Source organism: Schistocerca serialis, chromosome 1 (genome assembly GCF_023864345.2).
Source record: "Schistocerca serialis cubense isolate TAMUIC-IGC-003099 chromosome 1, iqSchSeri2.2, whole genome shotgun sequence".
Taxonomy (NCBI): domain Eukaryota; kingdom Metazoa; phylum Arthropoda; class Insecta; order Orthoptera; family Acrididae; genus Schistocerca; species Schistocerca serialis.
The window spans coordinates 794,290,981-794,576,857 of NC_064638.1; the positions used below are offsets into that span (position 1 = coordinate 794,290,981).

Here is a 285,877-nt window from a genome sequence, read left to right on the forward strand (position 1 = left end):
GTGTGGTGCCAGCTCAGACGGCCGTCCCAGTGTCAGTATCTAGGATATCGAGAAACAGTTGTAGACCAGGTTGCTTCAGGAGGGGATAAAACAGCTTTATTACACCTTTCCCAACCGAGTCAGTGCTTGCATCCAGGCCAAATGAAGTCATACCTGTACGTAGTCTCATGCTGCCAAGCTCTTTGTACAATTGACTCAGTTATGTAATCACTGAAATAACCTCTCAACCTGTGAAATTTCATTTTGATTCCCCCACCATCTGGGTGCTACACATTTTATATCAAACTGTAAATATCAGGACAGTAGTAGCAATGCAAATTCTAGTCACAATTTTCATGAATGCCACAATATTGAAATATCACAATGCAATGTAACAGTATGAGTGAACAGTTAGTTAACAACCGCATGTACCGTTACAGTGAATGTAGTTATAGATGTTGCTCGCAAAGTTCTTGATATACATACTTGATGTACAGTATGCAGTTGATATAAGTCACATTTGGACTTAAGAAACGTAGAACATGCTTAGCAGAACAACAATGTGGCAGGAAACCTGAAGCGATCCTTTTGAGGGGACCACTCACCTGGACTGATTTATGAAACAGCGGATAAGCTAAACCTGCTTCGCTGAAGTTGACTTGAACTCTGCTCGACCTGAACACAAGTTTTAACCACAGTCCCAACCCTCTCGGTAAACTTAACGCAAGTCTGTAACGGTACGAGTACGTGTGCGAGTTATTCGTCCACCTAGATGTGGTATTGAGGAGAGATGGATCGGTTGCACGGCTGAACACTAGAGGGTCCAGGGCACAGGGCGCACCGTAGCCTACCTGGCTAGTTCACGGTTTCCAGCCGGCCACGTCCAGAGACAGGCAGTATCACTGGAAACGGGTAAATCCCAACGCTGGGAATTTGGACGGCTGTCTGTCGCTTGGTCTTTGTGCAACAGATAAGTCTCCAGGAAATGGTGAAATGTCAAACAACCTTAAAGATGTCTAAGTTATAGCACTCTGAACTTTGACAATAAGTCACAGTTAAATATTAAAGCGAATCTGAATATATCTGCGATTTCAGAAAAATGAGGCACTTCCAGTGATACAATAACATTTCAATATCCTTACAACAACAAAGTTAATACACTCCCGGAAATGGAAAAAAGAACACATTGACACCGGTGTGTCAGACCCACCATACTTGCTCCGGACACTGCGAGAGGGCTGTACAAGCAATGATCACACGCACGGCACAGCGGACACACCAGGAACCGCGGTGTTGGCCGTCGAATGGCGCTAGCTGCGCAGCATTTGTGCACCGCCGCCGTCAGTGTCAGCCAGTTTGCCGTGGCATACGGAGCTCCATCGCAGTCTTTAACACTGGTAGCATGCCGCGACAGCGTGGACGTGAACCGTATGTGCAGTTGACGGACTTTGAGCGAGGGCGTATAGTGGGCATGCGGGAGGCCGGGTGGACGTACCGCTGAATTGCTCAACACGTGGGGCGTGAGGTCTCCACAGTACATCGATGTTGTCGCCAGTGGTCGGCGGAAGGTGCACGTGCCCGTCGACCTGGGACCGGACCACAGCGACGCACGGATGCATGCCAAGACCGTAGGATCCTACGCAGTGCCGTAGGGGACCGCACCGCCACTTCCCAGCAAATTAGGGACACTGTTGCTCCTGGGGTATCGGCGAGGACCATTCGCAACCGTCTCCATGAAGCTGGGCTACGGTCCCGCACACCGTTAGGCCGTCTTCCGCTCACGCCCCAACATCGTGCAGCCCGCCTCCAGTGGTGTCGCGACAGGCGTGAATGGAGGGACGAATGGAGACGTGTCGTCTTCAGCGATGAGAGTCGCTTCTGCCTTGGTGCCAATGATGGTCGTATGCGTGTTTGGCGCCGTGCAGGTGAGCGCCACAATCAGGACTGCATACGACCGAGGCACACAGGGCCAACACCCGTCATCATGGTGTGGGGAGCGATCTCCTACACTGGCCGTACACCACCGGTGATCGTCGAGGGGACACTGAATAGTGCACGGTACATCCAAACCGTCATCGAACCCATCGTTCTACCATTCCTAGACCGGCAAGGGAACTTGCTGTTCCAACAGGACAATGCACGTCCGCATGTATCCCGTGCCACCCAACGTGCTCTAGAAGGTGTAAGTCAACTACCCTGGCCAGCAAGATCTCCGGATCTGTCCCCCATTGAGCATGTTTGGGACTGGATGAAGCGTCGTCTCACGCGGTCTGCACGTCCAGCACGAACGCTGGTCCAACTGAGGCGCCAGGTGGAAATGGCATGGCAAGCCGTTCCACAGGACTACATCCAGCATCTCTACGATCGTCTCCATGGGAGAATAGCAGCCTGCATTGCTGCGAAAGGTGGATATACACTGTACTAGTGCCGACATTGTGCATGCTCTGTTGCCTGTGTCTATATGCCTGTGGTTCTGTCAGTGTGATCATGTGATGTATCTGACCCCAGGAATGTGTCAATAAAGTTTCCCCTTCCTGGGACAATGAATTCACGGTGTTCTTATTTCAATTTCCAGGAGTGTATTTAGCAGTGAATAAACATTTACACAATGAACTTCTGCGTTACAACTTCATGCGATTTCAGTAAATGATATCCCAGATAATAGCATTGCTCTATAGTTATCATCCCTGAAAGCTACATTTCTGTATCTGCGTTATTTATTGATTTATTACGTCTTTTATATCTCTTTTCTACTATCCAAATATCTGTCAGAAAATCGTATTCTCCGCATTTACACAGCTAATATATACAGCATGAACACCTCACATTTTGTCATAGTTTCGTAGTTATTTAATGCACCGTTTACTATTTTGCCCGTCACTTTATTTAAATGTTGATTGCAAGTGTTATTAAAAAAACTGAGCTAGTTTAAAAGTGGTCAGTCGCATGTGTTAACGGACCCCACGATTGAATAGAGAACCAAAAGGCGCTTTTGTTAAGAAAGCTTAAATAATTGTTTAAATAATATTTAGCGATAATCTGTAGACATTTGAAGTGAGCGCACTTGCGCAGGTATACTGGCTTATTTTTTTATGAACGAACTATTACTTGTACTTGTTGTAAATGAACTGAATACAAACAAATGTTTATAGTATTTCTTTTATTTAAATATTGTTGTAATATATTAGTTTAGTGCTGGAAGGTGAACATGACGAGTCAAATCATGTTTGTAGAATGTAAGAAAGATGTATTTTCCGTGGGATGGCCTTCAGAGAGTAGCGGAACACTACGGGAGTCAAGTGGAGGCATGACTTTCTGAGCGAAGAGCTGAAGGGAGCGATTGTGGAGACTTTTACGCGAGTTCTGGAAAAAGGCACACCTATCTAGAGTAACGTGTCCGATTCTGTAGTCTAGGTGATTGATTGTGGGCGTTGAACAGCTGCTACCGTGCCTTAACTTCTGAAGGGATGTACATTTCGAAAGTTTTGAATGTGCTCCAGAGTAGGACTCTGTTTGCTGCTTGATTTTCGGAATTGAGAAAAGACACAGTATGAGTTACTATTCTTCGAATCGCTTGTGTTAACATGTGAATCATCATCTTGAACTCTCAGCTATTTTGAGCTGGTGAATATTTCAAGATGGTGATTACGAAATGGACTAGTTTTCATATAAGTTCAAATGGATGGTTAAGCACTATGGGACTTAATATCTGAGGTCATCAGTCCCCTAGACGTAGAACTACTTAAATCTAACTAACCTATGGACACCACACACATCCGTGCCCGACGCAGGATTCGAACCTGCGACCGTAGCAGCAGCGCGGTTCCGGACTGAAGCACCTGGGAACCGCTCGGCCACAACGGCCGGCCATATAAGTTCCATGACTATTTGCTTTGGGGATCTTTCTTCCATTCTCGTAACGCTCTCAACATAACTCTACTGCATTTGATAAGGTATTTGTTGTTTGTATTGTAACTGTATATCGTGCGACCACTTTCCGCTTATTTGAGATGTCATTTCTTGATAAACAATATTCAACGTTATTCCCTGTCGTCTACATCAATTGTAGATGTTAGAATAGAACCCTTGTCATTAAATTATTCATTTAACTTTTTTTAGTATTTCTGTGTATTTTATTTACTCACAGTGCTAGCCAATGCATGAACCATTTGACTGCAGGATCACAGCTACAGATTATTATTTACAGCACCTCAGCCGCGTGGCATGAAAGCAGACGTGTTCGGCTTGTCCCTACGACTGCATGGAGCTATTGTTTCTAAACAGAGCCTTGCATAGCCCAAGTACCTAAAGTAGGACAACCACAGGTAAACACGAAACTGGTTTGTTCGTATGAGATGCTGTTAAAAAGAGCTACTACACAGTTGTGGCCCTTGGGTAACTGCTGTTCTTCTTCTGTGAGTGTTATGTCAGTAAAATTAATGCCCGCATCTCGTGGTCGTGCGGTAGTGTTCTCGCTTCCCACGCCCTGGTTCCCGGGTTCGATTCCCGGCGGGGTCAGGGATTTTCTCTGCCTCGTGATGGCTGGGTGTTGTGTGCTGTCCTTAGCTTAGTTAGGTTTAAGTAGTTCTAAGTTCTAGGGGACTGATGACCATAGCTGTTAAGTCCCATAGCGCTCAGAGCCATTTGAACCATTTGAAAATTAATGAAGCGTTCATGGAATGTGTGTTGTGTGTGTATGTTTGCTGTTTTTGTTCATTAGTTTATTTAATTTCTGTTTCTGTTATTTCTTTCTCATTATCGATTGTGTCTGGTGATTTATTCCTTCCATTACAAAAAAAAAAAATCAAACACCGTCAACCTGTCACGGTGTCATCCTCAGGCATTAGGCGTCACCGGAAGGGCATAGTGTCAACACACCGCTCTCCAGACCGTTGTCAATTTTCGTGACCAGTGCCGCTACTTCTCAATCAAATGCTCCTCAATTGGCCTCACAAGGGCTGAGTGCACTCCGTTTGCCTACAGCACTTGCCAGACCCGGACTGTGACCCATCCAACGGCTAGCCAAGCCCGACAGAGCTGAACTTCGGTGACCTGACGGGAACCAGCGTTACCACTCCGGAAAGATCATTGGCATTCTTTTCATTATGTCATACAGTATTGAGGAGCTAGTGATTTGGTTGGCCAGTTCGAAGTGTAATTTGTATAAGCAGACATTCAGTTTGTGGTGTCACCGCCAGACACCACACTTAAATCGGCCGCGGTCCGTTAGCATAGGTCGGACCCGCGTGTCTCCACTATCAGTGATTGCAGACCGAGCGCCACCACACGGGAGGTCTAGTCTAGAGAGACTCCCTAGCACTCGCCCCAGTTGTACAGCTGACTTTGCTAGCGATGGTTCACTGTATACATACGCTCTCATTTGCAGAGACGATAGTTTAGCATAGCCTTCAGCTACATCATTTGCTACAACCTAGCAAGGCGCCATATTCAGTTACTATAAGTCATATCTTCAAGAATGTCTTCTGAACAGATAATATTGTGACTCATGTACCGTCAAGAGCGACGTTCATCATTAATAGATCAAAGTTAAGTATCAAACTAATTACGTCCGCTTTCTGAATTCTCATTCCTTGTCATGTTCCAGACCTCACGTCAGTATAGTTCTTCCCTCCTCACGCAAGCCTGCGTGAGCTAAAACGCGTGAATTTCGGCCTCCACTCGTAACACGGTGTTGGCTCTTCTGCCAACAAAAAACAGTTAACCCGTTTTTTTTCAGTAAAGGGAGATAACTCCATATTTCATACAAGTTTTTTCAGCCATTCGATACCCCACACGTCCAGAATTGATACAGAATGGCTCCAAGAACGCTATTCTCATTTTAAACATTTCCGCTGGCCACCAGCATATCTGAAATGTCTTGCAACGTGCTGTTCAGAAGGGATCTCCATCCCCTCTTACTCTTAATGATTTATGGACAGCCCTGCAGGATTCATGGTGTCATTTCCCTCCAGCACCACTTCAGACATTAGTCGATACCATGCCACGTCATGGTGCGGCACTTTTGCGTGCACGCGGAGGCCCTACACGATATTAGGAAGGAGTACCAGTTCCTTTGGCTCTTCAGTGTAGTTTGGGAATAAACACGAGTAAATAAAAAACAAAAGTGTTATGCATCAAGGCAGACCCATATTGTTGTTACTAAGCGGCCGGTGTCGTGTCGCTTATTAAATATCAATAAATTTCCTATTATTTAAAGAATAGAACTCCTGTGCATAAATAGCTTCAAACTTCTGAATACAGATGATTTAATGTGTTAAATATTTCACGTTAAATATGTAAACGAGAAAAAGCATTGAAAATGTTTAAAATTACACTAATCATCCAGAACATTATGACATCAACCTACTATTTATATAAAGCCGTCCAGACGATAGCAGCGTCACCTGGCGAGAAATGACTGCCTGTCAGACTCACACGATGGCTGTGTTATCTGTGAGCGTGGTGTCCATGTGCACAATGAGGAAGGCACACGACCTGTCTAAGTTTCACCGAGAGCAGACCGTGATGCCCGGCACGAGTATTGCGGAAACTGCACGACTTGCCGGATGTTCGAGGAGCACTGTGGTGAGTGTCTTTAACACGTGGCGAAACGTCGTGGGGTTGGATGGCCATTCCTCATTACAGATGTGGGACTTTGTAGGTTGGGCAGACTGGTAAAACAGGACAGGCGGCGAAATGTGCCCAGATGTGGGACTTTGTAGGTTGGGCAGACTGGTAAAACAGGACAGGCGGCGAAATGTGGAGGAACTAATTTCAGACTTTAATGCTGGGCAGGATTCAAGTGTGTCTGAACACACAGTGTACCGAACACGCATGACGATGGGCCTCCACAGCCGACGACCCATGCATGTGCCAATGTTAACACCACGACATCGGCAACTACGGCTGAACTGGGCACGTGGCTTTCAGCACAGGACATTATCCCAGTGGTATGGCACTGCATGGTCTGATGAATCCCGATATGTTCTTCATGGGATGGGAGTGCGAGAATCCGTCGTCTTCCAGGGGAACGGCTCCTTTACATCTGTAGTGAGGGATGGGTACAAGCTGGCGGCTGCTTCATTATGCTCTCTGGAACGTTCAGGTGGGCATCTATGAGTCCGATGGAGCTCGTGCAAGGCACCATGACGGCGAAGGAGTATCGTACACTGGTCGCGTACCACGTACACCCCTTCATGACAATCATGTTTCCCGACGGCAGAGGCATTTGTCAACAAGATAATACTCCATATCACAAGGACCGTGGTGTTATAGAGTGTTCGAGGAACATAGTGGCGAGTTTCAGTTAATGTGCTGGCCCTCTAACTCGTCAGATCTGAACCCGATCGAACATCTCTAGGATTTGATTGAACGTGGCTCATAGCTCATCGCCACCTCCCCGAAATATACGTCAATTGGGTGACTTGTGTGTACAGATGTGGTGCCAACTCCCTCCAACGAGCTAACAAGGCCTCATCGCTTCCATGCCAGGACACGTCGCCGCTGTTATCTGGCCAAAGGTGGACATACATGCTATTAGGTAGGTGGTCACAGTCTTCTGGCTGATCAGTGTATGTTTAAAGCTTGTTTGAAGTAGCTAAATGCTCTCACTATCAAGTACCGGATTAGTATAGTCTGGGTAATTTGTGCTCTGTTTCAAGGAAAAAACTAGTTTTTCACACGTCTCAACGTTTATGAAATCATACTTCCTGAACTATGTGTCGTACAATGATGTAATTTTGCAGCTACATTCAGTTCTCTGCGATACGTGGGATTGTTTTTGCTATCAATCCATGATGAGAGGTCGTGCCTCAGAAATGGAATTGCCACTCAGAACAAAACTATCTCAACTCTCATACACTCGAAATTGAAAGTGGTAACGCTGACGTCAGCCATAAAAACTTCTTCGTGACTGGCGATTATGAGGTCCTCATCAGAGATAATGATGCTGTGAAAGAAAATGAGAGAGCTACAAGAAAAGAGTGTAGCGTCAAGCGTGTATATGCGCGCAAATGAGATAACATCCCTACGTCAGCGTAAATGGATCACGAAGAACGATTTCACTTCTGGCGTCCACTAGACTACATATATATTCTGTAAATCTAAGGAAAGTATTTCCTTATTAGATATCCATCCGACCACGATTCCCATTCAGGAAGTGGTTTTTGTGTATACTTGATGCTGTAAGAGAAGCCGTAACAGCAGTGATGAATTCCACAGTCGACATTGCGGCTGACCATAGTGATTGGTTGGTGAGCATATTTTGGAATTGAAGTCGCTTATCCATTGTTCTTCGACCATTAGCGACGAATAGATGTTCTTAAGCCGTATACACTGTTTCCTAGAATTAGGAGTCTATGATATCCGTGAACTGTTTACATTTTGTCATTGTTCCCTTACAGCAGTCATTTTGTTGAAGCAGCTGCCATGTGATAAACGGAATGCGTAATGGTAACACTTGTAGAGTGTAAGAACGCAGCGATTGCTCGTTTGAGTACGATAAAACTAAGGAAGTTGACCATTAGCATTTTCATTGAATTGGCTAGTAACAGAGAACAATGACGATCTTTAAACAAATACTTAACTTCAGGAAGGTTTGCTATTCTTCCAGTTTGCTCCTGCATTAGCCCCTTGCCTAACGTCGACCTCAGAGAAAACTCAGTCATAACTCCTGTGGACGTTTGGCGTGAACTGACGATAGCGCACCGCCTTGCATAGAGACACCAGAATGCAAACAAGTGTAATATCAAAATAGAGACAACACAACGAGAAGATTAGTTACTGAGCCAAAAGCTAATCAATGTACAGGATGATTCTGCGGTGATGTCACTACCTTTCATGGATGACAGAAAATGGTAAATGTATCAGTTTTGGGTGAGGGCCCTGAGTATTAGGACAAGGGGTTCTGTATCTATTTTGAAGTCAAATTGATATGCTAGTTAATTAAATTGATTAATTAATCTGCCCCCGCCCCTTGACATACTGTTATAGTAATTGATTTATGACACCCTTGGGGTTTATTTATGATCTCCTGGGGTAATCCATCCTTCTGAGAAACCCCCACACTCCCCTCCTCCTCCTCCTCCTCCTCCCTCTCCCCCACCCCTCTGGGAAAAGGGACATTTTTTGTCACCTCCTCCCCTGTTCAGTTCTGAGCCACTTTATTCCATCCTGCGAAATTCTCCAGCCATCCCTTCATCTCCCTCACTTCCCCCCTCCCCCACTTTTCCTTTCCCCCATTTCCTTTTCCCCTCCCTCACTTTCATATCTCTCCTCTCCTTTGAATTTATGGGAAAAAGACTCAATTTGTCCTGAGATGCCGGACTGGGAGGATCTCATGACACGAAATGGCCAGTAAATTTGTGCAATATAATGTTCATTTATTTTAACATTAATTAATTAATTCAACAAGCGGGTAATGCTGGGCTGTGGTTCTCTTTATTTGGGCGGATAAAAAGCCCTCTCTTATGACATCACAATTGAATTATCAAAAATGGCGGGAAATCGGCCACTTGCACTAGACTATCAAATTAATTGCTTCTCAGTTTAGAGGCGACAAAATAGGGAAGAAAGCTCTGGAAGGTTTAGTTCAAATAGATCACTTAAAACACTCACCACCATTTTATGGTGATTCTTCTTCGTAATAAAACATATTTTCAGCGTTTGAGAATCACACACACACATTCTGCAAATTAATTAAATTTCCGCCACAAATAAATAGTAGATATTCGACATCCAAGAAATTCCCACCAAACGACCTCCGCTGCCTCTCAAGTGGCTACTTCCTGTTGTAACATCTGCACCTCAAACCCATAGGCCACTGTGTTCCGCCTTCCCCTCCCCCACTTGGGAACTGACAGGAAACAGACTCATTCTGTGCTGAGCTGCTGTGGAGCGGTAGGAGCAACCTCTACCTCTGTGGCAGGATGCATCCTCAAGTTCGAGCTCTCGTAAGTTAGTCAAATGCGTCGCCACCTACAAAGTCTCTTAAGGTAGTTAAATAGCTTCAAAGAGAGCTGTAAAAATCAGGTTAATACTACGTATCACTTTATAAATTCGGTAATATAGCTGATTTTATTATGATGGCCATCTCTCCCTGTGTACGTGAGAGATTGAAGTTTCATTAAAAGGTCTCGCAGAACGAAAAAACGAATCACCTCTCCAACTCGCGAATCATATCCGTGACTCCCTCGCCCTGGCTCCTATCTGCCCGGCTGCAAATCACTGATATCAGGTTGATTAACTAATTAATTAAATTGATCACGAGAGTCCCTTATCGTGGTGAGTAATTTTTTTTTCCTGCAGTTGTATTACACACACCAGCTAATTCAAATGAGAGTCCTTGGAGGGAAGGGGATGTTCTTTTTGAGGAACGATATTGAGATCCGACATCTGAAGCTGATTGCAGAAAGATTCTACTGCCGCCAACATAAATTTCCGGTAAGGACCACGAACATACTCATAAGATACGATAAATCAGCACTAAAACGGAGGAACGTAGATAATATTTTTTCCTCTGTCTATTTGCGAGTGGAGTAGGAAAGGAAATGACTAGTAGTGGTTCAGGATACCCTCCGCCACACACCATACGATGCATCGCGAAATATGCAAATAGATATACCTGTACATCGTATATTTACTCTACCTATTAAGCGTCAGACCATCCATTTATAGAAACACAAAACTCAGAACAACACTGTCTCTTCTTTATCGAGAAGACAAAAGACGGAACTTCTGCTGCACGTTGCCTCTCTCTCAGTAAACACCTTCGTCTTCGTATTAGCCTCTAATTTTTCTCATTGCAGTCACTTCAGGGCACATATGTAAGAATCTGTGATATGTTTGCCGACAACATTTAGATGAAGGGAAATAGAACTAATCTCACAACTCAGAGTATCGCTTACCCGCCACATTCTCACGAATCTTCCAGTCTTTGAGATACAGTTACACCTGATTCTGACAAGCAAGAGTTGTCCTCCGATAAGATACATACGCCTACAAATTCTCTCGAAACACCATCACGTTCGGACAGCACTCTTACATGGCTACAAGGCTCTCTAGTCCCCCACTCGCCACTGACTAGGAAAGGGAGCCATCACAGCGAGAAAAATAGCACTTCAAATTTTTTCCCCGCAGTCATGTCACAGTGGCTGCCCTGAACTTCCTATTTATCTGTAAGGCAGTTAACGATTCCGATGACAGTGTACGGGATTTCTATAGTTCTATTAATGTGTAATAAATTTAGTTACGACCAAGTCAACAACCAACTGCACCACAGGTCTTTCCGCCTGCCTGCAGGCAACGAATTCACCTACGAACATCCCACTGCAAGCAGCTGTACAGTGAATGGGGAGTGGTACATCGCGCTATTGTTATCGATTACCCTTCTATGTTAGTCTCCATTCGAATGGAGCCTGCCAACCTATACGCATATCAGTCACTTCACAAGAACAGATGTAGGCTCACAGCATTGGTAGAGAGCGACTATGTAATGCGAGCTATCGAATCGATGTTACTATTCACCACTACGTATAAAGGGGTAGTTGAATGCTAAGTTCCATACATTCTGTCTCGACATTCCCTTATTGGACAGCATTCGTGTTAGTGCGACGTTAACACTGACAGCTCGAGAGTCATCACAGGACGTATTTCCAAATCATAAAAGTGTCTTGAAAACGAGTGGTCTGCAGGATGCGGTATGTGCTGCTGTGGAGCGAAAGTAGATCTCTGGTATTGTTTTGGTTAAGGCATGGGAGCATGAGATGGAGATGTGCTGTTCGTGATTTCGGTCACTCAATCATTCTAAGATCACCGAAAGTTCATTGCAAGTCGATATACCGATTCTGACAGGTTTTGCCTGCAATAACTGTGGAAATTAAAGCATACAAAAAACAATTATTTGTGAAGTAGTGTCGGATAGTTAACAAACGTTTGTCAGCATTGTTTAAGTAAAGTGATGCTGTATGTGTTGTACTCCCTTTCACCATTAACAAATGTGCCATTATAAGTACAGTTTTCCGCGCCATATACGTGCCTGTAGCCTATAACCTCCCCCCCCCCCCCTCCCTCCCCCATGATTTCGAAATGTAATGTACCAAACTATAGCATCCCATTTACAGACACAAAGTCGATCATCATGTCTCTGACGCGACCCCACCTAACAACAAAAAACCATCGTCATATTATGGCCCCCGTTGTCCCGTGCAACATTTGTCCCACAAACTTTTCAGTTATCATCATACTTTCGGAGTTATTCTACGTGGCAATAGTTAGTGGCTCATCCTGTATATAGCGCTAAAAAGAACCTGAATTTTAAGCTCTGATTTGTAACTATGGGAATGGACTGTTAGAGTTTGATCCTGTCTAACCGTTTGCGATACAGAAGTAGATTTCAAAAATCAGTATGCGATGTATGTGGTGTGGAAGACATTAGTTTTAATGGAACATTTGTTAATTATAGAAGGGGGTACCCTACACAGCATCACTGTGCTCAAGTGGCCCTGACAGGCGTTTAGAGATTAGGATACACAAATCTCATCCCATTGCACCGCTGGATTACTGTTTTGTTTTTTTCCTAAGCAAATTATATTTACAGATCATGAAGAGGCTTTATATGCACATGTATGGCATGGAAGACCGTAGTTTCTAGTTTCAATGGTACATTTGTTAATGGTAGGAGGCAGTACCATGCAGAGCATCACTTTACTTAAATAGCCCTAAGAAAAGTTTGGTAACTATGCGACAGTATTTTACGAATAATTGTATTTTGTATACTTTGATTTCCACATTTATTGCGTACAAAACCTGTTCGAGTAGATATATCATCTTTCAAAGAAATTTCGTTGGTCTTAGAATGATTGAGTGACCCAAATCAAAAACAGCACATCTCCAGCTCAGTGTTCCCACATCTTAAGCAAAACAATACCACAGATCTACTAGCGTTCCACTGCAGCATTACCACTTCCTGCAGATCATGTGTGCTCACGACACTTCGCTGCTTTAGAAATACGTCCTGTGATTATTCACAAGCTGTTTATTTTAACGCAGCAATACCAAGCTCAGTGAGTAATTGCTGCACTAACACTGCTGTTCCCGAAGACGGGAATGCCGAGACAGAATGTGTCTTACTTAGCCGTCAACTGCTCCTTGATATACACGTCAGTTTGCCACAAAGCTTCCCCACTCTATTTGAACAAGCTCTAACTTCGTACCTCACAACACATTCTCAATTTCCACCATAACTTTGAGGTCATTGTCAGCTGCTATCCGGAATCCGGACATTAACACACATGTAGTCAAATGATACGTACTGTTGAATAGTAACATCGATTCGATAGCTCGACACTATACAGTCGCTGTCTACCAATCCTATGAGTCCACATCTGTTCGTGATACGTGACTGATCTGCGAAGCAAAACCATCATGTGGATACTGTTAGGATCATATAGGTTGGTATACTCCATTCCAATAAAAAAAATCCTCGTAAAAACGAGTTTCTCCTGCAATCACAGATGTGGATTAGGGTATGTGTGGAAGTATACAGGTAAATTTTTTACTTGAAGGGTAATCGATGTACCATCCACCATGCTCCGTTCAGGCGCATGAATTGTATTTTAGATGTGGGATGTTCGTACGCGATGGAGTTGTTCGCAAGCAGTCGGGAAGACCTGTGGTGGAGGAGTTGGTTGTTGACCTGATCGTAACTACATTTATTGCACATTAATAGGACTAGAAATCCCATACACGGTCATCGGAATCATTAACTGCTGTAAAATGCCTAGCAGTAAGCATCCAGAGCAAACTGCACTAGAATGCATATTTCGGGTCCCGATTCATTTGCGGGAATCTTAAGGGGAGCAACACAAACACTAGAAACTGACAAATCTGTAATCTAAAGCAAAAGAATATGTCAAGCTCAAATTCATTTGCATGGAATTTAATCCGGGGTGTGATCCACACACTAATAACTGACGGTGTATGGGGCTGTCCCTGGAGGAAACATTGATATGGTCCAGTTTGTACTTGTTTGTTAATTGGCTCCCGATATACTATGGTCGAATTAGTTTGTAGGTACTGGGGTTTCCTCTAAGTAAATAACTACGGCTATGCATATCTGTAGCAACCAGGTGGATATTGTGCTCTAGGGGGAATGTTGCATCGTGTCTGTTTATCATAGAACAGCGCGTGGAGGTAAAAAATGGGCAATGCTATGATCATCTCCCGAATCACTCCCTACTCTTGCAGTAATTCCAAGTTATTAGTGGAGGTGTAAGGCCATTATACCAATGTAAACGATTCAGTGGATAGTGTATTGAAAGCTCCGTGATACTGTCAGATTCGTTGTATGGAGATATGCTCCATTTGAAAAAAAAGTGATGTATTTCTCACGAAACACCATGCTGTCACCGAAGACTCTGACGCCACTGCACTGTCGTATTTCTAGCATAATAATGATACGATTAGGATAAAGGACATTAGGACACGTACAGGCTCATATTTATAGCCGGTCATTAGATATCGATGAATTGCAGATGTATCAGCTTTTCTTCGAGCAGTTCTTGTGTAGTAAAGGAGCAGCAGTAAGGCTTCATTGGTCATTAAAAAAAACCTATATCTAGCGTAGCGGCCGGCCGCTGGTGGGCGAGCGGTTCTAGGCGCCTCAGTCTGGAACCGCGCGACCGCTACGGTCGCAGGTTCGAATCCTGCCTCGGGCATGGATGTGTATGATGTCCTTAGGTTAGTTAGGTTTAAGTAGTTCTACGTGATTGATGACCTGAGATATTTAGTCCCATAGTGCTCAGAGCCATTTTTTTTCTAGCGTAGCGATCGTAGAGAAGATTTAGGGTGTACACAGAGGTATACAGTCATTCATTTTTACTAGATAATTACGTATGTGAATGGAAAAAGACCGAAGAAAATGATGACACTGCTACGACATGTCCACACCGTTCAGTGATTTGCGGGGTATGTATTTAGATGATGGCTCCTGTCTATAGCAGGGTTGCGACGAAGGTAACCTATACGGATTTGCAGAAGATTGAGGATTGGTGAGTGTTATAGCTGAAAGCAGATAAATGAAACAATTGAGTATAAAATAGCTGAAGAGACCTATTATGTTCTATTACATCACTGACTAAAAATCATTAGAAGCGGTGCCAATAGTAAAAAATATCTGGACACGAGCATCTCCATGGTGGTGAAGTTCTGTCTGAACGTTAGTGTGCTGTTTTTTTGTTTTTTTTCTCGTTATGATAGCTCTCTAGTTAGCCAGTGAGGTAGATGGCAAGACCGCCTTCTAACAAATGGAACACTGCTGCTGCAACGCGATGGGGTTTCAAGTGAATTAACATGTGCCTCTGAATTGGCTGAGGGTATATATCACTACATATCGCAGACTGGAAGATTTGTGTGAATATGGAAAGTAAGCGATGTCCTCACAAAAGGGAAGCTGAGAGGTGATCTCTTTACCGCTTCTTCTAATCATTGTGAACAAACATATTACTCCCTCCTACATTCGTCTTGTGAAGTGACTCCAATGCGAAAGTTAGCGGCTATACCTCAATTAATCGACGAATTACAAACACGTTCATAGAAAAAAGATAATGCGGTTATATAAATACCTTAGGAACGAGATAAACAGGAAGTGCAGGGCAGCGACTCTGATATGTACGCAGAGAAAAAAATGTGATGTGCTATTTTAACCATTGTGATAGCTCCCTACCTAGTCAGTGACGCATGGCGGACTAGACAGCCTTCTAACTAATGGAACAGTGCTGTCGGAATGTGATGGCATTTCTAGAGAATTAGCAGGGGTCTGTAACTTGGCGGGGGACAACTCTTAATTGTCAAAGTCAGGTAGATTCAAATGCTATATAGGGTGAACATTAATAAAACAGACAAACTGCAGGGATGAATTCCTGACTGGAAATGGAGGAATGAAGGTCCTATGAACATGTGTCCAGAAATGCATCATTGCCACGGTAGATGGCACTGACGAATGAAAGTTCCTCTGCCCATGTGCCGTGCGTTCGTTGTGTACAGCGGTCTGTGTGATTGATGCAGTGTGTGTCAGCAACAGAATGGTCTGGTATTCATGTCAGGAACAAGCTGAGATAGAGTTTTTGTACGGCCAAGCAGATGGGGTCGGAGGGTAGCAAGGCTATACCAAAACAAGTACCCTCACAGGCATCAGCCACATCACACAACATTTCAAGCCCTTTTGGGCGTTTGTGTGATCATGGGTTCTTACAGACGGATGGAAGTGCAGGGAGGCTGCGGACTGTGCGAACACGAGATTTGAACGTCTAGATTCTACAGGATGTTGAGATGAGCTCAAGGCACGCAGGCCCACATGATTCAAACCAAAGTACGATTACGTGTATCCTGTTTGAAAGTCGCTGCTGTCCCTGTCCCCTGCAACGAGTGTAAGGATGATCAGCAGCGGATTTCCCTCTACAGAAAGGATTTTGTCAATGGTTCTTGCACCATATCATCACAATTGTGGGATTTCTGTCGTCAGACGTCTTTACCGACGAAGCAGTCTTCATCAGAACTAGCTTCATCAATCTGCGTAATTGCCATCTGTGGGCTAAAGACAATCCTCAGGGAATGGTAGGGGCATCTCATCGGCATCGGTTCAGCATCAGTGTATGGGCAGGGATTCTTCGCGACTACATACTTGGACTAGTCATTATTCCGCAACGCCTAGACAGAGGAATGTATTTGGACTTCCTGTGGAATACTCTGACTGGGCCGCAATACGATAGGGTATGTGTTTTCCGCTTGACGGAGCACCATACCACTTCCTCATTACAGTTCACTGACACCTCAACAACGTCTTCCCTGGATGTTGTATGGAGCACGGAGACTCTGTAGAATGACCCACTAGATCACCGGACTTAAACCCGCTGGAGTTTTACCTCTGGGGACATCTGAAAATCGCTGTGTATACTGAACCAGTTCCTGATATGCAGACCCTTCAACAGCGTGTTCATGAAGCCTGTGGTACTATTCAGAGATAGGTCAGAAGGTGTGTCAGAGTGCAGCAATCCATGACGCGACGTGTGAACACAAGCATTGCATCCCATGCTACTGTACTGTGTTCCGGAGCAATTTGTTTTAATTGCACACACACAGCCCATTACTGAGCACATCTTTATTCATCCGTTTCCAGTCAGGGATCAGCCCCGTAGTTTGTCCGTATTATTCACATTCACCCCGTGTATCAAAGACTGGAAGATTGGTGAGAATATGGCGGGTAAGCGATATTCTGAAGTGCGAGGTGGGCTCTTACCCCTTCTTCTAAACGTTGTGGGCAAACATACAGGGTGTGATTCAAAAGTTTCAAGACTTAACTCAGAACTAGAAATTTATTGTAAATTTAAGTACAGAGGATTAAAATTCTTCAAAATATGATCCTTCAGCACCAACACACCGCTGCCAGCGCGTCTTCCACTGGTTGTAGCCCTCCTGGAAGGCCTTGGTCGTCATGTTGTCAAGGGCTCTCGTCGAAGCCTGCTGGATGGTGTCGATGGAGTCGAATCGCTTCCCTTTTAGGCCTGTCTTGATTCGGGGGAGGAGGATAAAGTCGCTTGGAGCCAAGTCAGGGCTGTAGGGTGGCTGCGGCAGTGTTGTCACATTGAACTGGACCAAAACTTCGGCGGCGGCGAGCGACTTGTGAGCGGGAGTGTTGTCGTGATGGAGAATACAATCGCCCTTGATCGCCGTGCAGACGAGGCGAACTCGATCCCTCAAGCGGCGGAGCACTCCAGCGTAAAAGTCACCTGTGACAGTCTGTCCACGAGCAACAAACTCCTTGTGAATCACTCCTTTACCATCAAAAAAAACAATCAGCATGCACTTCACACACGACTTGCTCATGCGAGCTTTCTCGGGCTTCAGCGAGGGAGCAGTGCGCCATTCTGAGCTTTGACGCTTTGAGTCAGGATGGTACTTGTAGACCCAGGTCTCATCACCAGCAGCCACTTTCTCCAGGAGGTTCAGATCAACATTCAACCGTTGGTGCATTTACTGGCAAACAGTCATACGCCGTTTCTTCTGATCCACCGACAAAGCTTTTGGCACCAGTTTGGCACACATTTTTCGCGTCATCAAATTCTCTGTCACAATCCTCCACACCATATTCTGAGTCCCAGTTCATGGGCAATTAATCTAGTACTAAGATGACAGTCATTGTTTAAAAGTTCCCATACTCTCTCCACATTTTGACCCATTCAGCTTGATGATGGCCTCCCAGACAGGTCGTCAACATTCCCGCAGCCACCTTTGAAACATTTGTGCCACATGAAAATCATTGCACGGGACATGGCTTTTTCATTTAAGGCCTCTTGAATCATACCGAGAGTCTCCGTGGTGGTTTTGTTCAGCATAACGGTGCTCCAAGTGCTGCTCCATTTTCGCCTCTCCCACTTTTCGACCGAGGTCAATGACACGCACTCACGCTGCAAGCGATATGCACTCGCCACGGTTCCGGAGGTAACTGCCACAGCATCAGTTCGTTCCCTGAGACCCCCCACTACTCTACTCCCCCCCCCCCCCCCCCCCAGCGGAACCGGTCCACACGCGCTCCCCTACTCAGAAATGAATCAGTCTAGAAACTTCTGAATCACACCTTGTATTACAGCCTCTTCATATGTCTTGCGAAGTGACTACAATACGAAAATTAGAGGCTAATACGAAGGCTTTTACTGAGAGACAATCTGCAGAAGAATTACTTATCTTGTTTTTTAAATAAATAAGAAACAACAATCATCTGTTAGTTTTTAGTGTCTGTAAATTGATGGACTGACACCTTCATAGGTAGACTAAATTTACATCTACATCTAAATGCAAACTTTGCGAGACACAGTACAGAGCATGGCAGAAGATACCCTGTAGCATTACTAGTCATATCCTTTCGTGTGTTTGTAAATGGATGGACTGACATCTTAATAGGTTGACTAAATTTATATCTACATCCATATGAATACTTCACGAGCCATAGTGTGGAATGTGGCAGAGGGTACCCTGTACCACTACTAGCCATATCCTTTTCTGCTAGCAAATAGGCCCAGGAAAAAAGACTATCAGTATCCTTCGATATGAGTGTTAACTTAATCTTCGTAGTCCTTAAGCGAAATGTATGTTGGCAGTAGCTGCACTCAGCTTCAAATGTTGATTCTCAATAGTGTTCCTTAAATAGAACATCATCGCCTTCCCTCCAGGAATTCCCATTTGAGTTACCTGCCGACTGTAATCCGACTGCACGAAGAGAAAATTACTCACCATACAAAGGGACTCTCGTGACCAATTTAATTAATTAGTCACTCAATTTGATATCAGTGACGTGCTGCTGGGTGGGTGGAAGCAAAGGCAAGAGTGCCACGGATAAGATTCGCGATTTGGAGTGGTAATTCCTTTTTCGTTGATGTGAGATCTTTTTATGAAATTTCAGTCTCCCGCTTACATAGGGAGAGATGATCGTCGTAATAAATCAGCTATATTACCGAATTTATAAAGTGATATGTAGTATTAAACTGATATTTACAGCTCCTCCGTGCAGCTATTCGACGACCTTAAGGGACTTCATAGGCGACGGGACAGTTGACTAAATTAAGAGAGTTGGAACGTGAGACTGCATCCTGTGGCAGATGCAGAACTTGCTCTCAGCACTCCACAGCCGCTCAGAACAGTCTGAGTCTTTTTCCCGCCTATTTAGAAAAGGAGGAGGGGGATAGACACTTCGGTCTACGAATTTGAGGTGCAGGTGTTACAACAGGAAGTAAAAACTTGACAGATTGCGGAGGTCATTTAGTGGGTATTACTCCGGTATTCATAGGTAGGATGGATTGTCCCCATGGGTCATAAACCAAACCCCAGAGGGTCATACTTCAATTAGCATAACAATGGGTTAAGGGGAGGACTGTTTAATTGATCAATTTAATTAATTATCATATCTTTTTCATATCAAAACAGCCCCAGAATCCCTTTTGCCCCGATACTATCCTGATCCGGAAACCACCGAGTCGAAAGTTATAAGCGAAAATCATTCTGATAACTTTGAGAGGTTAAAAAATGTAGAATCAGACACAATTTGGAACATATAGACCAAATAACTGACGACGTAGTTTACAAGTTCCACTCTGATATAAAAAAGTTGGCATAGCAGAGGAATTCGTGGTGGTGCACATCAGACCAGTCGGAAGACTGATATATTTTGGGAGAAGGTGTTATGGACCAAAACAAGAAAATTTTGTCTAGCAAACATGGGCTCTAAAATGAATATCGTAAGAGCTCTTGTCTAGTAAAAGAGATGATTTTCACAGTAACAAAGATGATCACGTGTTCATAGCTCTTAAGGTACGCACTTTAGAGCCCATGTTTACTGCACTTGTTTTTCTTGTTTTCTTCCATGCTACCATCTCTCGAAGTACGGAAAGCACAGAGCGTGCAATATAAGAGGTCCACGTCAGAAGTACTCTATCGTTTCCAGACCAAGGTCCCTTACCTCAATTTGGTATATTTACTCTTTCCATCATCTCTGAAAGTTTGCTACATCATCATGGAATCCTCCTTTCTAATTGCAATTATTATCTAAAGGGCCGAACTTCAGCTGTGAGGAGAGACGGAGAGACGGCAGCGTGTTGGGAATTTCTTCACGGAAGGCCAGATTGTGGTGATAAAATTGCCTCTCCATGGTTCCGCCCGTCGTTTTCTCGCATAGCAGACATGGAAAGCTTCCTGTTATGACGTCTTTTAAATTTATCGACGATGAGAGGGAAAAAAGAATGACAGTGCCGATGGAAAGGCGACGGAATGTGCAAGAAAAATGCTACGTTAATACGATGGTGAGAAAATTACTTCAAGAGGAAAAGATTTCGAGAAGACTGAGATTCAAGTATCCAGAAAAAAAATGTAGATAATAGATAATATATTGACGATGTGGAGAAGGCAGTAATTTCTGCTACATTATGAACAGTACGAAGAAATACCAACGTAATGAAACTTTCACAGAAATTAACTTCAGAGCTACCAGTCAGTCTCAGAGAAAACTGTTACGCTCATGGGATTTGGTTGTAGAAGGATCCAGAATAAATGAGTCGTCATGTGTGCGAACGTAATGATATAGTTTCAAAAGATAATACTTCATTAAATTGTTACAAAAAAATGAGGAGCAGAATTAAAGCTTCCATCGATTTATTCAGATGAATCGTGGGTTCACACGCAATACACGGTGAATAAATGTAGTCCAAAGTATGCGAAGAGTACAGTTAAAAAAAACGTACAAGTGCGAGTAGAACCTGCGCTCTGAGGGTTCCTTAGAAACTTAATAATGTATACACCCTCATGCTCATAAATTAAGGATAATGCTGATACATGGTGAAACAGCGCTCTGGTGGGCGGTTTGCGGGTTTAAATCACCTCGGGGTAAGACCATGCGGTCGTTGCATGGTGGCGCTGGCAGCAGTCCACATACGCAGAGGTGTGTTCGTGCATGTAAGAGTACGATGCAGCTAGTAAGTGTGCAGACGTTTCCAAACGTGCTAATGGAGACTGTGCCTTGACAATGGCTCAAAGAACACATATTGATGACGTTATGAGGGGTAGAGTATCAGGGCGACTGGAGGCTGGTCAAACTCAGCAGGTCGTAGCACATGCTCTCCGTGTGCCGCAGAGAGTGATCTCAAGAGTATGGCAACGATTCCAGCAGACAGGAAACGTGTCCAGGCGGTACAGTATGGGACGTTTACAGGTTACAACACCACAAGAAGACCGATATCTCACCATCAGTGCCAGCAGACGGCCATGGAGTACTGCAGGTGGCCTTGCTCAGGACCTTTCCCCAGCCACTGGAACAGTTGTCTCCAGACACACGGTCTACAGACGACTGAACAGATATGGTTTATTCGCCCGGAGACCTACAAGGTGCATTCCACTGAACCCTGGTCAGGGAGAGCCCGTATATCCTGGTGTCAAGAACACAGTACATGGTCACTGGGAGCAATGGTCCCAGGTTATGTTCACGGACGAGTCCTAGTATAGTCTGGCCTGACCAATAACCAGATAACCCTTTAATGTCCTAGAAAGGGACCTGTATGGAGGTCGTGGTTTGTTGGTGTGGGGTGGTATTATGATTGGTGCACGTACACCCTTGCATGTCTTTGACAGAGGAACTGTAACAGGTCAGGTGTATCGGGATGTTATTTTGCACCAGTATGTTCGCCTTTTCAGGGGTGCAGTGGGTGCCACCTTCCTCCTGACGGATGATAACGCACGGCCCCACCGAGCTGCCATCGTGGAGGAGTACCTTGAAACAGAAGATTTCAGGCGAATGGAGTGACCTGCCTGTTCTCCAGACCTAAACCCCATCGAGCACGTCTGGGATGCTCTCGGCCGACGTATCGCTGCACGTCTTCAAACCCCTACGACACTTCGGGAGCTCCGACAGGCACTGGTACAAGAATGGGAGGCTATACCCCAGCAGCTGCTTACCACCTGATCCAGAGTATGCCAACCCGTTGTGCGGCCTGTGTACGTGTGCATGGTGATCATATCCCACACTGAGGTCGGGGTACATGCGCAGGAAACAGTGGTGTTTTGTAGCACATGTGTTTCGGGACGGTATTTTCAACTTATCACCAATACCGCGGACTTAAAGATCTGTGTCGTGTGTATTCCCTATGTGCCTATGCTGTTAGCGCCAGTTTTGTGTAGTGTCACATTGTGTGGCACCACATTCTCCAGTTATCCTTAATTTATGAGCATGAGTGTAGATAACAACAATAATTTCGCGTGCCTCAAGGGCCTAGTGCAAGTCCTTGGACGCAACTTCGGCTGCTTGTTTGTCCCCAAGCTCCCTCAGTTATCCAGTTGGGGAGATGGGACCTACAGTTTAACGTGCAATCCGTAACAAATGTTGTTTCTGGCGATTCCTCATTAGGTTGACACAAGGTTGAGTGGTGCTGGCTAGGTTAGCATAAAGGACGAAAAATTCGTGGTCCGAACGAGATTCGATCCCGCCTCCTTTCTAGTTCCATGCAAGCGCTTTACAGCTGTACCATCTTGCCCGACTTGTAAATAAATACTCCTCTAGTAGTTGCGAGTATCAAAATATGTAACATGCTGCCATATAAGCATTTCTTTTGATTGCATAAATTTAGAAGCTTAAATTATATACACTGCCCTAGGGTCTGTGGATCTTCGCATTTGACATAAGTTTCAACTTAATACCAGTCCCTGTTCCTCAGAAACAGGGTTCTTTACAGGCGGCAGTACCTTTTGATTACACTGACTTAGAAGCTTACTTTTTTCACCCCGTCAGTGGACCGTAGTCCTTAGTACGTGATAGTCCTTAGTACGTGACGTAAATTTCAACTCGAGACCTCTACATGTTCCCGCGGTACTCGGATGGACAGACAGGACAGACGGACAACAAATTGATTCTATATGGATTCCTGTTTAGCAACTGAGGTATGAAACCCTAAAAAAATACCTGCCAATGTTTAACTGTTGCATTATGAAGAACATTTGTTCATAGATGTTACCAACAGTGAGGCCATTACTAAAGTGCGAGCCAACGGCCTTATCTCGTTGAATATCCCGGTTTTCGTCAGATTACGAATATTAAGCAACATCCGGCATGAGCAGTACTTCGATGGGTAGCTGCTTGGCTACGCCATGCGCTGTTGGCTGCTTTCCCTTTGCCTTTATGCTTCAACTCCACGATCGCCAGTCTTTGCGCCAATGTCCTGGGGAAATTCCAAGCCTCTCCACAGTCTCTAATGAAGTGAGGGCATGTGAGGCTGTTGATGGTGATCCGTCCGACATATGGGGAAGTTCAGTGTTCGCCCTGCATGCTCTCCTGATCACCCATGCCATAGGACTTTACTGAGCTTGAGATACTAACCGGCGAAACAAAACCACGCATGAATCACGATCGCTGCCGCAGCCGCCATGTTAGGTCGAGGCAAACTGTCATACAATTCTGCTATACAGAAGATATACAACTACCGTTTATGGACACTATGCGACGCGGATTGAGTTTAAAACCTAGTTATCGAGCGAGGTGGCGCAGTGTTTAGCACACTGGACTTGCATTCGGGAGGACGACGGTTCAATCCCGCGTCCAGCCGTCCTGATTTAGGTTTTCCGTGATTTCCCTAAATCACTCCACGCAAATGTCGGGATGGTTCCTTTCTTAGGGCACGGCTGACTTCCTTCCCCGTCCTTCCCTAATCCGATGTGACCGATGACCTTGCTGTTTGGTCTCTTCCCCCAAACAATCCAATCCAAAACCTAGTCCACTGATTGAATCACTGGAAAGCCGCTACCACGAATACTACTAAAAATTCCAAACGCTCTCGCAAATATGGCGATTTTCTCTTAAAAGACGCCTGTACGTAGTTTCTCCAGTTTAGTAATGAGATCACTGGTTACCATGTCTCACTCCCTGTTCGTCGGGCGAAAACATGATGGTACTGCCACCCTGACAAGGTCTTCAGTTCACTTTGCCAATTAATACGCAACACACGTATTCCCGAAGACGTTTGTTTGTCCTCTGCGTGATGCAATTCATTTTCGCCCCACAGTCTAAATGTGAAAGAGAAGTTCAGTGTTTTCTGTTATTCTTCACACGATATGGCTGACTCGGCGAAACTTCCCTTTCTTGCAGACGTTGCCAGTCGTGTGACAGTGGCACAGGGACGGCGTGGCCCGGAGTTTTGAGGAACAAAGCGTGCACTTGCCAGCAGCTGACAGCTACAAGGGCAGCAGCGCCGTTTGAAGCTGGCCGCGGTCTGTCCTGGCAAGTCCGTTTATCGCGGCCATTTAATTTGGCCATCTGTTAGCGGCAGTGAGTAACGAGCCCCAGCGCGACAGTGGGATATTGCAGGCGGCCATCCGTTTCGACAAGCGACAGCTCGCGCCTTCCACCTGTGGTGTCTTCGTTCCGGCCGATTATAGTTGCTATACTTCACAGACCCTTCACCCGAATGCGCTGTCGCTCCACTGTTTCCTGCGCACTTTTGCCTTTCCCCAGGTACCTGACGCAAGAGAGGAGAAGTGATACTGCTGCCTACGAATTACTAGCGCATTTAATGTATGTAAATGTGGCAGTTATGCTCTCGGGTTCTCTTAAAGGAGAGAAGAAAGCTGACATTGACGTATCAAAAGTCATGGGACAGCGGTATGCACGTACACAACATACACTCATGCACATAAATTAAGGATAATGCTGACACATAGCGAAACAACGCTCTGGTGGCCGGTTTGCTCGTTTAAATCACCTCGGGGTATGACCATGCGGTGCATTTGACCTGCGGTCGTCGCACGGTGGCGCTGGCAGCAGTTCACATGCGCAGAGGTGTGTTGGTGCATGTCAGAGTACGGTGCAACGAGTAAGCGTGCAGATGTTTTCAGACGTTCTAATGGTGACTGTAGGTTGAAAATGGCTCAAAGAACACGTATTGATGACATTATGAGGGGTAGAATACTAGGGCGACTGGAGACTTGTCAAACACAGCAGGTCGTAGAACGGGCCCTCCGTGTGCCACAAAGTGTGATCTCAAGATTATGGCCACGATTCCAGCAGACAGGAAGCGTGTCCACGCGTTACAGTGCGGAACGTCCACAGTGTACAACACTACAAGAAGACCGATATCTCACCATCAGTGCCCGCAGACGGCCACGGAGTACTGCAGGTAGCCTTGCTCGAGACCTTACCGCAGCCACTGAAACAGTTGTCTCCAGACACACGGTCTACAGATGACTGAACAAACATGGTTTATTCGCCCGGAGACCTGCAAGGTGCATGCCACTGACCCCTGGTCACAGGAGAGCCCGCAAAGCCTGGTGTCAAGAACACAGTACATGGTCATTGGAACAGTGGTCTCAGGTTATGTTCACGGACGAGTCCAGGTATAATATGAACAGTGATTCTCGCCGGGTTTTCATCTGGCGTGAACCAGAAACCAGATACCAACCCCTTAATGTCCTAGAAAGGGACCTGTATGGAGGTCGTGGTTTGATGGTGTGGGGTGGGATTATGATTGGTGCTCGTACACTCCTGCGTGTGTCTGATAGGGGAACCGTAACAGGTCAGGTGTATCGGGGCGTCATTTTGCACCAGTAAGTCCGCCTTTTCAGGGGTGGGGTGTGTCCTACCTTCCTCCTGATGGATGATAACGCACGGCCCCACCGAGCTGCCATCGTGGAGGAGTACCATGAAACAGAAGATATCAGGCGAATGCAGTGGCCTACCCGTTCTCCAGACCTAAACTCCATCGGGCACGTCTGGGATGCTCTCGGTCGACGTATCGCTGCACGTCTTCAAACCCCTACGACACTTCAGGAGCCCCGACAGGCACTGGTGCAAGAATGGGAGGCTATACCTCAGCAGCTGCTCGACCACCTGATCCAGAGAATGCAAACCTGTTGTGCCGCCTGTGTACGTGCGCATAGTGATTTATATCCCATATTGAAGTTACACGTGCAGGAATCAGTGGCGTTTTGTAGCACATGTGTTTCGGGACGCCGGCTGCGGTGGCCGTGGGGTTCTAGGCGCTTCAGTCCGGAACCGCGTCACTGCTACTGTCGCAGGTTCGAATCCTGCCTCGGGTATGGATGCGTGTGATGTGCTTAGGTTAGTTCGGTTTAAGTAGTTCTTAGTTCTAGGGGACTGATGACCTAAGATGTTAAGTCCCATAGTGCTCAGAGCCATTTGAACCATTTGTTTCGGGACGGTTTTCTCAACTTATCACCAGTACCGTGGACATACAGATCTGTGTCGTGTATGTTCCATATGTGCCTATGCTAGTAGCGCCAGTTTTGTGAAGTGTCACATTGTGACACTACATTCTTCAATTATCCTTAACTTATGAGTATGAGTGTAGTATCACGTACGCAGAGTATAAAACGGCAGTGCATTGACGTATCTGTCATTCGCACTCTGGTGATTCATACGAAAAAGTGCGCTACGTGATTATGGCCGCATGAGGGCAGTTAACAGACTTTGAACGCGGAATGATTGTTGGAGCTAGATGTGTAGCATTCCATTTCAGAAATCGTTAGGAAATTCAATACGCCGGGATCCACAGCGTTAAGAGTGTGCTGAGAATACCAAATTGCAGGCCTTAACTCTCACAAGGGCCGACGTAGTAGTCGATGGCCTTCATTTAACGACCGACAGCAGCGACGTTAGCGTACAGCTGTCAGTACTAAGAGACAAGCAACACGACGTAAAATAACCGCAGAAATCAATGTGGAACGTACGACGAACCTATCTGTTAGGACAGTGTTGTTAAATTTGGCGTTAATGGGCTATGGCAGCACACGACCGACGCGAGAACCTTTCCTAACAACACGACATCGCCTGCAGCGCCTCTCCTGGCCACGTGACCGTGCCGGATGGACTCTAGACGACTGGTAAACCTTGGCCTGGTCAGATGAGTCGCGATTTCAGTTGGTAAGGGCTGATGGTAGGGTTCGAGTGTGGCACAGACCTCACAAAGCCATGGATTCAAGTGGTCAACAAGGCACTATGCAAGCTGGTGGTGGCTACCAAATGGTGCGGGTCTTGTTTACTTGGAATGGACTGGGTCCTCTCCTCCAACTGATCATTGACTGGAAATGGTTATGTTCGACTACATGAAGAACAATTGCACCGATTCATGGACTTCGCGTTTCCAAACAACAACGTAATTTATATAGATGACATTGCGCCATGTCACTGGGCCACAGCTGTTCGCGATTAGTTTAAAGAACGTTCTGCACAATTCGAGAGAATGATATGGCCACCCTGATCGCCGAACACGGGACATAATCGAGAGATCAGTCCGTGCACGAAATCCTGCATCGGCACTTTTGCAATTATGGAGGCAGCATGGCTCAATATTTCTGCAGGGGACTTCCAACGACTTGTGGAGTCCATGCCACGTCGAGTGGCTGCAATGCGCCGAGCAAAAGGAGGTCCAATACGATGTTAAGGGGTATCCCATCACTTTTGTCACCTCAGTGTAGAGTTTACGGCGCAAAAAAACTCCAGGCCGTAGGAGGAAAAAGAATCGGGTATGACCTTTTTTGAAGGATCGTCCCGTTATTCGACAGTGATTTAGGGAGATCACAACGAATCTAAATCAGGATGGCCAGATGGGAATTGAAATATTGTGCCTCATGCATACGAGACAAGCGTCTTAATGGTGGAGTTCTGTTTAAAAATTTGAAAAAATATCGATTCTTTTTGTTCTCTTGGATGTCTGCTTTATAGTAGAGTTCAACTCCTGTTCACCAGAAACCCTGCAATTGCGATTTGTGAAAAATTGTCTCCGAAAACCATTTACAGCGGGGAAAAAGTAACGGCATGTAAGTTCAACGACAGCCAACAAGCATTATGGAAATTATAAACGTGCTCGAAATAGAGATCCTACCGGCTGTTACAACTTTTGCAGATCACCATGGCCACGAAGAAGGAGCCGGACCTCTTTTTCGATCTGGAAGGATTGCTGTACGTTTCAGGGATCGGTGGTTACGGGTATATTTAACTTAACTACAAAAAACGTAACTCGAAACTTTAAAAGTCTTTTTCTCGAAACTGTGTGTTTCAAATTGGAGGAAAACATAACTTGAGGAGGGCACACACGATTCTGATCAGAATTTGACCCCAGAATTTTAAATTGAATTCTCTATTGGCTTACATAGCCGTTTTACGATATCTTCAAAAGTCTTTTTTCGGTGCACGCTTTTGTCTCGATTTTGTGGTTGAAGAAAAAGACATTTGGTTTAAAACGTCACCACGTTGTTAGAAATCAACATTTTTCAGTTATCCTTCGTATCTAATATAAAGTATATTGACAAAAACTTACACAAAATTATTTTGTTTCGTCCTATAGGATGACTTCGGGAGTTTCCGTCGATGACCAATGTTCCGGCTGTAAGGTGCCCTTTCACCTGGTGCAGCTATTACAGTGTGCGTTCGATGTAGGCACAAAAATAATTTCTTAAAGACAGAGGTGTTAGGAATAAAAGTAAATCATCAGATTTACCCTCACTTTTTATTTTACTTGAAAAGAAAATCACGCTCAAAGAGGGCTATCCCATCAGCTACCGCACGATTATAATTCAGTATTGAGTGATAGGACGGAAAAACGGATTTGATGTGTATCCAGCACACCATTATCCACTCCCAGTCGGACGCTACACTCACGTTCAGGAAATGGTAGGTTCGAATCCTCGTCTGATTCAAATTTTCCACAAAATTTCAGGTGAATTAGCGGATATCCATAAATTGCTGCCACGATATTTCGGTGCAAGGTCTTTTGGCCATCTTCAGGTGAATACTGGCGAAAATACACTGAACTGCTTCAGCGCATGCGCATCTGCTGCAGGCCGCGCGGAGTGGGTCATGTCACGGACTGCGAGGCCTCTCCAGTCGGACGTTCGAGTCCTCCCACGGGCATGGGTGTGTGTGTTGTTCTTAGCGTAAGTTAGTTTACTTTGGTTTAAATAGTGTGTATGTCTAGGGACCGATGACCTCAGCAGTTTGGTCCCTTAGGAATTCACACACATTTGAACATTTTGAACACATCTGCTGCAAGTGGGTGTGGCGTGCCGTGCGCCCTCCATGGTGAAAGCTCGCCTCTTCGAAATCAGATCGCTCGTCTTCGCACAGTAAAATCGCCGAATGACAACGGCTACGTAGCTAACTTCCGCAACAGCTCAAATAAAATAACTTTGTAACTGAGAGACAGTGTTGGCGGGAGGATGGTGGTAAGAGTAAGCTATGTGCTCAGTAGATTGCTATAAATTACTCTTTGTTTCTCTCCGTCCCCATCACTCCGTACAGCATGACTCGCCTACTAAAGTCGTAACACAACAAGGACGTTGAGCCCGAGAAAGAACTGTAATTGGATAACAGCTCCCCTCTACCACCGGGCCTGCTACAACGTCAGTCACAATGCTGTTTTAATTGAAAAAAAAAAGAAAACAGAGGCAGGTCTGTTCAAGAACACTAGGTTTGTGTGTTGGATCGCTTCACGGTGTAAGATATTCCAATGTTTAGGCTGTGTTGCAGTTGATCATCAGGGTCACTAAGTGTACATTATGGTGTCATACACTCTTGCATTCGAATAACTGTAGGTTAAACGTAAGGGCGCACTATTTTACTCTTTGAATTATAGAATTTGCACGGTAAGTCTGTTATTTGACTGAATCCAGGGCAGTTAAAAGTGTTCATATATCTTCCCTAGTCTCCGGAATTTCACATGTACTGCACACACAGAGTTGAAAATAAATTTCCTCAGTCTTTCTGATCATTTACAGCTGCACCTTTCAAGAGTTCTCCTTGCACATACGAGCCGACTATGATCTCTAGTAAGTATACTCATGTTCAGAAAAAAGCAGAACACCTTGAACGACTAGAGATAGAACATTCATATTCGCACTACATATACATTAGTATGTTCTGCAGAAATGATTAACATTTGAGCCATGTCGGCTCGCGGGTTCAAGGTTAACAGCGATATCGCGGCTCTCGTTGTCGCTATAAACCGAAGGTATTGGGTCAGTGTGACTTGAGCAAAAGTGCAGGCGTACGCGCGAACCGTACCGTCAAACAGTGAATTTGAAAGAGGGCGCAGTATTGGCATGAGAGAATGTGATGCATCCATCTGGGAAATTACTGCTCGTGTGGGACGAAGTGTTGCGGCAGTGCAATGGGTGTGTGCAGAATGGTTCACGGAAGGCCGTAGATGGGGGTCAGGTTGCACCATCCAGACCACCCCCCGAGAAGATCGACACCTCACCCGAACAACACTGCAAGACAGATCTGCGTCCTCTTCGATTCTGGCGCATCAGTGGAACAGTGGAACACATTGTACACTATCAGGAATGACTGTCCGTAGACTTTTACGAAGGCACGGGTTACATGCGCGTCGTCCACTTCTTCGCCTACCTTTGACGAAATTGCACATGCTAGATGGCAATGGTGTATGGAACGACGTCACTGGGAACAGGAATGGCATCAAATAGTTTTTTCGGACGAATCCTGGTTCTGTTTGTTTGAAAATGATGGCCGCATTTTGGTTCGACGCAGACACGGGGAGCGGCATCACAGTGACTGCGTTCGCACGAGACATACAGCGCCAACACAAGGCCTTGTGGTGTGGGGTGCTATTTGGTACAACCACAAGTCACAGTTGGTACGTTCCCAGGGACTGTGACAAGTGTGACCTAGGTGAATAACATCCTGCGACCCGTAGCCGTACCCTTTTTGCACAACACTGTTGACGCCATTTTTCAGCAAGACAGTGCACGACCACATGTTGCTGCACGAACACATCCCTTCTTGGTGCCACAGGATGTCAGCCTTTTGCCCTGGACCGCCAGATCACCAGATACGTCACCAATCGAAAATGTGTGGGATATGATGGAACGACGGGTGCAGCTCTGTGATCAATGCCAACTACCACAGATGAACTTTGGAACCAGGTGATAGCAGCCCATTTGATCAAGAGCAGACGGCCGGGACACTTCGCTTCATATATTTTGCTCTACTTACGAAGGGATTAAGGCTTGATCATCGTTACGAAGTTATGTATACCCTGTATACAGGGTGTTGCAAAAAGGTACGGCCAAACTTTCAGGAAACATTCCTCACACACAAATAAAGAAAAGATGTTATGTGGACATGTGTCCGGAAACGCTTAATTTCCATGTTAGAGCTCATTTTAGTTTCGTCAGTATGTACTGTACTTTCTCGATTCAGCACCAGTTGGCCCAATTGAAGGAAGGCAATGTTGACTTCGGTGCTTGTGTTGACATGCGACTCATTGCTCTACAGTACTAGCATCAAGCACATCAGTACGTAGCATCAACTGGTTAGTGTTCATCACGAAAGTGGTTTTGCAGTCAGTGCAATGTTTACAAATGCGGAGTTGGCAGATGCCCATTTGATGTATGGATTAGCACGGGGCAATAGCCGTGGCGCGATACGTTTGTATCGAGACAGATTTCCAGAACGAAGGTGTCCCGACAGGAAGACATTCGAAGCAATTGATCGGCGTCTTAGGGAGCACGGAACATTCCAGCCTATGACTCGCGACTGGGGAAGACCTAGAGCGACGAGGACGCCTGCAATGGACAGTTATTCGTGCAGTTGACGATAACCCTAATGTCAGCGTCAGAGAAGTTGCTGCCGTACAAGGTAAAGTTGACCACGTCACTGTATGGAGAGTGCTACGGGCGAACCAGTTGTTTCCGTACCATGTACAGCGTGTGCAGGCATTATCGGCAGCTGATTGGCCTCCACGGGTACACTTCTGCGAATGGTTCATCCAACAATGTGTCAATCCTCATTTCAGTGCAAATGTTCTCCTTACGGATGAGGCTTCATTCCAACGTGATCAAATTGTAAATTTTCACAATCAACATGTGTGGGCTGACGAGAATCCGCACGCAATTGTGCAATCACGTCATCAACACAGATCTTCTGTGAACGTTTGGGCAGGCATTGTTGGTCATGTCTTGATTGGGCCATGGAGCTCAATGGAGCACTTTATCATGATTTCATACGGGATACTCTACCTGTGCTGCTAGAACATGTGCCTTTACGACACAACATGTGGTTCACGCACCATGGAGCTCCTGCACAATTCAGTCGAAGTGTTCGTACGCTTCTCAACAACAGATTCGGTGACCGATGGCTTGGTAGAGGCGGACCAATTCCATGGCCTCCACGCTCTCCTGACCTCAACCCTCTTGACTTTCATTTATGGGGGCATTTGAAAGCTCTTGTCTACGCAACCCCGGTACCAAATGTAGAGACTCTTCGTGCTCGTATTGTGGACGGCTGTAATACAATACGCCATTCTCCAGGGCTGCATCAGCGCATCAGGGATTCCATGCGACGGAGGGTGGAAGCATGTATCCTCACTAACGGAGGACATTTTGAACATTTACTGTAACAAAGTGTTTGAAGTCACGCTGGTACGTTCTGTTGCTGTGTGTTTCCATTCCATGATTAATGTGATTTGAAGAGAAGTAATAAAATGAGCTCTAACATGGAAAGTAAGCGTTTCCGGACACATGTCCACATAACATATTTTCTTTCTTTGTGTGTGAGGAATGTTTCCTGAAAGTTTGGCCGTACCTTTTTGTAACACCCTGTATATTGATGCACCAGTAAACCACGTTTACTTTCTTGCAGTACCGACGTGTATTACCTTTTCCTGCTCCTACTCACTTCCTACGTTCGCCCAACCTTTCAGTTTTGAGTAGCAGACCCACGCGCCACCTTCCAGGCGGATACAAAAGGGATAAGTTATCAGGGCCCACGGTGGACCCTGTGCCTATTAAGCAACAGGACACATGCTGCAGAACATACTAATGTACATGTCCTGTGAATATGAACGTCCTACCTCTAGTAGTTCGGCATATTCTGTTTTTTTTATGAACATGAGTGTACTTTTCAGCCATTACTTGCCAAATGGTTTGAAATAACTAACCCATTTTGTCCAATGGCTACTTACCGAGTAATTTTTACAATGTTGCGTATAATGTCTTTGAGTGCGTGGCTGATGTAGTTTTAAACTAAAAGTAACTCTTTCGATTAATATATTCTGTCTACAGTGATAAAATTTTGCGATAAAACCTGACGAACGGGATAGTTAGTCATTTAGTCACTACGTTCTGTCGAATACGATAAAATCTGCCGATTAACTGGTAATCGAAAACTTTAGAACAAATTCAATGAGAATGCAATAGCTATCAGGCGACACAAGTATATTTTTATCACAGGTCTGTCTAATATATTCGCTGTCATTATACCAAATTGTTTGTTAAAGACAGGTGTTCAGTGCGTCGATCGCCGTGATCACGAAAGAGTTTGCGTCGAAGCTTCTCGGACTGTCGTGCACCCTCCATCATCACAGAATGCCAGATTACAGCTTCAGAGCCCACTAAAACATTACCAACTAGAGATGTGTGAATCTCTTGAACCAGGCTCTTCGCATTGTTCCGTGCAAAGTCTACTGATGTCATTTCTGTTGACAGAGCTATACACAGAATGGTTATTTCATCGTTGTCCATTACGTGAATTGCGTGTTAAAAGCGCCTGCGTTACGCCACGTCGAAAGTTCATAGACCTATATCGCGCGGTATATCCTGCGAGAACTGTTCGAGGTCCTTTTCAGAGGACAGTCTGAACACAAGAAACTCAGAATACCTCCGTATATAACCTGCGGCAGTGCCGTGAACACCAGTATTAAGTCTGTTGTAGAGCATTGTATTCATGTATACATTTTATTTAGTATATATTAGGACTTCCTCGGAGCATATGTCATTTTAACGCAGTTAATATATTACTATGTAACTTTTATAGATACATATTTAAGGGTGGCTGTGCCAAGACGAAACTGAGAGTAACATATTGCGATACCCGGTTAATAGAATTATTGAAAAACCGCTTAAACGTTCTTTTTTTTTTTTTTTTTTTTTTTTTGTAGAGCTCATGTCATCACTTTAAAGGTAATCTGCATCCTTCCTCATTCTCCTCACCTCATTTTCTTGTGTCAATAAACTATCTTATCGCTTATCAAACTCTTCAGCGTATTTATTGCGTATCTGAACTATGAATCAGTTTATCCCAGTTCACTGGCTATCGTCAGAAGACGATGGTGTGTGTTGATGATTATGACACCGGATCTACAAAATCTACAAAGCTAATAACATGAGAAAATGTTTTACAAAACTCTTCAGGGCTAAGTTTGTTACTGATAGCTGGAAATGATTCCGAACAGCAAGCATCTAGTAACGCCACAACTGCCGGCCCAGTTAGCCGAGCGGTCTGAAGCACGGCTTTCCGGAGCGGGAAGGAGCGCCTAGTCCTCGGCACGAATCCTCCCGGCGGACCTGTGACGAGGTCCGGTAAGCTGGCCAGTCTGTGGATGGTTTTTAGTTGGTTTTCCATCTGCCTCGGCGAATGCGGGCTGCTTCCCCTTATTCCGCCTCAGCTATACTACGTCGGCGACTGGCTGCGCAAACAAGTTCTCCACGTACGCATACACCACCATTACTCTACCACGCAACCCTAGGGGTTGCACTCGTCTGGTGTGAGACGTTCCCTGGGGGGCTCCACCGGGGGCCGAACCGCATAATAACCCTGGGTTCGGTGTGGGACGGCGGAGGGGTGAAGTGGACTGTGGTAGTCGTCGTGGGGTTATGGACCACTGTGGCTGCGGCAGGGACGAAGCCTCTCGATCGTTTCTAGGTCCCCAGTTAACATGAAACATACATCGCCACAATTACTACATTATCTACAAAGCATGTAACTTTACAGAAAGTACAGAGCATAAAGGGTTTGCGTTCCGTTTGAATGGAAAGTATCATGAATAACAAAACTTCCCGACGTGCTTTTCGCAAGCAACGATGTACCAATTCAGGCACTCTAGCACACATCAACGCCATGCTCATTTCTGTACGAGACTGTCGCACTTTTCATACTAAGCACTCTTGGATATTTTGATGGAGTAGTGCTTCTAGACTAAAGGATAAATGTCTTGCCGACCGCCATTGTGTCGTTTCCAGAGAAACACTTTCACTCTACATTGGGGGTGCACATCGTAAAGAACTTCACGACGGACAAACTATGTTGGATCGCATTTCGCATGCCGCGCTCTGCTAACAAACACCTACTGAGGTCGTGAGCCGAGTTGGCTTATCTGAAGGAGCGTCACCAGCAAGATGACAAGGACGGGGGTCCAAACGTAGGACGTTTTAACGTCCCGTCATGTCGTGCTCACTAGAGATGCGCCACTAGCACACTCACATAAGGATTTGGGCAGGTTGAGAGGGGGGGGGGTGAGGGGTGTAGCCAGCTGTGATATTGAAAGTAGGAATTTTCTCTGTATTTAACTCAAATGGTTTCGGGGAAGCATGGAAAATTACTGTTATGGAACCAGAGTGAAGTCCCGAGTTCGAGTCTCGGTTCGGCACACAGTTTTAATCTGCCAGGAAGTTTCATATCAGCGCACACTCCGCTGCAGAGTGAAAATCTCATTCTGGAAACATCCCGCAGGCTGTGGCTAAGCCATGTCTCCGCAATATCCTTTCTTTCAGGAGTGCTAGTTCTGCAAGCTTCGCAGGAGGGCTTCTGTAAAGTTTGGAATGTAGGAGACGAGATACTGGCAGAAGTAAATCTGTGAGGACGGGGCGTGAGTCGTGCTCGGATAGCTCATATGGTAGAGGCCCGCGAAACGCAAAGGTCCTGAGTTCGAGTCTCGGTCCGGCACACAGTTTTAATCTGCCAGGAAGTTTCATTATTATGGAAGGTCAGAACTTCATTCGTCCTGAAAGCGTGTCCATGGACTTACGAGGCATCTCGTCTATCTGTTGTTGTTGCGGCACGCAGTTTGAGTGGTTCAGTAAGTGTCATTACAACATACACGGCGAGGTTGAGTGGACATGTAATGTCAGTGGCAGGTAAGGTCGGCGGCTGCGCATGCGCAGTGGTAGTACCTGAAAGTGCGGCTGCCTCCCCCAGGTCTGGGGCGAAGCCGGATGCAGGTGTGGCTCCTCGCAAACTCTGGGCAGTCCTCGGGCGGCCATGCTGTTCTCGCCTCTCGGATCTCGCTACTGTCAGAGCTGGCGGGGTACGGCGCCCGCGAGACGGCGCTGGGCGCACAATTGCCTATCTGCACTCGGATAAGCACGCGTACTGTCCGCCACAATCACCCGATATTGCTTCGGCTGGCCATCTGTGCACCGCATTATAATCCGACTCGAAAAGTCAAAAGCTCATACGTGCCTCACACGAGTGTTATTGAGAAAGTGAAGTCCGATCGGTCGCGAAATGGAAACGAGACTGCAAATCCGATGAAACTTTGCACAGATGTGTCTCTAGTATGCCTGTCGATCGCGTCACGTCGCTCTTTTCTCTTCTAAGCACACAGTGAGCGCGGTAGGATAGCTAGAACATTCGTGTCTCCCGCCAAGTATCGGTGCCCGCTGGGAGGTTTCGCCTGATTTCATGGAACCGCACATAATTTATTTGTCGTGCACTTCCTTCTTCATGTCAATTATTGGCTGCATAGTGCAGAGGTAATGACGGCGCCCCGCCAGAGTTTACGGTGGGAAGTGTTTGATCACCCACCTTACAGTCCGTACTTGGCTCCCTTTGACGTTCATCTCTATTCACATGAACCGCTGGCTGTGAAAATAACGTGGTCGGGGTGGCCGAGCGGTTCTAGGCGCTACAGTCTGGAGCCGCGCGACCGCTACGGTCGCAGGTTCGAATCCTGCCTCGGGCATCGATGTGTGTGATGTCCTTAGGTTAGTTAGGTTTAAGTAGTTCTAAGTTCTAGGGGACTGATGACCTCAGAAGTTAAGTCCCGTAGTGCTCAGAGCCATTTGAACCATTTTTTTGTGAAAATAACGTTTTGGCACAGTCAACGAACTATAGACCAGCGTAGAAAGCACAGGCGGCTGCCTGTTATGACAAGAGTATTGGAAAGTTGGTACAACGCTACAACAAATGTCTAAGGCGGAACGGAACTATGTGTGGAATTACCTGGAACGTGTAGCAAACTGTTGCAAGTAAAATATTTTTTATTTTCACTGTGGTTCCCATTTTTCAATCGATCGTATCTTACTTTCCGAATGGCCCTCATACAATGGAGCTACCTGTTGTGCAAGGATTCCTGATCGTCTGTGGCAGCTGTGCCCTTGCGCTTAGTCTCAAATTTAAAAAAAAAAAATTGAAACCAAGCGGTGAAATGTCTTGTGAAACGATTTGTCCAAAAGTAAGAAATAAAAATGATTAGAGAAACATTTTACATGCTTTGAACGGTGCTCAAAATCATGTACAGCATATGAGACGCCGATTGGAAATATTTAAAATTCAGTGTTGAACTGATAATCATATGAGGGCTAATCGGAAAGTAAGGAACGATACGTCGCGAAATGGAAACCACAGTGAAAATCAAAACTGTTTTATTTGCAACGATTAGCTACACCTTTCAGCTACTTCTCTACACAGTCGCCGCTCAGACCTAGACATCTGTCGTAGCGTTGTACAAACTTTTCAATTCCCTCGTTATAGAGGACAGCCGCCAGTGCTTTTCGACAATTTTCTACTCTGGACTGCAGCTCGTTGTCTGTGTCAAGATATTGTCTTCATACTCAGCGGTTCGTTTGAGCAGAGATGAACCTCAGGGGTAGCCAATTACGGGCTCTATTGTGGGTGATCAAACACTTCCCATCGAAAACGCTGCAGGAGCAGAGCATCTTCATTGCCCTGCAGAGTGCGGCCGAGAATTGTCGTGTAGAACGAGCTGCATGACAGTTATGTTATGAGGATTGCATAGCTTCAGGCGAAATCTTTCACCAGTCCCTGATATTTCGCGGGAGACGCTAATTTGTAGTCATTTTTACGTTCTCACTGTCAGATCAGAACTGAAAAGAGCGATATGATGCGATCCATTAGCGTACTAGACACAGCGCCCAACACATCTGTGCAAAGCTTCATCAGATTTTCACTGTATTTTTCATTTCGCCACCGATCGTTCTTTACTTTCCGAATAACCCTCGTAGAATTTTAGAAAGTGCTTGAGAGTATTTGACGTACATGATTTCTAGCATAATTAAAAGGCGTGTCAAATGTTTCCCTATTTTACTTCTTACCTTTAAGTCTACATCTACGTCCATACGTGTACGCCGCCTTACAGTCTGTGGCGACGGGTACTTTTTGTGCCAGTGTCACTTCCCTTTTTTCCTGTTCCATTCGCGTATGGTTCACGGCAAGCACGACTGCAGATATGCCTCCATGTGGCCTGACTCTCTAATTTTATCTTCATGGTCTTTCCGCGAGATATATGTAGGAGGAACCAATACATGGGTTGACTCCTTTACGAAAGTACAGTTGGCCGTACGTGATGCATATGCCTCTCTCGCAGCATTTGCCACTGGAGTTGGCTTTCGCTCTTAGTAAATGAACCTGTAGCGAAATGTGCTGCCCTTCTTTGGATCTTCTATTTAGCCAAATCATTTACCAAAACATTTTACTGGTTTTTATTCTCTGATATTTTTTATTTTAACTTTTTGTTCAAAAACATGAAATACATTGTTTTTAAACATCGATCGGTATTCTATTACTTCCTTAATTACCTTCATTACATTTGACCATTTCAATATTTTTTGCAAAGCTGTACTTCATGCTGGTCAATTTGGTACCCTATTTGTACATCTCCCACCCGTCATTTTGCTACGAAAATACAGACAAAAATACATTCTGCAATCCATTTGGTACCTCATTTGTACATCTGCCACTCGTCATTTTGCTACGAAAATTCAGACAAGAATACATTCTGCATTTTTCTCTCGGATCACTAAGTTTTCTTAATTACATTGATTATTTTCAAGCAGTGGAATAGGTTTCTTGCAAAACTAGACCGCAATCTGTCAATCTGATACCTCAGTTGTCCATTTCCCATTCGTCTTTGGCTACCAAAATTAGGGAAAGTCTTTCTGTCAAATGATTAATTTAATGTTTCTTAATTACCATGATTACTTTCAGACAATTAAACTTCTCTTTGCCAAACTGGATCTCACGCTAGTAAGTTTGATATCGTCGTACCCTTCTCTTCGTGTCTGTGAAAATTCGGCCAAAAATCCACTGAGTAATTATTAGGAAGTCTTGTTATCGCGCCGCTCAAATATTTGAAAAAAAAGATAAAAAAGGTGGATTGGGGATCAGGAGGCCATCAGAAACGGAGCAAAAACTGACATTGTGGAAGGTTACTGAAAGTTTAGAGAATACGAAATTGCGCTGACTGATGGACAAAAGGCAGCAAGAGGGGAAAACCTTTTCATTAATTTTTGTAGAAAACGTTGTTTCACATTCTCGTCAACCAAGAACTTCCGAGTCACCACCCAGCTTCGGATTCCAGGGGATGGAATACGTCGAAGACCAATGTTTATGGGTCGGAGAAAAATATGGAAGCACCGCCAGAAATGCATGCTTGAACACAAATGCAGATAGCTGTTGTGAATACGTTGCAAGTGTCAGTAGCGTTCACAGCAGTGACCTGCGTCGTTGTGAGCTAACAAGGGGAACCTCCATACTGTAAATCACGGATTTTGATGCACTTCAAATATGTTGTTGAGGCACTTACCCTGGATATCCGGTTTTTTAGAGACGGACCTTGGTTTTTGAGAAAATCGATTTTGAAGTGCATTGGGCACTTTGTATACCCGTAACATTACATACATACCGAGCAAGTCAGCGTAGCGCAGCGCTGAAGGTTCACGGCTACCGCGCTGGAGGTACCGTGTTCGAATCCTGTCACAGAGTAGATTTTCGGCATATTTAACGGCATTTGAGATTTCGCCTTTTGATCCTTCGTTCAACCCCTCTACTTGTGGATCTTCTTCTGCCTGCACTACTGTAGAAACGCTTGGTTCTTCCATTTCACAGAATTTTTCTAATACACGACACTAGAGACGCTTTGCGAGCAACTGACACTGTAGTTAGATGCGAACGTAAAGGAATGCAACTCGCATCCTCATTGGCCGCAACTAGGAGCTAGGGTTCCCGTTACGGCTATCGGTATTCATGGGAGAGGGGACGATAATGGGCGGAGATCGATTTCAGGTAATACAAGAAGCGACCGTTGTGCTGACATTTGGAACTCCAACCACAAACGGAATGAATATTTAAAAAAATTAAATACTGAATATATTTTTATAATTTCGCACACCTTACACTGTTTGTTGATATTCTTTGAAATAAAGTGAAAAATTCGGTCGATCTTGAAAAAAAGCGCGCAGTGAACTTCAGAATCGATTTTCTCAAAAACCAAGGCCCGTCGCTAAAAAACCCAATAACCAGGTACTCAGGGTAAGTGCCTCTACAACAAATTTGAAGCGCATCAAAATCCGTGATTTACAGTATGGAGGTTCCCCTTGTAAGTCGGAGCTAAGTCAAGTCGAACGTGGGTAAATTGTTGATGGTCGTATGGTAGACGCTTCCGTAAACAGGGCAGTGTAGTGTCTGGTGTTTCAAGAGGCAATACACCGAAGATTCATACAGCAAATAGGAAAGCGTAAAAACATCATCCGCTCAGTCACAATGCGGACGGCAGTGTGTGTTGAGTAATAGTGACGGACGACCATTGAAGAGGATTGTGACGAAAAGCAAGAGGACGACACCTGCAAAAGTCATTGCAGAGCTGTATGTAGGGCTCACGAAACTTGTCAGCATCAAAGCAACACGAAGCGAAGTCCAGAAGCAGAGAACTGCAGGGCGAGGTGTAATTCCAAAACCACTTATCATTGATGCAATGCTCGCAACAGGAAAGCGTGGTACCTAAGCCACAACACCTGGACTATGAAGCAATGGAAGAATGTCATTTGGTCGTATGAGTCTTATTTCACTCTGTTTCCAACTTCTGCTCGATTTTACGTCCCGAGTGTAAAACATAGCGGGGGATCAGTGATAACTTGGGCAGCCTTACCCTGTCATTCGATGTCACCATGTTTACTGGAATGCTCGCATTACTGCCAGGGACTATGCGATCATTTTGGCTGATCAGGTCCATCCCATGGGACAATATTTGTTCCCCGATGGTGATGATGTTTCCCAAGATGACAGGGACCCTGTTCACACATTTCGCATTGTCCAGGACTGGTTTGGGGAGCACGAGGATGAATTGTCGTATCTCCCCTGCCCACTACAGTCACAAGATCTCCATGTTATTGGGCATTTGTTGTCTGCTTTGGAAAGAAGGGTGTGTGATCGCTATCCAGCTCCACCATCGTTTCCTAAACTTGTCACTATTTTTGCAGAAATAATGGTATAAGCCCTTGAAAAACATACAGGTCCTGTATTTATCTATTCCGAGACGACTGGAAGAAGTTTTCAGTTTCAACGGCTTTCTCGCACTGTATTAGGCATGTTAATGTGTTGTGTTTGTAGTATTTCAATATTTTTGTCCACCCACTGCAGATGTGGTGAAGGCTCGGACGAAAGGTCATGGATCAAGAGACAAGGCGACTACAATCAGCCTTCAAACAAAATAAAAACTTCTAGTATCAGTTGGAATTAACGTGCACAAATGCAAGGGAGTTTTATCACTTTTCCGTTCCTCCATGTACGTACTTATACTAGGATATCGTACTTGATATTGTTGCTTTGGTCTTCTGTCCGAAGACTGTTTTGATGGAACTCTCCACGCTAGTGTATCCTGAGCAAGTCTTTTCTGCTCTGAATAGCTATTCATCCTTACTTATTGCAGCATTGGTCTCCATCTACAAATTTACCCCCCCCCCCCCCCCAACCACACTTGCCTTCGTTACCAGACTGCCTACTCCTTGATGCCTCAAGTTGTTTTCTATCAACCGATCCCTTCTTTCAGTCAAGATGTGCCGTGAAGGTGTCTCTTCTCCCCGATTCGATTCAGTATTTAGCACCGCATTTAAAACGCTTCTCTTCTCTTTTTTTCTTAAAAACTTCCTAATACTTACGTTTATATTTAACGCTAACTAATTTCATTTTTAAAGAAATGCCTTTGTTGATATAGCCAGTCTGCATTTTACATCCTCTCTAATGCGGTCATCATCAGTTATTTTGCTGTTCAAATAGCAAAACTCATCTTGTAATTTTAGTGCTTCATTCTCTAACATAATGTCCTCAGCATCGCCTGATTTAATTCGACTATATTCCATTATCCTAATTTTATTTTTGCATATGTTCATCTTAAAGCCTCCTTTTAAAGCACTACTCCTTCCATTAAACTGCTCTTCCGAGTACATCGACAACTCAGACAGAATTACGATATATGTTTCCTTCACAGCTTGCTCAATGTACAGAATGAATAGCATTTGGGACAGGATAAAACCTGCCTCACTCCTTTCTCCATAACTACTTCCCATTCGTGCCCTTCGACTCATAACTGCAATTCAACCATGTATTTTATCCCTGCTGCCTTCAGAAATTCAAAGAGAATATTCTCGTCAGCATTTTCAAAAGTTTTCTATAACTCTGCAATTGCTACTAACGAAAGCTTCCTACCTTTTGAGATAAGTCGAAGGGTCAGTACTGTCTCGCCTGTCCCTTCCCCGAAGTCGACTCCTATCATTTTCCCATTCTTCTGTAAGTAACTCATGCCAGTATTTTTCAACCATGATTTTTTAAACTGATCTCACAGCTATCAGCACTTGTGTTCCTCAGAAGTGAAATTATTACATTCTTCTTGAACTCTGAGGTTATTTCGCCTGTCTCGTATCTTACACATAAGTTGGAATAGTGTAGTCATAGCTGGCTGTAACAAGAGCCTCAAACGTTCTGAGGACATGTCGTCCGCTCAGGTCATTTGTTTTGATTTAGATCCCTCAGCGTCCAGTCAAATTGTTCTCGAATTATCATATTATCAATCTCAGAAAATGGCTCTGAGCACTATGTGACTTAACTTCTGAGGTCATCAGTCCCCTAGAACTTAGAACTACTTAAACCTAACTAACCTAAGGACATCACACACATCCATGCCCGAGGCAGGATTCGAACCTGCGACCGTAGCCGTCGCGCGGTTCCAGACTGTAACGCCTAGAACCGCTCGGCCACCCCGGATGGCTTACCTATCTCAACTACTTCATATTTTCTTTTTGTAATACTATCTTCATTTTCCTCTCCTTATATAGATTCCTTCAACCTCTCAACCGTCCCTTTTATGCTTAGTACCGGTTTGCCCTCTGGGCTCTTGATATTCTTACAGCTGGTTTTCTTTTGTCTAAAGTTCCCGTTAATTTCCCTATCGGCTGCATGTATCCTTCCGAGGCTTCGTACTCTCACGTAGTTATTTCTCCTTTAACAGACTACCTTTTGGCTTCTCTCTCGAGTTCTTCGGCCGACATTTGCTGGATAATTTTTGCTTCAGTATTTCCAGTTCCTACCATTATATAACCTGTCTGAAATATTCCCTTATCGACAGGTCACTTCAACGGCTACAATCTGTTTTCATGATTTTTAAAATGTTTACCCGCATTCCAATTCTCTTATTCATAATTATACCTACTTATGCATCCTCTATTTTATTTTGTGTTGATAACCATATATTGACCACAAATCCTGATCATCGCACCACAGCAGTTTACTATTCCCGCTGTAACTAATTTCAACTTGTCCAAATATATTTTCAGAATTTGGTGTCCTGCAGCTCGTAAATTTTTGAAGAAACTCGTGATTTACCACCAAGAGCTGCTGATAGAATTTTCTTTGTGGCACAACCAGCTTCGGCACAAGCATCATCATCAGGTTCATAAAAGCATTTACAGCATCAAACTTGGCGATATAAAATCAATAGAATACGATAAAAAATCCATGAATTCGTCTTTCTTGTCACATAGCAGCATAAATTACAGCCTCAGTCATAAAATGTGCATAACAGTGCATGCTTTTCTCTTTTCAAATTCTTTACCTACCCGATTAAGAGATCGATCATAGCACGCCCTATCCCGTAGCCAGTTCTGTTTCTCCTGATGACAGCTTCCCCCTGAGTAGTCTCTCCCCAGAGGCCCGAACAGGGGAATGTTTTATACTAGAATATTTTTACCACATAGGATGCCTTCTTCATTAAGCCGTGCTGCAGTGCTGATGTCCTCGGAAACTATAATGGCTATAGTTTCCTTTGTTTCAGCTGTTCAGTGCCCAACGTAAGGATGAAAGTAACTTTAGCATGAGCTGTCACGGCCAAGTAACACAGCTCGGTGAAACTTGACCGTAAAGAGAGAGAATTGCTACAGTATTGTACAGAAGTAACTGAAAGAATTACGCTATGAGAACAACTGAAATTGCACATTTATTCCAAGGTAATGATCACATACAGTCAGCGTGATTCAGGATGGGCCCCTGAACATCACAACAGATTTGAAATGGTTCTCAATAGGGTGTGTGATCACCGCGAACAGTAGTGCAAGCTATGCAACGAGCTCCCATGCTGGCCACAGCTTTTGTAAGGAGTTCTTGTGGTAGGGCGTTCCATTTCTCCAACAGCGCGATTGGGTGGTTGGCAGGTGCTGGATGATCGCACATGTGCGCATGCCGCCATACGTCTCCCCAAAGCATCCCATACGTGCTCGATAAGATTTAAGTCGGGGAAATGTGCAGCTCAGTCCACTCTCCGAATATCCTCTCGTTCCAAGAGCTCTTCAACCTGCGCTGTTCGATGGGGTCGCGCATTCTCATCCATAAAAATGAAGTCTGGGCCGAAAGCAGCCCTGAAAAGACCCACTTGGGGCATCAAAATAACGTTGATCGATGAATGTACCGTGTTTAAAAATCTGGAGGTCAGTACGCCCATGCAACATTATGCCTTCCCACACCATAACACCTGGACAACAAAATAGATCACGTTCGACAATATTCCTGGGTGCATTACCTGTTTCCACCTCTCACCATCTGAGGTTACGTCCAGAATCACTACTCAGCCTGAATATGCTCTCGTCGGAGAACAGCTCGCTATCCTGCTCCTTGTTTGTCCTATGCCTATGCTCTTGGCAGCATACTAACGGTGCCGCTGATGCCTAAGTGTCAACGGAACGCAACGTACTGGACGTCTGCCAATGAGACCACCACGTAGTCGTCGTGTCTCTGTGGAGCTTGAGATTGCGTGCCTTGCAGTCTTGTTAAACGTAGTTGCAATTGCACCTGGTGTTTGACGTGGTCCCTCCTTGCTTGATGCACCCTGTAGCGATCATCTCCTGCCGTAGTTGACCGTGGACGACCACCTCCTCTCCCTCGGCCAGGAGTCCCTGTAGTTTGGAATGATCTCCATGCATGTAAAGCAATACTTAACTCGTGGGCTACACTCGTCACACTTCGTCTTTCTTCCAGCTTCCCGATGATTCTTTCCCGTATAAATTTATCTAAATGTTGTCTCCGGGCCATGTTGTGATTAACCCATTACCTGCCAAAACTTTATTTTTGCAACCTTTTTTACATTACTACGTTATCTTGAGTGACAAAGGAAAGAAAAAACGATTTTGAAAATTTTCAGTACAACAGAACAAAAATTAAAGACCGTTCCATTTATAGGACTTTGGTCAAAATCATGTGTTGTTTCTTCTGCATCGTATAATCACCAATTCTAATTCATCAGTTTCATCTTAGCTCACTTCATCGTTCTCCAGTTCAGGTAGAAATGCTTCAACTAAAAGTCCACGTGGCATGTTTTTATCCTGTTGGAATCATAATATCTGAATGGGGGAAAATATAATATAATATAAAGAAAGAAAGAATGCAAATAGTATTTTTTGTATATAAGAATGTATACAACAACAGGGCACATCAACCCCAAAAGAGTGATAATGTAACATGACATTGTCCCATTATTGGGACACACAAAATAAACTGATACTGCCCTTACTTCAGGAAATCTAAAGTGTACTAAATTTTACGTGCACATCAGTGTGTTCATGACAGACATACCCAGACAACTATATCACACTAGTTTACTCACGTTGAGCTCCAAGTGGTGATCTGTAGTGATAACCTATGAGAAGAAGAACATCTTAGCCGAGATCCCTACAAAATCTTCATTGCAGATAACCTGTTTCGGGAACGTTAAGTTACCGTCTTCAGATCTGTAATAAAATTACAAGAAGTGCTTGAAACTATTATAAAAATAAGGCAACATTAACCCACAGAAGAACCAAATGACAACACACCTTCATGAAGGCTATTACAAACATCTTGTGCCAGCTACACACAAAATCTTTCCATTGACTTTCCAGGTACATAAAATATTAAATCAGCGATGCAGTGGGGCGTCAAAATTAAAATTATTATTTACGCCACAATTAGCGGAAACATCATTCCCGTAACATAACGCGTCGTGCCTACCAGGGCGTCACACGATTATCAATAGCCAATGAGACGAACTGACCACAAGCACAACAGGCGTCGCTGCAGTACACAAGTTCTATCAGTAAAAATCAAACATGTAATTTAAAAACAACCATGATTCCAAATACGCATATATAAAAAATTCTGAACTGTTTATAAAATATTTCGTGTGATTTCTTCATCACAGAATACTCCTAAGAAAATCCTATACACCATATTTACGATACTTGCGTTATATCATTACAAAAATGCAAGTACCTTTTTTTGATAGTATCGCTAAGCAAGCGAAAAACATAGTTACAAAAGAAAAATAATTTTTTTCAAACTTGTTATAAGAAACAGAAGTTAGACTGTAGGCTAAAATATTTTTAGTAATCTGAAAACTATACCATTGTATTGCAACGCATCGTATTTAGTGCAGAAAAAAAAATTGGCGATGTGATTGCCTATATCAGGCCATGAATACTGTGTAGGACATCAATAGAAAACCGTAAAAAAAAATCACAGTCCTCTACAGACATCCTTGTATCAATCTAAGATGCGGAAGGAATGTTGGCATTTGGTTCGTCTATGGGTTAATGCTGCATTATTTGTATAACAGGTTGTAGCACTTCTTGTAATTTTATTACAGATCTGGAGATGGTAAGTTAGTTTTATCGAAACCAGTTATCTACAATAATGTTTTCATATCGATCTCGGCTAAGAAGTTCTTCTTCTCCGGCAACTAAATCACAATTCATGGTTGCACAGGAACTACCGGCAGACATATGGGGTAGCCAAGTGCGAAGACTGAAAACAGACAAATTAATTCCTTTCCTAAAGTAAGCTAATAGAAAAAACATTTATTTTGAATTTGCAGGCGTTATAGTAGTCAATTCATCCTTCAGGAACAACAATCGAAGTTAAAAGTTTTATTGTTTACGTAGAAATAAATAAGATATTTACGTCCCTAAAAAGGGACAATGGTAAGCAGCGGGTTAAGAACACCGCTACAGTGCGCCATAAATGGTCGCTGATTAACACATTCTGTCGCTTCTCGTTCCTTCCACTGCCTCCCGCTGAGGGGCCAGCCCCATGTGGCGCTTTAGTCAGGCTGACCTGATGCCATGTGAAGTCCAATTTACCATGCGCAACTAGGGGATCTTTGCCAACAAGCTCCTGCACTTTCATTCATTTCCACCGAGTACTTAATACGTTCAAGTACTTTATCTACGCCGTCGTTATGTTTTGTAGAACAGAGGACTACAAGACCAGATCAATGAATCATTTACGCTCTTTCCCTGCATCAACCGAGAAGGCTGCTTCTCCTCTTCAAGTGTTACATGTTATAAAATTTCCTTTTTGTGGGGTCCACAGTCTCAACGTGTTTTGAGAATGAAAACATGGTCCAAGTAGGCTGTATTCAGATAACAAAAAGAGTACAGCCTACTTGGACCATGTCTTCATTCTCAACCGTTATATGTTAGTCTGATAAACATCTCGTGGCCTCTTGTCTGGGGTTCAGAGTCGTGTAAAATTTTTGAAGGACGTCATGGGCGACTATGATTGTATAATTATTCATTTATAAAATCTGCTATTGCAATTTCGACTGTGTTGCACAATTTTGTAGTAATCCACTTGATAATGGCCACATGGCCGAAACTGTAATAGAGACTTTCATAAATAAATAATTTTACAGTCAAAAATGCCCAAACTCGCTGCAGCTACTAGCCATGTGGCCGAGCAACGCAAATAACCTGATATCTGAGCCCCAGATGAGGGGTTATCCCGACGACGTAGTGTGTGGCTCAGCTGAAATGTGGAGACGACTCAGTGGCGATTAAGGCGAATGAAATGAAAGATGAATATCATATTTTCAACGAAAATACATTACAAACCGTACAAACATTACATATGAAAAGTACACCAGAAAAATCTCGGGGATAAGACAAGCTGATTACAGCTTCAAGCATAATTGTAGTACAAATATTATGAATGTTATTATCGTTGTAATTATGATAAATTATAAAATTAATAACAACTGAACCACTGGAGCAATCTCATCATAACCAGTATAAAATGATAGCTGGCTACGTCAGTAAAGGTCACAAAGACCACAACAAGCCACTCATCAAATCATGTACAAGCATAAAGAATTACAGACGAGTTTATTAAAACATGACAAACAAATGGGTCAATAGTATAGCTCCTCCACAGTTACAAGTGTTCGAAGGCAGTACGAGTTTCCCAAATCCAGAGAATCTTCATAGTGGATGAATAACAACTATTTATTATTTGAAGGTACTTATAACTTTACATAAAGTTTCGTCACATTATGAAAACGCAAACAAGCATTCTTTGCGGACTTTGTTAATAGCTTCTTTAGCACTACGTTGTTACTTTCACAAGAGATTGCAAAATGGCTACCTTAATTTCACTGTTTTCTTACTATTTTATGTGTGTGTGCAATCAGCTTTAAATTTGAATGGTGGTCGTTAAATATATTAACTTGATCTGTTGTTTGATGCAGCTCTCCATGCTACTCTATCCTGTGCATGCTTCTTAATCTCCCAGTACTTACTGCAACGTACATCCTTCTCAATCTGCTTAGTGCATTAATCTCTTGGTCTCCCTCTACGATTTTTACCCTCCGCGCTGCCCTCCAAAACTAAATTGGTGATCCCTCGATGTCTCAGAACATGTTCTACCGACTGATCCCTTCTTCCAGTCAAGTTGTGCCACAAGTTCCTCTTCTCCCCAATTCTATTCAATACCTCCTCATTCGTTATGTGGTCTACCCATCTAATCTTCAGCATTCTTATGTAGCACCACATTTCGAAAGCTTCTATTCTCTTCTTGCCCAAACTACTTATCGTCCACGTTTCACTTCCATACATGGTTACACTCCATACAAATACTTTCAGAAACGACTTCCTGGCATTTAAATCTATACTCGATGTTAACAAATTTCTTTTCTTCAGAGACGCTTTCCTTGCCATTGTCAATCTACATTTTATATCCTCTCTACTTCGATCATCATCAGTTACTTTGCTCCCCAAATAGCAAAACTCCTTTACTATTTCAAGTGTCTTATTTCCTAATCTAATTCCCTCAGCATCACCCGACTTAATTCGACTACATTCCACTATCCTCGTTTTGCTTTTGTTGATGTTCATCTCATATCATCCTTTCAAGACAATGTCAATTCCGTTCAACTGCTCTTCCAAGTCCTTCGCCGTCTCTGACAGAATTACAATGTTATCGGCGAACCTCAAAGTTTTTGTTTCTTCTCCATGGATTTTAATACCTACTCCGAATTTTTCCTTTGTCTCCCCCACTGCTTGCTCACTATACAGATTGAATAACATCGGGGAGAGGTTACAACCCTGTCTCACTCCCTTGCCAACCACTGCTTCCCTTTCATGTCCCTCGACTCTTATAACTGCCATCTGGTTTCTGTACAAATTGTAAATAGCCTTTCGCTCCCTGTATTTTACCCCTGCCACCTTCAGAATTTGAAAGAGAGTATTCCAGTCAACATTGTCAAAAGCTTTCTCTAAGTCTACAAATGCTTGAAACGTAGGTTTTCCTTTCCTTACTCTTTCGTAAGGTCAGTATTGCCTCAAGAGCTCCAATATTTCTACGGAATCCAAACTGATCTTCCCCGAGGTCGGCTTCTACCAGTTTTTCCATTCGTCTGTAAAGAACTCGCGTTAGTATTTTGCAGCTGTGACTTATAAAACTGATAATTCGGTAATTTTCACATCTGTCAGCACCTGCTTTCTTTGGGATTAGAATTATTATATTCTTCTTGAAATCTGAGGGTATTTGGCCTGTCCCATACATCTTGCTCACCAGATGGTAGAGTTTTGTCAGCACTGGCTCTCCCAAGGCCGTCAGTAGTTCTAATGGAATGTTGTCTACTCCCGGGGCCTTGTTTCGACTCAGGTCTTTCAGTGCTCTGTCAAATTCTTCACGCAGTATCCTATCTCCCATTTCATCTTCATCTTCATCTACAACTACATCTACAAATGGATCTAGTAGTGTGCAATATCACAGAAGGGCGAGTAGCAGGGCTTGTGTGCACTTTTGTGGTTTGCTTGGTCATTGTTGGTGGGTTTGTCGTATGGCTATGTGGCCGAAAAATTGCATGACTGATGTGCTGCAACTTTCCGTTGGATTTGGAATAGCTTTGTAAGTGCGAGTTAAGTACTTTAACTTTTGAGTAGACTCGAAATGATTTTTGTGAGCGTAAGCTACCGACCTGAACTTTTCACCGTTCTTAGATTATTTGTCTGTATTTTTGGCAAACGATTCTGTACGGCTATACAAACTTTACTTTTGTTTATGGTATTTGGGGCAATTGTGAACTTTATTATTGCAGTTGATGTTTATAATTGTGTGTATTCGGGATAACGAACTTAAGCTTACGTAGCGATCGATAGTGGGAAACTGCACTTTCCTTCTTTGAATGCTTTGCTACTGATTTTCGTGAATTACTGCGCAATTAAATGAACTTTTCGCACACTAGAAACATAAATTATCTCCGTTGGTTTTCCCCGGTGGTCCGCAATTTTTATGAGGCCAACATTCATAGATGTGTGAACATTATTTAATAACCACTTATTTGATTTAAATTATAATCCTTTGATTCGTCAACATTATTAGTTCTACGGGATTTATCCAGTCACTTTAACTTATTTATAATAATTTTATGAGACTTGTATGTTCACATAAAAGGTTAAGAATTAATTCTGAATTAAATGTGTGGTCTTTAGAGTGACGATACGCTGATAATAACGAGTGAAGCCAATGAGTTAGGTCGCGTTTTGCCCACGCTATTAGCGACCTACAAGACTGCGCCGGTGCGCTCGTGCACTACGGTAAAAGCTCAGAAATATAACTGATATTTTTTTAAAAGATAAAATTATTCCAATTTTTATGTCTATTTATTGAAACTATGATAAACGCAGAATAAAGAGTGGTTTTTCTTATGGTATGATTGAGGAAGAATTGGGAGTCAATGTGGAAGACATACGGAATCCAATATTAGAGTTCAACGGAACTTCGGATGTCTTACGATCTAATAAGGAAGAAGAGATAGATAACACCTCTGCGAAATTTCTAAAATCATTGGAGAAAGTGACATCCAAACGACTATTCAAATTGGTGCGTAAAATTTACGGTTCTGGAGATATACCATCAAACTTTCGGAAAAATATCATCCACATAATCCCAAAGATAAGCAAGGGCAGGTAGGTGTGAGAACTGTCACACAATCAGTTTAAACGCTCATGCAGCCAAGTTACTGACAAATAATATACAGAAGAATGGAAAAGAAAATTGAATATCTGTTAGATGACGATCAGTTTGGCTTTCACAAAGATAAACGCAAAGGAGAGGCAGTTCCGACGTTGCGAATGCTAGTGAAAGTAAGACTTAACAAAAATCAAGATACGTCCATAGGATTTGTCGACCTGGAAAAAGTATTAGACAACATAAGATGGTCAAAATGCTGAGAAAAATAGGAGTAAACTATAGGGAAAGACGGATAACATAAAACATATAGAAGAACCAATAAGAATGGAAGGCCAAGAGCGAAGTGCTCGATTTAGAAACGGTTTATGACAGGAGTGTAACCTTTCGTCCCCATTGTTCTGTTTATACATCGGAGAAGCAACGAATGAAATAAACAAATGGTACAAGAGTGGGATTAAGATTCAGGATGAAAGGATATCAGCGATAAGAATTGCTGATGCTGTCCATAGTGAAAGTAAAGAAGATTTACTGGACTTGTTGAATGGAATCAACAGTCTAATGAGTACAGAATATGGACTGAGAGTGAAACCAAGAAAGACAAAATTAATGAGAAGTAGCAGAAATGATATTAGCGATAAACGTAATTCTAGATAACGAATCAGACGAAGCAATTCTGCTATCTTGGAAGCATAATAACAATTCTCAGACGATGAAAGGCGGACATAAAAAGCAAACTAGCACCAGCAAAGAGGGCATTCCCCCAAAAGAAGTTTTGTAGTATCGAACACCAGCCATAATCCGAGGAAGAAATTTATGAGAATATACATTTGGAGCACTGTATGGTAGCGAATCATGGACTGTGGGAAAATCGGAAAAGAAGAGATTCGAAGTCTGAGGTGTGGTGCTATTGAAGGATATGGGAAATTAGGTGAACTAATAAGACAAGGAATGAAGCAATTCTCCGCAGAATTGGCAAGGAAAGGAACATCTGGAAAGCACTGACAAGGTATGATAGGGCATGTGTTAAAACATCGGCGAATGGCTTCCATGTTATTAGAGGTAGCTGCAGAAGCTAGAACTGTAGGGGAAGACAGAGATTGGAATACATCCGATAAACTGAAGACGTAAGATATAAGTGCTGCTCTGACGTGAAAAGGCTGGCACAAGAGAAGAATTCGTGGCGGGCGCATCAAACCATCATGTAGCTGATGACTCAAACAAACGTATTTAGTGTAACCATTTAACAGTCTATACACCGGATTTAACAGTCAGATAAGACATCTTGCTTGACCTGTATTCAACAAATGTTCATGCCTTAGACTGCATTTCAGACTGTCTGTAATCAGCTGACCGCACATGATACAAGTTCGCAGTCCTTCGGTCACCCTCACTATAAATCATGCATGTTCGGCAACCTTCATAAAACCTATCGTCTTTGTTTGCTTTATAAATAATTACATGTTCATAACTTGATTGTTTAATGTAGGCCACCCAAGAAACACGTTAGCTAATGCTACTATAGGTGATTCAGCGAGTTGAGTTGTAGCGGTCAGCTGCCAACCAGTCCTAGCTCTGTCTAGAGCGCTCTGTTGTATGATCATCCGCAAAGTCTTATTTGTACACCGGCGAATCTGGCTTTCCTCCAACATTAACCCATTCAAAGCTGTAACGTACAATATTCTGAAATCTACATGAACTAAAAATGAATAGTGCTTGGCAGTTAGCAGCTAAGTAACTAGTACCACATTTTATAATGTGCAGGTTACATAAAAAACTGTTGTATTTGACAGTGTTATTAGGATAAAAGAAAAAAAGGAACAAATACTGCATTTTATAGTAAAAACCACCACCAAAATGTACTATGAAGTGTTCGATGCTACGTGAAAGCTACACTTGGAACATAAAAACTACGCTTGGAATTAATCCACATGTCGTAGGTGATGCAGAAGCTTCAAAGCCACAAAATTAAAGCTGCAGTCAAGTTTTGAGTGGCGTTGAGGTAGGAGATAATATTAACAGAATCTTCCGTCGGTTCTTGGTAGAACAACATTATAATACTAAATGAAAAGCACCAGTTTGCTTTTGTTCTACAATATAATTTTTATTGCTAACCGGTTTTCGGCTTACAAGGCCATCTTCAGACATGTCTGAAGATGGCCTTGTAAGCCGAAAACCGGTTAGCAATAAAAATTATATTGTAGAACAAAAGCAAATAGGTGCTTTTCATTTATTATTAGGAGATAATAACTACACCAACACTTTTCAAAAAAAGCATACAGAACATTTTGATTTTCTTATAAAACTTACCAATTGCAAAATTTTCCATAGTTTTCTACTCTGTTCACAGATACTGAATACATGTCAAGAAAATTTATGTCGGGAACAATCAAAACCGCGATAAATGATTTCACAAATTCTTAAGGGGAAATATTCTCAATACACAAATTCGATAATTCGCTGTTTCTTACATCTGAAAACAAAGTGTGGTGTAAAACCGTATTTGAAATTGAGGTTTTCTGTTCTTGCGGCTGGTTGATTGAGTCACCATCTGTAAGTTTATACCTCTGTCCATGGGGCATTGCCGCGCGGAGTGGCCGCGCGGTTAGAAGCTCCATGTCACGGATTGTGCGGCCCCTCCCGCCGTAGGTTCGAATCCTCCGTCGGTGTGTATGTTGTTCTCAGAAAAAGTTAGTTTAAGTAGTGTGTCAGTCTAGGGACCGATGACCTCAGCAGTTTGGTCCCTTAGGAATTCACACACATTTGAACATGGGGCATTGCTTCGCCAAGACAGCTGTTTAATCAAGTGCATATAGGACTTCTGTGAGTCTGAAAGAAGTATAATAGTTTCACGCCAGCTTCTTAAAAAACTTGGCTTTGCAGCCGGCTGGTGAGAGGGGAAGGAGGGACTCGAGCCTCTTTCTGCCCGCCCCCAACCTTCCTCTTTTCTGGGCGTCGTTGGGTAGGGAAGAGAGAAACCTATCAGTGAGCCAAAATGCAAGTTTTACAACCAGGTATGATGGAACGACTCCCGTCGCTGTTAAGATAGAAACGTTAGGAAGAGAAAGATTCTGCTTCTAGGTAGCAGTCGTAGCGAGGTGTAGGCCTAGAGTTGCAGAAGACCTTAAATTTGGAGTACCAAGTCACCGACGTTTTTAATCCAAACCCAAGGCTCAGTAAGACGACAGTAGACTTACCATATGGAGAATCAGACAGTAATATCGATAGGCTCCGGGAGTAGTCTCGGTAGGAAACAGGCTTACGGTACTGGCAGTGACTCGAACAGAATTGTTGCCCAGACTCATACCACTAACGATCCTTTGTGTCACAGTACCGGCCTAATGATCAATTGCAAGTTGATAATGCTGCGCTTGTTAATACGAGATTTAAGGGAGTGCTATGACCGCTAAAAATTACACATTTCGGCAGTGCCGCCTGAGAGTGTCTGCCTGTAGGGTGGGGAGCACTAGACGCAGCCTAGACCTGAATGCAGTTAGGAAAGCGTGTTTAAGCTTGTGAGTAAGTGAATCAGTAAATCTGAGCTGACACGAGATAAGATTGCTATGGTATTTTTCAGAAGAACCAGGCCATTTCTGGGGATGAAGTTAGCAAAGAAACGTCCTTTCTTGTCGACGTTTCCCTTGATATACAGTGTGTATCAAAAAGAATCATCCGATCTGGCACGTCTATGTTTCTCAAACTAATGAACATATACAATGAACTTTGTTTTTTAATGACAGATACTGAAGTTTTTTTCATACCTTTTCATAGGTGTTCAATCTGCCGCCCCCCCCCCCCCCCCCCACCACCACCACCACTTGAGATACATGGCATATGTCAATGCGGTATTGAAATTATTCCCACACTGCAGCGAGCATGTCGAGTTACAGCTTCCACAGCTGCTGTTATGCGATGTCTCAGTTCATTCATTGTTGTTGTTAACGAAGGCACATAAACAGAATCTTTCATAAACCACCACAAGGAATAATCACATACAGTTAGGTCCGGTGACCCTGGATGCCAGTAATGTAAAGTTGAATCATTTGGTCCAGTGCGATCGATCCATCGTTCAGCAATCCCTTGACTTAAAAATTCCCTCACTTCCAGATGCCAGTGCGGCAGCGTCCAATCCTGTTGGCAAATGAAGTCGTTAAAATCAGTCTCCAACTGTGGTAAAAGAAAGTTCTCAAGCATATCGACATACGTGTTTCCTGTAATAGTGTTCTCGGCAAAGAAAAATGGACCATACACCTTTTCCCGTGATACTGCACAAAACACGTTAAATTTTGGAGAGTCCCTCTTAAGTTGCACAGCTTCATGTGGTCGTTCCGTACCCCATATTCTCACATTATGACGGTTCATCTTTCCATTTAAATGGAATGTTGCTTCGTCACGAAACACTAAGCGTGGAATAAAACCGTCATCCTCCATCTTGCCCAGAACGAAATTACAGAACTCCACGCGTTGCTGTTTGTCACCTTCACGAAGAGCTTGCTGTAGCTGAATTTTGTATGGTTTCATGTGTAAACGTCGACGCAACACGCGCCAGACTGACATCGGGGGCAAGTTGAGCTGTCGAGCTGCACGGCGAAAGGATTTCTGCGGACTGCTTGTGATACTATGTGTATGTCGTCTGTATCAGACACTCGGGGACGGCCCGGCGATTTGCCTTTATAGAATCAACTGTTTCTCTGCATTGTTCATGCCATCGTCCTCTGTACTGTAGGAGGATCCACGCCACATCTAGTACGAAAGTCACGCTGAACAGTTATTAGTGACCCACACTGCGCAAAACGCCGGACACAAATTGCTTTCTGTCGTCCCGACACCATTTTTACTAGAACTGAAGGGCGCGCACACTGCTACTACCTAGCGGGAACCAAGTAAAACTCGAGAGTTAGCTCTTTCCGACCGTGCGTTGTTCACACACACATCACAAATAACATAATAGTTACGTTATATAGTTTTTTTTTAATCGGATGATTCTTTTTGATACGCCTTGTATATGAGCAGCGCAGATGATTAGATTCAACGAGGTTGTTTCATCAAAATAAGAAAGGAATCAGAGATGAAGCATATAGACCTTACAACTGAGATTATCTGAGCGCATCATTTATACACAGAAAAAGTATTGTGGCTATCCTTAGAGATTTTTTTTTTTCATACATACGTGGCAAGCAGCTGTTTAGCTGTCGTTTATTATTACTAAACGTCGTTTCAAACTACCATGACAGTATATGTGTACACTGTCTGATCAAAAATATCTGGACACTTCTACGTAATGCCTACCCGACAGTATAAAAGGAGGCGTGGAGTACCGGGTTGTCAGTGCAGAAGCAGTAACGGCAGAATGGGTGAGTCAAGAGAGCTCATTGTCTTCGAACGTGGATTAGTCACTGGATGTCAACTGAGTAACAAATCCGGCGGGGACATTTTAAACCTTATAAAGCTGACCTAGTCTACTGTTGGTGATGTGATTCTGAAGTGGAAACGTGAAGGCAAAATCGGAGATAAAGCAAAACCAGGCAGTATAACATTACCGCCAGTAATTACGTGGAATCTGCTTTATATTCTGAGTCTCATAACCAAGAACATTAAATTTTTCGAAGTAGTCAGTTATCGGAACTGTGACTTTGGCGGTAGCTTTATAAGAAAACTAGAGTCTGATAATTTTTGGTTTAATCTTTTCTTAAGAATCAAGAATGGTGATAATAATAATTTTAACTTACATTTAATTTAAAACTGCAAAATAGCTACGGTCCACAGCTTGGAAACAATTCGTTTGGTACTTTACTGGCCGTGAAAGGAAATGAAGCTACTTTCGTAATAGTCGCACTCAGACAAATCATAGGACTTCGAGAAAAACAAATGATTTTAGTTTTAATGATTGTAATAGGCAAATCGTAATTACACACAAAATAGTTTTTGAAATAATCGCGAACCAGGCGAAAAGTGGCCGGCGGTGTGACCGAGCGGTTCTAGGCGCTTCAGTCTGGAGCCGCGCGGCCGCTACGGTCGCAGGTTCGAATCCTGCCTCGGGCATGGATGTGTGTGATGTCCTTAGGTTGGTTAGGTTTAAGTAGTTCTAAGTTCTAGGGGACTCATGACCTCAGATGTTAAGTCCCATAGAGCTCAGAGCCATTTGGACCAGACGAAAAGCTTCAGTATTTAATTTACTCACTCTTTATGACTGAAATCTATTCTTTTCTTTCCATCCAAAATGAAAAAGGATCTTGAAATAATGTAGTCGTAATATGAAGTTTATTTTTTTACGTTTTAATGAACAATCAGTCTACACAAATCAATAAAGTCACTTATATTACAGTTCAGCAACAAAGACCTAATTCGAGCCAAGACCTGATATCAAGAGCGCAAAGGGAAGTTAAAGGATAACATCGCAGATGAAGAACAGAAAGACAAGCGCCAAGAGAGCTTTTCACTCCCGTTCATGTCCTTTTATAATACTCTAACAATGTTATCTTTGTGTGATTTTTATCTCAGTACTGGTTGTAAGGTTCATGCATCACTGCATTACATAGATGTTTTAAAAAGTTTGATTATTGTTTCAGTTACGAGTAATAGATGCTGTCATTTAGCAATCAGTTCTTTTGATGTGGGAGAAGATTCGTTAAGTTTGGCTGCGACGCTATAACAGTCCTTATGCACTGGCAGACAGAGAACGTCGACCACTGCTGAAGTGGTTGTAAGAAAGCTCGTGAAGTCAGCGGAAGGAATCCCTCGTGAGTTCCATAATGCTTAGTACAGCTAGCACAATGACTGTACAGGCCGGCCCGAGTGGCCGTGCGGTTCTAGGCGCTACAGTCTGGAAGCGAGCGACCGCTACGGTCGCAGGTTCGAATCCTGCCTCGGGCATGGATGTGTGTGATGTCCTTAGGTTAGTTATGTTTAATTAGTTGTAGGCGACTGATGACCTCAGAAGTTAAGTCGTATAGTGCTCAGAGCCATTTGAACCTTTTTTTTTTTTTTTTTTGATTGCGCGAAGTGAGTTAAAAAGAATAGGGTACAATGGTCAAGCATCGTCGTAAATCACACATTTTTGTAGTCAGTGCTAAGCGACGCTCGAAGTGGTGTAAAGAGAGGCGCCACTGGATAGTTAATGACGAAATGCGTGATTTGGAGTGATGAATCGCGCCATACGCTGTGGCAGCCTGATGGAAGGGTTTGGGTTTGGCGAATACCTGAAGAACATTTGTAACACCGAAAATGCAGGCTGCATGGCACCTGCTACCGATATATAATTTTTTCTGAATTTTATGTGAATATTTGTAATTTAAATGCTTTCTTTTAATAAGTACGGACATTGCTTCACTGTATGTGTAAATTTAGGCAGAAGTCTGTAGACGTTTATTGTATTTATCTGTGTCTTACTATGAAACTTATAAGCTCTGGAAAAAAGCCTAAGGATTTGTTATTTGCATCGACTAGCAACGATAATAGCAGTGCTTGTGCGTTGCAAAATCTTTTGGTAGGGAGTTGTTGCGAGGAGCGCGAGGAGAGAGAAGGAGACGGGTTCCAGCGTTTGTAGTGTGCGGAAGTGTGGTGTTCACGCTCTCGCAGTAGAGAGTACCATTTCGGCGACATCATGTACGCGCGCCGGCCAGATGTCTATTAGCAGGAGTACGGACAGTGGACGGGCGGAAGAGGCTGTATTAATCGCGATTGCCCGTTCCTAAAATTAGCCGTGGCTCCAAAAGATGCTACTGTCTTCAACAACAGCAGCAGTTCCAGCAACATAGTTTCGTCGTCGGCTCCGAGTTTCGTCTTATGCACAGCACAGAAGTAAGTCTGTTCATTGGTAGGAAGTATTAACGGCTAACCCAGCAGCACAACTGAATGTGATTTGATTGATAAAATTTATTTAATTAATAATCTGATAAACTCAGGGCGATTGTGTTCTCATTGCCCCAGGCATTGTTACCAAGCAGGATCTTGTTCCTTTTTTTCCTTATATGCTAATTGAGTGTCATAAGAAACAAATTGAATAGTTACAGCCAGATTATTAATGAATAATTTCACTTTTAAGAATTTTAGCCTCAGTCTACTTTCAATTAACTGTTGTATAACAAAGGTTTCGGCATATGACTAAAGTAAAGCAATTTTATTTTTCAAGTTTGTGAATCAATCACTGGAAAAAATCCAAATCTAAAGAAATGCACACATTAAGAGTGCGGAAGTTTTATTTATTTTAGATATAGCTTAGAGCACGTGACTGTTTGGTTTGGTACGTATTCTATTGTTTAATTCTGTTCAAGTCAGTAAAAAAGGCTCAGTTGTTCAGACAATAATATATCAAATTTGCAAAATAAGTCATGGCAAAGTAAAAAGTGCTTGCTTTTCTTTTAAATTTCATTGATGACGTTATGTTGAGGTCACTGAAAGTCATTGTTCACGTAACGAAGTTCAATACTAGCATACAGTTTAATTACATGTTTTCAAATCATTACTCGATTGCCTTTTTCAAAATTTAATGCCAAACATAACGCAAGAGTAACTTGTCAGTTTTCTTTATCATTACATACTCACTTAAAATTAGTGTCAAAAAACGTGACAACCTTCAGTTGCCACGTCAGTGTTTAATAACACATGTTTTTCTTTCCTATCATCTTGTAGAGGATTTTGGATGTTAATTGCCCTAGTGTGCTGGCGACCGTTAATTATTTCATTTTTGTTCATTAGTGTAACTTTTGGATTCATGATCAGTGGTACTCCTTTTCTGTCCAGTGTTGTTAGTGAGTGAATGCACAAAATAACTTTCATTTTCCAAATTATAGCCCTGTTCGGTTTAATTACTTTTTATTTTTAGTAGACTTTCCATCAGAAGGGTCGGTTGTACACTTTCCTCCTACTTATAGGTATCGCTTCTTTGGGAAAGATAGCCTTATCCAATTAGAAAAAATCCATTAGGCGTACACGCGATCCACGGTCATATTTTATATCGCTAGCAGAATAGGCCGATTAGTAAGAGAGAGGTTACACATTACCTGCCATGATGTGTGGTACCACAGTGAAGTATGGAGGAGGTGGTATTACTGTGTGTGTGTGTTTTTCGTAACTCAAGTGTGATACCCTTACTGAGCTTAATAAAATAGTAAATGCGGAAGGATATGAACACATTTTACAGCATTGTGTACTACATCCAGTAGAAGATCTGTTCTGGGTTGATTATAGTTTGTATGAGCATGAAAATGCACGTTCTCATAAAGTAAAATCTGTGAGGCGATGGTTCGTGGACAACAACATTCCTGAAATGGACTAGGCTGCCCAGAATCCTTACCTGCGTCTAATGGATGACCTTTGGGGTGAGATGGAACAGCGACTTCGCTCTAGACCAACAGTGTCCAACATCACTATCTTCTCTGGTTTCGGCTCTTAAGGAATGGTGGACTGCTATTCGTCCACAGACATTCAGACATCTCACTGAAAGTGTCCCCAGCAGAATTATAGGTATCATAGAGGTGAAGGCTGGACACAGCCAACACTGATGTCCGCTGATAGATGTCCGAATACTTTTGCTCAGGCAGTGTACACCAGAACACTGAAATAATCAGAAATCCATAGTCGTGCGTTGTTTTAATTTATATACGAGGGTCATTCAAAAATTAAAGAGACAAATTGGTCTGGGGTAAAACTTATTGTTAGGGCAAGTTTGGTACTTTTATGGCTTTAAGTTGGTATCACTGGGATGAGCCCTGATCAGCTGATGTATCAATATTATTTTGTTTATAACCTCAAAAATACATTTCAAGATAGCGAGTCCGCTTGAAACGTCCACATTGGTTAAACAACATTCTGTTATTCGTTTTTTACTTGCTGAGGGCGAGGAACTAGTGAATATATACTGCAGAATGTTTAAAGTTTATGGTGAAAGTTGTATGAATCATACAAATTTTTACAAGTTGATAGAGCAGTTCAATAATGGTCGCGACTCGGTGACTGATAACTACCGTTCTGGCCCACCAGTTGCAGTTTCAACTCCCTCACTTGAAAGTCGAATTGATGACATTATTCGTACTGACCGCCATGTGACTGGGGAGGTGATAGTTGATAAGGCTCAAGTTAGTATTGGTACAGTTCATGACATTATCTGTAAAAAGCTGAAGTACCGCAAAAGGAGTTGACGCGGTTACACAAGAAAACAAGGCTCAAATGTGTCTCTTATGGGACTTAACTGCTAAGGTCATCAGTCCCTAAGCTTACACACTACTTGACTTAAATTATCATAGGAACAAACACACACACACCCATGCCCGAGGGAGGACTCGAACCTCCGCCGGGACCAGCCGCACAGTCCATGGCTGCAGCGCCCAAGACCGCTCGGCTAATCCCGCGCGGCCGAAAACATGGTTGAGGGCGTGCACAGAGCTAAAGGAACGTTATGAAAGAGAGGGTGAGCACTTCCTCAACAAAGTTTTAGCTTGTGAGAAACTTGGGTTCACTATTATGAGCCAGAATCAAATGTTAAAGCATGGAGTGGAAGCAACCAATTCACCTGTCAAAAACAAAAAATTCAAAACCCAAGCATCAGCAGGGAAAGTCATGTTGACAGTGTTTCAGAATGCTGGAGGTGCAGTTTTTGGTGATTGTCTCGAAGAGCAGCATACAAAGAATAGCCAATACTACTCGGATTTGCTTTTAAGCCAGCCATTAGAAAAAGACGTCTTGGATCTCAGAGGAGAGGTGTGATTCTCCAGCAAGACAACGCACGTCCTCATATTGCTCAACTAACACGTGAAACCATAGACAAAATGGGCTGGGAAGTACTGCCTCATCCCCATTACGGTCCTGATTTAGCTCCTAGTGATTTCCATTTGTCTGGTGCACTGAAGGAGGCATTACGTGGAAAGGGTTCCAGGACAACGAAGACGTGAAAAAGTTTGTGGGAAATTGGTTCAAACATCAAGATAAAGAGTTCTTTGCAGCCGGAATAAGAAAACTTGTAGCGCAGAGGCACAAGCGCATAAATGTTCAAGGCAATTATGTTGAAAGTAGAAAAAGTATTGCTTTCTAAAAATAAACTTTTTTCACCAGACCAATTTGTCTCTTTCATTATTGAATGGCCCTCGTACATACTATGATCATCGGTTGAAACCGAAACCGGCACTAAAACAAAAGAATTGCACAGCTGCGTCACGCATTAAAAAAATATGCAACAGACTTTGGCAGTTGCCTTCAAAAAATGTTCAGTGTTTCCTTGCAAGGGGTGTTTTGTAGGGGTTACTGCTGCTGACCACATGTTGAGCGCTCAGTTATGAGCCGTAAAGATTAGTACTGAGCGTCAAACTACTGAAGATAAACCAATAACCATCAAATCTGTGAAGTCAGGAACTGATTACGTGAAGGAAAAGTGAATAAATTACAGTGTGGTTCGTGACATCTCGTACAATCCCCAGTTAGTATTTGCAATACTTACACTCGTGATGACAGAACCGAAAGAACGTAAACACGATTATAGTTCAGTGCCAGGGGACTGCGAGTTCGTTAGGGACGAAGCACAACCTGTCATGGAGCAAAACAGCGTTAGAAAATCGAGCGAGTCCCTTACAAGGAAACCTTGGCATTCGCCTTAATCGGTTAAGGAAAAGCACGGAAAGCCTAAATCTGGGCGCCCGGGCTGAGTTTTGAATTCCTCTCTTCTCAGATGCTAATTTAATACGGTACTTTAAGTTATGCTCCGTCTCGCTCAACAGGAGGATAAATGACAGTTACAGCCCCCATATCTATAGGATACACTGTGCACTAATTTCAGTGCCCTGAGTACTTAATACGATTATGTCCAACTTTCTGCCCAGCTAATACGCGACTGGCGTTGGGAAACAGAACGCACTTGTCGACCCCTATTGTTTCCAGGCAGAGTTCTGCTTCGTGAAGCGCATTCGAGTACCAACCACATCAAACTTTCACTTATGTATTAAATGTATAATTACTGTGTTTGCTCTCCAAATTAGCACATAGTTCGTAGAATATGTGGCATTTGTACGTCAGTTGTTGAATACTGGCTGTATGGGCGGTATTTCAAGGACAATTATATTTACAGTGTACAGTACAGTCTGACAGAAAGAAACGATAGCTCTGTGCGGTCTCAAAACCAAAAGGTGATAAATAGCTCTCTTGCGGTTTCAAGATGAAAATGAAAATGAAAAGGAGATGTAGTCTGTAGCGTCTGAAACGTAAGACACAACGTAAAATCAATACGTAAACGAAATTAAGAGCGATAAAAATAAATACGGCTGCAGAATGCCGACTTTAAATTCTATTGCTGCTTCGTATGATGAAAAGAATACTAAATGAGGGCCTAATGAAAGGCACATTCGCATACAGAATAAGCTATATATAATTTGGAATGCGTGAAAAATATCTGCTATGGTCGTGTTTTAGGTTTTTTTTTTTTTTTTTACTTTCTCCTTGTCTCTTATTAGTTACTAGTCACATTCACTATCTGTACTGCTCCGTTTATTATCTTCCAAATTAAGGGTGCATCTCAATTGTTTTAGCACTAATGTAGTCTGTCTTATTTGTAGCGTACTTCTCTAACTTACAGTATGACATATCAGAATATTTTCTTGAATTTAAAGGTCATCAGACGCTTATGAGGGCTGCATTTTGATCCAAGATAGGAAGAATTTCAACGCATTACTCTCTTGCCAAGATTCAGGCACCATTATAGCGCAGAGTGTGTTTTGGATCATTATGGTGATTCAGACGCATAAAGCTTTGAAGTGCGTCACCCCCTCCCCCCTCCCCTCCCCCCCCAGCCCCCAGTGGAATACTATTCTTGTTGAATTGTCGGGAAACATGACAACCTTAATAATAGAGCTAGCGTTAGTATCCACATACCAATATGTCTCTCTCATTCATTCTTTATCTAGAGTGTCTATACAAATTGAAAAATACTAGGAGATAATGCTACACACTTGCCTATGCCATTTATTTGTTTCTACGGAATTTGCTTCTCCTTGAATTTCTACTCTACTTGAACTACTAAATGCCAGTATTCTCGGAAAGAATCCAATCACAAAATTAAAGATTATTTTTTGCAGGCTACAAATGTAATATGACTTTCTAATGGTCACCATTTCTCCATTAAATTAGCTCTTGGAGAACAGGATTTGAGGGAAAGCAAGAGACAAGCTACCTAACGCAATGATCGAGGGACCGTGAACCACATGATCCTCTTTTGCCGATTTCAGAATGATGGCGATGTTTTATTGTGACTGTTTAGGGATAAATAAATATTTCATTGGAATTTAATTATAATGGTGGGCGTGTCTGGGGTGCATCCTTGGTTCTCTTGGCGTAGGATCCTGTCTTTGAGACAGGGTAAACAGTCCGCCTATTACATCTTTCACAGGGGTTAAATAAAGATTCTGTGGTAGTTTAATCCAAGCTGTGGAAATATAGCAGTACAGTGCTGCCGGCCACTTATCTCGTTCAACATTAATTGCAGGCCCTAAAACGTCTGACAGTCGTGATAATTCCAGTCCGCAACTCAGTTTTCCTGGTATTCGTTTTACAGACTCTCTCTGGCTCACAGAAAACTCCGTATCTCTTTCAATCTAGGTCAAGTCATTAAACAAGCCGTTTTGATGACAGATAAACTAATATTGCCGAAACATCTACATTAATGTCAAGTACAACGTTTTATTCAATTGATTAGGACACAAACTATCATGATTGTTTGCGAGCAAACTGAAAGTTTGTTCCAAGTTGATTAGTGATCATAAACAATAAACGGCAAAATGTTATTATGTCCGGCAAACTGTCAGATCAAGACAGAAGCGTTTCGCGGCTTTACAAAGAAGACGTAGTCATTCTGAATCACCTGGTTGGGTGTTGTCTCACAAAACGAGTAATTTAGTGCACCTGAGTACCAACGTGAAAAATGCCCTACACCTTTGACATCTAAAACCTCACTGGTAGTATGGGAGCAGATGGTACACTACTTATGCAGATCGTAACAGTCGGTAACAGCCCACAGCACTTCAACGCTTTATGCGTCTACATCGTCATAATGCTCCAAATACATTCTGCGCTATAATGATGCCTGGATCTTGGCAAGAGAATAATGTCGTTGAAAACTATTCTTTTCTTGCATCAAAATATAGCCCTCATAAACGACAGGTGACCTTTTGATTCAAAAAATACTCTGAAATGTCGTACTGAACGAATAGTAAATTCGATAATATAGTGCTACTCCTGTATAGTCTTCGAACAAGACTGTTGCAAATAATATCCGTTCTAAAACAGTAATTACTCGCTCTGAGAAGCAGCAGTTCCATATCGTTCCATCAATATGTTCTAGGTAAATATTCCACTCAGGCGTTAGATTAAATTAGACATACTTGTTCCACAAAAGATCCATACGACGGAGATAATACATATCTACAAAAAAAGAGGTAAGCTGTTCTACCTTCCACAAATGATAAGTTCAAAAAATGGCTCTCAGCACTATGGGACTCAACTGCTGAGGTCATTAGTCCCCTAGAACGTAGAACTAGTTAAACCTAACTAACCTAAGGACATCACAAACATCCATGCCCGAGACAGGATTCGAACCTGCGACTGCAGCGCCTTTAACCGCACGGCCACTTCGGCCGGCAAATCATAAGTGAAATGGTCCTCATTTATAAGGAATAAATCAATAAATCTTATACATGTTTTCGTTTAAGAATAATAAAGCTGTCACAAAAGATGTAAATGTACAATATAACAAGGAATATATGATAATGTTTAGAGAATTGCAGTCACCTATTATCAAATGGAAAATCAGTTTACAATACTTATTTACATTCATCATATTGTTGCACTAAATATGTGGCGCAGTCAGATTTTACATAACACGTTATTTGACATTATTAATAATACATGCATCAATCGGTTCGACTAAGAAATTAGTCAATGGAATACTTTAGGTTCCTCTTAAACTGTACTTTATTAGTAGCTAGACTTTTATAACCGTTGACAAGTTACGAAAACGTATGCTCCTGTATAAGGGACTCCTTCCTGGGCCAAAGTAAGTGACTTTAAACCTTTATGAAGGTTATTTTTATTCTTAATATTTATTATATGAACTGAGTTCTTGGTTTGAAGAAGCTGTATATTGTTTGGGGCAAATTTCATTAAGGAGTTAATATATTGTGAAACAGTGGTCGGTAACCAGAGTTCCTTGAACAGGCCTCTGCTGGACGTTCTTGAGTTCACACCATAAATCATAAATACGAGGGCTATTCAGAAAGTAGGGAACGTTTCCGTCTGACGCCGCTAGTCGCGCGCCGATCGCATATATTTTGGTATGTGCGTGCTCGGCAGCTCAGTCGGCATCCATCCGTGACAGCGGGAACGTCTCTCCGCCTCTGGTTTTTTAGATATTCGAATTTGAAATGTGCGCTGCAATCGAAAATCCCGCCAGTTGTGCGGTGCGCCCAGTGATACGGTTTTTGTTGGCAAAAAACATAAAACCTATAGAAATGTATCGTGAACTGTGACAAGTGTACGGAAACAACGTAATGTGTGAATGTTCCGTCCGGAATTGGTGCATTCGGTTTAAAAATGGCCGAACCAACGTCCATGATGAAGAGAAGATTGGACGCCCGAGCATTGTGACTGACGATCTTGTCGCTAAAGTTGATGAAACGATTCGTGAAAACCGTCTCTTCTTAATAAGGGAGGTTTTGCTTTCTTTCCACAAGTTTCACGGACTTTGTTGTTTGAAATTGTCTCTCAAAAGCTAGGCTACCACAAATTTTGTGCACGATGAGTGCCCAAAATGCTTACATAGCACCATAAAGAACAGCGAATGGGGGCAACGTTGACATTTATGGAGGCCTACCACAAACATGGTAATTCATTACTGGATCGAATCGTAACTGGTGAAGAGACTTGCGTGAAATACGTCAATTAAGAGACAAAATTACAGTCCATGGAGTGGAGGTACGCAAGATCCCTCCAAAACTATGTGCTCCCTGCCGCCGTTGGATAAGCAGCTGCAGCAGCAAGTCGTATACTCCTAGCTCACTCATTTGTTACATAGTTTAATTCTTACCTTATTTGCTTGTGTTTGGTACTTGAATTGTTTAATTCATAAATTTCGGGCGTATTATAGTATTTGAGAGTTGTAGCATCGCGTTTTAGTACCTGAATAGTGTAAAATCGCGTAGTCTCCTTCCGCCGCCGAGCAGTGTCTGCAGTGCGCAAACAGCAGCATTACTGCATTAATTAGGCAATCTTGTATTTTAATAACCGTATAAATTTTGTGTCGATTGGTTTGCGCTCTCTGTAGATTAGTTCAGACTTTCTTTGCACAACAGTTTTTAGCATGGATAGGGACTGCAACTGCTGTGTTCGGATGCAGGCTGTGTTGGCATCCCTTCGCTCCCAGCTTCAGGCAGTGTTGGCTTCGGTCACACAGCTTGAGGCTGTTGCCAATGGGCATCACTGTGGGGTTCCGGATGGGGGTTTGTCGGGGACGGCCAGCTCGTCCCACGCATCCCCCGATCGGACTACGACTGTGGTTGCCCGGGATACTGCCCGCATTGAGGCTGATCCCTCACCTGTGGTAGAGTGGGAGTTTGTCTCAAGGTGTGGCAGGGGGCGAAAGACATTCCGGAGGGCTGAACGGAAGGCCTCTCCAGTTTGTCTGACGAACCGGTTTCAGGCTCTGTTTCAGGCTGATACTGATCTTCGGCCTGACATGGCTGCTTGTCCTGTTCCAAAGGTTGCCCCTCAGTCTGCAAGATCCGGGCGGTCGCAGAGGGTGGGCTTACTGGTAGTCGGGAGCTCCAACGTCAGGCGCGTAATGGGGCCCCTGAGGGATATGGCAGCAAAAGAGGGGAAGAAAACCAATGTGCACTCCGTGTGCATACCGTGGGGAGTCATTCCAGATGTGGAAAGGGTCCTTCCGGATGCCATGAAGGGTACAGGGTGCACACATCTGCAGGTGGTCGCTCATGTCGGCACCAATGATGTGTGTCGCTATGGGTCCGAGGATATCCTCTCTGGCTTCCGACGGCTATCTGATTTGGTGAAGACTGCCAGTCTCGCTAGCGGGATGAAAGCAGAGCTCACCATCTGCAGCATCGTCGACAGGACTGACTGCGGACCTTTGGTACAATGCCGAGTGGAGGGTCTGAATCAGAGGCCGTGTGGGTTGCAGATTCCTCGACTTGCGCCATAGGGTGGTGGGGTTTCGGGTTCCGCTGGATAGGTCACGAGTCCACTACACGCAACAAGCGGCTACACGGGTAGCAGGGGTTGTGTAGCGTGGGCTGGGCGGCTTTTTAGGTTGGATGGCCTTGGGCAAGTACAGAAAGGGCAACAGCCTCAACGGGTGCGGGGCAAAGTCAGGACATGCGGGGACCAAGCAGCAATCGGTATTGTAATTGTCAAACGTCGAAACTGCGTTGGTAAAGTACCGGAACTTCAAGCGCTGATAGAAAGCACCGAAGCTGAAATAGTTATAGGTACAGAAAGCTGGCTGAAGCCAGAGATAAATTCTGCCGAAATTTTTACAAAGGTACAGACGGTGTTTAGAAAGGATAGATTGCATGCAACCGGTGGTGGAGTGTTCGTCGCTGTTAGTAGTAGCTTATCCTGTAGTGAAGTAGAAGTGGATAGTTCCTGTGAATTATTATGGGTGGAGGTTACACTCAACAACCGAGCTAGGTTAGTAATTGGCTCCTTTTACCGACCTCCCGACTCAGCAGCATTAGTGGCAGAACAACTGAGAGAAAATTTGGAATACATTTCACATAAATTTTCTCAGCATGTTATAGTCTTAGGTGGAGATTTCAATTTACCAGATATAGACTGGGACACTCAGATGTTTAGGATGGGTAGTAGGGACAGAGCATCGAGTGATATTATACTGAGTGCACTATGCGAAAATTACCTCGAGCAATTAAACAGAGAACCGACTCGTGGAGATAACATCTTGGACCTACTGATAACAAACAGACCCGAACTTTTCGACTCTTTAAGTGCAGAACAGGGAATCAGTGATCATAAGGCCGTTGCAGCATCCCTGAATATGGAAGTTAATAGGAGTATAAAAAAAGGGAGGAAGGTTTATCTGTTTAGCAACAGTAATAGAAGGCAGATTTAAGACTACCTAACAGATCAAAACGAAAATTTCTGTTCCGATACTGACAATGTTGAGTGTTTATGGAAAAAGTTCAAGGCAATCGTAAAATGCGTTTTAGACAGGTACGTGCCGAGTAAAACTGTGAGGGACGGGAAAAATCCACCGTGGTTCAACAATAAAGTTAGGAAACTACTGCGAAAGCAAAGAGAGCTTCACTCCAAGTTTAAACGCAGCCAAAACCTCTCAGACAAACAGAAGCTAAACGATATCAAAGTTAGCGTAAGGAGGGCTATGCGTGAAGCGTTTAGTGAATTCGAAAGTAAAATTCTATGTACCGACTTGGCAGAAAATCCTAGGAAGTTCTGGTCTTACGTTAAATCAGTAAGTGGCTCGAAACAGCATATCCAGACACTCCGGGATGATGATGGCATTGAAACAGAGGATGACACGCGTAAAGCTGAAATACTAAACACCTTTTTCCAAAGCTGTTTCACAAAGGAAGACCGCACTGCAGTTCCTTCTCTAAATCCTCGCACAAACGAAAAAATGGCTGACATCGAAATAAGTGTCCAAGGAATAGAAAAGCAACTGGAATCACTCAACAGAGGAAAGTCCGCTGGACCTGACGGGATACCAATTCGATTCTACACAGAATACGCAAAAGAACTTGGCCCCCTTCTAACAGCCGTGTACCGCAAGTCTCTAGAGAAACGGAAGGTTCCAAATGATTGGAAAAGAGCACAGGTAGTCCCAGTCTTCAAGAAGGGTCGTCGAGCAGATGCGCAAAACTATAGACCTATATCTATGACGTCGATCTGTTGTAGAATTTTAGAACATGTTTTTTGCTCGAGTATCATGTCGTTTTTGGAAACCCAGAATCTACTATGTAGGAATCAACATGGATTCCGGAAACAGCGATCGTGTGAGACCCAACTCGCTTTATTTGTTCATGAGACCCAGAAAATATTAGATACAGGCTCCCAGGTAGATGCTATTTTTCTTGACTTCCGGAAGGCGTTCGATACAGTTCCGCACTGTCGCCTGATAAACAAAGTAGTAGCCTACGGAATATCAGACCAGCTGTGTGGCTGGATTGAAGAGTTTTTAGCAAACAGAACACAGCATGTTGTTGTCAATGGAGAGACGTCTACAGACGTTAAAGTAACCTCTGGCGTGCCACAGGGGAGTGTTATGGGACCATTCCTTTTCACAATATACACTCCTGGAAATTGAAATAAGAACACCGTGAATTCATTGTCCCAGGAAGGGGAAACTTCATTGACACATTCCTGGGGTCAGATACATCACATGATCACACTGACAGAACCACAGGCACATAGACACAGGCAACAGAGCATGCACAATGTCGGCACTAGTACAGTGTATATCCACCTTTCGCAGCAATGCAGGCTGCTATTCTCCCATGGAGACGATCGTAGAGATGCTGGATGTAGTCCTGTGGAACAGCTTGCCATGCCATTTCCACCTGGCGCCTCAGTTGGACCAGCGTTCGTGCTGGACGTGCAGACCGCGTGAGACGACGCTTCATCCAGTCCCAAACATGCTCAATGGGGGACAGATCCGGAGATCTTGCTGGCAGGGTAGTTGACTTACACCTTCTAGAGCACGTTGGGTGGCACGGGATACATGCGGACGTGCATTGTCCTGTTGGAACAGCAAGTTCCCTTGCCGGTCTAGGAATGGTAGAACGATGGGTTCGATGACGGTTTGGATGTACCGTGCACTATTCAGTGTCCCCTCGACGATCACCAGTGGTGTACGGCCAGTGTAGGAGATCGCTCCCCACACCATGATGCCGGGTGTTGGCCCTGTGTGCCTCGGTCGTATGCAGTTCTGATTGTGGCGCTCACCTGCACGGCGCCAAACACGCATACGACCATCATTGGCACCAAGGCAGAAGCGACTCTCATCGCTGAAGACGACACGTCTCCATTCGTCCCTCCATTCACGCCTGTCGCGACACCACTGGAGGCGGGCTGCACGATGTTGGGGCGTGAGCGGAAGACGGCCTAACGGTGTGCGGGACCGTAGCCCAGCTTCATGGAGACGGTTGCGAATGGTCCTCGCCGATACCCCAGGAGCAACAGTGTCCCTAATTTGCTGGGAAGTGGCGGTGCGGTCCCCTACGGCACTGCGTAGGATCCTACGGTCTTGGCGTGCATCCGTGCGTCGCTGCGGTCCGGTCCCAGGTCGACGGGCACGTGCACCTTCCGCCGACCACTGGCGACAACATCGATGTACTGTGGAGACCTCACGCCCCACGTGTTGAGCAATACGGCGGTACGTCCACCCGGCCTCCCGCATGCCCACTATACGCCCTCGCTCAAAGTCAACTGCACATACGGTTCACGTCCACGCTGTCGCGGCATGCTACCAGTGTTAAAGACTGCGATGGAGCTCCGTATGCCACGGCAAACTGGCTGACACTGACGGCGGCGGTGCACAAATGCTGCGCAGCTAGCGCCATTCGACGGCCAACACCGCGGTTCCTGGTGTGTCCGCTGTGCCGTGCGTGTGATCATTGCTTGTACAGCCCTCTCGCAGTGTCCGGAGCAAATATGGTGGGTCTGACACACCGGTGTCAATGTGTTCTTTTTTCCTTTTCCAGGAGTGTATATATAAAGGACCTAGTAGATAGTGTTGGAAGTCCCATGCGGCTTTTCGCCGATGATGCTGTAGTATACAGAGAAGTTGCTGCATTAGAAAATTGTAGCGAAATGCAGGAAGATCTGCAGCGGATAGGCACTTGGTGCAGGGAGTGGCAACTGACCCTTAACATAGACAAATGTATTGCGAATATATAGAAAGAAGGATTCTTTATTGTATGAGTATATGATAGCGGAACAAACACTGGTAGCAGTTACTTCTGTAAAATATCTGGGAGTATGCGTGCGGAACGATTTGAAGTGGAATGATCATATAAAATTAATTGTTGGTAAGGCGGGTACCAGGTTGAGATTCATTGGGAAAGTCCTTAGAAAATGTAGTCCATCAACAAAGGAGGTGGCTTATAAAACACTTGTTCGACCTATACTTGAATATTGCTCATCAGTGTGGGATCCGTACCAGATCGGGTTGACGGAGGAGATAGAGAGGATCCAAAGAAGAGCGGCGCGTTTCGTCACAGGGTTATTTGGTAACCGTGATAGCGTTATGGAGATGTTTAACAAACTCAATTGGCAGACTCTACAAGAGAGGCGCTCTGCATCGCGGTGTAGCTTGCTCGCCGGGATTCGAGAGGGTGCGTTTCTGGATGAGGTATCGAATATATTGCTTCCCCCTACTTATACCTCCCGAGGAGATCACGAATGTAAAATTAGAGAGATTCGAGCGCGCACGGAGGCTTTCAGACTGTCGTTCTTCCCGCGAACCATACGCGACTGGAACAGGAAAGGGAGGTAATGACAGTGGCACGTAAAGTGCCCTCCGCCACACACCGTTGGGTGACTTGCGGAGAATAAATGTAAATGTAGATGTAGAAAAACCAAGAGAATGTTTGCAAACCTTGTCAGCAAGGAAGTTGATGGCGACAGTGTTTTGGGATGGGCAAGGTGTGCTTCTTATTGATTTTCTCGAACGTGGAGCAACCATAAATTCAGCCCGGTACTGACAAACATTGGACTGCCTTAGAAGAGCAATTCAAAACAAACGCCGAGGAAAGCTGCTGTCCAAAATTTTGTTTTTTGCAAAACAATGCCCGACCTCACACGGCAAACCGAACTAAAGAACTCCTTAATTCATTCAAATGGTAAATTCTCCCTCATCCGACCTACAGCCTCGATCTTGCACCAAGTGACTTCCACTTGTTTCCCAAGATGAAGAACTGGCTTGCAACGCAGTGCGTTGATGACGACGCGGAACTCCAGGCGGGCGTGACTCACTGGCTGAAGTCTCAGGCGGCAGAATTTTACGACGAAGGTATTTCAAATCTTTCCCAGAGCTATGATAAGTGCCTCAGTGTGTTTGGTGACTATGTGGAAAATAGTATGTCAGTCCTCTTTCAGATGTATATAATAAAATGTATTTCTTGTACTTAGTTTTTTTTATGCCAAAACGTTCCCTGCTTTCTGAATAGCCCTAGTAGTTCGTTCCGGTTTTGGATTCTGTGAATTTTGACTTGGCTTAATAAGTTACCCCAAAAAGTGGTTACGTATGACATCATGGAATAAAAGTAAGCGAAGTGTAGTAGCCTATTGTTTTTTTTACAACCAATGTGTCACAACATTCGCACTGCAGTTTTGTGAAATGCTTCTCCCAACTGAATTTATTTCAAAGTCTCAAACCCAGGAAATAATACTGTCAACATCATCTCTCTACTTGTCATCGAATATTAGACATACAGGTTGAACCAAAACTTCACCGGCAAACTTTCCGAGGTTGTTCAGGCGGGTTCTGAATATTTGGTATAAGGGGCAGTTAAATGAAAACGAAACACCCACCATAACCTGACCATGTACTGATTCCATTCTAAAGTAATCAATACAACCGTTCAACCATTCATCCCACTGGGAGACAAGACGGTCAGTGCCTGTTTCACAGAACGCGGTCGGCCGCTGACGGATCTGCAACGGCACTCACTCTTGCACCTCCTCATCCGATTGAAAGCTACGTCCACACATGTCTTTCTTCATATGAAAAGCAGCCGGTGAAAGATGTGGGATGTACGGAGGATGTTGTAGTGTCTCCCAACGAATTCGCTGAAGTGTAGCCTTCGCCTGATTGGCAGTTGGGGGGTGGTCAGAATGATTCCGTCCGACAGCCAGAGGGCAAACGGGAAAGCCAACAGTGGAAACATCCCCATCTCCTCCACCAAAGAAATCCAAAGCTGCCCACGCAATTTCCGGTAAGGTCACGATGACCTCCTCCTTCGACCGCAGGGGCTCTCTGTTCGTCGGGTTCCTCGAGCATAGAACCAATACTATGAAGACACTTTGCTGAAAGTGCGATACGGACGTAAGGTCAAAACGCCCACGAATGCTGCCGGACGGGATCATCCTGTTGCACGATAACTCCCGCCCCTATAATGCCAATCTGACTAAGACTAAGCTTCAGCGATTTGGTTGGGAAACACTGCAACATCCCCCGTATAGCCGTGATACGTAATCGTATTATTTTCTCATCGTTGGTCACTGGAAGAAAGACATGCGTGGACCTCGCTTTCCGGACGACCAAGTGGAAGAGTGGTGCGGTTGTGGATCCGTCAGTGGTCGACGGTGGTATACGAAACACGAATTGATCGTCTCGTCTCCCAGTGGGATAAACGTCTTGGCGCGTCTGGTAATTACTTTTTAAAGAAACCGTTCCATGGCCCCGCTGTAGCGGGTATTCGGTTTTCATTTGACTACCCATTAAATGAGGACTTCCCGGTTTCCGATGGCTCGACGGTAATACTGTAATTATGATTTATTCGGTTTTTTACCTTGTTTCTGCGAAAATACATTCACAACAGTGAAGAAGCCTGTAATATACAGCCAAAACATACAATACACAAGACAGAGAAATGCAACAACCATCCGAAGAAACACTGTCTGTGATGTGATTGCCTTCGCTGCGGGAACAACTCAGCAAGGCATCGTTGTACCGCTCTTCCATTGCAGTCAGTGAACGCACGCAAGAGGCTTATATCGGCCAACGCTACATTAGTAAACCTATCAATACAGCTGTGCGTCGTTATTAACATGCAACTAACACTGCCGGAAAAACAAACCCAAATACTGAATGCAAACTTGAAGGCGAAGATTAAAATGGGTATTACTGTAGCCAACAACAGGTGCCGTGAGAAAATAGACACAAGACACACAGCGCATACCGTCGGCATATGAACTGATATGAATTACTTGCAGTGTAATATAGATACAGAGCTAACTGGGGCAAGAAACCAAACGCAGTGCAGTAACTCTGTAACGATTCGCCGAAGAGATTTGGTTTCTTATACCACAATACTCAGAAGGTACCCCTGAACAACACTGAACGTTTGTCAGTGTTCTAGTTCGTCCTGTACACTGGGAAATTTCTTATGACTATTTTCATGCTCTGATCCTAAAAGTGGATTGCGTTGAAAGGTAAGTCTAAAAATCCGGCTGTATTATTGCAAAAACGTTACATTTTGACGTCGGTAGGTAACATTCAACCGAACGTGGTGGCACAGTGGTTACGGTAATGGACTCTTTCTCCGGTGGAACGAGATTCAGATCCCCTTCCGGTCATACACCTTTAGGTTTTCATGGTTCTTCTAAACCACTGAGCCACGCGGGATTAGCCGAGCGGTTTAAGGCGCTGCAGTCATGGACTGTGCGGCTGGTCCCGGTGGGGGTTCGAGTCCTCCCTCGACCATGGGTATGTGTGTTTGTCCTTAGGATAATTTAGGTTAAGTAGTGTGTAAGCTTAGCGACTGATGACCTTAGCAGTTAAGTGCCATAAGATTTCATACACATTTGAACATTCTAAACCACTTACAGTAAATACCGTGATGGTTTCTTTGAAAGGACGTGGACAGTTGACCCCCAACCTTGTACAATCCGATGCTGACCGACTAGCGGCTTTGTCGTTGACGCGCCGTCAAACACTAACTTCTCTTCGAAAAGTTCAGTGTACGTCGGAGCCTCCGTGGCGTCACGCGAAATCACACTCGCAGCCGCGGCCAGAATGGAAACTTATGCAACGTACTGCTGCACAGATTTAATCGGAAACGTTTACTGGCGGACCCAGATTAATTCTCTGCATTGTGTAATCCGTCGAACGAAAATTTTGTCAGTGTAAGCCTTCTCACACTAGCAACAACTAATCCCTTTTTCAAAATGCAAAACTTAATAACCGCAGGTACTAATAATCTGGTTCGCTACGGTATCTGACTACTGCACAATTAACAAAAGACTCAAAGTACGTGGTTTGTTACAAGATTTCCAGTATGTTGTACTGTTTCATAGACTTCTATTAAGAGGAAAGTACTAAGCTGGTAGTGAATATCTGGTTTAACTGTTTAATCGTTTGACATATGCTCTTTACAGCTTAAAGCCAGTGCACAATATAACATAAAACCTCACAAAATCAGATTTAATGCTTTTACGACTTTCGTAATAAATTGTACTCATTTATTCAAACTAGTTGTTTCCGTATTGTTAATAGCTAATATCACTTTAAGTATAAATATATCACTTTAAGTATAACTGCGACGTCAACAACCGTAATGTTCTTTTATACTATGGTCATTTCAGAAGTTATACACACACTGTAGGACAGACGTGAAGAAAATAATTTCACAAAATGCCTTTACAAGCCTTCAATACAATCTCAACTCTTGCGTGTGACAGCTTCCCAACGATTTGGCAACTTCTACATTCCGAATAGGGCACGCCGGCCGGCGTGGCCGATCGGTTCTAGGCGCTTCAGTCTGGAACCGCGCGACCGCTACAATCGCAGGTTCGAATCCTGCCTCGGTCATCGATGTGTGTGATGTCTTTAGGTCAGTTAGGTTTAAGTAGTTCCCAGTCTAGGTGACTGATGACCTCAGATGTTAAGTCCCATAGTGCTCAGAGCCATTTGAATACGGCACTTCATTGTCGAACTGTCTGATTATCGGTGTCACCTCACATGAAGCTTCAGCAATTGTGTCAAAACGTTTTCCACAGAGTTTTTCCTTAAATCTGGGAAGCAAATCATAGTCTGGTGGGTTCATGTCAGGACTGCTGGTGGAAGGGGAAGTATTTCCCATTTATATTTGTCGAGCGTTTCTCTCACAGGTGGAGAAATATGTGGCCTTGCATTATTATCGTGCAAAATGAGGACACCATCTGCAAGCATATCAGGCCTTCTTTGACGAATTTCCGAGAGTAAAACGTGTTACAGAAACAACTTGTAGTACTCGCATGTTCCAGGCGTCGCTTGGGGCACTATCTGTACTTAGGATTCCATTCATATCGTACGCAAAGAACGTCGTCACTTCCACCTTCGATTGTTGGATGCGGTATTTTTTCGGACATGGAGTGTAGGAACTTTCCCGTTGTGACGACTGAGACTCTAGTCCTGGCTCAAAACCAAGTATCCAGGTTTCACGAAGTGCAACAATTCTTTTCAGAAATCCGTCTTCTTCTGTACCTTAACATAGATGTAATTCTTCTGCTCTCCTTTTGCAATCTGCTTTGTGATTGTTTCGGCATTGTTAATGTCTAGTATCACTTTAAGCGTAACTACCATAACCCTGCGGCGTCAACAACACGAGTGCTCTCTTATACGAGGGTCATTTCAAAAATTCTACACACTGTAAGACAGACTTGAAGAAAATAATTTATTTCACAAAATACCTTTACATCACGTGGAACCCATCTGGCAGCAACTTTTCTCATCTTTAACCTTTCAGTTATGATTCTGTAAACCGAACTGACAGACATTCTGGCCTCAAATACAACTTCCTCACATATTTTTCGTTGATCCTCTCTCAAAATGACACGAATAATAATCTGAGAGGTACAGTCTGTTGCAGGTGATGGCCCTCCACTTTCTGAGTTGTCCTCGCAGCTTACCCGACCTTCATGCAAACGAGCAGACCACCGCGATACTGTGCTGCGATACACTACACTATTCTCACACACCTCTCTCCAAGGATTATAAATTTCCGTTGGGTTCTTTCCACATACAGATTCTATTTTGATGTAAGAATGCTGGTCACTATGTGTAATCCGACCTGACTCGGTTTCAGCTTCCATTTTAAAACGGAATTACTCACGACACAACCATGCGTACCAGTTAACACGTATACCACCGTCACAATTAAAGTGCCCACATAATTGTCATGAATTTCAACAACTTGATCGCGCCACCGTAACGGTCGCGCATCCGTAGTATGCAGGGCTTTTGAAATGACCCTCGCAGTTTATTTTATAACATTTTCCTAATATCAGTAGTTTTATTTATCAGATGCATTCCTGTTTCAAACAAATACCAATTTCATGTACAAAAACTGAATAACCTTTGGCCGTTAAATTTTTCGAAATATACGGCATTAGTTTTTTCGCTTACGTTTTCGCGTAAACATTATATCTCTGACTTTACTTCCACAAATTCACCTTCTTTTCAGCGTAAGATACCTCTCATAAACTGGTAACAAAACTATCAAAATTAGTAACTTCCTAGAAACGGTGCACATCGATATCGCGGCCTCCCTACTAGCGATATACATCGAACATTCGACTCTCGAGATGTTGACAAGAGGGATGACAAAAGACGAACGTATTGGAAACAGAAAGTCATTAATAACGAGAGAGTAACAGCACTTTTTTTCACTTACGGGAATTTGTTAAAGAAATGAATAATATCATTTACATTACTCATCAGGCGTATCGTCGTCGTGGACAACATCGTGTGTGATGTAGGCTACAGGTGCTATACCTGTTTTTACGGGGAGAGTCTCACAAGAGAGAGAATTCCAGGTAGTTGTAAGTTGTGAAGATTTAGAAACTTACCCATGAGCTGCAAAGGAACACTAACTTACACTGTCGTCTACTACAGCGTCACAGCATTTTCGAAGACACACTGAACGCAATTTCTGCTCCTTGATTTGGAAGCCGTGCATATTGTCAACAGAATTCTAGGCATTTTTCAGTATACTCAAATGGGGAATCAGCTGCCTCCACATAAGAGATTTAGACATGAGCATTGCATTAGACTCATTCATGACTTCTGTTACTCTCATGAGACATTCTAGTATTCTCACGCGACATTCCTTTGTTAGAGCACAAAACAATATACATATTTCTGGCTTGGAGAGTCGAGCGTTCGATACATATCGCTCGCAGCGAGGCCGCGACTTCAATCTCTTGGAAATTACTTCATAATTATTTTAATTTACCGTTGAAAAATTAACCTTATATAGTTCTACTTATCTCATTTCACCAAATGAAACTAGTTACGCTGTCTTTTGTTCTGAGGAATTTTCATCACGGAAGCAAAGAAAGATCTTTCTATTGTAAAGTCAGCGATACAGCATTGGCGTTTCTTCAAAAGCACATATTACGACAAATAAATGTATATTTCCTTTTTCCTTTTTTTCCAAGTTGGAACTAGAACAATTCCTATATACTTATTTTCCCTTTAGTACGAAAGGTTCCACGCAATCCTAACGATAATGTTCTGTGTTGATTACTTTTTAGCCACAGCTGATCAAGATTTGTATTTTGAAAGTTATCTTTGAAGTGCGTTTACTACGAAATCTGCTCTTTAATTAGCTGCCGATAATTTCTCCTTAATAACTCTTTTGAAAGTTTACTTTCACTCTATCATGATATCCTGTTTATTGTTTATGTACAATTTTTTAAATTTTTTTTCTTAATCTTTCTTTAATCGAAAGATAATTGGACTGTGTCAACATGGCCAAAAATAGCCATGTCGAGAATTAAATTTTCCTTGTAAACAACCACTGTATTTTTATTCATCTCACATAAACACAATAGTACGCCGCTGGGTACTAGTGCTGTGCCAGTGTGCACACAATGCTAAAAGAAATCTTCCTGCGACAAAAAAAAAACTATTGCCATCCTCAGTTTGACCCTACCCTTAACAGAGAGACGCGACAAGCAAAGCTCTTCTTCAGGCGTTGACGTCTAAACTGACACTTTCCCCAAATGTGTTAGGGATTTCTCTCAAGTGTTAAATGGAATGTGACTAAAATTGGCGGTTACGGCATATGCACACAACTCTAGAAATCGTTTGGATATGTAAACTTTAGGGCTACTAGAGTTGTATTTCAAATCCCGAGTTCCAGAATTAATTGTCTAGGGACTGCAATACCATGAGAACTCGTGAGTAGTCCAACGAACAAGACGAAAGCGTTCTAAACATAGAGGGCCACTCCAGTAGCTAGAACAAAATCCTAACAACATACACACCAATTACCCCCAAACAACAATAGATTTGAAAAATCACAGACAACTCTTTACAGATTATAACAACCTATTTTGTCTCAGACAGTACCTTAGTACCGGTGCCAAAGAAGGACCAAAATTATGTTCTATACTTAGTCGTAATGGGACACCAAGTCATAAAATATCTGGTGGACCCTCAACCAACTCTTTCCGAAAATCACAAATACGAAGGACTGAATCAGGATGTTCACTGGTAGCCAAACATTTATAATAGGTTTCTTTATAAATAAGTACACAAACATTTATGTTAACTTATCCAATATCGTATTATCAAGTCCGACTACGTCTTGAATGATATAACGTCATATAACCGTTCTCAACCCTGACTACTACTAAAACGCATGCTAAAACATTTCGGAATCATTAAAGTAAATAAACGAACAGCACTAGCCGGACTTATAACAATCTTTGTACTCGTATTGTGTTCAATGGCCGTCGGGATGCTGTGCTATATACGATCTTTACCGCTGAAGTAAACGACTCGAAACGCTTGTCATACCATCGTTCACAGCTATAATTTCTTTGTCTCTCTCTCTCTCTCTCTCTCTCTCTCTCTCTCTCTCTCTCTCTCTCTCTCTCTGCAACAGTTAATACGCAACAACCTACAAAACGTATTAAGTAATTGACAATAATTATATTTTAGCCACGTATCCGTTTGGAGGTTATGGGCGCTCAACACCGAAGTTATCAGCGCATATACACGTAATGAGTTGAAGTGGCGCCTTGCGACATGACGTTCAACACGACACCTTTTGGCACATTACAACTGCCAGACTATCAAATCAGTCTAAATGAGGAGCGCTTGCTTCGCTTTGACAGGCGAGACAGGACTGAACTTCTCACAACAGCAAAGTCAATAATTAAAAGCTCTGTAGCTGACTACTCTCAGGAAGATTCCGAGATCCGACCACAGAACTGGAAAGTTGCATCACTCACATACAGTTCATACACCGCCTTCACCCGGTTCCTAGCTCTTGTCCCCGATAATATCCATAGCAACAAACAGGAATACAGTCCAAACTATAGGGAAAGAGTCGCGCAGAAATATCACACTCCGATTTCCACGAAAAGTAATGTAATTTTTTGGTTTCAATGAAAATCTCGCCAAGTCCATCTCGTTCGCTAAACACGACCGTCAGGTAGCTACTTGGTTCCACAACCTAAGCCTTGGTATCTCCCCATTTAGCGTCCGCACACTCACTAAACAGCATCTGTCGTCTGTACTGCATGAAATAACTCGCTTGATCACGGCTTGTGAAATATACTACGACACTACCTCCGCGCCACAGGGCACACAACTTCTACAACCAACAAGGGCTTCCTATCGACTCGCCGTTTTCGCGAACTCTAGACGGCTCCACGAAATTATTTAATATTTAACCCTTTCAGCAGTTCAAAATCAGGAGCAGAATGTAAGTAATTTCATTAGGTATTTCCTTCTGCCGCTAATAGAACATCTGTAAGGTGCTGCTTACTTCCAGGACTTTTTTCCCGTGCAACGCGTTTGGAAAACATCAGCCGTCGTGGCAAAATTACTTGCGTTTGAAATCAGCCTAGTCGGCTCCAGCTACCACTCATTTAGGAAATTTAGGGAAAGCAGCCCATCAGCGTCATGTCGAGCAAAAACCCCATTCCGCCTGTAGCCGAAAAACGGACCTAGCGAACAACTTTGCAAACTAGATTAGCATGCAGACGCAGCCAGAAAATATGATGTTACACATTCCTTTTATTAAGGGTTAATTCATTATTCCACTACGGTCTACGTTAACCACAGCTCTCGAGGAACAATGGTTCTAACCTTTAACAAATTCTTAGCGGCTCTAGAAACCAACATCTACAAATACACTGGTGTGCAAAACTTAATGACGAAACTAGCTTTCGCATGATGTTTCACCGCCAGGTAGCAAACAGTAGAGGTATTATTTCTCGACACTTTGTTGAAATGTTCATTTATTTTAACATCGCGAGTTTTGATACATTAAAATAATGAATTATAATTTTTTGTTTATGACATATCCTACTGAATATTTATCATTTTTAGAGAGCGTGATGTTATATTTTTTATTAAAAATGAATACATAGACTTAACTGACAACGATTAAATACCTTCTTTGTTTTACCTACTTGTGCCACTGTTTGTCATGTATTCTGTTGCGACAAATCAATCAATGGAAGCGGGTTATTGATTTAACCAGGGAGAAACGGCATTCTGATCATTACTGTAACTCCAGCAGTCGCAATACACTTTTATTGTTGAAGTGTAAGATTTCTTTAGTGTGAGCTGAGTTGAGACGGATGACGGATTGAAAACGATGTGTCCTGTACCGAAAAGTGCTGATTGGTCACCAGTTATATAGAATAAGATAGTAACATTCCGTGAAGAAGGATATACGTATATAGAAATGCCAAAAAGGTTGGGTGGAGGCGCTACAAAGTCGGGTGTGAGGAAAGTCTGTCAAAACTGCTCCAAGAAACAACAGAAACCAATATTGACCGATCAAGACAGTCGTAGAATCCGCCGTCTTTCTCTGCAGGATCGCCGGCGTACCGCAAAAGACATAAATGCCATCTTGAAGACTTCAGTTTCTGATCGAACCGTCAGGCAGAAACTTGGCGAAAATGGTTTGCGAGTGAGGACTCCAAGGAGGAAGCCTTACCCGAACATAATGCAGAGGCAGAAACGTGTGCAATGGGCGTTAGCACACAGGGAATGGACGCAAGCAGACTGTGCTAGAATCATCTGGAGTGACGAGACGAAGAACACTATCTTTGGAAGTTACAGAGTTAAGAGTTCGTTCGTCGCCGACAAGGCGAAGACCTATTGCCACAGCGCACCACTGCCACTATGAAGCATCCGATCGGTGTCGTGGTGTGGGGTTCCTAGAGGCCATCATTAGTTCGGGGTTCAGAGTGGTAAACCCCGAAGATCTCTGACATTTGGTGGATCCTATGCCGCACAGACTCGAGTCAGTGGTTAAATCAAAAGTATATCCCACAAATATTAAGAAATACTGCAATAAGTTTCGTGCGAAGTAATTCGTAACTTTCTGAAAGTGTTGAGTTGTGACTATTTTGTTTGATTTTTCAGATTTTTATTAAATTTTTGTATTTTAACTTTATTTTTCAAATAGTGGACATTAGGACATGTTTTCTGAAAATTTGTGGTGAATTATACTGTATATTTCAACTAAAATAAACTGCTGGATGCAGTATTCAATGACTCTCTACAAAAAGTCAAGAATTAATGCTACTATTGTAAATCGATGAAACTTGGTCCATATGTTGAAAGAACGAAGTACAGAATTTAAATGAAAGAAGTACGTAATGAGATGATCGGAAATGACAGTTTTATTCAAAGACAATAATTACACTGAAGACACCGTATCCATGATGGTCCCCTGAACATAACAAAAGGAGGGACGTAGTTCTTACAGAGTGTGTGATCACCACCGATGGCAGTGCATGCTCTGTAACGTGCTCCCTTGCTGGTCACAAGGTTGGTAAGGAGTTCTGGTAGAAGGATGTTCCAATATTCCCCCAGCGCGGCAACACTTTCTATACGTGCTCGACGGGCAGACAAGTCCGTTCGCCGGATATCGTCTCGTCCAGGAGCTCCTCCATCTGAGTTCTTCGATGCGGTTGCGCATTGATATGCATAAAACGAAGTCAAAACTGAATGCACTACTGAAAAGAGGCAAAAGGGGAAGGAGTATTGTGGTACAATAACGTCGATCGATAAGTGGACCACGTTCGAAGCCTTGAAGGTCAGTATCCACATGCAGCGTTATGCTTCCCCACACCATGACACCTGGACAACCAACACGATAACGTGTGTGGGTGCATTACCCACCATCATATGGCGAGAAGTGGGAACACGTTATGCACCTACGAACGCCCTCTAACATGATAGTTTTGTTGGTCCAGTAGTTATAGTGTGGGGAGGCATAATATTACTTCGACATATCGATGTTCAGATCTTTGAACACGGTGAACTCACCGGACGTTGTTATTGTGACGTTGCACTCCTTCCCCACATGCATCGTACCAAGTGTGCATTCAGCCCTGACTTCATTTTTATATATGACTATGCGCGACCGCAACGAACTCCTCAGGTAGAAATGGTTCAAATGGCTCTGAGCACTATGGGACTTAACTTCTGAGGTCATCAGTCCCCTAGAACTTAGAACTACTTAAACCTAACTAACCTAAGGACATCACACACATCCATGCCCGAGGCAGGATTCGAACCTGCGACCGTAGTGGTCACGCGGTTCCAAACTGAAGCGCCTAGAACCGCACGGCCACACCGGCCGGCCCTCAGGTAGAGAAGCTCTTGGTACGAAAGGATATCTGGTGAATGGACTGGCCTACCGTTCCCCCGATTTAAATCCCACTGGACACTTTAGGGATGCATTAGAGACAGGTTTTTCACTACGTCCGCATGCTCCAACGGCCATCCAGCAGTTGTCAACCGCACAGATGGAGGAATGGAACACCCTACCACAAGAACTCCTTACAAAAATTGTTGCTAGCTTGGGAACACGCTCGCATGGCATGGATTGCAGCCTGTCGTGATTGCACACCCTACTAATAATCATGTTCCGCCGTTTGCAACGCCCAGTGACTTCAGTACAATTGCTGTCTTTGGATAAAAATGTCATTTCTGTTCATCTCATAGCGTATTTCTTTCAGGTGCTTTCTGTACTACACTACAGCAGTTCTTCCTACGAAGGGCATTTGAAAAGTCCGTGAAAAGTCCGAGAGATGGCACCACCGTCGCGTATCGAGGTCATGTTTAGTTAGTAACATCTTTGGAAAGAATGCACACCAAGTTTCAGCCATATTGGTCTATTTCTTTGCGTTCGGCATTCGTGCGAATCAAGGAAGTCGAGTGACTGTCAAAAGTGGACAAAAAAATTTCGTGTGGCGATTAAACATTACTTTATGAAAGGCAAAACGCCTTAGGAGACTAAAGAGAAGCTTGGTAAACATCATGGTGACTCTGCACCTTCGATTAGAACACATTATAAGTGGTTTCAAACTTTTTGGCGTGTTCATATGGGCACAAATGATGCTGAACGTTCTGAACGCCCTGTGGAGGTTACAGCTCCAGATATCATTGATGAAATCCATGATGTGCTGATGGATGACAGAAGAGTTAAGGTGCGTGAGATTGCTAGTGCTGTGGGCATCTCGAATGAACGGGTACATAATATTTTGCATAAACATTTAGACATGAGAAAGCTATACGCAAGATGGGTTCCACGATTGCTCACACTTAACCAAAAACGGAATCGTGTGAAGTGTAGCAAGGATGCAGCTGTTCAGGAAGAATCCGCAGTAATTTAAGCGTCGTTTCGTCACTGTGGGTGGAACATGGATACATTACTATACTCCTGAGACCAAACAACAATCTAAACAATGGGGTACCAAGGGAGAATATGCACCGAAAAAGACGAAGACCATTCCTTCGGCCGGAAAGGTTATGGCGACTGTCCTTTGGGATTCGCAAGGGATAATCCTCATCGACTATCTGGAAAAGAGTAAAATTATTTCAGGTGCATATTATTCATCGTTATTGGACTGTTTAAAAACCGAGCTGCAAGGAAAACGCCGGCGATTGAACCGCAAAAAAGTCCTTTTCCAGCACGACAACGCACCAGCACACACCTCAGCAGTTGTGGTCGCAAAATTGTTGGAAATAAGGTTCCAGCTCGTTTCACATCCCCCCTATTCGGACTACTATTTGTTCCCCAATTTGAAGAAATGGCTGGTGGGACAAAGATTTTATTCAGACGAGGAGGTGATTGCAGCAACTAATAGCTGTTTTGTAGACTTGGACAATTCCTATTATTCGGAAGGGATCAACAAATTAGAACAGCGTTGGACGAAGTGTATAAGTCTAAAAGGAGAGTATGTCGAAAAATAGAAAAGGTTTACTCCAAACACGTTAAGTAATTTTTATTTTTGCACAGACTTTTCAAACGCCCTCGTATGTATGATGCAAGTTTCATCGAGCTATGTTACTTGGTAGCGATATATCATGCGAAAATTACTTTCATCCTAAAGTTTTGCACGCCAGTGTAATATTCCTTCCTTACTTTGGTAATATTCGGTGTTAATTAAGAGAATGTTGCGTTAGCACCTACTGCCGTCTTTCATGGACACAGTGTGCTACACATCAGCAGCCAGTCTTTGGCGAGTAACGGCAGTCTCAGCTACCAAAAGACCGTGCGTCGTCGTTCCTTCCTCAGCACGGAATGGGAGCAGCGCTCACGCTGTTTACCCGCCGGTTAGCGCCGCCTGTGGTCTCTACTGACGTCAAGACAGCCAGCGAGCGACACGTAGCGGCGGCAGCACCGTCCTCACAGGCTTCACCTCAGTGTAACTGTGTCCTGTTCGCTCCCGCGGAAGGCTCGAAACGAGTAGAAAAAGTATTTGTGGTGCCTAATAGTGATGAAAGATAATGTGATTACGTTGACGCGAGCCCTTCTATTACCGAAACGTGTTTCACATGTAAGAATTGCGGAAACCAAAACAAGATATTTTTAAATTAATCGTGTCATACGAAATATTAGACTCTATGAAGGCAGAAAGTTGTTACGAAATACTTCGTGTTCGATGCTACGAGACTGTTAGGGGCTAAAGGATATATGAGCTCGCTGCTTCAAGGAAACATGCAAACTGCATCCCTCATAGTAACTTTCCATTTATTTTCTGCATTGACGGTTTCGTTACGGTGAAGAAATTAAATTTTTTATTTTACCCGCAATCTTTGCTGAATATGGACAATTTGGCCAGGGTGTCATCTACTCGTTATCGAAAACTTAAGTGCAAGGTGACACAAAATTTCTTTAACATTTGAAAATTCAGTACTTCAAGGAATAATGTAGGCAGAGAGATAAAAATCGACATACATGCTTGAAGGGGTTCTATCGAAACAAAAAATTGCACAAAATGACGAACAGATTGCGCATCGTGTGATACAAAAGCAGTAATGACAATAACAATCGATTTTTATCAAAGACAGTGTTCTTTGTAACCAATTTTTAACATGTCTGCTATCATTCATCAATAATACCTCTCGTCGAGGGACAATGTTGTGAACAGCACTGAACAGCGTATCAATAGGTATGGTGAGAAATTTCTGTAGGATTTCGTCTTTTAGCATCCCTAATGCTGCTTTAGAGGACGCCACAAACCATTATCACACGGACTGAAGTCTGGGAATCTGGGAGGCCAAGCATGAAGGAAATGGCGGCCCAGCACGCGATCCTCATCAAACGTTGTGCGCAAGAGACCTCTCACACGTGTGGCAACATTAGCTGGAGCGACATCCTGCATAAAAGTCGTACCTTCCAGCAGGTGCCTATAAGCCAGGCTAGGGATGATGCGATTCTGTAACAAATGGTTCAAATGGCTCTGAGCACTAAGGGACTTAACATCTATGGTCATCAGTCCCCTAGAACTTAGAACTACTTAAACCTAACTAACCTAAGGACATCACACAACACCCAGTCATCACGAGGCAGAGAAGATTCTGTAACAGATCGGCGTACATCACACCCGCCACGCTAACGGTTCTCATATGGCGTCACTGACGTGTTGCTGACCAGCACCATCTGTTGGTTGGTTTTTGCACGAGTTTTTTTTGTTTCAGTAAAACCCTATGTCACTTCAAGCAAGTGTGTCAAGTTTTATGTCTCTACCTACATTATTCCGTCAATTGTTCCATTTGCGAAATGTAACAGACTTTTGTGTCATCCTGGATTTCGATCGAAAAGTTCCGTTGTTATCGGCTCAGTATTCTGTATGACGTATCCCGAAATAAATACGGATGCGCTTATAAAAAGAAAAGTTTATCAAAAAGAATTTACGCTATACATAACAGATATTTATGGAATTATGATTCATATTGGCTGTTGATATACTTTCCGGGATGTGAGGTCGTGGTCCAAGAACTTTTCTGCTCCTTACGTTTCGTCCGGAACTGCGCTGGACTTCCTCAGAGGCGTTGCTCCGCTGAGTCTTGCCGACTGACTGGTGGGGTGTCTGAGAGCGACTTATATATTGTGAGAAAGGGGGGCGTGGTTCAGGTGACACGTGATGAGCAGTGATAATCCATAGCAAAGATAAAGTTGACTATCGATTACCACCTTGTCAAAGATAAAAATTGTTAGCAATTTTGTAGAGCCACTGATAATCCATAGCAAAGATAAGGTTGACTATCGATTACCACCTTGTCCAAGATAAAAATTGTTAGCAATTTTGTAGAGCCACTGATAATCCATAGCAAAGATAAGGTTGACTATCGATTACCACCTTGTCCAAGATAAAAATTGTTAGCAATTTTGTAGAGCCACTGTCCATATATCGCTAAGTTTCATAGCCTCCTCTTTCCTATTAAAATTATCGTGATGTTTATAAATTTCGATAGCTTCTCTATATAGCCGTGGATAGTAATTTAACGTTATAGATAAAACTTCGGTATCCGATAACTTCACTTGGTGGTCGCCTGGTTGAAGAGCATGTTCCGCTACAGCTGACTTTTCTATTTTTCCAAGTCGACAAAGACTTTTATGCTCTTTCAGTCGCGTGTTTACGCTTCTTTTGGTAGTACCAATGTAAACTTTACCACAGGTACATGGAATTTTATACACACCACATCTCGACAGGGGAGGACGTTTATCCTTCACAGATCGTAGTACTTGACTTATTTTCTTTGTTGGTTTAAAGATCGGTTTTATGTCATGTTTTCGTAAAATCTTACCGATCCGATCTGTTACTTTTTTAATAAAAGGGAGAACTACTGTATTTTTCTGTCGTTGTGGTTCATTCTTATCTTTTGGGTCTCTGTTCCGTGGACGCAAAATTCTATTTATCTCTTTCCTTGAGTAGCCGTTTTTTTCAAAAGCCTGCTTCAGATGTTTCACTTCAGCATCCAAATGTTCAGGTGTACATATCCATTCCGCTCGATCGACAAGACTTTTTATGACACCTCTTTTATGTTGAGGATGATGATTAGCTATATAGAGAAGCTATCGAAATTTATAAACATCACGATAATTTTAATAGGAAAGAGGAGGCTATGAAACTTAGCGATATATGGACAGTGGCTCTACAAAATTGCTAACAATTTTTATCTTGGACAAGGTGGTAATCGATAGTCAATCTTATCTTTGCTATGGATTATCAGTGGCTCTACAAAATTGCTAACAATTTTTATCTTTGACAAGGTGGTAATCGATAGTCAATTTTATCTTTGCTATGGATTATCACCGCTCATCACGTGTCACCTGAACCACGCCCCCCTTTCTCACAATATATAAGTCGCTCTCAGACACCCCACCAGTCAGTCGGCAAGACTCAGCGGAGCAGCGCCTCTTAGGAAGTCCAGCGCAGTTCTGGACGAAACGTAAGGAGCAGAAAAGTTCTTGGACCACGACCTCACATCCCTGAAAGTATATCAACAGCCATGTCACCCGGTTGTGAAAGCCTTCATTCTACTATGATTCATATTGCCTCGCCTTCTCGGATTCTGGCAGAGTATTGCTACACTCTTTATTTTCTTGTACTTTCAAATATATTTGCTTTAGAAGGTGTCTGTGCGGTACTGAAATGAGCGCTTCTGAAAAGTCTAGAAAAACGGAATCGATATGTAGCTTTGATGTTGTTGAGGTCTTCAGTCCGAAGATTTGTTTGAAGCAGCTCTTTACAATCGTCTGTCCTCAACAAGTCTCTTCATCTCTGCGTAACTATTACAGCATTCATCAATCTGAACCTGGTGTTTGCAGTCAAGCCCTGATCTCCCTCAACAATTTACCCTCATAGGCTGCCGTCTATCACCAAATTATTCCTTGATGTCTCGAGATTTATCCCTACCAATCATTCCTTTCGTTTAGTCCAGTTTTACACTAAAGACCTTTTCTCACAGATTCGATTCATAGCGTCAGCAGTTATCCAGTCTACCCATCTGATCTTTGACATTCTTTTCTAACACGACATTTCAAAGATCGCTATTCTTCTTTTGTCTGCAGTGTACCCTATTAAGAACCATGTCTAGCCTTTTCATATGTTCACGAATCCTATTAAGAACCATTTCTGGCCTTTTCATATGTCCAAGGTTCCATCATAAATCGCGGTATAGTTATTAGTTTGAATGAAGTTACCGTTTTCTTCGTCTCATTGCGTATTCCTTCCATGTAAGGCTGAACTGCAGTCAAACACTACCAGAAGAAACACCAATGATAACAAGTTTCTTGTTTCCAGTCTGCATATCACATCCATTTTAATTTGGGCATAGTCTGTTGCATTGCTACCCAAATACCACACCTCAACGAGAATTTTTAGCATGTCATATCGTAATCTAATTCCCTCAGTATCGCCTGATTGAACTCGGCTATATTCAATCACCCTTCTTTCGCATTTGTTGACATTCAAATTCAGTGCTGTTTCGACAACAATTACAGTGTTATCGCCAGACATTATAGTTTCTATTTCTTCTCCCTAAACCATAATTCAGTTTGCAGATTTGCATTTGGTTTCAGTGCTTGTTCAGTGTACAGACTGAGTGACACTGGTGGTAGGCTACAGCCCTACCACACTCTCTTCTCAATTACTGCCTCTGTTTCATGTCTGTCGACTCCTAGAAATTGACAGTGAGCGATGAAAATAATTTAGGACCTTTTGAGTGTGACATGCACTCTCTTTGTCTCGGAGGGAGGGGGAGCAGAGAACAAAATACGACACCGAATTACAGTCATTCATAAAACAGTAAGTTGTAGTAGAATACATCAAATCACCGTTTTTTAGGACATGAAAACAGCAAGACAGATAATACTGAAAAAAGGGTTTCGTCTCAACAAAACCAAAGACGAAGGTAGTCGAAATTACGACAGACGGACAACGTACTGGCTGATTGTGAGGAGATGTAAAGCTAAGTGTGTGGGGAAATGAGATTTGTTTTAATTTCTCATGGAGGAGGCAAATCTCTCAAGGTATGCGGCGGAAGGGAATGAGATGAACAGGATTTGGCGTTAACGGTATCCAAACGACAACCTTTCTCTCTTCCTACTTTTGGTAATTAATTCTTTCGTGAAGGAAGCTTGGGTTCGTATGGTTCAACACTCGAGTAACAATAGCGGTAGGGACTGTTACAATCGTAGGACAATTTGGTTCAAATGGCTCTGAGCACTATGGGACTTAACTGCTGTGGTCATCAGTCCCCTAGAACTTAGAACTACTTAAACGTAACCAACCTAAGGACATCACACACATCCATGCCCGAGGCAGGATTCGAACCTGCGACCGTAGCGGTCGTGCGGTTCCAGACTGTAGCGCCTTTAACCGCTCGGCCACTCCGGCCGGCAGTAGGACCATTTCTTTTTAACAAGTCCAAAAAAGGAAAGTGTTTATACTGAACATAATTTCATTTTTCTGTTACCTACAATGTGTATGCTCACGTTGGTTCACAATATTAACTGGAATGGCTATGATAATTTGCTTCAGACGAAGGAGACCCCGTCAGTTTTGGGTAAATTCATTGCGTAGGGACTTTACAATACTAAATTCCCTACTCGATACATTTGTCGGTTAGATAATAATTGCTCATAATTTATTATTTACTTCTATTTTCATTGCCAAGAAAATTAAATTAGTATTCACACCCTTCGTGAGTGATTCTCATCATAATCTACGTCCTTTTTAATAGTTCTGGCCTCCTAAAGTAAAGCATATTCCCGCGAAGTAAAAATTATCGATTTTCTTCTCCCTCGGGTGCACTGACTTTCGTAAGTTATGCGAATCTTCACGATCGCGATGAGCTTCTAGGTGCAGGCTGAAAGATGAATGAGATAGGATTTCCTACATATGTTTTGAAATCTCAGCAGTGTGTGTTCATGCACTTACAAGCAAAAGCCCGGATTTTTTATGAGTGTACATCACCAGTTTACCTAGTATTGCACAATTCTGAACTTTCCTTTTCCAGCGACACGGTGTATTGACAGTATAACTACTGGCTATTTGATCCAGGTTCGAAGAAACAAAAGCCATCTCCTATCCCATTACATTTTCCTCCTTTCATTTTAAAGCGGTGCCACAAGCTGATAGCTACTGTTTTCCTTGTCTCTTCATTAATGTCGGTTAACGTTGCGACCTCAAGTGTCCAAAAACTTGAGACGCTCAACTTACTAGTGTTGAGTGCTCACACTACATTTATTGATAGATAGCTTGTAGCACACCTCATCAAATAATTCCCAGTGATCGGCACGACATGTTGTATGTTTGATGCAGTGCCTGCTGTATGAGGTTATCCGATACTTATCTCTGCAGTCCCAGTAAAATGGCAAATCCACCATCTATCGATGCTGATATTCACTGCAAACCGACTCCAAAACACTTCCTACCTTTCAAAAATCATGACTTCATTTTCAGGATTCAGCGTTTCTACTACAGCCCATCGTAAAATTCGCAAGGCAGTATGGTCATTTTCTAAAATCCTGCAGCATTGGCACTTTTTGAAGGAACACTTTCGTACCTCCAGATAATTTACAAACCCTAATTGGGAGACCATATGACAGCAGTTACTTCCGTACACGATTCCCGAGACTAATCTACAAGTCACAAGAGACGTGGTACGCCCGTATCTTATTTATACCTCCAAGATTAGAACTAGCGATAAATATTATGTGCTTTTTGGCTCATACTGGACGGGAAGTACATACTGCCACAATGCTCATCCTCTGTCGATCGCTATCCGACCTTTAACAACAGTGGTATACTTTGTAAGTAACGGCCATCAATTGGTATTGAGCGTGGGTGACCACAACGATGCAGATGTTTAACATTGTGTGTAGTAGCGGTTTAATGGTGGATTGATGTCGCTGTGATGTACGCCAGTGTGGTAGGAAACTTTCCGTGCTGAGATTTCTGCTTGGTGTAAAGCAAAATGCCCTTCGTTGCATGTAGAGACACGGGACAGGTGGTGCTCGGTTAAAATGCAGTGAGAATTTTTATTTATTTATTTATTGACCTTTTGGTACACGAGTACAGACACTACAAACTTGCAGTGCTGCCTGTTCTTCGAAGGCCTCAATCTATCTCTTTTCACAGCTCCTCGAGAATTTAAACATGAATTTCCTTGCCATGGTTAACAATACGGAATTAAGTACAGTGACTTCTTAGGTTAAACCGACAGGTTCCTCATAAATCCAAACAAACACACACGTACACATGTAAATGCACTGACGTACGCACGCATAAATGCACGGACGCATAAACGCATGCACGCAAGGACGCACGGACACGCACGCGCACGAGCACAAACGTACCCGTAAGAATGCAGTTATACGCACATACTAACCCAAACTGAATCACACACACATACTAATCGAAACTGAACTGTGAATTTAATGCCCACTTTTAACGCTAATTTTAAAGCAATTTATATACATATGTATTTATTTTATCAAGAGCGTTAACACATTCGAGGAAACTTCTTGATTCATGTGGACAAGCTCCGTAAGCAGTCAGTCTGATTCTCTTCTGTATTAAGGGCAGCCATACTAGATGTGGTTGACGTTCTGCATCTAACCACAGTTGCAGTATGGCGATGATTCAACGAGGATTCTGTAGAGCTATGGTTGAATTACAGTCTCACAATGGTCGTTAAATGTAGAGGGATTTGTTTGTTGCAGGTGCCGTTGTGCAGTCTTCGGTCTCCTACGTCTTGTTCCATTTGCTTTTGGTAATTTCTCTGATCACAGCAATCAGATCATCAGCCAAAATGCATAGCTCTTTTAGTCCACGCTTTGTTGTTTTGCCAACTACTCAGCTTTCCCTGGAGAAAGACATTGGGTAAATGAAAAGAGAAGGCAAAGGAATGAAGCTAAATGGCAGAACCCAATCATTGGAATATGCAAACGACTTTGCAACCGTAACAGAATCAGAGGAAGACATGGCTGAAACTATAGTGGACCTAACAAAGAATGCCAGAAAGACGGGGGAACCGTGGATTAATGATGAGAAACTTGGAATGATGGACGTATTCACGGAAGCTCCTAATAATGCCCCTTTATTAGTAGGTATATGGAATGTAGCTAAAGTGGAAAATTTTAAATATCTTGGAGCCTGGTTCAACAAGCATAATAGCTTAAAATAAGACATTAACCATTGTCAGTGTGCCTAAAACCTATTTCAGTCTGAAGGATATAAAGTCAATCAAAAAATTCTGTCTATTAAGAACAAACTTAACAGCTATAATGCGGTAATAGTAGCAGTGTTGTCATATGGGCAGATACCATAAGAAAATAAAAAATAAACAAATAAATACAGTGAAGAGAACGTGTTGATCTTTGCATGGAAAAAAACTGAGGAACACCTTTGGATCAGTCTGCAGAAACAACACTAGGGGACGTAGAAAGAACCAAGAACTCTACGACCTGATGAAACAACCGAACGTCATGCAGACAAAGAAAGTGCGGGGAATAAGCCTGATAGGGCACACTGCCAGTGGGCCAGATATTTGCAATGCCAAATCTGTGCTTGAGGGAAAACCTGATGGTATCCGCCCAATAGGAAGACTAAGAAAGCAGTGAGTGGATGAACTTCACAAAGTGCAAAAGATTTCCATCTACGGAGGAACATTGTCAAATTAGGCACATAGTGTTCAGGGTCCGCGATCGCCGATATGTCTGTTTGTATGTTCTCATTCTCCACAATTCCAGCATGCCCCTTGACCCATATAAATGACACCTACAGTCGTTTCATCATAGCTCTAATACAGCAAGCAATGAGAATGCAAGATTACTTTTACCTACGCTACAGAGGTAGTTGTAGATAGCAACTTCTAGTGGTCGAAACAGTATTGAGAAATAGGTTTTCAACAGCAAAACAGAACATAATGCCAGTCATAAGTCTAGTGCAAAACATTTTTTTAGTATTTTCTATTGGGAAGTTGTACGACAGGCCGAAGGAAAGGAGGGAGCCAAATAACGGGTGACGTATTTTACAGTTCCAGTGACTGTTTCGTAAACGCAGTGACTGGTAAATTTGTTTTTTGATTGGTTCCGCCTTGAGAAAACAGATTTTTCCCCTTATTTTTGCTCAGGCACATTCAGCTGAAGTTACAATATCATCAGTGGTATTTTTTTATTTTCTTTCTACCAAATAACAGGAAAATTGCTCTTCGCTAAGTGTCAACATATAATTTGAATTTTTAAGAGAAGTATTCACAAACTTGAAAGCATAAATTTATATATTTATATACATTGTTATCAGATACTGTGCTTTTTGTGGCTTTCTGTATTTTGCATCATTGCTGTTTTGTTTCACATTTACTGCATTTTGAAGTAGAAGCTCACTCTTGTGTCCGTGTTTGCTTAGAAATAAATTCATTTTTGGATAGGTTCCGCCTTGATCAGACACACATTTTCTGCCCCTTACCCAGATATATTTCACTGTCGTTACAGCATCATCATTTTTTTTTTCATTTTCTTTCTACCAGAACACAGCGACGTTGCTCTCTAGTATCAGTGCATATAAAATTTCAGTTGTTCACAAAAGTATTCACATATTTGAAAATAGACAAAATTTATATATATATTCATCACATGCTGTGGTTTCGGTGGCTTTCTATATTTTTGTTTATAGCTGTTTTTCTCCTGCAGTTTGTCATCTGCCGCCATAGAGAGGTTAGGGCAGAAAATTTATTTACATCCAAAATTTTCGACTCGGTTTGTTCGATTGTCGTGGTTAACATTAGCGTAGTCTATGTGAAAGACTGTGTGTGTGGGAAGGTGGGGGGGGGGGGGGAGGGGTATGTGAGAGACAGAGAGAGAGAGAGAGACAGAGGATTATCTCTGTGCAGACAATCTGTGTGCACATACTTCTTTAGGTTTTCCCATCAGAGACATACAATATTTCACATAGAATGTTATAATGTTAATCACTAAAGTCTACCATTCCCAGTCGAAAGTTTTCGATGTAAATAACTTATCTATATTAAGTTCCGCATGATTTCTGATGACAATCTGTGAAAGAAAGACAGCTATAACGCAAAATACAGAAAGCCACAAAAACTACAGCACATGTTAACAATGTATATATAAAAAAGTAATAGCTTTTGAAATTTGTGAATGTTTTTCTTAAAACCCGAAATTCTATGTGTACTGTAAGTAAAGAGCAGTTTTTGAGTTGTTTAGTAGAAAGGGAAAAAAAAGAAACGACTGATGATGCTGTTAACCAGCGAAAAAGTCTGATGATGATGATGATGATGATTGGTTTGTGGGGCGCTCAACTGCGCTGTTATCAGCGCCCGTACAAATTGCTAGCTGTTGCTCGGTCCAAACTCGCCACATTCATGAATGATGATGAAATGATGAGGACGACACAAACACCCAGTCATCTCGAGGCAGGTGAAAATCCCTGACCCCGCCGGGACTCGAACCCGGGATCCCGTGCTCGGGAAGCGAGAACGCGACTGCGAGTCCACGAGCTGCGGGAAACAGTCTGAGTAAAAAGAAGAAAAAAAAATCGTGTTTGCTCAAGGCGGAAACTTTCCAAAAACACATTTGTTTGTAAGCGAACACGGAAACAAGAGTGAGCTAGAACCTCAAGATGCAGTTAACTGGTAATTAGTTCCCCGTTTGACCCAAACGTATTTTTCACCCGAGGCAGAAGCTAACCGTGAACCTCGTGAGGAACAAGGCGCCGTTGGGTGACCGAGCTGTGTTAGCGCACAGTGGCAGCGACCGTAGCGGTTCCGGGCAGGCGCTAAGTGGCAGGCGAGGAGCGTGCGGTGGCGGCGGGCAGTGGGCAGTGCTGCGCGAGGACCGAGCATGGCCGGCCGCTGCAGCTGGGGGCTGGCCGCCGCCGTCGCCGCCGCCGCGCTCCTCGCCGCCTCCGCCACGGGCTGGCTGCCCCAGGGCGAAGACGCGGACAACGACCTGCTGCCGCACGAGCAGCGCAGCCACCGCTGTAAGTGACCAGCTGCACCTCCACCCTACTGCGGAAAGTGCGCAGCCACACCTCCAGCCTCGAATAATGGGCGGTCTGACATGTGCTCACCAATTTTAATCAAGTTCTGCAAGGGCCCTCCGTATTCAAAATATTCATGTATTTCCGCTTTTTGCTAGACACTCCCAAGTTTTTGAAAAAATCGAGGTCAAACTTGAAGGCGGAAAATCGTACTCTCAATTATATACATCGGAATATCTTCTAAGAACAAACATTTTTATTAACATGTTAACGAGTCCAGAGATAATGGCGTTGGACTTACTAACGTTTTGGTTTTTCATACTGTATCTCGGGTACCCATCATTCTACCTGGCTAGCAGAGCGAGTCTGCGGTCGAGAGGTCAAGGGATTAGGCCACTAAACTACTGATCCGTGTTCCATTATTAGTCGTGTTACTCTTCATTCGATATTTTTTAATCAAATAAATGTACAAATGGTTCAAATGGCTCTGAGCACTATGCGACTTAACTTCTGAGGTCATCAGTCGCCTAGAACTTAGAACTAATTAAACCTAACCTAAGGACATCACACACATCCATGCCCGAGGCAGAATTCGAACCTGCGACCGTAGCGGTCGCTCGACTCCATACTGTAGCGCCTAGAACCGCACAGCAGTAAATGTACAGGGTGACAATTATTGAACTACGTGAAATAAAATCGTTATAACTTCTGAATGGTTAGCGCTAGGACGTTCAAACTGCACGGTTGGTCGCGGGGCATCATGGGAATTAGTATGATTTGCTGTAGCGACGAAGCCCACGTTCTTTGGATTCACCAATAAGCAAATTAGCGCATTTGGGGGACTGAGAATCCACATTTCGCGATCGTGAGCTCTCTTCACCCTCAAAGGGCGACTGTGTGGTGTATACCGTCCAGTCACGGAATAATCGGTGCGATATTCCTTGATGGCACGGTGACTACCGAATCTTAGGTGAAGGTTTTAGACGACGATTTCATCCCCAGTATCAAAAAATGGTTCAAATGGCTCTAAGCACTATGGGACTTAACATCTGAGGTCTTCAGTCCTAGACTTAGAAATACTTAAACCATCTAACCTAAGGACATCACACTCAGCCATGCCCGAGGCAGGAGTAGAACCTGCGACCGCAGCAGCAGCGAGGTTCCGGACTGAAGGGCCTAGAACTGCTCGGTCACAACGGCCGGCTCATCCCCATTATCCAAAGCGACCCTGATTTCGACAAGATGTAGTTCATGCAAGACGGAGCTTGTCCCCATCGATGCAGGAGAGTCTTTGATCTCCTGAAGGACCATTTTGGGTACCGAAATGTGGCTCTGAGGTACTCAGAGGACACTGGCACGGCCCTAGATTGGCCGCCATATTCTCCGATTCTGAACAAATACGACTCTTTTATGTGGGGCTATATTAAAGACAATGTGTACAACAACAACCCTAGAACCATTGCTGAGCTAAAAATAGCCATTCAGGAGGTCATCGACAGTATCGATGTTCCGACACTTCAGCGGGTCGTGCAGAATTTCGCCATTCGTCTGCGCCACATCATCGCCAATGATGGCAGGCATATCGAACATGTCGTAGCCTAAATTCGAATATCTATAGTGCTATAGATACGTTTACGTGTTGAATATAGTATGTACACGCCGTAGTTTGTAAATAATTTACGTTTCTTTCATACAGTTCAATAGCTGTCATCCTCTACATACTGTATTCAGTTATTTTCATCGTGATACATAGTACAAAAATATTCGTCAGCTTTCTCGCGATCAATAGGGTGAAACTTATCACAGAAACAGGCAAAACACAAATATTTCTCGCGCCATGCGCAACACGCGAACGAAATCTCGCCGCATCGACATTTTTCCGGTACACTGTTCGTGGGAAACATATCAGATTCATGCTGCCAAAAAGGGATCTATCAGATATCAATTTGGATGCGTACCAAGCGTGTAAAAGCGTATCTTGAAGGACAGGCGTGGACAACTCGTTATGGACCAACGCATTACTTTTGATAGCCGGCCGGAGTGGCCGAGCGGTTCTAGGCACTACAGTCTGGAACCGCGTGACCGATACGGTCGCAGGTTCGAATCCTGCCTCGGGCATGGATGTGTGTGATGTCCTTAGGTTAGTTAGGTTTAATAGTTCTAAGTTCTAGGGGACTGAAGAACTCAAGAGGTCATCGACAGTATCGATGTCCCGACACTTCAGAGCCATTTGAACCATTTTGAACAATTAATTGTGATACCATCTGTACTGTCTTGCAATTCTCTGCTGTGATGTGTCGGAGAAAGTAAACATCACGCGACTGACAAAGAGAATTGCATTTCGTTGGTATTACGTCGGTTAAGCATAATCGTCTACGAAAGTTTTGTCGTAGCGTGTCATGTATCACGATGAAAATAACTGTCAGTACATTAATACACTTATTTGATTATTAATCCCACCTTCTACAACCAAGAATCGAACACGGACGAGCACTTTGGTAGTCAATTGCCTTGGCCGCTAGACCACCAGCCTCTCTCTGCTAACCATCTGGAATCATGAGTACCCACGCTACAGCATGAAAACAAAAAAGTTAATATATTGTACCACATGATACGCCTACATTAATAAAAATATTCTTTTTTAAACGATCTTTCGATGTATAACATTGAAAATACGATTTTCCGTCATTAACTTTGACCTCGATTTTCTCAAAAAGTAGGGAGTGTCTAGCAAAAAGCAGAAACATGCGTCCCTTAGTTTCAATATAGAACGTCCTTGAAAAACTTGACAGAAGCCGGCGGCCCACATGCCAGTCTCACCTCTTGTCAGTTACACTGCTGGTCAATAAAACTCAACCACCAAAAAGGATCGATTGCAAATAACCAAGTTTTACTTATTGTACCTATACAATTGGTAGGAACAATACATGATAAATTTTTAAGTCAGTTGTGGGTACACAGGGTGCAAATTCAGTACACAGAGCTGCCATCTATGGCGTCAATATCGGTTTTAACCAGACCTGGCATACATGGCAGATCCACGCTGTTTCGCATGTGTGTGAGAGTGCAGCAGTCGAACTGGCCAGTGAGTGGTGGCATGCCAGTCGCTCAGAAACCTGTGACCAGATGTTCTCAGTGGATGAAATATGGAGAACGAGGTGGTCAGGTCGTCAGTCGAACACCCTCTATATCGAGGCAGGTCAGGACGGCACGGTTAACATGTGGTCTTGGATTATCTTGTTGAAAAATAACACGCAGAGGCCCTGAAGATAGAGTACTGCCACTGGTCTTAACACGACAGAAAAGTAGTCTCTGGTTTCCCAGTTACCGACTAAACGAACCAGAGGTGATTGTTGGTTCGCTGGTTGGTTGATTGGTGGGAGGAGACCAAACAGTGAGGTCATCGGTCCCATCGGAAGAGTGGTGAAGGAAGTCGGCTGTGCCCTTTCAAGGGAACTATCCCGGCATTTGTCTGAAGCGATTTAGGGAAATCACGGAAAATCTGAATCGGGATGGCCGGTTGCAGGTTTAAGCCGTCGTCCTCCCGAATGCCAGATGATCGTGTTGTGTTCCTAATCACATCACATACCATCACTTCAGGTGTTGTTCCCTAACACGACGATGAATCCAATCTGGTAACATTTGTTCTCCGGGGAACCTCCGCGCACGGACTCGTTCATCATATGTAGTAGGCAAAACCGGGATTAGTCCGAAAAGACGACTTGATGCCAGTGCTGCGACCAGTGGCGCATCACTGACACGTTTCTCTCTATTGCTGCTTCAAGGGAAGCCTCAGCAATGGTCGCTGCACTGACGGTCGGTGGGGCCCCAGACATCATAGCACTGACTGTTCTGATGCTTATTTTCCTGGAACATGCCCATTCCTTGAATTAAGGCATACCGCATGGCTGTACGATACTCCATGGTAGAGAACATGTGTGTGTGTTGTCTCGGACATGAGCCCTACGATTCCGAATTCGAATGAAAGTCGTGGGATCCACACCAGAGCGAGCAGCTATATAACGGAACCGGAGACCGCAGTCTCTTAAGTACCACGAGTCTGTAGTTGTCGAACCCCGACACGTGTTGTTGTTGGGCGTCTCTTCTTGTTACACGGGCATAACACGGCGTTCTAAGATGCAATCAACATTCAAACGCGATTTCTGAGTGATAAACACGGTGGGTAATCTTTCTTTATACACAGATGTAGATGGCGTTACTCCTACCTACCCTGACGGAAAAAAATCGCAGCATCAAGAAGGAGTTGTGTGAAATAAATGAAAGTCGGTAGGCGTGTTTCTAGTAGCGCCACTATGAGAATGCAAATCAGGTTTGCCTCAAATACACGCTGTAACGGTAGTGAGCGTTACTTGCCTTTGAGATTGGATGTGGTTAGTCAAGAATGCCTTTAAGGAGACAAAGGCGTCATTATCAACACGTCACAGAGTTTGGACGAGGTCATGTAATAGCGCTACGAGAAGCTGGATGTTCATTTTGCGATACTGGAGAAAGACTTAGGCAGGAATATAGCCATTGTACATGATTGCTGGCAGCGATGGCCACGATTATGTACGGCCGCAAAAAGAACAGGATCCGGATGCCCACGTAGCACTTTTTTTTGTTTCTTTTTGTTGTTTTTTTAAAATCGTATGGGACTTACTGCTAAGGTCATCAGTCCCTAAGCTTACTCACTACTTAACCTAAATTATCCTAAGGACAAACACACACACACACACACACACACACACACACACACACACGCCCGAGGGAGGACTCGAATCTCCGCCGGGACCAGCCGCCCATGTAGCACTACCGAGAGGGAAGACCATCGCGTTCGCCATATGGCATCGTACTGCGTCTGCAGCAGCAACTTTGGCACCAGTTGACGTCGCAGTAACACAGCTGTTACAGTCGGTTACTTCAAGAACAGCTCCGAGCCAGACGCCCTGTAGCTTGCACGCTGCTGACCCCAAACTACCGCCTTCTGCTATTTCAGTGGTGTCAAGCGAGAGTCCACTAGAGGGGAGGGAGAAGATCTGTTGCGTTTTCTAATGACAGCTGGTTCTGTCTCGGTGCAGGTGATGACCGTATCTTGGTCAGAAGGAGGCTAGTTGAGGGCCTGCAACCAACCTTCTGGTGTGCGATTTCGTATGACAGCAGGAGCAAGTGGTTATTCCACGTACCCTGACTGCAAATTTCTATATCGGTCTGGTGATTCGACTTGTATTGTTGCCATTCATGGACAGCATTCGAGTGAGTGTTTTCCAACAAGATAACGCTCGACCATATACCGCTGTTGTAACCCAACATGCTCTACAGAGTGTAGACGTGTTGCCTTGTCTACTCGATCACCGGATCTGTCTCCATTCGAGCATATATTCGACATCATTGGACGACAACTCTATCATCGTTCGCAAACAGCATTAACCGTCGCTGTGTTGACAGACCAAGTGCAACAGGCTTGGAATTCCATCCCACAAAACGACACCCAGCACCTTTACAAAATAATGCAAACACGTTTGCGTGATTGCATTCAACAATCTTGTGGTTACACTGGTTATTAATGAACCAGCATTTCAAATTGCAATGGCTTATCCCGCGCTTACGTTAACCTGTAATCTTGCTGTGTTAATAAGTTAAATATGTTACTTAGACAAATGTATGCCCTAAAATTCATTTTTCTACAATAATTATTTTTTGAAACTTCCTAGCAGATTAAAACTGTGTGCCCGACCGAGACTCGAACTCGGGACCTTTACCTTTCGCGAGCAAGTGCTCTACCAACTGAGCTACCGAAGCACGACTCAGGCGCGGTACTCACAGCTTTACTTCTGCCAGTATCTCGTCTCCTACCTTCCAAACTTTACAGAAGTTCTCCTGCGAACCTTGCAGAACTAGCTGTGAGTACCGGGCCTGAGTCGTGCTTCGGTAGCTCAGTTGGTAGAGCACTTGCCCGCGAAAGGCAAAGGTCCCGAGTTCGAGTCTCGGTTGGGCGCACAGTTTTAATCTGCTAGGAAGTTTCATATCAGCGCACACTCCGCTGCAGAGTGAAAATCTCATTCTGGATTATTTTTTGATGTTACGATTTATTTTCCGCCAGTTTGTTTAGTGCGGTTGCGTTATACGCTTTCCATTTGTACAGTACATCCGGGCATGTTGTGCCATTCATGCAAATTTGATGTGGTTTGCATGCCGCCTTCGTGGTGTTGCAATTTTAATTAGCAATCTTCCGCATTAAACGGATAGACTAATGGAAGGTTTTGTTACTGTTACACAACTGTACTCGCCTCCTACCACCTAAATACCATCGCTCGACTCTTCTGAATTCCATTCCATCCCGTTTCTCCTGTTGTCTCCTCTCCACCTATATCCAAACCAATACTTTGAAAATTTTGCAATGAGTCAACAGTATCACCATCTGTAAAGTCTTAACACTGTACGCGATCACCAAGGACTGTACGAATGCTTGCCACGTGCTCCCATGATGGTCGCAGGGTTGTGAAGGAGTTCTTGTTATAGGACGCTCTGTTCCTCTACCAGTGCAGCTGACAAATTCCGTATGGTCGCTGGTGACTGTGTACATGCTGCGATGCAATACGTCGCCCACTCATCCCAAACATGCTCGATAGGGTTTAATTCGAGGGAATAGGCAGGCAAGTCCATTCACTGAACATCCACACGTTTCAAGACATCCTCGATCTGCACTGTTCGATGCGGTCGTTCACTGTCATCCATAAAAAATGAAGTCATGGCTTAACCACCCGTGAAAAGACTCACATGGGTAAAGCGTACAGTGTGACAGTGACATTGATTGGTGAGTGTACCGTATTCAAAGATATGGTGATCGGTAAATCCATGCAACATTATGTCTAATGCTCCCACGAACATTGTCTAGATGATCGTTTTGGTGGTCCAAGTGTTAGGGTATGGAGAGGTTTAATGTTGCATGGGCATAGTGACCGTCAGATCTTTTAACACGGTATACTCACTGGTCAGCATTACTGTGCATCTTCCCCACGTGCGTCTTTCCCGGGGTTCGCCATGAGTTCATTTTTATGGATGACAACGCACGACTGCACCGAACATGCAGGTCGAACACTTTATTCCTTCCACAAGTGCGTCTTTTCGTTCGGCAATGACTTCATTTTTATGTATGACAGTGCGCGACTGCATCGGACAGCGTAGGTGGAGGAGCTCTCGCTAAGAGAGGATATTCGGCGAATGGGCTGGCCTCGCTGTTCCCCCAACCGAAATCCCGTGGAGCACATCTGGGATGCACTGGGGAAAAGATTTGCAGCACGTCCACGTGCGCCAGCGACCATCTAGCAAGTGTCAACCGCGCTGGTGGAGGAATGGAACGCCCTACCACAAGAACTGTCTCCAAACCTTACAACCAGCGTGGGAGCACGATGCAGAGCAAGAATTGTCGTCCGTGGCGATCACAGATCTTACTGAGAACCAAGTCTTGCCGTTTGTAGCATCCAATGGACCATCGTGAATCGCAGTGACTTCAGTGTAATTATAGGCGCATTTCTGTTCGTCTCCTTGAGTATTTATTTCAGTCACCTTCCGTGTTGTGCTATAGCAGTTCTTTCTCTCTGATTGGTCCAATATTCATCGAGTTATGTACTTGGCTGTGACACATAATGCGAAAGTTACATTCGCCCTTAAGCTTTGCACACCATTGTACTTTCGGCACTTTTATACAGGAGCCGGACACTATCCGCGAAGGTTTCATTAAAAAGAAAATAGCAGCACCAAAAATAATCAGAGTAATGAAATTTCGGGAAAACATTTGTCTAGGTAACACTTTTAAGAGATTAACATTGCAGGTTAGTGTATATGGTAGATAAGCCATTGCAAATGTACATTAATAACGGGTGCAACCGCAAAAATATTGAATGCAAGTATTTTGTTGTACATGTGACGAATGTCACTTTGTAGGATGGAGTTCCAAGCCTGTTGCACTAGGTCGAAATACGGGGACAGTTAACGCTGTTTGTGAATGACGATGAAATTGTCGTCCGATGATGTCCCGTATGTGCTTGACTGGAGACACTTCTAGTGATCGAGCAGACCGAGGCAACATACCAACACTCTGTAGAGCATGTTGGGTTACAACACCGGCATATGGGCGTGCGTTATCCAATTGGAAAACATTCCCTAGAATGCTGTTCTTCGATGGCAGCACAACAGGTCAAATCTCCAATCCAGTTTTGCACTCAGGGTACGTGGGATAACCTCGAGAGTTATCCCGCTGCCATACGGAATCACACACGAGACTGTATCTCCAGATGTAGGTCCAATGGGTCTAGCACACAGACAGGTTGGTCGCAGGCCCTGAACTGACCTCCTCGTAACCAACAGACAGCCGTCACTGACACCGAGACAGAACCAACTTCCGTCAGAAAACAGAATAGACCTCCAATTGGCTTTCGCTAAACCACTGAAATCGCAAATGGCAATAGTTTGGTGTGAGTGGAATGCACGCTACAGGGCGACTGACTGGAAGATGTTCTTGAGGTAACCGATTTGTAACAGTTAGTTGTGTCACTGATGCTAAAGTTGCTGCTGCAGACACAGTACGATGCGCCAGAGCCATACACCGAAAACCTTGGTCTTCCCTCTCGACAGAACCACGTGGCCATCCGGACCCCCTTCTTCTTGCTACCGTATATTCTCGTGGCCATCGCTGCCAGCAATCACCTACAGTGTCTAGAAATTCCTGCCAAGTGTTTCTGCAGTATCGTGGAATGCAGATCCAGTTTCTCGTAGCCCTATTACTTGATCTCGTTCAAACTCTGTGAGGTGTTGATAATGACGTCTTTGTCGCTTTAGAGACATTCTTGACTAACATCAACTCACAACGTCCAATCTCAAAGATAACTAACGCTGACGACCGTTGCAGCGTGTATTTAAAGCAAACCTGATTTGCATCCTCGTAGTGTCGCTACTAGCGGCACTCTTATGCAACTGGCGCTAAATTTGAACAGACATTATCTTTTAGATGTAGGAACACGCCTACCAACTTTCGTTTATGTCACAGAAGTTCAGACTTTTTTCCTGTCGGTGTATTTACGTCCATACCTGCTGCAGACAAGTGTCCACCACGAGTCTGGAGATAGCTTACCCCATTCCGTGGCATCTTCCTGATTACATCATCGCAAACAGAACTTTAATGCACTATCAATCTTCCATCTCCATGATAGCAGCACGTCTTATCCCAAGTGGATATGTTTTTGCAGAAAAGATTTGTCTCACTTACACATGCCAATGAACTCTCTATTCGTCTTGGCTTCTACCATCCGATCAACTTGTGCAGCAGAAATCACATACAGGTTCTCCACCTACACAGATCTTTGTTAATTGCGGACTGTTCACTGTGTCTGTTCATTGTGTCGAATGTTCTGCCTCCAGCCCCTTCTGGCTCTTGTACGTCCACAAACGAGCGCCTCGCCGCCTGCGGGTGTTTCGGTACTCCCAGAGCGCATTGATCTTGCGAGTTGCAGCGATTTAACTATTGATCAAATCCGATATAACACTATTTAAAATCATGCCTACTGAAATGAAACCTTTTAACAAGTTATTGTTACCTCTGCACTGACACCACTTCGGCAGTGGTGAAAATTATTGTTTACGTTAATCACTCCACGCCCTCCCCTTCTTAAATTCCGTCCACAGTCGAGACAGTCTCCAATATTGTAACGGCACAGAAGAGCACTTGCTTGGTATTCTTTGTGGTTCGGCCGGTTGATGTTTGGCCCAAACGTGGCGCATCATCAACAGTTTTCTTCTCGATCCGGTTGTGGTTGATGCAGTCGTGACGGATAATTGACTCACAGCTTCCTCTCCATACTCTGCCGTCGTTTTTTTTTTTTTTTTCAGAGTCTTCGACATAACTTTGAGTTTCTGTGATGTTTCATTGCCCTATGAGACGAACTTTCGCACTTCCTACTTTGACCTTGTCGCAGAACACGTCTAATTTAACTTAGTGTGTTCAGTAGCACGTGGCGTTTCTCGATACATATTCCATAAACATGCACAAGAGCGCATTTTCAACAAACGTTCCCGTTTGGATACGGAGCAATTCGCCGAACATTTTAGACAGAGCCTGTAATTTTTTTCCATTACATTGAGACGTAACACGCTGGTCACTTTTACACGAGTTGACAACCTGTACTTGTCTGCTGATGTTAACTGTGTGTGATGTGATTATTCGTCATGGAATAAGGCAGTAGTAATTTTCTGGCTGATGGCTGAGGGCAAGGCGTATGGAGAGGGAGAGGTGGCTGAGTTGAGACGCGACCTATTCTTCGCTCTTGGCACTGAAAGTAAGTGCAAGATGTCATGTCTCAATGGGCATGTAAACAGCCAGGGGAGGACCTGGTGTGTTTAACGTAAACAATAGTTCTCACCACTGCCGAAGTGGTGTCATTACAGACGTAACAATAACTTGTTAAAAGGTTACATTTCAATAGGAATAATTTTAACTGTCTTATATCAGATTTGACTGGTAGCTTAAACCGCTGCAACTCGCAAGATCAGTGTGTCCTGGGAGTAGCGAAACACCCGCAGGCAGCGAGGCGCTCGTTTGTGGACGTACAAGAGCTAGAAGGGGCTGGAGGCAGAACATAAGACACAATGACGCGCTTGTTTACTCGTTTCGTAGGAACGGAAGTGTTCGCAGCCACCGCAGTTACCGTGCCTTCTGCACCGACACGACCTTCTGCTGCGATACGATCTTGTGTCAGCGTACAGAATCAGATGAGAAACAAACAGTGAATGGAAAAACAGAAGCCAGATGTAAGTATTACGACATTGTGCACTGGCGTAGCGACTGCATTTCAATGAATGTCAGGTACGGTTCCCGCAAACAGACTTGAACGCCGTAAATATTGTGCACAATAGACCCCGCAAAGTCGATATCCAGCGTTGGACGTGTTGCCATCGACTCAGGCGCAGCACTCCCCGTATATACTCTGGGATAACACATTCGAAGTTGAAGATGCCTTCATTAAAAAGCAAGTTAAAGGCAAAGTTCTTCGAAGTCAAACAGGCACAGAGTTTGCAAACGTCTACCAGCTTATGAGGAAAAAAGCTGTGCTTGGTACCGCATTGAAACTAAAATTCACACTGAAATGAGTGGCCGAAGCAACTGGTATATAGGAAGACGGAGAAGAGCTTGAAAGGTTAGTTCAGATAATTTAATTAGCAACTCATTCGCCGCGTGGTCAATAATTTCTACATTACAGATAAATGAAGACCCACGTTGAAGTAAATTCATAAAAAGTTACTGAGTTTAATAAATTTTGAAGGAAGTACAAACACACTACGTAAAATTCTTCACACTCTTGGATTTAGATGGAACAAGACGACAAATAATCGAAAAGTTCGTCAGGAACAAAGTCTTATCAGGACAGAACGAATTGCTTCCTTTAAAAGTATCCGAGAGTAGAGACGTGAGTGGCGTCCAGATGTGTATATGAATGTGACATATGTCCATACTTGTCACACAGCACTGTACGGATGGAGTGACAATTCACTACAGGGTCTGTCGAAATTTGTTTCGAAAAGAAGCAGAATTATTATCATCCATGCTGCAGGGGAGCACAGGTTTGTACCGATTCCCTACTAAATACCTGAACCTGGCCAGAAAAAAAGCGGATTATCACAGTGACATGGACTTCTCAAATTATGAAAAATGTCTGAGGGGGAAATTAACACTTAATCTACTACATAATACTGTCCTCTTCATGGATAACGTCCTTACCACACTAGGCAACTGAGTCATGCTTCAACATCAAAATCTACGAGGAGAGAAATGATCTCCTGTTTAACAGAAAAGGAAATTCCTTTCCACAAGGACATGATGAGACGTCAGTAGTATTCGTTGATAGAAATGAATAAACCAGGCCATATCATTTATAAAACAGATACTATTTAACCGAACATGGTCATACAGAATTGAATCCTACAGGACTAATACGGTAAATAATCAAGAACGGCGTTTCTGAATGTACTCTGACAGATGAACAAATTTCTTCCATAAGGAAAGGAGACTGGAAGGAACGCTGTGAGCACGAAAATAAACTGAACAGCAGTATATTTCAAGTGATGGTTTACTGGACCAAGGGCTGGAGATGAACATAAATGTGGGAACTGGTACAGACTAGGACAGCAATGGTCGTAGTGATGGAAGAAATACTGATTACGCAAGTGAAAATAACAGTGAATCAATGACAGTGCCAGTAGAAGTGAAACAGATACGGCTACTGAAGATGAAGAAACGTAGGGTGGAGAATTTTCTACATGTGTTTTTGTGTGGAAATAATGACAATGAAAGACCCACAGTATTATGTCACACGATGAACGGTATTACTTGTAATGTGCAATTGGATCTTTATATATTTTCTTAGCATTGAAGCTAATGTTTACGATCAAATTGTACGTTTCACAAGGCTATGCTTCTAAAATAAACCCGATTATATTTTTTATGTATGATCGCACCGTCTCCAGCCCTTTGCTCGTCCGCTCCGCTGCAATGCCTCTTCCCCTTCTTTGCATTTCCCCTCCTGCGCATCCGAGTGTCCCCCTCTGTTTGCATGAAGTGTTCGTCCGAAATCTATTAAACCTGTAATTTCTTCACAACCTACGACGAGGAAAAAATACCTACGCCTTTTACATCAGCGTACACGTCGTGATTTGCAGAGGCATCTAAGCTGACATGTATTGTTGCCCATACTATCGCCTCTACCGTTTCATCTACAACCGTCACAGACGAAGAAGTTGACGAAAGTATTGTTAATGTAGTGTGTACAGTAAGTGTACCGCTTCACTGGTAGAATCTAATTACTGGCGAGATGCCTACCGGAAGATACAATCCAATTATGAGCTACACACACGTCATGCACTTGGGACAGGCCTTCTAGATGCTGAATATCAACAAGTACAGGCAGCTGTTATGCGGAAGAGCGACAAGTCACATTACGCACGCATTAATCGTGAATGGTTGGGTGGATGTTGCGAGACACAAGTGTTGTTAATTTCATAATAATCACTCCAGCTGCTGTATATGCAGATTCTATCATCGATGTCACCGATGAGCTAGGTCAATGAAAAGCCCGTTGCTGTTATAACAGACAATGCTGGCAGTGGACAACATTTTACACCAAAATTCTATGTACCGACTTGACAGAAAATCCTAGGAAGTTCTGGCCTTGCGTTAAATCAGTAAGCGGCTCGAAACAGCATATCCAGACACTCCAGGATGGTGATGGCATTGAAACAGAGGATGACACGCGTAAAGCTGAAATACTAAACACCTTTTTCCAAAGCTGTTTCACAGAGGAAGACCGCACTGCAGTTCCTTCTCTTAATCCTCGCACAAACGAAAAAATGGCTGACATCGAAATAAGTGTCCAAGGAATAGAAAAGCAACTGGAATCACTCAACAGAGGAAAGTCCACTGGACCTGACCGGATACCAATTCGATTCTACACAGAGTACGCGAAAGAAATTGCCCCCCTTCTAACAGCCGTGTACCGCAAGTCTCTAGAGGAACGGAAGGTTCCAAATGATTGGAAAAGAGCACAGGCAGTGCCAGTCTTCAAGAAGGGTCGTCGAGCAGATGCGCAAAACTATAGACCTATATCTCTGACGTCGATCTGTTGTAGAATTTTAGAACATGTTTTTTGCTCGAGTATCATGTCGTTTTTGGAAACCCAGAATCTACTCTGTAGGTATCAACATGGATTCCGGAAACAGCGAGACCCATCTCGCTTTATTTGTTCATGAGACCCAGAAAATATTAGATACAGGCTCCCAGGTAGATGCTATTTTCCTTGACTTCCTGAAGACGTTCGATACAGTTCCGCACTGTCGCCTGATAAACAAAGTAAGAGCCTACGGAATATCAGACCAGCTGTGTGGCTGGACTGAAGAGTTTTTAGCAAACAGAACACAGCATGTTGTTATCAATGGAGAGACGTCTACAGACGTTAAAGTAACCTCTGGCATGCCACAGGGGAGTGTTATGGGACCATTGCTTTTCACAATATATATAAATGACCTAGTAGATAGTGTCGGAAGCGCCATGCGGCTTTTCGCAGATGATGCTCTAGTATACAGAGAAGTTGCAGCATTAAAAAATTGTAGCGAAATGCAGGAAGATCTGCAACGGATAGGCACTTGGTGCAGGGAGTGGCAACTGACCCTTAACATAGACAAATGTAATATATTGCGAATACATAGAAAGAAGGATTCTTTATTGTATGATTATGTGATAGCGGAACAAACACTGGTAGCAGTTACTTCTGTAAAATATCTGGGAGTATGAGTGCGGAACGATCTGAAGTGGAATGATCGTATAAAATTAATTGTTGGTAAGGCGGGTACGAGGTTGAGATTCATTGGGAGAGTCCTTAGAAAATGTAGTCCATCAACAAAGGAGGTGGCTTACAAAACACTCGTTCGACCTATACTTGAATATTGCTCATCAGTGTGGGATCCGTACCAGATCGGGTTGACGGAGGAGATAGAGAAGATCCAAAGAAGAGCGGCGCGTTTCGTCACAGGGTTATTTGGTAACCGTGCTAGCGTTACATAGATGTTTAGCAAATTCAAGTGACAGACTATGCAAGAGAGGCGCTCTGCATCGCGGTGTAGCTTCCTGTCCATGTTTCGAGAGGGTGCATTTCTGGATGAGGTATCGAATATATTGCTTCCCCCTACTTATACCTCCCGAGGAGATCAAGAATGTAAAATTAGAGAGATTCGAGCGCGCACGGAGGCTTTCAAACAGTCGTTCTTCCCGCGAACCATACGCGACTGGAACAGAAAAGGGAGGTAATGACAGTGGCACGTAAAGTGCCCTCCGCCACACACCGTTGGGTGGCTTGCGAAGTATAAATGTAGATGTAGAACGTGATCCGTACATCACCAGCATGGGCTGCATAGCGTATACCATTAACCTACTAAGAAAAGATATTATGGCTCTAGAAGTACTCCATGAACTTTACCGTACAGCTAAAATGATAATTAAATATTTTAAGTTCAGCCAAGTTCCCAATGCAACTCAACATGGCATGGACTCGAAAAGTCGTTGGAAGAGCCCTGCAGAAATATTTTGAGCCATGTAACCTCTGTAGCCGTCCATAGTTGCGAAAGTGTTGCCGGTGCAGGATTTTGTGCATGAACTGACTTCTCGATTACGTCCCATAACTGTTCGATGGGATTCATGTCGGGCGATCTGGGTGGCAAAATCTTTCCCTACAGTTGTCCAGAATGTTTTTCAAGCCAATTTCGAACAGTTGTGGCCCGGTGACACGGCGCATTGTCTTCCACAGCATGAAGTCCATGAATGTCTGCAAATGGTCTCCAAGTAGCCAAATATAACCACTTCCAGTCAATGATCGGTTCATGGAAACGCAGCCGACACCATTATGGAGGCACCACCAGCTTGCACAGTGCCTTGTTGACAACTTTGGTTCATTGCTTTGTGGGGTCTTCGCCCCAATCGAATCCTACCATCAACTCCTACCAATCGGAACTCATCTGTCCATCCCACGGTTTTGCAGTCGATTAGGGTCCAAACGATATGATCACAAGCCCAGCAAAGGCGCTGCAGGCGATGTCGTGCTGTTAGTAAAGGCATTAGCGTCGGTTGTCTGCAGCTATATCCCATTAACGCCAAATTTCGCCACACTATCCTAGCGGATACGCTCCCACGTTGAGTTCTGCAGTCATTCCAGGCAGTGTTGCTTGTCTGTTAGCCCTGATTACACAAATGCTGCAGCTCTCGGTCGTTAAGGGACTGCTGTAAATCACTGTGTTGTCCCTTTTGAGAGGTAATACTTAAATTTGGTATTCTCGACACACTCTTGACACTGTGGATCTCGGAATATTGATTTCCCTAACGATATCAGGAATGGAATGTCCCACGTGTCTAGCTCCAACTACTTTTCCGCGTTCAGAGATCTTAATTCTCGTCGTGCGGGCATAATCATCTTGGAAAACTTTTCACACGTATCGCCTGAGTACAAATGACAGCTCCACCAATGCACTGCTCTTTTATACCTTGCTTTCGCGATACTATCGCCATCTGAATGCGTGTGTATCGCTATCCTACGACTTTCGTGACCTCACTGTAGTGCAGCTTACCTATTGTCATCAAGTTATCTTCCGTTATGAATCTGGAATGCACTCAACGACTGTGATATGACTTTCAATAATGATGGAGCACAGCAACCAATCGTCCTTTCCTTTGAAGATTTATTAAAACAAATCTAGATTTCGGCTAGTGCTTAGCCATTTATCAATGCACTATTTCATAGTTTCAATACATGTAGTCTTGAATGAACTGTGGCAGAAGCTCGAACAACAGGGGACTGACATACTAGGATATGCCTTGAAACTATGAAATAGTGCATTGATAATGGCTAGGCACTAGCCGAAATCTAGATTTGCTGTAATATAGCCTGAAGGGAAAGGACGACTGATTGCTGTGCTCTATCATTATTGAAAGTCTACCTATTGTGTTTTTTGTGCGTCAGTGGACACAAACTATGTTACCGTGTCCAATACTATTTGCCTATTGGCTTTATTTGTGTCATGGACGAAACAAAATTGTCGTTTGCATGTCAAAGAAGTTCATGTTATACAAGTTCTCGTTAAATTTCGAGCTTCTGTAAAACTTAGCCAGTCTTGGGGGGGTTTTGGGTTCTTTTAAATTTAGCAAGCTTTTTTCTTTGCTTCTGCAATAGTGTTCTGACCTGTTTTATGTACCACGTGTGATCAGTTCCATCTCTTATTAATTTATTTGGTATAAACTTCTTAATTTCCACCGATACTATTTCTTTTGCTATTTGTTCTTCCCTCAGTTGTTGAGCCCTTGGTTCTCGATGACCAGTAGCGTCACTTAAAACATTTTTGTACAGAGTACGGTCAGTCAAGACGTATTACTAGTCTCCAGGAAAGAAATAAGCCATAGTGCGGAAACAACCGGGCTGTCTGTACTCCGAGTGGAGATGCATAATCTTTTATAGTGAATACAAAGTCTTCCAGAAACTTTTGCTGCTTCTCATGGATTCTTCACTAGCTACCAACTTTTGAAGAGGAACGTTGTTGCTTAGTATAGAAAATAGACCTCATTCACTACCGGTTCCTGTATTTGCTGACGTTACAAATTCAAAATAAGGGAAGAAAGATTTAAGTTTGTCACCGCACTTGAAATACACATACTTTGTGCGAGGAAATCGACCATGACCTCGCTGAAAGAACCATCCTTGCATTCATATTAAATGACCGAGTGACAAAAACGTAAAAACTAAATCTTAACTAAATCTGGGTTACGCGGGAACTGAGCACCGCTGAGTCCAAACATGATTCTGTTATCTTATCTCAATCACTATACCGCCTTGCTCAACGTTTCATTTTTAGCAAACAGCAATCTAGCAAAGAAAGTGTTGAAATTTAACCCAGAACAAGAATTGAATGTTTGCGAAAATAAACTCGAATGAGCCTATCCTTGTGTAAAACGCTTACAGAAACTAAAATTAGTCAAGTCAAAATGTCAATAAACTGACTTGTTCTTGTGATGTAATAACACAGATCACCACATCGGAGACAGGTAGTCGACGGTGGCCTGTTTCATTTCGCGCGGCGGATTTACAGCTGCCGACTCGGAACACTGGCCAAGTGCCTTGCGGCCTTTAGACGGTTTTGTTTACCCTCCCTGGCCTAGAAACACAGAACACGGTCAAAACGCACAAAACGGAATCTACAAGACTCACATAAAATGGCGTGCTCCATATTCTTTCTTCAGGGAGATGACGCTGTACCGTTAGGTAGAGTAAATACTGAGAGAATCGAACATTGCAATGAAAACTGGACAGCACCAGCAAGTGAACAACACTGCATTGTGTACGAGCTCAATGGACTCTCTACACCCTGAGGACTTCCCTTCTCCCTGGTCAGCTATATTGCATCGTAGCCACAGTCTGTTTAAGATAGTACGGGGCATCCACTCAGCAAATTGTGCTCATATTTTTTAAACATACTCCTTTGCTTTCATATAAAATATGAAGATAATACCTAATAAAATTTTGTTTCATTTACCGAAACACTGCAAACCTGTTGTTGTTGTGGTCTTCAGTCCTGAGACTGGTTTGATGCAGCTCTCCATGCTACTCTATCCTGTGCAAGCTTTTTCATCTCCCAGTACCTACTGCAACCTACATCCTTCTGAATCTGCTTAGTGTATTCATCTCGTGGTCTCCCTCTACGATTTTTACCCTCCACGCTGCCCTCCAATACTAAATTGGTGATCCCTTGATGCCTCAGAACATGCCCTACCAACCGATCCCTTCTTCTGGTCAAGTTGTGCCACAAACTTCTCTTCTCCCCAATCCTATTCAATACTTCCTCATTAGTTACATGATCTACCCATCTAATCTTCAGCATTCTTCTGTAGCACCACATTTCGAAAGCTTCTATTCTCTTCTTGTCTAAACTATTTATCGTCCATGTTTCACTTCCATACATGGATACACTCCATACGAATACTTTCAGAAATGACTTCCTGACACTTAAATCAATACTGGATGTTAACAAATTTCTCTTCTTCAGAAACGCTTTCCTTGCCATTGTCAGTCTACATTTTATATCCTCTCTACTTCGACCATCATTAGTTATTTTGCTCCCCAAATAGCAAAACTCCTTTACTACTTTAAGTGCCTCATTTCCTAATCTAATTCCCTCAGCATCACCCGACTTAATTAGACTACATTCCATTATCCTTGTTTTGCTTTTGTTGATGTTCATCTTATATCCTCCTTTCAAGACACTGTCCATTCCATTCAACAGCTCTTCCAAGTCCTTTGCTGTCTCTGACAGAATTACAATGTCATCGGCGAACCTCAAAGTTTTTATTTCTTCTCCATGAATTTTAATACCTACTCCGAATTTTTCTTTTGTTTCCTTTACTGCTTGCTCAATATACAGATTGAACAACATCGGGGAGAGGCTACAACCCTGTCTTACTCCCTTCCCAACCACTGCTTCCCTTTCATGTCCCTCGACTCTTATAACTGCCATCTGGTTTCTGTACAAATTGTAAATAGCCTTTCGCTCCCTGTATTTTACTCCTGCCTCCTTTATAATTTGAAAGAGAGTAATCTGCAACTGCAAACCTCTGCATCAAAAATTAAAATAACTGTTTTGGACCACTGCCTGCTTAGGCAGTGTGTTCTCTGACACTGACCAATTTACTAGAGTTTACTGATTTATCACTGGATCGAAAGAGTGAAGTAGCTCCTGCTCCATATTTTTATATCATTCTAATCATCGACAAGTAAAACTCAGTTTCGAGCCGTTGCAGTCACTAACTTGTATAGACCATCTCGAAATAGATAATACGTAATTACAGTTCGTGTTAAAAATAAATACATTTTATTATAAATTGTATGTGTTGTATTATTAAGTTTATACCTCTGAACAGAACAAAATTTCGCCAAAGATTCCGCCTAACCATGCCACACAGAAAAACATCGCGACGCACAGGTCGGGAAAACCTACTCTACGTTGTGTTTATCGGTGAGAGCTGGAAACTTGGAAACTGTTAAAACTGCGACAGTTGGCGGCGGAGTGGGAATACTGGATTATCTGAATCGGTTGCATGCATGAAAAATTTGAAGAAATTCACATCAAACACGGCCAACATACTGTAACGGTACTCTGGGGCTGAACTCAAAATCTGTGAATGGAGCGTGGAACAGCATCGCAAAAAGCTTGGTTGTTATCACTCTCAATTCAAAAGAATTCTGGTTGTTCGACTGTTTCGCTTAATAGCTTATGTCTTTTAGTGACAGAATATATCAACAAACAAATTTTACGAACTTCCAGCATGCTGGAGTAGCTCTGGGTCAGCAACTTCTGTTAATTAATACAAAAAATTAATTAAATTAATACAAAAACCAGTCCAAAGTTGCAAATTTTAGTTTTTTATTGACTCGATGGCTAGTTTCAGGTCGACACCCATTTTCAGATCGCCGGCCGTTGTGGCCGTGCGGTTCTAGGCGCGTCAGTCTGGAACCGCGTGACCGCTACGGTCGCAGGTTCGAATCCTGTCTCGGGCATGGATGTGTGTGATGTCCTTAGGTTAGTTAGGTTTAAGTAGTTCTAAGTTCTAGGGGACTGATGACCACAGATGTTGAGTCCCATAGTGCTCAGAGCCATTTTGAACCATTTTTAGATCATAGGAACTTAGTCAAAAATGATATTTCCTAAGATGTGAAAACGGTGTCAAAAATATGCTACGTACAGTTACAGCGCATTGAGTTACCTATGTTATCTGTAATGGTAAGCGTAAGCGTAAGGAATGGCAGGCTTTCTGGAACAATAATGACACAAAATTATAGAACAATACTTCCGCTCATTTTGAGCCTAGATGGCTGCATTCCACAGTAGATAAAGGGGAGTTATGATCATAGCTCTCGTGTTCTCAACAATTATACATAGAACTCGCAAAATAAATAATAAAATAGAAGTTATCTCACGAATGCGATTTCAATACAATTTTTAGCAAAGAAGTGAATTCAAAGACTAATGTATCATACGCATCTTACTTCCCAAGATTATAGTTGTTGGTGACAGCTGAATAACGAAGCGGCCGGCTTGTGTTTCAGTCTTCCCATTCCTCCCGGTGGTGCGCTTCGCCAACAGGCAGTGCGCGGCGGACAACGGACTGAACGGGACGTGCTTCACCCGGAGAGAATGCAGCAACTACGGCGGTATCGCGTCTGGGACCTGCGCCAACTCCCTAGGTTGCTGCTGCGTCAGTGAGTACATTTTCTTCACCTGCAGCTGCTCAGCAATTAGTTGTTTACAGAGACTAATATTACAGTTGGACAAGAACTCAGAAGATAGGTGGGCTTGGATTTCAAAGAAGGTGTCCCTAGATTAATCTGAAATAATCTGAGGGAACAAGAGGAAACCAAAATTAGCACTGGCAACCTGGAGAGATGTTGCTTAGAGACTAAGTTGTCAGTGGGTTCTTATACAGGGTGTTACAAAAAAGGTACGGCCTAACTTTCAGGAAACATTCCTCACACACAAATAAAGAAATTTCCGTGGTAGAGCTCATTTTAGATTCGTCAGTATGTACTGTACTTCCTCGATTCACCGCCATGATTTCATACGGGATACTCTACCTGTGCTGCTAGAACATGTGCCTTTACAAGTGCGACACAACATGTGGTTCATGCATGATGGAGCTCCTGCACATTTCAGTTGAAGTGTTCGTACGCTTCTCAACAACAGATTCGGTGACCGATGGATTGGTAGAGGCGGACCAATTCCGTGGCCTCCACGCTCTCCTGACCTCAACCCTCTTGACTTTCATTTATGGGGGCATTTGAAAGCTCTTGTCTATGCAAGCCCGGTACCAAATGTATAGACTCTTCGTGCTACAATACGCCATTCTCCAGGGCTGCATCAGGGATTCCATGCGACGGAGGGTGGATGCATGTATCCTCCCTAACGCAGGACATTTTGAACATTTCCTGTAACAAAGTGTTTGAAGTCACACTGGTACGTTCTGTTGCTGTGTGTTTCCATTCCATGATTAATGTGATTTGAAGAGAAGTAATAAAATGAGCTGTAACATGGAAAGTAAGCGTTTCCGGACACATGTCAACATAACATCTTTTCTTTATTTGTGTGTGAGGCATGTTTCCTGAAAGTTTGGCCGTACCTTTTTGTAACACCCTGTATACACTGAAGAGCCAAAGAAACTGGTACACCTGCCTAATATCGTATAGGGCCACCGCGAGCACGCAAAAGTGCCGCAACACGACGTGGCATGGACTCGACTAATGTCTGAAGCAGTGCTGAAGGGAATTGACCCCATGAATCGTGAATTGCTGTCCATAAATCTGTGATATGCTCGATAATGTTCATGTCTGGGGAATTTGACGGCCCGCGAAAGTGTATAAACTGAGAAGAATGTTCCTGGAGCCACACTCTAGCAATTCTGGACGTGTGGGGTGTCGCATTGTCCTGCTGGAATTGCTGAAGTCCATCAGAAAGCACAATGGTCATGAATGGATGCAGGTGATCAGACAGGATGCTTACGTACGTGTCACCTGTCAGAGTCGTATCTAGACGTACCAGGGGTCCCATATCGCTCCAACTGCCCACGCGCCACACCATTACAGAGTCTCCACCAGCCTGAACAGTGCCCTGCTGACATGCACGGTCCATGGATTCATGAGGTTGTCTCCATACCCGTACACGTCCACCCACTCGATACAATTAGAAACGAGACTCGTCCGACCAGGCAACATGTTTCCCGTCATCAGCAGTCCAATGTCGGTGTTGACTGGCCCAGGCGAGGCGTAAAGCTTTGTGTCGTGCAGTCATCGAGGGTACACGAGAGGCCTTCGACTCCGAAAGCTCATATCGATGATGTTTTGTTAAGTGGTTCGTACACTAACACTTGCTGATGGCCCAGCATTGAAATCTGCAGAAATTTGCGGAAGGGCTGCACTTCTGTCACGTTGAACGATTCTCTTCAGTCGTCGTTGATCCCGTTCTTGCAGGATTTTTTTCCGCCCGCAGCGATGTCGGAGATTTGATGTTTTACCGGATTCCTAACATTCACGGTACACTCGTGAAATGGTCGTACGAGAAAGTCCCCACTTCATCGCTACCTCGGAAATACTGTGTCCCATCGCTCGTGCGCCGACTATAACACCACGTTCAAACTCAATTAAATCGTGATAACCCACCATTGTAGCAGCAGTAACCGATCTAACAACTGCGCCAGGCACTTGTTGTCTTATATAGGTTTTACGACCGCAGCGCCGTATTCTGCCTATTTACATTGTATTTGAATACGCATGCCTATGTCAGTTTCTTTGGCGCTTCATTGTACTACTGAAGCGTGATTTCTGCATTTTTAGTGTTATGTAAAATAATGTGATCTCGTCTTTGGGATCGTAGTGAACAAATTTCATCCGTGATCATCGAAAATACACTGAGACACAAATAACGAGGTATGATACCACTTAGTTTCTCGTTGCCGCGTGATAAAATCTGTATTGCTCTGGATTGTGCACTAAAGTGATATGTTAATGGTGTTGTTAGGAAGTCACTGCAAATGTATATACAATCCACTACAAAAACATCGTACTGTCATCAAAAATACCATATTTTTTATTTTTCACTCTCTGTCCCCCCCCCCCCCCCTTCTACTATCGTGTCCTACTCTGATAATATTAATTGGCTCATGTTCCATTCTTACAAAGAAACATTAAACTGTTTACTAAAATAAACACCCATCCACCGTCCACTTCGAGTCTGGTGTATAGAGTACAGAGCTTATACTCATTACAGAAATTTCATACACTTACAGAAGTGATTTCTTGTGATTCTTGCTTAACCTCATGTTTAGCTGACTTCAGTGAGATAACGCTAGGAATAGTTTCCCGAAACTGACCAACTCGTTTATAGTAAAAATGACAATTTTCAAATTTTGTCCTCTCCTCCAACCCAGATATTTTCCTGCAAATTCCCATATTAATATTGTTACAGATGGTTCTCATTTTGAAATGGAGTCAGTGACAGCTACTGCTAGAACATAACCTAAATATCAGCAAGTACTTATCAGAACCAGGTCACCAATCAACGGACAGATCACAAATGCACATCCCCTCAGTCCATGAGGTACTACGAAAAGGATTCAGGTTTAGCACAGATCACTGGCACACAATAGAGGAAGAGGTACAAATATGGAATAGGGATACTAATAAGAAATACTAAATTTCTCGCACCGTAAGCGCTGTACTTCGGTTAGCTGCTTAAAAACTGCCTTCAGCACCTGTAGATTGCTGTGGGATGAATTTATATTACAGTTGGAAGCCATTGCTAGTGAGTGAAGCTGTTTTAATAATATCACTAGGAGGAATAATTATTGTAGGTTACTGGTTTTCAATTTCGTTCTTTTCATAATATATCAATTATTAATATATTTTGTAACCACACTTTAAGCTAGTACATTAAACATTAAAATGGCGTGTTTGTTGTCGATTTACATGTAGTTTTCGATTTTATTTGTGCTTCTGAATTTCAAGATGGCTGTGTCACTAATATGGAATACTAGTGTTCTGTATTTGTACCGTACTTTCACTACCTGTTTTGCTTATAGGAACTGCTTCGGAAATGACCTCACAAGTTCGAAAGCAGTGGGATGAGTCTGCTATGCAAATAGCAATTAAAATGTTAGAGAAAAGAAAATGGACCACTCCAGAAATCTGGATGTTATAAATCTCGCACGCGAAATCATGTCAACACCCTGTGTCTGCCTCCTCATGGCTCCCACTAGATGCAACCGCTGGACAGATGTTTGAAAGCCTGTTGTTCTGAGTAGCATGTACTTATGGACGAGGGAAAATGCACGTCCAGTAATAAACATGGACATCGCCGATCTGGATGGGAAGGTCTTCCTCAAGTGCCAGACAGGGACTCATCAGTGGGTGGGTTTAGGGTGCCAGAAAAATACTCAAACCCACATAGTTTCACAGATGCAGATTTCAGCGCCAGCAATGAAGGAATATTTAAGGATTTACCCAATGATCCAATCAATGAACCGTCTGAAGGATCAGTGACTTCTAAAAGTGGAAAGGTTAATGTTGAAGGCTAGGGAGGAACATCTGCTGCCACACCTGAAATTACATCTTGACAAAACTCACCCGTTGCACAAATAAGGAAGAGGCCAGAAATGTAGGGGAGAAAAGCAGGTCCTTCAGCTGTCGTAACCTTGTCTCGATACGAAAGACCTCTTGAAGTATCGACGACAGTAATAAATAAACCGGAGACAAAGAAGCAGAGGCCACCAAAGCCTAGGAACCACAAATCATCTGATTCTGAGATGATGTTTTTAGCGTGAGGTATGATTCGTCAACCTTCAGTAGCGTTCTGGACAACAGAGTACTGTCTAATGAAGATGGAAATTTTCTCATTTGCTCAGGAAAATTTTCGCAGGACGAGGTAGGTGAAGAATGAGTAATGTGTCTTATGAGCAAAATGTGGGCTCACACTAAAAGTGCACGTTACGCTAAAAGACGACATATGTTCGACTTCTTCTAGTGAAATTACTTAGAGTAAGGGATTTAATAACCGAAAATGGTATATTTCGTGAGTTTTTCTATTGTGTTTTTATGTTGTGTTTTTCTATTTTCTTTGACAATAAATTATTAGACTTTCCATTATTTAACTTCAAGAAACTTAAAACGAATGCACTATTCCGTACTTGTACCCCATAAGCTAGAGTGTCGAAAATGTCAAACTCTGTCTTAAGTGTAATTTAGAAATGTTCCTAATGTAGTATGTATTCGAAAATAGAGGAAGCATTAAACTATACACATCAAAAAAAGTTTTGCATCACCTCGGTTCCGAGAGTTCCGGAACCTGAAGAGAAAATTGGAATAGAGATCAACACAAACATCATTTCCGCCATTTTTATTGCTCATGAAAACCACACATTGGATGTTATACCACCTTACAGCGAGACCTTTAGAGATGGTGGTTCAGACTGCTGTACACATCGGTACCTCTAATACCCAGTAGCACGTCCTATTGCACTGATGCTTCCCTGTATTCGTTGTGGCATATTATGCACAATTTCATCAAGGCACTGTTTGTCCAGATTGTCCCACTCATAAACGGCGATGCGGCGTATATCCCTCAGAGTGGTTGGTGAGACAAGTCGTCCATAAACAGCCCTTTTCATTCCATCCCAGGCATTTTCGATAGGGTTCATGTCTGGAGAACATGCTGGCCACCCTAGTCGAGCGATTTCGTTATCCTGAAGGAAGTCATTCACAAGATGTGCACGATGGGGGCGCGAATTGTCGTCCATAAAGACGGATGCCTCGCCAATATGCTATCAATATGGTTGCACTATCGGTCGGAGGATGGCATTAGCGTATCGCACAGCCCCTAAGGCGCCTTCCATGACCACCAGTGGCGTACGTCGCCCCCACATAATGTCACACCAAAACAGCAGGGAACCACCTATATGCACTCACTGGACAGTGTGTCTAAGGCGTTCAGCTTGACCGGGTTGCGTCCAAACATGTCTCCGATGATTGTCTGATGATAACCTACTATCCATTTCACAATGGTTGACTCCTGACTTTTAACTCATATTCTGGTCACACCAAATGTTGTGCCTTTCTGGAATGGTGGAAATGTCTTCTTTTATTTGGTGCATGAATACTACATTTTAGTTGAAAAGGGGGTGGCATACGAGGTAATATTTTAGAGAAAGCGTGCTTTCTCGACCATTTTTAGCGAGTGTCAATTTTGGGGAGATAGTAGTCAGACCGCAATTCAAGAAAAAATTTCCTTTTCACGATTTAAAGATACAACCATACTCAACTTCCTGACGAACTGTCCCTGCTTCCAATAAGTCGTTTTGTCCTACTCATGGCGGGTGTAGATTGCTGCAATGTCAGTGAACATATTAACAAGACGAAAAGTGTAAATTTAAGCTATGCTATTTCCTCTCACAGCTGTTATGTTTCTATGCATATAAATCTACATATAGTGGTAATACCACATCTTCAGTTTATTTGCTTTTGCGTTTCTATGGGCCGCATGCTCGCATGGGCTATGTTGCCGTACCTCTGAACAATATTTACACTTCATTGTTCATTCATTGTTGCAGTGTTTACGTCGCGGTGTCCCATCAGGTAGCAAACAATCTTGTTCCCATTCGTTGTTGTGTATTCACGTGCGAGTCTCACGTGTGAGACAGTGCTCGTAAGGTAATTAGTTGCCTTGTACTTGTATGAAATCAAACATCAGTTACGGCAGGACTTCCCAACGTGTGGTCCGCGGACCCCTTGGGGGTCCGCCGGCTCTTTCTAGGGGTTCCGCGGCCACCTTTCACCAAATCGTGTAAAATAATGAGTAATATTATTGAATAAAAATGTGAAAATCAAATTCATCACTATTTTTTTTTCCTGTGAAAAACATGTGTATAGCACTCGAAAGTTGGCAATAACATTCGATCTTTGCCAATAATATTTGACAGTCGGCAACACAAACCAAAACATTGGTGCGGCTCCCGCTGTCTGATGTTCGAGTCCTCCATCGGGCATGTGTGTGTGTGTGTGTGCGTGTGTGTGTGTGTGTGTGTGTGTTGTCCTTAGCGGAAGTTAAACTTAGGTTAATAGTGTGTGAGACTAGGAACTGATGACCTCAGCAGTTAAGTCCCATAAACTTTACATACATTTGAACATTTTTCTTCGGATTTCACAAAAACCACACACACACACACACAGACACACGACTGTTATGAAATATGCATGCTCCTTACACAACAGTTGCCAAACAGTGGAAGTTAACAGACCACAGGCGGCAGCTTTCAACGTGACGTCGATTGCTCTTGGAGGAAGGCAGCTCCGTGTGAAATGTCAATTACCAAGTAATATTAATCAGGCTATAGTATGTTGAACAAAGGGAGTAAATTCACTAGTAAGTGTCTGGATACAGTGGGAATTCAAATTGGATCGTTAATTTGAAGTTGTTTTCTTTCATCTCTAAACCAAAGACTATTGATACTTCGGGGGGGGAGGGCTCATTGGGAACATGGCACATTCATTAAGAAGCTTTCAGTTCCCATGGGTTTTGCTCTGAAATTTAAAGTTACTGTGCTCTTGACTGACTAGGGGTCCGCCATGGTTTTTCGACTGAAGAAGGGGTCCGCCAGCTGAAAAGGTTGGGAGGCCCTGAGTTACGGAATTGTGGAAAGTCGATGATGATTAACGCCAAAGAAGGACAGCGCGCGAGCAGTTCCGTATCACAGCCAATAAAGAGAACTTCCGAGTGTCTCGGTGTTAGTGAAATTTCGAGAGAATATAGAAAAACTTCGTGTATTGCATCACCAAAAAAGAGTTGTGACAGGCGACAGAAGTTTGTATTGGACAAGATTACACAGGGAGTCACAAGACGAAAAATCCATGGCTTCTGTGTGGAAAAGCAGCTTCCAACAGTGGAAGCCGTTTTCGGAAAGTTGAAGATTGAAGTGGAAGATTTTCCTGACATGAGTGAAACAACCCTTTGGCGTGCTATTCGAAAATTGGACTTCAGATACAAAAAGTTCAACAAAAACCTGTCCTGATGAAACATCACCAAGTAGCAGGAAAAAGAGACGCGTTCTTGCGGGAAATAAGACACTTGCACAACATTGGGTTTATTACACCGATGAGAGTTGGTGTGGTGGAAATCATTCCAGAAAGTTTGGTTGGCGGGAACAAAGAATGCGTTACGCATCAGAAAATGTATACGATTACAGAGGAAGGTTCAAGAGTAGAAAGACTGGAAAGAAGGATTTCAAATAAAAAGGATTATAATGTGCAACATTGGGGACGAAGAAGGGTTCGTACAAATTGCTGGCTTATGCTTTATTGCGCAAATAGGAAGTGCAGATTACCATTCTGAAATGAATGCCAGACAGTACGAAGAGTGGTTTAGGAGCATTCCGGAAAAAATACCCAACAAATATGCGATTGTTTTAGATCAGGCTCCGTATCATACGATGATACATCCAGTCTCACGAAATCCATCTACGAAATGGAGAAAGGAGTCTATGACTAAATGGATGGAAAGCAATAATACACATCATACGAGAAATTTACTAAAGCTGACCTACAGGAACACGCGCGACCGCACTTCGAGGCGCAGGAACACCTTTTTGAAAGTACATTGCGATCAGTGGACAAGGAAATTAAACTTCTGTGATTGCTGTAGCGCACTGCTAATTGGACGCCATTGAACTTATTTGTGTGTTTGTCAAGAACAAGGTAGCAAAGGAGTACGAGAATTTTAAAATAAATGATACTTTACAGTTGTGTCGCTCCACTGTGCAAAGTATTCCCCAAAATGTATGGAGGAATTCAGTGAGTCATACACACAAACAGTCTTGATACAGCAATAGAACCGTTGCTGGTCCAAATAGACTACTGCAATAGCAGCAGCGAGACTTCAGCCAGTAGTGAAAGCGATTAAGTTAGGTTTTATTTCAGTTATTAATTTTTACTGCAAAATTTATTCGAGCTAACCGACTTTTCCGTTTACTGTTGAAATGTGCCTTACAAATACCCATGTATTGTGAGCTGCTTGCATATCGAGCATTTATTTGCAAATTTCCCTTTTCTCGTAACAAAATCTGAACGCGGCAGTGCTGTACTAGAATGCGACTACGAAATTGCTGTTCTTCGCTGAAGAAAGGGCGCTTGTTGTACAACAGTAGCGGCGGGCCGGTGTGACAACTATGTTCACCCCAACCTCGCATATATTGCCGTTACTAACACAACTGCTTTACAGAATCTTGACTAACAAACACGAGGAGTATTCATTCGTAAACACACATTATGTAAACAACAAAACTTCAAGCTTAACACCAGTGCCTTCTCCATCGCAGTAGCACACCCACGAGAATCATCTCATTTTTTGGGTATATGGAACGAAAACTGAATCTAATCTAACAACGGTAAGGCCAATCGCAGCGTCTTGCGTTTGACATGAAACGAGTAATCAGAAAATAACCAAAATCCGCCTGTGAGTAGATCAAGGTTGTATATTTAAACCGTGCCAAGGAATTTTTCTCATAATTACGATCTGATTTTTATGCGGCCTTGAAGCTGAGACCCGCCTAAAAAAGGTAGAAAAAGGGCAATTTCTCTCGAGTATTGCGCGTATGTCGCTCCCACTTCGGCTAAGATGTAATATCCACACATTAAATAAAGGTAGACGTTTCTGCGGTTCTGTCGAGTCATAACATTTTCGTAATGCAATGTGACCAGAATATGAGCTCAAAGTCGGGGGCCAATCAATATGAAATGGATGGTAGGTTAACAAAAAACAAAAAAAAAAGCACTCTGTCTTCAGGCCACGAGTGGCCTACCGCGACCATCCAACCGCCGTGTCATCCTCAGTGGAGGATGCGGATAGGAGGGGCGTGGGGTCAGCACACCGCTCTCCCGGTCGTTAAGATGGTATTCTTGACCGAAGCCGCTACTATTCGGTCGAGTAGCTCCCCAATTGGCATCACGAGGCTGAGTGCACCCCGAAAAACGGCAACAGCGCATGGCGGCCTGGATGGTCACCCATCCAAGTGCCGATCACCCCCGACAGCGCTTAACTTCGGTGATTTCACGGGAACCTGTGTACCCACTGCGGCAAGGCCGTTGCCAAATGGATGATATGTAGAAATTTAATCTGCAATGCTTGACCTAGAGGCACCTAGTTCAAGGACTAGTGATGCCAGAAATTTTAATTACAATTATTCGCTCAGGAAGAGGAACAGAGATGATACTGTAACTTTCCTGATCACCAGACAATGTGCCATCGCGCACTAACTTTTTGTAATTCCCTATGGTCTGAAATAAATGACACTGTTGGTGACTATTCATACACTGGAAATGGCAACATCTTGGCATACCCCTTCATGCTAATCAAGACGAGTAGGCTTTAAGTCAGAAGGGAGTTTTAGTCTTTCCATTCTCTCTCATCATCATTGGCGACAATACAACCATAAATTTTCACTCTAAACACTCTCATCCTGGATGCCTCCATGAAACAGCTTCACTTAAGACGCAACATTCAGACCTCATAAATGGAGCAGTGCACAATGTGTGCAACCCAAGAAAATTTTTCCAATTTAGGTGGCTGAATTTCCATGGGTCACCTTTGATTGATAAAATTTTGTTTTACCTTTGTATCCACTAAATGAACTTGTCATCTCATGTCATCTTATAGCTAGCCTCAGCATATTAAGATTTTGTAATTGTAGCTCCCCTATAAGAATGAAAGGAAATATCATCAGTTATTTCCCATCCACTGTTGGATAAATGTCTCCTCCAGACTTCTGAGTGCATTATATGGTAAGTAGTCAAATGAACACCAGAAAGACTATCTAACAAGCATGACATGGATGCTGGTAATGCAGGTAGGTGTGTATATAGAAGTGCTCTCTATTAGGAATCAGGAAGGATCAGTGTAAATGTTCACTGCTGTGCCATTTTTCTATTAAGCATGTTCGTCGTAAGGTTAGTGCGTCATATGTGCATTCAGCTTCACTATGGAGGCCAGGATGGAGGAACAGCAAGGTGTAGTGCAGTTACTGACTGTGATAAGAGTGTCAGGAAATGAAATTCGTGCCTGAATGTCTGATGCTTAAGGCAAACACATTATGTCACATGCACATGTATTTGTGCGGAAAAAAAAGAAAACAATTTCGAGAAAGACAGGTGTCACTAAAATACAGCAGTCAGCCAGGCCAGGCTCATCGTGTCATTATCCCTTCTGTCATCACTGTGGTGGATGCTGACAGAATTGACTCATAGTGGATGGTGGAAGCTCATATTGGGCATCAATCATGGTATGGTTCACGTTCTCATGACAGAGCATGAGAAAATCTGTGCACATTGGATTCCCAACAGCCTGACAGAGGAGTAGAAGTTGAACAGGAAGTTGACATCACTGCAGCACTTGGGGCAGTATCATGATGAAAAATATTGTTTCCTCCCCCATACTGTCATGGAAGATGAAACATCACTTTCAGTATAGAAGCAGAAAGCAAGTATCAGAATCAACAGTGGAAACAGATGAAGAGCATAAGAAAAGGACATGCTTTGCTCACATTAGCATATTGTTCAGGAGAGCAAATCAACCAAATTAATGAGAACAAAAGTCATTTGGGAGGACATGTTATATACATTAAATTTAATTTAAATTGATTCCTTAATTATTTAAATTATAGTTCTGTTGGCATAATATTGAAAGTAATGTCATGCACTACAAGAGAAAAATATGTTTCTTGTACATAGCAGGGTAGACGATATGTAAGTAAAACTGTATTTTTTGTTAAACATTATACATCAGATTATTTTGTAATGAAAACCAATGTTTGAAACAATGAAAATGCTTCCATAAGCAGTTCTGTCTGCTATTTTATCTTCATGTGATGTTGGTAATAAGAATAAAATATAATATCACAGAGTCCCAACATGCACTTCTCAGCGTAGTGTAAAAGTTTTGTGTACAACACTCTAGCTTGTTGTCTGCAATACTCCTTCAAACCTGGAGGTATTGATACTTTTATTTCGAGATTACCCTTGAATATACTATTATTATTATTGTTATTGTTATTAGCATTATATAAAGTTATTCTAAAATAATACAATATTTTTATACTTTAGCTCCATAAGTAGGGGATGGATTTTCTCCAGACTGCTGCTCTTGAAGTTACTGTAACTCTCTCACCAATGTAAAATCCAAACTCTAATGTAAGTTTATTGATTTTGAATGAGGCAGGGATTTTTTTAAATTTATTTTATTTTATTGTGATGACCTCTCTGATAGGCCTTGTTAGGAAAGGACATTTTCTCAAATATTTCTCCTTGGGAAATGATCTCCAGTTTTGTATATCTTGGCTGATCACAACAACATCAAAAGGCCTAGGTTTACATCGAGCATCAGCCATTTTCTTAAATATTTCTCCTTGGGAAATGATCTCCAGTTTTGTATATCTTGGCTGATCACCACAACATCAAAAGGCTTAGGTTTGCATCGAGCATCAGCCATGATCCACACCCAGTCCATTGGAGCTTCTGCTACTGCTCATATGTTAATCAGTCTCATATTCTTACAACAATCCATAAAAGTGTGTCCTCCAATAGGGGAAGTTACTTAACACTGTCTCCAAAAGTTTGTTCACTCACAAGATAATTAAGATGCCTTGTACAGTGTAAGTCTTGTTCTGGCCTGACCACGGATCCCAAAATACTTCAGTATACTTTACTTTCTTATGCAATAATTCTGTCACAAAGTGCTTTAAAAAGGAAACAGCTTCATTGGTCCCTTTTCTTCCAATATCTTCACCATAAGTTTAGAACATTGAAGTTGCATTTGCATGTTGATGAGTATTGGAAGAATAAATAGATAAATGTCTTTTGTAATAGATGTTATTAGTATTTATTTTGGTAAGCATACTTTTTTGGTAGTCCGTGGAGATTGCTTCTGTGCCATTAGTCTTTTGGCTTCTTAAATGAGCATTTCTCTTTGTGGAATAAAATGTTTCAGCTTTGACTCAGTATACTTTCTGGTCAATGATGTTCTTATTAATTCCTTTCAAGAATTGGATTCTTCATGTCATCATTGCATTCAGCACTTTCGTCTCACCAGTGCACTTATCACAGGTTTGATTTATTGATCATCCATTTTATCATATAAAATGATATAGGACTTGTCATATGTTGATACAAAAAAATTTAAATAATGTTACCTGTATACAACTCATTCAGGTAATTAAGTACATAAACAGAAGTGACTCATATAGATACAGACAGAATCATACAGATAACCAAATACATAAAGATAACAAATTATAATTTTACATTATATCTAGTGATGCATGGCTATGTTTAACTTAGTTTATGGATGTCCTCAAATTCATAAAATTTATGTAGTCATCAACACTGTAAAAGCTTTCACTTATAAGTATTTTCATAAGCTCATTTTTAAAAATGTGCAGCTTTGGTATCTTTTTAACTCTCAAGGGAAGGGCAGTAAAAAGAATTTTGGGATGATATATTACATTTCTTTGATACAGGACTTTTATTATGTACTTCTCTGTGGAAGTCAGTTTTGTGTCTAGTTTCATAGTGTGGAAATGACTGTTCAAAGAAAAGAGGTGGGGATGAGATCTCAAAAAGCATATACTTTCATAGATATAAATAGATGTAAGAGTCATAACTTTAAGTTCTTTGAATATTTCCCTACAGGACTCCCTACATGCAATCCTTTTTATAATTCTTATTGCTTGTTTCTGCGTAGTAAAGGAGTGTTATGCTAGATTTGAAAAATCACAAAATAAGTTTTATTGAGTCGTTTCATATGTTTATTCCATTCAAGATGCTCATCTAACCAAATTCCAAAAAAAATTAGTACTTGAAGTTTGAAGTACTTTCTGTTCACCTAACTTCACTATTATGTTAGGGATTACTTTATTTGATGTACACCTGTAATTCATCCATAACATTTTCTTCTCATTAACAAGTACTGTTTGCTCTAGACCATTTAAGTATTTCTTCATTTGTTATTTCTATTTTTTTGTGTGAGTCAGTCACATTCTGAGCTTTAACAAAGAGACTCCTATCTTCAGCAAATAGTACAGCATCAGCTTGTGTTAAATAACTAGGTAAATCATTTATGAATATCAAGAACAACTGGGGTCTCAACACCAATCCTTAGGGTACTCCATGAGTAACTTTCTCATATCCAGAAAAGAAGGATTTATCTTCAGGAACTATTTCCACTTTCTGGTATCTGTCAGATAAGTATGATTTCAACCACATATGAGCAGTGCCACAGGCTCGATAGCAGTATAGTTTGTCAAGGAAAATTTTATGATCAATAACATCAATTGCTTTAGATAAGCCTTAAAAACAATCCACAGTTTATTTTATGATGATCAGTGGAATTGAGAACAAGTCTTAGGAAATTATATATAGCAGTTTAGCCAATATATTTTTTCTAAAAACAATTTTGTTCATTGGCAAATATTCCACATTTTGTTCATTATTCTTTCAAAAATGTTTGAGAAAGACGACAACTTTGATAAAGGTCTGTAGTTTTTGAAATAATAAGGACCACTGTTTTTATATAATGGTTTTATTATGGGCAGCTTGAAGCTTGAGTTCTCTAGGGAAAGTATCAATGCTGATAGAAGCATTAATTATATCAACAAGGGGAGGAAAAATGTTCCTGTGTTTAATTACTTCATCAGGAATGCCATCTGTTCCACAGGAAAATTTATTTTTTTCTGTGCTAATTGCATTCTCTGCCTTTTGTACTGTTACAGCATACAAAAATATATTTTTAGGATTTGCAGAGGTGTTATGCTTAGCCTTTATGTGATTTTGTTTTTTTATGAGATTTTGTATGAAACTTGTATAGTGGCTATTGAATATAGTGGCAATTTATAAAGGATCTTTTATAGTTTTGCCTTTGCTTTTAAGAACAATGTTGGTGTTTATTGCTTTGATTCTGCCTAAGATTTTAATTTATCACATTCCAAACTGATTTATTTATTTACTTGCTACCCTTGTTTCTGTTGATGTATGTATGTATCATTGCTTAATTTTTTTTACTAGTGCAGTGACTTTCTTGTATACTTTTCTCTAACAGTTTACATACTGGATTTTGCCTAGCTCATTTAATTAGTTTTCTAAGTTGCTCTGAAGATTCTGTTATCCACTGTGTTATCCAAGTGTTAGTTCTGGTTTTCACTTCCATTTTCTTTAGAGAAAATGCAGTTTATAGTTATGTTTGTAACAAGCTCAAAATGACTCGAACTTCATATCTGCATTGTCATATGTATCCAAATCCCAGTTTGAAATTTTCAGCAATGGATTAAAAATCCTAATGTTGTCCTTATTTATACATCTTCTGTAGAAGTATTTCTCATTTTTCTTGGAATTTGTGCTGAGTACATTATTTACACTAAATTTTATTGCTTCATGATGTGGAATCCAGTGTCAATCACTTCTACATTATGATCAAATGTTTGTTGTTTTAGTTGTCTTTCCAAGTCTAGTGCATTCATGGACAGTGGGTGATAAATTATGTGAATAGAACAGATTATTCAGTTAAGGTGGAGGCTCTGTTGTGGTGTGGGGCATGTGCAGTTGGAGCAATATTGGACCCCTGATATACGAGGGCAGTTCAATAAGTAATGCAACACATTTTTTTTCTCGGCCAATTTTGGTTGAAAAAACCGGAAATTTCTTGTGGAATATTTTCAAACATTCCTGCTTCATCTCGTATAGTTTCATTGACTTCCGACAGGTGGCAGCGCTGTACGGAGCTGTCACAATGGCGTCTGTAACGGATGTGCATTGCAAACAACGGGCAGTGGTCGAGTTTCTTTTGGCGGAAAACCAGGGCATCTCAGATATTCATAGGCGCTTGCAGAATGTCTACGGTGATCTGGCAGTGGACAAAAGCACGGTGAGTTGTTGGGCAAAGCGTGTGTAATCATCGCCGCAAGGTCAAGCAAGACTGTCTGATCTCCCGCGTGCGGGCCGGCCGTGCACAACTGTGACTCCTGCAATGGCGGAGCGTGCAAACACACTCGTTCGAGATGATCGACGGATCACCATCAAACAACTCAGTGCTCAACTTGACATCTCTGTTGGTAGTGCTGTCACAATTGTTCACCAGTTGGGATATTCAAAGGTTTGTTCCCGCTGGGTCCCTCGTTGTCTAACCGAACACCATAAAGAGCAAAGGAGAACCATCTGTGCGGAATTTCTTGCTCGTCATGTGGCTGAGGGTGACAATTTCTTGTCAAAGATTGTTACAGGCGATGAAACATGAGTTCATCACTTCGAACCTGAAACAAAATGGCAATCAATGGAGTGGTGCCACATCCACTCCCCTAGCAAGAAAAAGTTTAAAGCCATACCCTCAGCCGGTAAAGTCATGGTTACAGTCTTCTGGGACGCTGAAGGGGTTATTCTGTTCGATGTCCTTCCCCATGGTCAAACGATCAACTCTGAAGTGTATTGTGCTACTCTTCAGAAATTGAAGAAACGACTTCAGCGTGTTCGTAGGCACAAAAATCTGAACGAACTTCTCCTTCTTCATAACAACGCAAGACCTCACACAAGTCTTCGCACCCGAGAGGAGCTCACAAAACTTCAGTGGACTGTTCTTCCTCATGCACCCTACAGTCCCGATCTCGCACCGTCGGATTTCCATATGTTTGGCCCAATGAAGGATGCAATCCGTGGGAGGCACTACGCGGAAGATGAAGAAGTTATTGATGCAGTACGACGTTGGCTCTGGCATCGACCAGTGGAATGGTACCGTGCAGGCATACAGGCCCTCATTTCAAGGTGGCATAAGGCCGTAGAATTGAATGGAGATTACATTGAAAAATAGTGTTGTGTAGCTAAAAGATTGGGGAATAACCTGGTGTATTTCAATGCTGAATAAAACAACCCCTGTTTCAGAAAAAAATGTGTTGCATTACTTATTGAACTGCCCTCGTATCTAGATCTGACTCTGACAGGTGACACATACGTAAGCATCCTGTCTGATCACCTGCATCCATTCATGTCCATTGTGCATTCTGATGAACTTGGGCAATTACAGCAGGACAATGTGATACCCCACACATCCAGAATTGAGTTTAAGTACTTCCGCTTGCCACCAAACTTCCCAGACATGAACATTATTGAGCATATCTGGGATGCCTTGCAACATGCTGTTCAGAAGTGATGTCCACCTCTTTGAACTCTTAGAGATTTATGGACAGTCTTGCAGGATTCATTGTGTCAGTTCCCTCCAGCACTATTTCAGACATTAGCCAAATCCCTGCCATATCATGTTGGAGTACTTCTGTGTGCTTGAGGGGGCCCTACACAATATTAGGCAGGTGTACCAGTTTCTTTGGATCTTCAGTGTATATGCATGTTCCTCCATCTATAAATCTCTCTACAGAAGCAACTAATAATTTCAAATCCTGCCTTTCTAGCGCCTTTCTAACAGTACAAGCTTGATTTTCCTTTCACTCACACATAAAACTGAAATATCATTAGCTGATCAAGCAAAAGTACTTCTAATTCGGCAGTTTTACTAGTTATACCCTCGATGTTCTAGTGATTTATTGTCCTTGGGGACTGCCACATTGCTCACCTCAATTTTTGGTTGCTGCTTGTCTTCAGTAAAAAAAATCCTTGTTGTAGCCTGGTGGTGACACTTTTGTTTGAGAGGCAATTTAGTTGACACTGTTGTTGTTATGTCAGTGGTGGGAGTTGTGTTGTTGCTTCTGAAGATGATTGCTGTGCAGTGCAGCATGCTGTTGACTGGGAAGAAGGATGTGGGAGAGTAATGGGCTCATCATCCTTGCATCTACCTAATGAATTTATGATGTCTCGGGTTGTATAGCAATGTCTTACCCTTAATATTTAGATATAGATCATGTTGTGTAAAGTGTTTTCTCTCAAGGGACTCCACAGACAAGAAATGTCAGTTGTAGAATGCTTTGCAGATCTTTTCAAACTGTCTATTGTCCTTGATGATTTCATCATTTACAGTAGAAGTGATTATAAAGTCATGTCTATGAGGAATCCCTACAACAATTACAGGTGTTGTCCAAGCAAAGTTCAACATTTCTTTCAAATTGTTAGTGGCCTTGAATAATTCATTTTTATGTACATCATTGGTGCCCCCAATAATTATCGTACATTGTAATGAACTAGAGAGATTTTAAGCATTTATGTTTTTTGTGATTTCATCCAAAGGTGCCTCTGGTTTGACAATGGAAGGAGCATTTATGTAAAAATCATAGCGTAAGGTTCCAGCAAGATCACGTCCATAGGTGTCAGAGTATTCATTACATTAAAACTGGAAATTTGGGAATTGAAATTCATGTTTATCTGCACATGTTTGTTTGTAAAGTTTGCTATACCTGAAGGTAGTTCTGCCTCCTGTACACTCCGTGTAGTGAACATGATGTGTTTTTAAGCACTTGACTTTATGTAGGCCTTCTGTGTTGAGTATGTATTTTGGAATTCCCTGCACTCATTTCTCCTCAATTGCACTGAATGACATGTGTTTTCACACTGTTTGCGATGCACTAACTTCATTGACCTAACATGTTCACAACTGTTGTCACTATTATTACTGTCTGAATTGTTAAGGAGGCTTTGCATCATGACCTGACTATTTTCTGCTGAAAGACTTGTGTTTTTACTCTGTTTGCAATGCACTTGCTTCATTGACCTAATATGTTCAGTAATATCATCTAGATTGGTACTAAATCTTTGCATCATTTTTTAAGCATTTTAAAATACTGTTTACGCATTTCCACATCAGACTGTTGAGAACTCAACACACTTTCCGTTTGTCCACTGGCAAACATTTCAGTTGCAATCTGATGACCATTACATGTAAACATGCCACACTCTCAATTTGAGAAATTTAAGTTAACATCACCAGACCTCTCTGTATCATACTGTTTTTGTAATGTAGAACAAATTTGAATTCCTTTATCAACAAATTAGTCTTCACTGAACAATTTGTACCCTTTTCAATATTGGATGCCATCTTGGTTTCCCAGAATGTATCACTACTTGCATACCCAAAAGCTATACTGAATTCGGTTTTGGTTATTGTTGTATGCATTTCATATGAAATGGCAAAATTTGAATATTTTTCCTGGAACAATTAATGCAATTTTTTCACTTGGTTTCCCAGAATTTATCATTCATTGCATACCAGAAAGCTATACTGAATTTGGTTTTGAATACTGTTGTATGCATTTCATATGAAATGGCGAAATTTGAATATTTTTCCTGGAACAATTCATGCAATTTTTTCACCAAAAGCTCCTCTGGGAGATGAAAATTCTTGGTCTTCTCATTGCCGTGATGACTTTGTCCACCCTTGAAGGAATGTGATCATAAACTACTATTCCTACTTCTATCTTAATTTCCAATGGCTTACTTTCATGCTTACCTCTTTCAGCACAAGAAGACTTGTCCAGCTTCAAAAATTTCTGAACTGTATTGATGGTCAACCTCTTACTCCAAGTACTCCCATGAAGGCTTTTCTGTGTATAGGGATTGCAGGTTCAAGAGCGGGATTAAAATGTATGGTGAAAGGATATCAATGATAAGATATGCTGATGACACTGCTATCTGCAGTGAAAGTGAAGAAAAATTGCAGGATGTGTTGAATGGGTTGAACAGTCTAATGAGTACAGAATATGGTTTGAGAGTAGATTGAAGAATGACCAAAGTAATGATAAGTATCAGAAATGAGAACAGTGAGAAACTTGAAATTAGAATTGGGGATTGCAGACTAGACAAAGTTAAGGAATATTGCTACCTAGGTAGAAAAATAACTTAAGGCAGACAGAGCAAGGAGACTGGCAGAAAAGGCATTCCTGGCCAAGAGAAATCTGCTAGTATAGGCCTTAACTTGAGGAAGAAATTTCGGAGAATGTACATTTGGAGCCCAGAATTGTGTGGTAGTGAGACATGGTCTATAGGAAAACTGGAAGAGAAGAGAATTAAAGCCTTTGGGATGTGGTGCTACAGAATAATGTTGAAAATTATTTGGTCTGATAGGATAATGAATGATGAGGCTCTCTACAGAATTGGTGAGGAAAGGAATATATGGAAAACACTGACAAGAAGAAGGGACAGGATGACAGGACTTTCGTTAAGGCATCGGGGAATAATTTCCAGGGTACTAGGAAGCTGTAGAGGGCAATAATTCAATAATTGTAGAGGAAGACATCCAGAAAGTAATTGCTACTCCCATCTGTCATGGTGGGCTGCAAACCAGTCAGAAGACTAACGACTCAAAAAAATTGCAATGAGATCTATTAGATACAACGATTGTTGGTTCCAGTCTACCATATCACTAAATTTTCATATAAGATTTGATCTTTCTTCAGCATTTAGTACCTCAAAACACTTTAATTTACAGTTGTAATCTTCTCCTAAACTGTTCAGCTGAACACTTAAGTCCTTCAATACTGAACTAATTCACCCTCATACTTGCCTTTTCCTAACACTGTTAGAATCTGAAGGCATCTGCTTTTCATCCTCATATGAAGAACTCATCATTCTGAATAAATGATATACTAATAAAGCTGAAATCCATCAAATGTTCAAATGTGTGTGAATTCCTAAAGGGCCAAGCTGCTGACATCATTGGTCCCTAAACTTACACACTACTTAAACTAACTTATGCTAAGAACAACACACATACCCATACCCAAGGGAGGACTCAAATCTCTGGCAGAAGGGTCCACGCAAACCTATGCTAAGAACAACACACACACCCATACCCAAGGGAGGACTCAAATCTCTGGCAGAAGGGACCACGCAAACCTCTGCGCAGCTGAAATCAATCACTTACAACACCTGCATTATGAAACAGTGTCTCAAATCAAATCAATGATTTTCATTAGTACTAATAATGCACAATAAAGGAAAATTCGCTGTTTCTTGCTTCAACATTGTTTGCCAACCCACAAGGAATCTAAAATGTTACACACAAGATTGGGAAAAGCACAGGTGCTCCTTGTAGTGAGAGACATTAGCATGTTCTTTCCCTGTGTGCCTAATCTAAAATGAGTTATAGAACATGGGCTATTCAGATTATCACACTAGTTGATTAACAATATTGAACAACATAGAACCCTACATCTGATGGCATACCCAACTCATTTTTGAAAAAAGTAGACAAATCACATTTTTTTTTTTTTTTTTTTTTTTTTTTTTTTTACCCAAAGCTGTGCTTGCTAGTTCTGGAAAAGTTATAATGATCTTTTTTGTTGAAAGCAAGGCCTGCTGCTCATTGATGGTCCAGAATACAATGCCACAATTGACACACAGTGGAACATAGACAATTTGCAAAAATTGAAATGAAGTGAACCGTCAAGTCAAAACACCCAGGAATGTTTGGCAGATGGCATCATTCTGTTGCAGGATAATGTCCACCCACTTGTTGCCAAGATTGTTTCAGCTCCACTGCAGAAGTTTTGTTGGGAAGTTATTAGATATCTTCCATACAGTCCTGCTCTTCCCCAAGCAGTTTTCATATTTTTGGAGCCCTGAAGAAAGACATTTGTGGCCAATGATTTGCCTCAGATGTATAGTCTTGGTTCGTATGCAGCTGAAGACATTTTACCATGAAGACATTGATCATCATGTCTCACAGTGTGATAAATGTATTAACAAATACAGCAGTTACTTTTAAAATAAAAAACAGCTTACTTACTTTTTTCAATCTACCCCAATTTCTTTTGACCACCCCTTTTATCTAGTGATGTTTTATTTTTGGAGCCATATGAACCATCTGTGACAGTTTGCCAAAAGCAGCACCAGCGTCTTCATAGATGATACAAAGATTGTTCAGTATATAAGGTCTCAAGAATATTTCTGTTAGCTTTCTAAAAATTGCCAGTTATAGTACATGTTAAGTAAAACTAAGTTTAATGTTTCAGTTTTCACTACAACTCACCACCATTCCTGATTCCAGAAGCATAAGGTTCCTTAAGCTATTAGCAGATTTTGAATGATACCAAAGCCATTGATTAGTTGATGGGCTGCTAACATCACCAGCGACCATTCTGCCAAGAACTGTGTCTATTCCATTTGTGTGTGTGTGTGTGTGTGTGTGTGTGTGTGTGTGTGTAGGAGAGGAAAGAATAGTCTTCACTACATAATTTTTAAAACACAGATTTACTCAAACAATCACAATTTGTTATGATACTGTGTGTTCAGTAAGATTTTTATATTTATTCAGTTATCAGGTCATGTGGAACATCATCAAGAATCAACTGTACGTATTTCGTCAATCCAAATTACCCTGCAACATATACGGGAGGAACCAGGTGCACCATCACCATAAACAAGTGTAATAGCAATGTCTGTCAGGTAAGAGTCATTCACATTTATCATCTAATAAAGTAGATAATTCTGTCATTTAAATTTTTATTTGCATTTTACAACCTGTCCTTAGAATTTCTGTTATTTTGAAATCTATGTTTTAGTTTAAAGGTCTGAGGTTGCCAGGAGTTATCAAGTTCTGAGAATATCATATGACAAACTGATATATAACCTCCCCCGCCCGTTGACTTTGTTGATATCACTATGATTGTCAGTGCTTAGGTCTCTTTTTTCAAAAATACAAAAGGAGTAAAATTTACAATAAACTTTTTACTTAGTTTCTTTTCTCATAGTCGGTTCCAGTTATTCATGTCTAAGAGTCTCATTCTTGAAGCAGAAATTTTCATAGTTTAGGTTCTCATAGTTCCAATTGACATTTATAAATATGAATAATACCTGTGCAGAATTTTTGTTTTCACAATAATTTATTGTCTCACATTTTATATAACACTGTCTTTTGAATTTTCACTTTGACAAAGCCAAAATTACATTTTTTTCTTCCAAACTACAAAAACACATATCATCACATGAGAGGCATGCCCACTACTACTTCCTCACTCCATGACAACAGCAATTTTCCAAAGGGTTTACAAATTTTCTTGACAAGTGAAATTCTAGTAGTTTGTATTATTATCTCATAAATAAGTCCAGAAATAAACAGAGTAAACCATACAAAATTTCACAATTAATAATAGAAATTTTAGGTGTGCCAAATATTTAGTAATTTAAGATGTTTCCAAAATAAATAATTTCAACTGTACATTAGAGCTAGTACATATCAGTTGTGACAAAGAAAATAAAGTAATTTCTTTTTACAGATTTTAGCTTGAAATATAACACATCATGTACAAAACCATATGAATGTTTTTAGAAAAGCAGCTGAGATAATACTGACCTGTTCAAAATTTGAAAATTAGTTCTGGTATCGACTACTTCTGTTGAGGAAAAGTAATGCTAGAGGAGGGTGTCCCTTTACAACATCCATGACTGTTGACATGAATTTAATGCAAGATGGAATCTATCCAGATTTAATAAATGTTTTTTTTGAGTGTTTCACCTTGTTTAGTTCTTCTTCTTCTTCTTCTTCTTCTTCTTCTTCTTGTGTTACGGCCTCTGCAGGACTACAGTTAGACCCTTTGTGGACTGCATTCTTCTCCCAGAACCTCTTCATTCTTTCTCTTCTTCTCTTCTACTCTTCTTCCGAGATCTTCAGTTTCCGTTTCTCCTGTCGGATCCACTGGTGACTCTCTAATCTTTTCCTGTATTCTTCTCTGTCATTGATCTCCGACGTATTTGTTGGTGTATATTTGTTCCTCCAATTTTCCTTTCCTTCGACCTTGATCCCCAATTCCAACTAGTCCTTCTGAAGTTCAACAACCCACTTGGTTCCTGTCTTTCCCCTTGTCCTCCCTGTTGTTTCCCACACTCTCTTCGTCATTCTGTCCATACTCATCCTAACTACACGTCCAGCAAACCTTGCCCTTATGAGTCTGATTTCCCCAGATATTGTTCTCATGTTCCGGTACAATTCTTCCCTAGGTCTTCGCATCCACCTCTCTCTACCTCTTTTGAGACCTAGTATTTTTCTCAGTATTTTTCTCTCTTCTTTCTCGAGTTGTTCTGCCCCATTTCTTCCTAGTGTCATCATCTCAGCAGCATATAATACTGCATTCCCTGTTGTCAGTTGTACACTAATTTTTGACAGTAAGACTTGCTGCTAACTTCAGGTCACTGCTAATAAACAGTATACAGTAATGTTTGTTTAGGGCTATTTAAAAGCTCGTTTAGCCATTTGCATGATGATAAAATGTGTAATGTAGGCAATTCAGAAATTATCTGGACAACATTAAGTCAGTTGTAAAACTATATTCCAATTATACAAAGAACTCTTTATGCATATTTACACTTACATTCCAGGTTATTCAATATTTTGAGCATTTACATTTAAAAATAAGAACCAGATCAGTACATAATATAATGTGTAGTACAGTGAGATAATATGGGCTATAAGAACATAATATGACATGCAGGACAATGATATAATATAGGCTATAGGAACAATTTCCACATGCACGTTGCATTCTTGTCTACTAACAGGACAGAGATTTTACATTAAAATATAGAAATCTTTAAAAGCAGAAGACTGAGACACTATTCCTTGTGAAATAATGGTACAGAGGATGGTGACTAAATGATTTAATTGATTACAGTCAATGTTTTGTTTGTTGTTTAGTTTGCACACTTTGGTTACAAATGAGACCTGTGTTGCTTAGACCAATATATTTCATAATTGTGATGAAACAGGTGTATTTATTGACTGTATATATATATATATATATATATATATATATATATATATATATATATATATAAGTTGGAAATAAATCAAATGCTTTTGATTATATTTCAAAAGTAGAAGTGCAGTCAGTCCTAATTCATGGAAGAATACTCAGAAGGAAGTATGCTGTCAAAATCTTCAGCTGCTAACATGAAATGCAAGAATATTTTAAAAACTGTTGAAGTTTTAACGGTAGTTTGCATAGCCCCCTCCCCTTCCTCCCTAGTTTCTGTAATAACTGACAACTCACAGGGAAGAATCATTCTTAGCTCAGTGTTCACTCAAACTCATAAAATTCAACATATCCTATAGAATCATGGCATGGTGTTTTGAAACCTGATTCCAAAATTTTTACTGTGAGCTTCTGAAAACTATGAAATACACTTTTGACACATCCAAATAAGCCACATACATCCTTGGATATCATTGCCTGGCTGTAGAGTCTACAGTGTACAGCACTTCATTACTCACCAGATCTATCAGTCACTCACTGAGAAAGGGTGGCACATTAAAATGGAGAAAGGCAGCTCAAAGGCCAATCAGAAATACAGCCAATGCTAAATATAGATTTTTTTGAGGTTTTGACTGAAGCAGGACACAAATCATTTACATAATATTCTGCACAACTGGGACTGAGATACTGCAAATAATATAGGTGCAACAGACTTTGTTGATTCTGCAACTTGTTTTGCTCATTTTTAAAAATCTCAGGAAATGTCAGCCTATATCATAGATAAAAAGTAAAGTTCTGCATCAGTTGTTATAAAACTTTTGAGGGATAGGCTTTATTGTAAGTGAAACTGAAGTTAGTTATATTTATTCTAATTTCTGATATGACAACAGCAGTAACAAAAACACCGTAGTAAATAAAAGTACATTAAAAAATATAACAGATTTTTCAAAAAAAATTGATCTCACATTACAGATTCAGTCCAATTTGGAATTTAATCTGTCAAGTAGGAAAAGGAAATACTAATGATAGTGCATTGTTTTAAAACAAATCTCGTAGCAAAGTTCTTACGACAATTTTTGAATTTTGTATTTTTTACTCTCAATAAAATAGTTCCTAGATTATTCCTTGTAGTCATCACAAAAATATGAAGTCTCTATGAAGGTGCAAAAACAATATTTCACTGAACTGAATTTAAGTTATTTCTGAACTTCTTAGGAAATAATTCTGCTACAGTAACCAAAAACATTATTTTACAGTTTACTTTGATGGAAAACCTAGGATGAAATATAATATGCATGGGAGACAATGGGAATTCCATGTTCGAATATCAACAATATTAGGAAAAGGATAGATTGCTCCAGTCAGAGCTGCAGATGCTGGCGATCATGTGTGTGTGACGTGTGCTTGCTTGTGTGAATATGTGTGTTGCTGAAGCAGGCTTTGGCCGGAAGCTATGATGTGTAACAGTCTTTTCATTGTGTCTATCTGCAACTCACCAGGTCATCTTTATGGTGAGTAGCAACCTATCCTTTTCCTAGTATTGTTAAGATGTATATAAGGATCTATCACCAATGTCCAGTTAGTGGTGAGCAATTACCAAGCACATAGAAAATATGTAAAATCTGAATGTGAAATATGATTTTGTTTAGTTTATTATTCCAAATGTATGGAGTCTATATAAAGATAAATCTAGTACTGAAATCTACATTTTGGAATATCTTATTTCACATTTCAGGTTCGCTTGGATTTCATAGATTTCTCTCTTGCACAGCCAGATGCTAATGGCAACTGTGTAGATGATGCTTTTACTGTGTCTGGTGCAGCATCAATAGTACCACGGATATGTGGTGAAAACACTGGACAACACAGTGAGTACAGTAGCTTGTCTTGTATTTGCAGTTTACAACTGCTCATGGTGTGGAATTCAGGAAGCTATTCACTCATTTCTGTTTCTCTTTGTGTTGGCAGGAAAGCAAGATACTCCCCCTCAAGTTCATGCTTTTATAAGAGTTTAAGTTTGTTTCAAATTGTTGATGGTGATGAAGTAGTTAATGTATTTCTAAAACAGAAATAAATAAATAATGTAAATATTTTCACATTTGGCATTTGAAGACATCTACATCTACACCCACACTCTGCAAAGCACCGCGAAGTGCATGCCAGAGGGAACTTCCCATTGCACCAACTATTAGGGCTTCCTCCCATTCTTTTCACCTGTGGAGTCTGGGGAGAAGGGCTGTTTAAATGCCTCTGTGTCCACTGTAATTAATATAATCATGCCCTCATGATCTCTAAAGAAAAAGTAATAAGAGGTTGTAGTGTATTCCCAGAGTTACCGTTTAAAGCCAGTTTGTGAAACTTTGTAGACAGGTTTTCTTGCATCTATCTTCAAGTGCCTGCCAGTTCTTCAGTATCTCGTATCATTCTCCCATAGGTCAAACACACCTGTGATTATTTGTGCTGTTCTTCTCCATTTATGTTCAGTATCCCCTGTTAACGCTGTTTAGTGTGGGTTCCACAATTGAGAAAAATTCTAGCATGGGTTGCGTGAATGGTTTATAAGCAATTGCCTTTGTAAACCGATTGTATTTCCCTAGTGTTCTACCAATAAACCAATGTCTTCCACCTGCTTTATCCATGAGTTAACCTAAGTGACTGTTCCATTTCATATTCATACAAAATGTTACACCCAGGTACTTGTTTTACCATTTTTATTCAGATTTCAGAATTAACTCATATTTACTAACCCACTGCAGTAGCTTTCGCAAAGAAGAAATGAGGCTGTTGAAAGGTATAAAAGGAAAATGTATGCAAGCATGTATTCCTGCTCTCCCTGTAGGTGTATCTTTTCACCATCATGAAGGCTCTGGTGTTTTTCTGTCACATTTGTAACTGATCTACAGCATCCCTGTGTTCCCCCACCAGAATAATGTGTGCTTTTATACTGTTCTGATAAACTTGTGGCATTCACCTGCTGTATTATCTCATTGATAGTCCTCAGTGTTGATGTACTGCATTGTTATCCTGGCTGAAAAACAGTGGAGGGGGGGGGGGGGGGGAGGGGTTGGAAGTTCAACACTGATTACTATAAATGATGTAGCTGACAGTTGCACAGTTGCATTTAACAGTTCTTTACTTTCGCTGTTCACAGCCCCCCAATATTACACAGTTAATATGGCCAGTAACTAGCAGCAAATTTTGATAAGCCTCATAAATAGGTTGCAGGCAGACATCAGCATACTGCTACAATAGTTTACTGTTGAATATCTATGAGCAGTAATAACCTAACCACACAGTTCATAGTTCTTGCAGAATAATATGGTACATATTGAACAGACACTGTCACTGTTTTAACACATGGCCTAATTGCGTTACACTTATTCCACTGTTTAGTTGATGCATTGTTGTTGACCTAACCAGCACAGGTTGCTCGTCTGAAAATCGACTGTAGACTGATTGTCTCAGGACAAAAATTTGAGCCTTTATATATCATCACAATAATGGCTACTGAAACTATACATTGTTTGATGTTTAATTTACAGAAATTACAATTAAAACATAACTCATTAAATTAACTAAATACATCGAAAAATTGGTTCTTTTTAACAGTTTCTTCTACCATGAGGCTTAAGCCGGATTATTTGTTTAAATCATGAAATTAACAGATATAACTATGCAAACAATACTTTAACAAAAGTGGTAATTACTTTGGAATTAATTAAGGGCTGGGTTTGCTAACATTTTCGAATAAAGCCAAATAAATACTTAAAGAATGCCAGTGTTTTGCGTTCCAAAAGTTTATAATTAGTACAGGACTTATACTGTTTATAAGTCAACAATAGAATCTAACTTACAAAAAAATTACTGATTTCACTCTATAACAAAAGAAATTAACTAGGAATAGTCAAAATAAATTAGGAAATTTATGACATACACAAAACTAAGCACAAAACTAGATCTGGTTCTATATTCTTTAAAACTGAGGGCCATCCTTTCTCTTTTATGGTAATTCAAATTATACTTACTTATCTTAATGGTAATTAGTTAAAAGTGAAAAAACGAATTTAAGGAGGCAGGTGGCAAAACAAGAGGGACAGTAAAAAGATCCCAGCTTGCTTTATCACAAACTGCTAATATATTATGTTGAAACATTTGAAGAACTGGCATGGAATAGTCAGAAATGTCTACATTTGTACTCCACAAGTTACCTTACAGTGTCTGGTGATGGTTACCTCATACTACAACATCTCTTTGCGACTTCACTGTTCCAGTTGCAAATGTTGTGTGGGAGAATGACTGTGTGTTAGCCTTTGTGTGAGCTCAAATCTCCACAGTTTTAACATTACAGTCTTGTCCTAGTATATAAGTAGGAGGAAGTGGTATGTTGGTTGATTCTGATAGGAATGTACTATGTCGGGATTTTAACAGCAAACCACATTGTGACACACAGCTCCTCTTTAGCAGCATCTGCCACTGGAGCATAATTAATATACCATGATGCTTTCATGCCCACATAAGGAATCCTTGACTAATTGCACCACTCTTCATTGACTCAGTTACATTTCTTCTATCCCAGATATTTAACTGATGTGTGCAGGTGGTTATAACCAAAGTGCAGTTACTCATAGGTGCCCAGTGTTGGCTGTCATTTTCATATGGCAGTGAACTTGGTAGGTATTCTAATGCAAAACTGATTAATGCCAGAAAAAATTACTTCCAGTTTTGGCCTGGTGCAATTCCAACACTGCAAATGAAAGAAAGATGTATAGAAATGTTTCCATAATGTGCATTTTATTGTTAACCATTGCCTACACAGTTTTTTGAATACGAACACCAGAAATTTCAATGAGATGCTGTACAGTACCACGTTTGCACCTGGTGTCCAAAATTGGAACTAATTTTTTCCAACATAAATCAGCTCTGCATTAACATATTAGCTATCTACTTAGTTCCACTGCCATATGATAATTATAGCCCACACTGGACCTTCATGAGTAGCTACACTTTAATTGTAACCATCTGGTAGTTATTTCAGTGATTGTTTGGTTATCATATAATGAAACGATAACATGTCTTTCTGCTCATGTATGTGCAATACTTTGCACTTGTTTATACTGTTGGTCAACTGCCTGACCCTGCATCAAGCATCAGTCCTATGCAGGTCTTCCTGCTCTTTTCGGCAATTTGCATGCATTGCAACTGTTCTGTATAACACTGAGTCATCCACAAACAGCCTCATGGGGCTCCTTGCGTCATCTACTAGGTTGTTTATATACAGGGTGTTACATTTATCTGATGACCGTTCGCTTGGGGTTGTGTTTGCTAGGCACCAGAGCTATGCATGCTGGTCGAATGGGTCCTTCATCTCTCTGTTAATGCCACACTATGTGCCTTTTTGGCCTGCGTCATTCAAAGAGTGAAACAAACATCACAAGTGTAACAGTGAAGTCTGTAAAGACAACATCACAAGACTGAATAATTCAATTCCTCATTGTTGTTGTGTTTATTTAAAATTCATATGTGTGTACAGAATCCACTTGTATTGTCTGGGGATTGTTTGAACAGATGCTTTGGGGTGTTCAAATTTTGAGTCATGAGAAAATTCACAAATTAGGTATAATAATGAATCAGGTTTAATAATGAATAAAAAAAATAGGAGTGCGGGTAAGCTACTACAAACAGCATAGTGAAAGCATTATTGTGGCCAAGATAGACACGAAGCCCATGTCTACTACAGTAGTACAAGTTTATATGCCAACTAGCTCTGCAGATGATGAAGAAATTGAAGAAATGTATGATGAGATAAAAGAAATTATTCAGGTAGTGAAGGGAGATGAAAATTTAATAGTCATGGGTGACTGGAATTCGACAGTAGGAAAAGGAAGAGAAGGAAACATAGTAGGTGAATATGGATTAGGGCTAAGAAATGAAAGAGGAAGCTGCCTGGTAGAATTTTGCACAGAGCATAACTTAATCATATCTAACACTTGGTTCAAGAATCATGGAAGAAGGTTGTATACATGGAAGAACTCTGGAGATACTAAAAGGTTTCAGATAGATTATATAATGGTAAGACAGAGATTCAGGAACCAGGTTTCAAATTGTAAGACAAATCCAGGGGCAGATGTGGACTCTTACCACAATCTAATGGTTATGAACTGCAGATTAAAACTGAAGAAACTGCAAAAAGGTAGGAATTTAAGGAGATGGGACCTGGATAAACTAAAAGAACCAGAGGTTGTACAGAGTTTCAGGGAGATCATAATGGAACAATTGACTGGAATGGGGAAAAGAAATACAATAGAAGAAGAATGGGTAGCTCTGAGGAATGAAATAATGAAGGCAGCAGACGATCAAGTAGGTAAAAAGACAAGGGCTAGTAGAAATCCTTGGGTAACAGAAGATATATTGAATTTAATTGATGAAAGGAGAAAATACAAAAATGCAGTAAATGAAGCAGGCAAAAAGGAATACAAACGTCTCAAAAATGAGATCGACAGGAAGTGCAAAATGACTAAGCAGGGATGGCTAGAGAACAGATGTAAGGATGTTGAGGTTTATCTCATGAGATGTAAGATAGATACTGCCTACAGGAAAATTAAAGAGACCTTTGGAGAAAAGAGAACCACTTGTATGAATATCAAGAGCTCAGATAGAAACCCAGTTCTAAGCAAAGAAGGGAAAGCAGAAAGGTGGAAGAAGTTTATAGAGGGTCTATACAAGGGCGATGTACTTGAGGACAATATTATGGAAATGGAAGAGGATGTAGATGAAGATGAAATGGGAGATACGATACTGCGTGAAGAGTTTGACAGAGCACTGAAAGACCTGAGTCGAAACAAGGCCCTGGGAGTAGACAACATTCCATTAGAACTGCTGATGGCCTTGGGAGAGCCAGTCCTGACAAAACTCTACCATCTGGTGAGCAAGATGTATGAGACAGGCGAAATACCCTCAGACTTCAAGAAGAATATAATAATTCCAATCCCAAAGAAAGCAGGTGTTGACAGATGTGAAAATTACCAAACTATCAGTTTAATAAGTCACAGCTGCAAAATACTAAAGTGAATTCTTTACAGACGAATGGAAAAACTAGTAGAAGCCTACCTCGGGGAAGATCAGTTTGGATTCCGTAGAAATATAGGAACACGTGAGGCAATACTGACCTTACGCCTTATCTTAGAAGAAATATTAAGGAAAGGCAAACCTACATTTCTTGCATTTGTAGACTTAGAGAAAGCCTTTGACAATGTTGACTGGAATACTCTCTTTCAAATTCTAAAGGTAGCAGGGCTAAAATACAGGGAGCGAAAAGCTATTTACAATTTGTACAGAAACCAGATGGCAGTTATAAGAGTTGAGGGGCATGAAAGGGAAGCAGTGGTTGGGAAGGAAATGAGACAGGGTTGTAGCCTCTCCCTGATGTTATTCAATCTGTATATTGAGCAAGCAGTAAAGGAAAGAAAAGTAAAATTCAGAGTAGGTATTAAAATCCATGGAGAAGAAATAAAAACTTTGAGGTTCACCAATGACATTGTAATTCTATCAGAGACAGCAAAGGACTTGGAAGAGCAGTTGAACAGAATGGACAGTGTCTTGAAAGGAGGATATAAGATGAACATCAACAAAAGCAAAACGAGGATAATGGAATGTAGTCGAATTAAGTCAGGTGATGCTGAGGGAATTAGATTAGGAAATGAGACACTTAAAGTAGTAAAGGAGTTTTGCTATTTGGGGAGAAAAATAACTGATGATGGTCAAAGTAGAGAAGATATAAAATGTAGACTGGCAATGGCAAGGAAAGCGTTTCTGAAGAAGAGAAATTTGTTAACATCGAGTATAGATTTAAGTATCAGGAAGCCGTTTCTGAAAGTATTTGTATGAAGTGTAGCCATGTATGGAAGTGAAACATGGACGATAAATAGTTTGGACAAGAAGAGAATAGCAGCTTTTGAAATGTGGTGCCACAGAAGAATGCTGAAGATTAGATGGGTAGATCACATAACTAATGATGAAGTATTGAATAGAATTGGGGAGAAGAGGAGTATGTGGCACAACTTGACAAAAAGAAGGGACCGGTTGGTAGGACATGTTCTGAGGCATCAAGAGATCACAAATTTAGCATTGGAGGGCAGTGTGGAGGGTAAAAATCGTAGAGGGAGACCAAGAGATGAATACACTAAGCAGATCAGAAGGATGTGGGTTGCAGTAAGTACTGGGAGATGAAGAAGCTTGCACAGGATAGGGTAGCATGGAGAGCTGCATCAAACCAGTCTCAGGACTGAAGACCACAACAACAACAACAACAACAACAACAGTGAAAAAATTTTGTGAAATGGAAAGTGTCCATGGCAAGAAGCATAAAACAATGACGTATGGTGCTCAAAGAAGTTCATTTCGATGACACTGCATCCCACCCAGAAAATTCCTCTAAGAGTCTCTTAGGCATCTTTCATAGCAAATGCAAAGAGCTGCTAAATCACTTTAGAAAAGGCTCTAAGAAGTAACAGTAGTGCAACAAATTAAACCTTGGTACCGGCACACAGGTTTTGTGAATGATTTTGAAAAGGTGCATGGTGATGAAATGTATCCTTATCTCATTCAGTTTTTAGATGAGACTTGGTGACATTTATATGGGTATGTTAATTCCCAAAAGTGTCAACACTGGAGCACCAATAGATCTATTCTGCTTCATGAGGAGTGTGGTGTGCAGTTAGTGGTGACATAATAATATGCCCAATTTTTTTAAAAAGTACAGTTGAAAGTGAAAGATATGTGCAAAACTTTTGCAACCGTTTTTTAATGAACTGGCTGAAAGAGGACAAAGCTTTGCATTTTTCAACAGGATCTGGCAAGTGCTCATATGGCCAATGTTACTTTGCGTGCAGTTCATGATGTGTTACATGATCACATTTTTTCAGTCATGTGGAATGCTACTTTCTTCCAGTGACCTTCAATAGATCACTGCTAGAAAATGCTCAAGTTCTTTCACGTTCCTGCATGAGCTCACATGGCAGAATGTCAGCATTCCCTTTAAAAAAAAACACACTGATCTCTTTGGATCACTCCAGTTGTGTATTGGGTACCATGTGGTCATTTGACTCTCCGCCACTGACATAAATCATGTTAATGAAGTGGTGTCTCTGTGCCAATATGTTATACGCAATTTGTGCAATAATATGAGTCAGTGTTGAGTGGTGACAGAATAAAGGAAACAAGGTGACATGTTTGGCTGTGCCTATGACCACACCATGAATGAAGTTGTCTGATTTGTGGTGTACCAACACAGACTGTTTAGTATGTTTATGAGGAATAGTGTGCTTCTCACACCCATTTAACATGACATAAGAACAGTGGTCGTAAAAAATTCTGACTTGACACGACTCAGAGACAAGTATCACATCCTGTCAATGACAGTTAGTTGCAGACATAATAGGATTCCTGCTGTTAGCAAATCCAGGTCCATCTCAACCAGTTTCTTAGCAAACATTGTGAAGGGGGAACTTCTTGCAGTGGACATTTGAGGTCAGATATCTTGCAGAAGGTCATTGCCATTGTCAAAAAGGCATTTTTTTTACATTCAAATCTGTGGTGAAGATCTCTTTCCTTTTGGAGCTACTGTCTAATATGGCCATTGATATTTGGCTAGGCTTTCCCAAGCCTCCCAACAATGCTCAGCACATACCTGTCTAACACTTATTGTTCAAGACTCTTGAATTTGTGTTCATTTGTATTCAAAATTTCTGGTGTTGGTATTAATACTTATCTTAACCCAACTTATTTTGCATTTAGGATCTGCATTAACCTGCTATTCACATCTGATTTCAGCAATTTTTTTCCAGTACTATATGGGTATAACACACATCAAAAAACGTTTTGCATCACCCCGGTTCCCAGAGCTTCTGAAGATAGATGTTGACTGTGGATATTGTACCACAGACACAGCCCCATTGACTGTTCAGAGATATCACTAAACCCACCCAAAGTTGTAAACAACCGTGCATGAGCAGCGCCTATTAGACAGAGGGGGTTCAACAGCCGATCAGTTCCAGTCATTTCACCAGGAAGGAGGTGCATGGCTCGTATTGTCTGTAGTTCAACCATGCCTAGATGGTCAATACCATGGGTCAATCACGCCCACAATGTTACTTTGTGCCAGGAAGGGCTCTCAACCAGGGAAGTGTCCAGGCATCTCAGAGTGAACCAAAGCTATGTTGTTCAGACGTTCAGGAGATACAGAGATACGGGAACTGTCAATGACATGCCTCACTCAAGCCACCCAAGGGCTACTACTGCCACAGGACATCATGTTATGACTCAAACTGTGCACAATAGGCTGCATGATGCACATATTCATTTTTGGAAATTTGTGGTAATGACTATGGGACCAAACTGCTAAGGTCATGGGTCCATAGGCTTACACACTACTTAATCTAACTTAAACTAACTTACACTGCGGACAGCCCATGCCCAAGGGTGGACTCGAACTTCAGACAGGGGGGAGCCATACGAACCATGACAAGATGCCTCAGACCACACGGCTATCCCACGTGGCATGACTTCATTCTCAACGACCATGGCAAGGTCCACCTTTGCAACCATGACACCATGCAGTGCGGTACAGATGTGTCCAACAACATGCTGAATGGACCACTCAGGATTGGCATCATGTTCACTTCACTGATGAGTATCATATATACCTTCAACCAGACATCATCGGAGATGTGTTTGGAGGCAACCCAGTAAGGCTGAACGCCTTAGGCACATAGTCCAGCAAGTGCAGAAAGGTGGAGGTTCCTTGCCATTCTGGGTTGGCATTATGGAGGGGCCAACATACACTGCTGGCAGTCATGGAAGGTGCAGTAACGGCTGTACGATATGTGAATGGCATCCTCCAACTGATAGTGCAGCCATATCGGCAGCATATTGGTGAGCCATTCACCTTCATCGATGACAATTTGTGCCCCCATCATGCACATCGTGTGAATGACTTCCTTCAGATAATGACATCGCTCCACTAGAGTGGCCATCATGTTCTCCAAACTTTAACCCTATCGAACATGCTTGGGTTGGATTGAAAAGGGCTGTTTATGGACAAAACAACATGCCAAATGAATTGCTTAGGATTGGCATCATATTTTCTTCACCCACAACTGTTGTATATGCCTTCAACCCAACAATCGTCAGAGACATGTTTGGAGGCAACCCAGTGAGGCTGAATGCCTTAGACACACTGTCCAGTGAGTGCAGCAAGGTGGAGGTTCCTTGCTGTTTTGGGGTGGCATTATGTGGGGCCGATGTATGCCGCTGGTGGTCATGGAAGGCACCAGAATGGCTGAAGGATACATGATTGCCATTTTGGGACAGATAGTGCAGTGATACCGGCAGCACATTGGCGAGGCAATCATCTTCATTGACGACAATTTGTGACCCCATCATGCACATCTTGTGAATTACTTCCTTCAAGATAACTGCATCACTCAACTAGAGTGGCCAGCATGTTCACCAGACGTGAACCCTACCGAACATGCCTGGGATAGATTGAAAAGGGCTGTTTATGGAGGACATGACCCACCAACCACTCTGCGGGATCTATGCCGAATCACAATTGAGGAGTGGGACAATCTGGACCAGCAGTGCCATGATGAACTTGTAGATAGTATGCCATGACAAATACAGGCATGCATCGATGCAGGAGGACGTGCTATTGAGTATTAGAGGAGGTACCGGTGTGTACAGCAATCTGGATCACCACCTCTGAAGGTCTCACTGCATGGTGGTACAACATGCAGTGTGTGGTTTTCATGAGCAATAAAAATGACAGAAATGATGTTTATGTTGATTTCTTTTCCAATTTTCTGTACAGGTTCTGGAACTCTCAGAACCAAGGTGATGCATATGTTTTTTGATGTGTTTATTACCATTGAAGAGTGAGACTAGTTCTGTAACCATCACATGGACACTCATGCTTTTAATTATTACTATAGTAACATTTTTCCCTCACATCCACAATGATGAAAGCTGCCCTCTGTAATTAATGGGTGCTGATTTTCCTCTCTCTCTCAAAACCCAGGATGCAATGTTTTGTTGGTTTTGTAGAAGAATTTCTCTATCCTGGAAAAACCCACGTGTTCATGCTATACATACTCTGCTACCCAAGTACTCACTTCCTGCATATAACACGTACTTAATTTATTAAGGGAGTTTCCAAAATTCCCCCATCAGTTGTGGATGGTGAGAAATGTGCATCCAAGAACTTTATCAAGTGATCTAAGCCTTGGGTTTAATTCCTCCATTTTTCTCTAAATCAGAGTATAGTCACAGGGATCTGACTAGACAAGGAACACATCAAAAACCCACAGAAACTCTGTTGGCAACCAAGGCTGTCAACAGCAAGTCACTGGGAGTAAACTGGATGGCGACAACAAGAGAAAGACTGACAATGGAATGTCATGGCAGAATAACAAGTCCAATGAGCAACCCAAGATTGAAAACGAAAGGCACAGTGAATAGTGTGTGTTGACAACAATGCAAGAGCGCATCAGAAATGCTACTGAAGACCATGAGCACTCATAGGCCAACAAGAGTAGAATCACTTTCCATCCAGTGTTGCAGTAGCAATGCCATTGCCCACAAATGTAGCAGTTTCATCTAATGGCTGTCATCAAGCCCCATTCATTCTGGCTGGCTTTCAAACTCATCAGAGCAGAACACCAGATCCCTCCCTTCTGAAATGGATTTGCAGCTGGAAGCACCCTGGACCATAGTTTGTAAGACAAACTGGTGGCACAGTTGGTGTCCCAGTGCTGAAATGTGCCAGCTGGTGGGAGCAACCCTGCAGAGGAACACCGCTGGGCTACGGTCATGGACACGAGTGGTCCTGTATATGCTAAGAAATATCATGAGCACTGTTGTGTTGGTGGTGGTGGTGGTGGTTGTGGTGGAAGAGGAGGAGGAGGATGAGGATGAGGATGAGAAGGTTTCCAACACTTTCAACATTTGCTGTTTAAATGTCCACATCATACACTCTCCTTCACCATTGGAGGCCAGGTGAAATGGCAGACTCAATAGATATTTGATCCCATTTGAGGTGCAGAATTGTTCACAAGCCAACACTGTTAAAATGTAGCCCACTGTCAGACACAATGGTCTAGGAAATCCCTTCAACAGCTAGAATCTGGATTAACGTGCTAAGTGTGATGTCAGTGGTGGTGGACACCATGCTGACCACTATTGGTAGTTAGCATAAGCGTCATGACAGTGAGCCACATAGAGCCCAGAAAGATGCCAACAAAGCCCACCAGATTAATGCGGTCCCAGGGGTTATGGGAGCTGGGTCAGGGGTGGAAGACTGGGGCAGGGCAGCCTGGTGCAGAGCACAAGCAGGACAGCTGTGCACCATTGCCTCCATGTCCTTGCTGAGTCCTGGCAAATATGCAGCATGCCTCATGACAGCTTTCATCCATGACGCACCCCCATGCCTGTGAGGTAGGAGTTGCAAAACCTGAGGCTGCGAGGTAGTCGAATGACAACATTGTGAGTATCCATCTCTGCATGAAGTAGGGGGCCATCAGTAGTGACAAACAAACAGTGGGAGAGGTTAGACTCAGACTGAAGCTCTGGACTGGCATTTCTTAAAAAAATAGTGCTTGATGTGCCATGAGATAGGGTCACAGTGCACGTCTGCAGTGATTCGAGCAGCCATAATGAGTTTCGCTCATAGGCATTGTGTGCTGAGGGCTTTTATTTAATGGTATGATTGTAGGAGCTGAGGAAAAGTGCCCTATACTGGAGCAATTGTGCCATCTGCTCTGAAAGCCAGGAGCATCACCTGAAAAATGCCACCAGTGCTTTGTGGTCTATGAGGGTAAACTAGGTCCCAAACAGGCAAACATGGACCTTCTCAAAGATAATTACAAAGATAATTACCTAAGCTTCTTTCTCTGTCTGCAAGTAGTTCTTTTGAGCAAGTGTCAGAGTCGTTGATGCATAGGCAATCAGTTGCTCAGTACCATCATTGTTCCTGTGCAATAGCACTGCACTAATGGCATATGAGAGACATATAAGGCAAAACCAGTGGATGTGATGGGGAAAAGGATATAAGGCAGGGTGCCAAGCACAGCAGATGCTTCAGCTGTGTGAAAGTGCGCTCATAGGCAGCTTTCCAAATTTGCTGACCACCTTTCTTCTGTATCTGGTTTAGTGGATGCATAATATGGGCCACTTGTGAAAGGAAATTAGAAAAAAAGACTGAAGCTCCTGTAAGGGCTATTTAGGATGCAGTAAAGAATCAATAGCTGCTACAGTGGGATCAGTGGGCTGGATCCCTTCTTTGTTGAGCAAGTGTCTGAGGTTTTCCACTTTCTCCTCAAAAAAATCTGGCATTTGTGTAAGCAGCACATCATGCAACTTAGTAAAGTCTGCAGTGTATCATGCAACTTAGTAAAAAGGGTGTAAAGCTTGTGCAGATGATTCTTACTCATAGTGCCCATGACAGTTAAGTCATCAAGACAGTGCATCCAGAGATGAACATGGTTAAACATCCCACGTATCTCTGGAAGCTTGCTGGAGCAGAAGAGATCCCTTAAGGCAAGCTCTTGCATTTGTATAAACAGATGTTAGTGTTGCTGAGGAGGTGTTAACAATTTTAATGATGCTTTGGGAGTCCTTATCCAATGGCATCTGCAAAAATGGGTTGGCAAGGTCTATCTTAGAAAAATATTCTCTTCCTAGAAGCTTTGTGAGAATGTCCTCTGGATATGGTATGGGGTAGGATTCCACTTGTCAAAATTAAAGTTCTGCAGAACTGGGGGGAGCCATTGGATTTGTTTACCACCACTAGGGGTGTGGCCCAAGCACTGGTTTTAACATGTTCAATCACCCCAGCCTTCTGAAGGTAATCTAGTTCCTGCTTAACAGCTGTCTGTAGGGAGATAAGAGTAGGTCATGCCTGACAGAACAGGACACTGTGCCTGGATACAATGAAATATGAAACTGAAAATCTGTGGTGCACCATAAGCCGGGTTCAAATATAGGTGTAGAAAGTGGCACTAAGGTTGTTGAGTTCCTGGAAGGGAACCATGTCAGAGATGACCTTTACCTCATTGGTGATGAAGAATCCAAACAACAAGAAGGCATCCTACTGAAAATGTTGCCAGCTAAGTGACTACCGACCACAAACAGCATTGCGAGCCCTGTGACTTTTTTCCAGCCAGCTGTGATTGTGAACTGACCCCAGAGGGGAATTAAACTGTCATCTTATGTGATCAACATATGGGGCGAAGGAGCCAATTCATGGGAATCCAGAAGAGGATATGTTTGAAGTTTCCAAGGAAACTGTGTGTACAGGGAAATGTATGATCTGGTTTGCAATATTAAGGTTGGTAAACAACTTAATAGTGGGAGGATCACCCTGGGGAACAATGATTTGATGCGAGGGAGGAGCAGGGTTTCATTATCCTGACAATTTACAACAGACAGTTCAGAGATAGCCATCTTTCCAACAACAGATGCAGTGCACCCAGCGATCTAGACATCCCAGTGTAAAACAGTCAGGATGTGATGGAAGACCCCACTGCCCTGACAAGAGTGTGTGGCTGGCTGTTCAGAGCCTATTGACACATCTGAAATAAACAGATCATGACACTACAATTGGGAAAATGACTTATGAGTATCCCGTCTCCCCCAGTGCATAACGTGGGGGTTGGACTACTGCTGCTTGTGAGTGAATAGTGAGGTATTCATTTGCTGCATGCATGTTTTGAAGAAGTGTGTGATTTTCGAAATATTGTCCAACAAAAGGTTTCCAGGTTTAGGGCTGCTGTGCAAACTTCAGATTGGGATCCAGTTGAGGCGCTACATCTCAAATTAAGGAGTCTGCATAGGAGGCCTTGCAAACAATTCATAGAAGCGAAATTGCGACAGTGAATCAACCCTTGCAAATCAGTCACCCATGAGTGTGATGTGACTGACCAGGTTGCTTGTGGTATCAATGAAACACAAGCCACAGTGTGACCACATGGAATCATTGTGAATAATAACTCAAAAGCAAGGAGCACGTCTACTTGAAAGTGAATGTGACTGGATTTGAAAGAGGAGCCAGTTTCTTCAGTAAGATATTTGTCCCCAGGAAAGCCCAAGAAAGAAGGAACGACCATTACAGAGTGTCATCAGAGACCCAAAAGAGGGTGAAGTGCTGTTTCAGCCATTGCAAATACATGTCCCAATCCTTTTTGGCTATCCACCTGGAAAGTGACCACAGCCTGTATGGGATAGGTACCATGAACCTGCAGTCGATCCTTCACAGACTGAATTTCCTAATGGAGCAAATCAATTTCCTACTGCCGTTGGAAATGCTGTTGCAATTACTGCTGCAAGAGCAACTGTTGCTGTTGTTCCATGAGCTGAACAATTTTGCATCTGTGCCATGCTACTAACCTCTTTCCTTGTTGTCAGATACAGTGACCAAAATCTGACAATACCAGGAATGACTCAAGAACCCACAGAAATTGGCTGACTGGCCAAGGCTGTAAACACGAGTTGTTTTCTCACAGGAGGAGAACAACAGGGGAAAGACAGTCAACAGAGATGACACAGTTGAATAACAAGTCCAACAAGTAATCCAGTAGTGAAAACCTGAGACATAGCAACTACTATGACCAAAACAATGATGTGCAGTGGCCACAGTACTTCAGTTCAGTACAATCATGACCAAAGATAGAGCCACTGCACTTCTAACTTTAAAGGGTGACCACAAGCACTGGAAACACAGGCATGGCCCTGCAGCCAGCACTGCAGTGATGATTCCAGCACTTGCACATGCAGCAGTAGCATTTTGCTGTCTAAATCTGCCACTGTGTTTCCTGAAAGATTCAACATACAGTAGAAAACACTTTCCTATAAAAATTAAAAGCATAAAACTAAATTCATAAAAGGAAAATGTGCAATGTGATGTCCTACATGACTTGGTATTTGGTCCTCTCCTGTTTTTTCCTGTGTTCATGACTTGTCAGTCACATTAAAAGCTATTGATAATCTAAAATGTATGCTATGTAAATGATCATATGAAACAACATGACAAATTTAGCAATCCTAAAAAAAAATCAGATAATAGTCAGTGAAAATCAGATACTTGTGTTGAGCAGCTAGCTCAGCAGCGTACATGCAATGGATATATCTTAGACCTTGTAACTACAGATATGCAAGAGCTTGTTGACAATGTCATTATAGAAATGGGGATTAGTGATCATGATGTCATTATAGCAACTATGATTACAAAAGTTAATAAATCAGTCAAGAAGGCTAGGAGGGTGTTTATGCTAGATAGAGCAGATAAGCAATTATTAACATCTTACTTAAAGAATGAATTGGCAACATTTAGTTCCAGTAAGATGGATGTAGAGGAATTATGGGAAAAGCTTGAGCAGATTGTAAATCAGCGGGTCTGGAGAGTTACGTGCCTAGTAAATGGATAAAGGATAGGAGAGACTCACCATCGGCAGATGCTGAGGAAGCAGAGGCTGTTGCACTATCGGTTCAAAAGTGAATGCATAAATGACAATAATTGAAGGTTAGAAGAGATTCATGCATGTGTGAAAAGATCTATGTGCAAAGCATCCAACAAGTACCCCCATCACACAGTAGTAAAAGATCTGACAGAGAACCCAAGAACATTCTGGTCTTATGTAAAATCACTAAAGGGACTAGAGCTTCCATTCAGGTCCTTGTTGACCAATCTGGTGTGGCAGTTGAAGATAGAAAAACAAAAGCTGAAGATTTAAATTTCATGTTGAAGAAATCATTCACAGAGGAGGACCATCCAAAAATACTGTCATTTAACAATCAGACAGACTCCTTGTTGTACAACATGGTGATAAGCATACCTGACATAGAGAAGCAACTGAAAGATTTGAAAGCAAATAAATCACTAGGTCTGGATGGAATCCCAGTTCAATTTTACAAAGATTACTCTACGCCTTTAGCCCCCTTGCCTAGCTTGCATTTATTATTTATCTCTTGCCCAACACAAAGTCTCAAGTGACTGGAAAAAAGTGCATGTGACTCCAGTATATAAAAAGTTAAAAGAATGGACCCACAAAATTACAGACCAATATCCCTAACTTCTGTTTCCATCAGAATCATTGAACTTATTGTCAGTTCAAATATAATAAACTTCCTTGAGGCTGAGAAGCTTATGTCCACAAATCAGCATGGATTTAGAAAGTATCACTCATGAAAAACTCAGCTTGTCCTTTTCTCACACAAGATACTGAGAACTATGGATGAATGGCATCAAGCACATTCCATATTTCTAGATTTCTGGAAAGCATTTTACACAGAGCCTGACTGCAGGCTGTTAAAAAGGCATGAGCATATGGAATAAGTTCACAGATACATGAGTGGCTCAAAGATGTCTTAAATAATAGAAACCAGTATGTTTTCCTCAATGGCAACTGTTCAACAGAGATGAGGGTATCATCAGGAGTGCCCCAGGGAAGTGTGATGGGACCACTGTTGTTCTCTATGTACGTAAATGATCTGGCAGACAGGGTGGGTAGTAATCTGTTGTTGCTGCTGATGATGCCATGGTATATGGTGAGGTGTTGAAGTGGAGTGACTGTAGGAATATACAAGATGACTTAAAAAAATTTCCAGTTGGTTTGATGAATGGTAGGTAGCCCTAAAAGTTGAGTGACTGTATAAATATACAAGATGACTTAGACAAAATTTCCAGTTGGTTTGATGAATGGTAGGTAGCCCTAAATGTGGAAAAATGTAAGTTAATGCAGAGAAGGAGGACATTCAAACCCATAATGTTCGGATACAGTATTACTATAGTCCTGCTTGACACAGTCAAGTCATTTAAATATCTGGGCATAACATTGCAAAGAGACTGCATATACGATGCTGGAGTGACCTGTTCTTGAGTATTGCTATTTGGCATCCTTACCAGGTCTGATTGAAGGAATAAATCGAAGCAATTCAGTAGCAGGCTGCTAGATTTGTTATGGTAGGTTTGAACAACATGAGAGATGCTTTGGGAACTCAAATGGGAATCTCTGGAGGAAAGGCGATATTCTTTTCAAGAAACACTATTGGGAAAATTTAGAGAGTTGGTATTTGAAGCTGACAGCCGAATGATTCTATTGCCACCAACATACATTGCATGTAAGGAACATGAAGATAAGGTACAAGAAATTATATCTGATTTGGAGACATATAGATGGTCATTTTTCCCTCACTCTGTTTACAAGAGGAACAGGAAAGAAAATGACTAGTAGTGGTACAGGGTACCCTCTGCTGCACACCATATGGTGGTTTGAAAAGTATCTATGTAGATGTAGATGAAGATGTAGAAATTTACAACATATTCACATTAAAGACGTTAACTTTTTGTATGCAAAAACTCACATTACAAAAAGTTAAACAAACGCCATTAAAAGTATCAGAAACAGATTTTGTTGGTCATACAGTAAATGAAATACATTGTGTCAAATTTATTGGTATTTTAGTGCATAACGAGCCTAAATGAAGTCACAATATTAATAAACATATCAGGATATTTAGTTTGGCATTGTTCCCACTTAAGAAACAGCTTATACTATATACTTTCACTTCCTGTCATCCTAGCAGTCATCTTTTGTGATAATGTACCAAAGTTTACAAAGTGTTACTTTTGAAGATTTAATCAATAAAAATATTGTATAATTGTATAAAAGGGAAATTCAATCATGAACACTAATAAATATGGAGACAGAACTTTTGACCAACACTAACCTTCAGGAGGCAAAATGTATAGCACTGTTGATAAACACACATAAAAGTAAGTACACTACATGTTGCTCAGAGCTAACAATTTCTTCATCATGGGTGAGTAACAGAGGTGTTGGGGAAAATTAAAAGAAGGCCTGGTCTCTCAGACCATGTTTGTGGCATGGTGACCTGCATATATGGCTGCTATGCTTAGGCCCCTGGTTTGATTCTTGGTACTGCCAGGACTTTTTCCTTGGTAGAAACACTGGACCGAAGTGCACTCAACCTCATGATGTCAGCTGAGTTGCTACTCAATTGAGGCATACTGGCTCCAATGTCAAGCAAGCCATCGACAACTGGGAGAGCAGACTGCTGATCCCATGGCCCTCCAAGCTGCATACAAATGATGCCATTGGTAGAGAATGACGCAGCTGGTCCCATTTAGCCAGTATGGGCCAGAATCCAGAGCTTTGCTTGCCTACAAGTCACTCAGACCCTAGGAAGAGGAAGGCCCTCCTGTATTGAGGACAAAGTCTATCCTTGTCCTCACCACATGTGGGCCTCTCTCACCCTGGGATCTGAGTGACTTGCCCTTCCTGTTAACCTTCCCCAACATGTCCTTTACTTCTCCTCAATGAAAGAACTATTAGTTCAAAAGCCTGGGCAGTGTGTCTCTTTCAAAAATACATAATAGAACCTCTTACAAGGATTCCTTAATGAATTTGGGGTTCATACACTCACATTTAATACTGTACCTTTTTAAAAGCGTTTGTGGCTGACAATGAAAGTACACCACCATAATATAAGAAAAAAACCACTTTCCACAAATTCAGTGATGCTGAATACATAATGTAATATAAAAATCTGCAGCCTGTCTGGAAGTTCCAGTGTTGTTCTCTATGTTTTTATACATAAATATTCTGTGTGTGTGTGTGTGTGTGTGTGTGTGTGTGTGTGTGTGTGTGTGTGTGCATGTGTGTGTGTGTGTATGTGACTGTGTGTGTGTTTTAAACAGTAGTAAAAATATGGCAACTAAATAGTGTAAGTGGAAAATCAATATATTCTTCAAGTTAACAATTTTTCTCCTAATTGGATAAGATTTTCTTCTGTATATAGTGCAGCTGAATGTAATCAGCCACAACTAATTCTTAATAGATGGCTCTTGGATGGTCCATTATAGTTACAGCTCTCAGTAGATGTGTGCCTTGCTGCAATGCACAGTGCTGAAAATTCTTTCATGCCAGTTTCTGCAGAACATGCTTAGTGAATGGAAAAGCCAGTGATTCAAAATGTTTGGCTATCTTTATGCTAGTGTTCTTCATTCTATTTGATTAGGATAAATTTTGACAGTACAGTCAATTTCATAAATTTTATTACATTTATATCTTTCATATAAATGAATGAGAAATGAAAGATAAGATTGTCACCATGAGACAAAATGTATAGGCCATACTCAGAATGTGATCATGAAGATGAAGTAGTAAAATTCATGTTTAAGGATTGTAAAGGTGAAAAACGTCAACTAATGACAACTACTAAGGAAATCCCTCTGAAAATTCATGCAACATTCTTCTCAATAAAACAGTACAAAAATTTCAGCTCGATGCTGATTGATAATGGATTATTATTGCAACCTGCAGGAGAAATATGATGGCATCCCTAGTGTTAATATATTTTTTAATATAAAATCATTCATTCATTCATACATTGTGGTTCATTCAGTTTAATATAACTGAATGATCTGCAGCTTTTTTTCAAAATGATGACTTTCCTATTTCTGTTACTTAGCTTAAGTAAGCAATTATGGTGTATGTCAGCTTCCCATGTTTCCACCTTTTCTGCTATTAAAGTTCAACACTTCATAAAAATTAGCCCACAAACCTTGTTTGGAAAATGAATTGATTTTTTCTTCACTTCTCCAGTACTGTAAACAACTGGAGAATGAACGTGAGATCATTATGTTTAAAGATCAATGGTATGATAACTATTGAGTCTGTTATCATCTTCTTAATTTCTCTTTCATAACCCATCATACTTTCTTCATCAAATAGGCTCAGTGTTCTAAGAGATCTAATTCCTTGCTATTGGTTATTGCAGTATAAAAAGGTTTCCTGTCTGTGCTGCGTATTAATATTTGGATTAATAGTTGCAGATGTTTCACATATGTTCTTTTGCAATCATACTTCACAAGTTACACCAGGATGACCTACTGCTTACAACAGAACAAAATAGAGTCTGGATTATAGACTGACATTAACACACACTAAATATCCACCTTGGATACAACGTGACCACCAATGCTCATGTTGCATTGTTAACTCAAATATGTGACAATTACATATGGATTGTTGACACAAAAAGATAAAATTTGTAAGTCAGTAGTATTTTACAGCACTTACATCACAGATATTCCTCAGATTATAATCTAATATATGTTTAAATAGAACCAATAATAAATGTGAATCATTTCAAAGATTCTTTCAAAATTAAAGGGAACACAACATTTCACATTTAAAATATGTTCTTCTTATACATTTTAGAATATTAGTACTTAAGTGAATTAATTTTCAATAATCTATTTAATCATAACAAAGTAAACAACAATGTACCGGTATATGATTTTATAAGTACTTTTGTGTACTGGATGATCTGGTTGTCTGGGTGTACTGGGTGCTTAGTGATTGTGCATATCAGATACTCGAATTATCACATGTTCCAATATGTGGTGAAAAAAGGGTCATTGACCAATTCCATTATAAGCTGACATAAACCATATGTGCTTACTTAAGCTAAATAGCAGAAATAGGAAAGTCATCATTTTGAAAAAAAAGCTGCAGATTCCTCAATTATATTAAACAGCTGCTCTTTATCTCTTGTTGCATTTTAACATCAACATGACCACAGAGATATTTACAGTAGAACAATAATTAGCTGTATATTATAAAAACAAAGGTATCTGGATTGAGAGACATTTGAAGATCAATGTTAACTATCCCACAAAAACCTACTTACAAAACTTCAAGAACCACTTCTTAGTGAAGAATCTAGGCATATAGCTCAGCATCCTATATACTGTCCCCTTAGGGTCTGTGAGTATGAGATTAGACTAATGATGGTGAACACAGAGGCATAACAGTAGACTTCATCTTGTCTTCATATGTGAGTGTAACAGGAAGAAAACCCAATACATAGTACACTGGGCAGTACCCTTTGTCATGCACTTCACAGATGTTTATGTGTAAACATAGATAACAATTATTGTTTGCTATGCAGCTAACAGATAAGTTCAGTTCCTAAATGTAAATAAGATTGGCTAATAACAGGTACTTTTAATGATGTTTTGAATTACTATTGTGTCTAAGGTTGTTTTAGTATGAGAAATGGGTGCTTGTTGAGGACCAGAATGTAGCAACCCTTTTTCAGCAATAAAATGCTGCAGTTTTATCTGCTCATGTAACCCAGCAAAGATTGTAGTGAGTGACTGTCATCAAGCTATACAGTATTGTTATTTGCCTCCATGACATGAGTTCTGTTGTAGTTGATAGAACTGCTTCTCAGAAGAAGACCAAGTTGTCAGGAAAGATTTCAGAATTTATTATAAGTTTCAGTTTGTGTCTCCCGGTGTGAGCCCTTTGTCAGTTTGAGACCTATGTATTTGACACTATCCCACAATGACAAGTTTCTGCTCTCAATGAAGAATGGACATTTAGGTATATTGACTTTGACAAAGAGCACTGGTTGCATTTTCCAAATGTTTACATTGTTTTCCAAACATTTCTCTGTTCTGTAATAATCTCCGACTGTTCATGCACTTACCATATAGTGTACTGAAAATTTCTGTTTAATTAAAAAAGTTTGTCACTTGTACTGGGGGTAAATAATTAAATCATCCTCAATAATAAGTTACCATTTTAATATTATATCCTGGACACATTTGATCATGCTTGCATAGCAATCTCACAGATGAGGATATCATGCTTTGTTGCAAGCTAAAAATAAGTTAAGAAATTGAAAATGAATATTCCATAATTTCACTCCCACAGTTTAGAATAGAAATGGATGATAATAATTCAGATGCATTTCATGTACTGTGACTCCACAATTTCACTCCCACAGCTTAGAATGAAAATGAATGATATTAATAACTCCAGATCCATTTTATGTATTGTGATACCACATAAAATAGATGTTATAGATTTTAGAGCTATGATTTGTTTTTATTTTTTCCAAAAATTAAATCAGCCATTAAAATTATTTTTTTCTATGTAAGTATTTTTTCTTCTCTTACTTGCAGTTTATGTTGATTTCGAAGCTGGTAATACTCCTCTGCAATTATCAGTTGATGCCACTACCACAAATACTTTTGGTCGAAGATGGAATATCAAGGTGACTCAAATAGAATGTGATTCAGTAAACAGAGGTAAGGACTGTTTAAACTTCTATTGTATTGTTCTATTTCACAATTAATACACAAATGAGCTAATAGAAATGTTTCTTCTTAAAATTAAAGACTTTTGGATTAAAGGAGACCTCTAACCAAAACACAAAATTGTTGAGTTGTTGACGGGCACCTACACAAAGAAAGAAAATTTGCTAGCTTTTGGTGTATACATACAGCAGGATGGATGAATAGAGCCAGTACTGCATTTTGGTAGGTGCACTAAGTTGTTGTGATGGGATGTTATATTGGGTGGAATGGGTAGAGGGAGAGAGGTGAGAGGCAGGGAGAGGGGTTGGGGTTAGATTTCTTTTGGTTCAGGAGAGGCAGCTGGTTTGCTGGCTAGGAATGTGAGAAGGAAGGGTAGCAGGTACATGGGCAAGGCATGTGATGCACAGTTACTGCAGCCAGTGAGTTGCAGCACACACTGAAGGTGACATGGGGATGTGAGTGTCAAACTTGTTGATGTCCTAATCCCACTATCCATCAACACCCATCCTACTCACAGTGGGCCCCCCATCAACGCCTCATAGCACCCAGACCTGGCATAGCTGACCTCTCAATTTTCAACATTCTCCAAAACTTACTCCCAAAACTCCACAAAAATAAGAACCAGAGCAAACCCAGCACAGTGTTGTAAACCTTTCCACCAAAAACCTCAGTTGCACAGAAGTTCCAATCCTATCCAAATGCCACTCCTTCAGCACCACACACAAATTTGGCCATGTTGGACTTGTCAAAGACTTACTCTCTTTCTCCCAATTCCTACAGTGGAAAAATGTTTTTGCCCCAGCCCTCCAATCAAAGCCACCTTAATCCCAGCACTGAACCTTGCCTCCCTCAGTTCATACAGTCATTCAGCTGTGACTCTCCATACATCCCACTTAATTACCTTTCTGCCCATCTTCCAGGAATTCATTACTTCTAACTTGATCTCACCATCCTTCACCAGATCCCTTCATAAGAACACCAACCTTTCAACATAAGAGAGGACAGCCATACATGATCTGAAAACAGATGCTGACTTAATCATCCTGCCTGCAGACAAAGACTCCACCAATGTTGTGATGAGTCACACTGACTACCTGACAGAACACCTCCTCCACATTTCTGATTACTCCACCTATAAGCTCTGCCATAGGGATCTCATTCCAGAAGTCCAACATAACCTCCAATGCCCATTGAAACTTACAGGCTCTTCTGAGAAACTATCCACTGAGTCCATCTACCTCCTTATCCCGTTGACACCTCACACCCCATACACCCACCTCTTAGATGTTCCCCAAAATCCACAAACCCAACAATCCTGGTACCCCTTTGTGCTCCGCCTGCAACAACTTCCACTCCTGTCAACCAGCATCTTCAAACAACTGCTTGAAACCTAGCCTCCCACATTAAAGATACTAATCACTTCCTTCACCATCTCTCCACCATCCCTACTCATCACTATTGGTACCACCTACCTAAACAAAAACATCCCTCATGCCTGTAACCTTGCCACTGTTGACCATGATCTCTCCCAACATCCTTCACATCCTTCAGAGTCAAAACCCACCAACTCATTCCTCGTACACCTCACAGACTAAGTCCTGACTGATAACAACTTTTGCTTTGAAGAGGAGATTTACAGACAAATTCACAGCAGAGCCATGGATGGGCATCCATATGACACCCTTCTATGCCACACAGTTTATGGGCCATCAAAAGGAAACCTCCTAGCTTCTCAAAAATCCCAACTCTTAGTCTGGGTCTGATTCATTGCTGGTATCTTCACAATTTGAACTCAGGGCCAAGTTACCCTAATCTCATTGCTTCACAACCTCAACACATTTCCCATCTGATTCACCTGGTCCCACTCAATTCAACATGATACCTTCTTTGATATTGACTTCTACCTCTCTGAAAGCTCTGTCTACATCTCTATTCACATTAAACCCACTAACAAACAATAGTGTCTGATTTTGACAGCTGCCATCCCTTCCAAAAAAAATAAATAAATAAATAAAAAAATAAAATAAAATAAAAAAAAACCCAACCAGCCTGGCCACCCGCAGATGAAATATCTGCAGTGATGAGATGTCCCTTTCCCAGTATGCTGAAGGTATCAGGAAGGCCTTCACAGACATGCACTACCTTCCAAACCTAGACCACAAACAGATTTCTTGTGCCATATCCTCACACACCTCCAATACTCAACCCCAAGAATAAGCTACAAAAGAGCATCCCCTAGTCACCCAGTATCATCCAAGAGTAGAACAACTGAAACAAATCCTTCATCAGGGATCTATTATGTAGCCCTGAAATGAGGGACATCCTACCCAAGATCTTTCCCTTCCCTCCTAAAATGTTCTATCTCCCACCGAACCTACACAATATCCTAGTCCATAACTACACCCGTCCCACTCCCATCCTCTTGCCACAGGGGTCATATCCAGCACTTACTACTAAAGTCCTGTCTCTGGATCATCCTACCCCATCAGAGGCTAGCAACCTGTGAAAGCAGCCATGTCATATACAAGCTCTGTTGCAAACACTACAGTTTTTTTTTATGTCTATATGACCAGCAGTCCACCAGGAAGAATGGCAACTGCCAAACTATTGCTGACCACCTGTAGTTGAACATGCAGCTGAGCAGAGCATGCTCAGTTTCAATGGCTGCTTCACAACCTGCACCATCTAATCCTTCCCTCTAACATCTGCTGCTCTGAACTAAGCAGATACAAGTTATCTTTACAACATACCCCTCATTCCCATAATTATCTTGCCCTCAGTCTCGGGTAACCCACTTTACCCACACCCTCTAGCCCACAGTTTTGCTTTCCTCCATCCTGTCACCCCCTCCCTTCTCATGTACCCACATTAGTCCAGCAAGCGCCCTGTAGAGACATAGCCAAGTGCTAATATGTGTGTGTGTGTGTGTGTGTGTGTGTGTGTGTGTGTGTGTGTTTGCTGAAAGGTAGCAAGTTCACTTTCTTTTTGTGTGTGGTTATTGATGACTCAGCACTTCTGCTTTTTGGTGAGTGGTCTCCTTTAACACAAAAATATTTTCATTCCACCAGGACTTTCCTACAACATTTGTAACTTCTTAAAATGAACATCTTCATATCATGAATTTGATTCATTGTCGTAGGAAAGTCCTGGTGGAATGAAAATATTTTTGTGTTAAAGGAGACCACTCACCAAAAAGCAGAAGTGCTGAGTCATCAATAACCACACACAAAAAGAAAGTGAACTTGCTACCTTTCAGCACACACACACACACACATACACACACACAAACACACACACACACACACACACACACACACACACACACACACACACACACATATACAGGCACTTGGCTATGTCTCTACATGGTTCTTGCTGGACTAATGTGGGTACATGAGAAGGGAGGGGGTGACAGGATGGAGGAAAGCAAAACTGTGGGCTAGAGGGTGTGGGTAAAGTGGGTTACCCGAGACTGAGGGCAAGATGATTATGGGAATGAGGGATATGTTGTAAAGATAACTTGTATCTGCTTAGTTCAGAGGAAAATGTAGACTGTCTACAAAATAAATTGCTAAAAAAGTTTGGGTTCACAGAGGACATAGAGCGTACATGAAGAATAACACCACGTATGGTTGTAAATACTTGTTTGAGCTGTGGGGGAAAGCATAAAATTACTCTGAACCGTGTACGTGAAAGCATATAAAAAGATATGTGAAATCAAACAGTGGAGAGTCCAGGATGAAATAATGATGATATTATCAAAAGGTTAGATTGCTACTCAAAGTGTAGCAGAAATGTTGAGTTGCAGATAGGTACAATGAATAGACTGTCAAACAAGTAAGGTTTTGGCCAAAAGTTCTTCTTCCAAATTAAACAAAACGCACACACACACACGACTGCTATCTCTGACTGACTGTGAGCAGTTGCACGTGGTGGAAGAAGCAGTCTGGCTGACATGTGGAGGGAGTGGGATAGTACGGTAGGGGAGGGGGACAGTAAAGTGCTGTTTGTGGGAGCATACAGGGATGAGGTGGAGAAAGAGTAGAGAAGCTAGGTGCAGTCAGGGGTGGAGGAGCATAGAAGGAGAGAAGTAAACAGACTCTGGGAGTGCTGGTAAAATAGAGGACTATGTAGTGCTGGAGTGGGAAAGGCCTAGGTAGGTGAAGGAAACATAGTATATAGTGCAGAGAGTGTTTCCACCTGTGCAATCCAGAAAAGATTGTTTTGGTAGGAAGGATCCAGATGACACAAAATGTAAAATGAAAAACATTGTGTTCAGCAGTATGCTTAGCAACTGGGTGGTCCAGCTCTTTCTTGATCACAGCTTGTCATTGGTCATTCATGTGAACAGGTAGCTTATTGGTTGTCATGCCCATGCAGAATGCTGCCCAGTGGTTGTAACTTAGCCAGTGGATGACATGACTGGTTTCACACGTAGTGCTGCCTTTGATGGGATACGTGATACTTGTGACTGGACTGGAGTAGATGGTGGTGGAAGGGTGTATGAGATAGGTCTTGCATCTAAGTCTATTACAAGAATATCAGCCATGAGGCAAGGGATTGGGAACATATGTTGTGTAGAGAGGGATGAGGGTACTGTTTAGGTTTGGTGGGTGGCAGAATGGCACTGTGGGAGGGGTGGAAAGGATAGTGGTAGGACATTCCTCATTTTAGGGCACTACAAGATGTTGTCTGGCCAAGAATGTGATTAGTTGCTCCTATCCTGGGTGGTACTGAGTCATGAGGGGAATGCCCCTCTGTGGCTAGATGGTGGGACTTTGGGAGGTGGGGGTTGACTGGAGAGATAAGGCACAGCAGTTCTGACTCTGTACAAAATTTGGAGGGTAATTATGGTCTGTGAAGGCCTCTGTCAGACCCTTAGAAGAGGGATTGTTCATCACTACAAATGCAATGGCCATGGGTGGCTGGGCTGCATGCAAGGGTCTTCTTGGTATGGAATGGGTGGCAGCTGCTGAAGTGGAGGCATCACTGGTGGTTGTTAGATTTGATGTGGATGGAAGTACTAGCCATTTTTGAAGTAGAGGTCAACATTGATGAAGATGGCTTAACAGGTTGAGGAGGACCATGGGGGAGAGGCTGTTGAGGTTCTGGGGGAATATGGATAGGGTGTCCTCACACTCAATCCAGGTCATGAAGATGTCATCAATGAATCTGAACCAGGTACAGGGTTCAGGATTGTGGGTGGTTAGAAAGGATTTATCTAGATGGCCCATGAAGAGATTGTCATAGGATGGTGCCATGTGGGTGCCCATTTCTATAACCCAGATTTGTTTGTAGGTGATGCCTTCAAGGGAGAAGTAATTGTGGGTGAGGATATAGTTTGTCATGCTGTACAGGAAGGAGGTTGTAGGTTTGGAATATGTTGGCCATTGGGAAACTTAGTGCTCAATGCAGGAAGGCCATGGGCATTAGGGATGTTGCTGTAACAAAGGCAGGCTGCACCAAAAGTGATAAGCAAGGTACTGTGTGGTAAAGGAACAAGAATTGTGGAGAGTTGGTGGAGGTAATGGATGGTATCTTTTATATAGAGGGTAGATTGTTGGTAAAGACTACAGGTGCTGGTCTACAAGAGCAGAAATTCTCTTGGTGAGGTCACAGTAACTGGCCACAATGGGATGTTCTGGGAGGTTGCGTTTATTGACTTTACAATGTGTGTAGAAAGTAGAAGAGTGGAGGGTAGTAGTAGTAGGGGTGGGGGAGAGATAGATTTGGGGTGGGGAGTCTTTGTTCTGAAATGAACCTAAGGGTTTCAGGAGAGTCTGGAGAAGAATTATTGACTAATGGAATCCTGTGGAGAGGGTCAGGGATGGGCTTAAGGATTTCAGGAGAAATTGGAGAGGCATGCTTGGCTTGTGGAACCAAAATGGCCTTACTATCAAATAATCCATCTCCAACTGCAAGCCCTCCTTCCACAATGACCTCCATCTGTTCAAGTTTCTCCATCCTTAACCCTCACCAACATAATACTGCAAAACCATGTCAGTCAGGCCCATACCTTCTTGCAATAACTCCTCTCCATCCACAAAATTCTCCTACTATGCAATCACAATCCTATCTCACATGCTGAAATTCTTGCCCTCTAGGAAGTAGAGCATCATACACAATGCCACCTCAAAAAACTCTCCACCCTCTTCACCTCCCACCCTGGAATACCACCATCCACCACCTCTACAAGAGGCTCCAAACCTCCCTCACATACCTGAAAAACCCTGTCTCACAGACATACTACATTTTCCCCACCTTTAAAAACTTCCTCCCATCACCATACAGAATCCAAAACCTAAACAGAACAGAAATACAGTCATGAACCTTTCCTCCATAAGTCTTAGCCCTACAAAAGTATCAGTCCTTTTTAAAGGCCTCACCTCTTGTCCCACTCCCAAATCCAATCATACATGACTTGTTAAAGACCTTCTCTCATTCTCCCTGCCCCTGTAGTGGAAACACTTTTTCGCCACCAACCCCACTCAACCAAAGACCAATGCTGAACCCTGTCTCACTCAATTCACTCCTCCATCCAACTGTGATCCACCCCCACTGCTACCAAATCACTCCCTGTTAACTTTTCAAAATTTCTTAACCTCGAACCATGCCTCACAACATTCCCCAAATCCCTCAACATCCAAGCTAACCTTTGTAATGTTACCTCTCTTGTCTGGGGAACAAATATTAAATATCATCAATTATTTTATATCAAATTATGACACATGTTTAAAAACCTGTGTGGTCTTCCTGGTTTCAATAGTGGACTACAAGTCCCCGTCAGTCTGTTCACTCTATTAACAGAGCATAAGAGACTGAAATATTTGACAAAGAGAAGGTAACTTCACAGTACAAACATGAAATAATTTACTTAACTTAACTTGAATACTTGTTGTTGCTTGCTCGTTGTCTAGGGGTAACTTCTGGATTTGCTGTAATTGTTATTACAATCGGTCCTTGGGTTTGTAATATGCTACGTAAGAACTGATACTGTTTAAAGCTTTCCATATTATATATTTTCGTTGTATCATCTTCATAACAATCAATAGTTCACCAATATAAGCTTTTCCAACATAAGTCGTTGTCTCAAAAATGTTCAACAACACAACCTTTCTCAAAATCGTCCATTTCTCATGACTTCTCAAGACTCACTGCCTCTTAGAATCACCAAAATATGACTGACCCTTAGCCTCACTTGGCAAAAACTGTTTCTGTATTAACAATCAAAGACCTTACAAAGTGCACAGGTTTGCCAACATGAATTGAGCATAGATATTTTATACATCACATGTATACACTTATGAAAACAGTACAAAAATTGAATAGAGTTCTCAAATAGTTCTGCAGCAATACTGTTGTGTCGGTAGCTGGGCCGACACCGTGAAGTTGAGATGGCTAAAAAGGCAAGCTAGACTAACGCTGTAGCCGATAGGGCACGCAAGGCTAACGCAGACGGGCGTGAAGTCTGGAACATGAGAACTTATAAATGAATAAGAAGAAAAGTATGTAGATGCTTATTACTTATCTTTTTATTAGTCCTTGGAATACATCTCTCTTGAATACTCGTAAGCTATAGGCACTGATACAAATGGCGCCTTGCTAGTTCGTAGCCATTAACTTAGCTGATGGCTATTCTGTCTCTCGGCTAATGAGAGAGAAAGGCTTCGTACATCTGGTCGGTAGCTAGGTTCTCGTACAACTGGGCGGTAGCTAGGTTCTCGTACAACTGGGCGAGTGCTCTCTCGTATCACGAGACCTGCCTTGGTGGTGGCGCTAGGTCTGCGATTACACAGTGGCGACACGCGGGTCCGACATGTACTAAATGGACCGCGGCCGATTTAAGCTACCACCTAGCAAGTGTGGTGTCTGGCGGTGACACCACAAATACATAATATGATTGTCCTGCAAATTATTAGTTTTTATAATAAAATGATAATATTTCAGTTTATGTTGACTGTAATTTTATATTAATATACTTGTTCTTTCATGTCGATTCATGGCACCGCATAGCTCACCAGCTGATGGTATCGATAGTTTCAGTAGTCTGTTACATTACACCTTACATCCATAGAAAAACTGCAATTCACCACCTAAAAACTGATCCCAACTTTATACTTCTACCTGCTGACAAAGTCTCCACCAATGTTGTTTTGAACCACAAAGATTACCTGGCATAAGGACTCCACCAGCTGCCAGATACATCCACCTCCAAACACTGTCACAGTGACCCCATTCCAGAAATCCAGCATGATCTCCAGTCTCTCCTCAAATCCCAGAACCTCTTACTGGAGTCTGTCTCTCTCCTTACCCCAAGCACTCTCCACAGTCCTTCCTTCTACATGCTTCCTAAAGTCCATAAAACCAACCACCCAGGACACCCCACTGTGACCAGTTACTGTGCCCCACTGAGAGAATTTCTGCTCTTGTAGTCCAACATTTGCATCATATTGCCCACATCCTACCCTCCTATATAAAAGATATGAACCATTTCCCCCACCAACGTTCCACAGTACCTGTTCCTTTACCACATGGTGCCACAGTTGTCACTGTTGATGCCACCTCCCTTCACACCAACATCCTTAATGCTCAAGGCCTTCCTGCTATTGAACACTGCCTTTCACAGTGCCTGACAGATTCCAAATCTACAACCTCCTTCCTGGTCACCATGACTAACCGTATCCTCACCGCCGCTGTGGCCAAGCAGTTCTAGGCGCTTCAGTCTGGAACTGAACTGCTGCTACGGTCGCAGGTTCGAATCCTGCCTTGGGCATGGAAGTGTGTGATGTCCTTAGGTTAGTTAGCTTTAAGTAGTTCTAAGTCTAGGGGACTGATGACCTCAGATGTTAAGTTCCATAGTGCTTAGAGCCTTTTGAACCATTTGTACCCTCATCCACAACTACCTATCCTTTGAAGGCTACAACTACAAAAAAATCCAGGGTATGACAATGGGCACCCACATGGCACCATCCTATGCAAACCTATTCAGATTCATTGATGACATCTTCATGATCTGGATTCAGGGTGATGACACGCTATCCACATTACCTAAAAACCTCAATACCCTCTCCTCTATTCACTTCACATGGTCCTTCTCAACCTATAAAGCCACAGTCCTTGATGTTGACCTCCACCTCAAAGATGGCTTCATTAGTACTCAGTCCATATCAAACCTATCAACTACCAGCAATACATCCACTTTGACAGTTGCCCCCCGTTCCATACCAAGAAGACCCTTGCATACAGCCTAGCCACCAGTGGCCATCGTATCTGTACTGATCAGCAATCCATCTCAAAATATACTAAGGGTTTCATTGAGGTTTTCACGGACTGTAATTATCTTCCCAACCTTATGCAGAGTCAGATTTGCTGTGCCTTATCTCTCCAGTCAACCCCTACATCCCAAAGTCCTACTGTTTCACCACAGAGGAGCATTCCCCTCACGACTCAGTACTACACAGGACTGGAGCAACTAATCAAGTTCTCTGCTAGGGTTTCAACTACCTCTCATCATGCCCTGAAATGAGGAATGTCCTACAGACTATCCTTTCCACCCCTCCCACACTAGTATTCCACCACTCACCAAACATACACAATATCCTCATCCATCCCTACACAACACCTTGCCTCATGGCTCATGTCTCTGTAATAGATGTGGATGAAAGACCTATCCCATATGTCCTGCCACCACCACCTACTCTACTCTGGTAATAAGTGTCACCTATCCCATCAAAGGCAGAGCTACCTGTGAAACCAGTAATGTAATCTACAACCTAAGCTGCAGCTACTGAACTGCATTCTCTGTGGGTATGACAACCAACAAGCTGTCTGTCCATATGAGTGGCCACCCAATTGATGACCAAGCTGACCAATACAATGTTCTTCATTTTAATGACAGCTTCACAGCCTGTGCCATCTGGATTCATTCTACCAACACCAGTTTTTCTGTATTGTGCTGGTGGTAACTGTCCGAGCAATATAATCTACGTTCCTGTAACGCTCCTGGCCTCAACCTTCATTAGTCATCGTCCTTAACCATCAACCCCTTCCATGTTCCCTTGCAGCACTACACAGCCCTCTATTCCACCAGCGCACCCACAGTGATTTTACTTCTCACCTTTTCCACACACCCCTCCCTTCCCAACCCTCTGTCTAACCTCTTGACTGCACCTAGCTGTCCTACCCTCTCTACTTCATCCCTGTAAGCTCCAAAAAGTGGCCCTTTACTGCCCCCCCCCCCCCCCCCGACCCACCCTAGCCTCCTCCTTACTGCCACCACCCACACTCCTTCTCCCATCATGCACAGCTGCTCAAAGTCTGGCCTCAGCAGCCATAGACAGTGGTCGTGTGTGTGTTAGTTGTGTTTGGTCTGTGTGTGTGTGTGTGTGTGTGTGTGTGTGTGTGTGTGTGTGTGTGCGCGCGCGCGTGTGTGCGTGTGTGTGTGTTACATAATATTTACACCCCATAGCAACAGTGGCTAATGTAATATCAAACTCATATAGATGTATGTAACAATTTATGTTCATGTGTGAAATGATTAGCAAGTGAGGAGCTGGAAGTGATAGGGTGCAAGGTCACAAAAAGCATAACACAACATCAGAAAAAGATTTATTTATCAAGCAGTGCAAATTGTTATTATGCATATTTTTACACATTAAACTTTAAAAGCTCAATATACAACAATCCAAAAAATCAGTAATAAACATCTAATAGTTCAGACTTGATGAATATTAATCTCCATTTTGAAATCATGACCTAGTTTAGAGCTTCACCTCTCCCAGGTAGTTCTGTCTCAAAATAGATTCAATAAATCACAGTATGAATTCAGGTACTATTAAAACAGAGTGAAAACTTTTCAGTTATCAAACGTTCTGATATAATACATCAAGCATGAATAAATATTTGGTTACAAATCAGTCAACACCTGTAAACACACCAGATCACAACAGGCAATGAGAAACATTAAAAAACAATGTAAAATATAATATATACGTTAATCAGATGAAGACTATTTGAACTCTCATAAATAGTAGTGGTTGTCTCCTTAAAGAGCCTGAGATTAGGAACAAATAGCCAAACATGAAATTAGGTAAAATGCAAATCTCAACCAAGAGAGAATGTAGCTTGATTTTAAGTTGTGATAATTCAGGCTAATTCTACAAAAGAATGTATAAATAAAATTAACACCACCATCCACATGGCTTAAACTAACAAGCGGGTTGGAAAAATGAAATCTCACAAATTCTGAGCACCAAATAAACTACCCACAACCAGCGCAAAAAATATTCATATATTACCAACAGGGCTTAGAACTGATAGACAAAACAAGACAAGCTGCCTTGAATAACTGTGGCATAAAAAATTTTACCAATGAAACTTAGTCAAGCTGGAACCAGTAATGTTAACTACAACTTAAAATAGTATAGCACACATAATTTAAAGGCAGGATGTATACGACCCGGGACAACCGGGAAATCTGGGAAATACCCAGGAATTTTTCATCTGGGAGAAAACCGGGAAAAACCCGGGAATTTTTCAGAATTGCAGGAATTTTTCATTGTTTTTGCTTTCAGTTACATTTTTGTAATTTTGACTGGTAAGAATTGATTCTCTAGCAAAGAATGTTACTGTATCCTGATACTGGAGAATGATACTGCAGCAGTAAAATATAAACTAGAGGAAAAAAATAAAACTTAAGTGGCAAAGGAAATGTGCAATTCACAACAACAAAACACCGTGCACGCACAAGCATCTGCAAATAGTAAAAATATGTGAGACATCACAACTGTTCACATTAGTTTTGTTTGACCAATAGCCAGCGGGCTGATGTGCATGCTCAGTTGAGCAGCGTATGAGTACTACCTTCTCCCACTTCCCGCTACTCGAAGTGTGGCTTTTAGCTGTATCAGCAGTAGCAGCAAGCAGCCAGACCCAAATGGGAAAAATTTTTCTCATGCACCCTAGCTGCCAGATTCACGCATGTGCAGAGTTGTCTGAGTTGTTGTGAGGAAGGGGTTAGTTTCCACGTGACCCGTATTTGCGCTAAGTGAGTTCACTGTTTCCTCTTCGTTTACAGCTCCCATGTCAAATGAAAACTAAATGGATATCTGTGGCTGGGAGCTATCAAGTGAATTAAAATACATTCAATTATGGAGGGCAAAATATTTTATTAGTTTCAGTTTTCTGATTTTATTTTATTGCCAAGTTATTAGCAGTCAAGCATTAATCGCCTTGCAGAACAATGAAGTTATTTTTGCAACTTTGCTAAAGAAATTTGGCTTTATTAGTGTTTCCACTGAGGCGGTCATTTTATTTGAAATGAAGTGTTTCATTCTACAGTATTGGCTAGTTCCAACTGTTCGCTGAATTTCAAGTGCACCTTATCATCTTCTGCCATGTAAGACATTATGCCATAATAAAGAACCAAAAATGAGATCGTAGAGTACTGGTACTCCAAGAAAATTTACATCCCAGAAACCACACTGAAAAGCTTAATATCAGATGAGACCTACATCATTGTGAATCTGGAAAAGAACAGTGTGCTCTTCAAGCCAAATTATACATTTTAGTATGGTGTACGAAATTCTGATGCTCTTCAAAGTATCCTCTGATGCCCTGTTTCTTTTATGGTTTAATGTAAGCTCTCTTAGTGCTTTATACATATGAACGTGTGGGCTTCCTACACCACTGCAGCTGCACACATGCAAAAATGCCTGTTTTCTGGCACTCTCTGGCAACTGGTAAATCGAACCTATTTCTAACAGTGTGCAGATAGTATTGCAGATGGTGGCTCATAAAGCGTTACTTTCAAAGTAAATTTCTTTTTATGCAAGATGAATTATGTTACGTGTGAGAAAGTGGGATGAATTTCTAAATCACAGAGCATTTAAAACTGAACATTTTGAGGACCAGCCACTTACAAGAATTTCGAGGCCAGACATTTATGTCATAATTTTAAATTTACTGGCACATTTGTGTGATGAATCTTAAAGTATAACACACGCAAAAAAAGATCAATATTACATGTGAAAGCTTAGCTTCTGTTGTAGCTTGTTAATCTTAGAGACCAATATCATATGTGAAAGCTTAGCTTTTCTTGCAGCTATACTATGTATATTAATGTAAACCGTTAACTTTTCCTCTTTGTGTGTTCGCACTACGCAGCCAGTGATCTAGCTATTGGCTGACTATAACATGTGTCCTATGCTCTGAATATCTGCTGTCATCAGCTGGTGAGATCACGTGGCATGAAATATGATTGGCTTACAAAAGGACATCACAGCCTCGGTTTCAACACTCCGGAAATTAACGTGCTGTGTTTGGTGCAATTCCAATTTATACTTTCAAAATATGAAAATATGCAGCATATATATTGCAGCAACTCAAAGGTCTTTCCAAAACTTCTCTCCTTTTTTTTCATTAAAAATCTTTCCAAAACTTCTCTACCCCATCTTTTCTTTCTTTCCAGGAAGTTCTACGCGAGTGTATAAAACATTAACCATTCAAAGGATTGATAAGTTTTACAGTTTCGAGGCAAAATCTATGCAAAACCTAATGTCACTTAGCACGGAAAAACTGAATTTTTTCCCAGGAAAAAGCATATTTTTTAAACAGGATATCCAGGAAAAATTTGGGAATAATCCGGGAGTTTTTTTCCTTCCCCCCCCCCCCCCCTCCCCCCCTGTATACACCCTGAAAGTATACTACCACACAGTGGATAGTTCTGAATAACTGTTTGTACAGTTTGCTCACTAAGTTTCTCACCAAATAAGTCCAAACAAGTGCAGTTAACCATGGCTTACCAACCCCTCTTTGCCAGTTAATTCCATAGCCACAAATAGCAGACACAGCTATGACGACATTTTCAACCAAATCCAATTGACATGCCTCTTGGACATGTAAAGTAGTAGAACAGACAATCACACACCTGCCCAAAGTAATACTCCTCTTCAGAAAGTGCTCCTGGCATCCACTTACCACATGACTGACAACACTTGTCGTGGGATGAGCATCGTACAGTCATTGGTGATCAATGACTGAGATCTGATACATGCTCATTTCTGTTAAGGTGCAGCATGTGCATACCCTGTGGCAGGACAGAAGGAGGCAGTTGCTTAGCTACATAGGCAAAGAGATTATACCATACTTATTTCATACCAAGACACCATGTGGGTCAATAAGCTGCATCCATGAATGGAATTGGTGAACTCTTAATGTAACAGGACAAGTAAAACTACATTATGCCTTATAGAATATACATAAACAGAGAATATAAAAACCTTGATTCAATTTACTAACCTCACAGACCTTTTTCTGATGGTCATTTAATACTTCTGTCTGCCTATTCTTAATTTCTCAAATTATATTCTGTATAAATACACTGATATGCTGTGCTGATTAGATCTGAAATGGATTAATGTCACCTCATAATTGTTGAGAAAATATTCATTTAAGATAAAATGCATGATTCTAGCGTGAAGCTCTGAGACTTGAGAAATATCAAGAGACTATAGCAACCTACCGACTTACATGAACTACAATTGTTGTATCATTAACTAACTGAATATTTTTGAGATTGTTAACTTATGGTATGTTAGATGATTAGACAATATTACTGGCTTATCAAGGAGGATCATGTCACAATAATTACTCTCAGTAAAGGTGTTTGAAAATCTAATTAAGTAATACTTGTTGGTCATAATGAAGAATGGGTGCCAATCGGCATATCTGTGTGGTGACTATTGACCACAAGAAATATCATCTTGATGTTTCACGTGGAGACTCTTTGTTCAAGATCTTTGATATGTTTGTCTTTGCATGGTTCTTCTCTCAAATGTTCACACATTATGTAAATGTGCTGCAGTTATTTAATAATAAAACTGTTCTTCAATGCACATTGTGTTGCTAATTGTTATTCCTTTGCCATGCAACTAAAGGAACATAATTACCACACATGCACAATTACTTTAGCAACATTGTATCTAGACATTACACTCATTTCTGATATAAAAAGATCTAGGTGGAGTGCACCCCAACAAGCCAAAACGAACATAAGGATATCACCATTGAAAAATCAGTATTGCATCCAATTTTTCGGATTTAGATCAGTTGGCAAACCTCACATAGGGAACGTGCTGTTTCCATGTGAATGGTAAAGTTTCAGTTATTTACAATAAAAATGATGCTAAAATAATAGCAAGCAAGTCAGTGAAGGTACTACATAACTGGAATGGCAGGAGCTGTTTGTGGATAATCCTGTTGCCTACAGGGAGGGTGCAAGGTCGGAACACTGCAGCTGGATGCTGAAAGACGTGCAGAAGATTGGTGATTGGCTGGAAGGTGTCAGTCACTCTTCCTCTTCTCCTTCTTCTTCTTCTTCTTCTTCTTCTTCTTCTCCTCCTCCTCCTTCTTCATCTTATTATTTATTATTATTTATTTGTTTCACCCTCTAAGGAGCAAGTTGAACCATTAATTAGCACTGATTTTCTTATATTTCTTGTTCTTCTTTTCTTTCCAAAATTTCCTCATCCTTTCACTATGGGCCTATCTTCTTTCTTGGTCCAAGCATTTTTCAATTTCAGATTACTTTCCATCGGGTTTTTGGTTGTGAACTTATGACAGTTGATTTTCTGTCTGTATGCAGTCCATGTGGTTTCTAATGGGTCAATACTGAGTTCTGTGAGGTTATTTTGGGTTTCTGTTAGCCAGCATGCCCTGGTTTGGCTAGTTCCTTTGATGATAAGGAAGATTTTCTTGGTCATTCTGGAGGTGTCCATTCTTGCTAAATGTCCATAGAATTTCAATCGTCTTTTCCATGCAACTGACATGAGTACAGTTCTTCAGAGCTTTTGCGCGTCCAGATACCATCTTGGATCTTGGGTCCCAATATTTTCCTGAGCATTTGCCTTTCCATTTTCTCAATGTCCTTGATCTTGATGGTTAATGATGATGTTTCAGTTGTGTAGAGCGGTTCTGGAGATTGACTGTATGATTGTGGTGAAGTTTGGCTTGGGTGGATAGCTATTTTTTATATTCATCTTATTGTTATTATTATTTTTCTTTTTCTTGTGCTTTTGTTCCATATTGGTGCAGGGCCAACATCATTATTTACAGAATTGGTATGGTTAATTTAAGGGATGGGCAGATGCCCTTTCTGTCATCACTCCATTACCCCAACCCCCCTGGATGAATGTATGTGCACTTGCACTCCAACTGTCTGCATGTAGTGTTGTTCATGTGAAGATAAGCAAAAGTTTTCTTATTGGTCACAAAATGTGCAAAATGTGGAACTGAGATGATACTTAGGTACCAGCCCAGTATTCACCTAGGGGAATGTGGGAAGTCAGCTAAAAACCACTTCCAGGCTAGCCAGCACGTGAACCCTAATCATTAATCTCCCCTGTGGGTTCAATAACGTGTCAGACACACTCAAAAACAAATCTCCTCATACACTACTTTCAAGTGAGCAATGATTTCTTCCTTGGCTAAAAGATTGTCTTGTGAAGTGCTGTCCATTTCCATTAATTGAAGCCTTGACTCAAGAACTATATTTTAATACAGTCAAATACATAACGAGCAATAATAATGTACTGTGGCTATACATGCATTTTCAGTATTGTTGCTTCAAGGAAGATGTAGAATTCATGGACTTCTTCATCAAAAGTTATGGAGATCACATTATTCAGATCGGAAAAGAGAATTCTAATGCAAGGATATACAGTGGTACATACACTGTTCTAAAGTGGCTCTTATATGCAGATGATTTGACATTATTGACAGAAAATGAAGATGATGAACAAAAGGAATTCTACCTTCTGAATAAGTGTTGTAAGCAATTTGATTTCAAAATAAGTAAAAGCAAAAAAACATAACTTTGATGGGACAGGAGATATAAATATAAAAGTTGTTGGAAATGCTATATCTGCTCCCATGCAAGAAGCAGTGACAAAAAAATTTGAGAGCAAAGAATTTTTTGTAAAATCTGTGATGTTCCTTGCTACCAAATTTCATAAGAATGTACAGTGTGTGCATAAAATTATCCCAAAGTCAAGTAAAACATTTTGAAAATTTTTAAGTATCTTAATACTCGAAACAATTTGAGACATCTAAAGAATTTTTAAAAACATGCAATTAGAGTTATCTTCTACAGCTAAACAATTCCTTCTTTAGTTCAAAAACTGTTATTATGTGATAAATATTAACCTTCTCTAGATGTATTTCTGAATTCCAAAATTCACATCTCTAATTCTTGTAGTCGCCAGCCTTGAAACTGTAATTCTTCATGAAATAACTGTAATAGCAGAACCTTGCATGGAATTCTCTCTGATCATTATTGTCATATGGAATTGGAAACTTGAGTTATGGCTGTCATTTTTTTCAGTATCAAGACAGACTCTGTCTCCATTAACAAGACACTCTTGGCAATAAAAAAGAACTTTATAGATTCAATTGTATATTTGCACTCTGTATGTACTCCAGCTTGGTAATGAAGTAGTATAAATGCTCTTCAAACATATTGTAGGAAAGATTACCTGAGTCAACTATTAACTGAACAACTTGGTAATAGATTATGATTATGATGATGATGATGATGATGATGAGATAACTGGACATATTGGCAAACATTTTGCATTTAGGATTTCCACTTGTGGCAGCATCACCTCTGTAGATGACTGCCCAATTAGTTTTCCAAATTTCATCAGCTAGTTAGGCAGCCAGAACTACTGGTGACATAGAAACCCTATAGAGTTTACTGCTTTTCATTTAATGATAATACACACATCAAAAAAAGTTTTGCATCACCCCCATTCCCAGAACTCCTGAAGATAGACGTTGACTGTGGATACTGTATCACAGACACAGCCCCTTTAACTGTTCAGAGATGTCATTAATCCCACCCAAAGAAGTAAACAACCACGCATGAGCAGGGCCTTTTAGACCGAGGCGGTCCAACAGCCAATCAGTTCCAGTCATTCCACCAGGTAGCAGGTACATGGCTAATGTTATCTGCAGTTCAACCATACCTAGGTGGTCAATACTGCAGTTTGATCATGTCCACATTGTTACTTTGTGCCAGGAAGGGCTCTCAACAAGGGAAGTATCCAGACATCTCGGAGTGAACCAAAGCGATGTTGTTTGGACATGGAGGAGATACAGCAACTGTCAATGACATGCCTTGCACAGGCCACCCAATGGCTATCACTGCAGTGGATGAGACTGCAACTGTCAATGACATGCCTTGCTCAGACCACCCAATGACTATCACTGCAGTGGATGACCTCTATCTACAGATTACGTCTTGGAGGAACCCTGGTAGCAACGCCACCATGTTGAATAATGCTTTTTGTGCAGCCACAGGACGTCGCGTTATGAGTCAAACTGTGCACGATGCGCAACTTCACTCCCGATAATCAGAACACCTTAGACAGACTGTCCAGCAAGTGCAGCCGGGTGGAGGTTCCCTGCTGTTTTGGGGTGGCATTATATGGGGCCGACGTACACCGCCAGTGGCCATGGAAGATGCTGTAATGGCTGTATGATGTGTGGTTTTCATGAGCAATAAAACGGGCAGAAATGATGTTTATGTTGATCTCTGTTCCAGTTTTCTGTACGGGTTCCAGAACTCTCGGAACCAAGGTGATGCAAAACTTTTTTTGATGTGTGCAATTTGCAGAACTTCAGGACCTGAAGATAGATTAGTAGAGGTGGAAATCAAATGGGATGTGTGGTAAAAGAACGAAGAGGAAACAAATTTGAAGTCTGGACTCATGCTTTATAATGGAGCAACCAACCAGGAAGGAACACAGGCATTTACTTTATTGTTAACAAGAAAATTAAAAACAATTAACAGATATTGAAAGAACCTCAGTCAGAATACAAAGACTTAATTTAATAAGAAACCAAAGATATTAAATACAAATCATTAAATTCTTGGCCTAAAAAGCTCATTTCTGGTGAGGATGTTGAAAATTTTTATCGGGAGTTACAGAAACTGATAAATGATGTGAGATCCAGCTACAAGATTGTAATGAATTGTTTTAATCAAAAAGTAAGACAAAAGTAGGGAATGCTTTTTCAACAGGAAACTTTGCATATGATAACAGAAATGACAGAGGTCCTTATTAGTTGACTCTGCAAGAAAGCGCAATATATTTATCCTTAATACATTCATCCAGGTCAAAGCAGATAGAAAATTGATTTATCAAGAACCAACTGAAAATGAAATTGACTAAAGTTCATCACATGATAAACAGATTACACCAGATGTAATGGTTCTGCATCATTTAAGGATTTCTGGTGACTATAGACTAATAAAACACAGAGTAATAATAGGTATGAAACTAAAAAGAAACAAATTCATCAAATATGAAATCTAGGTTATGTCAACTTATTTTAAAATATATGGTTATAGCAAATTTAATTAAGTAAAAATTCCAGAATTTTGGGAAATGAAGATCATACAAATGTATATAAAAGGGATGATTATTTAACCAAGGTACTTGCACAAAGAGCAAAAGATTCTGTAAATATGAAAAAGGTAAAGAGTGAGAAAATCTGAAATAGAACAGTGGAACTATTAAAGAGAAGATTTTAGATTCACACGAATGAGAATGGAACATGCCAAAATAACATGAACCAAGCAAGAAGAATATTCCTAGATTCACCATTTAAAGCCAGTACTTAAAACTTTTGAGTTGACTTTTTGGCATAGTTTGTGTATTTCGTAAAATGTCTGCCAGTTTGGTTTCTTTCAGCATTTCAGTGACACACTCCAATGAGTCAAATAAACCTGTGACCATTTGTACTACCCATCTCTGCATCTGTTCAGTATCCCCTCCCATTCCTGTCTGGTATGGGTCCCACTCACTTGAGCAATATTGTAGGATGAGTTGCACAACTATTTTGTAAGGAATCTCTTTGAAGACTGATTGCATTTCCCTAGTATTCTAACTTCTTCCCTAGTATTCTGCCTCAAGCTTTATCTGAAAATGTGTCTGTGAATGTTCCATTTCATACTTTATAAATTATTACATCCATGTACACTCCTGGAAATTGAAATAAGAACACTGTGAATTCATTGTCCCAGGAAGGGGAAACTTTATTGACACATTCCTCGGGTCAGATACATCACATGATCACACTGACAGAACCACAGGCTCATAGACACAGGCAACAGAGCATGCACAATGTCGGCACTAGTACAGTGTATATCCACCTTTCGCAGCAATGCAGGCTGCTATTCTCCCATGGAGACGACCGTAGAGATGCTGGATGTAGTCCTGTGGAATGGCTTGCCATGCCATTTCCACCTGGCGCCTCAGTTGGACCAGCGTTCGTGCTGGACGTGCATACCGCGTGAGACGACACTTCATCCAGTCCCAAACATGCTCAATGGGGGACAGATCCGGAGGTCTTGCTGGCCAGGGTAGTTGACTTACACCTTCTAGAGCACGTTGGGTGGCACGGGATACATGCGGACGTGCATTGTCCTGTTGGAACAGCAAGTTCCCTTGCCGGTCTAGGAATGGTAGAACGATGGGTTCGATGACGGTTTGGATGTACCGTGCACTATTCAGTGTCCCCTCGACGATCACCAGTGGTGTACGGCCAGTGTAGGAAATCGCTCCCCACACCATGATGCCGGGTGTTGGCCCTGTGTGCCTCGGTCGTATGCAGTCCTGATTGTGGCGCTCACCTGCACGGCGCCAAACACGCATACGACCATCATTGGCACCAAGGCAGAAGCGACTCTCATCGCTGAAGACGACACGTCTCCATTCGTCCCTCCATTCACGCCTGTCGCGACACCACTGGAGGCGGGCTGCACGATGTTGGGGCGTGAGCGGAAGACGGCCTAACGGTGTGCGAGACCGTAGCCCAGCTTCATGGAGATGGTTGCGAATGGTCCTCGCCGATACCCCAGGAGCAACAGTGTCCCTAATTTGCTGGGAAGTGGCGGTGCGGTCCGCTACGGCACTGCGTAGGATCCTACGGTCTTGGCGTGCATCCGTGCGTCGCTGCGGTCCGGTCCCAGGTCGACGGGCACGTGCACCTTCCGCCGACCACTGGCGACAACATCAATGTACTGTGGAGACCTCACGCCCCATGTGTTGAGCAATTCGGCGGTACGTCCACCCGGCCTCCCGCATGCCCACTATACGCCCTCGCTCAAAGTCCGTCAACTGCACATACGGTTCACGTCCACGCTGTCGCGGCATGCTACCAGTGTTAAAGACTGCGTTGGAGCTCCGTATGCCACGGCAAACTGGCTGACACTGACGGCGGCGGTGCACAAATGCTGTGCAGCTAGCGCCATTCGACGGCCAACACCGCGGTTCCTGGTGTGTCCGCTGTGCCGTGCGTGTGATCATAGCTTGTACAGCCCTCTCGCAGTGTCCGGAGCAAGTATGGTGGGTCTGACACACTGGTGTCAATGTGTTCTTTTTTCCATTTCCAGGAGTGTATTTACACAAGTTGACCAGTTGCAGTTGTGACTCGATATTGTAGTCATAGGATAAAACATCCTTTCATTTTGTAAAGAGCATAGTTTTACATTTTAAATATTTAAAGCAAGTTGTCAATCTTTGCACCACTTTGAAATCTTATCAAAATCTGACTGACTATGTGTGCAGCCATTTTTCATTCAGTGCTTTACTATAGATAATGGTAACAGCTGCAAAAAGTCTGAAGTTATTAATAATATTATTTGCAATGTCACTAACATACAACTTCTATAGCAAGGACCCCAAAATACTTTGCTAGGGCACAGCTAATGTTACTTCTACATGTGTGAATGACTCTCATCCAGGACAACATGCTGCACCCTTCCTGCCAAGAAATATTCAATCTAGTCACAAATTTTGCTTTGTACCTCAAGCAATTGTGCTTTTGACTGCATCTACATGACTGCTGCCTAATCTATAGCTTTCAGGATATTGTGTGAGAAAAGTGCAGATTGAGTTTCACATGATCAATGAATCCATAGTGGTTGGCATGGAGAAGGTTTGAGATACCTCATTAAATTTGAACTCTGAATATGTTTTAAGATTTTACAACAAATGGATGTTAAGGATATTGGATGCTAGTTTCATGGGTAACTTCTGCTATCGTCCTTGCAGATATGTTTGACAGGTGCTTCATTCCAACTACTGGTCATGGTCTTTTGATCAAATTGTCTACTGTAGGTTATGGTTACAAAGGAGGATCTTACTGAGCCACAAATTTGGTATAGAAACTGGTAGGGATTCCATTGGACTCTGGAGCTTTGTTCAGCTTCATTTGTTCATCCCTAGCACTGACACTAACATCCATGTCATTCAGTTTCACAGTAATGTGAGAATTAAATTGAGTTAACATCCCTTTATTTTTCTTCATAAAGGAACATTTGAATATGAAGTTTGACATTTTTGCTTTTGCTTTGCTACCGTCCATTTCGGTCACTGTCTCATCCATTAGTGTCTGAAATCTAACTTTAGTACCACTAACAGCCTTTGCATATGACCAGAATTGTGTTGTGTATAGTGAGAGATTCTTTGATAATATCGTGTTACAGTAATCACTGAAAGCTTCACATGTTACCCTCTTGACAGGCAGATCTTTTTCTTGTAGCATCTTCCTATCTCTAGCCCTGTGCTTTGTTTTACACCTATTGTGCAGTAGTCTCAGCTTCTTTACAGAAGCTGTATACCATATCATGGAGGATCTCTCCCATCATGAACAGTTCTACTAGCTACATATCTGTTCAGCACATGGTCAACTATTCTTCTAAATCTGAGCCACAGTTCCTCTAGATGTTCCTCTCTAGAGCTAAGTGTTCAGAGTTCATTTGTGAGATACAACACTACTGTCTCTTTCGTAGTTTGCTGATCATGTAAATTCTTCCTCATGTTTTAATTGCACCTTGTATTTTGGTAACCACTGCTCTACAGCTACCTCATGGTCACTGGTACCAGTTTAATTGTGAACATTCTCAAAGAGATCAGATTTGTTTGTTGCTATTTGGCCTAATATATTTCCATGAGTGGATTTCCAAACTATTTGTTCTAGGTAGTTCTCATAGAAGGCATTTAGTAAGGTAAAAACAGTGACTTTCTGCAAGAAAGACTTGAGGAGTATAAATCCATTTGAATGATGACAAAAGGAAGTCACCTAGAGATAATAGTTATTAAGATGGTTTACAAGTTAAACAAAAGGAAATTGCAGTCTCATTTACAGAATGTCTGCAAAAGAAGACAGTTCCCCCCAAACTGAAACAAAAATCTAGGCACACAAAAACAATGAATAAAAAACTAACAGACAGATTAATCTTCTCTTTATGAACCCAACAAAAGAAGACATTGTCTTTAGATGTGAGTATATTATAATGGATGATCTGCAAGTCACTGTATGAAATTATATAATGGAACATGAGTACATGTTGCTGATATGAGTGGGATTCACAGCTTTTTAGAAAGTTATTGACTTTGCTTCAATAAAATCCTCAGTTATTTAGTTAGTTCCATGCATAAAAATTCAACAGCAGCAGGAATGTGGCATACGATTTCATTATATTGATACTCCTGTTGGTTGGATTCCCCCAAACTGTCGTGTCAATATGGAATCGATGGAACACTACACAGGATCTCAGTGGTTTCACCCAATTAATGCCCAAGAGAACAGACATATTGTTCACTCAGCCACACAACGTCATACACCCATGTCATGTATCCTAAGTTAGGAAATGGGCTTCTTTGCTGTGAGACAAGTACTCATGCCTAACAGTGCAACAACGTCAGGAGCACCACAGTCTGTGAACATGGTGACCATTGTTGCATCTTCCCTTGAAATGTCAGCAGAGAGAGATGTGCCAACAGTGGTGCACCCAATGACAACACTGGACACAGAGTGGCACAATATTGCATCCAGTTACTATGTGCAGTGTTTCAATGTACATTCCCATCAGTAAAGATTCCAAGAAATGAATGTTACTGGATTGCATTCATCATCATCATATGGTCGTCAGAACCTATTATGATGGCATGGGGTACCACTGGGCACACATTATTTTACTACCAAGGACACGACCCCCTTCTGATTCACAAATGGACAGTGAGTGTCAGATTTCTGATATGTTAACACCAGTGGATACTCCCTATCTTCAAAGTTTCTGTGAAGTTATCTTTCAAAAAGATAACGCAAGACTGATGGCCGACATGTTCACCATGCTGTCCTGACCAATCTCAATACCAACAGTTTTTGACTGTTGGCCTGGTCTGCACCTTTTCTAGATTCCTCATTCATTGAAAACATCTTGTTATGGGTTGCTGAGATGCTGACACATTACCACTTGACAGACTCTGTGAATGATGAAGCAGCATGCAATAGTGTACCCTTATTTTGTCATCCAAGTACAATTAAACTCGGTGACAATCAGAGTAGAACCATTGTTTCTGCCACAGGTGTCAACTCCATCACTAATTTTGCATCCTATAAATCCCCAAATGACCTACAAGTTTAATCATGTATTCTTCCACCTATACTGTCAATGTAGAATAACTAAAACTTCATCATTTGATATCCTTCTGGGCGTTGCAATTTCAGTGGCCAGCAATTTATAACATTTTGTGGTGTTTAAAAGTAAAGAAAATTAACAGAGGTCAGAATGTTATCTGATGTTAGCATAAACAGTTATGTAATCATGCATCATAAAAAGTAAACAAAAGGCTTAGTAGAAAAGATTGAATGAATCATCAACCTTAAGGTAATAAAAAGTAAAAATATACGAAAAATGAGTACATGTAACCAGTCACTGGCAAATGAAAGGTATGTGACACACATAAATACCAGATACTCACACACGTATATCTTTCAAAGTTTTACTCTTTTCCTGCATCATGTGAGGCACCAAAGAATGTTATTGTTGTTGTTGTTGTTGTTGTTGTTGTGTGTGTGTGTGTGTGTGTGTGTGTGTGTGTGTGTGTGTGTGTGTGTGTGTGTGTGTGTGTGTATGTGTGTGTAGATTAGGGCAAGGGGTGTCAAGGGAGTCCTCTTATTATATAATATGATTGGCACATAGATATGAATAAGTTCATTCTTTAAAAAAAATGTAATTTTGCAGCACCCACTGGTTGTCTCATGTACTACACCAGCACAACTGGGACAGTCAAAAGCTTCAATTATGGAACAACGGCAAATCCAGCAGCTGATGTCAGTAAGTAAAATGTACACCAATATAATACATACTCTATCATTATTTCAAATTTCTTGAAAGAATACTCCATTGTTACCTTTAAACTACTCCTTCCATAATGATAATCAAAGCATTAACAGAAAGTGTAACCCAAACAGTATTTATGGAAGAGGTGGCCAGCATTGGAATCACTTGAGGTCCACCTATAGAAATTTTATCATATACAAACAAACTTTTATTTATTTATTTATTTATTTATTCATCCGTGGAACAATAAATATTGCATGGATGTCGTCAGATTACAACACATGAGCACACATTTACATTTACAATTAAACAGGTTTCTCATATTTTGTGTAGTATTTATAACTAGTCATACACATATTTATAATTACATAATATTTTGGTGATAATGTCATATGTTGCTAATAATCTACATCTATGTTAAATATTCTTTTACAGTATAACATCTTTTACTTACTAAAAAGGTTTTAAGCTTTTGTCTGAAAGTGAGGGGCTCATTTATTTCCTTAATTTCTTGTGGTAATTTGATGTACAGTTTTATCCCATTGTAAAATATACTTTTTTGCGTCTTTGCCTTGTTCTTTCTATCTAGATGGAGGTGGTGACAAGCTCTTGTTTCATGGTCATGTATTAGGCTGTTTGTGTTGTACATGTTGAGATTTTTCTTGATGAACATTATGTTCTGAAAGATATACTCACAAGAAACAGTTAGAATTCCTAGCTTTCTAAATAATTCTAGACAGTGGGCCTGTTGTTGCTATTTGTTGTTATCCTTATGGCTCTTTTTTGTACTTCGAACACAGTTTGTATGTTACTGGCACTTGTTCCACAAAACATGATCCCATAGCTGAGGACTGAGTGTAGATATCCGTAATATGTTATTTTAAGACAGGTATTATTGCATACCGGTGAAAGGATTCTAAGAGCATAGCATGCTGTGGATAATTTCTTTGCCAAAATGTTGACATGGTTTGTCCATTTCAGTTGGCTGTCTACATTCATCCCTAAGAATTTGGTACTTGTTACACATTCTAATTCATTATTATTAACTTTTATTTTAGTGGCATTGTGTTTTTTGTTCAATTGGAAGTTAATATAGTTAGTTTTCTTTACATTTAGGGTTACTTTATTTTTTAATGACCAGTTGTGGACATCATTGAGAGCCTCGTTTGCTCTTTCTAACAGTTGTGTTGGATTTTCACCTGTTATTACTATGTTGCTGTCATCAGCAAAAAGTATTTTTTCGTCATGTCTGATACTTTGTGGGAAGTCGTAATGTATATAAGAAACAATATTGGGCCTAATACACTTCCCTGTGGGACGCCTATATTCACATTTTCTGGGTCAGACAGGTGTTTTATAAGGGAATTGTTTGAAACTTGTGATATGTCAACTCATTGAACTCGGTTTTCCAAGTATGATTTGAACCACTTCTTTGTCACACCTCTTATTCCTATTTGCCCTAATTTATGAAGTAAGATTTTGTGGTCAACTGTATCAAAGGCCTTGGACAAGTCTAAAAAGATACCACTTACATTTTCACCTTTGTCCAGTGCTTCTAAAATTACTTTAGTGAACTGTGCTATAGCATATTGTGTGCATTTTCTGGGCCTAAAACCAAATTGGTCATTGGAAAGAAGATTATATTTATTCAGGTAATTTAGCAGTCTCTTTTTGACTAGTATTTCTATTATTTTAGAGTTTGGAACAGATATCACATTGTGCAGTCATGTAGCAATATCCATAGATTTAAAAATATTGCATATATAAGATAAATGTAATATTCAATGAACTGTGGATGAAGCTTGACCAACATGCATTATATTGCATTAATCAAAAATGATAGTGCATTGAGAATGGCTAGTTTCTAGCTGAAATCTAGATCTACCAATAAAATTTAAAAAGGATGACTGATAGCTGAAATCTATTATTTACAAGTCAAATGTAATAACTTAGTTTGTGTAAAAATATGTGACAAAGTATTCTGCCTCAAAGCTTATCTCTGTAAGCTTGCTTCTAAGGTTCTAATGTATTCCCCACTCTCAGGCAATTTTCATATTGCATTGTTGCTCCCATTAATCAGACACTGCAAAAATCATCACAAACACATTCCTCTGTTCACACAAATTAATATAGTTTAGACTTGGGTATTTCAGATCACTCAGCTCTGTTTATTGAGCTCCCAAAAGCAAATAACCTAAAGCCTCCAGAAGTGTGTATAAAAAGGGATCTCAGTAAAAGTAAAATGGATTTATTCCGCAGTAAATTAAGTATAATAAGCTGGCCTGTAGACTACAATAGTTCAAGCTCGATAAACTATGACAAATTCTTAAATTGTTTCTTAGAGGTATTTAATGAATCATTTCCTCGTAGATATAAGCAAAAGAAGGTTAATGGTAAACTCAAATGGATTACAACAGGAATAAAGATCTCTAGTGCCAGAAAGAGAGAGCTCCACAATGAGCTAAAATCAATCAGAAATCCAGATTTTGTTATTTATGTCAAACAGCATAAAGCTGTATTTAGGAAAGTTGTAGCGGCAGATAAAAAAATGGCAAATAATAAATTCATACGAGAACACAGAAATAAGACAAAAGCAGTGTGGTCAGTTGTTCAGTCTGAACTAGGAGCCAAAGTAAAAATTCATGAGATTTTGAAAATTAGACATGAAAATGAAATTATAGTAAACCCTGTTCAGATGTCAAGTTGTTTCAATGAATTCTTCCTAAACGTAGTAAGATCGGATGTGGATATGACATTCTATCAGGGCATCACAAATTTGGAAAACAGCCAGAACACATCTTTTAAACAATTTGAAAAAATAACCCAAAGGGATGTGGAAAAGGAAATATTGTCTCTAAAAAACAAAACCTCACATGGGTGGGATGAAATAACAACATCTGTAATCAAGTATGTGTACGATATTATTTCCCAACCACTGTCAACTATTATAAATCAATCTTATGAACAGGGATGCTTTCCAGAGGTATTGAAATATGGTGAGATCAAACCTCTATTCAAGAAAGGATCGACAGAACATATGGGGAATTACTGCCCTATCTCTCTCTTGCCAGTCTTCTCTAAAGTGTTTGAAAAGATTGCAGCAAAACAAATTAATAACTTTCTTACTGTAAATGATATAATTTTTAAAAACCAGTTCGGATTCCAACAGGGTAAAAGCACTGCAAATGCTATAAATGAGTTTATCCAAAAAATATGCTCCACATTAGATAAAGGTAGGAAGGTCACAGGTATATTCTGTGATCTGACTAAAGCTTTTGATTCAGTGAACCATGCATTACTCCTCCACAAATTACAGATGTATGGAATCAGAGACACTGCTTTAAAATGGTTTATCTCTTACCTGTCAGGTAGGAAACAAAGAGTAATTTTAACTTCAAATGGAACCAATTATTCATCAGACTGGAAAACAGTTCCCCAAGGAGTCCCACAAGATTCGATATTGGGTCCCTATCTGTTTCTTTTTTACGTAAATGACCTACCACTTGCTATTGATGTTCATTCAGTCTTATTTGCTGATGATACATCAGTTCTAATTGAAAATGAAGTATCTGAAAATATTCCATAAAAAGCCAAAAATACTTTAGAAAAACTTGAATCTTGATTCTATCAAAATGGACTAAAACTAAATGTAACTAAAACCAAAATGATGCAATTTGAAGCTAAATCAGTAGAAAGGAGTGAAATAAAGATAACACAGGATATCACAGAAGCAAACCACGTGAAGTTCTTAGGCCTAAATCTTGACAAAAATTTAAATTGGAAGGTACACATAGATTACTTAGCAAATAAACTGAACAACTTAGCATTTGCAATCTGTATTTTGTCAGGTGCCACAAACATGGATACCAGAAAGATAGTTTATCACTGCTACTTTGAGCCAGTTATTTGTTATGGCATAATCTTCTGGGGAAATTCAGCAAATGTCACTAGGCTCCTAGTATTACAAAAGAAAGTAATTAGAAACATGTGTGTTGCAAAAAAACGGGAATCCTGTCGACCACTGTTAAAAAATTTAAAAGTACTATCTATCCCCTCACTTTACATATATGAGATGGTGGTGTTCCTATATAGAAATCAACATACACTAGACAATTTCCGTTTTGACCACAACTACAGCACTCACCACAGAGATAACTTCAAACTTCCAACACATCATTTAAAACTTTATGCCCAAACGCCAGAGTATATGGGGTTAAAAATTTTCAATAAAATAAAAGGCAGTAATATATTTAAAATGGAGGTTGGTTCACTGAAAAGATTGCTCTTTACTCTCCTGGTGGAAAAGTGTTATTATTCTGTCGATGAATTCATTGAAGACAGCTTCACAATCTGAACACAGGGATTGTAATACATTTATTTTTTTATGTACATGTGTAGCTGTAACTTAGGTATGTAAAATATAATGTAAACTTTTGTATTTCTCTTAAAAAAAGTGGAAAAAGTTTCTTTTGTAAACCTTGACATGTCTCCTGTACATCACATCAAATGATTTGAAAATTGTATGTAATGAGATGAATAAACCACATAACACATAACATAACAATCTGAATAATGGGTTAACACTTCATGTGTATGATCGATTTTTTTGTATATTTTTGTCTGGATCAGTCATAAAAATGGATGTTTTAATAATAATTGGAATTATGTGTTGCAGCTCTTGCTGGCACACGAGAACTGGTTAACCTCAACTATGGAGTATGTGTTCAGATGCAACCTGGCTATTGCTGTATTGAATGGAGTCAGAATCCTGCAGACCCATACTCTTTTACTGTGTCTGGTGATACAGGAGGATTAGACAACACGTTACTTGGTGAGCAATAAGAGTTACAAGCATTTTGTATTGTTTCTTCATTTAATTATGGTTGGTAATTTAAAATGGCAATTTTTAGACGTATCTCAAAAATACAAACCATCTACCTAAAGATGGGACAACATGGTTGAATTTTTTTGGGACAGACATTACCAATGCAGAAAAATATGAGGTGGTCATCAGGAACTGAATTGGGGATCACCATATCAGTAAACAGCAATGCAACCATTAGACTGCAAAGGTAGTACAGAAGGTTGGACTAATCCAATGATGAAAGCAGAGATATAATGGAATGACAAAGCTCACCCTTGTATTTGTAGTGAAACATTAGTAACGAGTAGCAAAGGATGATGCATTAGGCAGTTTTCCCTTTAGTAGGTATCAGAAGGTCTTTTTTGCATCTTCGCACATTCTGTCAACTGAGAACTAGTCTTCAGTGGCACTTCTTTGAAGTGTGATATCATATTCTTTCACAGAAACAACAGTGACACAGACTTTGAACCCCAAAAAAAACATTATAGTATCCTTTATTGATAGACGCATGAGGGCAACAAATTTGCTCATCTTAGTAAAGTCATGATTAGAAGATGGCATTGATGTGTTGATAAAATCATATGGCTGCCAGTCTGGAGTAAGCCTGTTAATCCAAAGCCACTTTGACAGACTTTGTGTCAGTTTTTCTGCTTCTTTTGTCTCATTTAGCCACACAAGGTTGAGTGGAACCCATTCCAGACATTGACAGTGCAGAAAAAATGAGGTCGTCACCAGGAACTGAATTTGGTGCCTCCTGATAGTAAACAGCAATGCAACCATTAGACTGCAAAGGTAGTACAAATGGTTGGACTCATCCAATGATGCAAGTGGAGATATAATAGAATGATAAAGGGGATAAACAGTAGAATTAGTAAACATAAACCTTGATACTTACTTAATTCTGTAGATCATGAGCATTGAGTGAAAGCCAACACAGTATATTTGTTCTTTTCCTAATAGTCTCCATGTTTATGAAGCTGTGCAGGCTGGCCTCATGGACCAAGAAATGAATAAAGGATCTCTTCTGCTTGTAGTCTGTAGCAACATTCTACAAAAATATCTAATTCTGCCTTACATTAATAAGGTTGGTGTATGACATTAAGTTAAGGCCTCATGTTGTATGAGGTCAACTGATTCCAGACCTGTGACTAATAGCCACAAAAATTCTTTAGGCACTTTGGGCTGACCTAGCTTCTCTTTGCTCCTGAGTGCACTGTTATCACATTTACTATACACTGCTCAACGCTTTAAATGTGCATTTGTGTGTGTTATCCACTTGCCATTAAAATGGTATTACTGTGTGATGCAGGAAGTAGTGGTAGAGGAAAGTTGCTGGAGGTTGTGTGAATTTAAATCCTCAACATGTCTTAGATATATTTATTAGCCAGTTCAGCAGATATGAGCACTCATGTGTAAGATGAAACATAAGTAAAATAGGCAGTGCTCAAATTGCAAAAAGCAAACTTAACACATTTTGGATGGATCCCACATTTACTCGTGTTTCTCATGCCTCCTGTTACAGACAGATTTCTAGAGCACTTGAGTTTTCTAAACACACTCTATAGATGCCATCTTCTATGATTTATTTTAACTACTTTGTCTATTTAGGTGTTTACACTAGTAGTCAGTGTGTCAAACTTGATTGCCTTCATGTACTTTTTGCTTATGTACCATTTCGACTATATTTTTATATTTCAAATAGTTACTATTTTTGTCTTAAAGGTCCTCATGCTTTTAGAGGCAGCCCTATTCAGAAAAAGGAAGGAAATGAACAAATCTTAAACACTCTCATAGGTTTTTGACATGAATATTCAGACATTTCAAGTGATAATGAAGATCCTGATGACAGCTTGAATGAATGTTTTGTGGTTCTGAGGCTGATTCTAGTGACAGTGGCAACATTAGACCTATACAGAAGCATAAGATGCAGTTATTCTGTTTTTCTGAATAAAACATGATAAACAATTATGTAAACAGTAAGAGAATGATGAGAAAGACCCAAAATAATCAAATATAAGCCCTAGACATAATATCCAAAAATACTCAAGCAGAAGTTGACACTCCAAACTAGTATTGTACAATCAGCTAACAAGAAGAAATTACCTAGATAATAAACCACACACAAAAGAGTTGAGCACAGTTAACAATAAAATACGGATTCTTAGGTTTTAACATACCAGGCCCTTCACCAGTCTCACCATTACTGAACTATAGTCTCTTGTGCAATTTAAACTGAAAGACATGCACTGAACAGAACTAGCACAACCTCTTCTAGCTGTTGTGATCAAACACACACCATGGCTAATAGCAGCCTGTATGTTGTCAGCACTACCTTCCCTGCAGCCATGAAGCCAAGCACTCACCTACAGTGACCAATACCCCATGCTGATAACAAGCCAAGTGCTGCAAGCACAATACCCAAACTACACAAGACTACTTCTGCTGCTTTGGAACACAAACTTCCTGCTCTGTGTTGTCCAGTTGAGGGTCCTCTCAGATAGTCACTAGCTGTGTTGTTGTCCTGCTGGCTATCTGCACACTGACACGGCCCCACACAGCTGACACGAGTCCACACAGGCTCTCCTGTAGCTCCTCATGACCAAAGTGTCCTCTGTGTCCTCACTGTACAGGGGGCTGCTATCAAAGATGCCAGCAGGCAAGTGCCATTGGTCATCTCAGGTGCAGCTTCTAGCTGCCCAATTTCCCAAACCGGCTATGCTGAGGCATAAGTGAGACCTAGCAGCATGCCGACCATGGCCCTGGTGCTCTGCATTCGGAGTCTTATCCCACGGCTTTCCACAGGAGCCAGCACTGGCTCTAAGTTGATGCTGCTTCCATCACTTGGCACCAGTTGCCTCTCCACTATCATACTTGCCTGTTCCTACCCTTAGCTTGGCACAGCATTTGGCAGATAAGCAGATTTGTGTACCCTCTGCCATGACAGGGATGCATACTAGCACTGGAGCCAGCTGCCAAGAAGGGGTGGAATTCAACTGTGCCACAAATTGTTAATTCACAGCACAATTATAAGGTATGGTCAAAAAGTTTTCATTTGAGGACACTACTGTAGTATATATGCAACACAGTGTGACTCCAATGCTGGTGCAGAAGTACTGACATGAAAGCAAGGGATTAATGTGTCATTTCTGTCTTTCTGATGTACATCCAGTAAATGCAAAAACATGATCAACAATGATGTTAATACCAAATGTGTCTAAACATGACAGACACCAGTCGACATCCATTGGAGAAAGCTGAATGTGTACAGGTTAGCATCTCTGTCAAAAACCACCAAAAAGTTCAATAACCAGCCATCTGTTGAAAAGGTGATACACACCCAGTTCTTTGATTGGCAGGGTTCATTGCTTATTGATTTCAAGGAATGTGCTGCCTGCATCACTGGAGAATTGTACTGCACAAGACTGGAGAAATTACGGCATGCAATCAAGATCAAACATCTGGGAAAACTGCGACAAGCAGTGCTGTTGCTTCGTGAAAATGCACATCACCATATTGCAATTGTCATATTGTGGAAGTTATGCTATCTCAAGGGGGAAACACTCAAGCACCCACCCTACAGTCCTGATCTCTCCCCATGTGATTAACATGCCTTTGGTGCCTAAAAAAAGGCCTTGGAGGGTCAACGGTTCCTATCAGATGAGAATGTGCTGTACACATTTATGGACTTCTTGATGCATGGACTTCTTCAGGCAGAAGGACAGGGTGTATCTTCAATATGGTGCTTTTATCAGATGATTGCCTCAATGCTTACAGCAATTTCGCCTGATTGGCATACCGATTCTGGACTGTACAGCCTTCAGACAGAAACATGTTAGTTGCCCTTTGTACTACCATTGCCATCAGTGAAAATCAAAGTTTACAATTGTGTATATTTTCAGAATATAAATGGTGCAACATGTTCGTCCTCTCTACAAAGGCATCTCACCTGAACAACAATAACATCCACAGCAAAACATAATTTGGATTTCAGAAGAGTTGCTATACTGAGAATGTCATTTACTTGTTCACTCGCCAAATTTTACAAGCAATAATAACCTAATAGCACCAGTTAGTATTTTCTACCACCTTTCTGAGGCATTTGATTGGGTGAATCACAATATTCTCCTAGGTAAATTGAAGTTTTTAGACTGATGGCATTACAAACTAACATATAATGTCATTCCTAACCAAAAGAGTGCAGAGTATGCTCTGCAACATGACAGTCATTATCTTGGTGCCTGTTTCATCACACATGCCATGCGGATTCTCTTCACTGACAGCAGTTTCTCAAAACTCCACAGGTGGGAACTGGTGTTTCAACATTGTATTGGTGCTTACTCATAACCTGGCCTTAACATACGTTAATTTCTTTAGTCTCAGCATTTCTTCTCATTAACTCTTACTTTCTACACTCCTTGTTAGATTTCTATATCTTTTATTTTCTAACCTATTTTTCCCTGCCCTCCACCTCTAACAAATACAATGCACTTAGCTTTCTATTCTTATTAATCCTTGCACAATATTTTAACAGTAATCTCTGTCTCACTTACTACCCTAACTCGTGCCTTTAAACTGGCAGATTTTAAAATATTGTCCTGTTGCAGTCCCCAACAATTGGTTTTTCCTTCTCATCCCATTTGGTAAGTCTCCCCTGACCTGGGATCAGAGCAATTTTTCTTGACTCTTCCCATTTTCTAAACCTCACCAATCCTTTTTCTTCAGTCCTCTTCCTTCCTCTTCAACTCTTCTGCCAGAAAAAGTAGCCAATGACTCCAGAAGCTTGCTCATTTACTTAATCTTTATAAACATTTTCTCCTTCTGCCACTTGGTGAGTAGATTTTTATCTGTCCAATTACATTATATTGTGAAAAATTGATTACTTTTGTTTGTACACTATGTCGTAATGTATTACCTGGTAGACTGCTTTAGAGAAGCCTAGTTCTAGACAGAGTTTAAGATTACAAGTATCTGTACGGTCTGATCATAAAAGATATAGCAGTAACTTAATTAAAGAAATGAGTACTAGTATAATGTCTCTTACACCTACAAAACATCTTCATTCACATGAAGTACTATTTGTATTTTTATTCACACACTCCCAGAAGTAATCAGGAAAATATTTGTTCAGTAAGTGACTTCCCTCCTACTCAATATTCAGAGCAAAATTTGGAAAGTAGCATAATCTGATAAAGTTACTTTTCTCTGAGCAAGTATTAGACAGCAGCTCTTTCACATTACAGTGCATTCACTATGTAATGTACTGGCATCCACTGTGTGAAATACAGTACATGATTATTCTTCACAAGTAACATAGGGTGTTCAGACAGCCTCTCTGCAGTGCCGTATGATTGTTAGCCACACATGCCATATGATTGTTTGCCTGTCTGGGTTACTTCCCTTCAAGTCAGGGACACTTTCAACATTTAATGTGAAAATTTAAGTAAAACTGAATATTCAATAAATTAATAACTTGTATTTCACTGAGTTTCATTTCTGTATATTCACTGTGGCATACGGCACACGCAGCTAACAATTATACAGCACTGTGGAGAGACTTTTTGAACATCCTGTATTTATATTAACATAAAGCAGTATAGCCAACTCTAGGGGTAGAGGGGTGGCTACTATGTAGGATGGGAGGGAGCGAAAGGTTGAGGTGGGATAACAGGCTGGTGAAGGCCCAGAGGGACCCTGCTATCAAAATTAACATTTTATTTTATTCTTACATTCATGCTAAGTCAGTGTAGGGTAGCAAACATGCCTCAATTCCAAGTGAGGAGAGCCCAGTAACCGGCCAGATGACAACAAGTGACTAACCAACTGATTGCCCACATGAGTCCAGATTTTCTGATGCCTGTGCTCAGTCTGTGGCATGTGACCCCAACACAGAGTTGTGCCACAAACATCTTGCATCAGTGGTGCACGAAGACAGTCAGGAATCTTTCTATGGCAGCCAGCTCTGTGATGAATGAATGTGACCCAGTGGTCTTTGGTATGCAGCGCAGCAGCACGAACATTGCAATGGCGGAAGATGGCTGCCGTGCACTGGATGCAACCTGCTTGCTGATGTAATGATCGTGGGATGACCTCCTGCACCATAGCTCTAAGACCAGAAGGTGGACTTAGCACAGGAACCTGGTACAACAGAGACCCAAACTCATGAGTGCTGCTGGCAACTCCATGTGGTCTCTTTGTCTGGCACAGCCCTCATGGCCTGGTACAACTGCTGGACTGTGGATGAAACTGCTACAGACATGACAGCATGACACAAGATATCAGTGCACTTTTTACACTAATGTGCCACTTTGTCATGTTCTTGGCAACACCACTGAAACCTGTTGATGGTGAAATCCCCTTGCCTGTACTGTGCATTACTGCAGTGCTAGCAGGTTTCACCAAGAGAGTCTGGCCTGTCTTGCTATAATTCTATAGCTGTGTTGCTGTAATTCAGCTACCAGTGGCAGTGGCAATACTCCACCACATATTTCCATAGATTTGCCCATAAAATTGTAGCAGCACTACACTATCCTCCTTCACAAAAAGACACAACTCCCACATCTCACTCAAGATCAATCTGTAGCAGGATATCACATTTTCAGAACAAATTTTTATCATAAAAGTGTCTGATGGCTTAACTCACAAGGTTCAGGAGCACATTTAAGCTATAAACCTTACTTACTAGACTTCCACTAGCTATTAAGTGGCTTATTCTTACCCCATTTAATAGTCCGTTGGTTCCTTTGGAGCACACGTCACATCATCCCTTTATATTTTACATCCTGCCAGTCATGTTCTTTTGGCAATTCTCTTTACAAATGCTCATGACGTGTTCCATGGCCTCACATTCTCCTAAACTCTAGATAATACATATCTTATTAACATTCACACTATGGTATTCCACATTCACTCAGTTTCATGCTCTAGGGATTCAGTCTGCCAGAATCTGTACATAGGTGGATTGGGTCGATGGGTCACTCTCTGCCTCTGATAATGAAGGCTATGGACAGCTAAGTTAGAGCCACTATGGTGCTAGATATCATGATGCTCAAAGTCACGGCTACTCATCATTGCCCTCCCTAAATTGCTTAGCATGCTGCCTCTACTATTCTGCAGAAGTGTGCCCTTCTTTTGCAGCTACTAATTGGCTCAGGGAATGGATCTGGTCTGGTTTCAATGTATTATTCAAAAAGGTTTGATGCTGCATCAGGAGTATCTCTAGTGGTTCACCTGGCCAGCACAACTGTGGCTGTGACATGTTCAACTGGGCTACTCCAATAACTGTAGCTTGTACATGGAAGATTGGCCCCATTATGTCACCTCTTGTCCTATTAATCAACAACCCACTAGCCCTCAGCTCTATCCACCTTGTTTCCATGAACCTGTCCTGCCCGAGCAACTTGCCACCACTACAACATTGTTGGGCACATAATAAATCCAGTGTAACCCCACTTGTTGCAAATACAGTTGAGGTTTCACAGTGCCCCTCAGACAATTTACCCCTTTTGTTCTGCATAAGGACAGCTACACTACACATGTGTTTTCACCAGTTTCAATCACCCAAGCCAGACACCCTGCACTCTTCTTTCTTCTGACAGCATTGCAGTTCCTCTTCTGTCATCACTACATGTCTTTCTCCTTCCTCAGAGATTAACAACATGCCACCTGTCCTTACTTGTCCAAATTCCCCTGGGATTCCCCATTTCACTGGATAGAGGTGAATGGTGTAATATTTGAGTTATGCATGTTTCCCCACTACTGCCAACTAAACCAGTATGTAAAACTGTGCCTAGTCAGTCCTCTGCTCTACTCATGCCAAATGGTAATAAAAATGTAAACTCTGCCTACTGGGCTCTACAATCAATCTCAGTTCAGTGGCAGTTCCTGCTGTACTCTTTGCAACCTGAACAAGTATTGCTCAGCTGCCCTAGCAAATCATAATCAATAGCTTCCTGTAGGCTTGCTGTTACCACTTGTGCATCACACACAGTGTCTGCTAGTGATTGTAACATGCTTGTTATGGTGATTCTTGCATCCAACACATCCATGCGTGCTTGCATGATTCCCAGATCTCAGTTTACAGTGTCCTGTGATGTCTTTGCCTACATCACCACCTCTCTCATCAGTTTCTGAAACACACATGTATTGGTCAACACTCCATACTCAAGCTTGGTTTCTGAATGGTGTGCCATTCCACCTCCAACTCACTATCCTCTGCCAATTTCTTCATGTCCTCTACTATCCCATTCAGTTCTTTGATGTTGCTGGCATCAGCTGTTCCAAACACCATCTTCAAAATTCTCTCTCCAGCATCTATCCAATCCCTCTTTTGGTGACGTAGTGAACACAGCACCACTTACTGTATCAGTTCCCTAATTGTTCATAAGATTTATGCAACTTCTCACATTCCCCAGAAAATTCCCTGAGTGCACACCTGCTCTTGGCTCCCCATCAAAGTCCAGAACACACCTCCCCACTTCATTCCTGAAATCCTTTGCATTAAATACTAATACCAGCACCCATTGATGGCTGGTAGCCAACAATCCTCTTGTTTGGAAAATAGAACTCCTTCCTCCAGGTGCTGATTCTGCCACACCACCCATCTGCTTCAGATGAAAGGTGCAGCACAGCCATGATTAGAGCAGAATGCTCCTCACCATTGACCTCTTGACATTGGACACACCCAAATAATGGTTTGATACAGGAGAAGAAAGTACAAATAACTTCTTAAAACTGGACTTGACATTAAAACTTTTTTCTTTTCTTCAAATACGTCTTGACATTCCCTCCACCCACATTAAATTTGCACCTTTCTTCAATTGCTGTGTGAGTGATTGGCTACATCAGTAAATCCCTTCACAAATTTCCAATAATAGTTTGAGAGTCCAAAAACAGTTGTAGCTCTCTTACTCAACTTGGGAACTGGGAAACCTTTTACTTCTCAAACCAGTCTCAACTCTGTTTTCATCCCATATTTGCTAATCATATGCCCCCAAGTAGCCTGCTTCCTCCAATGCAAAATGACACTTCTCAATAATTAACACCAGACGTGCAGCCCACGACCTCTTAAATATCTCCATCAGATGTTGCCTCTGTTCCTCCACATCTTTTGAGAATACAATTGTATCATACAGGTAGACTAGACATTGAAGAGACTCCAGTTCCCTCAGTACTTCATCCAAAAATCACTGAAACATTGCAGAAATACTCTTCAATCAGAACAGTGTCCTCCAATATTGGTAATGACCATAGGGTACCGAAAATGCTGTCTTTGGTTGATCCTCCAGAACCACCTCCTGCTAATTCTTAAATCCAGGGTAGAGAAATACCGACACTGCCCCAAGTTATCAATGGCCTCTGTGATGTTAGGTCAGGCTATTCATCAGACACAGTCTAACTGTTAAGACGATGGTAATCACAGCAAAACCTGTATATCCTAGAGCCATCTGTAGACTTCTTTGACACAATCACAACTCCTGCCTCCCATGGATTATTGCTCTCTTCTATCATTCCATCAGTCAACTGCTGGTTGATAAACTCCTCCACATTCAGTTGTAAATATTGAGCTACCCAATATGGTCTGTGATACACTGGTGCTTCATTGCCTGCTGGAACTTAGTGCTCAGTAGTGAGCATTGTTGGCAATGGACTCAGGAGAAATAATTCTTCAAGTTCCAACAATAACTCCTCCATTTGCACTCTCTGTACACCATTTAGATGCTCCACCTTCTTGCATAATGCAGTCTTAGCAGATGCCTGTTTGGGCTCATGGTTTACATACTCTGTGCACAAGTCCTACTCCTCCATAATGTCCAAACTTGTTACTAACATTCACTTCATCAACTTCACTTCTTCAGCATCAAATATATTGAGATTTGTGGCTGCTACCTTCCTACCATGTCTCTCCTGTATGTGTACAATACTCATTTAAAAAAAAAAAAAAAACAACTCACTAAATCTAACACATTGTTTCCTTCCAATGGCTCTATTACACATAATGTATCAACAGGTAAGTCTGGCTCCACCCTCACACAAAGCAATTTTCCAGTGCCACCTGGCACAGTTATCCAAATCAAGTCTTAGTGTATTTGTGCATGATTTAATCAGAGCACCCAACACTATAGACACACCTCATGACAGCTCTACACTGGTAACTGCTTTCCCTAGCTGGAATGTTTTTCCACTAAGTTCTACCACATTTTTCCAAAGGTCAATCTTGGAATGATGTTCATACAAAGGATCCAACCCAAGGATCATGCAGTAACCCTTGCTTACATGAGGCACTGTTCCCACCCACTGCTTCATCTGAACTGCCTCCAACTAATAATCTGTTTCCACTGACGCCAATGGCCTTACTTCATTATCTCCTACTCCATACAACCTATGGCATATTGGGTTCCATTGCCTCACTCACTAGGTCTTTACTGGTTACTGACACATGTTCTCCATGTCCTACAAAACTTAGACTTCTTGCTCTTCCCTCACCCCCCCCCCCCCCCCCCCCCTCGCCCCTCTCCCAAAACCTCTGTTATCACACATGATGTCTCTATATATGTACTCATTGTGTCCAACAAGAACATCTTCTGGTGGACTTCAGGTTCCCTCTTGCAGGTAACGGCAATTTTTTTCCTCCCTGTCCACCCCTATTCCTTCACATACACTGGTCGACCATTTCCAAAATTCTGTTGCCAATACATATTACCTCTATCCCATTGAGGCTGGTGGGACTGCTTCTGCACATGCCCTGCCTGTCCACATCTGTAACACCATAAATTTGTGGATAACACTCCACGCCTATCACATACAACTGTTGATATATTTATCTCCTCACATTCCATTACTAATGTAACACCAGAATGAAGATCCTTTGGAGCACCTGTATGTGCCCGTAACATATCAGGTAGAAAGCCTCTTAGAAAAGCATTGAGTGCTCTTTTCTCAGCTTCCTGTAGCAAAATTTTATTTGCCTCAACATTCTCCCCAGTTCATATGTATACACATTCACCTTCCTTATCCTATTTGTAAAATTCTGTAGTGTTTCCAAAACCTCCTCACAGCAGTACTCAATTGCTCTTGAAAAAACCTTGCACTGTTCTGCTTCTTATAGCTCTGCAGAAGCCCTTGCTTCAGCTGCTTGAACATCTCCACATTCCTCAGTGCCTCTGTACACCTTTTTTCCTCTACCACTAGACATAATTTTGCCACTCATAGTAACTGACTCTTAGGCCAACCACTTGTACCTGGTGGTTTCGTCATGTCCTCGACAAACAATACCACAGCCTCAGAAGAACTTACAGAGAGGGGATAATTAGGCTAGTGGCAGCTGTATCAAACTCATGGTCTCATGACTGGGACAGTGCTATTTGCTTGTGCTTAACTACAAATTGTCCCTGCAATTCTGTATTATCTGCTGACAGCTGTGCTACTTTTTCCATCAACAAACATACTGCCTCTGTCTCCATATCTCTAACTTTGCTACTGCAACATCTTTATCCCTCGCTCACACACAATACATACAGTAGAAGTACACAACAATTCTCACACTGAAAATTACCAGCAAATTATACCTTATGCATTGCCTTGCAACATAGCCATAATGGTGGCTTGTAGAACAAGTTACAGACACTGACTCAGTGCATGGCACAGTACATCCAAGTAGATTGCTCAGTGAATGTCCAGCATACCCCAAACTTCAGAAAGATTAGCTGGTTCCTCTGGCCTAAACAAAGTAACCTATAGGTTACGATGACACTTCCACATAGATCCCATGTCTGTCACAGAAACAAAAAATAACCCACAGTCCTCTCACTCACCCAACTGCATTGGCAGTGCTGGCCATGGCCCAGACATTGAGCTGCATGGATGATGAACCAGCTGCTGACAACCAAAGATGACACCACCACTTCTGACCCAACTATAGCTGACCTTGGAGTTGGATGGGTGGCCACAGTGCAGGATGGCAGGTGGCAGGCTGATGAAAGCCCAGAGAAACTCAGCTGTCGAAATTTATTATTTTATTTTACTTATACATATACGCTACTTCAGTTCAGGATAGTGGCCATGCCCCAACTCCACATGAGGAGAGGCCAGTGGCCAGTGAGATGACAACTAGTGCCCAGCGAGCTGGCTGCCCATGCAGACCCAGCTTTGCTGATGCCTGTACTCAATGTGTGGCATGGGACCCTTTTGTGTGAGTCATGCTAAAAACACCTCACATTAGTGCTACAGAATACAATCAGGGATTTTACTACAGCTGCCAGCTCTGCAATGAAAGACAGTGTCCCAGCAGCCATTGGCATACAGCATGGTGGCGTCCACACCATGATGGTAGAGGGTGGCTGATGTACATTTTATGTGACCAGCTGCCTCTGGGTGGGAGTCCAGTTTGCCGATGAAGGAAGCCTGGGGTGGCCTACTGTGCTGTGCCACTAAGTCCAGAAGGTGGTACTGTGACAGAGACCTTAGCTCATGAGTGCTGCAGGTGGTCCCATATGGTCCCTCATCAGGTGGAGCCCCCTATGTCCTGGTAGAACTTCTGGGCTGTGAATGAAACTGCTACCAACATGATTGATATTTATACAAGATAGCAGTGCACATGCTATGTCACTGCACTGTTCCTGCTCACGGTCTTGGTAACATCACTGAAACTCATTAAGAAATCTCCTGTTCGTGCTGTGCATTATCGCTGCACTGGCAGATTTCACTGAGCAAGCCTGCCCCATCTTGCAATAATTCAGCAGCTCTGTTGTTTTAACCAATATGACAAAACCTGCACTAACCAGCTACCACCCGCTACTCTAATACCTCACCACATATTTCCTCAGATTTGCACACAAAATGGTATTGACACTACAACAGAGAGGAACTTATATGAAACACCAATGATAGTGGGATGGAGATTACTTCAATTTGAAGTCATCTATTTTTGCTTAAACTGAAATAGTTCTTCTGCTTGCATTTTTCAGGGCAGCCTGCTGCAGCATTGAATGATGGAGCTTGTACAGGAGATTTCATTGTGATTCCAAATCCAAGCCAAAATGGTGTTCCTGTTAACACGGACCGTTTCTGTGGAAATGCACTCATTACAACAACAAGTATGCATTGCATTCAATCTGTTCTTTATGTTAACAAAGTCAGTAAGTTAATACAGTCCAAATATGAACATTGGCAGAGAGTACTCCTAGTAGAGGCATTCATATTACAAAATTACGTCTTGTCTCTGATGTGCAGTCATTTATAACTTTTTATTTCTTTGTATTTTTATTACAAGCACCATGGACAAATATTTTCAGTACCAGCACTGTGAACAGATAATGTAATATCCTACTTTTATGTCTAAGTGATGAGTAGGGCTTATGAGCAGTTCTGAATGAATTTATTTTTAAGGTAGGTTAACAAGGGTCTGATTCAGTGCTTCGTTCACATGGATTGGATAAAAACTAGTGGCAACACTACCATAACATGAAGGATGTGCATCACATGGAATGCATGCTGTCTGTAACTGACAGCAGAAGGTCATTTGAAGATTGCAGTGAGCAGCAACAGCTGTGTTTGAGTCAACTGCTGTGTGTACTCTTTGAAAGTGCAAGAGGCCAGGTCAAATACCCTAACAGTATGTTTAGGAAACACAAAAAATGTGCATGGAACGAGTTTGAAGTGGCACATGGTCTGAGCATATGACAATGTTTCCTCCTGTCATTGCATCTCATCATCCTTCATGACAATGAACAGTGCCACACGGCAAACCCCGTGCTGGAGCTCCTGCTTACATGGGGTGGGAAATACTGGAATATCCATCATATTCATCCAATATGAGTCTGTGTAATCATGACTTGTTCATCTAACTGAAGCAGCCTCTTCGTGGCACCCTCTACAACACAAAAGAAGACATCACTCATGCCATAGACTGCTCCTTGTGAGACATTGGCAGAGGTGGATGTGTTGACATTGTACAATACCCTCCATCTGGGCAGGGGTAGCTGATTGAGATCTGAGGAAGGTGATTGAGATGTGGCTTGTAATATGATGAATGTCTGTCAATAAAGTCTTGCATAAATTGCAACCGTATTGCCACTACTTTTCATCCAACCCATGTATAGAAGTTCTGATAACAATAGAGGAGCACTCCATTTCAATTGGTCTAATCTCTTCGTCTTAGCATCTCAGATATTACTGAAACTTGGTATGTAGAATCCAACAATTACCAAACACATTATGAAAAATTTTAGCTCTCATTCAAGTGATGGCAGTTGAAATATCAAGTATGTCACATTCCAGAGGTTTTTTTTTTCATTTTGATAATAGATTACATAGTAGTTGGAGTAGTCTCTCTGTGATATATTTTGCAGTAACTTGCTGCTAAGTTAGTAACCAACTTACAGCTTGCAGGATTCAAGGTTGAATAGGTTGGTCACTATGGCCACTCAAAGTTGAGGGGAAAAAATGATCAGTTCAAATATTTTCTGAATTTCAGCCACTAATTTTTTCTAAACAAGAGGCTTTAGGAAGGCCTCCTTTTATAAGAATCTAAAGTGCTTTAAGACTAGCAAAGTCACCAAGTCCTAGCCATTACAGATTCTTGGTTTACTTTGGGAAATAATATCTGGGAAACAGTACATACTGACAACCCATTGATGCAATAGCAAGTGCAGGAAGAATTGCCAAATGATGGTGCTTAGGAACTGAGCATCGATCATTTCTCTGTGCCAAGTGTTTCAATACCATGTTCCTCAAGGATGCATGAAATTTGTGAATGTATCTTGCTGCTCAACTGAGGTCTCCCACATATTTCCAGCCCATCATTCATCATTGTAGAAGTATAAACTGAAGATTGAGAACTACATCTTATGATAGTTCAACACTGCCAACACAAAGTTTAATTAAATCAGAATTCAGGTCACCTGAAACAGTACTGACCTGAATCCCAAATAAATCCACAAGAATGCTGAATCATGTGTGAATCAACAGAAATGATTTGATGGTTTTCCTTTGTTCCAGCCTTGACAGAAGCAGATGCAAGCTCTTCTTCTTGAACAGGTTGAGCGTACACAGTTTATAATTTTTCAATAAATATAAATAAGTTATTTCTCAAATTATCATCAGAAAATTTGTGCTATTTAAATGATGTGAGAATTTTATTCTCTTTTGGACACAGCAGTCTTGCTCTAGCACCCAATCATTTTGCTGTGCCATCAAAATCATCATAAGTACATTTTCCAGGTTGGTAAAAAAATACCACAGTATTCAGATTCCAAAATCTTCAAAATTATGACCCAAATTTAAAAGTTCTTAATTATACTAGGCAGCAAAGCCAGCATTGAAGTACATCCTCTCTTTTTTCCCCCAAATTATCTGTTGACTTCTGCCTCGGGTTCTTCAGATGACATTTCTTTGACGATTTTGTGTCATTCTGCCAACATGAGTGGCTGGTATCATAAAAGCTTCACTGTCCATTGCTGGTGGTGGACCAGAGTCTAGATTGTAACAGCAGATTATGTGTACCTGGCACACCAATATCAGAAGGCTTTTCTATGGTTATTACAGCTGCATTCTGTCCTCGCTACCTTCAATCATCATTTGCTGCCACATGGGAATCCAGGATCAATTTACCTTTAGGCTTTCCTTCTTGTTGAAGTTATTGTCATTTCTGTGGATGTCTATAGCTTTCCTGAACAAGTGGGTGTGGTAGTTCTTCTCCATAGCAACAACTTCAGTGTTGATAAATTTCATTATGTGGTCGAAAACAATCACTTATTGACAAAATTATTTAATTGGATAGATAAAAAATCTACTCACCAAGTGGCGACAGACCACACAAATAAAAGATGGTTGCAACTGGCAAGCTTTCGGAGCCAGTGGCTGCTTCTTCAGGCTGAAGGGTTGAAGGGGAAGGAAGAGTGGTGAAGGAAAAGGACTGGAGAAGTCTAGGGAAAGGGGTAGATTTGGGAAAATCACCCAGAACTGTGGGTGAGGGGAGACCTACTGTAAGGAATGAGAAGGAAAGTTGGTGAGTAGATTTTTTATCTATCCAATTAACTAAATTTTATTATATGGGTAGTCCCACATGCTCCACCATGGCCAATTTGTCCACCTATCCCTACATGCAGTGCCACTTAAGTTTGGTGATCCTAGTGCTGATCATCCAGTCATTCCAACATAGACTTCTCCACATGTACATGGTATGTGATTACAAGTGGGTTCCTTTCATTTCTTGCCAGTCTGATACACTTTTTGATCTTTTTTGTCAGTTTATAAATAATCTTTATACCATGTTCATACAGAATATGGCTGATCCATCCATGACCCAGGAATGTGCGGCCGAAAGACCATACCTGACATTTCTTTTCCAATGTGTCACTTTGTTGAGTGTTAGATTCTGTAAAACTTCTTATGTAACTGGTGAAGTACCCATTGCTCTTCATAACAATTTCCAAGTTTCATCTGAGGTGCTGCAGCACACATACGCATCTTGTATGCATTATGAGAGTGTTAATCACCCCTCTTTTCTGGCTTGGGTGGTGATTTGACAGTTTGTGCAGGAACTGGTCTATGTGTGTCAATGTCTTCTTGGGAAATGGAACTGATGTACTCCAGTAAACGTTATGAGTTCAGTTTTCCCACAGGACTCACTAAGCTTGTTCGCATTTGTCTCACCATAGGCTACTTCATGTGGAATGGTAACTTCTATGAACAGGTGGAATGCATTGTTATGGGTGGTACACTTTGTCCAGTGGTGGCCAACTTCCTCATGGAATATTTCAAAACACAGGCACTGGACATGGCACCCTGTAAACCTAATGTGTGGTACAGATACGTCGGCAACTCTTTTGTTTTGAAGAGTCATGGTGTGGAACAACTCAGTGACTTCCTAAAACATCTGAACAGTCTCAGTGCCAACATGAAATTTACTGTGGAGGTAGAAAAGAACCAACAGCTGCCCTTTCTAGATGTACTACTTACAAGAGATGGTAAGAATATGAGGCGCAATGTGTATCAAAAATCAACACTCACAGACTGATACCTGTACAAGTTGTCAGATCACCATCCAGGCCAGAGAAAAAGGAATGATTAATAAACTCCTAACATGCACAAGGTTGATATATGAGTTGCAGCACTTCAGATCCTAGGTGCAACACCTGGAAAGCATTCTGAAGAGCAATGGGTACTTCACCACTTACTTAAGAAGTTGCAAACAGTCTTATAAGTAGGGCATCAACAGCTAAAATAGTTATATATACCATACTGAAAGGGCATTGAAACAAACTAAAATATACTGAGGTGTTAAAATGCTGGTAAAATTGGTTGAGAGTCGAATTTGACACATTAACTGTTTCATTATAATTGCTCAGAGACAGAGAGAACAACCAGTTTCATACCATTAAGGTACATCCTCACATGTATTTTCACACAAAAAGAAGATTATATATAAACTTTATAAGAATTGTATTACTGATTTACTAAGTTCATAATTATTAATACTAAAAAGTCAGTCGTAGAGTTCTTATGAAGTTTTATATAAAAGATTTTTTCTGCACTGCTTAAATACGCCAGATAATGTAACTGTATGGTACAAAACTGGTTTTACCAGTCTCTCATTGACTACAGTAAAACAGCTAACATAACACATTGGGCTCTCAATAAGTGTTACCAGCATTTTAACACCCCAGTTTATGTTAATTTATTTGAGGGTTCCTTTCAGTGTGTATAACTATTTCAGCTGTGGATGGTCTAATTATGAAACAGTTTGCAAAGACTTGCCTGGCATGACAAAGAGGGTGTTTTAAATTTTAAGAACATTACTATGCACATCCAATTTAATAAGACTTTCCTTGTGCACTGTGTGTTCCCAAACTATATGTGAAATATAGTTGATGTTCAAGCCTCATTATCTAGTACAAGCACTAGATGCATCATGACCTTTTGTTTACATAATGAGGTTCGTAATTTGTATGTTGCGAAGGATAGGATTTGTAAAGCCCTTTACACTGCCCACTTAAGATTAGCAGGTTTGCTGCGTATAAAATCTTTTGATTTGGCCCTAGAACATATTGATGAATGTATTAAAAAATTAAGGAAAAATTTACAGGTAACCCAGTCTAAAAAATACTATACCCTTTACTGTATACTACTATTTGATCTGATAGTTCATTAACCTCCAGTAATTCTTCCCTGTTTGCTTCACTTATTTGTAATCTAACCAACATTATGTTTAACAGGAGAGAAACACAACTCTTTGAGAAAGGTCTGATGTATAATATCAGCCAACATTCATCCCAAGACCAACTAGACTGAGCTCACTCTGTTTCTGCCTTGGTTGCAATATTACTCACTGCAGTTCAATGAGATGAAGCTGTCACTAGTATCAAAAAACCATCAAAGTCATGACCTACAACAGAACAGGCCACATAAGGGGCTAATGCAAAGTAATGATAATAGAGTATTTCATAATATCAATAGAAAATATGATGAACACCAGCCTATCATTGTTAGGTCAGATAAAGATAAGGCTGTATCTGTCATTAAAGTAGACCAGTACATTGCTAAAATACGTGACTTTTTCAATGAAAACAATGTAGTGTGGTGTAGAAATGACCCTACTGCTAAATATGTATCACAGTTAAAAATACTTACAAACCACAATTGCTTTTCCAGATTCCTTCAAAAGGAGGTCCTTAATACCTATGAAACCAGAAGCTTAACATTTAAAGGTGGTTATAAAGGTTCACAAAAGGGATTTTTGCCATGCATCTTTTAGTTAATGACAGGAATGGCATGGTATATTGCTCAGAAAAATTAATTGCATCCTACATAAACAAACATTATATCCATCCTTCATGGTTTGCACTATGTAATAGTGCCCATTTGGTTTCCACCCTGACTCACCACCTGGTGGTCTCACTAAATTCCAAGCTAGTTTCTTAGGTTACCAAGAGTATGTATAGCAACATACCAACAGACCAAGTAGTACTGATAGTCTCTCACAATTTGCACACCCATTGTAACCACCCCACAGCAGATATTAATGTAGTACTTAAATTACTGGAACTAGTACTCCAATATAATTATTTCAGCTTTGGAGATTCTACGTACATCCAGAAATGAGGTCTGGAAAAGGATCATTTCTCTCATATTGTTTGGACAACGTTTATACAGTGAAAATTCAATTTTACATTTTCTAATTTTACATTGTTCATGATTCTATGCCATAAATTCTTTGTCCCTGTGAAAACCAACATGATCAATGATAAAAATTCCCCAATTTTACATTTATTCCTGGTAAAGTTTAGCTGATTGTGTGTTCTTACAAGATGCCTCACTTTACTTTATCCTGCTCTTTCTATTTTCCTTTTATGTGACCAAACGAGTTATAAGACAAACAGTTCACGCCATAGGTGGTGGCAGAGTTAAGGAAATATTTCAGGCAGTTGCAGAGTGGGAAGATGTGAGAGAGGATATGCTTATGCATTCCATGATCAGCACTTCCAACACAAATTTCAACATTTAGCTTCACCATGCAATTATGATACAACTACTGCTAGATTGCGGCAGCAATAGAAATACAAGACAGGTGGCGCAAATTGTTCTGGACTGACCCAATACGTGATGAAGGGGCCCAGCCGCCACCTTTTCTTGTGCCACTTATAGCTCAATCTTGTCTTTTTGCATGTATTTCAGATGTACTGTATCCAGCAAGAATATTGATTATCATCCTATTAAATTCAAACACTGAGTCTTAAGGAATATGCTCAGTCAGAATCAACAAAATGTTGGCCATTTCCAGTTAGTGACCTCTTACTGACTGGCAACTTGTTACATCACCCAACAACAAGCACAGCCACCATACCACACTAACACACATAAAATGAGCACACCTGGTGGAAATATGGAGAGAGGGTGTGTCCCTTCAGTGACGGGAGGGCAGGTAGGGGTGAAAGCATTTTGTGAAGTGCTGAAAGTATACTTTTCAGGGAGATCATGTTCTATGGCAGAGATGTCACATGGAAATAGAGTAAAAGGTTTTGTGACAGCACATTTTTACATGATTCAGTTGCAGCAACTAACCATGTATATACTTTGTCATACAATGTAGATCATAAAGATTGGCAGCAGTGATAGAAGGCAGGTGGTGAAACTGAAGTGTTGAGCTTTCTTTTAAATTACATTTTACACCATGTACAGAAATTCACTAAGCCAATTTCTAATAAGCCTGTAACATCAATTGGGGAAGTAAGCTCATTTTTTCACATCTCAGTTTCTCTCATCAAACCTAAAATAACACTCTGATGGTGTGGAGCATAGGAAGTGTGGTGAGCATATGAAGTGCAGCTCATAAGAAAGGCATTAAATATTAACAGCAGTGGTGACGATGTTACAAGCAATACACTAGAGGTCACTTTGCTCACATCACCCTAGTATGCTACACTGCCATTGATTACAGAAGGAAAACACACACTACCATGTGTTAGATTATGATGCCTTTCACCGTACTTCAAAGGTTTGGTTTTATTCACTGTGCTCGTCAATTTTTGCTGTTTTCTCAGTGAACACAAAGGAAAGATCTCTCAGAAATGCTTGTGGTCACAGCATGTTGGAAAATAGCTTGATTACCTTGTACTCAGATATCAATTTCTATTTTCTGATGAGTTTTTCCTTACTGTTTCACATCGTGATTTTTTTAAGAACTGATGAGATTCATTATCGCAAATTATTGTATAAACATTGTATTTTACATTTAATTTTCTTTACTAATACAGATTTTATACAATGTATAGGAGAGGATAACAATTATTAATCACATATGCAAACTACATATGTTTTTGCTCATATTTTGTGGGTTTCAACAATTTCCTCAATTCTGCATTTTCCTCAGTTTTGCGATTCTTAATTCTGGACCACACAAAAATGTAAAGTAGAAATTTCACTTTGTATGTCCAAATTATGAGTACAATTACATACAACAGCATCCATCTTATGGTACAAATATTGTCAGACAGTTTTGGTCTGTTGACATTTTATTATTTTATAAAGGTTTTAAAACAACCTGCAACACTTTCATTGTGTACTTTAATTCACAATATGTGAACATAAAATTTGCTGTAGAACATAGCTCAGATGGCACACTCTCCTACCTTGATTTGTTGATTACTTTGAGAAACAGTCCTTTTTCTTTTGAACATTTACCATAAACAATTGTCCACTGAGCTTGTCGTTCATTGCTCTTATAGTCACCCTCTAAATTATAAAAAAAGCGGCTTTTAGATCCTTTTTACATTTCCATCACAACGTCCTCTCAACCTGAGAAGATTTCAATTGAGAATAAATGTAATATGACAGAGTGCTATAGCAAATAGATACAATGTCCAGAACGTTAATGGAGAAATACTGAAAAAAGGATCATATTCTTTACCCATCCATCTTGGCTTCTTTATTACGTTACAACTTTACAAGACAAAAGAAACATGATTATGTATCACCATTCACCACATTACAACAAAATTTCAGAGCATGTAGCCAGTCATTTGAGAAAGAAAAACATATCTAGCATCTTTCATATCTAAAATTGCTGGAGTGAGGTACAGACAGGGAAAAAACTAACACCAATCTATATAAGAATACAGGTGTATAAGCAGTTAATTGTAGCAACAGTCAAAGTAGGTATATAGGACAGACAGGAAGGGGTTTTGTGATACAGTTCAAGGAATATCTTAATTTGAACAACTCCAGATCTTATATGAAAACATACCTACGGGATACTGGTCACTCAAGTATCAATAGAACACAACCTGGCAATCTTATTGAAGAAAAGCAGAGGAAACTATGTTGAATATTGTGGAATATGTACAGATTATAAGAACTAATAATGAGACACCTTCACAGTTACTGAACAATCAATCAGATCTCTAACATTGCTGTACTTTATTAATTTTGATTTTTCAGAGTGAATTAACTTTATTTATGTAGTTGCTGTATAATTCTGCTTATGGTTTCTTATAACCCATAACATTCTGTCTTGTCATCCACCTATCCCCTCTTTCCAATACCACCCTCCTCTCTGCTTGTTATCCCCCTTCCCCTCTTTTTCTTTTCTTCCTTTCCTGTTTCCTCACAAACCACAACCTTGCCTTCCTTGTTCCCTCATTCCTTTCACATAGCTGCATGTGAGTCTGACATCTTGTCTTAATTACTCTTTCATTTGGATCTACTGACAGCCCATGTTGGACCTTTCTTCTCATATAACACTCTTATTTTAGGGACATCTGGCACTCTCCAGACATAAATTAACAGTGACAACTGGCTTTATTACATTTGACTTACCTTTAGTGGTTGTGTCAGTAGTTCTCATCATTGCACCTTGAAATATGTATTAAACCACTTAGATAACATGGGAAACTAGACCTTGTAAGTAATTTTGTGATAGGAGCTCATGCCTTTTGTTATTAACTTGTATGCATGATTAAAATTTTTAGTGTTAAGAATTCTGAACATGGGATAGATTGCTACTCACCATATAGCAGGAATGCTGGGTCACAGATAAACACAACAAAAAGACTGTCAAACAAGTCAGCTTTTGGCCAAAAAAGCCTTCATCAGAATTGGACAACATACATACATACATACACTCACGCAAATGCAACTCACACATGCATTGGACCAATTTAGCTAAAAACCTCCACGAGACAGCATTTTTTTAGAATACTTGGTCACAATAGTAAAATATTCATGTGCTTTTGTGTATTACCAATACATTAAAAGTGCAAATTTATGTTTTCTTCTGATACTATATTAATTCTGCAAGTACTAGACATTTCAGTTTATTTTAACCTTCTTGTGTATCTTGACAACTTCCTCACTAAAGATCAGTGGAATGAGTGTTACACTCAAGTGTTCTGAATGTGTTTGTTATACTACGTTTTCTGATATGTTCCACACGTCTACATCTACCTCTACATCTATACTCGGCAAACCACTTTGAAGTGCATGGCAGAGGGTACTTCTCACAGTACCATTTATTAGGACTTTTTGCTGTTCCGTTCACATATGGAGCGCGTATCTTGTTGATCCAGAAGGGGGTTCAATACTCAGAAACATATATTTTTAGAAAGTTGCCAGAAGACATTAAGAGCTTAGTTTCAGGCAAAGCACAGTTTGAACATAGTTTGAAAGAGTTTGGTTGCCAACTCCTTCTCTCCATAAATGAATTACTTAACAGTAAGAGTTGGACCAATTTAGCTAAAAACCTCCACAAGACAGCATTTTTTTAGAATACTTGGTCACAATAGTAAAATATTCATGTGCTTTTGTGTATTACCAATACATTAAAAGTGCAAATTTATGTTTTCTTCTGATACTATATTAATTCTGCAAGTACTAGACATTTCAGTTTATTTTAACCTTCTTGTGTATCTTGACAACTTCCTCACTAAAGATCAGTGGAATGAGTGTTACACTCAAGTGTTCTGAATGTGTTTGTTATACTATGTTTTCTGATATGTTCCACACGTCTACATCTACCTCTACATCTACACGCGGCAAACCACTTTGAAGTGCATGGCAGAGGGTACTTCTCACAGTACCATTTATTAGGACTTTTTGCTGTTCCGTTCACATATGGAGCGCAGGAAGAATGACTGTTTGGATGCCTCTATAAAACCTGTAATTAATCTGATCTTTTCCTTGTGATTCCTTTTCTTTTTTTGGGTGGGGGGTGGGGGGAGGGGCGGGGGAGCGGATGTTGTTAGTCTTCTTACTGGTTTGATGTGGCCTGCCACAAATTCCTCTACTTCCTTCACCAACCTCTTCATCTCAGAGTAGCACTTGCCACCTATTTCCTTAATTATTTGCTGGATGTATCCCAGTATCTGTCTTCGTCTACAGTATTTACCTCTACTGCCCCCTCTAGTACCATGGAGGTAATTCCCTCATGTCTTAACAGATGTCCGATAAGCCTATCCCTTCTCCTTATCAGTGTTTTCCACATACTTCTTTCCTCTCCGAGTCTGCACAGAACCTCCTCATTCCTTATCTTATCAGTCCACCTAACTTTCAACATTTATCTGTAGCACCACATTTCAAATGCTTCAATTCTCTTCTGTTCTGGTTTTTGCACAGTCTATGTTTCACTACCATGCAGTGCTGTACTTCAGATGTACATTCTCAGAAATTTCTTTCTCAAATTAAGGCCTATAGTTTTGCCAGGGTCGTCTGCTTTTGATATCCTCCTTGCTCCATCCATCATTGGTTATTTTAGTGCCTAGGTAGCAGAATTCCCTGACTTCATCTACTTCATGACCATCAGTCCTGATGCCAAGTTTCTCTTTGTTCTCATTTCTGCTACTTCTCATTATTTTCATCTTTCTTGAATTTACTCTCAGTCCATGTTTTGTACTCATTACATTGTTCATTCCATTCAACAGATCATGTAATTCTTCTTCACTTTTGCTCAGGATAGCAATGTCATGAGCAAATCGTACACTATGTGATCAAAAGTATCTAGACACCTAGATGAAAATGACTTAAAAGTTTGTGTCACCCTTGATCAGTAATGCCGGAATTAAATATTATATTGGCCTACCCTTAGCCTTGATGATAGCATCCAATCTTGCAGGCATATGTTCAATCAGGTACTGGAAGGTTTCTTGGGGAATGGTGGCCCATTTTTCACAGAGTGCTGCACTGAGGAGAGGTATCGATGTTGGTTGGTGAGGCCTGGCATGAAGGCGGTGTTCCAGAACATCGCAAAGGTGTTCTATGGGATTCACGCCAGGACTCTGTGCAGGCCAGTCCATTAGAGGGATGCTATTGTCATGTAACCACTCTGCCACAGGCTGTGCATTATGAACAGGTGCTTGATCATGTTGAAAGATGCAATCGCCATCCCCTAATTGCTCTTCAACAGTGGGAAGCAAGAAGATGGTTAAAACATCAATGTAGGCCTGTGCTGTGATAGTGCCACACGAACCAACAAGGGGTGCAAGCCCCCTCCATGAAAAACACAACCACACCATAACACAACCGCCTCTGAATTTTACTGTTGACACTGCACACACTGGCAGATGACGTTCACTGGGCATTCGCCATACCCACACCCTGCGATCAGATCGCCACATTGTGCACAGTCATTCGTCAATCCACACAATGCTTTTTCACGTTCAATTGTCCAACGTTTACGCTCCTTACACCAAGCGAGGCATTGTTTGGCATTTATCAGTGTGACATGTGGCTTATGAGCAGCTGCTCAACCTAGAAATCCAAGTTTTCTCACCTCCCACCCAACTGTCATAGTACTGGCAGTGAATCCTGATGCAGTTTGGAACTCCTGTGTGATTGTTTGGATAGATGTCTGCATATTACACATTACGACCCTCTTAAACTGTTGGTGGTCTCTGTCAGTCAACAGGCAAGGTCAGCCTGTATGCTTTTGTGCTGTACATGTCCCTTTACATTTCCTTTCACTATCACATCGGAAACAGTGGCCCTAGGGATGTTTAGGAGTGTGGAAATCTCTGATTCCATATGTGACTCATTGACATTATAGGAAAAGATAGATCACTACTTACCGTAAATACGACACACACAATTAAAAGACACTTACACATAAGCTTTTGGGCAGGGCCTTTATCAGAAAAATAATGAAAAATACATACTATTTATACACACAAGCAAGCACACCTCACACGCATCTGAACATCAACTCTACCAATTTGGGCCAGAATGCAACTATCACATATAATGGAAGTGGCAATCTGGCAGGGGACACGGAGGGGGGGGGGGGGGGGGGGGGGGGGCGGGGGGGGGGAGCAGCAGCATTGCAGATACCACCTCTGTAAGTAACCCAACCCGCTGACATCCTACTACCACCTCCAGGCACCACTGTCTAATCCATATTCTATCCACAGTTTTCCTCCTCATCCATGCCTCATAGCACCTAAACCCTGCCTTGCTGACCTTTTCAACTTGCAGCATCCCCAAAAAATTCTTACCAGCATTCGACCAAATCCAGAGCTGAAACATTTCCATAACACTGTCGTTAACCTTTCCTCCAAATCCCTCAGCTCCACAGAAGTTTCAGTCCAATCCAAAGGCCTCACCTTTAGCCCTACACCCAAATTTAACCATTCTGAACTTTTCAGACTGACTCTCCTTCTCAACTCTAATTCCAACATAGAACCCTGCCTCTCCCAGTTCATACCACATCCAATTGTGATCCTCCACCTCTCCCACCTAACCATCTGCTGGTCACCTTTCAGGAATTCCTTACCTCCAACTTTGCCTCATCATCCTTCCCCAGCTCCCTTCCTCAGAACATCAATCTTTCAGCAAAAGAAGGAATAGCCATAAACAACCTCAATATAACTCCTGACCTAATCGTTCTACCTGCAGACAAAGGTTCTACTACTGTTGTTATGAATCATAGTGACTATCTGACAGAAGGCCTCCACCAATCATTTACCTCCTCCACCAATAAATTCTGCCAGAGTTATCCCACCCTGGAAGTCCAACACAACCTACAATCCCTGCTTAAACCCTTAAGCCCTTCCCACAAACTCTCCCCCAAATCCATTTCCCTTCTCACTCGTATGACACCTCGCCCACCCAGCTTCTACATGCTCCGCAAGATCTACAACCTCAACAACCCTGGATGCCCCATGGTGACTGATTATTGTGCCCCCACTGAAAGAATTTTGGCCCTCATTGACCAACACCTCCAATCCGTTGCCCGTAATCTAGCCTCCCACATCAAAGATACCATCCACTTCCTTCACCGATTTTCCACCACCCTCACTCCTTTACCTCCTGGATCCGCACTCATCACTGTTGATGCCACCTGCCTATACACTAATATCCCTTATGCCCATGGCCTTACTGCTATTGAGCACTGCCTCCCCCAATGTCCCTCAGGCTTCAAACCCACTACCTCATTTCTTATACACCTTAATAAAGTTACCCTAATACTTTGAAGGGAGAGTATATAAATAAATCACTGGCACAGCCATGAGCATCCATATGGTGCCCTCCTATGTCAAACTGTTTATGTGCCATCTAGAGGTGACTTTACTGTTGTTGTTGTTGAGGTCTTCAGTCCAGACACTGGTTTGATGCAGCTCTCCATGTTACTCTATCCTGTGCAAGCTTCTTCATTTCCCAGTACCTACTGCAACCTACATCCTCCTGAATTGGTTTAGTGTATTCATCTCTTGGTCTCCCTCTACGATTATTACCCTCCATGCTGCCCTCCAATACTAAATTGGTGATCCCTTGATGCCTCTGAATATGTCCTACCAACCAATCACTTCTTCTAGTCAAGTTGTGCCACAAATTTCTCTTCTCCCAAATTCTATTCAATACCTCCTCATTAGTTATGTGATCTACCAATCTAATCTTCAGCATTCTTCTGCAGCACCACATTTCGAAAGCTTCTATTCTCTTCTTGTCTAAACTATTTATCGTCCATGTTTCACTTCCATACATGGCTACACTCCATACAAATACTTTCAGAAACGACTTCCTGACACTTAAATCTATACTCAATGTTAACAAATTTCTCTTCTTCAGAAACACTATCTTTGCCATTGCCAGTCTGCATTTTATATCCTCTCTACTTCAACCATCACGGGTTATTTTGCTCCCCAAATAGCAAAACTCATTTACTACTTTAACCGCCTCATTTCCTAATCTAATTCCCTCTGTATCACGTGATTTAATTTGACTAGATTCCATTATCCTCATTTTGCTTTTGTTGATGTTCATCTTATATCCTCCTTTCAAGACACTGTCCATTCCGTTCAACTGCTCTTCCAGGTCCTTTGCTGTCTCTGACAGAATTATAATGTCATCAGAGAACCTCAAAGTTTTTATTTCTTCTCCATGGATTTTAATTCCTACTCCAAATTTTTCTTTTGTTTCCTTTACTGCTTGCTTAATATACAGATTGAATAACATCGGGGATAGGCTACAATCCTGTCTCACTCCCTTCCCAACCACTGCTTTCCTTTGATGCCCCTTGACTCTTATAACTGCCATCTGCTTTCCGTACAAATTGTAAATAGCCTTTCGTTTCCTGTATTTTAGCCCTGCCACCTTCAGAATTTGAAAGAGAGTATTCCAATCAACATTGTCAAAAGCTTTCTCTAAGTCTACAAATGCTGGAAATGTAGGCTTGCCTTTCCTTAATCTATTCTCTAAGATAAGTCATTGGGTCAGTATTACCTCACGTGTTCCAACATTTCTATGGAATCCAAATTGATCTTCCCCAAGGTCAACTTCTACCAGTTTTTCCATTCATCTGTAAAGAATTCATGTTAGTATTTTGCAGCCATGGCTTATTAAACTGATAGTTCGGTAATTTTCACATGTCAGCACCTGCTTTCTTTGGGATTGGAATTATTATATTCTTTTTGAAGTCTGAGGATATTTCGCCTGTCTCATACATCTTGCTCACCAGATGGTAGAGTTTTGTCAGGGCTGACTCTCCCAAGGCTATCAGTAGTTCTAAATGAATGTCATCTACTCCCAGGGCCTTGTTTCGACTTAGGTTTTTCAGTGCTCTGTCAAACTCTTCACGCAGTATCATATCTCCCATTTCATCTTCTTCTATCTCCTCTTCCATTTCCACAATATTGTCCTCAAGAACATCGCCCTTGTATAGACCCTCTGTATACTCCTTCCACCTTTCTGCTTTCCTTCTTTGTTTCGAACTGGGTTTCCATCTGAGCTCTTGATATTCATGCAAGTGGCTCTCTTTTCTCCAAAGGTCTGTTTAATTTTCCTGTAGGCAGTATCTATCTTACCCCTAGTGATATACACCTCTACATCCTTACATTTGTTCTCTAGCCATCCCTGCTTAGCCATTTTGCACTTCCTGCCGATCTCATTTTTAAGACATTTGTATTCCATTTTGCCTGCTTCATTTACTGCATTTTTGTATTTTCACATTTCATCAATTAAATTCAATATTTCTTCTGTTACCCAAGGATTTCTATTAGCCCTCCTCTTTTTACCTACACGATCCTCTGCTGCTTTCACTATTTCATCTCTCAAACCTACCCACTCTTCTTCTATTGTATATTTTTTCCCTGTCCTTGTCAGTCGTTCCCTAATGCTCTCTCTGAAACTCTCTACAACCTCTGATTCTTTCAATTTATCCAGGTCCCATCTCTTTAAATTCCCACCTTTTTGCAGTTTCTTCAGTTTTAATCTACAGTTCATAACCAATAGATTGTGGTCAGAAACTACATCTGCATTTGGAAATGTTTTACAATTTAAAACCTGGTTCCTAAATCTCTATATTACCATTATGTAATCTATCTGAGACCTTCCAGTATCTCCAGGCTTCTTCCATGTATACAACCTTCTTTTATGATTCTTGAACCAAGTGTTAGCTATGATTAAGTTATGCTGTGTGCAAAATTCTACCAGGTGACTTCCTCTTTCATTCCTTAATCCCATTCCATATTCACCTAATATGTTTCCTTCTCTTCCTTTTCCTACTATCGAATTGCACAGTCACCCATGACTATTTAATTTTCGTCTCCCTTCACTATCTGAATAATTTCTTTTATCTCATCATACATTTCATCAATCTCTTCGTCATCTGCGGAGCTAGTTGGCATATAAACTTGTACTAGTGTGGTAGGCATGGTCTTCATATCTATCTTGGCCACAATAATGTGTTCACTATGCTGTTTGTAGTAGCGTACCTGCATTCCTACTTTTTTATCATTATTAAACCTACTCCTGCATTATCCCTGTTTGATTTTGTATTTATAACCCTGTATTCACCTGACCAGAAGTCTTGTTCATCCTGCCACCGAACTTCACTAACTCCCACTATATCTAACTTTAACCTATCCATTTCCCTTTTTAAATTTTCTAACCTACCTGCCTGATTAAGGGATCTGACATTCCACGATCTGACCCATAGAACGCCCGTTTTCTTTCTCCTGATAACAACGTCATCCTGAGTAGTCCCCGCCCGGAGATCTGAATGGGGGACTATTTTACCTCCGGAATATTTTACCCAAGAGGATACTATCATCATTTAACCATACAGTAAAGCTGCATGCCCTAAGGAAAAATTACAGTTGTAGTTTCCCCTTGCTTTTAGCCATTCCCAGTATCAGCACAGACTGTTGCCCCTGCAACTACTGAAAAGGCTGCTGCCCCTCTTCAGGAACCACACATTTGTCTGGCCTCTCAACAGGTACCCCTCCATTGTGGTTGCACCTACAGTACGGCTATCTGTATCACTGAGGAACGCAAGCCTCCCCACCAACGGCAAGGTCCATGGTTCCAGGGGGGGGACTTTTCTATCTTCCCAAAACTTCATTGATCATATCTTCATGATCTGGACTCAGGGACAAAACACCCTATCTTCATTCCTTCACAATCTCAACACATTCTCACCTGTCCACTTCATCTGATTCTCCTCAACCCAACATGCCACCTTCCTAGATATTGACCTCCTCTCTGATGGCTCCATCTGCACATCTGTCCACATTAAACCCACCAATCACCAACAATAACTGCACGTCAACAGTTGTCATCCCTTTCACACCAAAAAATCCCTGCCATATAGCCTGGCCATCTTGGGCGTAACTACAGTGACAAGAACTCCTTTGCCCAGTGTGTTGAGGCACTATCTCCCAGACTTAGTCCACAAACAGATCTCCCATGGAATTCCCCCACACACACCCCATCCTTGCTCCACCCCCAAGAAGCAGCCACAAAGAAGTGACCCCTCATCACCCAGTACCACTGTGGACTGGAACAACTGAACCACATCCTTCACCAGAGATTTGATTGCCTATCATCATACTGAAATGAGGGACATCCTACTGACATCCTTTCCACTCCTCCTTCCACCCCTCCTCCCACCTCCCCCAAAAAGGTCTTCAGTTGCCCATCCAACCTCCACAACATCCAAGTCCATCCCTATTTCAATCCCAATCCCAACCCCTTGCCAGAAGGATCATATCCCTGTGGAAGACACAGGTACAAGATGTGGCCCAACCATCCACTCAGCACTTCCCATTCCTTTCCTATCACAGGATTATCCTAACCCATCAGGGGCTAGGTCACCTGTGAAAGCAGCCATGTCATTTACTAGCTCTGCTGCAATCAGCACAGCTTTCTACATTGGCATGACTACCAATCAGCTGTCCACCAAGATGAATGGCTACTGCCAAACTGTGCCCAAAAGTAAAGTAGACAACCCTGCGACACAGCATGCAGTTGAATATAACACACCTGATTTCAGTAGTTACTTCACTGCCTGAGCCATCCGGATCCTTCCCCTCACAATAAATTTTTCTGAAATGAGCAGGTGGGAGTTATCAGTACAACACATTGTCCACGCTCATAATTACCCTGGTACCAATCTATGGTAACAAACGGTCCACACAGCGTCCACCCAACAGTTTCCACCACTTCTGTGCCATCAACTTCTCCCCATTCTCATCTCCCACCCTCTTTGTTTGCCACCCTCCACCAATACACCCACCCATCTTTCCCTGCTTCCCTCCTTTTTCACTGCATTGTCTCCACTTCCCTGCCCAATGAGATCCTGGCACTGAGCTGGTCGGCAGTCTAGTCCCTGCGCATTCTGCCAGACAGCGCTCCTCTCTCCCCCAATGCGTACACTGCTATCCCTTTCTCTACCGGCCTCTTGCCCCCCCAGATTGCAGCTTCCCTTCCTCTAACTGCCTCCTACCCCCCCCCCCCCCCCCCCAACCCTTTAACTCTCAGGTGTTACTCTGTCATTTTAAGATTATTACCAAAGCATGTCTATGGAAAAATATTCCATATACTCACAGATAAAAATGAGCTTTTTCAAATGGTAGCTAAGGCTAAAAATAAAGTGGAGATGTCCCTTTTGAGATGCAGGACTTCGAAAAGAAGAAACATTTGGAGCAAAATGGTTTTGGAACCCTCTTTACTTTAAAATATCTCTGAAACTAAGTAATTGTACTGCCTACTAGGACTTGGTGACTTTTCTAATTGTAAAGTACTTTACATTCCTGTGTTGCCTTAACAGCTTATAATCTTTTTTTAGAAATAAGAAAAGATTCACAATGTTGCTCAAGACGTATTGATCTACCTCACTTGCATCAATGTAATACCTCAAATCTTGCATATCAAGGCAGAAATAAAAACTGTGTAAAATGTACAAACCAAATTTCAACAAAATCTGAGATGCTAATGTGCTAGACCAGTTAGTATGGAACAACCCTATAGAATAAAACTACACAACTGATGACTTAACACAGCAATTAAAGTTTCTTCGTGAGTCTATCTTGTGCAATGATTCTGGGTAGTGATGGCTTCCGATGTGCTACTCAAGAGATGAAACATGCTTCTCTTACTCTGTGATGTTCCTCAACATACCTCAAGAGAAAGCATCTAGCTTCTGTTAGCATAACATGAGTTACATTGCAGCCAATCATCTCTCTCTCTCTCTCTCTCTCTCTCTCTCTCTCTCTCTCTCTCTCTCTCTCTCTCTCTCTCCTACTCCTTCTCCTGAGACACATTGTGAAGAAATGTATGTTAATCTCTGGTTAACATTTTGTACATCCCTCTCATTTCTTATCTACTTCCTTTGCTCACCAGTCACTCTCGTGTAGATATTATTATTATTGTTATTGTACTTTCTATAACCTTCCATTTTCAAACAGAAGCAATTTTTTTCTAACTGACTAATATGTAATATTACAAAAATGGAAGAACAGTCTCAGGACTGAAGGAGTGACATGCAACCAGTTGAGCACACTTTCTATTGTATCATTACAGATGATAGATCAACAACAGTAGTGAAACACACAGTCCACTTATTATGGCAACAAATTTCTGGATCAGCTAAATACACTTTAACAGCATAAATGTATAAACAATGTTCACTTCAAACACTCATCAATATAGCTATCTAGTGTGTTGGTCAGTGAGTACCAGGGGCAAGAAAGACAACAGCCACTGCTCCATCATGTTCTAGTTCAAAAATTTTCATGTTGAAATGTAGCTGCAGTATTTTCTCTTGTAGAAGCATTTCCTTTAAAACAAAGCCTTACTTATGGTATCTAATTACAGACATAAAGCAGTGATTAAGTTATCAGCATGGGTGTTTTAGAATGTTCTGCTCTTTATATGCTAAAGATCCATGATGGATCAAGCTTTTAGATTTCTTTCATTGTTCTGTAATAACATATAAAAATTATATCACAGCAGAGTTTCACTTATTGTTGCAGTTGGCATTGTCACTAAATTTTAATTCAATAATAGCCTGTTTGCTGTGATATCTGAATTATTTTAAATAATTCTAGTTATCACCACATTTGAAGGTATCTGTCTTACTAATCTACAATTTATCTCTTTATTACTGAAATTAAATTCTTAATTAATTTGTTTTCATCCCTGCTTATTTACAGCTTGTTCAAAACCATTTGTGATGACAGTTGTGACAGATGCTGGTGAACAAGGCAATGTTGCTGCTGGTATTAATCCAGACAACGAGAACCGAGGATTTTGTCTATTTTTTCGACAGATACCATGTACTTAAACTGAACTTTGTGTTTTTATTCTATTAAAGTACCTAAAATACTTTAACACTCTGGTGAAAAAATTATTCATGCAACTGAAATTAGACTTAAGAGATATTTACTTGGTTATTTATTTTTCTTTTGATTGCAGTCACTGTTGACAGTTCATAGGCCATTTACCACAAATAAACAACAGTATAAATTAAAAATAAATTATGCATCATATAAGAGTACACATAATGTAGACAGATTTTATTTGACTTGCTGTTAATTTATTCACAATTTATGTCTTACTTCTGGGGATGTATATGGGTTTTATTTATTAAATATCTTATGTACAGGTAAGAAATCAATGTTTGGTAGAATTCTGTTTGTGAGAAGCTTCAGCTAATTCATTCTTTCTGAAACAGGAGGCATGTCTGTATCTGTTATCAAAGTGCTCATGATAAAAATCACAACAAATTACTAAACTCACTATACTTGGGCACCTATCTATCTGTCTTGGTGTTCTGTAGAAAATATGAATTATATTTTATGGTAATAATGGGACACTTGACTTCTCAATTTTAAACAGAGCTACAGAGGACTGCTGAATACTTCTGTGCCTAATTATGTTTCAGCATTCCACTTAGATAAGTGCTGAAATATGATACTCTCACCATAAAATAGTTTTAGTTTGCATATAGTTTTTATTCAACAGGAATAATTAATCACATGTATTTATAGTCACATGTCATCAGATGCTGATCCAATGCTATTTATCACATACAATGATATGCCCAGGACAGAATAACAGTATGGATAGGACAGATTGCTACTAGCCACATAGAGGAGGCAGTAAGTCACAGCCAGGCACAATGAAAAAGCCTTTTGAGTGACCATGTGTGGGTGAATTGTGTTTGCTTGCATGTGTGTGTTTTCTACTTCCGAACAGGGACTTTGTCCAAAAGCTTAATTATTTTATCAGTCTTTTTCATTGCATACATCTGCAACTCAGTGCTTCCTCTGTGCCATGAGCAGGAATCTACTCTTTCTGTTCATAAGAATAATTATTACCAATCTGTCACAGCTTAATTTTACTTTATTTCTTAAAGATAAGCATTTCACTTCATTGGCCTATTAATCTCATTATAAAACAAAAGTATTGTTATAATTATTTCGTTACTTCCTAACTGGTACATATGTCTATTCACTACTCACTAAGAGGCAAAAGAGATAAAAATAAGTGAACAGTCTGTGAACTTATATTGCATCTCATTTGATTAAGAAGCTTAGCTACATGTGTTACTGCCCAAATCAAATCCCTTTCTGTCTCCCTTTGTAGAGAAAGGTAAGATAGTGGTTAACACAAGTCATCTGGAAATATGCTTTCTTTAAGTATGAGTTAATATTGTACTTCCTATTTTTTAGGATAAATTAGATAAACAACATACATTCACAGTTCTGCAGTTGACTAGTTTGTTGACAGCATTCATTAGATTCATAGGATAGATAATTTTATAGTGAACAGTCTCTAAGCTTATGTCTGATTCATCTTACCATGAAAAGAACAACTTGCTTGTAATTCTGAATATAATTACTTACAGTATCTTTAGATGTAATAGAAAATTTCCCCACATTTATGGATCTTATCTGCACTTTAAGGAACAGCACTTACCTGCCATTTAAAAAACACTATATTTAAAAAAAAAATTCTGAAACAAACATTTAAGCAAATGATTGTAGCAATAATGCATAAAGCCGCTACACAAAACATGTTGCATTAAGGAACAAAATAATATTCAGTTGGAAAAGATGAATGCATGGTTTTACCAATAAAGCATATTACAACTGATTGTATGAAGACCATATAACAAAAGTCTCAAGTATCCAAATTTCAGGTACGCTCTTCAGGATAAACATGCTACTACAAGTTTTCCACATCACCACAGTTTATGTGAAGACAGGCTTCAGCACATCTCCTCATCAATGCCCATAGTGTTCAAAAGTCCTTGACATGTTGCAAATGCATTGACAACCATGCAGAATGCATTCTTAGGACTAAACAAAAATATCAACAGTGCTGGTATGCACCAAAGCATTTCAATATCCCCAAACAATAAAATCTAAAAGATTCAAATCAGGTGACCTGGGAGGCCATTGTCTTGGCAAGCCACAAACAAATAATCTTATGGTCAAAATGGTATGACTGGAATGATGATAAAATCAAATGAGGACAGTTTATCACTGTATAAATTATGCCTCACATGCAGTGTTTTAAAATAAGCATAGAAGGAAGACTATGGTTAAGCATCCTGTCAACACTGAGGTCATTAAAGACAGAGCAAAAGCTCAGGTTGTTTCAAGGATGAGGAAAGGAATCATCCTGGCATTTGCCTGGAGCTATTTAGAGAAATCACAGAAAATCTAAATCAGGATGGTTGGATGCAGATTTGAACCATCATCCTTCCAAATGTGAGTACACTGTGCTAACCACTGTGCTACATTGCATTTGTGCATACAGTGCATTATACAAACCATTGGTTTCTAGACATTTGTCTATTAATATTATTTGCTTGTTTCAAAGTCCTCTGCTCACCCCTTTCATTTGTATCTATAATAGTGGGCTTGTAGATAAGTGTCTATTAGTACAGAAGAGATTAAATGTTATGTGTTCTGAGTGTGACACTGCATATGAAAGACAAATTATCGTTTAACAATTAAAAGAGCCCAATGTTTCCTGCCCTGCACCAGCTGAGACTGCACTCTTCATGTATACAGGTACCAAGACCAAAGCCCTGCCCATAAAGTGATGGGCACTTATATATGTGTGTTGTCCAGCCATTAGTGATCTAACTCAAAATGTTTAGTTTATAATAAGAAACTGACGAATTATTCAAATTTTATATAAATGACTGTGTGAAATAAATATTTACGTAATACTGCTACCAGTCACATTTACATTTATTTTCAGTTTAACTAAACATCACACTACACATTTTCAGCACATTCTCCTCATACATATAGGCATATATTTTATTTAGTGATTCAATGTTTGACTTAGTCCAAAGTAACAAAGAAATACTGTAGCTGCAATTCTGTGCGCTGTTCAATTGATGGAGTGGCTGTTGGTAGATGTGTGGAGGGGCATTATTATTTTGATGTTGAGCTCAGCAAGATGTATTTTAATGTCTGTCGAAAGAAGCAGCACAGTGTTTTTGGCAATCCGAAGCTTTATTTGCATTGTATTTCTAGCAGTACTTTTGTGCAACATTACACTACACCCTGGGTAGTATGTCACTGGCTTGGATGTATATCCCTACAAAAAGCAAATTTTAGATAGGAGTAAACATTATATATGACCTCAGGGAGTCACACTTAGTGATACGTGGCTGGCGACCACGGGGCCCCGAGCTGAGTCCTGGCATTGCTTCCACTTACTTATGCCAGGCTCCTCACTCTTATCTTTCCTATCTGGCCACCCTCGGCCAGCTCTTGTTCTTTTCCGACCCTGACGCTATTAGGTTTCGAGGGCTAGGGGTCTTTCATTTTCCAACCTATACTTCTCATGCAGCGTCTGACCCGGAGCGGGCGGCTGCAAAAGGCGTCTGTATCCCATGTTAGGGGCGGCCTCCAGAACTGTGGAAGGCAACGGAATACCACCGCAGATTATCTTCCCTGCATAATGCAGTCTCCATTTTATGCACAAAAAATGGCTTCCTCTCATGTTAAATCAGTGTCCGGAGGTAAAATAGTCCCCCATTCGGATCTCCGGGGGGGACAACTTGAAAGGAGGCAAAAAATCAAAACGAGAATTGGTACCTGGAATGTCAGAACTCTGCTACAAGCAGGAAAACTAGAAAACCTTAAAAGAGAGATGGAAAAGAATCATATGGACCTCGTAGGAGTTGCTGAAGTAAGATGGAATGGACATGGAGAGTTGCAGTCAGATGAATATGTATTCTACTACTCAGGAGGAGAAGTAAAAGGAATTAATGGAGTAGGAATGATTATGACAAAGGAATTGGCTAAATGTGTGGAATATGTAGAGTATGCAAATGACCGGGTTATTGGTGTAAGGCTGAAAGGAGCACAAAAAGATTTACTGATTGTCCAGGTGTATATGCCAACTTCAGAACATGATGACCAAATTGTAGAGGAAACGTACAATGTAATAGAGAGAATAATGGACGAAAATAAAAAATGCTGCAAAATAGTAATGGGAGACTGGAACGCCATTGTGGGAGAAGGGAAAGAGGGAAACATAGTAGGCAGTCATGGTCTTGGAAAGAGAAATGACAGAGGTGAATGGTTAATTGACTTCTGCAGGGAAAGGCAGCTGATAGTGGCAAACACATGGTTCAAGAACCATAAGAGGAGGCTCTACACTTGGAAATCACCAGGGGATAAATATAGAAACCAAATCGATTTTATACTGGTAGAAGAAAGATACAGGAATGGAATCAAGAAGGTGCACACATTACCAGGTGCAGATATTAATAGTGACCACAACTTACTTATGGCAGAAATAGAAATAAGAATGAAAAAACTGAAAAAGGCGACAATGGTGAAGAAATGGGATCTAGAGAAGATAAGGTCCAACAAAGAACAAATTACAGAAATGCTGTCTCGGGACTTTCTAAACACATTACGAGACAAAGAAGCACCTGATAATGCCAACGAGTACTGGAATATGCTAAAAGAAGGAATCATTAAAGCAGGACAGCAAAATATAGGATATGTAAAAGGGAAAAGGTCAAAAAAACCATGGGTCACACAAGAAATGATTTCCAAGATGGAGGAGAGAAGAAAATTGAAAAACAAGAACACTGAAGATGCAAGAAAGATATACCGAAGGTTAAATAACGAACTGCGAAGAGAAACAGAGCAGGCTAGGAAAAAATGGCTAAAAGAGGAATGTGATGAAATTGAAGAACTGGACAGGAAAGGAAGATACGACTTACTATACAACAGAGTAAAGACTATGACATGGGAACAAAACAGAGCAGGAAGTGCTACTATGGAAATTTTGAGTAAAGACGAAGAGGTAGTGTATAAAGATCGTGATGATGTCCTCCAGAGATGGGAAGAATATATAAAAGAGCTATATGACACAAATAGCAAACCAGAAACTCTGGAACTTGAATCACACAACAGTGTAAGTGATGAAGAGAAAGGACCGACCATCATAATGGAAGAAGTAAAGTCTGCTATTGCTGCAATGAAAAATGGCAAAGCAGTAGGTACAGATACAATACCGGGAGAAATACTAAAATGCTTGAACCACAATGGAATAAGAGAAATATTGAGGTTACGTAATAAAATATATGACAGTGGTGAATGGCCTGAGGACTTTTTGACAACAGTAATGATTCCATTGCCGAAAAAACAAGGAACCAAGAAATGCAGCGAGCACAGGACAATCAGCCTCATTTCACATGCAGCCAAAGTGATGTTAAGAATAATTAATAAAAGACTTGAAAAAGTAATAGAGGAGAATCTCGGCGAGGAGCAGTTTGGCTTTAGACGGAATACGGGCACCAGAGATGCAATAGGACTCCTACGAATCTTAGGAGAAAGGTTTATTGAAAAAGGAAGAGACCTTTATATGTGCTTCATCGATTTAGAAAAGGCATTTGACAATGTGGTTTGGGACAAGCTGGCGACTATTATGAGGGAAAAGAGAGTGGACTGGAAAACCAGAAGACTTATAAACTCATTGTACCTTAATCAAAAAGTTTCAGTTAAAGTGAGAGGAGAAAGTACAAACTGGATCAGACTAGGGAAAGGAGTAAGACAAGGATGCTGTTTATCACCTACTCTTTTCAACCTGTACTTGGAAAATATGATTGACCAATGCTCATTAGATGACAAAGGAGTAGAAATTGGAGGAAGAAGAGTAGGGTGCTTGAGATTTGCTGATGACATGGTCCTTCTAGCCACAGGGGAAAAAGAATTACAGGATTTGGTGGACACCATTGCAACTAACGGAAAAAAATATGGAATGAAAATTAACACAAATAAAACAAAAGTATTGGCAATAGGAGGAAATAAGGAACTAAAAATTGTGCTGAATGGAGAAAAACTAGAACAGGTGCAAAATTTTAAGTATCTTGGAAGCAGGATAGACACCGACTGGAAGTGCACCACAGAAATTAAAACAAGGATAGCAATGGCAAAAGAGGCGTTTTATAAGAAAAGGAGAATCTTCTGCAGCGGTATGGACAGAGAACTCAGAAAGAGACTCATAAAATGTCTTGTATGGAGTGTTCTTCTATATGGCACTGAAACATGGACTATGAGGAAAAAAGACAGAGAAAGGCTGGAGGCTTTTGAGATCTGGACATGGCGGAAGATGGAAGGAATAAGTTGGATGGACAGAGTAAAAAATGAAGAGGTACTGAGAAGAGTGGGAGAGAAAAGGCAGTTACTAGATGTAATAAAGAGAAGAAAAAGAAATTGGATTGGGCATATATTAAGAAAAAATGACGGACTGATAAAAACAGTTTTAGAAGGTTATGTAGAAGGGAAAAGGAAGCGAGGAAGGAAGAGATTCCAGATACTGGATGACATGATGGACGGTACAACATACAGCAGCCTTAAGAAGGAAGCAATGATCGCAGAAAATGGAGAGGCAAAGGACCTGCTAATATAGCAGATAACTGATGATGATGATGAAACATTATATGCTAATAACAGTATGGCAGTTTTACAGTGTGTGATTGGGTATTGATTAATGTAAGTTTACTAGTATGCATTGTTAGCTGCTCCAAGCAGAAGATGTCGCTTGTCACTGCAATGTTCATCATCAGCACACCAATGTAAAAGTTTTTACAGAATCATCTTAAGTGAAAAACAATGGAAGTCACACTTTTATTTACATATAAAAGTCAACTTCAGAATTTTTCTTTGTGTGAGGCAGTGTGTGCCATATTCATTTGTGGATTCGAAGTTCTTTTTATTTTAACATTTTACTGCTGGCATTGCTTCTGCATAACTTTTCATTGATTGTGTTGTACTTATATGTACTGTCACATATTGTAAAATTTTGAACATTTGCTGTGCTGCAATAATCTCATACTGGTACTATTATCATCATATGTAGGCCTAAACTTAAATTTATTTGACAACACAAACCTATCCTCATTTAGAACCAATTGTTCCCTCATTTTATTGCATAATTACATTAGATAATGATTTATTTTGAGAATTTTTAGAAGCCTATGAAACGAAATTTTTGAAAATTGAGGATAACTTATCTCATAGCAAATCAGCATTTGTGTCTTACAGTTATAGTCAAAGAATAGTTCACACCAAATTTCAGTGTATATCAATGTGAATAAACACACAGTTTTGGAAGTTACAATTGTTGTGTGCATAAGTACATTTATCATAAATTAAGGTCATTTTTGATTTTGTTAGTGAACATAGGCCCAACCTCGAGAAGTTTTGGGAAACTAGTACTTCTTACCACAGCTTTTTCTGTTGAAGAAATGTCATTTTGTGTACTAATTGCTTCCATTCTTAAAAGGAATTAGTAATATTTCTAGCTCAACAGACTGAAAGATATTCATCAGACATAGTTTAAAATTATTTGTACACTGTTCTGTAAGCCAGCTACAGACTGGCAGCTGCTGCAAATGAGGGTGTTGTGAGAGCTCCCAAGAGTCATGAAATGGGGTACCATAGGTACCTCATGCACTATCCTCTCCTATGGATTCTGTCTCCTCTTTGGGAGCTAATTGTTCTGTCATTTCCTGTGAGTGGCATGTCAGTGTTAGGTCTAGGTGTCCTGTACAGGGTAGATGGATGAGGGATGACTCAGGGTGTTATACCAACTCCCTTTTTGAGGTGCTACCTGACACTGAAACTAAAACTGAGCCAGTGGGACTCATTTTACCTGTTGTGGAACCTTCTTTGTCTTGTGTCAGGAGTAGCCAAACACAATAATAAGGGTCTATCATTGGCAGTTCTAAACTATGGTGAATAACGGTACCTCTCTCAGAGGTGGCAGCAAGGAATGAGAAAGAACATCAGGGTGTACACTTGGGGGTGTCATTAAACATGTTGAAGAGGCTATCCTGCCTGCTGCTGAGGGAGTTCAGTTCAAGCAACTGCAGATTGTGGTGCACATTGGAACAAAATGATGCCTGTCACCTGGACTTCAAGGTCAAACATGGATCATTCCAGCGACTGGCAAAGAAGGATGACAAGACCAGCCTTGCACATGGAGTTTCAGCAAAGCTCACAATTTGCAGTATTGTCCCCAGAACTGATTGTGGCACCCTGGTTCTGAGCCAAATGGAAGGACTGAAACCGAGACTTTGAAAGTTCTGTGACAAGCTATGAACCAGCTTCCTGGATATGGGTCATAGTGTTAATAACTGTGGAGACCCACTACACAACAGAGTCTGTTACCCATGTAGCTAAATGTGTGTGGGGTGCACACAAGGTTGTTTTTAGATTAGGTGACTCTCCATCCAGTACAGATAAGGACACAGCTGTAAGAGACCCAGAACGAATGTCCCTCTCTCCAAAGGCGAGGGTAGGAGTATTAAAATCCTAGTAATTAAATGCCAAAGCATTCACAACAAAGTACCAAAGTTTTAAATGCTTCTTAAAAGTGGTGAAACTTGCATAATACTAGGTACAGATAGCTGGTTAAAGCCTGAAGTCAATGGCAGTGAGATTTCTGGAGACAGTAGACAAGAAGCTCAAGTCAACCAAAATAGAAACTGAAGCTGCATGTGAAATTGTTTAGGATTCAATATCAGGCACAGGCATAAAGCAGTAATTAGATCCCTCTATCAATCACCAGACCCACCTTCTGATGTAACTGAAAACTTCAGAGAAAACCTGAATTTGCTTGTACATAAGTTCTCTAACCATACTGTAATCACCAGAGGAGACCTTACTCATCTAATAATGATTGAGAAAATTATAGTTTTGTTTGTGGGGAGCACAACAAGATATCCAGTGAAACATTACGAAGTGCCTTCTCTGAAAACTACCTAGAACAGATGGTTTAGAACCCAAGTGGTGAAGGAAATATTTTAGATCAAATGACAACAAATAGACCTGACCTCTTTGAGGATATTCACATTGAAACTGTTATCAGTGACCATGACAAGCCTGGGCAACTAAAACAAGTAGAAAGATATATATTCTCAGTAAACAAGATTAAAAAGCAGCAGTATCATATCTCAGTTAGGAATTTGGATCTTTCAGAACAGGACAGGAGCCTCTGAAGGAGCTATGGCTTAAGTTTAAAAGAATAGTTTACCATGCACTTGATTGATATGTACCCAGTAGAACAGTTCATAATGGGATGTATTGTCCATGATATACAGTCACTGTAAAGAAATTTGTAAGGAAACAGAGAAACTGCATAATATGGGATACAAAATATAGGGCTATAGATAGAGAGATGCTGAAGAATCATGTTTGGCTGTCAAGAGGAAGCTTTCAGTGATTACTGTAGCAGAATTTTGTTAAATCATCTTTCACAAAACCGAAAGAAATTCTGGTCACATTTAAAAGCTGTAAGTGGCACCAAAGTTAAGTGTCCAGTCACTTATGAGCAAGACAGGAATTGAAACTGAGGGTAGTAAAGCAAAAGCAGAAATGCTTAACTCCATTTTCAAATGCTAGTTTAAAAAGGAAAATGACAGTAGAACTGCCCCATTTTAATTTTCATACATTAGAAAAAATGACTGAAACAGATATTAGTGTCAGGGGCATTGAGAAACAGCTGAAATTGTTAAAATCAAACAAAGCTGATGGTATCCCTATCAGATCCTATACTGAATTTGTGGCTGAATTAGCCCCTCTTTTCACTCTAATCTATCATAGATCCCTTAGACAAGAAATTCTCACTGTTCTTTTATGACATACTGAAAGCTTTAGATCAAGGCAGTCAGGTAGATGCAGTATTTCTTGATATTTGAAAAACATTTGACTCAGTACCACATTTACACTTATTAGCAGAAGTATGATTGTGTGGGGCACCAAGCCATACTTGTGACTGGGACAAGCATTTCTTGGTAGGGGTAACACAGCAAGTTATCTTAGATGGAGTGTCATCTACAGATGTAGAAGTAATTTTGGGTGTGCCCCAGGGAAGTGTGTTGGGACCCTAACTGTTCATTTCTGTGTTAATCACCTTGCGAACAGTATTAATAGTAACCTCACACTTTTTGTAGATAATGCAGTTATCTATAATCAGATACTTTTTGCAGACAAAAATGTAGGATCCTATGACTATATTATCATTGAGGCACAGTTGGAATTTGTCAACTTGTACAAATACTTGGGTGTAATATTTTGTAGAGATATAAAATGGAATGATCACAAGGGGTTAGTCATGGGTAAAGCAGGTGGTAGACTTCACCTTATTGGTAAAATCCCGAAAAAGCAATCAGTGTTCAAAGGAGACTGCTTACAAATCACTCATGTGACCAGTCCTAGGATATTGCTCAAGTATGTGGAATCCACATCACATAGAACTGACAGGGGATGTTGAATTATACAGAGAAGGGCAGATGGAAGGTCAAAGGTTTGTTTGACTTGTCAGAGAGTGTCACAAAGGACCTGTAGGAAAACTGATTAAAGGTGTTCTTTCTTTTTATACAGTTGTTTCATATCACACCTTAACCAGAATTTCCCTCATCTCGCTTTAACAAGCAATACTGAGGTAGAGGTGCTATTTGTTTTAACATTGACACAGTTATGTACCAAATTTTCATAAAGACAAGTTTTGTTGCACATTATATTTCTGCTTGTTTTTAGTAACTTTAACCACTGCTTGAATTACAATTAGTTGCCATCATAGTTGCTAAGTCTGTACATATACATATCTGAAAATGAGCAGAAGATGTGCCCGAAGAGTATAGTGTTATGTTAAGTTAAACAGAAAATCAATTTAATGTGGCTGGAATAAGTGTAACACAAACACAGGGGTGGACAAAAATATGGAAGGACCTAGAACACAACACATTACCATGGCTAATACAGTGTAGGATAACTGTTGGCATTCAAAGAAGTTTCCAGTCATGCCAGAGTTCCTGTGTGGATTTCAAGGAAATCTTATACCATTATTCCTGTAAAATAGTGGCAAGTGCAGATAAAGATGATGGAAGTGGATATCAATCATTCATTCTTGCCTCCAAAGAAAACCACAAAGGCTCAATAAGACTGTCATCCAGTGGCTATGGTGGCCAGGGGAGTCATGGGTAAAGCAGAGAGTAGACTTCACCTTATAGGTAGAATCGTGAAAAAGCAATCAGTGTTCAAAAGAGATTGCTTACAAATCCTTGTGTCCTCATGTTCCGGACAATGTGAGCTATGTGAAAAGTGGTCCTGTAATCTTGGAACACAGCATCACCATTCAGGAATAAACATTGTACCATGAGATGTACCTGATTGGCCAAAATGGTCACATAATCCTTTGCAGTAATCCAACCTTGCAGAGCAACCAGGGGGCCAATGAAATACCACTATATGGCTGTCCAAATAATCACTAAACCCCCACCATATTTTACTTTTGAGGTCATATCTCAGACACAAGTTGGAAACAGCATGAAACAAGTTTCATCTGAACAAACGACATTCTTCAATTGCTCTGTAGTCCAGGTTTTATGGCTTTGGCACCATGTTTTCCTGTTATGGGAATTTGTGTCAGTTATTAGTGGCTTTGGAACTCCTGCTTGCCTTCCAGTTCCCTACTTAAAGAACTCCTTTTATGTTATTTTGGTGCTGGCGTGCTTCATAAGTTGGGATGGTGACTCAGACGCAAGGTGGAAACAGTGTGAAAAAAGACTCAGTTGAACAAATTCTTCCATTACTCCACAGTCCAGGTTTTAAGGCTTTGACACCACATTTTCCTGTTATGGGCCTCTGCATCACTGATGAGTGGCTTTGGAATTCCTACTTGCCATACAGCAGGCCAGAGTTGCCACAGATTCTGGAAATCATGGAAATCAGGAAATATCAGGGAATTTCAAACACGTCAGGGATATCAGCGAAAAAAGAAAAAGAAAGAAAGAAAGAAAAAAACCACTGTAAAAAACTCATTTTTGTCTCATGAGATGAAATGGTTGGTTTACTGAGGTGTCATGCAGCATCTCTGGCTTGGGTGCAGCCGAGTATGTGCACCACTTCCCTACTCCCTTATTCCTACTGCTTTTCCCCTTCCTACCATTCCCCTCAGCTTGTAGTCAGTACTGCCACCACTTCTTGCCACTAGCCTAGCAGCTGCTGACAAGAGGCAAGGAGACATGAAGAGTAGTTTGTTTGGATCTGATTCTCAGAGACTGTAGATGCAGAGGCTAGAGACGGTGGTCATCTGTGCATGAGTTGTGTCTGGGTGATAGTGCAAGTGTGTGTGTGTGCTCTTGTCTTCTGACAAAAACTATAGCTGAAAATTTAGTTTTGAGAATGTGACTGTGTTTTCAATGTACCTGTCTGTGGCTCAGCTATAATCTTGATGGTGAATTGCTACCTATCCTCATTATTATTGTTTCTCAGGGTATTTGAACAAGTTATCTGTTGTATGGATTGATCACCGTGGTCTCACTTCATCAATGTGCTGTCTGTGGCTCATGAATAGTTGGCCACACAAGTGGATGTCCAAGACGGGCCACAACTGGAGACCGTTTCTGTGAGTATCTGTAATGGATCGGGCCTGCCAATCTGAAGCCATTCAGTTCCCACTAATGTGCAGGCCCTGCCTATCAGATCTAGTACAACTGCTCTGCCTGCAGGACATAAGGCAGCAAATTTTCACAATTTATCCATGGACCCAGGACTGCATTGCTCCTCAACAGGCCAGAGGAATTGTGAATGTCTCACCACAAGTACATTGTACAGTGTGGCATTTTATAGACATTTTATTTGTTCTAGTACATCTTGGCACTTCAAAAGTAGTTTATATATTAGAAAGTATGGACGATAAGGAAAAGAAAATTGTGTCAATTGCTGGTAGTCTGTACACCATGTACTCATACATTTCTTGAAAGAAAAATCACACAATACCTGTAAAATATAGACATAACACAGTGGTTAATAACCAACAATAATGAACATAGTAAAACCAACATTTTATTGGTGGTCACCTACAGTGTTGGTTTACACAGTTCTTCCCCACCTTTCAAGAGGTTTTTCTGAGGTTATTTCTGAAATCAGTGAAGGCATTTTAAATCTGTCTTGCAACTCTAGGCAAATGCATATTTTTGTCACCAAATGTGTTTCGTTTTATTGAAATAAAATAACATCAGTGGTTTAAATGAAATGTATATATCATTTGCCTTGCTTTCTCCATCTGAAAACAGTTCATTACGAATGATGTTGACGTTAGTACATAAGATTTTTGCTCATATCAGGAAATGGCATCTGCTTGCAAGTTTTTTTTAGATATTTTCTCGTTTGCACTATTGTTTCTTGTACTGTAGCTGCAAAGACAGATTGTCAACTTATGTCTTAACTTACCCTTGAGATCTTAAAATTTGTTAGGGAAAAATGCTAAAACTTGTCTGGAAATCAGGGAAATCTCAGGGAATTTCACTTGGGAAAACTTGTAGCAGCTCTGAGTCCCTATGTATGGAGCACCATTCATGTTGTTTTGTTGCTGACAGGGTTCACAAGTGCAACATTAAGCTCTGCAGTAACATTTGCAGCTCTTGTCCTCTTATACTTAGGTGACAGAGGTTATGGAGTACCTCATAATATCATGTCAGACCACTGTTTGACTGTTATAGTGCAGCAGCTTGACATGGCATGGACTCAACAAGTTGTTGGAAGTCTTGCCTGGAGAAATATTGAGCCATTCTGCCTCTATAGCCATCCATATTTGTGAAAGTATTGCCAGTGCAGGATGTTGCACATGAACTGGTCTCTCAATTATGCCTCATAAACGTTGGGTGGGATTCATGTCTGGCAATCAGGGTGGCCAAATCATTGGCTCAAAGTGCCCCGAATGTTCTTCAAACCAATCGTGAACAGTTGTGGCCTGGTGAGATGACATTGTTGTGAATGGCTGCAAATGGTCTCCAAGTAGCCGAAGATAACCATTTCCAGCCAATGACTGGTTCAGTTGGTCCAGAGGACCAGTCCATTCCATGTAAACATGATCCATGCCATTATGGAGCCACCGCCAGTTTACAAAGTGCCTCGTTGACAACTTGGGGTCAGTGGCTTCACAGGGTATGCATGACTCTTAAACCCTACCATCAACGTTTACTGACTAACTTAGTTACCAACTGAAATTGGGACTCATTTGATCAAAACACAGTTTTCCAATCATCTAGGGTCCAAACGATACAGTCACGAGCCCATGAATGGTGCTGCAGGTTATGTCATGCTGTTAGCAAAGGCATTCGTATCACTTGTCTGCTGCCATAGCCCATTAACATTAATTGTTGCTGCACTGTCCTAACAGGTGTGTTTGCTGTACATCCCACATTGATTTCTGCAATTATTTCATGAAGTGTTGCTTGTCTGTTAGCACTGACAACTCTACACAAACGCTGCTGCTTTCACTCGTAAAGTGATGACTGTCAGACCCACATTGTCCATGGTGAGGGGCAATGCCTAAAATTTGGTATTCTTGGCACACTTTTCACACTGTAGATCTTGCAATATTGAATTCCTTAATGATTTCCAAAATGGAATGCCCCATGCGTCTAGCTTCAACGACCATTCTGTGTTCAAAGATTGTTAATTCCCATTGTGCAGCCATAATCATGTTGGACACTTTTTCACACCATCAACTGAGTACAAATTACAGTGCTACCAATGTGTTACTTTTTTATACCTTGTGTACATGGTACTAACACCATCTGTATAAGTGCAATTTGTTGTCCCATGACTTTTCTCGTGTCATTGTATTTTTCTTCACAATCCTCTTCAATTTCTGTTTGTCAAAATAGCGCAGCACACACTTTCACACATGTTATAACTTGATGGACGATGTTTTCCAACTTTTCCTGTATGCACCACAAATCTTCGATACAGTGCCTCTAGAAACACAACATATTGGCTACATTGGTTACAGAATCACTTACCATACAAGCAACAATCATTTGCCAACATACAAATCTAGGTTTACACCTATAATCCAAAACTCGCCTTGCAGTGTGTGGTGGAGGGTACTTCTTTGTGTACCAGCGTCACCCCCCCCCCCCCCCCCCCCACTTTTGTGTTCCAGTCGTGAGTTCACAAGAAGAACAATTGCCAGTAACCTTCCATGGGGGTTCAAATCTCTCTAATTTTATCTTCATTTCTCTTTTTGTGAGATGTACATAGGAGTGAGCATTATATTTCTTCTCTCTTCCAGGGATGCATAATCTTGAAACTTTAGCAGTAAACCCCCCCATAATGCAGAATGACTCTCTTGCAGCATCTGCCACTGGAGTTGGTCGATTATATCTCTAATTCTTCCTTGCTTACTAGATGAAACTGTGATGAAATGTGCTGCTGCTCTTCTTTGGGTCTTCGTTACTTCCTCTATCAATCACATTTAGTGATTTTGTAAGCTATTCCTTTTTTTTGATGGACAACATTTCCTGAGAATCCTTCCAGTGGGTCTCAGTTTGCATCTGCCTTTGCTGTAGTTAGTTTTACATGCTCATTCCATTTTAAATTGCTGCTAGATATTTTACAGAAATAACTGCTTCCCGTGTTTGTTCTGCAGTCATAGAATCATGCAGTAATGGGTCTTTCTGTTACGTATATACAGTACATTACATATGTTTATGATGAGGGTCCATTGACAATCCCTGCATCAAACATCAGTCCTCTCCAGGTCTTCCTGCATTTCCCTACAAATGTTCTAATGTTGCAACTTCTCTGTACACAAAAGCATCATCTGCAAAAAAAGTCTCACAGAACTTCTGATGTTGTCTATTATGTCATTTACATATACTGTATTGTGAAAAGTAATGGATGCATAACACTCCCTTGAAGTACACCTAAAATCACTTATATGCCTGAATACTTCTCTACATTGAGAATAATGTGCTGTGTTCTGTTTGCTAGAAACTCTTCAGTCCAATCACACATTAGGTCTAATATTCCATATGCTCATATTTTGCTCATTAGGCGGCGGTGCACAAATGTGTCAAATGCCTTATGGGAGTCAAGGAACACAGCATCTTCCTGGGCACTGGTATCTATGCCTTCTGGGAGTAGTAGAAGTAGAAGTAGAAGTTTATTGTCTCATTACATACAATTTCAAGCCATTGACTTAAAAGTACAGGAGACTTGTCAAAACACAAAAACTGGTTTACAGTCTTCCTTATAATACCAGTAATATAATATATAGTACTGAATAATTACTTAATTAAGCAGTTAATAATTTTTCTTCAGAAGTAACAAACTTTTAAGATAAACAGTCCTATGTACTTGCTCTCTCCTGCTCAAATTTTCAGGTTGTCATTTATGAATTCTTCTACTGAATAGTAACATTTCTGCACTAGTTTCTCATATAAGGATTTTTTCAGTGTTTCTAAATTTATGCTGAGCAATTCTCTTCCTTTCACTTTGTTATAAATTTTCATACCTATGTAATGTGGAGTTTGAGCATAAAGTTTTAAATGGTGGGTGGGCAGCATAAAATTATTTTGATTTTTGGTGTTGCAATCATGTTGAAAATGATTTGCTACAAATAAAACAGGGTTACTGTGTACAAAGATAATCAGCTCATATATGTATAGTGAGGGAACACTTAATATACTCAGATTTTTTAGGAGTGGGCAACACGATTTTCTTCGCCCTACATTGTGCATATTTCTAATGATGGCTTTCTGAAGTTTTAGTATTCAACACATATGGTTTGAGGTACCCCAAAATACAATTCCATACCTTATTACTGACTCAAAGTAACTGTGATACACTACTTTTCTTATGCCCATACTGGTAGCATTGTACAATATTCTCATTGCATATGCTAGGCCATTTAATTTATTTGCAAGGTACTGTATGTGTGACCCCCATGATAGATTTTTGCATTCCCAGGAATTTCACACAGCTAGCTTCCTGCAAATCTTGGTTTCTGTAACTGACCTGAATATCATTTAATTTTGCTTGTTTTGTTTTAAATTGCATTAACTGAGTCTTTTCCATGTTTAATTTTAACCGATTTAAATCAAACAAGGTATCTAAGTTTTCTAGAGTATTTAATACAGTTTGTGGAATTTGATCTGTAATGTTACTTTCAATGATTGAGGTGTATCATCTGCAAATAAAACTGAGTGACACTCATTATTAAGTGGCAGATCATTTATGTACAACAAAAACAGAATGGGACGTAAGACAGAACCTTGGGGTACTCCTTGTGAAATGGTTTTCCATTCTGAAGTATAGGTTCCTCTCTCTGATGTTATAACCACTCTTTGTCTTCAGTTGGTTACATAGGATTTAAACCATTCTAATACAGTGCCCCTAATTCCATACTTTTCCAGTTTACAAAGCAGCAAGGAGTGATTCACACTATCAAAGGCCTTTGATAGGTCACAAAAAATTCCTGTGGAATGCAGTGAGTTGTCTAGATATGAGCTAATTTTATCAACAAAATTATTTATAGCAGCTATTGTGGTTTTGTCTTTTTGAAATCCATACTGATTTCTTGAAATTATTTTAAATTTTTCTATGAAATTTTGAATTTGTATGGTGGCTACTTACTCAAATATTTTTGATAGTGATGGAAGAAGAGAGACTGGACGATAGTTTACCATGTGTTCTTTTGTGCCTATTTTGAATAATGGCTTAACTACTGCATACTTCAGTGTTTCTGGAAAAAAACCTTCTTGAAAGGACTGGTTAATTATTGTAGTTAGTGGCTGCGCAATTATTTTAGAGACTGTTTACAACACTTTTGTTGGTATCCCATCCCATCCTGCTGATGTTTTACTTTTTAATGACAGTATCACATTTTCTATATCTTTTACTGTAGTTTTTATAAAGATACTGATGAATTCACTGTCAAGTTGCTCACTATTGAAGAATTTTACTGTGTCTGGATACTTTGCTACATTGACGTTAGATTTGTTTACATTTATAAAGAATTCATTAAACAATTCAGAAATTTGAGCAGGATTTACTATAGTTTTATCCTCTACCTTGATTTCAGAAATATCGTGGCCTCTATCTGTGGCACCTGTTTCAGCTTTGATCACTGACCATAATGCCTTTGATTTGTTTTCACTATGCAATATAAATCTATTATTTGCCAGTTCTTTGGCTGCCTTTACAAGTTTTTTAAAAGTGGATGGTCAGAACAAACTGGGTTTCATACAATCCTTGTTCTGATTCTTACAGAGGAGATGTTTGGTTTCCAGGAATGTCACAAAATGCAAGCATAAAACATATTCCAAAATTCTAAAAGTGACTGACAACAGAAATATAGACCTATAGTATGCATCTCATGAACTTTTTTCCAATTGTCCAGAACACTTTGCTGCTTCAAAGACCTATGGTACATTATTGGCAGAAGAAGAACAGGCTGTTTTGCATAATCTATGCAGAATCATATGGACATAACATCATATCCAGTGGTCTTCCCCTCTGTTGAGTGATTTCAGTTACTGTTCTATCCCATAGCCGGCCGAAGTGGCCGTGCGGTTAAAGGCGCTGCAGTCTGGAACCGCAGGACCGCTACGGTCGCAGGTTCGAATCCTGCCTCGGGCATGGATGTTTGTGATGTCCTTAGGTTAGTTAGGTTTAACTAGTTCTAAGTTCTAGGGGACTAATGACCTCAGCAGTTGAGTCCCATAGTGCTCAGAGCCATTTGAACCATTTCTATCCCATAATCACTTGACATCAGACATTTTGTCATTTGTGTGACAATTAAAAGAAGGTATTACAGGGTGATCTTACTCTGTGAAACAGTTTTGGAAAAAGACATTCCTGCCTCATCCTCCATTTCAATGTCATTATGATCACAGAGTGTCTGGACATACAGCTTCAATCCGTTTACTGTTACAACATATGACCAATGTTTCTTAGGATTTTTTGTCAAGTTGGTAGACAGAATTTTACTCTTGAATTTGTTCAATGCTTCACACATGGCTCCCATTACACCAATTTTGGCTTTGTTTAATTGTTGTTTGTCTGTGAGACTTTGGCTGTATTTAAAATGCAGTGAAACTCTCTTAGCTTTTGCAAGAATTTTCTAACATGGCTGTTAAATTATGGCAAGTCTTTTTTATCCCTCACAACTTTGCTTGGCACTTACCTGTCCAAAGCATATTGTGCAATGCTCTTGAAGTTTATCCATTGACACTCAGTGTTGTTAGTGCTGGAAATGAAATCTTCTGCTGACTGGTCAGGTTATCTGAAATCTGTTTCTTGTCACTCGTACTACGTAGAAAAATCTTCCTACCTTTCTTTGTATTCCTATGAGCATTGATTCCCTGTTCTATGCTGACTGTGTTGAAAAGTTTGGGTCCGTTTGTCACCAGAAAATCTAAGATGCTGCCTTTACAAGTCAGCTTTCTGATTATTTCTCAAGGCAATTTTCTGATAAGGCATTTAAAACAATTTCACATGATTCCATCTCCTTACTACCGGCTTTAGTCATTTGAGTCACCCAGTGTATAGCTAGTAAGTTGAAGTCTCCACCTAATGCTACTACATGACCAGGAAATTTACATAAAATATTCTCCAAATTTCCCCTCAAATGTTCCAACATTTCTGAGGCAGAGTGTCTATAAAAGCATATGATGACCATGTTTGATCCACCTTTAACACTTGTCTTCAACCAAATTATTTTGCTTTTGGGATCTGCACTAATTTCACTAGATAGTATCCTTTTTTTTGTGGCCATAAACACTACTCCACCATCAGCATTCAACCTATCTTTGAAATGTACATTGCAATCAGAATTTAGAATTTCATTGCTATTGACATTTGGTTTTGGACAGCATTCTGTGCCTAGCACTATGTGGGCACTGTTACTTTTTATACACTCCTGGAAATTGAAATAAGAACACCGTGAATTCATTGTCCCAGGAAGGGGAAACTTTATTGACACATTCCTGGGGTCAGATACATCACATGATCACACTGACAGAACCACAGGCACATAGACACAGGCAACAGAGCATGCACAATGTCGGCACTAGTACAGTGTATATCCACCTTTCGCAGCAATGCAGACTGCTATTCTCCCATGGAGACGATCGTAGAGATGCTGGATGTAGTCCTGTGGAACGGCTTGCCATGCCATTTTCACCTGGCGCCTCAGTTGGACCAGCGTTCGTGCTGGACGTGCAGACCGCGTGAGACGACGCTTCATCCAGTCCCAAACATGCTCAATGGGGGACAGATCCGGAGATCTTGCTGGCCAGGGTAGTTGACTTACACCTTCTAGAGCACGTTGGGTGGCACGGGATACATGCGGACGTGCATTGTCCTGTTGGAACAGCAAGTTCCCTTGCCGGTCTAGGAATGGTAGAACGATGGGTTCGATGACGGTTTGGATGTACCGTACACTATTCAGTGTCCCCTCGACGATCACCAGTGGTGTACGGCCAGTGTAGGAGATCGCTCCCCACACCATGATGCCGGGTGTTGGCCCTGTGTGCCTCGGTCGTATGCAGTCCTGATTGTGGCGCTCACCTGCACGGCGCCAAACATGCATACGACCATCATTGGCACCAAGGCAGAAGCGACTCTCATCGCTGAAGATGACACGTCTCCATTCGTCCCTCCATTCACGCCTGTCGCGACACCACTGGAGGCGGGCTGCACGATGTTGGGGCGTGAGCGGAAGACGGCCTAACGGTGTGCGGGACCGTAGCCCAGCTTCATGGAGACGGTTGCGAATGGTCCTCGCCGATACCCCAGGAGCAACAGTGTCCCTAATTTGCTGGGAAGTGGCGGTGCGGTCCCCTACGGCACTGCGTAGGATCCTAGGGTCTTGGCGTGCATCCGTCCGTCGCTGCGGTCCGGTCCCAGGTCGACGGGCACGTGCACCTTCCGCCGACCACTGGCGACAACATCAATGTACTGTGGAGACCTCACGCCTCACGTGTTGAGCAATTCGGCGGTACGTCCACCCGGCCTCCCGCATGCCCACTATACGCCCTCGCTCAAAGTCCGTCAACTGCACATACGGTTCACGTCCACGCTGTCGCGGCATGCTACCAGTGTTAAAGACTGTGATGGAGCTCCGTATGCCATGGCAAACTGGCTGACACTGACGGCAGCGGTGCACAAATGCTGCGCAGCTAGCGCCATTCGACGGCCAACACCGCGGTTCCTGGTGTGTCCGCTGTGCCGTGCGTTTGATCATTGCTTGTCCAGCCCTCTCGCAGTGTCCGGAGCAAGTATGGTGGGTCTGACACACCGGTGTCAATGTGTTCTTTTTTCCATTTCCAGGAGTGTAAGTGAGACTAGTTCTGGGACGTTTCTGTAGATGCTCCTGCAGTAAACCAACACTATGTTCATGTTTCATTTCTGCAAACTGCTATGATGAACACATCTTATCAGACATGTGGAGGGATTTCTATATCCTAAAAAATCCACATCTGTACTTGACATGTACTCTGTTATCCTAGTAGCCACTTACTATGTGTAGTTCTCACAGGGTGTATGTATCCTGGGACAACTGGGAAACAATGAAAAAACCTGGCAATTTTTTAATTGGGGAAAAACCCAGAAATTTTTTGTAATTCTACAAGATTTTTATTGGTTTAATTTACAGTTAAATTTCTGTGATTTTGACTGGTATGAACTGATATTCTAACAAAGAATTTTACTTCAGCCCATTACTGCAGAATAATGCTACAGCAATAAAACATACACAAGAGAATAACAACAAAGTAAAACTTCACTTGCAATGAAAAATGTGTCATTTGAAACAATAAAACACAGTGTACACACAAGCATTAGCTAACATAAAATGCATCCTAGGCTTTAGGACAAATACTGCGCAACACTTCATAACAACAAACTGCTCTCAATGCACATGACATCACAATTATTTACATTTCTAATAGGTCGTGGGACAATATTGTGAATGGTGGTTTGAAAAGCAAAGCTTTCAAAGTACATTTCCTTTAATGCAAGATAAATTATGTCATGTGTGAGAATGTGCAACAAATTTCTTATATCACAGAATATTTGACTCTCATTCAAAATTTAACATGAGGACCAGCAACTTAGAATAATTTCAGGCCCTGAAGACCAGCCATTTATGCCATTGTTTAACATTTTACTGGCAAATTTGTATTTGATATGTCTGTAGGGGTAATACACACTAAAAAGACCAAGTTTCAAGGTTAGTTTTTTATATTTATTTTAGTTCTTTCACAGATTACAAATTATGTGATAAAAATGGCAAAAAGTATAACTATCCTCAAAAAAGAGTGTGAAGTGAATTCTTCAGCAATTGCACCCATAACTGGCTTTTCTACAGAAAAATTGAAGTGCTTTATGGAACATGTACACAGCTAGGTAACCCGTGATATGCTTGGTGCACAGCAGTGAGATTTATAATCATGCTTGTCAGAAGTATTCAGCTGCTGCAATTTGAGCTGTGCTCTTAGGATCCTGCTTAACCACACCATCAGAAAAAAAGCAAAAACTTTATGGTGACCGATATTAAATGTGAAAGCTGAACTTTTCTTGTAGCTAAACTGTATGTATACTAATTTAAACCATTAATTTTTCCTCTTGGTGCGTTCATACTACTCAGCAGACTACATCTCATGTCCTTTGCTCTGAATATCTGCTGTCATTATCTGGTGAGATTATGTGACATGAGCTATGACTGGCTGACAAAAATGTGTAGCAATCTCAGTTTTAGTGCTTCAGAAGCTACCATGCTGTATGTGGTGGAATTTGTGTGTATATTTTTGTAATATAAAAATATGCAGTGTACATGTTGTCACACACCATAGATATTTAAAAAACAGATTGTTTTTGGTTTGCTTCATTCCGTAAAGTGATGGGAAGTTCTATGTCAGTGTATAAAACCTTCACTATTCAAAGAAATGGTAACTTTTACAGCTCTGAAGGAAAGTATAATGTCACTTAACACCGAGAAAATATACTTACATCACCCGAGAAAAAGTGCAATTTAACATGGAAATCTGTGAAAAACCTGTAAATTTTTATTTATTTATTTTTTCTTGTCAGCGTATTCACCCTGTGTTTGCCTGAGCTATTAAGGGGAAACCTACAGTTCACCACCCATTAGCAGAGGCCGAGAAATTTGTGTCCAATATCATGGCAGAATCATCTGAGCCTCTGCTTTAAACCCTCCACTCTGCTTGAAACCAGAGGGTAAATTGGTTCTGGGAATGATGCTGTGAAACAATAGCTCTGCTGAGCCTAGCTGTCTTCACCAAATCAGCCAGCCTGTGAACCAAGGCAGCTAGCATATTTCATGTCTACACAAGCTACAATTTGCAGCTGGGTGCACCCAGTGCACTCAACTATTCTGGAAAAGCTGCCTCCACCACTCAAATAAGACCACCAGGCAGGCAAAAATAGTAGACACTGATCTTCATTTCCAATTTGCCCACAATTTTGCTGATGGGCAACATCACCTGCCTAACATCGTAGCTCTCAGTGATAAGTAATTCCACCCTTTGTGCTTATCCAGACCTCTCAGGAGAAATGGCCACTCTCCCAGTAAGTGAGGCATCCTGTGCTGACTCAGATGTACTTTCAGCAGCAGGCAAAACTCAGACCTGTTTTTAAGATGTAAGTGAACAGCCATGTGGCCAGTACCCTCTTCGTCCTCCACCCACAGATTTTTTTTTTTTTTTTTTTTTTTTTTAAAGGGTGCAAAACTGCTACAGTCATTAGTGCCCGGCCCATAGATTTGTGACCCTGCCACTGTTCACCAATCACCACCAATAATTGGAGGACACGATGGCATCAAGGATCTCAGGCAATAATATAGGCTATAGATTTGCCACAGCATTTGTATCAGATGTCTCAACGCCACCACGGCCCAGGGCAGTAGCCTGAAGCCTGTCAACCATGGCCAACACAATTTTCAACTGTTTACACACAGTGGCAAATTCCCCCTGCATCTGTACGCAATAGGCACAGTCCCTATTCATTTTTAATGCATTTTTGTCTAGGTCACAGGTAATGTAACAGCAATCCAAGATATAGAACTCACCGAATACAATAACTGGAAAACATGCAAATTCTTAAAACAAAAATAAATAGCACTACTAAAAACAGCTAAATCATCAACTGCTGTTCACATCTATTCAGGAATAAGTAAGAATCCTACTAACCAAATCAATATGCACAAGCTGTGTACAAATAATAACATGATGCTGCTGCTGCTGCTGCTGAGTCTGCTCTGCTCTAAGGCTGAACCTCTAAGTGAGTTTGAGAAACACTAGTCAACACACTAAAATACACGGGCATAATTCACTTCCTCACACAAGTACATTTGAAAACTGAAACTATAAGAAAGTTATTGTGTATCAGACAAATTGCTACAGCTACATACATGTCCTCTAGGCTCTATGATAGCTGCTACTTAAGATCCGGCACAATGTGCACCAACCACACAGAACGCTGTTCTGATCAAGACTGTCACCTGCAATGTTTTGATGACATTGCACATGTACTGTTAGTGGCCAAGAAAAACAGTGTAACCACCAGGCTTGCCTAACATCTGCATTTATGTTCAACCATGCATTTCTTGTGGTGTTTCTATATTTTTGTCCACCCACTATAATTAAGCATATTTGAAGCTGACAGTCAAACCTATGGCTAACAGATCTTTTTTAAACCAAGGTGAAATCAAGCAAGGAGAATGAAGGGTATTAAACAAAGAAAACATGCAATAAATGTATCTTCCTAACTACAACACCATGTGGATATGAATCTTCTCTTTCAGATAATGGAAAATCCAGGTAGGGATATCAACAATGTAGGAAAAGATAGAATGCTACTTACCATAAAGAAGACACATCAAGTTGCAGACAGGAACGATTAAAAGACAGTCACATGTAGCTTTTGGTCACAGCCTTCATCAGCAAAAACACACATACACACACAAAAACAAAAAGCAAGCACACCTGACGCACACACGACCTCCAACTGCAGCATTTCAGGCTGGAATGCAACACCACATGGAATGCAAGCAGCTATCGGGAGGGGGTGGGGCAGGGGAAGGGGCAGGGGAAGGGGCAGGGGTAGTAGTATACAGATGTGGAGGGAGACGAACACTCTCTGGTGGAGTGTGCAGGGACTTGACTCCAACATGTGCAGTGTCAGGAGGTTGTGGGCCAGGGAGGTGGGGAAAAAATGAAAAGGAAATGAGAGGATCAGGAAAGATGGGTGGATGTGTTGGTAGAGGGCTGCAAATAAACAGGGTGGGAGATAAGACTGGATAGGAGATGATGGGACATAGGGGCTGCAAACTGTTGGATGGAAGGTGTGAGGACAGTATGTTACAGTAGGTTGAAGCCGGGATAATTACAGGAGTGGAAAATGTGTTGTAAGGATAACTCCCATCTGTGCAGTTCAGAAAAGCTGGTGGTAGAGGGAAGGATCCAGATGGCTCAGGTAGTGAAGCAGCCACTAAAATCAAGTGTGTTAGGTTCAACCGAACGTTGTGCCTCAGGATGGTCTACATTGCTATTGGCCACAGTCTGGCGGTGGTTGTTCATCCCAGTGGAAAGATGGTTGGTAGTCATACTGACATAAAAAGCTGTGCAATGATTGCAGCAGAGCTGGTAAATGACATGTAGCCCAGCCCAGCACCTGATAGGGTAGGATAAACCTGCGATAGGACTGGAATAGGAAGTGTTGGGTGGGTGGATTGGGTATATTTTGCACCTGGCTCTTCCACGGGGATATGATCCTTGTGGCAAAGGGTTGAGACTGGGAGTGGCATAGGGATGGACTAGCATGTTGTGGAGGCTGGGTGGATGATGGAACACCACTTTAGGAGTGGTGGGAAGTATCTTGGCTAGGGTGTTCCTAATTTCAGGGCACAATGATAGGTAATCAAAGCCCTGGCGATGGATGAGGTTCAGTTGTGCCAGTCCAGGAGTGGTACTTTGTGAGGAAGGGGACATTCCTATGTGGTTGGTTTCTGGGGGTGGTCGGAGGACTGCGGTTATGAGTGGAAATGCCATAGGAGATCTGTTGGTGGAATATGTGTGGGGAATATTACCTGTCTGTGAAGACCATGGTGAGACCCTCAGCATACTGAGCAAGGGAGTTTTTGTCACTGTGGATATATCCATCCCCAAGTAGCCAGGCTACATGGGAGGGATTTTTTGGTGTTAAAGGGATGACAGCTGTCCAAATGCAGGTACTGTTGGTGGTTGGTGGCTTTGATGTGGACAGAGGTGTGAATGGAGCCATAGGACCACATGAAGCAGATGGGAGAGAAGGTGTTGAGGTTGTGAAGGAAGGAAGATAGGGTGTCTTGGACCCCTGGGTCCAGATCATGAAGATATCATCAATGAACCTAAACCAGATGAGAGGATTTGGTGTTTTGGGAGGCTAGGATGATCTCCTCAAGATGACCCATAAGAAGGTTGGCATAGGAGGGTGCCATGGCCCATGGCTGTGCCACAGATTTGTTTATATACCTTCCCTAAAAATGAGTAGTGGTAAATTAGGATAAAGTTAGTAAGGCGTATGAGGACTGAAGTAGTGGGTTTGGAGTCTGAAGGATGTTGGGGATGGTAGTGTTCAATAGCAGTATGACCATGGGCTAGTTAGTTAGTTAGTTATGTGTTCCATTGATCAATAGCACGGAAAAACTGTTATGATGTGGAACATGTCAAATGCACAAGAAATGCACACAGGAAACAAGTATTTTTTTTTACATTACAGTGTTAAACCTAAATATTTCTATTATCTATCCCATTTCCTTAAATGGCACAAAATGCATATATTATATCTCCAGATTTATTTACTCATATTCATGAATTCGTCTATGGTATAGAAGGAGTTGTCAAGGAGGTATGATTTCAATTTGTTTTTGAAACTATTACTGCTGTCTGTCACACATTTTATTTCATCTGGTAATTTATCAAAAAGTTTTATAACAGCATATTTTACCCCTTTCTGTGGCAAAGATAGGTTAAGTAAAGGATAGTGTAGGTCTTTCATTTTTCTGGTATTATAAGCATGAATGTAGCTGTTGATTTTAAATTGGTTCATGTTGTTGAGAAAAAATTTCATTACTGAGTAAATGTACTGTGAAGCAGTTGTAAGAATGCCTAACCTTTTAAACAGATGCCTACAAGATGTGCAACTATGTAAATCACACATTATTCTAACTACTTCCTTTTGAGTAGTGAATACCTTTTGCCTAAGTGTTGAGTTGCCCCAGAATATTATTCCATATGACATCAGAGAGTGGAAGTATGCAAAGTATGTTAGCTTACTACATCCTCAAAATCGGCAATTATTCTGATTGCAAAAGTTGCTGAACCTTGTCGCTTTAGGAGATCCAAAATATGAATTTTCCAATCAAGATTCTCATCTATAAGTACACCCAAAAACTTAGTATGCTCTACCCTGGCTACTGACTTCTTTAGATGTGTTACGTTTATTGAAGGAATTATACTTTTTGCAGCAGAAAATTGGATGTACTGTGTTTTTTCAAAGTTCAGAGCATGCCCATTCACAGAAAACCAATTAATAACTTTTCCAAAGACCTTATTTGTATCATTTTCTATCAGACTTTCTTTTACTGGATTAATAATTATGCTTGTATCATCAGCAGACAGTGTCAGTTCAGCATCTTGTTTCACATAAGAAGGGAGGTCATTCACCTATATCAAGAACAGGAGGGGACCCATGATTGAACGTTGTGGAACACCTAATGTAATTTCACCCCAGTTAGATGAAGTGGCAAACTACTTTGAATCACTTGAAGCATATGAAGAGACTTTTTGCTTCCTGTTCTGTAGATATGACTTAAATCACTCATATGCTGTTCCATTTATACCACAGAATTGTAATTTCTCTAACATAATGTCATGGTTCACACAATCAAATTCTTTGGATAAGTCACAGAATATTCCTACTGGTGACATTTTACTATTTAAAGACTCTATTATGTGGACAGTGGAATTGTATATAGCTGTCTCGGTGGAACAGCATTTCTGAAATCCGAACTGTGATTTACTAAGTATCCCATTACTGTTGAGATGGCTAACCATGCTTGAGTACATTACTTTCTCAAACATTTTTGAAAATGCTGTAAGCAAGGATACTGACTGGTAATTATTGACATCTGTGGTTTCCCCCTTTTTGTAGAGAGGCCTGACAATGGCATATTTTAAAATGTCTGGAAAAATACCCTGAGTCGGTGATGCATTACATATGTGACTCAAAACATCAACTGTAATTGCTCCACATTGTTTTAATAACTTGTTAGAGATGTCATCTACTCCAACAGAACCTTTATTTTTCAAAGACTTAATAATTTTCCTTATTTCACAGGGGGTGGTTAGATGAAACTTAACACGACTAAAATTTTTCAAAACTGACTCTTCCATGTATTGCCTGGTGTTTTCTTTTGAACTATTTTCACCAATTTTTTCTCCTACACTTAAGAAGTGACTGTTAAATACATTGGCTACCTGTGTACTGTTGGTTAAAATGATCTCATTCTCTTTAACAGTAATACTACCTACCCCAGTGGTTACTTTTCCTGTCTCCCTTCTAACAACATTCCATATTGATTTGATTTTATTGCTGGAGTTGTTAATTTCTTCTCTAACATACATATTCCTTGATTTCCTTACAACTTTTCTCAGTATGTTACAATAATTTTTATAGTGTAAAACTACTTCTGGATCTTTACTAGTTCTTGCTGTCTCATACAGTTTTCTTTTTCTTTCTGAAGACACTTTAATACCTGTAGTAATCCAAGGTTTCTTCAAAAAGTTTGTGGTGTTACATTTAGTAATTTTCTTTGGAAAACAGTATTCAAAAAGGGATATAAATTTATCAAGAAATGTGCTGCATTTATCATTTGCATCTGCCTCATTATATACGTCTTCCCAGTTTACATTTCCTAAACTTTCTCTGAAGTGATCTATAGAAACCAGGTTAAGCACCCTCAAACTTTTACTTAATGGTTTCTGAAGTGTACACCCTGTTAGGATTTGTAAGTTAATCAGTTGTGCATCATGGTTAGATAATCCATTTACCACAGGGAAAGTGTGTGTTTGTTCTACACCCTCTTGCTGTACAAATACAATATCTATTACAGTACTACTGTCTTGAGCTATACGTGTAGGGAAATTGATCACTGATTCTAAGTTATATGTTGATAACAACACTTCTAGTTCACTTTTCCTATCAGAATTGCTTAGAAAGTTAACATTGAAATCACCACAGATTAATAACTACTTCTTTTTGTCTGACAGACAGCATAATAGGGAGTCAAACTTTTTCATGAATAGCTCCCAATCTCCTAGTGGAGACCTGTACACTGTTGCTAATATCAACACAACATTATCTAGCTGAAGTTCACAGACACAGACCTCACAAAATTTGCTTACTTCAACAGTTCTGTATTTATACCCTTGTTTTATGAAAATGGCAACTCCTCCTTTATCCAAACTAGATCTACAAGTGTAACATGCTAAATTATACCCATTTATACTGACATTTTCCAGCCCCACAGTTACATGGTGCTCAGACAGACAAAGTATATCAATCTCATTCTTATTTTTGAGATCATCTAAACACATTATCAGCTCATCTACTTTATATATTATTACCCTGATATTTTGCTTCTATTTTCCTTGCTTGTTGTCTGTCTGGAATTTGGCTTTAACCTAAAAAAAACCTGTCTGCCTGGTCCCAATAACCACAGGAATCACCCCTTGTGAGACTGTGGCCACCCTTGCAGTATCTGCTAATAGAGAAGCTAACTTGTCTTTCCCCTTCCTATTAAGGTGCAGGCCATGTGTAGTGTAACCCCACCTACCAATAGCATCAACTGGAACAACACTCATGTGAAACTTTGCCGGTGTCTGGAGCATCCCATTCAGCTCAGTGTTAACACGCCTTACAGCAGTGTTTACCCAGGGCTGATCATGGCGCTGAAAGACTTCCACAAACCCCACGTTCGTGTGCCCAGTTTCTACTCCTATTTTATCCAGGTCACTCCTAATACTATATCTTGGATTTATAGCCAGGCTGTTTCCTGCTCCAGCAACTATAATTATCTGATCTTCCTTCTCAAAGTCCTTGCACAGCTGACCCAAGTTTTCTGTCACCCGGCTAAGTCTAGCACTTGGTTTCACAAAACTTGTGACCTGGTACTCTGTCCCTAATTTCTCCTGAAATGAGGGATGTTGCTGTATAGGGAGGTAGCATCAACATTGACTAATAGGGATCCAGGAGGTGAAGCAGTGGGCATGGTGGAGAGTCGGTGAAGGAAGTGGTTGCTGTCTTTGATGTGCGAGGCTAGATTACAGGCAATTGGTTGGAGATGTTGGACAATGAGAGCCAAAATCCTTTCAGTGTGGCCACAATAAACAGCCACAAAGAGTGTTTTGGATTGTTGGGTTTGTCATATGGGTGATGATGGAAATAGATTCATGAGAGATGGTCTAGGGAGGGCCCAAGGCCTTAAGTTTATAGTTGGAGGAGTCAGACAATTGACAGAGGCCTTCTGCCAGGTAGCCACTGCGATTCATCACAACGGTGATGGAATCTTTGGCTGCAGGTAGGTAAGGATTTGTTTTGAGAATGTGTCTGGCTGTTCTTTCTTCTACTGAAAGGTTAGTGTTCTGAGGAAGGGACCTGGGGAAGGATGGTGAGACTAAGTTGGAAGTAAGTAATTCCAGGAAAGTGACCAGTGTGCAGTTAGGTGGGAGGGGGGAAGATCAGGGTTGGATGGTGGTACGAACTGGAGCAATATTTTCAGATCATTACAATCAAACACCTTAGTTACATCAAAAAAATATGCCTGGTCAAAACCATTTGTTTAACCATACTGGTACTTCACAGAGAAAAGAGAATAAAGTATTTTCAGTTGTTAAATGACTTCTAAAGCTGAAATGTACATTTAATAGCAAATTATGTGATATAAAGTGATCAATTATCCTTACATACACAGGCTTTTCAATAACTTTAGCAAACACTGATGACATAGAAATAGGTCTAAATTGTCCACATTATTCCTATCTCCCTTTTTATAAAGCGGCTTTAATACTGAGTACTTTAATCATTCAGGAAACTGACCATTCCTAAAGGAAAAATTACAAATATGGCTAAGTACAGGGCTAACATGTGCAGCACATTACTTTAATAGTCTGTTAGGCACTCCATCATATCCATGAGAGTCCTTAGTCTTAATTACTGACTCAATCTACCCCTTGTCAGTATCACAGTGGAGTATTTCAGACATCTGTCTCGGAAAGGCATTTTCCAAGAGAGTTATATGTTTCCCCATAGAAACTAAGCTTTTATTTAATTCACCAACAATGCTAAGAAAATGATTGTTAAATACTGTACATATATCTGATTTATCAGTAACAGAAATATTTTTACTATGAACTGACTTTACATTGTCGGCCTTGTGCTGCTGACCATACACTTCCTTCACAACCGACCATATAGTTTTAATTTTATTCTGTGAATTAGGTATTCTATTTGCACAGCACATAGTCTTTGCCTTCCTAATAACATTTTCAAGTGCCTTACAATACTGTTCCATCATCTTTCGGGCGTGCACTCGTGACAGCGACACTTCTTCTTACAATACTGTTTGTAAAGGGAAACTGTAGCTTGATTGTGACTACTTCTAACATTTTGATATAATTCCCACTTTGTTCTACATGATATCCTTATCCCAAGAAAATGGAACACACCTCTCAAAGAACATGAGAAATCTGTTAAGGAGAGCATTATATTTGTCATCTATGTTATCAGCACCATAATCATCCTGTCACTCTTGTTCCTTGATGAGTTTAAACAAAACTCTCTATTGCTGTTGTATTAACTTTCCTACATAGTTTGTAAGTATATGTGACATTTGTTTGAGTACAAAAGCCTTTTAGTGTTAAAATTTATGCATCATGGTCTGAAAAGCCATTCACCCATTTACTAACAGAATGCACATCTAGTAATGAAGAATGAATAAAAATATTGTCTATGGCTGTGCTACTATTTCCCTGGAACCCGGTTGGAAAAAACACAATCTGCATCAGATGACGTGAATTTAGGAGATCTTTCAACATCCTTTTTCTTGCACCATCACACACAAAATTAATATTATCATCACCACATATAACTAATTTTTGGTACTTTCTATAAAGTGAACCAAGAACCCTCTCTAGCTTGAGCAGAAATGCTCTGAAGTCAGAGTTAGGGAACCTATAAACAACAACAACTACAGATTAGATTATATTAGATTAGTTTTTCATTAAATAGATCTGTGCTGAAATAACAATACTAATAGTATGAATATATACAATACATCATTTGTTTCTATTAAAAAATTCGTCAATGGAGTAGAAGGAGTTGGCCACTAGTAAGTCTTTTGGGCTCCTTTTAAACTGATCTTTATTGGTAACTAAATTTTTTAATTTGTTGGCAAATTATTGAATATTAGTGTTCCTGAGTAGTGGACCCCTTTTGGAACTAAAGTAAGTGCTTCAAGTCCTTGTGCAGATCATTTTTGTTCCTGGTATTGTATATATGAACTGAGCTGTTTGTTGGAAAAAGAGATATATTATTGAGGACAAATTTTATTAAGGAGTAAATATACTGAGAGGCAGTAGTTAGTATACCCAGTTCTTTGAAGAGGTTTCTACACGACATCCGTGAATTTACTCCACAAATAATACGTATTACACGCTTTTGGACTCTGAAAACTTTTGTTTGAGTTACCCCAAAATATTATACCATACGACATTATGGAATGAAAGTAGGTAAAGTATGCAAGTTTTTTCATTTTTATGTCGCCTATGTCAGCTAACACTTGAATTGCAAATACAGATTTGTTAAGGCTTTTCTGCAGTTCTGTGGTATGCTCCTCCGAACTGAATTTATTATCAAGTTGTAATCCCAGGAATTTAAGACTATCAACCTCTTCTATCTGCTCTTTGAAGTTTAGTATCAGTGAGTTGGCTTTAAACCATTTATTAATATCCATGAAAATATCATTAGCAGATCTTTCTAGAACTACACTCGACATACTATTTATTGCAATAGTTATGTCATCTGCAAACAAAACAAACTCTGCTTCTGGCAGTGTAACTGATGAGAGATCATTAATGTACACAAGAAAAAGCAATGGCCCTAACATGGATCCTTGTGGGACACCACATGTAATTTCTTCCCATTCTGATGATGACTGATGACATAATTAACTAGTCCCTTGCACTGACACCATTTATTTCCTGTTAGCCAGGTATGACTTGAACCATTTTGCTGCACTGCTCGTGACACAATGGAATTCTAATTTATTTAAAAGGATGCTGTGGTTCACACAATCACATGCCTTTGACAAATCACAGAAAATACCTGCTGCTTGTAATTTGTTATTTAATGAATTAAGTACATTTTCAGTACATTAGAAGTCTAGTTTCACTAAATTCAACTGCCCCTGCACAACATTCAAATAACTGTTCCGTGCAGTGCTGTGATATGTCTATGGCCTCAAACGCGATAGTGTTTTTTACATACATGGCCACTCCACCACCCTGCAAGGAACTCCTTGAAAAACAGCCAGCTAATCCGTATCCTGGTGAAGGAAGCCTCTGAATTGTCAAATTATGTAAGTGGTGCTCAGATATACCAATGATTTCAGAGTCAACATCTATAAGCAGTTCACTAACTTTATCTCTAATACCTCTTATATTTTGATGAAATATGCTAATTCCTTCTCTACTTGGAAACATGACATCCTCTGAAGGTGATTCCTTAGTTAGAGGGACTTCCTTTAAGCAGGTATACCTATCAGCTGACTTCAATCTAAAAAAGGTGCAGCTCTAACACCAACTACTACAGAAATCTTCCATGAGTGATCCCACCATCCCCCACTACACTGTCACCTATAAGCTTTGCCAGCCTCCCCTTCCCATGGTTACTGATGTGCAAGCCATGCCTAGTGAAACCTGATCTACTGACAGACTCAGCTGGCACCACCACAATGTGACTCGTCCTCTGCCACCAGCACCTTCTCCAGTCCCATGTTAACATGCCTAACAGCCACATTAAGATGAGGCCTATCATGATGCTGAAACAGTTCCACAAAATGCACATTAGTGCCACCAGTTTGAGTAGCCATCTTTACCACGTCACCACCTACTTCATATTCCCCATCCCTATCAAGACTATTCCCTGCTCCACCCTCTATCACTACCTTATCGTCCTTCGTAAAATTCCTATCTAACTCCCCTATGCTGTCAGTCACCTGAGCCAACCCTGCACTAGGCTTCACAATGCTGCTGACCTGGTACTCATTCCCCAGCTCTTCCTGCAATAAATGAGGCGTCTAGTATTAAAACCAGCCAAGACACAAACTTTATTAAAATGGGTTAATTTTATCAGTTTAAAGCATATGTATATCACTGTCAGGTGAATTAAGAATATGCCTCAAAATCAGCCATGTCTTCATGGTACAGAACACTGAACTGTTGATTGTGCAACAGAATCGGCGAATTCCTGCATGTGGTTACAAGTGTTACAAATAGCATTCACTAAGTAATGTAACATATTTTATTTTATTTTATTTTATTTTTTTTACTGAATGCAGATTGGTTTCACTCTGGATTCCAATATACCATATTATTCCCCACTCTTCTGGCTACAAAACCCAAAAGACAATTGCCAAAACCATACCAGCTGAGGGTTTGACTTTGAACTTTTTCTTCAGAGAAGAGATGGTGTGGCACCACAACATGGATTGCCATCATGTTTCTGGTTGAAAATGATGAACCCATGTTTTATCACCCACACTGATAGCCTTCTGTTACACGGCTAGGAACTCAGTGATTAAACATCTTTGAGTACCCTAACTGGTGGACGGGTGTGTCAGCATTAACCAACGAAGACATCCACTTGAGCAGTGATGTGTTTGATTGTGATCCATTGTCACCGCAAATGGGAGTGTCTGCACGTCTTAACATTGCAGGAGTCATAGCTATGTGATGCCGACCAGCATATGGGAGATAGGACAGGTTTTGCACAGCCTTGTTGCCGTACTTGCAGATGCCTCGCCCAGCAACTCACCATGCTTTTGTTCACTGCCACATCTCCATCAACATTGTGCAAACGACTATAAATACCTGTGATGGTCTGGTTTTCCGCCAAAAGAAACTCAATGACAGCTCTCTACTTAGTGCACACCTCCCCTACAAATGCAGTTTTGAAGGTAATGTATAGTGCTGCTGCCTATAAGAAATTCATGAAACTATAGGGGCTGAACCAGGAATATTCCACTTATCGAAATAACACTGTTAATTCAGAACTGGTCATGTCAAGAAACGAGCAACAATTTTCATGTTGCACCATTTTTTTCTAGAGTGTTGTGCTGTTAGATCACACAACAGTGTGACCATATCAGCAGGCAAAATAATTCTTTATATTGTATATTCTTTGAAGTCATAATATTTACATGTGTACTCTAGCAACACCAATCTTCTTTTTTTTTTTTCTTTTTTTCTTTTTTCTTCATGGGCTCCTACCATAATTGGTACAAAAGCAATTCTATTTCCTTTGTGCTTGTATTTTGTCATTATTATGTAGTGTAACATGTATAATGTTCTGAACAGTTAATTGAAAAAAAAAATATTTTCATACCTTGTGCTACATAATGGAAACATCAGCAGATGGAAACTCCCAGATCAAGTGCAAAAAAGAAAATAAGAGCTGAACCAGAGTGAAAATAATTTGTCCATAATTAAATTTGCAGTCTCAAAAAATTATAGAAAGATAACCACAGCTCAGAAAGATGTAAATTTGAACAGCATATTGTTGAGACAAGCAGAAACTTCAATGAACAAAAGAAATTTAACGGAAATTTATTAATAGATTGCACTATAAGCATCAGAATGTGTACACCAACAGATGTGAGCACATAGGTGTTCCTCAGTTTGCATCCAAGATTCCCAACATGATTGTCTTCATGAAGGACTGTGCACTGCTGGTAAAGCTCTTTTACAGAAATGGTGACAGTGTGCCAGTTGCCCTTCAGAAGTTCTGTATACTCAGGGGTATGAAAAAAGCCACTGGCCCAATGTCTGCTAAGGGTCTGGAGAAACCCATTACAAAACTCAAAAAGATGGGTTCTTGGGAAGTGCAATGTGGCAGAGGAAGGAAAGCAGTTGATCCAACATCTGTCAGAGATGTGGTTGCAGCATTGCGGGAGGGGTCGAGCAGTGGTGTGCAAACACGTAGCCCATGAGGAATTACCCAAATGTTGGACATGTTTGTGAGCATCGTGCATAAAATTCTACAAAACATTGCTATCCATATAAAATCATCCATGTTCAGGAGTTACTTCCTGCTGACCTCCAGCAAGAAAAACATTTGCTCAGGAATTGTTTGCTTTTATGGAAGTGGACACTGAATTACCATGGGACATTTCCACTTCTAAGTACATGTCAATATGTAGAATTGCATATTATGGCAACAGAAAATCTGCATGCACATCATCTGGTACCACTTCATTCTGCAAATGAGACTGAGTGGTGTGGTTTGATGGCACTGTTTATCACAGAGCCATATTTTTTCAAGAAGATGAGTCATGGGAGTTCTGTTACCTATACCGTCACTGGTAAACACTAGGAGAGTCTTTAGTGCACCAACATCATTCCAACCTTTACACAGAGTGGGTGTGTGGGCTGGGTCATTTTGATGCAAAATAGCACTCCTTCACACACTGTACAGTCAGTGAAGTGGATACTGCAGAGGCATTTTAGAAATGTTAGAATTATCAGTCATCATTTTCCTACAGCCTGGCTGTCTAGATTACCTGATCTTAATCTATGTGGTTTCTGGCTGTGGGGTTGTCTGAAAGATGTTGTGTTCAGTGCTCCAATTATGAACGTAGGTGAATTGAAAGCATACATTATGTACTGCATTCTGAACATGATCCCTGAGACACTTTTATCTGTTGTGGAACATGCTGTTTCTCGATTTCTACTTGTGACAGAATACAGTGGAGAGAATATTGAACACTTCTTACACCAGTCTCATGACAAAAACCAATGTCATTTTGCTTTTTATGTGGTTTTTGGCCTCAGGACAGTTAAAAACTGATTTTTGTTGTCTGATGTGATATGACTCCCTTGGTGGATGGGTGCCACAACTGTTGACTGCTGATCTTGTGCAGTAATGCCTATTGAACAATATGATTAGCATAATGTGCAACTCAAACCACAGCCATTGTATTGCAATTCATCTGTCATTTGTAGATGCCCCCATTTACTTTAAGATGGTTACTGTGCCATCTACTCATATAACTTCCATTAACTTTTTTTGTTCCATAATGTTTCCTCCTGTTTCCATAATATGCTGTTCAAATTTGACAATATTCTGAGCAGTGGTTCCCTACAGCATTTTGAAACTGGAATTTTAATCATGGACTTCCTGTACTTCAACATTTGCAGATCATTTTTAATGTGTTCAAGATCTAAGTGAACTACAAACTTTTAGTGAGACAAATCTAATTTTCTCTTCATTACAGGTCACTATTTTCATTTAAGTGTTCTTTCCACAAGATTTTGGAATTTAAAATGAGTACAATTTTATTAAAACAAAAATTTCAAAAAATGCCATGTTAAAGTATAAATTAATGAAAAAATTGTTACATTGTGGTTCACAGTGTGGGTTCCTGTTGTCATGTCCTAGTTCATGAACCACAGGCAACATATGAGTGGCCAAGTAAGTGGTCCTGACAGTCGGGACACCAGTTACTTTGGAATGAGGCTGGGCATCTCGGACATATTCTGAGTCGTGGTCACCTTTGTGCTCAGACGGCAAAGACTACCAAACCCTCCAGTTAGTCCCTCAACCGTTAAGGGTAAAACTCAATGGGACCCGGGGCAAGTAAGGCTAGCAACCTGCTTCCCTGGTACTTTAAATATGTTGCTGGCAACAACCAGAGCAAAATGCCTCGGACCTCTGGAGGTGACGGAGTCCCACCTCTAATTGACAAACCAGGGACTCCTAAGATACGACTCAGCAAACGAATGGTAACGAGATGGAGAGCTATTAATATCAATGGGGCTACTATGGGAAGAAGGTAGAGCTGGTAGAGGCTGCAAGTAAGATGGGGTTGGACTTTTTGGACATTTGGGTAAGGGGTGAGAAAGAAGAGGAAGTGGGAGAATACAAGGTCTACCTGTCAGGAGTCAAAGTAGGAATAGCACAATGGGGTGTAGGGCTTTACATCAGAAAAGAAATGTAACCCAGCATAGTAGCAATAAGATATGTAAATGAACTACTGATGTGGATAGATTTGACAGTGTCTAGCAAGAAAATTAGGATTGTGTCAGCATATTCGCATTGTGAAGGGACATATCAAGATAAGATGGATAGTTTTTATGACACACTCAGTGATGTAGTTGTTAGAGTAAAGGACAAGGACAGTGTTCTGCTCATGGGTGATTTTAATGCCAGGATTGGAAATCGAACAGAAGGATATGAAGAGGTTATGGGTAAATTTAGAGAGAATATGGAGGCCAACAGGAATGGGAAACAACTCTTGGATTTCTGTGCCAGTATGGGCTTAGTAAACATAAGAACATTCACCGGTATACCTGGGAAAGCAGGGGAACCAGTTCTGTCACTGACTATATAATAAAAGATCAGGAATTCAGGAAGGCTGTGAGGGACACACGTGTATTCAGGGGATTCTTTGATGGCACTGATCACTATTTAATCTGCAGTGAAATTGGTACTGTGAGACCAAAAGTGCAGGAGGTCAGGTCCATATGTAGGAGGATAAGAGTGGAGAAACTTCAGGATAAGGAAATCAGGCACAAGTACATAACAGTGATCTCAGAAAGGTACCAGTTAGTTGAATGTAGTCAATTACAGTCATTGGAAAAGGAATGGACAAAGTACAGGGACACAGTACTAGAAGTGGCTAAGGAATGTCTTGGAACAGTAGTGTGTAAAGGTAGGATGAAGCAAACAGCTTGGTGGAATGACACAGTCAAGGCAGACTGTAAAAGAAAAAAGAAGGCGTATCGAAAATGGCTACATACTAGAACTCAGGTAGACAGAGAATGTTATGTTGAAGAAAGAAACAAAGCCAAACAGATAATTGCAGCATCCAAGAAGAAATCTTGGGAAGACTTTGGAAACAGGTTGGAGACTTTGGGCCAAGCTGCTGGAAAACCATTCTGGAGTGTAATTAGCTGTCTTTGAAAGGTAGGTAAGAAGGAAATGACAAGTATTTTGGACAGGTCAGTAAAACTGCTGATGAATCCTGTTGATGCCTTGGGCAGATGGAGGGAATACTTTGAAGGGTTACTCAATGTAGGTGAAAATACGATCAGTAATGTTTAAGATTTAGATGTACAATGGGATAGGAATGATGATGGAAATAGGATCACATCTGAGGAAGTGGAGAAAATTGTCAATAGACTGCAGTGCAATAAAGCGGCTGGGGTGGATGAAATTTAGTTGGAACTCATCAAATACAGTGGAATGTCAGGCCTTAAATGGCTACACAGGATAACTGAAATGGCATGGGAGTTGGGACTGGTTCCATCAGACTGGATGAAAGCAGTAATCACACCAATCTTTAAACATGGAAACAGAAAAGATTGTAACTACCACAGAGGTCTCTCTTTAATCAGCATTGTGGGTAAAATCTTCTCAGGTATTGTTGAAAGGAAAGTGCGAGTATTAGTTGAGGACAAATTGGATGAGAATCAGTGTGGGTTTAGGCCTCTTAGAGGTTGTCAGGACCAGATCTTTAGCTTATGACAAATAAAGGAGAAGTGTTAAGAGTGGAACAGGGAATTGTATCTATGCTTTATAGATCTAGAAAAGGCATATGACCGGGTTCCTAGGAGGAAGTTATTGTCTGATCTACAAGATTATGGAATAGGAGGCAAACTTTTGCAAGCAACTAAAGGTCGTTACATAAATAGTCAGGCACCAGTTAGAGTTGACGGTAAATTGAGTACTTTCAGGGGTAAGACAAGGCTTCCATCTGTCTCCACTGTTGTTCATATTATTTATGGATCATATGTTAAAAACAATAGAGTGGCTGGGTGAGGTTAAGATATGTGAACACAAAATAAGCAGTCTTGCATATGCGGATGACTTAGTTGTGATGGGAGATTCGATTGAAAGTTTGCAAAGTAATATTTCAGAGCTAGATCAGAAATGTAAGGACTATGGTATGAAGATTAGCATCTCCAAAACGAAAGTAATGTCAGTGGGAAAGAGATATAAACAGATTGAGTGCCAAATAGGAGGAACAAAGTTAGAACAGGTGGACGGTTTCAAGTACTTAGGATGCATATTCTCACAGGATGGCAATATAGTGAAAGAACTGGAAGTGAGGTGAAGCAAAGCCAATGCAGTGAGTGCTCAGCTACGATCTACTCTCTTCTGCAAGAAGTACCAAGACTAAGTTATCTGTGCACCGTTCAATCTTTTGACCTACTTTTTTGTATGGGAGTGAAAGCTGTGTGGATTTAGGCTACCTAATAAGGTTGAGGTTACGGATATGAAAGTAGCTAGGATGATTACAGGTACTAGTAGATGGGAACAATGGCAGGAGGGTGTCCACAAAGAGGAAATAACAGGCTTAGATGGTGGGGTCATGTTACACGAATGGGAGAAGCAAGGTTACCCAAGAGGCTCATGGGTTCAGCAGTAGAGGGTAGGAGGAGTCGGGGTAGACCAAGGAGAAGTTACCTGGATTCAGTTAAGAATGATTTTGAAATAATACACTTAATATCAGAAGAGGCACCAATGTTAGCACTGAATAGTGGATCATGGAGGAATTTTATAGGGGGGACTATGCTCCAGACTGAATACTGAAAGGCATAATCAGTCTTAAATGATGATGATGATTGTTACATTTCAAATCATATTTCACAAAACAATAAATTTGAATATTAAACCATTAACGATGTAACTATGAAAGAAATATATTTTTGGTCATCATTGTTTAGCCTCTAGAGGTTTTTCATCCGTACTGAAACATATGCCCTCAGTGATTTGGCTGGTTTTGATAATAGATGCGTCATATGTTAACACTAACTATTCATGTGTTGGGATAAGGAAATTTGTGAATTTATTGCATGCTGTCATCATATCTAGTATATAAATATATATAATACCCAGCATTCTGACCACATTTTCTTATTCAACATCATCATCACTTATTTCATTATCTGGCCTTTAAATTCTACAACAGAAAGCACAAGAAAAAAAGCTGCACTACAGGAAGAATATAAACTGCACCTACAAAAAACTGGTAAAGGTGCACATTACAAGAATGGGAAGTCGGTCAATCACAAAGGAGATATCCACTGCAGATGGTAGTCCATTGTTGCATATTTGAAATTCTTGATTATTGCTGCAGTGTTAGTGTCATAAACTTTACAGTATGGAATTTTATTCACTCATAGCACTAAACCTCTTGCTTAATTTGTTAGACAGTGTGACTGCATAGCTATCTGTGTTTATCAGTTATTGGGGTTGTTACAGGCTGTGAAACGTGTCAATCATAATTTCTTTTGTTTCTCCATTAATAACTGTTTCACAAACTGTCTCAGAGTCACACATCAAGATGAGTGGTGTGACGTGCCCAAATTTTCCATAGCTCCATTAGATTACAGGAAATCTAACATTATGCTGAACACAATGTCCTTCCATTCAAGCCTTTGCAAACATCCTTCTCCAAAGCTTCTCAGGAAAACCAATCTTTGAGGTCTGTGAAGGGTATAGCCCATTACCCCTCAATAACCTGTCCCCCAGGTCAGCCTCTTGAAGCTTCAGCTCCTAGACCAGCAGATACTAACCACTGCCCTTTCATCCATTTTAGGCCATTGAGATAAGTCCCACCCTTCATAACACTTGCAATCAGTCAAGCTTTAACTATCAGCCACCATTTGTAATGTCGCTGTGTAGCTCTTATTGGAGATCATCCTCTAAGGTCAGTGAACTCACTTTTTCATCTGGAAATGGTATTGTGTTAGGAGTAATGCTGTTAGTTTTAAAATAAAGGGGTAGGTACGTACCTTCCACCATTTGTCAAATTTGTCAATGGCATCATTAATGTGTATAGTAAGGAGAGCAGATGGCAGTACATAGCTTGGTCTAAGGTCTTTGGTTATCTCAGCTTGCATAATGCCATCTAAAACTGTGATATATGTTTCAACACGCATAAATTCATTATTTCTAACTAAGTAATGCAGGAGATCCTTGTTCAATATGGTTTGAGGTAGTTTTACTCTATAAAATACTTTTTAATAATCTATAAAAGCAATGTAAGTTGGTAAAATGTATACTTCATGTCTTTATCAACCAATCCATAGCAAAAATAGTCTGTGCACAAACGTCTATGTGGAAGTCATTTTGAACACCATTTATTATTATTTCTGGAAACATGCCTACTCACTTTGATTTATCTGGGCATAGACCTTGGCTGCTGCAACTCATTGGCGGATACATATGGGGGGGGGGGGGGGGGGGGGGGGGTAATGGAAAAATGGAAATGAGCGTTGGCGGCATTGGCCGGGAGGCCCCTTGCGGGGCAAGTCCAGCCGCCTCCGTGCAGGTGTTATTACATTCGACGCCGCATTGGGTGACCTGTGCGCCGGGTGGGGATGAAATGATGATGAAGACAAGACAACACACCATCCAGTCCCTGAGTGGAGAAAATCTGCGACGCAGCCGGGAATCGAAGCCGGGCCTGTAGGATGGCAATCCATCACGCTGACCACTCAGCTATTGGGGCAGACGATCCAGTAATGATTCATCATGTTTGTGGTAGGCCTCCAGAAATGTCAACATTACCCCCATTCGCTATTCTTTATGATGCTCTTTAAGCATTTTGGGCACCCACTGTGTACAAAATTTGTGGTAGCCTAGCTTTTGAGTGACAATTTTAAACAACAAAGTCAGTGAAACTTGTGGAAAAGAAAGCAAACGCTCTGTTATAGTGAAGCGACGGTTTTCACGAATTGTTTCATCTACTTTAGCGACAAGATTGTCAGTCACAATGGTCAGGTGTCCACTCTTCTCTTCATTATGAACATTGGTTCGGCCATTTTTAAACTGAATGCACGATTTCTGAACAGAACATCCACTCATTACATAGTTTCTGTACACTTCGCACAGCTCAGGATAAATTTCTGTAGGTTTTAGGTTTTTTGCCAACAAAAACTGTATCACAGACCGCACCTCACAACTGTCAGGATTTTCGATTGCAGTACACATCTCAAATTCAAATATAAAAATCAGATATGCAGAGATGTTCCTGCTGTCATGGATGGATGCTGACTGAGCAGCCGAGCACACACATAGCAAAATATACGCGATCGGTGTGCACATATCGGTGTCAGATGGAAACGTTCCCAACTTTCTGAATAGCCCTCGTAACACTTAAGTAACTTTTCCAATAGTCCCACTTCCCACACAGGCATAAAATCCATGCCAAGTCTCCTGGGCTGTATCCCATTGGCCACTGGTTGGCGTTATACAGCTGTCAGTCTCTCTCTTGGGCATCCAGGGTCCATATGCAAGCCAACTGCCATACTATTTCAATCCTGGTGAAGAGCTGTTTCCTGTTGCCATCCTGAGAATCATCCCATTGAATCAAGAATAGTGTATCCATTGTCATTTCAGCAAGGTGATGGTGGAGCAAGAAGAATGGTGTGGTGCCTGTAGTGCCTTTCTTCACCGTGTGGTTCGAGAAGTCACGGCTGGAAGTATTGTATCCCAGTTATCTCTGCTGGATGTCAGTATACATCCAGTGCATATCTGTCAATGTTGTATAAACCTGTTCTATGAGATCATTCATCTGTGGATAGTAGGCAGGTGACACACTGTGAGTTATGTCACAACATGAAATTACCTCTGATAACAGTCTCACTGTCTTTACTGAAAAATCAGAGATCATCACACAGGGTGCTCTGTGCTACAAAATGTCTTCTACAAGGAACCTTGCAATTTCCAGAGCTTCAGCAGTAGGCACTGCTTTGGTGACTGTTTGTCGACTTATCAAAAGGTTGATTACAGTTCAATGAGATGGTCCTGCTGCTGGTTGAATTGCTACCAGATGCTCCAGAGGTAATTGCAGCACGTACTTCTGTCACTGGCATTCTTTACAGTGGCTTGCAAAGAATCTAACAGAAGGCAGAGATCATCAGTTCATGAGATATGCCTGGTGTGGGATTAACTGATTGTTCCTTCATGTTTCCACTTCACAACCACTTCATCGACAGTCAACTTGAGCATCTTTAGAAGAGTTGAAATGCCCTCAGTAGATTTGTTACTCAAGTGATTTCCAATGACTTAGTCCACAAGCTCACCTGACAAACCCATTCTGCTGTAACTGGTTCTTTATTGGCAACACAATACTCTGCACAGCCTTTTCTACTGACTTGTCTACCTCTCATAACATGTAACGGTCAATTACACATTACATAGGAATGTCCAGATAATACAACTCCTTGGTTGATTTCACCATGTCATCAGCATTGTGGAAGATGCTTGCTCTCCACTGAGCTCTAGTCTCATTCTCCTTCCAGCACTCCAAGAACTTGAAATACAACCAGTGAAGAAAAAAACCACTGACTTTAGTACTTAATCCACATATCAATCCATTAACACAGTTGAATATAATCCTCCTGTGCTGAAACCAGACATTTCTCACACAATATTACTAGTCCAATATATACACTTTACATTATACACTAAATATTTTATGAACTGGTTCCCCTTAACCATACATATAGCATGTGCAACACTTCAAAGGAACTAATAAGCAAACCATCCAAAATTAAACAGTCCATAGCCATCAAATCCCCCTCTAAAATAATTTACGCATTATTTCAGCCTCCCTCAATTAAGAAATAATAGCAAAATAATGATTATCACAATACTTTTAGTAAAACATCTTACAATACAGTAAACAAAATCATTGAATCAAAAAAATCTCTCCGTCCCTCTTTCTTTTTCCACTTTAGGCAACAACATTCATCACATGGTCACAATAAATGACACCAAATCTACCATTACAAGAAATCTCATATCACTCCAGCAAAATGTAAACTCACTGGCATACTTATATTGTCATATAGATATAAAGTGTAGGTGTAGAATAGTTACTACTGCAGTTTGCCATTCTTTCCAGAACAATACATTCTTGCAAGATCCTGTCAGCTTTCCCTCCATAGGAACCTTCCCCTTTGTTATCATGGGCTCTGTTCAGTCCGGTTCAAACTGACCAGAACATCTCTCATGTGATGCATGACGATTCACCATAATAATAAATCATTTCTCTGCTGAGTCATTCACTATTACTCATTTAATTTTTTATCTTGTCAACACCCATTTTTACACTGAAACACACATCACCCCCACTCCATTCTTTATTTTTTTCATTGTGTTGAGGCTTCCAAACAAACTGACCTCATTCCTACCATTTTTCAACTTAAGTCACCAATTTACCATAGATTCCATTTACTGGGCATTCTCTATATTAAATCACACAAAATGAGCATCCTCTTCAGACCTGCTAGTCAACCAGCCTCATTAATATATTACAAAGAAAACCATCATACGCATTACTCCTTGACATTTCAATCCTAAAGGGGAAAAAAAAAATTCTCTCGGCTGCAATTTAAATTTCCCAGTATTCCTGTGACATCAGCCTAATGTTTCAAATTAAAGTTGTTACTTCCAACTTTCTGCATCACATATTTCCTTCCTTTATGTAGTACATCCCTCCTAAGAGTCATCAGCTGCTTTTTCTCTGGTGTTTCTGCAGATATCTGCAGTTTCATTTATTCAATATGTAGCTGGAGTCAGCCCAAACAAATACTATCGCATTTCTTTCATGCAGTGCCCAGTGTCAATAGAAAGATCAGCTTGTTTCTCATTACAAACAAAGGTATTTCTATATTGGATTTTTGCATGCTCATTTGATACAGCAGTCCTCAAATAGTGTAGAACAGTATTTGTTTCATTTCTATGCATTAACAGGGACAGTAAAACATGAACAATAACCAGTAATATAGAAGCGATAGCACTGCCATGCCCTGCACTAACTGCTACTGCCATTCAACAGTGCTGCTCATTCTATGCTGGAGTACTGGTTATTCCTAGGGGTTTACTGTCCCTGTTAATTCACATCAATAAAACAAATATTGAACTAGCCTAATTTGGACTGCTCTCTCAAATGGGCAACATAAAATTTCGCACACCCCCTCCCTTTTTCTTTTTTTTTTTAAAAAAAACAAAAAAAACAGTACTTTCCATCAGAACTGAGTGTTGTGTGAAATACGTGATGAGCAGTATTTGTTTCTGATGATTGCAGCTACATATTGCAAATATCTGCCAAAACACCAGGGAAAACTTACCCGATGACTCTTAGGAGGGACACTTGTTATATGGATTCAGATCTACCATGTTCCTCAAACCTAATTCCCTCTTGGATTTTGCATATGGCAATAAATATAAATTTTCATGTGGTTTCTGTATTACTTCAAATCCTTTATCAGATCACTATGTTTCACTACCATCATTAGCTCTCATGGAGCTAACCCTGTGGCCTCATGCCATACATCATTTATAATTGTCTGAAATGTAGAGAGATGGATGGCCCATGATGTATGTTGTTTTTTGTCAGTAGGTCCTGCACAACCTAGTCAGCTCCCTCATAATTCTCGCATTCATGTTACCTTGTGGAAAATAAGGCAGCATTTTAATGCGTTTTGTATCATTCATCTCTGTGTGCTGCCTGAACCACTTAGACACAAATTGGGATCCATTGTCTGATAGTAAGGCCTCTGTAAGACTCCTTGTGTTTGCTCTCTTGGATAAGGGTGGATAAAGGTAAAGTTAACAAAATCAGGAATTGTTAAAAAAGAAGTAAACTTTTTTGGACTTCTTCTTATTGGGCTGGGATAGCATCAGATCCCGAGAAGCTGAAGGCCATACAAGATTTCAGAATGTACCTACATCAGAAGTGGCGATAGAGCATTGGAAAAATTGTGTTTGGTATTTGAACATCGTCAGCATCAAAGAGGTATTATAGTGTGCCTGAATCAGAAGGCCTCGCTGTGGTGTAGGGGCTCCAAAAGTATGAATACTGTATTGGGAAATAAAACTATTGCATTACAGGGCACTGAGATTTCTTATAACTTGTAAGTTGCAGCATAGTAATAGTACTAGATGGGCAATGTATCTACAGCAATGTGAAATGCAGTAACAGTAAGAAAGAGGTGATGAGAATATCATAGCTGACACTGAGGGTGAATGGCAGTGATCAAGTGGGAGTTCAGGACAAGAGTGAGATAAAAAATACTATACTTCAAAATGGTTGAATATAAGAGTGTGATTAGGAAAGTGTGCCAGATCATTCAACGAATTACAACTATCTTCCCAAAATGGACTCAAAATCAATACGTCATACACATAGACAGTAATCATGCTCAACATTGCTGTACCCAACGCTTCATAAATTCCTAAAAAAAGAAGGGGACCACCTGGAATTGATAGCATTTTCCTTTGTAGAGGAAAGCAATGTATTTTCCTGACTCTTCTGCAAGCTTTATATTCCAGTACCCACAAAAAATTTCTAGTGATGTTAAGCAGGTGGTCACATGGAACTTTTGTAACCCCCCTTCCACGTTGCCTGGTCTATCGTTCTGCCATACTTCAATTTTATACAAACAGCATGTTTTGATGACTATTCCTAAACTCCCATCTTTCTTCCCCATATGTTATACACAGTTTGGCACTAGTCAGTGACTTTTCATGCAACCATTCTTCGGATTTCTTTATGCACTGTCTCAAAATAGGTAAGGCACAAAAAATGGAATATGGTTTTCCATCTTTAATTTACATTCAGTGCCATTCGCCTGTCCTGGTCTATCTGATAATGCCATTTCATTTCAACAGAAAACTTGTCTCATGCTTTCTCACTTTGTGTGTCATTCTTGTACACTTTTCACTTTTTCTACAAACACTTCCTCCTCTGGTCACCCTACATCAATTGCAAATTAGTTAGCTATAACTGAAGCTAGCTTACTGTCCTTCATATTATTGTCCCAGTTCACCAAACACTGAGTGTGACATGACATATAAGAAACAACAAGAAACTTAAATTTCAATGCAATTTCTTTATTGTCTATCTTTTTCCATCAAAAATTCATGCCACAAATAGCAATCAGACCAACCTTGTCTAAAAGCTTGTGACAGACTGTATCAGTTCACATCACAACACTTTCTCTTTCTGTTAGAACTCTAAGACTGACAACAATACATACGTACTGAGGATGTCCAAAAGCCAAAGGTGCACTCGAAACTTATTGACTGCAAAGATACTAATAAGCAACACAAGAAACATTTTATAGTAACACTGCAAGCAAAGATTCATACTGGGGGCAGCCCATTGTGATGTTTAAGGAGGACATGAACAGGAAGCCATGGTTGAGAAGGGAAGAAGACAGGGTTGTAGCCTATCCCAATGTTATTCATTCTGTCATTGAGCATGCTGTGCTGTGCTTGGGAAGGGAATTAAAGTTCAAGGAGAAGGAATAAAAATTTTTAGGTTTGCTGATGACATTGTAATTATGTCAGAGATGGCAAGGACATGGACGAACAGTTGAACAGACTATATGGTGTCTTGAAAAGCATTTGTAAGATGAACATTAACAAAAAATAAAACAAGGATAACAGAATGTAGTCAGTTCACTCAACCAATTCTGAGGAATTAGATTCGGAAATGAGACTTTAAAGCAGTAGATGTGTTCTGTTATTTGGGTGAAATGGGGAGGATGTGAAATATAGACTGGTTATAGCAAAAATAGCATTTCTGAAAAATAGAAATTTGTTAACATTGAAAATGAGTGTAAATATTCAGAAGTCTTTTCCGAATGTGTCTGTCCAGAGTGTAGACGTGTACAGAAGTGAAATGTGTACTATAAACGTTTCATGCAAGTTGGGAATAGAAACTTTCGAAATGCGTTGTTACAGAAGACTGCTGAAGATTAGATGTGTATATTGATTACCGGTAACTAATGAGATGGTACTGAATAGAATTGAGGAATCTTTTAATAGGACACTTCCTGAAGCATCAAGATGCCATCAATTTGGTAATGCATGGGGGGGGGGGGGGGGGGGGGAAGGAGGGGGGGAGGAGGGGGGAGGAGGGGGGAGGAGCAGTGGGGGGGGGGGGGGGGGGAACAGACTAGGATGGAGAGTTGCATCAAACCAATCTAACCAATCTTTGGACTGATGACTAAAACTTATTCAGTGGCTGCTTATTTTACTTTTTCATATCCAGATCGATCTAACTTGATGTAAGCATATCTAAAAAGTGCTTTATTGACGGGAAGAATATTCCCTTTCTGCCCTTCCAGTTTCCAAAAACAATGCTATCAAATGAATCTTTGACTACAATTTCAGCTACTCTTAATAATTGGCTGGAAGATACACCATATTCTTTTTCAGTGTCCCCACAAAATTTGTTTCATTTTCAAGGTCCTGTTTTCCAAGAGGAACTTCTGTGTAGTACATACCATTAGCAATCATTCAGCCGTCACTAAAATAATTATTCATAACTGCACCGTGACACTTCCTGCCACATTTTTCCACATTACATTTTCAAGGCTAGTATAAACCAGCACTCTTGCATAAACTGAAACTCTTGCCTTATTTATGGATCTTACCTAAAATATAACGTAAAAACAAAACTCATACTCCAAAAAGTATCATAAGAGTTCCACCTTGTCTATATTATACACAACATTTTATTTACAACATATTTGATAAGCTGATGGGTTTTCTTTAATTTTCAGCTGATTTTGTGTCCGCAGAATGAATGCAGCTGAAAACTTGCAGTACATTAAATCAGCTTCTGCTGATAATAGTAGGCAAAACGTTATTCTTGAACAGGGAATTTGTCCTCCAATAATATTCTACTGTTGTATACATAACGAATCCCATGTACATTATAATGCTGAAAGATTTACAAATATCAGGACTAATTGCTTTCAAAGAATTCATCTGTGCACCTCAATTTGCCATATCTGTTGGTCGCACTCAAATTAATTTCTTCCTAAGAAAAAAATACACTGAAAAGTGGGCGAGATTTCAAAGCATTCTTCTCTGTAGGATACAGGGTATTGTAATATCATTTCTCTTGACCTACAAATACAACCCACTTCAAATGATTACTGCCAATACACCATTTCTGCAGTGACTACAGTCCGATTCTACCGAAGAGCCAAAGAAACTGGTACATCTGCCTAATATTGTGTAAAGCCCATGCGAGCACACAGAAGTGCCACAACACAATGTGGTGTAGACTTGACTGATGTCTGAAGTAGTGCTGCAAGGAATTAACACCATGAATCCTGAAGGGCTGTTGATAAATCTGTAAGAGTATGACGGGATGGAGATTTCTTGTGAACAGGACATTGTAAGGCATCCCAGATATGCTCAATAATCAATAATGTTCATGTCTGGCGAGTTTGCTGGCCAGCGGAAGTGTTTAAACTCATAAGTGTGTTCCTGGAGCCACTCTGTAGCAATTCTCGACATGTAGGGTGTCGTATTGTCCTGCTGGAATTAACCAAGCCCATCGGAATGCACAATGGACATGAATGGATGCATGTGATCAGACAGGATGCTTATGTACATGTCATTGTCAGAGTTGTATCTAGATGTATCACTCCAACTGCACACACCGCACACCACTGCAGAGCCTCCACCAGCTTGAACAGTCCCCTGTTGACATGCAGGGTCCATGGATTCATGAGGTTGTCTCCATACCCGTACACATCCTTCCTCTCGATACAATTTGAAACGAGACTCATCCAACTAGGCAACATGTTTCCAGTCATCAACAGTCTATTGTCAGTGTTGATGGGCCCAGGCGAGGCATAAATCTTTGTGTCATGCAGTCATCAAGGGTACACGAGTGGCCTTCAGCTCCGAAAGCCCGTATCGGTGATGTTTCGTTGAATGGTTCACACACTGACACTCATTGATGGCCCAACATTGAAATCTGCAGCAATTTGCGGAAGGGTTGCACTTCTGTCACGTTGAACGATTCTCTTCAGTCGTTGTTGATCCTGTTCTTTCAGGATCTTCTTCCCGGCTGCAGCGATCTCAGAGATTCCTGATATTCATGCTACACTTGTGAAATAGTCATACAGGAAAACCCCCACTTCATTGCTACCTCTGATATGCTGTGTCCCATTGCTCATTCAAACTCACTTGAATCTTGATAACCTGCCATTGTAGCAGCAGTAACCAATCTAACAATTGCGCCAGACATTTATTGTCTTATATAGGTGTTGCCGACCACAGTGCAGTATTATGCCTGTTTACATATCTCTGTATTTGAATACACATGCCTATACTATTTTCTTTGGTGCATCAGTGTATATACACAAGAACCACTGAATTTCTTACCATTAACATCACTGTAACTATCAAATCATGCTCATTGCCACTATCAACGTCATTAGTAAACTTCCATAAATTCATCTTCTCCATCACAAAAATTCAATAATTCTCGATCACCTAAATCAAAATAAGATTCTTCCAACATCCTGAGTAATTCTTCATCAGTGAAAACAGGTATTTTTTGGTGGTTATAATTTTGTGACATCCCACTGACTGACAGTACAGGATCCATTTAATTAAAAATCATTTATATTACATGATAATGCAGACCTCACTGTTTATAATGAAACAGAATTAGCAAAATTCGGCCCGAATCTCACTGACTGGAGTAGAATCATCTTCAGTCATGAGTCCAGCATTGAACCGAGCCCTAACATGTCTAGAAATGCTCCGAGCAACAGTGGGATACCACGCTGACTGGTGCCCGCCATACAGCCCCCGGAAGTTATGGTCTAGGGAACCATTTCATTTCATAGCAGGACCTCTTTGGCTGTCACCTGCAGCACCCTTACAGCGCAGCAGTACATCAACAGTGTTCTATGTGCTGTTTTGTTGCACATCCTGCCAAGCACTCCTGTTCTTACATTTCAGCAAGATAATGGCTGCCTGCACACAGCGAGAGTTGCTACTGCTTGTCACTGTGCCTACCAAACCGAACCTTGGCCTGCAAGGTTACTGGATTTCACCCTAGTTGAGAAAGTTTGGAGCAATATGAGCAGGGCCCTCCAACCGGATCCAGATTTCGACAACCTAATGTGCCACTGGACAGAATTTGGCATGGTATGCCTCAGGAGGACATCCAACAACTCTGTCAATCAATGCCAAGCCAAATACCTGACTGCATAAGGGCCAGAGGTGGACCAACACATTGTTGATTTCAATTTGTGAAGCTCTTAATCTTGAATAAATCATCAAATTTTTCTGAAATTGTAATCATTTGTTTGTCTGTACATGCACATCACATCTACCAATTTCGGTTCTATTCAGATAATTCCTCTGTGGTGCATTTTTTTTCTTTTTCTGATGTTTTGTGTAATTAGTGATAACAACTTAGTTAAAATTTGAATGTAAATTAAAGCTTTAAACAAGACATTGTGCCTAATTTCCTGTAAACATACATCAACTCAATCCAGAAATACAAATTAATGGACAGAAATCAACATCAGGTAGAAGTGTAAGAAGACAAAACTACAACCATGGCTCAGCTGATAGTATTTAGCCAACACAAGGTTGCATCTCGAAGTCATGGAACATTCACATTTTATATTTCATCAATGAGCAGCATGTGACTGTAGTTGTGTTACAAACATGCATGAGGCTACCAGTGGGCACACAGCGACCTGCTGTGGGCTCTGGCAGCCTCAAGGGCAATCAGTGTCAATGCAGTTACTATTTATCATCATTTTGTTGGCTGCATTTTGAATGCTGCAGCTATGCTCTGTGCTGTGAGTCATTTTCCCATCGTTCCACTGTTATGCAGGCAACAAAATTATGATACATATGTAACTGCATTAATTCAGCCAAAGATCGGTGAAAGCCCGAAATGCATGTTGACAAAATAAAACTAAAAAAGGTGTCACTTGCTGCATTTCTTTGAATTGATTGAATTCAGGACCAAAAAGTTCAATTACAATTATACATAAAATAAGGGTTTTGTCCAATTACATAGCTAAGCTAAATATAATAATACTGCTTGTTGAGTAGCCTTTTACAATTTCCTTTTAATAATTTTGGTTTGTACAACTATGATTTCATAGTTTAAATCTGAACATAAAGTGTTAAATATGTGCAAACAAGTGAAAATGATAGTTCTTGAGAGAAAACAACAGTGCAAGAAGTCAGCATATTCAAATCATCGTATTACAGCAATAAATAAACTACATCATAATTAGAACTATTCAGCAAAACATTATGTTCAGCAGCAATACCAGAACCATCATAACAGAAATTATGCCAGTTATTGCACAAAAACGAAAAAGAAAAAATTGAAGATACATATGTGTGTGGAGCCTCCACACACAGTTTCCTAAAACACCACCTCTCACACCATCAGTTTTTCCTGCTTACACCTCATCTACATACACACCATGCTAACCACTGCGAAGTGTGTGGCAGAGGGAACTTAACTGGTACAGTATTTAGGGTTTCTTCCTGTTTCAATTATATAATTATAGAATGCAAGTGTGTCTGTGCACCCCATAATTAGGCTAACCCCATCTTCACATCCCGTCTCCACAGTATCTATGGGAGCAATAGAGGAGCATAGAGGGATGAAGAATATCCCTAGTTGTTCACATAATACTTGTTCTGGTTTTTTAACATATCCATGATTCTCTGTGAGTCAAACAAATCTGTAACCACTGGTGCCATCCTTCTTTGTATAATTTAATGCCTTTGTTAGTCATACTTGGTATGGGTCCCACAGGCTTGTTCAGTATTCTATGATGACATGCCAAAGTGGTTTGCAAGCCAACTGCATTTACCTGGTATTTTGACAATTAACTTATGTCTGCCACTTACATCAACCATGGCTGAGCCTTTATGATCATTCAATTTCATATCCCTACAAACTGTTACATTAAGGAATTTGTACAAGTTGATTGATTCCAAGTGACACGCTGTAGTCATAGGATACTTTTCTGTTTGGTGAAGTGCACAGTTTAATATTTTTGAACAAATAAAACAAGTTGCCATCTTTGCAACACTATGAACTCTTATCAAGATCTGACTAGATATTTCTGCAGCCCTTTTTACATAGTACTTCATTATACATAAGTGCACCACCAGCAAAAACTCTGAGGTGACAATATTATTTGCTGGGTCATTAATATACATGAACAGCAAGGGTCCCACCACACATCCCCAGGACACACTTGAAGTTACTACTTCTGTCCCTACCAAGAAATCCTCAGTCAAGTCACAAATTTTATTAAACATAATGAATAATCAAACTTTTGATAATAATTGTTGATATGCACCTAGTCAAATGCTTTTCAGAAGTTAAGAAATACAGCAACCGCATGATTGCCATGATAAAGGGGGTTTAAGGACATCATGAGAAAAATGCAAGCCAAGTTTAACATGATCAATGTTTTGGAAGCAATGCTGATAGGTATGGAGGTCTTTCTATTAGAAATAATTCGTTTACACTGAAGAACCAAAACATTATGACCACTTACTTAATAAACTGGTCGTCTATCTTCGGAGTGTAACAAAGCAGTGATTCTGTGCAATATGGATTCAACAAAGACCTGGTAGGCATCCACAGGTACATGGCACTAGACGGCTGTGCTCTTGTCATACAACTCCTGTAAATTATGGGTGGGGGTTTGTGGGCATGGAGCTAATGTGAGAGAGCATACTAGATATGTTCCACAGGGTTCAGTTTAGGTGAATTTGGTGGCCAAGACATCAACCCCAGTTCACTCACACACACCTCAAACCACAGCAGCACGATTCTGACCTCGTAACATTGACATTTATCCTGCTGGAAATTCCCACTGCTGTTTGGGGAGTCATAAAGCATTTAAGGGGCACAAGTGATCAACAGAGTTCACATAGTCCACAACTGTCACTACGCCTTTGATTACTACTACAAGTCCCACAGAAGCC

At 41.1% G+C, this 285,877-nt stretch overlaps 1 protein-coding gene and 1 non-coding gene across 2 annotated transcripts; both read left to right on the forward strand.

The window, feature by feature from the left end:
- Positions 1 to 97,965: 97,965 nt before the first annotated feature.
- LOC126434319 (uncharacterized) lies at positions 97,966 to 230,757 on the forward strand. The gene is made up of 9 exons (XM_050090455.1): positions 97,966 to 98,104; positions 118,786 to 118,938; positions 140,501 to 140,631; positions 144,670 to 144,802; positions 166,981 to 167,106; positions 192,212 to 192,304; positions 196,986 to 197,141; positions 210,137 to 210,265; positions 230,588 to 230,757. The coding sequence occupies exons 1-9, from the start codon at positions 97,966 to 97,968 to the stop codon at positions 230,716 to 230,718; spliced, it is 1,191 nt and encodes a 396-aa protein (XP_049946412.1). The 3' UTR covers positions 230,719 to 230,757.
- Positions 104,027 to 104,101, forward strand: Trnas-cga (transfer RNA serine (anticodon CGA)). Its single transcript has one exon. It is a non-coding gene; the product is annotated as a tRNA-Ser (tRNA).
- Positions 230,758 to 285,877: the final 55,120 nt, after the last annotated feature.

What these genes read in the sequence shown, in the direction of transcription:
- LOC126434319 (XM_050090455.1), top strand. Translation starts at nt 97,966, where the DNA reads ATGGCCGGCCGCTGCAGCTGGGGGCTGGCCGCCGCCGTCGCCGCCGCC. An exon ending in TGAAAACACTGGACAACACA is followed by an intron (nt 144,803 to 166,980) that starts GTGAGTACAGTA and finishes TCTTACTTGCAG; the next exon opens with TTTATGTTGATTTCGAAGCT. An exon ending in ATTAGACAACACGTTACTTG is followed by an intron (nt 197,142 to 210,136) that starts GTGAGCAATAAG and finishes TGCATTTTTCAG; the next exon opens with GGCAGCCTGCTGCAGCATTG.